At 33.5% G+C, this 288,358-nt stretch overlaps 2 protein-coding genes across 18 annotated transcripts in view; one reads left to right on the top strand and one right to left on the bottom strand.

Annotated features, from left to right (window-relative positions):
• The first annotated feature begins 84,322 nt into the window (after window positions 1–84,322).
• ZMYND11 (zinc finger MYND-type containing 11) lies at window positions 84,323–228,327 on the top strand. 10 transcript variants are annotated; one of them, XM_031939593.1, is made up of 15 exons: window positions 84,323–84,453; window positions 144,650–144,784; window positions 167,718–167,877; window positions 184,880–185,041; window positions 199,460–199,537; window positions 200,051–200,143; window positions 202,504–202,591; window positions 203,480–203,535; window positions 205,767–205,844; window positions 207,094–207,212; window positions 217,266–217,473; window positions 217,942–218,010; window positions 218,825–219,097; window positions 219,385–219,570; window positions 224,586–228,177. In XM_031939593.1, the coding sequence occupies exons 2-15, from the start codon at window positions 144,669–144,671 to the stop codon at window positions 224,952–224,954; spliced, it is 2,055 nt and encodes a 684-aa protein (XP_031795453.1). In that variant the 5' UTR covers window positions 84,323–84,453; window positions 144,650–144,668; the 3' UTR covers window positions 224,955–228,177. The 10 variants fall into 10 exon arrangements, 9 of the variants coding, with proteins under 9 accessions (XP_031795453.1, XP_031795452.1, XP_031795455.1 ...); XM_031939592.1 differs by lacking the exon at window positions 84,323–84,453 and adding an exon at window positions 101,705–103,695; XR_004229743.1 differs by lacking the exon at window positions 84,323–84,453 and having other exon boundaries at window positions 224,586–225,009; window positions 227,691–228,327.
• Window positions 228,328–255,433: 27,106 nt separating this feature from the next.
• DIP2C (disco interacting protein 2 homolog C) overlaps window positions 255,434–288,358 on the bottom strand; it is a 581,014-nt gene continuing 548,089 nt past the window's right edge. For all 8 annotated transcript variants that reach the window (XM_031939601.1, XM_012551185.3, XM_023505023.2 and 5 more), the window contains 5 exons: window positions 278,898–278,955; window positions 274,557–274,631; window positions 270,465–270,639; window positions 267,039–267,162; window positions 255,434–258,924 (listed from right to left, as the gene is read on the bottom strand). In XM_031939601.1, the coding sequence (XP_031795461.1) occupies window positions 258,672–258,924; window positions 267,039–267,162; window positions 270,465–270,639; window positions 274,557–274,631; window positions 278,898–278,955 (685 nt within the window). In that variant the 3' untranslated portion in view covers window positions 255,434–258,671. The remainder of the gene's footprint in view (window positions 258,925–267,038; window positions 267,163–270,464; window positions 270,640–274,556; window positions 274,632–278,897; window positions 278,956–288,358) is intronic.

Raw genomic sequence — 288,358 nt, forward strand, 5'->3', positions numbered from 1 at the left:
CTTGATTTCAACTTAGAATCTTAGGTAGTTGTCTGAGATACCAATGAATTAAATGATATATCCATGGTCACACAACTACTATATATCAGAGGCAAGACTTGAAGTCAGTATTCTTGATATCAAGAGTGGTCTTGCATAAACACCACTTTGTGTCATTCATATATTATGTCTAAATAGAATTTCTATTCTGCTTTCAAAGTCCATACCATTTGAGACTAAAAAATGTTAATATATAGAATGTACCATATAGATAAAAAGAAATTAATGCTAATTAAATATTTAAGCTAAATGTATAAAACTACTAAAACTATATTTTCTGGTTAATATCCTTGATACTTGTTTATTTTGCAAGGTAAATTATAGTTTACTTGTCACATTAGGTACTACACAGCATTGCTGAATTAATAATGCTATAGGGACCTGAATGTCTTTATTTTTATTTCCTAGAATTTCCATTTAGAATTCTTTATAAAAGGTCAAGTAATGAAATGGGGTCTTGACTAAATTTAGTCAAACCAAAGTTGCTTCTTTTTGGTGTTTGTGTTTCCATCAAAAGAGCAACTATAGAAAAAAAATCCACAAAGTTAGCATTTAAGTAATAAAAGAACTTGAAATTTAACAGTGGAGATTTGGTTTGTCATCCCAGATGATTTTTTCTCCTAACTTAGACCATCCTACCATTCTACATCATTGTTGAAAAGTACAAATGTTTGTGTATCCGTGCCTACATAGCCAAAACAAAGGCGTGGATAACTAGTTTTCTATTGGATTATTAAGAACATACCAACTTGGATTATTCTGGCAAAATGGGGGTAAAACCACTTTATTCTTCCCTAAGCTATCTGGATTGTTTATGAGTATAGGCAGTTCCAAAATCAGTGGTTAGATGCTCATTTTTTTCCATCTAGAGAGAACATGTCATTGGTAATTATATATTTTTTCCTCTTGAAATCAGAAGAGTTGTGTTTTATAACTTCTTATTACTTTTATTGTTTTTTAGGGGTTTGGTTTTGTAAGGTTTTTTTTTTCATATTTGTTTGTTTTACTCCTAAGATGGGGTAACAACAAAATAACAAAGGAGAGGGAAAATGGAATATTTTAACTAGGCTGATTTCTCCACTACAACCAGATGTCATCATCTCACAACTGTTAAATAAACACATTCATTAAAATAAATCTGGGACTTGAAGGAAGATAATGTTTATCCATCTATTTTCAATTTGCTTCTTCAAGGATACGAGCCAAGATTTCATTAGCTGTATCCAACAATGTTTTCCTTTATCAAAGCATAATGGTGTATCTGCTTATGCCCCAAATGTGGATATTTAATGGTCTGTTGCAGACATTCCAGAAGGCTTCACTGATACAACATCATTCTTTAGGTGTGTAATAAAGCAATCATGTTTATAAAACAAGCTAATCTGGCAGATCATCCTGAACTGGAATGGATTTGGACTAGACTTTCCCAATGATTCTGATTGCATCCATCTCTGAGAAATATGAAGATTCTAAATGGAAAAACTATATACCACCATTCCAACAGTTAAGAACAGCCAAAAGCCAACAGCATGGAAGTATAAAAGACCTATGACAGAATGGAAAGTGTCTTCTCAAAATCAGACTAACTACTTAGATCACAGCAGGCAATTTTTACAAAGTAATGGCAGGGAGTGGGGAGAGATCTGAAGGAGCAGTGTACAAAGTTACCTGATTTATCAGTTAAATTTGTATTTAAAAAAAAAACTTCTCCTTCCCCATAGTAAAGAGTGGTTATACTACCTTTGCTTGAAGACTTAAAGTGAGAAAGAACCCATCACCTACTAGTGATCCCTATTGTACTTTGGAATAGCTCCCATTGTTTAAAAAAAAATTAGCTTACATTGAGTCTAAATCTTTCTCTTTTCAGCATCCATCCATTTCTCCTACTTCTGCTCTCTAGGACCCAATATAGCCAGTCCAATCTCTCTTCTATATGGGATAATTTAAGCAACCTCCATCATGTCTACACACACATACAAACGCACACACACATATATGTATGTATATATACTTATGTACATAAACTTATACATAAATGCACATACAGGAAAAGATAAACCTGTCCACAAAATCTTCTCTGCTCTTGTCTAAATGTCCTCAATTCTTTAAACTGATTCTCATAAAGAATGATCTAGAGATCTCTATCCTAATTCTCCTTCTCAGAGCACTCTTCAGTTTTCAGTGCCATTCCTAAATATGATGATGACCAGACTGCAAATAATCCTCCAGAAATGGTGTGACAGGGACAGAATATAATGAGATTATCTCTTCACTAAGGCTGGATACAAGATCTTTCTTAATGAAGTTCAAGATCATATTGCCCTTTTTTGCCACCATCTCATAATGCCAAATTGAAATTGCAGTCCACTAAAATCCTGAATATTTTTCAGATGAATTTCTGTCCAGCTATGGACAGCCCCTATTTTAAACTTATGAAACTGTTTTAAAAATAAATATAAAACTTCATAATTATCCCTATTAAATTTTACCTAATTAGAGGTCCAGTATTCTAACCTAAACTCTTTTTTGAATCTTGATTCCATTATGCAGTGTGTTAATTATTCCTTTAAGTCTTATGTTATCTTCAGATTTGCTACCCAAACCAATTATGCCTTTACTTAAGTAATTAATGAACAATAATAAACAGTACAGGGACAAGCACACTTGTCTGGCTCTCCCCAGTGGAGATATCTAAGTTGACAATAAAACATTAATGATTATTTTTTGGGTTCTTTCATTCATTCACTTTTGATTAATTATACCATCATCTGGATAGAATCTCTTCATCTTTTCTACAATAAGAGCAAGAAAAAATGTGGCAAATACTATTGCTGTAACCTAGATCAACAATATTTACAGCATTTCCTTTATAAACCAGTTTTCTAATCTTGCCCAAAAAGGATGTGTTTTTAATTAAACTTTTTTATGATCACTGCTTCTTTTTGTAAATGATCGATAAATTACATTTCTTGCTTTCTCTGAATTTACAATAGATCAAGTGAGACAATATTTGCCAAATATGAGATAACATTGTTGAAAAGAGATTATGTTATATTGTATTTAACATATACTTTAACATATTTAACATGTATTGGTCTACCTGCCATCTAGGAGAGGGGGTGGGGGGAATGAGGGGAAAAATTGGAACAAAAGGTTTTGCAAGGGTCAATGCTGAAAAATTACCCATGCATATATCTTGTAAATAAAAAGCTATAAGAGAGAGAGAGAGAGAGAGAGAGAGAGAGAGAGAGAGAGAGAGAGAGAGAGAGAGAGAGAGAGAGAAAGATTATGTTGTGATACAGGAGCCACCTGCCAGTGGCTGCTGGAGGTCTAACTCAGACCTGTAAAATGGATCTCTTCATGTGAGAGGATGCTGATGACTCAAGGAGACTGAGAGGCAGTTTCTGTTCTCTGACCTCCTCTTCCCTCTTGCTTCCAATTTATTTCTCAATCCACAAGGAATATCTGCATTAGCAAAGGCTACCCCGCAAATCCCTCAAGTGTCACAATCCACAGCTGTGGGGGCTCTCTGTGGGGGAGCTGAAGGGAGCTTCTTTTTGGCCCCTTCACCCAGGCATAGTCCTTAAGATTATATTACAGAATAGATAATATTGAAGATAATAGTCAGCATTTAATTTTTTAAAATTGTGTATTTTCTTATAGAACTTATTAATTATATTGCTTATTTGGTAATTAACCATATCCTTCCTTTCAGCATATGATTTTAATGTGCTTATGCCTTGAGTTTTCTCTATCCCCATCCAACTAAATTATAAAGAATTTAAGGAAAAAAAAACATTTCTTTTTTGTATCTCTAATAGTACCTATCACAGTGCCTTGCACATAATAGATGATATTCAATAAAATGATGATATCATTTGGCACAACATCTACAAAAATGTGTCACTTCACAACTACTACGATGTGTTTGAGGAATACAATTGGTATCAATACATCCAAATGTAAATTTAAAAGTTTAATAATAAATTCATTTTACAAGTATATTTCTACAGCTAACATCTTTATCCCAATGAATATCATGTCTGCACTTATTTCTAAGACAAGTAATTAACTTCTCCAATAACCTAGAAAAATATATGTAAATAGCTACCCTAGAATATATTATGATATAAACACACACATATACATACATACATATATTTCACTTTACTATGTAATGGACTAATGAGACAGACTGAGATAGAACTGGTCTACATATCAGGACAATTATGTACAAGTCCCAACTCTGCCATATCCTAGATGATATGACCCTAAGGAACTCATGTAACATCTCTGAGTTCCAGGCAACATTTTAAAACTAGAAGTTGCAGAGAAGAAATCAGTCTACAATCATAGAAGAAACTCTTCATTGGGAACTCCTTATATCAATGAAATTCCAAGCCTTAATTCCACTGTCCCCATAGGATTATGTGTTACAGACAAGCTATGTTAAATTAATCCAAAGTAAACTTTCCTAATCCCCCCAGATCCCATGCTCCGATTACCTTGTATATATTTTGTATATACTTATACAAGAATGTAAACTTCTTGAAGTTTTTCTTCTTCTTTTTTTTTGCTAGTTCCTGGCACATAGTGACATTAAAATGTTTGTTGTTTGCCTAATTGATTGACCATCTTCTGGGATTATATTTGAACCAGCATGCGTATGTATGCTGATTTTTTACTTTTAATGAAAAAATCTGTGAAAGTAGTTGGAGATATATATGCTTATGTCTCCAGATTATTCCTTATGGGAATTTTTTTAGAATGGGAATCCAGCCAAGCTGAACCTGGATTTTTTGCCTCATCCCATTATTAGGAGAGAGTAAGCTCCATATTGGTATGCCCTCTCCCAGCTCTACTCCATTTTCTTATTAGCAGGATTTTTTGACTTCTCCCTTTCTCAACCTTCCATAGTCTTGGACAAATTCTCAATGGTATCTCTCCTTTTCCATATAAAGTTATGGAGAAGATATATTGTGAGACATATATTCTTTCTAAAGTAATAAACAGAGATAGTGTCATACATAATTTTTGGGTCTCCTTAATTCATACTGTTTCTAGGCTTTCAGTCTCTCTACTAGTCTGCAAGAAAAGTTCCAAATGCCTGCTGAATCATTTAACCTACAGTACCTAATAGCAAAGGATGACCAAAAGAGAAGTCAGCCACAATTGTTAAGAGTTAGCCAACTGGGAACAGTAGTCCTTGTGTTATGTCAGGAAGAAGAAAGGCAAAACTACTGTTTTAGGTTTAAAGGTGACTATTTCATTCGTGGTTTGAGGAAGAAAATTTAAAAAGGAATTTCAATAGTTTCTTACTACCAACAATGACTTTGTTCCAGTTCAATCACCCACCCTCCTCTAAGATTGTTTACCCAGCCTCTTAAATTTTTTTCAGTACTTTAAGGATCTATAATTTCATAATTTGGAAATCCCCTTCACTAATACAGATCACATGATTAGGAGAAAATGTGTGGGCTCTGACTGAAAAAAAAATCACCTAGTGGTAAGGTATCTAAACATCTGTCTCTCTTCATTTAACCTCAATTGACATATATATTTTCCATTAATCATTCTATATTTTGATCTTTCCAACTCAGTAGGGTCTTACAGAGTTTATACTTCAGGGACATGATTTTGAGAAGCAAGGGCTCCTTTCAGGCTAGTATGAGGTCTTAGCATAGGACTTATTTTGGCAGAAGGATTTTACCACATATAAGATAAGGACTAGGTCTACCTAAAAGTATTACTGGCACCTAATATTTTCTGTCAGATGAGGATGATTATAAAACTGAAATTGGTTACTATAATTGATCTTCCTGGGTCCTAATGCCAAGTCACTGGCACTATTTTACCTGTGGCTTATTTAGTTCTTTTTATATTGTCAAATAACTAGAGACCATCAAGGAATTGACCATCAAGCAGAAAAGGGTTGAACAAATGACAGTATATGAATATAGTAAAATATGAGTTTTGTAAAAAATTATGAGACTATGTCAGAGAAACCCAAGAAGAACTCTATTAACTAACACAGAGTAATGTGAGTAGAACCAGAACAATATAGCAACATTCTAAAAATGAATGATTTTGAAAAAAAGTAAGAATTGTGATCAACCAAGATTCTAGAAGACCAATGATGAAGAACTCCTGCCAAAACTGTGACAGACTAAATATGTGAATTAAGACATTTATTTTTAATGTGGACCACATAAATTACTTTTTCTTGATTATACTCATTTCTTATATAAGAGTTTTGTTTTTCTAATTTCAGTGACAGGGGAGAAGGAAGGGAAAAGTTTGATAATTCAAAAGATAAAATTTAATTGCAAAAAAATAAATGATCTATTCAGAGAAATGAAAAACAATTGTGGTAGATGATAAATTCTAAACCTCCAAATAAACATTTCAGAAATGACTCCCTTTGTGCTAGCTAATTGCAGCCTAATCATATTTTCAGGGAGAGAGCCCACCCTGAAATGAAGGTACTAAGTACCTTTGTTTGGAAGGTACTAAGAAGTAGCAACACATTTATTCAAGATTTCTTTGTTAAGTATATTTTTCTCCCTGTGCAAAAGGCCAAGATGACAGGAAGAAAGATATAAAAGAAAAGAAAGAAAGGAAGATAGAAAGAACCTTTATTTAAAGTCTTCTCTGCCATTTATTAATGTGTCGATTTGCGCAAGTAACTTTACCTCTCTTGGCCTCAGTTTTTCCATGTATAATATTAAGGGATTAAACTAAATGAACTTCATGGGGTCCTTTAGTTCTAAACTCTATAATCCTTTCTCCCAAATACCTAGGAAATAAATAAGATATATATATATATATATACATATATATATATATATATATACATACACACACATACAGACATAGTGTGGAGTTCTAAATCATAAAATTTTCCTTATGATCAGAAACAAAAACAAGCCGAATTCCAGATGACAAGAACCTATCTTTAAAAAAATATGACTCCAAATAAAATGTTTTTAATCACAAAGTGTGGTTTTATTGTTGTTATCATCATCATCATCATTATTATTAGCCTTCATTTTTCACATGGATGAATTATTAAAAATAGAAAGTTTTCTACCACCGCACCAAATAAACTACAGTTCATTTCACATACAGCACAGCTTGCTCTCAAATCTGTCATCTTAGGTTAATTAATTTCTACCACCTTGAAGGTTTTGTGGGACATTGTGGCAATACTCCAGTCATTTCAAGGAACAGAAAACTTCCTAAGGAGAAGCTAGGGCACTCCCCAAGGTACCTTTCAGGAGTGTCAGATCCCTAGTCGTCTCAACACCCCCTCAGTTGACAGGTAAAATACATGCATATTTGACTTCATCCCTCCTCCACATTGCACACAAACAGGCTCAGGCCTGATTTCCCAATTAGAAGCTGAAAATTCTGGAGTGGAATCCATTATGAGCTGGGAATGAACGGCATTTTGGCAACCTAATGATAACCAGATGAAAGAGGCTTTATTCTGAGCAGGAAATATATTCATGGACTTAACACAAAGCAGTCACTACAGGGAAGGAAATCTACTACAGCTCCATCGAAAGACAGAGGAGACTGAATTAGACAAGCTCTTCAGAAGATCTATCTATGGATAAACTACCTCCCCAAAAGGCCTGTCAGTCCTCATAGATTCATAAAATGTTCTAGTCAAAAAGGAACCGAAAGGTCTTAGAAACAATTCATTTTACAAATGAAGAAACTGGAACTTAGGAAGACTGTGATTTGCTTAAAGTTGTGACAGTAATAGTCACAGAGCCAAGACAAGAATTCACATCTCCCAGTCCACTTGTTTTTTCCACTACATCTTTCATCCCTTATTGTTTCTGGATCCTTCTCCTTCTGATTAAGGCAAAGTTACAATCCACTGAAAGAAAATTACCTTCTGGGATAATGGGCTGCATTGTTGTTTGCTTAACTGCCCCTCTTTTTATTTTAAGGAAAGAGTCTACTGGGGCAAGAAGCAGGGGGGCATGATGAGTGATCATTGGGAAGGGACAACAATGTTTTTTTTTTAAAGGATCAATTATGTATTCAATTATTTTTTAAAAGAAAGAAAATGTCTGGAACATATATTATTGTCTTGTTTTATTTGGTTTTGTTTTGTTTGTTTTATTTTGTTTAGGAAGGAATGGGAACCAGATCTGCAGTTTTATTGATATAAGCAAACATTGAACTGAAAACTTCCTCTGACAATGTAGATTATCACCTACCTATGTAACTTGAAGGATAAAGAGTTGCCTGGAAGGACTAAGAGACTGTAATTTTCTTAGAATCTACACACTCAAGATTGGGAAGAATTAGGACTTGAAGTCTTCTTTAATACAAGGTTGAAATTTTTACAAATATGTAAATATGTAATTATTATATTAACGTATAATATAATTTCATACTTTATATTATACATTGGAGTTATAAATCTTATAGTTACAGTCATTTCAACTCTCAATATTATCTTGAAAATGTTCTTTTTTAAATAAAAATTATTTTAAAGTGCAATAATAACCCCATAGCAGTGGAGAACCAGCACCCTAATGATGAAAATGACTATATAATTTTGGAAATTTGGTTCCTTGAAAGGGGGGAATACTATGTATTTTAGGGGCAAATATATGATCTGGCATAAATATTCATATATGCCTGTCTAAAACTTAAACAAATAACTACAAAATCTCTTATTTTATAATTGACAGGGTCAAGACCTACTAAAATATCTCATTTAGGTTTAAATGATTCCTTAAGAATAATTGGAATAAATCTCAACTCTAAAGCTATTATTTGTGAGTGAGAGTAGACCTTTTCCCATTTGACCAGAAAAATATTACAAGACTTGATTTATGTGAGAGCATAGAAAGAGATCTGACAAATGTTTCTGAAATTCAACCTTGTCTGGGTATGCTTCTTCTCATTTTTCCCCTTTGTTTCCTTGAATATGAATGTTTAATATGAATGAAAAGAAAATATTTTTGACAAGTTTTACTGAATGTTACATCTCAATAGGTATTTTTCAATAGTCTAGTGGGAAAAGCACTGAATTTGTATTTCAGAAAAGAAAAAACCCTCAGGTTCACATCCCACTTAAGACGCATTATTGTATTCAGTTTTCTGTTTTATAATAAGGATCAGTAATCTCATAGATAACCACATTGAGTTGTTATAAAGATGAGGTCATATATGTAAAGAACTTTAATAAACACTATATTTTTAATATTATAATGGATATTCTTACCAAAAGATCAGAATTGTTGGCAGGATATCATTCTGCAAAGACTCTAAAGTAGAAACATGCCTGAAATATAAACGAATAGTTGTTTAATTGTAAAATTCACAAAAGAATGAAGGAAAAAACTATTTAGTGATATGTACAAAAACCCAAGTATTCATGGACTTTGGAGACATCATGGTGATTGGGAAAATTAAAGAGAATAGAAAGGAAATACAGATTTTTTTTTAATTTGAGAGAATTGAATTTTGAAGAATAGGTTTCAAAGTATTATACAGTAGTAACTTACTTATCTACCAAACAATAACTTTTTGCAATGCAACTAAGAATCAGGAAGCAAGCAAATATCCAAAAAGTAATATCTGTCAGAAATATCATGTGTTAGAGCTTATATATATTTACTAATAGGAAATTCTTACACATAGCTAGTTTTTAGACACAGTTCTAATGGGCTGGGTAATTTGGTTTCTCACTGTCATGTCAGATTAAAAGCAGAAAATTAGAAAGGAGGAATGGGTTCCTATTAAGTAAGCACAACAAAAGTATCAAGAAATTGGCAATTGGCTGAAGAGACAGAAAATCTAAAACTAAAAAAAGCATAGTAATCTATAGCCATTTAGTAGAGGGACAACAAACTACATTTCGTAAAAGCCCCTAAAAGAATCATTTTTACTGCACAATTAATGTTTATAACCTTATTTAACAGAATGCATTTAAGTTCTCTTCATCATACTTTTTAAAGAAAATAAGAAGGTTTCTATTAATGCTGACTAAATCTTTTAAAAATTATAAACTAAAGACCTTGTTCATCTGGAAAATCCCCCTTTGTGAAACATCCCACACTACTATTACACTAAATAAATGAAAGAAATGTTATAAAATTTCCATATTCTTCTAACATACTTGAACATAGGTTAATTTAAAAGTAAATTTACAGCTAATTATCAGTACACTATTTATATTATAATTTTATATGTAGAATATTTCATTATGCATACATGGAAATGCTGTAAAAGTAGACCCATCATCACTTCTCTGTGTTAAATCTTTTCCCTCAAAATGTGCCATTAGGTTAATGGTGCAAATTCTCTAAACAAAGGCAGTATCAGAATTATAACTAAAAATGTCTGGGGGAGGCCATTTCATCACAGATTCAATTCTTAACAAAACAATGACCCCTTCCCACAAAGATTTAAAGTGCTGACATGAGACACCAGACGAGATACCTCTCTCCCAGCTGGTTTCTTTCTGTTTAGCACATGGTTGGGTAGGGAAGACAAGACATACTCATGACAGGGAAATTTCTGCTTTGAAAAGCAAGTCGATGCTGCCAGTATCTTTCTTAGTAGGTTCCCCTGAGTCTTATTTTCCCCTTGTCAACAATCCAAACTGCCTGCAGACACAGAAGCAAGCCTACTTTGTTAAGTCTATAGCATTTATACCTTCCTTAAAAATCCTTTGTAACATTACACTGCATGCTGTGTTAATGGTATTGCAATGCAATCCAACTGTGATAGCATTGGTGATTGTAGATTTGCTATCTCTAGCCATGGTGCTGATTGCTTCTATAACAATAATATTAAAGGTATCTTCTTTTATAAAAATTCTCTTCTCTCCTTCCCCTCCATGTATGAGAGCATAATATGGTCCTTTTTAGAATATGAGGAGAATTGGCTCATGTTGAAAGGGTCATGAACATCCTCCTTCAATTCATTAATGCAACATGTGGTTGCCAATGTCTTTGCATCTCTTATTGTTTGTACCTATTACAATAGCAATGCCAATGGTATTGGTCCTCAAACCTTTTTTGTTCACACACTGTTATCAACAACAAAAAATTAGCAGACCCACTTATTATATTTATGTGTTCTTATTTAATTTTTCTAAACTAATAATTACCTACATTGTGATAGTTGCACATTCAAAAAAATAGACATTTAAAAAGAATGACAAAAGGGGAGAAGACAGTGAATGCTAAAATGAATAGGGAATCATTATAACTTATAGAGCAGTGAAATGGCCTGGTCAAACATGAAAGGTCTGAAAGGGGACAAATTTGAAAAAGGGGGACTGTTGCAATGGAGAAGATAAAGAGGCTTTGAGTTAGGGTGGTAGATATTTGAATGGAGAAAAAGAAAATGAAAGGGAGAGAGAGAAACAATATTTGGCAAGTGATTAGCTAGGCACATAGGGTGAAGGAAAAGATAGACTTAAAGATGACATGAAGATGATTAGAAGAGATGTGCCCTCAAGAGGAATAGAAAAGTTTAAAGATAGGTATAAGATAATGAAAAGACCGTTACAATACAGATCACAATCCATCTGTAAACGATTTATTTAGTGCAATTCACTCTGTCCTATACAAACAAAAAAGAGGGAAGTAGGACTCTTACTTACCAACCATTTCCCTGGATGAAAACCCATACTCTGGGAGAAGCCTGTTGGAGCCACAAGATGATCCAGGGAATAGGAGATATCTAGTAAGAAAGCAGAGGTTCTCCCTTAACACCTCTGTATCTATTGCTCTGGATGTCCAAGTAGCAGTAATAGCTATTCTGAAAGACTAACACTTTACAAGGAGGAGAAGAAATTGGGAACTTGTGCTGAGGAGAAAGGGAATAGGATGAGAAAATGCTGAATATAAGCATACTTAGGATTGTATTAGAGACAAATCTCATGGCAGCCTATCAGAAGGAAAATAGATGTGACCCATCTTCTCAACCTCAAATTAGTTAGATACACACAGCTTAGAGCTAGGTCACAGCCCCACTTTAGAGACCCAAGTTACTCTTTGCCATTCAAGACAATTTCTCCTAAAATGGAAAGCAGAAAAAGCTCAGATGCCCCAAATTCAAATGAACAGAATCTTTCAAGATATCATTTTCCTCACTCACTCCATAGCTCACTCCTGCTCCTATACACTGTTTGAGGACAGGGAAGACCAAGCATTGAATCACAGCCCTGTCCCTCAACACATTCTTTCTCAAACCAAATGCTAATGTACAGCTGGGATTTCCAAGCTTTATGCTCTCACATGTACTATTGACAAATTCTCTCTCTACCACTGCACACACAGCCTGGAAACACTATTATTCCAAACAGTCTCAGAACAGTCTTTCGCTGTCTACTCTCATTCAAATGGAATACCACAGCATAGTATCCACATCTTCTAACTCTTCTTCCCTGGTATGGCACATACAACTCCCAGGCTAGTTTTTCAGTCACCAAAAGGTCAATACCAGTCCTGAGGCTACTTCCTGAAATTGTTACTAAACATCCTCTCAGAATTACTGCTACCTCCTGCCTCTTGCAGCCTCCAGGGAACACCTGTTTCCTTTTCCCCTATATCATCACAAGTTCCTGCTATTACCTTCCCCAGTTTCAGTTTTGTGTTACTAAAAATCCATACAAATATTTCTGTGTTCCCATATCCCCCATGTCCATTACTCCTTCCTGTGGCTCTTCCTTTTTGCCTTTCTCTTAAAGGACTGGTTAGTGAATAATAACAGATGCCAAACTAGTCTTATTTCCTGATAAGATTACTATCAAGAGAATAGATATAGCTATAGATATCATGTACTAAGATTTTATCAAGATAGTTAAGATTTCATTTCTAATTTAATATTCTGTGCAATCTTTGTACACAAGATATGGACTACATATATAGCTGCTGATAAGAGCAATTATAATATCTAGTATTTGTATAGTATTTTAAGACATCTAAGACACTGTACATATGTTCCTTTTTTTGTTTCTCACAAAAATCCAGTGAGATAGATTTTATTATTATCCCTGTTTTACAGATGAAGAAACTGAGGTTATAAGTGCTGAAATGAATTTCCCAGAGGTATACTTGGTAAGGGAAGTAGGAATCAAATTCAGGAAGTATAGTTAGATTGGATATGGGAACCTGTTAAATAAATGAAACCAAAGAAAGAGTTTGATGTCAGTTTGAAAGGAGGTCTCTAGTAGAATGCTTCCAGGTATCCATGTTTGTGTGTTTGGCATTTTTACTTGACTTGAATAAAAGGCACAGATGGTATACTTATCAAATTTGCAGACAATAAAAAGCTTGAAGGAATAACTAATGTGATTGATGTAAGCAAAGATATCTCAACAGTCTTAAACATTGGGCCAAATATAGCAAAATGAATAATGATGAGGGGGAAAATCAAATTTATAAGCAACACAAAGGGCAGTGGAGAGATGTATGATGCTTTTTCTGGGGCTCATATGTCTGGGAAAGTAATAGTTTCTGAGAGTATGAACCAAATCATATTTATAGCTGATGCACCCTATAATGTTGCTTTGTAGGCCTAACAAAACATTGTATTATCCAAAATTATTTTATTATGCATGATGTAACAGTACAATGCTTAGCACAAACCCTGTATACCATTGTTATTAGATACTGTTTAAAAAAAATGCTTCTGCAATTTGGAACTATCCCCAAAAGGCTATAAAACGATGCATACCCTTTGATCCAGCATTATTACTACTGGGTTATATTGCAAAGAGATCTTAAAGGAGGGAAAGGGATCCATGTAATGGGCTGAGGCTTGAGTTGATGCACTGAGGTCCCAAGCACGTGAGGCTAAATAGTAATTGGACTATACTCTATTAATATACATGATTGGATAAAGAATGGCCCCCACCCACTCTCTGTGCAAGTTCTGATGTATTGTATAGGAAATGACGATTTGGGTGGGTGGAGGCAGAGAGAGACAGGAAGAGAAGCTGGGAGAGATTGAGCCTGGCTTCCATACTCCTAGCTGCTGGTCGTGTGGCTGCTGGTCTAGCTAGCTTCTTGACTCAGCTGCACACATTGCTATCGCCGATTCCCTTCCACCTCCCATCTTTCTTCACTGAGAATAAAGACTGACAATTTTCCCCTAACCTGAATTCCTGACTCCGGCTGATTTTAAAATACCCGGATTCACAGATCCACATATGCAAAAATGTTTGTGGTGGTCCTTTTTGTAGTGGCAAGGAATTGGAAAATGAGCAGATGTCCATCAATTGGAGAATGGCTGGATAAGTTATGGCATATAAAAAGTAATGGAATATTTTTGTTCCATAAGAAATTATGAACAGACTGTTTTAGAAAACCTTGGAAATATTTACGTGAACTGATGCTCGAGTGAAGCAAACAGAACTAGGAAAACATTGTACAGAGGAACAGCAAGATTGTGTGTGATAGCAGTTTGGCTCTCTCTTCTCAGCGATTCAGTGATCCAAAGCAATTCCAACAAACTTTGGATGTAAAACTCCATCCACATCCAGAGAGAGAACTATGGAGACTGAATGTAGATCAAAGTATACTATTTTCACCTTTTTTCTTTCTGTTTTTTTTTCTCATGGTTTTTCACTTTTGTTCTGATTTTTCTCTCAACATGACTTGTGTTGGAAACATGTAAAAAAAAGTCCTTTTTTAACCTAAAAAATAAAATAAATAAATATTTAAATGATGCTTCTAATTATATACCAAATGATTTTAAAAAATCAGTTCAAAGTCATTGTTCTCACCCATTTCACATAAGTAGAAAATATGCTGAATTTGGAGTCAGACATCTTAGGATCAAATCCTGGTTCTTGTACCTGAATGACCCTGAAATGACTTGATTTTATGGGCCTCAGTTTGCTCATCTATTAAATGAAGGAATGGCTTAATTTCAGACATTCCTAATAGCTCTAAATCTAAGATGCTCATCACAGCATCAGATTATTTTGGCCTCTAATTTCTATCCTTAAAAATTATTTCCAAAACTGATCTTTATTTCTCAGTCTTCTGATCAACCTGGTTCTTTTATTTAAAGCAAAATGGCCTCTTCATCCCTAAGTCTTTTATGTCAGATCAATTTATCTGCTGCTGCTATGTCCAAGATACTTGTAACAAACAGGTTTTTAGAAGGAAAAACAGTACTGTCTCTAAGAAAATGCTTGAAGTTATGTTTCCAATATGAGACAGATGGCCATTCGGCTGGACTTAATTATATGAAGTATTTTAATATTTGCATGCTTCTGTGTTCAAAGATTATGTGGCTGGGCTGTTCATTTGAGTAACATTCTTCAGGAGCTGTGGAGAAGTAAAAGCATTGCATTGTGCATTGACAAAGGATGAATGATCCTTGAAATGTATGTTAGATTTCTTAAATCTGGTTATTCTTAAATGTGGTTATTATTATTATTAGCTAGACTATAGTTCTAGGAAAAAACATATTTTTAAGATTGTCATGAAAAACAACATATAATCAGGATTTTATGTACAAACATTTGGTTTACATTCAAGAGTTTCAGGAACAATTCTGTTATATAAAATAGTATACATGCATATCTTAGAGATCAAAAACACTAAGTCACAAATTGGTTTCCTTGTGATCCTGATCTCTCACTCTGGCAGGCAAGTAAGGCAAGATAGAAGAGAGTTGACAGATAGGATCAATGGTAAGAATCAACAGGGACACACAGAGACAGGATGAGTAATGAGTAAGCTGGTAATCAGTGTTCAAAGTGATAGAACACTAGATTTGGAGTCAGGAAATTCCAGGAAACTGGAATCAAATCAAGCCTCAGAAAATGATTAGATATGTAATCATAGGTGAATCATATCAGTTTCCTCAGCACATCAGTTTCCTAATTTGTAAAATGGGAATGATGATGATTGATGAAGTTGAAAATCACCACCATATCCCATTCATGGGCATATAAGTAAAACAATTTGCAAGCCTTAAAATGGCAGAAAGTTTAACATTTGATTTAGGATGACGCTTGTAGGTATTAGAAGCACTAAGCAAAATTTTGGGTAGCTTTCTGCTTCAAGATCTTTATAGAGAAGCCTGGTTATCTTATATACAAATCCCAAACACTATCTGAAAAGGACTGCAGATAGAGCTATGATAAATAATTCCAAACAGTATCTCCATCTAGTCCAGAAATTGGTAGTTTGGGTAAGGAGTCATTCCAGAGAAATGAGTATAAGCTCCTTGTGGTCAATGGTTCTGCTGAAGTCTCAGAAGGAAAGGGTCATGCAGGAGTAGTCAATGAAAGCCATAATAAACGACCCTGAAGCCTGTCAGCTTCATAAAAAGAGAGAAGAAAAAGGGGACTTTCCAGGGAAGCTGGCATGATCTCTGGTAAATGAACCCCAACCCAGCAGGTGCTTCAAACAGTGGTGCTTGGTTGGAAGTAGGAGTGGTGGTGTTTGAAATGTCCAATCATATCTATCTGGAGAATCCAGATCTAGAAGAAAAAGATAAGGGAAGCATGGGAAAACCAGAGGTCATTGTGTACAGAGAGTAGGAGACTGAAAAAACTCAGTAGTTCTACATTCATTATGGAGAGTCTTACAAACATCTCAGTCTCATGTACACAAAATACACAAAGACACAAGTATTTACTATAGAAATACATTAAAAGCAAGGATAGAGAGATTTCTCTTTGTTCTAGAGAGAGGTTCTAGAGGGGAGGAAGATAGGGAAATATATAAGAAATTGTGATGGAGAGATACACAATTAAAAATCATAACCATAAATATGAATTTATTCAATCTTAAAATAAAGAAGAGAAGCAGAATGGATTAGAAAGTAGAATGCAATACTAGATTGTTTACAAGAAACACTTAGAAGAATGGTTCACATAGTTCAAATAAGAAGCTAGAACTGGAGTTTTATTATGCTTCATATAAATTCAAAAAAGTTTTCATATCAATCACAGTCTTAAGTAAGGTAACACTAAAAATAGATATGGCTAACATAGATAAATGAGGAAATTACAGTGTGATTAAGGGTTCTCTGGGTGATGAAATGACATTAACATATAAGAAGTGCATTGAATGGCATAGACTCTAATTATTTAAAGAAAATACTAAAGTACATGGAGAAAAAGACAATAAAACTATATAAACTGGAAATTTCAACGTTCCTCTTTCAGAAGTGTACAAATATAACAAAAGGAAAAAAGAAAGAAAGAGAAAAAAGAGAGAGAAATAAAGAAAGGAAGGAAGGAAGATAAAGAAAGAAAGAGAGAGAGAGAAAGAAAGAACAAGAGAGGGGGAGGGAGGGAGGAAAGGAAGAAGGAGGGAGGGAGGGAGGGAGGGAGGGAGGAAGGAAGGAAGGAAGGAAGGAAGGAAGGAAGGAGGAGGGAGGGAGGAGGGAGGAAGGAGGGATGAAGGAGGAAGGAAGGAAGGAAGGAAGGAAGGAAGGAAGGAAGGAAGGAAGGGAACGAAGGGAGGAAGGAACGAAGGAACGAAGGAAGGAAGGAAGGAAGGAACGAAGGAAGGAAGGAAGGAAGGAAGGGAGGGAGGGAGGGAGGAAGGGAAGAAAGGAAGGAAGAAAGGTAGAAAGGAAGGAAGGAAGGAAGGGAGGAAGAAGGGAGGGAGGGAGGAAGGGAGAGAAAGAAGTTATATTTTAATTCAAATTGTGAATATTGTAGATTGTATGCAATTCACAGGCTGAATGTTCAACACTCTTTTAGGGAAAAACTTTAAGGAAAAATCAGAAATACAAAATATATCCTTTACCAAAACTGAAATATAATACAAATTTTAATTAAAGAGCATTTGAAGAAATAATTCATATTTTTAAATAGAAACTAAATTCTAAAGAATATGTGAATTAAATAATAAATCATAGAAATAATAGACATTTTATCAAAGAAAGTGACAATACAATGATGAGATACAATTAAAGCAACTTATAATTGAAAAATATCTGTAAATATTTTCATCAATAAAAGAAAAGAATAACTCTGGGCTACTATTTTAAAAGGAATTATAAAAGTAACAAAACAAAAACCTTTATAAAACATAAAAATAGAAAATTTCAATGCTTCTAGGACCTATGACTTTTTTGATCTGGTTGTGGTTTTATGAAAACTGCTCTGAAGAAATCACTAAGAACAGAATAGAAATATTCCAATTTAAAATATAATTCTCTTGGCAAAATTTTACATATTATAGATTCTCATAAATATAATGGGGAACATAATATCAGAAAAGACTCCTAATCACCAAGGGTAATGAGATTTAAAAGGAAATTAAAACAGATAAGCTCAAAAGCTCAATGTTAAAAGACCATTTTAACAAGATAAACAGAAAATAATTTTGAACAATTAACACATAAGCAATGAAAACAACAGCTACTGTCAAAAACAGGAGAGAGGATTCTTGGGAAATTTTAGCAAACAAAAATAAGTGCATTTGGATGACATGGATTTTAGGGAATTAAGGAAATTGCCTTATGTATTAAATGAGTATTTTTTTTAATTGTTGAGCTCTAGAGAACCATGAGTGATTGGAAAGGAAGGAAGGAAGGAAGGAAAGAAGAAAGAAAGAAGGAAGGAAGGGAAGGAGGAAGGGAGAAAAGAAAAAAGGAAAGAAAGAAAAGAAAAAAATATGGCAACAATTCAAAAGAAGTTATGATAGTGTCATAAAGATGTCACAAGAATTTCCCTATAAATATCTACTTTAAAAAGTAGGAGGAAAAAAAGAGTTGTAAACATGTAGAAGAAATGAAAATATAAACTATAGTGGAGTTTTCAAGATTGAATCATACCAATTAAATTTGATGGTCCTTTTCAATAGGGTTAAAACATACATGGTTAAAGAAAACTCAGGAAATATTATCTAACATTTTGTCTAAAGTAAAATATTGGATATACTGCTTCATAAAGTTTTGCTTAATGATTGAATCCACTATATTTGGCATATAAACATCATCTTATGGATTGAGATTTCACTAAAAAAAGTAACTGGAAAAGAAGGAACTATAATTGTGAAGGAAAAAGCAAGAGAATCTGGCATTAAAGAAAAATAGAATTAAAATGATAGACAGTGATTCTTATTTTCGGAACCTCACATGTAATGGAAAGGCTAACATAGACTCCTTGATGGGAGTCTATATTTGTATCCCCCGTGCTTAGGACAGTGCCTGGTACATATTGTTGTCATCGTTTAGTAATTTCAGACTCTCCATGACCCCATTTGGATTTTCTTGGCAAAGATACTGGACTGGTTTGCCATTTCCTTCTCCAGATCATTTTACAGATAAGGAAACTGAGTCAATAGGGTTAAGTGATTAAGTCAATCGGGTCACACAGCTAGTATCTGAAGTCACATTTAAACTTATGATGAGTCTTGCTTACTCCAAAGCTGGAACCCAATCCTTTATACCATCTAGCTACCTAGTGCATGGCAGTTACTAAGTTCTTGTTAATTAACAAATTAGTTTAGCATACTTGTTTCTTTGTTAAGACAAAAGGACAACTAAATTTGGAGTCAATTTTCTCTTCAGTAAAATGAATATAGATATTATGGTCCTTTCTTCCTTTAACCTTAGGATTTCTATTGATAAAGAAAAAAGGGTCAAAGAAATGTCAGCTTGGTCAAGATCATATTAAATGGCATCACAATGGTAGAATTCTTGAATACTGATTTCTCAACAATTCATACACCATCATAGCACAGTGGAAAGTCCACTGTGCTATGATGGTGTATGAATAGATGGGTCATGAGTTAAATTTGATTTAAATGTATCTGAAATTTCAAAAAATCTGTACTGTAATCTCATTGTTTTGGGTATGCACATTGAGGTGGCCATCCTTTCCCATTCTTATTCATAGTCTTTCATAAAATAATCATAGAAAAACTATCATTGATCTGATCATCCTAATTCAATGTGGTAATTATCCACTTATTTTTCCTTTTCATGACATATATTCTTATTAAAATCTTTTTCTACCAATTTCTAACTATAAGTCATTGTTGTAAAGTATAATATATATATTCATTCAGAAAGTATTTATTGAGTGCCTACTATGTGCAAAGAACTATCTTTATTCAGAGTCTTGTTTAAATGCTATTATAAACATTTTGTAAGAAGAAAAACGGGTCCTTTGAGAAAACAGTTTCTGGAAACAATTTGTATCGAAGGTAATTTGTAAAAATTTACAGAGAATGTAGCCCTAGGGAGGACTTACATTTAGATTTCAAGCAGCACCTAGCTAGCTAGAAAATCGTTGGGGATGAGGGAATAGGATTGGGGTGGAGGATGCAGTGTTTGTTGCCAAGAGTGGGACAGGTTATTTCCTTATTATTGGGGGATGCAAGGGATGATTGTATAAAGAAACTCAATGTAGTTTTTTTCTTATTTTTCCTTTGAAGCTCTTTGATATCTCTGAAACCTATAGGGGATTGTTTCAACAACAAGCTATGAATGACTGAGTGCCAGGAACTTATTCTTTCAGCTGAGAGATCCATAGTCAACAGCTGTGACAAAATAAGTAACCAGAAGGTTGGGGAAAAACTGCCAAGAAGAGCTGGTGATTCCAAATTCACCTGAATTCCTGAATCCACACACAGACCTATACATTAAACATAGGGCTCAAAGTGAGTTTAAAAAAAAAGAAGCAGTCTAATCAAAGTCTGGTATTAAGATTAGTAACATCTAAGAATTACTAAGAAAAACAATAAGGTAGACTTGCTTATTTCTTTTGATCTTAGATTTACAACTGGAAAGAACCTTAGAAAGCACATTCATTTTGAAGGTGAGAAAACTGAAATCTGGACTGTTAAAATGACTTGCCTAAGCTGATCAAGCAAGATTTCCAGGATACAAAACCAGGTCTTCTAACTCTAAATTTGAAATGCCTATTTTTGAATAATTATTTAACATTATTTTGGGTGCAACTGAGGTACTGAAGATGGAGCCTAGAGTCAGGAAGATCTGAATTCAAATCTGAATTTAGATACTTGCTAAAAGAGGACCTGGACAAGTGACCTAACTCCTATTTGAATCAGTTCCTCATTTGTAAAACTGGATATTCTAGAGAAGGAAATGGCAAACCACTCCAATATCTTTGCCAAGAAAATCCCAAAAACAAAAAGTCCACATGTCACTAGAGTCAGACACAATTCAACAACATTATTATTATTATTTTACTATTCCATTTTGACTGACTTTAAAAGAGAGGTTTTTTTTTTTTATGTTGGTAAAGGGGAAATGTGCTTCAGAACATATGGCCCTTACCTGCTGCTATCTGGTGACAGCCTATCTTTGTAGGAGAAAAAAAGTGATTAAGGTGTGTGTTGGGGGGGGGGTTGGAAATCAATCTTTTATGGTAATTATAGCATCTAGATATCTCAAATGAATCTTCACATAATTTCCGTATGTGTAAAAGCCTAGAAGATATTATGGTATACTCAAGTCAAGCTCTTTAAGTTCTAGCAGGAGTGGGGCTGAGTAAACTGGAGCCTTGAAAGAGCTAAAGGTAGTTGCCAAGTAGACTATGCAAGATACTGATCTTTTGGACTCTTTTGGAGGATTTTTCTGGCTTTATGACCTTCTATCTTCTTAACATTTTATTTTACAAGTTTCCAAGAGCAGTTTGAACTCAACCTAATGTCTGCCTCTTATCACATCTGTTAAGTCACCTACTGTAGAACTCAGATAAGATGTCTTGCCTACCATGAAGACCCTGTGTTCATGGCTCTCTGCTGCCCCAATCTGGTCCCTGACAGCTATGGCCTGCCCTTATCATATTCTCACTTCCCTCATCAACTCTCCCAGATTCCTTTGATATAAGCAATCTGCCATATAGGGTACACTACCCTTCCCTCATCTCAGTCCCCATCCCTCTACTGCATTAGACTCAGTTCAACATTCACGCAGTCGAAGATGCCTTTTTTGACCACTTCTTTACTTCATCTCCCTAGAAGGGAGATTACATATCTATACTACTCGTGCAGTTTGTGTAACTGATTTTAGTTAAGTTCCCAAACATCTAATCCCAAATAGGATTGCTGCTTTCTGTGGGCTGTGCCTGTTTCTTCCACTTTGTTTTCTCTTTTTCATTAGGCAGCTCTCGATATTCAGTCAACATTCGTTGAAAAAGTAAGAACCTGAAAAAGTAAAAAAGATGAAAAACTAGAACTTTGCTGAGTTAGAAGTTATAAACTACTTATCCATCATAATATCTATTAACAACAGTGACCAAAAAAAGTTGTTCCTTCTCACTATGGTTCACTTTCTTCGCCCTAAATACTATTTTACTGTTTTATTTCATTGGGTCATATTGTTAGAAAAATTCCCTCTGGAAATTAGCTAGTTCTTACTTTGCTTTCCAGTACAAAAGTGATCCTGACTTTGAAGACTTCCAGTCTTATCCAAGTAATAAATCAGATTTTATAGAGAATGAAGCTGTTCCCTATAATGACCTGGAGAATAAAGTTTACTTAGTATTAAGTAAATTGTTTTGAGTTCAGTTTGAAGTTTCATTTTTATAATAACATCAACATAAATTTGAGACATTTCAAAGTGAAATGATTAAAAAGGATCACCATTCAGGAAGATGTTGAGACAAGTCCAATTGTTATGGCCAAATTAACTGAATTTTAAAAACCATCTTGCCTTGCAGTGCTCCTAAGTGTAAGCAAACAGACCACCATGAAGTTAACTAGAACTTATGTGCCAAAATCTGTTCCAGAAATCTGTTGAAGAAACAGAAAAATTTCATGAAGAACTTGACAAGTTTGTCAGTATACACTCATGTGACTTCAACATAAGAGGAGTACAAGAGAAGACAGAGAAAAATTCATTGATAACTATGTTTGGAATAAAGGCACGGAGGATGACAAAGGCTTGCATATACACAGAAACTTCTTATCTATATACCATGAATATTTTCTTCAGGAAGAAAAGTTAAAGGACATTGAATCTGTTGAACAATAAATAATTCAAAAATTGAAGTGATTATTTCTTAATACATTAAGAATAAACTTCTATGTTCAATCACTTGGTTAATTGTGGAACAAAAGATTAAATAAGTACCAAGTTCAAAAAATTAGATGAAGTTAGAAAAAAAGGATGATGTGAAATTAAAAAAAAAAAATCCTCCATCCATGTAAAAACAGAACTTTTGGCAAAACACTCAGTATTATTTTCTGTCTTCTCTAGGGATATTTCTGCCCTCCCCCAGTCACTCCATCAGCAACTCAACATGATTTATTAAATACTTACTATATGCTAAGGCACTGAACTAAGCCCTGGAGGTACAAAGAAGGTAAAAAAAACAGTTCTTGCCCTCAATAACACATTCCAATGGTGGAACAATATATAAATAACTAGGCACATACAAGATGTGTGTGTGTGTGTGTGTGTGTGTGTGTGTGTGTGTGTTTATATATAATTGACATATTCTGAGAGGAAAAGACATTAGCAGATGGGGCACTTTTGAAAGTCATCTACAGAAGATGAGATTTGAGCTGAGATATGAAGAGAAAAATAAGAGTGGATTGAGGAGGAAAAGTATTCCAGGCATGCGGTACAATCAATGCAAGTGAGTGGAGATGGAAAATGAAATGTTATTTGCAAAGAAGATAAAAAAGTCAATGTAATCAAATGATAGAATATGTAGAGGGAGAATAAAGGGGAAGATTGGGAAAATGGGAAAGGATCATGTTGCTAAACATAGGGCTTTCTCTTTTATCCTGGAGGTAACAGGGAACCACTGGAGCATATTTAGTGGAGCCTTGAGTGGAGAAAAAGAGAGTTGGGCATGACATAATCTTATCGTTACTGTGTACAATGTTCTCCTGATTCTGCTCACTTCACTCAGCATCAATCAGTTCAAGTAAGTCTTTCCATGCTTTTCTGAAATCAGGCTGCTCATCATTTCTTATAGAATAATAATGTTCTATTACCTTTATGTGCCATAACAGTTATTCCCTGAATGATGGGCATCCATTCAATTTCTAGTTCATTTCCACTTCAAAAAAATCAGCCTCAGTTTCTCATCTGTAAAAATAGGAATAATAGCAACTACTTTACAGAGTTATTGTGAAGATCAATTAGCATAATCTGTATAAACCATTTTGCAAACACAAAAGCACTGTTATTTATATGTTTCTATGACTCAGAAAACGAAGGTTATCTTCATATCTCTGCCATTTACTAGGTAGTTGACCTTAAAAATCTTTTTATCTCTTGGAAACTCATATTCCTCACTTGGTAACAAAGAGTTTTGTTGATGATGAAATAAGACACATGAAAACAACTTGAAAATTTTTATTGTTATACAAATGTTATACAAATAAATGGTATTATTACAATATTTTCTCCCAAAGAGCTAAAAACATAGCTTCAAGGATAATAGAAGGATAATAATAAGCATAATAATTTTGTAAAGAAAATGTAAATGTTGAACAGATAATATTGTCAAAAAAGGAGAAATGCCTATTTTTTCTTGTTATTCTTTGACAAATACATTTATTAAAAACTTTATTTTAATTTTTAAAATTTGACATTCACTTATAAAACTTTGGAGAGTTTACACAAAGGTGAAAACTGAGAGAATATAATTATCCTCTGCAAGTGTCCAGACAGACTAGGGGATAGATATTTAAATCACCACTTTTCTCTTCCCACTGCTGTTTTCCAAATTTCAGCAGTTTCTATGACTACTTATCACTTGTTAATACCATGTGAAGAAGTTCAATTCAACCCCCTCCATAAGCCTTTCATGTAATTTCCTCAGGTTCTTTAACTTGGCAACCATGAAGCCTATTTATATGATTATTTTACAAGCACAGCAACAATTCAAAGTGTATCAAGGAGTTTTCTCTCCATCATCACCAGCCACTTGTAAAGATGAATAAGATAAAGATATGTGAAAACATTTTGTAAATGTTAAAACACCATATAAAAGCTATCCAGAATATTCTTCTTTCTTTCCCAAAATAGCCAAAAAAAACCTGGAACTGCTCAAAAAAAGCACTAAACTGTGCATACCCTTTGATCCACCAATATCATTACTAGGCCTATACCTCGAAGAGATCAAAGGAAAAGGAAAAGGAGCTCTATCTACATATTTATAGCAGTGCTTTTTTGTGGTGGCAGGGAACTGAACACTATGTGGGTACCCCTAAATTGGAGAGTTGCTGAATAAATTGTTGTAAGATCATAGTACAATACTGTTATGCCATAACAAATTACAAAAAAAAAAGGATGGTTTCAGCGATGTGTTGAGACCTGTGAAATGATTGAGGCAGAATGAAGAAAATCTGAGAACAATTTATACAAAACTATCCACGTGGTAAAAATGAACAGCTTTAAGACTTAAGAGCTCTGATCAATGCAGTGACCCATCCCATAATTCCAGAGCACCAATGAGGAAAAATCTTATCTACCTCCTGAAAATAAGATAATGGACTCTTATGGGACAAACTTGAAGTGAACATTTCTTTGATTGACTATCCATATTTGTTGCAAGGCTTTTGTTGCACTATCCTAAGTCTCTTGTGACCCACTGCTCACTATCTTCTCCAACAAATTGTCCCTTTATTCCTTCTTTCTCACAAAATATTCTCCTCTCTCTTATTGTTGTTCAGTTGTTCAGTCATATTTGATTTTTTGTGACCCTGGACCATAACATACCATTACTGTCAAGAGGGTTTTCTTGGCAAGGATCCTGGAGAAGATTACTATTTTCTTTCTCCAATGGATTAAGACAAACAAAGGTTGTGACTTGAACAGGGCCACATAACTAGTAAATAACCAAGGTCACATTAGAACTCAGGTCTTACTGACTCTAAGCCTAGTGCTGTTTCCAATGAGTCATCTAGTTAGTCATTTGTAGTTATATCTAACTCTTCATAACTCCATTTGGGGCTTTCTTGGCAAATATAATGGAACAGTTTGCCATTTCCTTCTCCAGCTCATTTTATAGATGAGGAAACTGAAGCAAACAGGGTTTTCCCTGTTACTTACCCAAATGGAGCCATATTGGAACTCAAGATCTTCTTAAATCCAGGTCCAGAACTCTATCCAATGTGCCACCTAGCTGCTGCCTGATTTAGGGGGTTCAGCCTTTAAATATACCCATCTCCCCCATCTCTTAAAAATCTATACCAGCCCTAGCAGCCTTTCAATCCCTATCTTCACCCTGTTCCTTTTTCTCAGTCAGATTAGAAAACAGTGTCTCAAGTTTGTTGCCTCTATTTCCTATCCTTTCACTCACTCCTCAAATCTTTGAAATTTGACTTCCAAACTCATCACTTAACTGAAATTGCTTTCTTCTAAGTAATCAATATTAGGACATCTCCACAGCTGATCATCGTAGAAGTCTTGACCTTGCCCTTATATGACCTGCATAGTTTTGTCTTTCTGTGGGCACCTGGTAGCCTCCCTTGCCCATTCACCATACTCATGCTAGACTTAAGGTGGATATTCTATCTTCTTTAATCCTACCGCAGCTCAGAATTGCAAAACTCAAATGAACAACGAACCTAAGTTTCTCCTAACAGCAAGAGCTACAGGTTCATGCCACCATACCTAACTCTGGCTTTTGATTCTCTTTATAACTCTACCCCACCCATTATTTCCAGTATCAAAATACTCCTTTGTATGCATTGTGATGCAGACAAACTAGCTTTCTGTCAATTCTTTCATAAGTGGAACTCCATCTCCTGTCTATGTATTTGCAGTAGCCATCCCTCATGCTGAAATACACTCTGTCTTCACTTCTGCCTCATAGAATCCCTCCCTTCCTTCAGCACTGCTCAGTCATAGCAATATGAATTAAGGCTTTCCTGATTCTAGTTTCTCTTCAGGATGCTCTTAAGACTTTCTCTATCAATCCCTAACCCTTTATCCTGAAGGTTCTAACTCCAATTCTAGAATTCACATACTTAAAATATCCTTGGTCTTGTGATCTTTCCCTTTGATTAGATAGCTTTTCCCAGAACTTGCATTTAAGGAGAGTACCCAGGTCAGCCATATTACATTCCTTTTTGGGCTGCATTTCTCCTCTGGAAATCTGCCTCTGTTCTTGGTATTTTTTGTCTCTCTGCTCCATTTCCTTTTTTAGCATCATTTTATGTATTATCTTCTCCCATTCATAATTAAGCTTCTTTGAATATAGACTGTCTTAACACTTGCATCCCCAACACTTAGCACAGTGGTTGGCAGAGAGTAAGAGCTTAATAAATACTAGTTGACTATTCTCATCTACCTATTTCATCTTTAATTACATTGCATTTATTTAGTATTAAAATAAGGGATACTACAGCCATAGGAGTCAGCCCTTGCCTCTACATACCACTGGAGTCCTATCTATGTATTGTGTATAATAAACTCTCCATTGGGGCTGGGAAGAGAAAGAGCCCACTAAAAAGAGGATATGTACTCTCTTGACACTTTATGGAATGACACACAACTTCTTTCTATGTTTTTGTGATGTGAAAATAAGATATTTTATGCTTGATGTCTTATATCTCAGTACTTTAAGGAGAACCCAAATTAGAGGAAATTGACCCTGGGTATCAATTTCACTCAAATCATTGATGTGGCTGATGTAGCACCAAATATTGTTATTTGGTGCCTTTGAAGCACCAAAAGTTGGGGTTCAATCATGTAAAGAATTCACGACCATTCTCTTTGACAAAAGGTAGATTTTTTTAAGAGAGGTTGCAGACAAAATGATGGAGAATAGACCCCAGAAATGGTAAATATGAAATAGAGTTGGGAAAGCAGAGAAAGGGGCTTTTAATAATTAAGGAGGGAAAAAGCAAGTTTCTTAGTGGGACTTCTATTCACCAGAAGAAAGGAAACACTCTAGTACCCCAAAAGAGTTAGTTAGCTATAAGGGAAATAAATGGGCTCTGGAGAGAGTGAGTATGGCATGGCCATAAGTAGATTTTATATGGAAAATTTAACCTCAGGGACATGAATGAGATTTCTCATAGGACATGCCCAAGACCTCTACATAACTTGGATTTCTGACAGGACAACATCCCTAGAAGGTGAAACTATGGAGCTAAATTGATCTCCATGAGTGTCTTTTTCCTGCCTGCTCCAAGGATCAATTCTTTAATTTCTCTCTGTTCTATACACCCACCATTCAGGACCTCATCATCAAGGTAGTAGAGTGAGAATTGTGATGAAGAATACCCAAAATATATTTAGGTCTTTCATGTCAAAAGGGGGGCTCTTACACAAAACCTTCCACATTAGCAATTTCTTTATTTCAGGAAGAGAGGATAATCAAATATAATGACATTAGATCCAAAAAGTTCCATTTCTTAAATATCTGTCCCTTGAAGTTTTCCACATTTTTAAAGAAACCAGAAAAATTTCTGCTGACCCAGTTACCAACAGTGAATCTCCTCAGAAATAAGAATGGTCAAAGTTAGGAAGCTCTTTCCACTTCCCAACCACCATCACCACCAAATCTTATTCCTTCTTTCTCCCAGATTTATGGAATTATAAGGGACTTCTGGGAAGACAATAAAGTGGAAGTTCACTTAGAAATCAGGATATCCACTGTCCACTCAAAGGTAGCAGCAGACACACCAAGCTGATTTCCCCAACAGAATTTTTAAAAATTTTATTTAAAAAGAATTTAAGGACACAGACAAAATAAAATAATAATGTGAATTTAAAAATTCATTAAATTCTTCCCAACACAATGTAGTATGTGCTAGAAATTGAGAGGAATAATGACAGTGATCTGTCCTCAAGGAGTTTACAGCCTAATATCAAGGATAAAGCAGACACTTAAAGAAGTCTGATCCTTCTTTGAAAGAATCTAATTAGGCAAGGTGATGAGAGTTATAGTATCATGTATGAGAAATACCAAGAAGGCCAATTTAACCATAACATAAAATGCAGAAAAGGGTGCAATCTATAATAGGACTAGAAAAATGTTTTGAAACAAAGTTGTAAAGGGATTTGAGTTTTTTTTTTTTAAAAAGAGTTTATATTTGATCTTTGATATAATAGGGAGTCACAGGAACTTATGCAATTGGTCAATGACATCATTGGACAGGAAGGCTGAATTGAAGTGTGAAGAGACTTGAGATAGGGAGACCATTTAGGAGACTATGAAAATAATTCAGATGAGGATGATGGAGACCTAAACTAGAGTAAGGACCAATTATTTGAGTTATCTTTCATACACAGTAATGGAATTATATTGCATTATGAAAAACATGAGGAATGCATAGCCACAAGGTAAGACTCACGTGTGATGATGTAGAGTAAAGAGAATGAGGCCAAAATAATAATAAAGAAAATAATGACAACAATGTAAATAAAGATGACATTAGTAGACAAAAAAAAACAATGGTCAAAGTTGCTGTTATACTATCAAAGGTAAAGGATGCATTCTTTTTTTCTGTTAGCAATTAAATCAACATGTAATCTTTATATATGATTACTATGTGAGAAGCAGAATGAATATAAAGTGAAAAGAAAGTTGGCAGCTAAGCCAGAAAGTCCCCCCCCCACTCTGATCTATACTTACTGTGTGATCTTGAATACATCATTTAACTTCACAGTGTTCTGGGAACTAAAACTATCACTTTCAGAAAACCTGCATTGATTTTTAAAAAAGAGGCTTTTTTTCAGGAAATTCCCAATATCAGTAAAATCACAATTCCAGTTTTTATTCTTATCCTTATCTTTATTAGGGCAAAAAATGGAACAATTCCTGCTCTCATTTAACTGCTTTGGGACTAGAGGAGGAAATATGTTCTAATAGGATATTACTGGCTGTTTATTGAGAAGTACCTATTATAAATAAAAATAAAAAGAAATTGATATTTTGGTAGGAGCAAAAGTCTTGAGAAAAAAGGATGAAATATGTTTTAGAAATGGTGATTATTTTAGGATATGGAATTATCTATAACCAGAAAACAACTGAAAAAATGGAAACAGAGCTCAGGGGAAAGATGAGGAGTTGGCAATATATACTAGTTTGTGATCTGTGAGTAATAATTGAAGTCTTGGGAGTCAATTAAGTCACCAAGGGAAAGTGTATAAAGACAGAAAAAGGAATGAAAATGGAGTCTTGAGGGAGATCTATTGTTAGAAAATAGAAGGGAGATCATTGGGCATAAGTAGTTTTGCTTAGGGAGAGCTTGCTTTGAAACTCAGGAAAATTGTGTTATAAATTGAGTTTTTTTCCTTAAATACCAAAAACATGTATCTACTTTTAAATATCTATTAATTGATCTTGGGAGATTTGCTTAAGAGGATCTCATTATGTGTCAAAGTAATGTTTACAAGATACTGTGTTTTTAGCTAAATTTTCTGCATTATTTCAGTGCAACCTAATGTCGCGGGGTAGGCTAATTGTTTTCTACATTGTGTTCTGATTAAGTATTATATTGTGCTAAGCTAAATTCATGCTCAGTGGGGAAGAATTATGAGAATATTTAGGTCAACAGAAAGCATCTGTTCTTATGAAAAAAATCCAGTATCAATAAAAAAAACAGAAATAAATGGGTAAATAATCAACAAGAGTCTCAGTGGGCAATGGGGTTCACAGACACAGTCTACGTATCTTGCAGGCAACTCTTTTCTATAGAAATTATGGGATAACCTGGAGAATTAAAGTTAAAAGTAACTATCATGGGCTAGAGGTTGTATGAGAGTAGAACAATAGAAGCAAGGAGATTACAGTATAGCAAAAAGGATAGAAGGATTATAAAAGATTTTAACAAATCTTTGTTTATGAAAATAATATGTGTAAATATATATCCAACTTTCAATCTAGATTTATTGGAAACTCTCTTTTATACATTATTCTTCTAGATAAATGGTATTATTATTCTCCCAAAGCAGCAATCCATTTATATGGATTTTTCCATGTAAAATCTTTGAATTTTACATATTTGAACAAGTTGATTCCCCATTCTTAGAGTTCTTCCTGACCTTCTTCTTAGACTTAGACATCCTTCAGACCTTTTCTTTGAAAACTAGGCTTCATTCAAGGCTCAGCTCAGGAGTCATTTCCTCTGTCAATTACTTCCATATTCTTCCAGCTTTTAGTTCTCTCTCCTTCCTCAACTTACCTTGCATTTATTTGAAAACCAGGGCACCATGGATATCTCTGGCACTTCTAACTTACCTTGGGCTCAGCAGTGGATATTTTGTGTAATGGAATTGGATAAATGTAGCTCAAGTCCTCATTCCAGTGGACATCAATCCATAGACTAATTAGTAACCAAAAATTAGCAAATGATTTAATTAAAATATCATGACAAAGTAACTGAAAGGAAAGGAAAGAGGCACCAGAGTCATTCTGTTTTCACCCCAACCCCATATCCAAGATAAGTATCCCAGATCATAGATACTGGTGGGGAAGTAAAACTTACAAAGTTTCAGGAGTAAGAAAACTATTGCCTACAGGAAAGAAGGTGGGAGCAGTATTCTAAAAAGATAAGGAACAACACTTGGTGTTTTGGATGCCTTTCACATTTGATACCAGGAATAACAGCAATCTACTGGAATTTATTGAACAAATGAATGGTCAACCCTATGATGTGTAAAAGACAGACTGGCAATCAGAGAGATTTGTGTGAGGGAGTATATGACAGTTTAGGAGAAGGAATAGAGAAAATAAATTGTAGAAGGGATTTGGAATAAAAGGATAGGAACAATGGGAGGAGAGATCCAAAGTTGCTGTAGTGACTGCCTATAAAGTCAAGAAAATGAAATCATTAGAGGAAAGATGGAGTAAAATTACAGGGAGGGACTGAGATTATGACAATAGTCAAGGACAGGTTCAGGAAATGAATCATGATAGAAGAAGTAGATAAACAAAATATTGCCACCACAGAAAATAATTTCAGAATATTGAATTTTGAAGGCAGAAAAGCACTGAAAGGATTCTGAGAAGATGGTGAAATAAGGCAGGACATTACCTAGCTCTCCCAAATTCCCCAAAAACATATAAAATATTGCATCAGAGCACACTGTCAGTGGCAAAAATAATTAAAAATCAGGATAAATAAGCTGTCCATCTAAAACAATTTGAGAATACCTTAGGAAAGATCCAATCTCCCAGCTGTGGGTTGACCTGATTGAAGTGCAAATACCTTCAGGCAGATAAACTGAATTAACCTGGGTGCCTCTGTGTAGGTGACAGTTTTGGCTTCAGGAAATTTTGTCTCACAGACCGTGGACAGGGTCAGACAGCTGCTAAAAGGGAGATTGTAGAGCCCTCTACTAATGCCAGCATATACAGGGCTCAAATGCACTGACCTGATGCCATTCCAGACTGGCTATGGGAAGGGAGGACATATTACATATTGGTGAGTGTGATCACATTGGGCAGGAAGCCAGCTGGTTGTGAATACTCACAGAGTCACTGGTTTTGGTTCCAAAACAGAGGAGTGAATTTAAATTGAAAACTGCAAAAGGGATTGTAGGAAGCAAGAACATTTGCAGTGACAGAATTGCAAAGCACCCTGGTCATGGCTCAGGGGTGGAGAGGAATACCTAAAATCAAGCTGCCAGATAGAGCTCAGAAAACAATAATACAAAAACAAACAAACAAACAAAAAATCTGAAACTTTATATATTATCTCTTACACCTCAGGACCAGAGCCTAACTGTAAAATAAAGTTAACAGATAAGTTGTAGTAGATAGATAAAGAAAACTATGAGTAAACATAAGAGAAAGAATCGAAGGATAGATAGTTATTATGGTAATTGATCTGAGTTCAAACTCAGAAGCAAATAATGGATTTAAAACAACTCCTTTTATCTCAAAAAATGATTACAGACTCAACAAGTTTAAAAAGGTTTTAAAGGGGATTTTAAAAATAAACTAAGAGATGTTGAGGAAAAAAATTTTTAAAAGAATAATGTGGTGGGGCAGCTAGGTGATGAAATAGATAGAGCATCAGCCCTGAAGTCAGAAGGACCCGAGTTCAAATCCGACTTCAGACACTTAACACTTGCTAGTTGTGTGACCCTTGGCAAGTCACTTAACCCCAATTGCCTCAGCAAAAAGGAAAAAAAAAAGAATAATGTGGAAAATCAAGAAAATTATTAAAAGAAAAACAACCAATCAGAAAAGGAAATCTAAAAATTTAGGGATGGAATGATTATTTAAAAATTAGAATTGGGCAAGGATCTACAAATGACTTCATAAGACAAAAAGAAATAATAAAAGAAAATCTAAAGAATGAAAAAGTAGAAGACAATGTGAAACATCTTATTAGAAAAACAATTGACCTGAAGAACAGATCTAGTAGAGATAAAATAAAAATCTTCAGAATAACTGAAAGTTATGATAAAAAAAAGTCTCGATCCTATACTTCAAGAGATTATTAATAAAAATTGCCTGAAGTTTTGGAATGAGAGGGTAAAATAAAAATAGAAAACAAAACAAACCAAAAAAAAAACCCACTGATCACCACCTGAAAGAGATCTCAAGATGAAAACTCAGAAGAACATCATAGCTAAGTTGTGAAGCTTCCAGGCAACTACAAAAGTTTTCTAGTTAGGAAAAAAAAACAATTTAAATATTGTAGAACTACAGTCAAGATAACACAAGATTTAGCCACTTCTATATTAAAACACTAAAGGGCATGGAATAATATATTCTAAAGAACAAACAAGCAGGACTTGCAATCAAGAATAACTTACCCAGCAAAATTGTATGTTATCCTGAATGGGGGAAAATGGGTATTTAATGAACTAAAACATTTTCGGATTTTTGAAGAAAAGACCAAAACTAAATGGAAATTTTGCCTATTAGATTCAGGAAAACATACGAAGGCAAAGATTAAAGACCAATTATGAAGGATTTAATAAGGTCAAAATCTTTACTTGTTAAATTAAAAAAAAAAAACATTTGTAACTCCTAAGACTCCTAAATTGTAGTTTTAAAGAGTGTATATAGGTAGAAAGCTTGGGGCTGAGTTAAGTATGATAGAATAATCCTAAAAAATAAAATTGGGTAAAGAGAGGAAAAAGGAGCAATTATTTCATACAGATAAAATGTGAATGGAAGAATAGCAGAAGTAGGAAGGTTTGGAGCTTGGTAGTTTTAGAACCCTATTCTCAACAGAACTGGATTAAAAAGGAAATGGCATATATGTCTAGAAAGGTATAAAAGTCTTCTTAATTTACAGAGAAATAAGAGGGAAAGGGGATAGAATAAGGGAAGGACTCTTTGAAGAGTGTGTAAATTAAGAAATAGAAAGGTAAAGGGAGAAGGAAAGGGAGAGATCCTTATATCAGGGGAGGGGATAAGGGAGTGTAAGTGAAGGAATAGGAAGATAAAAAGAGAGGATGAGAGAGAAATTCTTAGAAGGGGAGCAGATTAAAGAGGCACTGGTCAGTTCATTGTTTAAGGAGAGAGAGGGGTAAAAGGGAAAAAAGGAGCAACAGTGGGACCCCCCCAAAAAAATAGGATGGAGGAAAATGCACAACTAGTGATTAGTACTTTGAATGTGAATGGGATGAATGTATCCATAAAATGGAACTTGATAGCAGAGTGGACTAAAAACCAGAATCCAGCAATATGTTGTTTATAAGAAACACATTTCAAAATAAGAGATACACATAGAGAGAAAAAAAAGGGCTGGAGTAGAATTTATTATGCTTCAGCAAATGGAAAAAAATCAGAGGTAGCAATCATGCTACCCAAACTACCTAAAGTAGATTTAATTAAATCAGAAAAAACAGAAACAACATTGTGATAAAAAGCACTCTAGATAATGAAGTAATATCAATAGTAAGGCAAAATGCACCAAATGATATCGCATCCAAATTTTTGAAGGAAAAGCTAAATGAATTACAGATGGAAATAGGTAGCAAACTGTAAAGTGGGGACTTCAATTTCAGAACCAGATAAATCTAACAAAAAAAAAATAAGATTTTAAGGAGATGAACAGAATCTTGAGAGATTCTAGAATTTAAGTAAAATGAAGACTATTTACAAAAATATAAACTGCCTAGATTAACAGAAGAGGAAATAAAATAGTTAAATAAATCTATTTTGGAAAAAGAAATTGAACAGGCCATAAATGAGCTTCTGTAGAAAAAAGCAGCAGAACCAGATGAATTTATAAATGAATTCTACCAATCATTTAAAGATCAACTAATTCCAATTTTAAATAAACTGTTTGGAATAACAGACAAAGGAGTCTTACTAAACTCTTTTTATGAAACAAATATGACACTGATACCTAAATCAGGGACCCAAAAAACAGAGAAAGAAAAATTATAGACCAACTTCATTAATCAACATAGATGTAAAAATTCTAAATATAATACCATCCCAGAAATGACAATATATCACAAATTTATACTAGGAATAGTTTAATATAAGAAAAACTATTAATATAATTGATATCAATAACAAAAGTAACAATAATATGATTTTATCAACAGATTAAAAAAAGTTTTTGATGAAATACAGAAGTCATCCTGTTAAAAAAATTCAAAAGTATAGGTGTAAATGGATTTTTTCTTAAAACAGTATTATCTGTCTTAAACCATCAGCATGCATTTTTTGTAATAGAGATAAGTTAGAAGCCTTCCCAGTAAGATCTATAGATGAACAAGGATACTTCTTATTACCAGTTATTCAATTAACAATTACTACCAATTATTCAATATTGTATTTTTGATGTTAGCAATCACAATAAGAAAGAAAAAGCAAATTGAAGGAATTAGAATGAACAATGAAATAATAAAACTATCTTTTATTGCAGACAACATGATGATATATCTGGAAAATCCTAGAGATTCAGCTATAAGGTTAGATGAAACTAATAATTTTAGCAAAATAGCAGGATATAAAATCATTAGCATTTCTATATATCATCCAATAAAATCCTCCAAGAAGAGATAGTAAGAGTTGTCTCATTTTAAGGGCAGCTAGGTGGCACAGTGGATAAAGGACCAGCCTTGAAGTAAGGAGGACCTGAGTTCAAATCTTACCTCAGACACAATACTTCCTAGCTGTGTGACCCTGGGCAAGTCGCTAAACCCCAATTGTCTAAGCAAAAAAAAAAAAAAAATTGTCTCACTTAAAATAATTGTAGACTATATAAAGTACCTGCAAGTATATCTACCAAGACAAACCCAAGAAGTACAAGAACATAATTACAAAACACTTTTTATATACATAAAGTCAGATTTTAAATAATTGGAGAAATTTTAAGTATTCATGGATTAGCAAAGTCAATATAATGAAAATGACACTATCTAAGCTGATCTATTTATTCAATGTCATTCCAATTAAACTACAAAGTTATTTTACTAAGCCAGAAAAAAATAATAAAATTCATTTGAAAGAATAAATAGTCAAGAATATCAAAGGAATTAATGGGGGAGAGGGAAATGTAAAAGTAGAAGCGAGAGCAATAACAAACTGTAAACTATATTATAAAGCAGTAATTATCAAAACTATCTTTGGTATTGGATAAAAATAGAAAAGTAGAATGGAATAGACATATAACACATGGTTGTAAACTATTATAATAACTTTGGCAGAAGTGAAGATTTAAGCTTTGGGGAGAAGAATTCATTATTTAGTTTAAAAAATTTCTGGAACTAGGTATAAATGAATACTTCACAGCACATATCAAGATAAAGTCAAAATAGGGACATGATTTAGATATAAAGAGTGTATTATCATAAGCACTTTAGAGTAATGTAGAATAGTTCACCTATCAGATCTGTGAATTAGGTAATAATTTATTATCAAATGAGAGGAAAAGAGCATTACAAGACATAAAATGCATAATTTTGATTACAGGAAATTAAAAAGGTTTTGTACAAATAAAACTAACATAACCAAGATTAGAAAACAAGCAGAAAATTGAAAGGGGGAATTTTATAAAGTTTCTTAGATAAAGTTTTCATCAAATATATGGAGAACTTTGTCAAATTTATAAGAATGAGTCATTTTCCAACTGATAAATGATCAAAGGATATGAGCAGACAGTTATTGAAGAAATCAAAATTACATAGTTATATGGAAAAATGCTCTAAATTATTATTTGTTATGGGCCAGAACTTGAAACAAGGTGCTAAGTCACTGGAATTAATAGAGACAATGCTTATATACTTAGTTCATACCTTTAGAGTTCACACTTTTAAGAGAGTTCACACACTGGTTCACACATTAGAGTTCACACCTTTAAGAGAGGATATATAAGGAGGAGTTCCCACAAACCCTCTAGAGACTTTTGGGAGATTCACAAGTCAGGATTCAGTCCTGGAGATTCACAAGTCAGAAACCCACAAGCCCACTCTCTGGAAGGCAGAATCAAATTCATTCCATACTCAACATTTGTGCTGGCTGGAGACATTCTGAGGGGGCTCTCTGAACCAAGGAGAGAGATAGGCCTCTAAGAAAACTATCATTTTGAGGTGATTATTACACAGAACTGAAACTAAGGCTGCCTTCAGAAGTTCCCCAAGAAGTCTGCTCCCAGAGAACATTATAATTTAGAGAAGAGAACATTACAATTATTGATTAGAGAAATATAAATTAAAGCAACTCTGAGATATTATCTTCTACCTATGAGATTGTTTAAAATGATAGAAAAAATGAAAAATGTTGAAGGGATGTGAAAAAATTGGAATATTAATTCACTGAGGAATTGTGAACTGATTCAAACATTTTGAAAAGCAATCTGAAATTATGTTCAAAGAGTTATAAAACTTTGTATACCTTTGACCCAGAAATACCACTATTAGGTCTGTTTCTCAAGATGATTGGGGAAAGGGGGAAAGAATCTATGAGTACTAAAATATTAATCATAAAAATATCTCTCATTGTAATGACAAAAAGTTACAAGTTGAGGAGATGCCCATCAATTGGAGAATAACTAAACAAGATGTGGTATATGATTGCGATGGAATACCACTGCCTTGTAAGAAATGATGTGTTGGTTGATTTCAGGAAAACATGGAAAAGACTTGTATGAAATAATGAAAAGAGAAATGAGCGTAACCAAGAAAACATTATATACAAAAACAGCAATATTGTTTGAAGAATAGTTATAAATAACCAAGTTATTCTGACTACTAAAAGTACTCAAATCAGTATAAATACTCAAATAAGAAGAAAGATGCTATATACCTCCAGAGAAAGAACTAATAAATACAAATGTGCCTTGTATAGTTTTACATATATTTATAAATTTGCATCAAATTGTGGCCTTCTCTAATGCAGGGTTGGAAAGGAGGAAAGGGTACAGTTCAGAACTTAAAATGTAACAAAAAATGAAGGAAGGGAAGATTTTTTTTTAATTTAAAGGTTAAAAAAGAGGACAATGTGGCTACTTGAAAGCTGAAATAAAGCAAAGATGGAAATAACAAGGATTAAGAAGGTTTGTAAAGTGAGGAAAGTCTGGTGTAGTAGAAAGAGCTTTGGAACTAATTGTGGGAGGACATGGGTTAAAAATCTGTTTCAGATACTCATTAGTTCTGTTTTCTTCAATAAAGCAATCAACTTTTCTTAATCCATTTCTTCACCTCTAAAATGTAGTATGCTATCACCCAGCTTCATAAAGTTGTGGTTAAGACCAATAGTGATAATGCATGTATAAACTTTACAAAAATTAAGGCACAGCATAAATGTTAGCTTTTATTATTATTATTTAAAGAGTTATAAATACAAATATTGACATGATTAAAGATTTCAGAGGTTACAATGGATAGAAAAATTGTTAGCTAGCTATTGGACTCAAAGGAAAATGGGAGTGTATGCAAGATAGTAATGGATTGATAGAGTGTAATCAAATAATATGAATTCCAAAGGAGAAGAATTTGTTGAAGAGTGATGAATGTACAAATATTAAGAAATTACAGTGGACAGGAAGAGTAATGGCAACATCTTCTGAATTCAGTAAAGGAAATTAAGGTCTTAAGAAGAAAGCCAAATACCAATTCCTAACAGTGACAAAAGCTGAAGAGAGTTAGGGCTGAGCCAACAGTAGTAAGAGTAGAGGGAGAAATATAAAAGGACTCTTATTTTTTTTAATAGCTTTTTATTTACAAGTTATATGCATGGGTAATTTTACAGCATTGACAATTGCCAAACCTTTTGTTCCAATTTTTTCCCTCCTTCCCCCCACCCTCTCCCCTAGATGGCAGGATGATGAATACATGTTAAATATATTAGAGTATAAATTAAATACAAAATAAGTATACATGACCAAACCATTATTTGCTGTACAAAAAGAATCAGACTCCGAAATATTGTATAGTTAGCCTGTGAAGGAAATCCAAAATGCCGTCAGGCAAAAACAGAGGGATTGGGAATTCGATGTAATGGTTCTTAGTCATCTCCCAGAGTTCTTTTGCTGGGCGTAGCTGGTTCAGTTTATTACTGCTCCATTAGAACTGATTTGGTTCATTTTATTGCTGAAGATGGCCAGGTCCATAAGAATTGATCATACAGTATTATTGTTGAAGTATATAATGATCTCCTGGTCCTGCTCATTTCACTCATCATCAGTTCGTGTAAGTCTCTCCAGGCCTTTCTGAAATCATCCTGTTGGTCGTTTCTTACTGAACAATAATATTCCATATTATTCATATACCACAATTTTTTCAGCCATTCTTCAATTGATGGGCATCCACTCAGTTTCCAGTTTCTGGCCACTACAAAGAGGGCTGCCACAAACATTCTTGCACATACAGGTCCCTTTCCCTTCTTTATGATCTCTTTGGGATATAAGCCCAGTAGTAACACTGCTGGGTCAAAAGGGTATGCACAGTTTGATAACTTTTTGAACATAGTTACAAATTGCTCTCTAGAATGGCTGGATGTATTCACAATTCCACCAACAATGTATTAGTGTCCCTGTTTTCCCAATCCCCTCCAACATTCCACATTATTTTTCCCTGTCATTCTAGCCAGTCTGACAGGTGTGTAGTGGTATCTCAGAGTTGCCTTAATTTGCATTTCTCTCATTAATAATGACTTGGAACATCTTTTCATATGGCTAGAAATAGTTCAATTTCTTCATCTGAGAATTGTATGTTCGTATCCTTTGACCATTTATCAACTGGAGAATGGCTTGATTTTTTATAAATTAGAGTGAATTCTCTATATATTTTGGATATGAGGACTTTATCAGAACCTTTGACTGCAAAAATGTTTTCCCAGTTTATTGCTTCCCTTCTAATCTTGTCTGCATTAGTTTTGTTTGTACAAAAACTTTTCAATTTGATATAATCAAAATTTTCTATTTTGTGATCAGTAATGATCTCTAGTTCTTTTTTGGTCATAAATCCCTTCCTCTTCCACAGGTCTGAGAGGTAAACTATCCTATTTTCTTCTAATTTATTTGTAATCTCATTCTTATGCCTATGTCATGAACCCATTTTGACCTTATCTTGGTGTACGGTGTTAAGTGTGGGTCAATGCCTAGTAGGAATCTTGTTTTCACTTAGATAGGTTTGTCTTAATGTAGGCATATCTGAATGACATGCATTAAGGCAGGAGAAGATTGGGATTTGCAAGCCATAGAGAATGCTCAAAAAAGGTAGAGTTTTATTTGAACCCCTAAGGTTCAAATGAAAATATTGATATGATGGAGCTATCACAAATCCTGTCTCCCAAGTGCTTTTATTGGGCAACAGGTGATGGGTGTGGGAAAGAACTACAGGTAAAAGATTTTCTCAGTACTCATGGCAAAAAAGAAGGCCGGCGGGGGGGAGGAAATGTATACAACATAATATCAGAAGTTTAATCAGAAACAATACACACATACAAAAACATAAAAAAGGAAAGTAATCCTTAGCAATATACTCAAATGGATCATTGTCTCATTTAAAGCATTTAAAAGAACCACATTTACCAAGTTTAAGAAGTTGACTTCTGCCATTTATTTTTGAAGGGAAAGGGATACCCCTTCGGCAGTATTTTGACTATCAACTCTAAGAAAGATAACAATATCATTTTACTGTTGAGTTGCTTCATTCAAATATATTGTCCTTGTTTCTTGGGTATTTTGGTGTAACATTATGGTGAAAATATCAAGACATCAGTTCTCAGTGACCATACTTCTATGTTGAACTTACATGCAAAGTTAAATTATTTCTACATAGGAGTGAATACTAAAGATCAATGGTTCATTTAACACTTTCTAGGCAGTGTTTATGTCTTATTTATCAGAGGGGAAAAGAGCAAAGAAACAATCAAGGCACAAATTCTGCCAAATATTACTATTAAGTAATAGTCCTGTTTGAGCTTGTTCCATCAAACTGCTGAATCAGCAGCTTCTGTGAATTGTGTGTAATCCAAACAATAGAAGATTAGCAGATGGATTCCATTCTCTTTGCATGACGAATATTGGTAATATGAGAATACCATTTATTATTGCACCACAATGATGATGATTGAAGCACTTTTAAAAAGTATTTTCTTTCTGTTGGACATTTTTTATGACTGCTTAGACGAAAGATGATTTTTGTAAGTTCATAAAGGAATTTGGACTTAGCTATCTGTATAAAGAGTAAGCAGAATAATATTTTAATAATTTCTCAGAGATTTCTCAGAATTCGATAAAGTCATGGAAAGCCAAAACAAAACTTTATTTCTATTGTGTGGAGAAGACTGATATTTGAAAGGTATAGGAAGATACTCTTTATCTGAAGGCAGAACAAAGGCATGAAGGATCTCTCCTATTATCCCAACAGAAATTGTAATACCAGATTTTATCCCATCACATAAGAAAAGGATTATAGTCACAGAACATCAAGGCTGGAAGGAATCTTAGACATCACCTAGTCTGATTTGAGAGTCCTAAAGAGTGGAATGACTTATTAAAAGTGATATGAGTAAATAAGAAACTGGTTTACAGGAGTAGAATGTACATTTTCTGACTCTTAATCATTCATTTTTTTTCTATTTCACCTCACTTTCACCCATGCTTTGTTGAAAGAATTATTTTTTTTCCTCGCATCCATAAGATTTTGTAAATCATTTCCTTGGTGTGGGAAGAAGAGCAGAGCAAAGTATAAGTCATACAGCATGCTGAAAATAATAGTGTAATCAGAGTCCATGGGGTGGATTCAGGAACCCCCCTTCCTAAAATGCATCCAGTGTCTATTAGCATTCAAGAAATCCTCTGTTGTGCTAAAATGAAAAGAGCACTGAACTTGGAATCAAAGACTCAAAAGATCTGAGTTTGAATCCTTAATCTTATCATTTTTAGCTGTGTGCCATTGGACATTACTTCCCCTCTCTCAGTTAATTGGTGCTCTTCATGAAAAAATAAATAGATCAGAATAGATCATTTCCAAAGTCCCATGTGATGACATCATTCTGTCATCTAATTAAATTGATGGGTTCAAAATTCAGCTAAAGAATAAAAAGGGAAACATCAGTTGGCCATGAAGGACACAAGGCAAAAATTAGAACATGTCCTTGTTCTGGGAGAACTTGTACTTGACAAAGTTCAGAATCAGCAAGGAAATGGGTGAGTATCTAATACCAATCTAGAGCAGTAAGTGGATATAACATAACTATTACTATCTTTCTTTGAGTCACAACTAAGAACTACAATTGAACTAGAGAGGTTGTGCTTGCTGTACAATCATGACAAGGACTAGGAGGAGGAGAAAGCAGAGAGCAATATTCTAAGGTATATTGCTAGTGGAAATGAATGGTTTGTCTTCCTAGAATCTATGACGTACAAGACCCATAAGTTGAAGCCCTATCCTCAAATGCAGAACCCTGCTTTGGAATCAAGAGGAAATAGCACTTTCTAGCTTGGTTAGTTTTTATTTTCTAGAGCAATTTTGCTTCATAATCCTACCACAAAAGAAAACCAAGAAGAACCTGGATGAGCATTTTTTTTCTTTCTTGTATGCTTAAGAAAGAATATTCTTTGTGCCATTCTAAGCTCAAAGAGAAATTTTTATTTAATATTTATTAACAGCCTTCATTCATGCTTACTAGGAGCTCTCTTATGTGACTCAAGTAATTCAAAGTAATTATAAACTTCAAAGGCATCCTAAATCTGGTTCTCAGGATGAAATATATATATATATATATATATATATATATATATATATATATATATTTTTGACATGTTGGAAAAAAATTCATTTAACATTTTAGTAGTCTTTTGAACTTCTATAGACTCTTTAAAGAAAGATACCAATAAGCTTTATGAGTCTCAGAAGATCTCTACATAGTAGATGGAGACCCATTTCTATAATTACCACTGTGTAGCCTCTAACAGGACAGCAGTTTTGACCAGGAAATGAAAAATGATATTGTATCTACTTGAATAGAGACAGAGAGATGAAGCTGTGATTCCTTTAGTATAAAGAACTCTCAGGTGAGGAAGCTCCCTCTACAAATGTATACTTCTTCTAGTTCTAATCCTTTATGCTTTTAGAGAAAAGGGAAACAAGTGAAATAAGAATTACATTTTCCAGAAAGGGGAGAAAGGAAAAAGACTTTAACAGGTATAGGAAACAAAAGAAATAAATAGACTAAAATAGAAAAGGGCAATAAAGAGAATTTGAAAGTGGAAAAAAAAGAGGACAAAGAAATGGGAAGAGTTCAGCACCAATAATTTTAAAATCTTCTGCTTTTGGTAAAGAGTTTTATTGAATTGTATCTTTAGTGTGTAGTTCTCTATTATATTCCATTGTTTGTTCCTGGCAGATTTCCCATAACTTTAAGTTTGAAAAAAAAAGAGTATGACAGAATGATGTTCCTACAGGGAAATCAGTCTCATTGCTTTATATTGTTGGAGGAAAGGTGCTTATTTATTTTTAATTATGTTATATCACAAGTTCATTTCTTTTTCAATTTCAAAATTTATTTATTCTAAATTTCCTTTGGTATAAAGGGGTCATTTTCCTTTAAAACAGTTATCTTCCAAATCAAGCAGTCCATGTTCACAAAGACAACCAACAATTTTTACAAGCAAGAACAAAAGTAGAAAGAAATATCTGAGATTAAGAGCACACAATTGATTGTAACTGACCTACCTACCCCCTGGTAGCTCAGAAAAAAAATAGTTGCTCCTAAAATCACCCTGAAAATTCATGTCTGGCAGCCTTTTTCCCATTAAAGGTATTCAAATAGCAACAGGAAAAGTTTAAAGACTAATTCTTGACTAGAATAGGTGCTTTCAGAATGTGAACTATTACAGCTATTAATTATACTTTTTTGGCTAAACCCCTCTTCTTAATGTGCTTAAAGGGTATTGTCTAGATTATTAGTTGTGTTCCAAAATTCTTTTTTTTCCCCTAGGAAATTTTTACAACTCTTTAGAGAGAAGAGAACACAGCATGATGGGAAAACCCATCTTACAACTTCTGTATGGATCGTAAACCAAGCTGAGAGCCCATTAACTACTCTAGCATATCCAAACCCACAGCAAAAACAATGCTAACACTTCCCTATTTAATTCTCCCAGAAAAGTTCACAGCCTGATTTCCCACACTGCCATTTTGAAGGGAAAGACAACAATAACTGCCAGATTTTTTTGTCTTTAAAAGAGCCCCCATTTTTTTTGGACACATGACTAAAACCTTGAGTTTTAGTGAAGAGTGAATACACTATTCAATTTAATATCAGCTAGTTAGTTTAATTGAATGAGCGTTTATTGAACATCTACACTATGCCAAGCACTGCTAGGCGCTGGGATACAGAAAAAAAAAGAAAGAAAATATAACATGATAGTCCCTACTTTGAAGGAGTTTGCCTTCTGGAGAAACAAAAAATAAACATATATAAATTAATGTAAAATATATCCAAAGTAATTTTCTGGAGGAAGCGGACAAAGACTTTTGTAGAAGGTGATTCTTGAACTAAACTTTGAAGGAAGTTGGTGATGGATGGTTCCCAAGAACTGGAGATGAGACAAAATGTTCCAGGCCTAGGAGTAAGCAGGTGTCACTTTCAAATAATTTTCTCAATTTCTTCCTTAATAAAAAGGTAGAGTAGATAAGTAGCTAAAAGGAAGTCACAGAACAAAATGCACACCAATAACTTATTAGGCATAAATTTAGGGTGTGATATTTTCAAGGAATTCTTAACACTTAAGTGATAGTAGATAGAATGTGATGCTAGCTATATGATGCTAGACAAGTTACTTAATCTCTGTTTGCCTCAGTTTCCAATACAAAAAGTTGTTTTGAGGTTCAAAAAGGATAATATTTGCAAAGCACTTAGCACAGCACTAGGCACATAGTAGGTGCCATTAGCTATCATTATCATCATCTATCATATATCATCATCATTATATATAATATACATAATAAAGTTTTCTTTATGATGGAGTAGAATAACATCAAAAATAAAATAATGCAGGCTCATTGCATAAATGTTGCATTTCTTCCTCTCACCTCAGATTTAGTGACATTATAAAGTATTACTGCACTGTGCATTTCTAGCCTTTTGATCACAAAAAAAGAGCATAGTTCTTGGTACACTGGGTGCCAGCAAAAGTGGAGTCACCAGCACCAAAACCGCAATAGTTCTCCAATGTCAATGATGATGAGGCTGCACAGCTTGGCAGAGGGGGGGGGGGTTAGCCAAGCTCTCATTCAAAATCAAAATGGGCATAGCTAATCCACTCTCCCAGCAACTACACAGCAGGTTGCTGTGGCTACCAGTCTATTATTCCCTCCAGCCAGGCATAAGAATGCAAGCAGAGGATACAGGAAAGCTCTTCTGACTGCCACACCCAAGAGACAATCAATATAACCAATATCCTCCTGGACTCAAAAGAGAATTCAACCTAGTACTGCCTCATTAAGGAGCAGAGTCCTTAGTGTACCATGTGGTAAATGTGTGCACCATTCTTCATCGAATTTTAGTGCAAAATGTAATGGGATCTAATCTAATTTATTAAATGTAGTTTTCTAAGGCCAAATCTTCCAAGGTTCTCTTTAATAGTGATTTCTTTCAAAGAAGGACTTACTCCTTAAACCTCATAATCAGTAAAGCTATCATATTACATACTAAATATGATTTCTTCTAAATCCTTTTTAAGATGTACTTTTCTTCTTCAATATGTCCTGGGTTGGGGGTGGAGGGGAGTTTCTGGATTGTCTTTCGGGTTATATTGTTTCCTTGACCCCAGAAAAAGGGTGTCAATATTTGCATGTTGCTAAGGTACAGAAATCAGACATGATCATTTCATGTGGATTATAGAGAGAGAATGGCTACTTATTTCACAAATGATATATATTCTCTTCAAAACAATAGAAATATTGTATGCTATTGTATTTAGATTGTAAGCTTTCAATGGGTAATACAATATATGCACTTGATGAAGGCAATAAACAAAGTATGCAATTTAGAATATTTCTTAAAATGTTAGTAGCTGCTTCAATATTTTCCCCTCTCTATATGAATTTCAGCTTTTTCAGAATAAAACCACTTTCCAAAAAAAATTTAAAAAAAAGGATGATTCGGATGGGGGGGGGTGCTGTATAAATTTCTGCCTTAAAAAGCCATTCTTTAAAAATGTACATAATTAAAGATATATCTGTTTACATGAGGCTGGCTATGATATGCTGGAAAACACTGAATTTGATGTGTGAAGTGTTAGGCTCATAGTATAATTTTGCTACTTACTACCATGGGATCTTGAGTAAATCACTAAATAAGTACCAGTTTCCACATGTATCAAATGGTATTGATACTTATGTCACCTAACTCATAGGGCTATCATCAGGATCAAGTTATATTATTCATATAAAGCACTTTATAAATTGTACAACATTCTGTAAACATAAACTGTATTATTATTATTAGTAGTAGTAGTATATTTCATACTAATTAAGTTTAGTCCTGACTATCTTGGCCACCTAAAAAAAGGATTTTTTGGAATGAATAGGAATTGGAATGAAAGAGGGTATGGATAGAGTACTTACTTCTGTGGAATAAATTACCTAACCTTTCTGAACCCTGTAAAGTATACTGCAGCTGTCCCATTATATCAGGGTTTAAAATTCCATCTAGCATATTATTCCAATTCACTGCCTCTAAGGAATGGAAGTTGGTTTAGTAAATTTTTTATTCTATAAATTGCCTTAATTTTGTTTTTTAACAATAGTCTACACTAAACACCTCCAAAAAGTTGAGCTTTAATAATGTTCTCTGAAAATGATCTTTTATAAATATATCATTTCCCTCTTACCCTATAAAATGGCTGAAATCTCCTTGATGTCTGCCCTACGTTCTCCAGGGAGGGAAGTAAGTGGTATCAGATAACAGTGACTTCAGAATAAAGTGACAATTATGATTATATCTACTTTTAAAAAAGGTTTTTAGAAATTATTTCATAGAAAACTATTATTACAAGTTGTTAAATTTCCCTGAGAAGGATATTCCAAAAACTTTTTAAACCAAAACATTGTCATGATATAAATGAACAGAAATTAACATTATTTTCAAGATTGAATTATAGTCCATGAAATAGTTCAAAAAACCAGGATTCAGGCTTGGCTACCATGTCTGCTCATTCTCTAAAGAAAACTCTCTTTTGCCATACACTGGAAATGGAAACTTTGTTCCCGATACAATCCTTCTTTGTCCATGGTGATAAATCTTATTTATATTGGGAAACTAGGTCTAGAGGGAAATGACTGAAAACAAGGTAACTACTCTATAGATCCAGAAACTTAGGTGGGCAGAAACAAAGGAGACATTAATGACAGAAACCAGAAAATTATTTTCTTTTTCTTTATATTCTGTCTCACTTTAAAAAGAAAAGTACATATATGGGATAATCAGAGTGTCAGAGGAAAGGTTATGTGAGGAGTTTGGGAAGGGAAGAATTTGAGGAGGGGAAAGAGATATTAAGTCCTTCTGTGAAAAATAAATATCAGTCTGACAACTTAAAGAAAAACATGTTATTTAATTTCTTCTAAACGAGGGATACAACTTGAAGATCAACTATTCAGTGCAGGAGATTAATAAGATATTTATCTATGAAATCTCTTAATTTTTCATCAAAGCCAAAGAGGCTATGTTTCTAAAGGGTTGATTCTAGGGGTTGGGTGACCAGATGGGGAAAAAGGAACACTGCAAGAGAATGGACCTGTTTTATGATGAGCCAGTGACAGAATGGAACAAAGCCTATCATATCCCTCTTCCTCCAGTAGAAAAAAGGAAATAGAGTGAGCAGAGACTGGACCAACTAGGGCAATCTGGGAAAGAAATAAAAAACAGGATTTGGACTTATTGCCCATGACATTTTAGTTTTAAGATATATAAAATTATTATCATTAGGGAATTCAGAAGGGAGGGAGAAAAATGAAAGAAAGAGCAACAGAGAGATAGATTCAACTGGAGTTTGAGGGCAGGCAAAGTGATACCTTTAAGTCATCTAAAGTGCACCTACTTTACAATAAATAAAGAAAAGATAATTTTAGGCTTTTTCCAGTTTTGCAAATACCACAATATTCTTTGAAAACTAAAAGAGAACTGGAAAAAATAGTTGGCTGTAAAAAAAACCCCAGAAATTATATACATTTAAGTATAACTAAAAGACAATATTTTATATGAAACCTTTTTTTTTTTGGTCAGGTACTACACTGAGCATTTATATATATATATATAAAATGAGCCTGTTTAATATCAAATGACATTTACTGAAGTCCTATCTAATGTCAGCAAAAAATTATATTTTTCCAGTTTACAACTGTAATAAAAACCAATTATTTCAGGTTGTTCCCATGGTTTTTCTATTAGCTAAACCATCCTGAATTGTTACCATTGCTACCCTAACAGCCATGAATAAGAGACTCTTCATAAAAGCTCCAGCTGATAGAGGAAATAGAAATCCAATGGCTTTGCTAATTTAAGAATTTGTGTCAACCATTAGTAAAAAGCATAAACCAAAGTACAGAAATTATAGAAATGTACTGTTTTCTATTTACAGCAATGTCTGGAAACAAAGAAATGCCATGAAATATGATATTTTACTCAGCCTTTGAGAGACCATGAAGTTGAACCTTTGTAATGTCACTGCAGAGAGTAAGTGAATGAGCTAAATTTAATATAAAAATAAAATAAAATCCTTGAGAAAATCTCTTGGTAAGATTATTTTTTTGCTTGATATTTCAAAAACCATGCTAACAAATTAATTTTATATTTAAACAGAAATTCATCATAGCTAGCAATTTAGATAAAAATAATGTTTAAATATGGAAGCATATACATAATGGTTAAAAGATGACTAAGAAAATTAACATCTCCTCCCTCTTCAAAAAAAAAAAAGTCTCTACAAACCCATATCAGAGGTGTGAATGATTTGTGTGGTAGCATGTTTCTGGCATCTCTCACTTTGTCTATATGAAAATGGGGTAAATGATCTATATCCTGCCATTTCCCCATGACAAGTTTCTTTGAAACTCACTTAATACTGGGTTTAATAAAATTCTTATGAATTAGATCAACATAACTTAATACAACAAATCCCTAAAACTTGGTAGAGTATATCACATAATTCCTATTATGTGTCATGAACCTATTTTTAAGGCAATTGCATAAAAAGTCACACCTCTTAATGCACTAATCACTCATGTTCTTTTTTTAATTCATATTTTATTGTTTCATTAAGCTATATGAGGAATTCATTAAAAGTTCTAATCAGAAAACCAGGATGAAAAAAATACCAGGGTCATAGCAGCTGGGAAACTGTACCCCCAGGCATGTTTTTAATTTAGCAAAAATGTGGCCCCTGTGTCTTATAAAGCACTTTACTAGCTTTGTTACATGAGGGCAAAAGCACCTTGGGGATGCTGTTTCTTAAGGTAAGAAACATTGAATACTGAATACTCTTTCCTAGTGCTCTCTAATTTTCAATGAGCTGAACAACTGGTAATCCCTGCTGAGTGATCTTTTTGTACAGAATTGAAACCAGTATAGAAAAATTCACTTAGACTCTGTTTTAAATTAATTTAAACAATGCAGAAAATTGTATTTTGTGTTACAACATGTTGCTTTTTCTAGGAATCTGACATTTAAAACTGCAAGTGTCAAAGTAAGTTACTGTTAAATCTTTCCTTATCAAAAAAAATATCTCCATTTTAAGCTTTACCTGACTTAGTCACACAGTAGCTTAAAGTTAAATCAAAGGGCATTTTTTCCAACTCCTTTATTTTTTTGAAGGTACTGCCTCCATTCATTCACTAAAGGCTACTGTTAAAAGGCCTCAGATATTTCAGTAATAAATATTTCACAAACATACATTTGTGAATGCCTCATTTGTTTATATCCTTTTCAAATAAGTATTTATTAGATACCTAGTCAATGCTTAATCTTTTTTTTGTTTTGTTTTGCTTTTTATTTTCCATAAATGAATAGTTTAAACTCTTGAAAAACTTAAAATTTCTAAGAAAAATAAATCTTGACACCAATCTTAAGATTTTTTAAGATACACTGTTCTGTAACTGGTAGATTTAGATTACCTTAGCCTGTTGACATAGAGAAGTTAATTGACTTACTCAGAACATCAATCAATGTTTGTCAAAGGTGGAATGTAACCCCCAAATCTTCTTGATTTTCTATCTATAATGAGTCTCTAAAGCATGGACCCTGTCCCACCTCAAACTTCTCCCAGTCTATGTGTTTTTGTATAACCTGTAACTAATAAAAGATTTTTACTTTTGCCTAATTTGAGCCCAACACTATATGACTCCTGCATTATACTGTGCTGAGTAGACACAATAACTCTTTGCTCTTTTGAATTTAACAGTAAATTTGAGTGTACTTTATATATGCTCCACTCTAAGAAGCTGAGTTCCCAGAACAAGCCTACATCTTTCCCTATAGTGTTCCAGAGGTGTCCATGTAAATTTGGAATATCTTTCTGATACTATCAACTTGAGTTCCCCTCCTATGTTGTTTCCCCAATATCAAACATAAGTTATCTTTTTATTATCTTCTAACCAGTATCAGTTAATATAATAGATATATACAATATAATAAATATATTACATAATAGATAATATTAAATAGCACCTCTATATCCTTTCATCAATAAACATCACCTAGTCTTCACAAAAGGCTGTTCCCTGAGAAAATCTAGTAAGAACAGCACACACTTTCACCAAAATTGGGTCATATTCTTCCCATATATACCACCTTTGTCCTGGGAAGAGTAAGTTCAAATTTAAAGCAATTGCTACAGTCTATCCATCCCATCAACCTCACTTCTGAATATGGCATCGCAACCGGATCATCTTGCATGTCATTCATTGATTGTGGTAATTGTAGACCTTATATTGTTTGGTGTTGTAGTTATAATAAAAATTATATAAAAGACTTCAATATATAGTCACTCACACTAAATGGTCACATTATGCCCAGAAAAGTATTTAGTCAAAATCAGATAGTTTATAATTTTCCACTATTGACTCTGTGTCAGGCAGATAAGGCTCATAGCTTTTGGTTGGATGAAATTCTCACTGAACTAAAAGAATATGAATTAATTCTCTCTTCTGCTGTTTTAGATGGTTAACATTAGATCCTCTCCCCAGTTTATGGTTCCAATAAAAATTTCCCTATCTGAGTTTCACTCAACTCTGGTAGCAAAAGATAGCCTTGAGAACTTCTCCATCACACTTCAGTTTAATTAGGAATTATTCCCCATTAAAAATTATTTTACTGAATTAAAAAATAACAAAATTCAATTAGAAGAAGGTCAGGAACTTCAAAGAAACCGGGGCAGGGGGAGAGAGATTGGAGGTGGAGAGGAAGATGTAAAGGAAATAAATTCAGTAGTATCAGAACTTAAAACATATTATAAGAGCATTATTGGGTGCAAAGTAGATAATTTTGCTTATTTTAAATTAAAAATTTCCTGTATAAATAAAATGTATACAGCCAAGAATAGAAGGATACAAAAAAGATGGGGTGAGGGAATTTTTATAGACAATTCTTAGATAGAAGGTAATTGGATTAAAATATTGCTGTGGTCTAGGAAATGATAAGCTGGTTGGTTTAGAAAAACATGGAAAGATGGGCTTATGAAAGATGCTGTCCTCCAGAGAAATAGATGATAAGTAGAAACAAACATTGTACTGTCTTACATATATGTGTATGAGTGCATATGTGTATGTTTCTAGGTATCAGAGTATATATATATATATATATATATATATATATGCATATATGCATGTGTGTACATATAAATATATGTAGATATAGAAATATGCACCTAATTATTGCATCCTTTGGGGAAGTAGGGAAGGGACGGGAAAAAATTAAGTATAAAGGTGCACATGTAGTGCAGAGAACAAAAGAAAGCCTACAAGGAAACAAAGAAAAGCTAGACAGTTTTGAAAACAATGTGTAACATTTATTATATAGGTTTTCTTGAAATGGAAACTTATTGTTATATTAAATCTTCTCCTATTCTGCTGTGTACATGACAATATTTTTCCTTTTCTTAATTTGTATTTAAGTTTAAAATAATTTTTAAAAAAATGCCTCCTATCTCTAACCCCAATTACATGTTTTCAATGAAGCCTATTTTTAAGGTATTTATGAATTTGCCACTTGAGCCTAACTTTTAGCATGATACCTCTCTGATTTGTCTTCCTCACCCTCACAATAGGTAAGGTTCTTTGATCTGTGGGAATTTCTGTCTATCTGTATTGCTATACAGTGCATGCTTATGCTTTTGTTTGCCTTCTTACTACATTTCATAATAATAGAGCTCTTGATTGTATCTCCCCTAGTATCAATTTCCTGGAAACACTTGATCCTAGGTCTTTAACTGGAGCTGTGAGATCAAATAAAGCAATGAGCCTCACCTATTCTGGGTCATTCAGATTGATTCTCCTGTTGTTTAGATGCCAGAGATCTCTGGCATAGACTCCCATCCCTGGACCTTTGACAGGTGTCTCTAGACTTTTAACCTTTTGAAGATCACAAAACCAAGGACATTTCCAATATTCTTTCATCTTAAACTAGGAACGAATAAACAGAGATAGAAGTAAAATTAGGGTCGTGAATTAAATACCTGGTTGGAGAAATAAAGCCCTGCGGCTTCTTTCCTAACAGAAATTTACAGCATACCTATTTTTGATAGCCATCATAGTGGGGAAAAGATGGGATTGTGTATGCATAAAGAGTTTCCACTCAGCAGCTAAACCAAAGACTTTTTCTTTACCACCTGGCAAGTGGACAAAAAGCAGTTATATAATAATAGCTGAAAATACTCTATAGTAGAGATCTAGGATTACTGCTTTGAATTTTTATGTTCTTTCAGAAGTGGGCTCAACAAATCCCAATGTTTTCACTTGCTTCCAGGACAGGTTTTTCATTGGCCAATGCACTATTACATGAGAATACAATATTTGTTATTCAAAAGTAATTTTTAACATATCTTCTAATTTATACTCTAGTAGATAGGAGGTAAGTATCTAATTCTTGATTGTTGCCACTAGCAGAGAAGCACAAAATAATCCAAAAATTACATGTGATCCCTTTTTTGGCTTTAGATGCTATTTATTTACATAAAAAGGCAAAATTTATTCCCTCTCACTTTTTCCCTAGTTCAAAGGAAGTATCTGAGTTGGAACTAGGTATTTCTGCTTAGTCAAGGGTAAAAATCTTCATCCTTCCTCAAACCCCTTCATTTGAACTTAAAGAATTTTACCTTCTAGATGTTATTGTTCATCTGAATTTTTAAGCCTTAATCGTGAATACATAGGACATGACATATCACAAAAATGTATCTATAGTCTACAGAAAGTATAATTATCTGGCATCTAAAATGTTTGCTTTTAAAAAATATATATGTATATGTTTAAAAGGCTTCATAATTGTCCCCATAATTCCATAAATGTTGAGCTCTACCTTAGGTAACTATTTTGCTTCACTCTTGCCTTAGCTCTGGGAAGCAGTTATATTTGGTTTATAGACTTCTTTATGAGAATGGATAAAAAGTTAAAATATACACAAAACTATAATTAGGTGGAATGGGTGCTGGTAATAAACTTGAAAGCAAGATATTTCTCTAGGGAACTGAGACTTGACTATATAAGTAAGCCAATGAAGAGAACAAAAGCTGGATCTTTTCACTTTTCTCCTGTAACCATAATCTATCCATAAGAAATCATTGCAGCCCCACAGTCCCACATAGACAACTATCACCAAGAGTAGGAATTCTGAGCACGTTTTGTGGGGTGGCCCCATAGACCAACTTAGGTAATTCCCTAATGAAATATTTGCTATCTTCAGCAAGTGTCTCACTCCTTTGTCTCTGCCTTCAATCCAAGTTCTCTGGGAACCTTTCAATTATCTTCCTTCAAATATCAAGTATTGGCTCTGAACTAAAGAAAGTCAAAATAGATCCTTTGCAATCCCAAAGGTGTCTTTAGTGATGGCCCTGATATACCACAATTAATAGTTCTGAAGATCACAATCCCTCCATCCCACAATTAAAGTCATACAAATTCAACAATCCAGCAGAATTTTAATGTTAGAAAAGTTAATAACTACCTGCTTAATATTTGTAAAGGGCCTTCCCCAACTCAAGCAAATAGAGAAAAGGAAAAAATAAAAATTGGAATAAAACAAATAGCTAACAAAAATGAAAAATAAGGAAAAAGAAAAGTCCAATTTTCCTCGTACAAAGAAAGGAACTCTGATGTCAAATGAACTCATAGAACACATGCGGCTGCCTCATTAAGGATGAGGATCCTCAGGTTGACCTGACCTCACCTTAGGTGAGGAACCAAACTGTCCTAGATAAAAATTATTCTGATTCCTTTCTCTCAGCACGAACTAACTAGAAATCCAGACAGATTTTCTCCAGGTATCCTTTCATAAAAAAGGTCCACCAATATTTCTCTAAGAATTCCTTGAATATTTAGGACAATCTCACTGGAGATCAAGACAACAAATAATATGTGATAATAGGATGAGAGAGGCAACTAGGTGGCACAGTAAATAGAGCACCAGCCCTGAAGTCAGGAAGACCTGAGTTCAAATCTGGTCCCAGACATCTAACACTTCCTAGCTGTGTAACCATGGGCAAGTCACTTAACCCCAATTGCCTCAGGAAAATAAAAAAGAAGAGGGTGAGAGAAATTTCTTAGATATTTCACTGACAGTATATAGAGAAACCCAAATGAAATTTCTGATTCACCCAATAATAGGACAAGGAGGCAAAAAGAAAAAAAAATAAAGACAGATGATTCCTGAGCATGTTTGGGGCTCCCAAACAGGATTAAGTACTTAGGGTTGATTGGAATTCACCTCTCAAAAACTGGACAAGATCCCTATAACTAATTTTGTAAAATTACTGCTGGATACAGAAGGGCAGAAAACAGATTTCAAAGTTGCTAAATGGTCAAATATAACCAGGACTAGTTACTTTGATCATATTCTATAGGATGGCCACTTTAGACCAATTCAAACTCACTATAGTAAGCTGTATATATATGTACATATATATACATTATACATATGTATGTAATATAAATATATATACATGTGTGTATATGTCTTTAAATCTAATTGCCATAAAAAAAAGAATTAGGAAAAAAAACAGGGGAAATAAAGGGAAAATATGTGTACAAAAAAATCATAGAAGTTCTCTTCTCAGAGCAAAATAAAAATTAGAAATTGAGGGGATGCCCCTCAATTTGGGATTGGGTCAATAAACTGTGGTATGTGTTTGTGGTGAAATATTATTATTCTCTGGGAAATAATGAGCAGGTTGTTCTCAAGAAAAAAAAAATAAATGTGGAAAGTCCTCCATGAACAAAGTGAAATATACTGTATACAAAGTAAGAACAATGTTTTGGGTTGACCAGCTGTAAATGAATTTGTTGTTCTCAGTAGTACAATCATCCACAGCTACTCTGAAGGACTTATGATGGAAAATCCCATTCACATCCAGAGAAGGAACTGATTTGATCTAAATACAGATTGAAACATTCTCTATTTCTCTCTTTATCTCTCTCTTTCTCTTTAACTTAATTTTTTTCAGGGTTTTTATTTTCATTAAGCTGAGAGATCTATCTTTCACAACTTGATTTTTACGGAAATGTTCTGCATAACTTCACATGTGGCTTCTTAATTGTGGTGGGGATAAGAGAGAGAGAACCTAGAACTCAAAAATCTTAAAAATAAATGTTAAAAAAAATGCTTTGAATGTAACTGCAGAAAAGATATTAAATAAGTAAAATTAAAGGGAAAAAAGAGATTTAATTGGCAGAAGAAATTCCAAATGAAGAAACTTCTTTTATCAGTGCATATCTGGGGAACATACATGTAGTCATACATACATATATACATACACATATGTGTATATATTCACATGCTTGTTAAGCTGCGAGTGAAAAGTCAGGAAAAGTAGTCCAAAGGGTAAGTTAACATTTACATGTACTTATCTATACAAAAGTATGAATATAGATATACATATGTATGTATGTATTTTGCAGATATGAGTTTTAAAACTATATATTATATACATGTATACATATAAAATACACATATATCTATTGTGCATGTGTACATGTTATATATGTACATGTGTATTGTATGTACACACATATAATTGCAAAACTCTTAATGTAGTTTTAAGATCTAGTAGTTTACATTACACCCTATACATGTAAACATTCCTTATGGACTACTTCACCTGACTCTGTACTCACAGATTTTCAGATTGGGTTCCCTAGGGTTCTAGGATTAACTCTGTGGGTGGATAATACTATAATTTATAAGCCCCCATTAATTTGCTTCCCCTTAATAATCAGCCAATAGAAACAATTAGCTCTTATTAAAGATTTACCAAAATAGTAGCTACAAAACATTATCCCATAAACTTGGGATGCATTCTCCCACAAATAAGCAGCATCCATGGGAAAACGGAATTCAAAGTTAGAGTCCATCAATAATAAGGCACATATGGCAAAAATGGTACTACAGGGCCTGTATGTTTCCTTTCTTTTTATAAAGCCCTCACAAAGCTCTCTTCTGGTGTATTGAGTGGGTTTCTGAGTGCTCAGTTGAGTTCTCAAGGTTTACTCCTTTTTGCAGCATTATTCTCATTTGCTAGAGCATTCTCTCTTTTGAATCTGTAGAAGATTCTTTTCTCTGCTACCAGAAGTTTCCTTTCTTGAAACTGCTTCCTCCTTCAAGTGGCTATCTTTCTGTAACTGTTTTTTTGGAGTATGTTTATCTGTGACCCCAACTACACTTCAAACTCTCTCTTGAACTGATGAAGGAAGAAAGAAAACAAGCCTTTATCAGGCACTAACTATGAGCCAGGTCCTGTACTTCAAAGAATGTTTTTCCCTGAGAAAATTAATATAGATCTATGGCTAATGCATGAAGAGGAAACAGAAATCTTTCTTCCCTTCCAAAATATTTTTTACAAAACAAGCCCAAATTTTTATTTTTCAAATTTTTCAGGGCTTAGCACTTTAAAGTTTACAGAAACATGGATAATTTTTTTGTTCAGCCAACTAAGCTGTTACCTTCTGACTCAATCAGAGAAGTGTTCAAACCTTATAAAGGGATCTTCAAGTGCGGCTGAAATTTTGTTAGTTTAACACGTTGTTACCAATTTAAACTTCATCATCTGTGACTATATTAACTGAATTGAAATGAGTGATCATATCCTCTTTCCTCATATAAATATAGCACAGTATGTATATATTTATATATTGGGAGGAAATGAGAAAGGGGAGACAGAGACAGACAGACAGAAAGACAGAGTACTAAGTTCAAAGTATCCATCTTCACTTTCAAATATAAAGTTTATCTAATCCAATGTTATTAAATAATAATAATTACCATTTCAGAGGTTTGCAGCTTTGTTTTATAAATATTATCTCATTCCCCCCATAGTACTCAGATCTCTAAAAATTTTAAACATGTAGATATTTTCACACTGCCTTTCTCTTTATTTTAGAACATTTCATTTATTGCAAAATAACAACTTTTATTTCATAAAGTATGGCAATTTCCAACTTTAAAACATATCTTTATTTTATCTAGGACAAACTTTTTGGTTCAGGAATGGGAAAAGAGAAGGGAGTGTTCTAACCAAGTCTAACACCTGAATTAGTATTCAGGATATAATATCAACATAGGTTCTTTTAAATTGGAAAAGTTGTTTTGAACCTAAGGGTTCTTTGAAAAAATTTTTCTTGTTGCACAGTAGTATGCAATTTCCTTAGGAAATGTGTGCCATAGAAAAGGCAAGTTTTTAACTGAGGTTTAAAAAAAATTGAAGGTCATTTAGAGTAAATTATTAGAGTTATCCAAAATCAAAGGCCTTAGACTACAAATAAGCTAATCTATTATTTTTATTAGAAGATATAGAAAGAAACATAGATTTACTGTTAAAAGTATGTTTTCATAAGTCTAAGCAGTAACTCTAAGACTCACTTTTTAGAACACTGAACTTTTTATAGCTAATTATTAGATTTTAGAGATGTAAAAGTTTTCTTGCTACAATTGTTTTGATTTTATATTTAAAAACATGTAAAATATTTCCTTTGAAATGACCTCTTATCCATAAGAATTAGAGTACCTGCTCCCAAGTTCAATGTGATATTCTATTTTGTTTCTAATTTTAAACCATGGTTATAATTTAGGGATTGTTGCATTTGTTTTGCTGATATGGTATTGGCAGTAGTGATAGTCTGTGATCATAACTTGGCCTTGAATCAAAAGATTTTGTTTCTATATGTGGATAATGCAATTATATATTGTTCTACTTATTAATGAAAATTGAATACAATCTCATAAATCCTGATTATACTAAACATAACCTTTATATGAGAAAATTCTCATATTTTAGGGAAAAGGCCTATTCCTATGTATTTTTATGTTGTAAAATCTAATATTTTAGAATTCTCTGGATCTCTTCTCCCAAGTAAAAAGATATGGGATTCTAAATATGTATGTGTGTGTGTGTATGTATTTTTAACATTCAGTCCAAGTGCTACTTCATTCATGAAACCTTTCTTGATCCTCCCAATTGTTGACTGTTTTCCCCTCTCAGGCTATTTATTTATCTATTTATGTTGTATGTATCAATTTGCACATATGTTGTCCCCTCCATTAGAATTTAAGATCCTCAAGGGCAGAAATTGTTTATAATTTTTCCTTTGTATCCCCAATGCTAATAAATTCTTGTTCATTAACTTTTTAAAAACTATGTTACCCATAAGAACATTCTGAATGAAATGGAGAATTAAACAGAATTTGGAGAAAAAAGATTACACATCTTCCTCATTTGCTTTATAACAGTAGAAAGTTAATTTATATAATATTTTAAGATTTATAGAATGTTTTCCTCATGTCAACTTGTCACATTATTATTATTATTATTATTATCATTTTTTCTGATAAGGAATCTTAAGATGAGAGAGACTAAATGGATTGTTCAAAGTGATATTGCTAATATATTTCAGAGTCAAGATTCAAATTCATATCTCCTGAACTCAAGTCCAGCCTTATGTCATATTGCTATAGCATATTTCTATCTGCAAGGAAAAACAATAATATTTGTAGAGAGTTTTAAGTTTTGCAGAGTTTTTTACATATATTATGTCATTTGGTTCAAAAACATTTTTGAAAGTGTTTGCCAATTCCAAATGTTTTAATGTAATCAGATGAACTGATTTTTACATGATTTTACTGATTCACATGATTTTACAATATATTGTGCTCTCATATATGCTGCTCTCAAGTATTTCTCCCCCAGATAACCAATCCCATGTTAGTTCTTAATTAGTACCTCCCACAGTTTTTAATACAAAAAGTTCTTTCATCTATGAAGCTGAATTTTTTTTAATGTTCAGAACTTATCAGTTAATGTTTCTCTATAAAGCAGTGAAAAGAGAAATAGTTGTACAAAGGTTACTAATAGCTACCTCCCAAAAGTCCCACTCCAATGCCACTTTATGGTATGGAAATGAACCTCACAAAGTTATTATTAGGCTATGTCCACAAGTGCATCACTAGCAAATCCTTCCAAGTTGAAAAAGTTTCTAAGATAATCCAGCAACAGAATGTATATGCTTCCCAAGAATCAGTATATCTAAACAGAGATTTATGACTTGGCTGACCACTTCAGGTTGCATTCTTTACTCATGAAAACCAATGAAATAAACAAAAAATACAAGATAGCCTTCAGTATTCTTCCATTTCTGTCAAAATAGTCACATATTTATAATTTCTTACCATTCAAAAATACTTCATTACTTTCATGTACCATGGGTTTTTTAGTCTTCTTCAATCAATTAGCATTCACTTTGTTCTTTGCTACAGCAAAAAGTGCTATGAACATCTGGGTAGAAATTGTACTATTAACTGCCTTAGGGTTTGTGGCAAATAGGAGATTTGCAGTGTCAAAAAATGTGGATATTTTAGTCACTTTTCTTACATGATTTGTAGTTGGAGTCCAAAATGTTTCAAACACTTTACAGCTCCACTAACAATATATCATAAATTGATGCCACTTGCTGGGAGTTCTTGTTTCTCTCCTCCTCCTCATGTCATAGTACAACTTCAACCATCTCATATAAAGCAGCCCTTATTATTAAAACAAACCCTTCTACTTAACACTTGATCCCATTCTCTCCCATCTCTCATCTATCCAAGAGTGTTCCCACTCTCATTTCCACTCTCTCTGTTATCTTCAATCTCTTATCTATCTGTTCTTTCCCTGTGCCTACAAATGTAATGTATTGATCTACTTTTAATATAGATATATATATATATATATATATTCACTTGTTCTGATAAAAATAACTCCCATTTTGTGATATCATTTTTCACTATCTGTCTTTTTTGTTGTCATTCAAGTTATCTTGCACAAAATGACTAAAATGGTAATGTTTTACATAATTGCACATATATAATTTGTACTAGATTGCTTACAGACTTGGGGAGTAGAGAGGGAAAGCCCAAAAGGGCCTTGAAACTTTGAAAAATGTTTGAAAATTGTTTTTATAGGTAATTGGAAGGAAATAAATTTTAGAAAAGAGAATGTGGAGGGCTATGCTTAGTTAGATTAAAAACTACATAGTCAGTGAGTTCTCTGGTTCTAGCACTGTTCAATTTTTGGTCAAATAGATTTGAGTTAAGTGGATTTGAGTCTTGCCTATGACTTACACTAGCTATGTGACCTCAGACAATTTTCAAAACCCAAGGCAAATTTCTAAGCCTTGATTGAAGAGTTGTTAATTTGCAATGGTGAAAGGAGTTTCCAAACTGGGAGCTTCTTACACTGATAAAATCCTAGGTCTTGATGAAAAGCAAGAAAACATACAATTTCTTATATTGATGATTTTTTATTTAATATGTAATCTAAGGATTAAAATTGAGAGAGGAAGAAACAGATATGAATCTGAAGTTTATAACTTATCTGTATTTCTCTTCCTCTTAAACTCAGAAACCCATACTGAGAATAATTGTCTTATAGCAGTTCCCTCTCTTTTCTTACAAATATTTTAGAAAAACACCCTATAACTTGCGTTACCTGACACAGGTTGAATAGAAGATAAGATGAAAGGTAAAAATCCAATGGAAAAAAACTGCAAGTGCCTTCTAAAATCCAAGAAACTGAATAGGAAGCACTGAACCAAGGTACACTGCCTAGTCTATGGAAGAGGTTAAAGGTGAGCAGGCTGGCCTCAGGATAAGCTATTTTAGAAAACAAACCAGAATTTCGAGACTAGAATTTCCAGCACAGAATTTTTTTTTTCTTTTTTGAGGGGGAGTAGTATTTCATTTTTTCCCAATTATATGTAAAAGCAAATGTTATCTTTTTTTTCACTTTGAGTTCCAAATTTTGCCCTTCCCTCTCCTCTCCTCTCCTTGAGATGTAAGCAATTCGATATAGGATATATATGTGCAATCATGCAAAACATATTTCCTATTAGTCATGTTGTAAAAATAAAAACAGACCAAAACAAAAAAAAATCACTATTATCAACAATATCAACAACAACACACAGACAAATCTCAAAAAGTGGAAAAATATAATGCTTCAATCTACATTCAGACTCCATCACATTTCTCTTTGGAGATGGATAGCATTTTTTCATTTTAAAATTATCTTTGATCATTGTATTTCTGAGAATAGTTAAGTCATTCACAGTTGAACATCATACAGTTTTGCTATTGCTAGGTGCAGTGTGACTCACTTCACTTTTCATCAGTTCATTTAAGTCTCCAAGTTTTTCTGAAATCATACTGCTTATCATTTCTTATAGCATAATACTATTCCATTAAAATCATGCTCCATAATTTGTTCAACTATTCCTCAAATCATGGACATCCCCTCAATTTCCAATTCTTTCCCACCACAAAAAAAGAGATGCTGTAAATATTTTATTCAAATTTTCTCATTTGGATATAGATCTCATAGTGATATTAATAAATCAAAGGATATGCGCAGTTTGATAAACCTTTGAGCATAGTTTCTTTATTATTATTATTATTATAGGTTTTTATTTACAAGATATATGCATGGGTAATTTTTCAGCATTGACAACTGCAAAATCTTTTGTTCCAACTTTTCCCCTCCTTCCCCCCACCCCTTCCCCCAGGTGGCAGGTTGACCAATACATGTTAAATATGTTAAAGTATAAATTAAATACAATATATGTATACATGTCCAAACAGTTATTTTGCTGTACAAAAAGAATCAGACTTTGAAATATTGACAATTAGCCTGTTAAGGAAATCAAAAATGCAGGTGGATAAAAATAGAGGGATTGGGAATTCTATGTAGTGGTTCATAATCATCTCCCAGAGTTCTTTCGCTGGGTATAGCTGGTTCAGTTCATTACTGCTCCATTGGAACTGATTTGGTTCATCTCATTGATGAAGAGAGCCATGTCCATCAGAATTGATCATCATATAGTATTGTTGCTGAAGTATATAATGATCCTTGAGCATAGTTTCAAGTTGCTCTTCAGAATGGTTGGATCAGTTCACAACTCCACTAATGATGCTAACGTATCTCAGTTTTCCCACATCCCCTCCAACCTTTAGCATTTTCCTTTTTTGTCATATTAATCAATTTAAGAAATATGAAGTGGTACCTCAGAGTTATTTTAATTTGCATTTCTCTAATAAAGAGCAATTTAGAACATTTTTTCATGACTAGAGCTAGCTTTAATTTCTTCATCAGAAAACTGCCTGCTCAAATCCTTTGACAATTTAGCAATTAGGGCTATATTTCTTATAATTTTATATATTATATATAATTTATATATCTTAAATTCTTATAAATTTGAACCAGCACTCTATATTTGAAAAATGAGACCTTTATCAGACACTTGCTATAAAAATTTGTTTCCCAGATTTCTGCTTGCCTTCAAATCTTGGGTGCATTGGTTTCATTTGTGTAAAACCTTTTAAATATAATATAATAAAAATTATCCACTTTACATCTCATAATACTCTATCTCTGGTCATAAATCCTTCTCTATTTATAAATTTGACGTGGATCTAAACTATTCTATACTGCCTTAATTTGCTTCTGATATCACCTTTTATGTCTAAACTTGTACCCCTTTTGACCTTATCTTGGTATACAGTAAGATGTTGCTCCATACCTAGTTTCTCCCATACTGTTGTCCAGTTTTCCCAGCAGTTTCTGTCAAATAGTGAATTCTTATCCCAAAAACTTGGGTCTTTAGGTTTATCAAACACTAGATTACTATGATCATTTATTAGAGTGTATTATATACCTAATCTATTCCATCGAATAGTGGAATCTAAACTCTATTTAGATTAGATTCTCTATTTCTTAGCCAGTACTAGATTATATTGATGATAACTATTTTCTGATACAATTTGAGATCTGGTAAAGCTAAGCCACTTCCTTCACGTTTTTTCCATTAATTCCTTTGATATCCATGAGTTTTTGTTCTTTCAGATAAATTTTGGGTTTTTGTTTTGACTCCTATAAAATAATTTCTGAAAATTTGGCGTGGCACTGAATAAATAAATTAATGTAGATAGAATTGTCATTTTTATTATATTGATTTGGCCTACCCATAAGCAACTGATGTTTTTCAGTTGTTTACTTTTAATTTTATTTATGTGAAAAGTATTTTGTAATTATGCTTGCATAGCTCTTGAGTTTGTCTTGGCAGGTAGATTCCCAAGTATTTTTAATTATCTATTTATTTTAAATGGTATTTCTTTTTCTTATCTCTTATTGCTGAACTTTAATATTAACATATAGAAATGCCAATGGTTTATGTGGGTTTATTTATATCCTGAAATTTTGGTAAACTTGCTAATTATTTCAACTGAACTAGGATTCTCTATTTATACTATCATCTCATCTGCAAAAAGTGATCATTTTGTTTCTTCATTGTCTATTCTAATTCTTTCGATTTCTTTTTCTTCTCTTATTGTGATAGTTAACATTTTTACTAGAATTTTGAATAATAGAACTGACAATGGACATCCTAGCATCATATCTTGATCTTCTTGAGAAGAGTTCTTACTTCTCTCCATTATAGATAATGCTTACTGATAGTTTTAGATAGATACTACTTATCATTTTAAAGAAAACTCCATGTTACAATGTTATCATCTCATGATATATTGTCATAATCTCTTTACTAATTCTTTATTTTAAAATTTTTAATCAACATTAATTAGGGAAATTGTTATATCATTTCCCCCCATTTTCAGACTTTCTGGTTTAGGTATTAATACCACATTTATGTTATAAAATGAATTTGGCTGCACTCCTTCTTTGCCTACTTTCCAAATAATTTACATAGTATTGGAATTAATTGTTCTATAAAAATTTGGTAGAATTCACTTGTGAATACACCTGTCCTTAAGGATGTTTTTTTTTTGGGGGGGGGGATTCATTGATTGTCTTTTCAAGATAAGGTGATTTTAGTATGCTATTTCCTCTCCTGTTAATTGGGACAATTTATATTTTAGTTCATATTCATCTATTTTAGATTGTCAGATTTATTGATGTATAGTTAGGCAAAAAGCTCCTAATCATTGCTTTAATTTCCTTTTTGTTGGTGGTAAATTTACCCTTTTTATTTTTGAGACTGGTAATTTGTTTTTCTTCTTTCTTTTTTAAATTAACCAATAACTTTTTAATTAAAAAAACCTCATTCTTAGTTTTATTTATTAGTTCAAAATTTTTTCTGCTTTCAATTTTATCATCTTTTCATTTTCAGGATTTCCTAATTCATGTTTAATTAGGGATTTTTAATTTGTTATTTTTCTACTTTTTTGTACTTTTTCTAATATTTTTAGCTATGTGCCCAATTCATTGATTTGCTCTTTCTCTATTTTATTGATATGTGTTTAGAGATATGAATTTTCCTCTAAGTACTTCTTTGGCTTCATCCCACAAATTTTTGCATGTTGTTTCATTGTTGTCATTCACTTTAATGAAAGTATTGATTGTTTCTATGATTTGTTCTTTGACCAACTCATTCTTTATGATTAAGTTATTTAGTTTCCATTTCCATGACTCTTTATTGAATGCAATTTTTATTGCATTATGATGTGAAAAGAATTCACTTAACGTTTCTGCTTTTCTGCATTTGTTTGTGAGGTTTTTATAACCCAATACATGGTAAGTTTTTGTGTTGGCACCATATACTAATAAGAAAAATACATATTTTTTCTGTTCCCGTTCATTTATCTCCAGATATCTGTCATATCTAAATTCTAAAATTCCATTAATTTCTTTAACATCTTCCTTATTTATTTTTTAAATCAGATTTATCTAGTTTTGAGAAAGGAAAGTTAAGGGTCCCCATTGTATAGTTTTATTGTCTATTTCCTCCTGCAGTTCATTTAATTTCTTTAAAAATGTTGATGCTATGCCATTTGGTGCATATATATTTAGTACTGCTATTACTTTATTTTTTATGATGCCTTTTAGAAAGATGTTGTTTCCTTCCTTATCTCTTTTAATTAGATTTCTTTTTACTTTTGTTTTGTCTGAGATAATGATTGCTACCTCTCTAAAAAAAAAAAAAAAAAAAAAAAAAAAAAAAAAAAAAAAAAAAAAAACTTCAGCTGAAGTATAATAGGTTTTGCTCCAGTCCCTCAACTTTATTATCTGTGTGTTTCTCCTCTTCAGATGTATTTCCTTGTGACAACATATTGTATATGGTTTTTAATCAACTCTACTATTCTCTTTCTTTTTATGGGTGAATTCATCTCATCCCATTCACAATTATGATTACTATGTATTTCTTTTCACCCTATTTCCCCATTTATACTTCTCTCTCTCTCTCTCTCTCTCTCTCTCTCTCTTTCTCTCTATCTGTATCTCTCTCCCTCTCTCCCTTTTCTCTCTTTCTTTCTTTTCTTTCACTTTGTCCCTCTTCTGAACACCGCCTCTTTCAATCTCTGTTCCCTTCTATCACTCCTCCCATTCTCTTATCTTCCTCCCCTCCTACTTCCCTATAGAGTAAGCCAGATTTCTGTATCCAAGTGATCATGTATGTTATTCCTCTTTGAGATAATTGCAGTAAAATTAAGGTTTAAGCATTGCCTGATACCCCTTCCCATCTTTCCCATCTTTCTTTTCACTCTATTAGTTCTTTCTCTCCTATTCATGCAAAATAATGTATCCCATTCTATCCCTCCTTTCCCTCTTCTCCCAATGAAATCTTCTTTCTCACTTTTTAACTCTGGTTTGGCTTTTTTTTTAATCTCCCATCATAGTCAACTTATACTCATCTACCCATATACTTCTTTTAACTATCCTATTCTTCAGATAGCTAGATAGATAAATTTTCAGGTCATAAATGTACATTCATTTTTTACATATTCCCATATGAGTCATTTATGAAGAGAAAAATCAGAACAAAAGAGAAAAATTATGAGTTAGAAATTCAGAAGAAAAAAAAAAGGTGAAAATAGTGTGTTACAATCTGCATTCAGTCTCCACAGTTCTCCCTTTGGATATGGATGGCATTTTCTATCCAAAGTTTATTAGCATTGCTTTGGATCACTGAATTACTGAGAATAGTCAAGTCTATAATAGTTGAACATCACTATATTGCCGTGTAGAATGTTTTCCTGGTTATGCTTGTTTCACTCAATATCTAATTGTCTTAATAGTGATAACGTTCTTAAGAATTACAAGTATTATCTTCTTGTGTAGGAATTTAAACAGTTTAACCTTATTGAATTCCTTGTTTTGCCTTTCCTATTTACATTTTTATGCTTCTTTTGACTTTTGCTTTGAAAATCAAATTTTCTGTTCAGCTCTATTCTTTCCATCAGGTATATTTGAAAGTCCTCTGTTTCATTGAATATCCACTTTTTTCCCCTGAAGGATTATACTCAGTTCTGCTGGGTGGGTGATTCTTGGCTGTAATCCTAGATCCTTTACCTTCCAGAACATCATATTCCAAATTTTTTAATCCTTTAAGGTAGAAGCTGTTTTAATTCGGTGTAATCCATAATATTTAATTGTTTCTTTCTGGCTACTGGCAGTATTTTCTTCTTGACCTGGGAGCTTTAGAATTTGGCTACAATATTCCTAGGAGTTTTCATTTTAAGATCCTTCAGGAGGATTGGTTGATTCATTCAATTTCTATTTTACTCTCTGGTTCTAGGATATTGGGAGAGTTTTCTTTGATAATTTCTTGAAATATGGTGTCCAGTCTCTTTTTTATCATGGCTTTCAAGTACTACAGTAATTTGTAAATTATTTTTCCTGATTCTATTGTCCGGGCCAGATGTTTTTCCAGTATGTTATTTCACATTATCTTCTATTTTTCTTCATTCTTTTGGATTTGGAGGAGGTTTTGTTGTTGTTGCTGCTGCTATTGTTGTTTTGTTTCTTGATATCTCATGGAGCGATTAGCTCCCACTTGACCTATTCTAATTTTTAAGTAATTATTCTTCAATGAGCTTCTTATTATCTCCTTTCCATTTGGCCAATTCTACTTTTTTAAACAATATTTTTTTCTTCAGGGAATTTTCCATCCTTTTCTATTTTTTATGCTTCTTTTGCAAAGTTAACTCCTTTTTTCATGATCCTCTTGAATTTTCTTTTTCCAATTTTTCTTCTAACCTTTTTAAGTTTTCTCAGGAGTTCTTTTTGGGTCACATTTTGCTTTGAGATTTTGCATATAGCTATTTTAATATTGTTATCCTCTTCTAAGTTTGTTTTGGTTCCCAGTAAGCACAGTATCTTTCTATGGTCAAATTCTTTTTTTTGTTTTGTTTTGGTTTTTGCTAGCCTGTTTCATGATTTTTAACTTTAAGATGAAGTTGGGTTCTGTTCCTCCAATGGAAGAGGCATTGTCCCAAGTTTTTTGCATGGGGATGCAGGACCTCACTACTGAGTTGTATTGAGGGTCAAAGAACTGCTTGTCTTCATTGGGGACCAGGGGCTGGGGCCCACAGATTATAGAACATCATTGCTAAGTTGTATTGGAAGTCACAGAACTTTGCCACTAGGCCATGCCAGGAATGAGTAGGAGGGGAAGTCACTCATTGCTTTTCTGTGACCTTGTGGCCACATGACCTTGCCAGAACAAAATATCTAAAACAGAAAGAAAAAACCTACTTGTGTGATCTAAGAAACTAACTTCACCTGACAAGACCCTTTGCATGGCAGATAAGGTTATGAGGTTCAGGAGTAAATTAATGGATAATTTAGACAGATACAGATTCCCTGAAAATATGAAAGGATTGTAACACTGTTAACAGAAGTTTTTCTATAATCAAATCAGCTTCTACAGAGCTTATAGCTGGGGAGAAAGTAATTTGTATTATCTACTGGAAAAGGCCAAAAAATGAGAAACAGCAAAATGTGAGGATAGACAGAAAGAAGTACCCAGGTTGCCTGCTAATAGTCACAGGAATGTTACAGATCCTTAAGGAAGAGTGGTCTACTAGAGGTAAGTTGTGTCTTGAATTTCTAAGATATTCTTTACTTTGTCTAAGTCTTTTATTATATAAAGAAAACAATTCAAGGCCTTGTGATTCTAGGTGATTAAAAGGGGAACTGGTAGCTAACCTTGAGGAATGATATGGGCTTAAAGAATTGATTAATTACATCATGTTTACCAATCCTCAAATAACAATTTCTTATATTTGTATAGTACTTTGTCAATTTAGAGCCTTTTTATACATATGTCATTTGATTCTTTCAATGATGATAATGTAGTTGGGTCAGACATTATTCCTATTTTATAAATAAGAACACTAAGAAGCATAAGGATTAAAGGACAGCATAAGACTTTGGCTCTAATCCTGCCTTTCTCACTAACTACCTATAACCTTGAGCAAGTCACATAAACTCTTTGGCATAAAATGAGTATGTGACAGAAATAGGGCTATGACTTCTGACTTCTGAAGACTCTTTCCACTGCCTCCTACTATATGTTGTAGTGGGTGAAAGATGAAAGAACTGAAGAAACAAAGGTTAGAGCTTCCAAGCATGTCAATTTATTAAGCAATGCATGCCAAATGCCCAATAAATCTTTTTCCTTAGCTTTGGCATTGCTACCAAATAATAGTAATACTTCACCAGCTTTTCCAAATGTAAGCTTACCCTTTTGTTACATTAACATTCTTGATTGCTGAAAGGAGACAAAAAAAAATATATTCGTATAAAGATCACTAATAAAAATCAGTTTGAAAAGAAACATGGTCCCTCAAATTAAAATATTTGAGGAAAGACATCAACTATTTTAAGAACCTAAATGAAAACTGTTCTTCAGATAAATGTCCTTAGAAGACCTGTTTGAAAGGAGAGATGTTCTTTTGCCCAGCAGAAAAGTTTTGTGGATTAGAACAGGAACAGTTAAAAGTGACTCAGTGTTTCCCAGCAGGTGCCAAACATTACCTGAAGGAATAGGATCAAGATTATCAAGAGCTTTAATGCAGAATTGTAAATTGACCCAAGTATATGTGTTTTTCAAAACAAAGGACTCCCTGCTAGCTGTGTTTGCACTCACCCATATATAAACTAATATGCATTGGTGGTGGAAGAGTGTGGCTCCTAGTTGATTGTTATTTTTGGATTATTTCTTTTGCCTTCCAATGAAGACAAATTTGAGAACAGAAAGATACCATTCTTGCATTTGCATATTTCATATTAAAAATCAATGGCATAATTCTGGTTATTTCATGTAAAGAAAACTTGTTTTCTAGGTTCCAAAGCTAGAATAGTGACAAAATGATATCCCAACATATCAACTTAGAGTTTGGGTATTAACCAAGTGATTATGGTTATGACAGGCTCCTCACTGGGGAAAAAAAAATTCATTGGACTTTACTGGGTGAATTTGAGCTACACAGAGTTGGGCAAGAAATAAATTAAAAAAAAAAAACAAAACAAATTTTAATCCAGATAAATGAAAAAATAATTCGTTTCAATTAGCTTTTTCATTTTTATAACTGCTCTAGTGCAATACTTAAATTAGTACAGAAAAGAGTATATATGACATAAATGTAGTAGACTTCTTTTGGTCATTTCTTTTTAAATTAAATAATTGTTTTATTTTTACATATGATTTTAAAATGCCAAATACAAATTTATTAAAGAAAATTATTTGTGACATTCCAGGTTTAACCATTTCTGAACCAAATGCTTTAGTTTGAAAAGTTTCCTTTGTTAGTGCACAAACGTGCACACACAAATGTGTACACGTAAATATATCCTCCTAATATTAATAATATTCATTCATTTCAACTTTGAGCTTTAAAAAATTGAACCTTGTCCTCAGGATTAAGGTATTTTAATGTAATGTAATGATACATATAAGTGTTTATATATATACATGTATGTATAAATATGTATATAGTTTATATTTAAATATATGTCTACATATAAATATAAACTATATATGTATGTATACAGACATACACACATACACATACCTATAGGGATGTGGTATAATAACATTTTATTAGCCCTGTCCATAACCTTGAAGAGTCCTTCTCTTTTACCTGATAGCATCAATTCACTCTTAACAGAATTGAGTTTGAACAGACTGGATTTCTTCAAGGAAGTAATTACTGAAATAACCAAGGTGTACTCAGCTGAAAACATCCTGGGCCTACACAAAAGAAAATCAAAGGGAAAATAATGTTTTTCCTTTTGTTATCAGGAGTCAGGGTGGGAGGGAGTGCAGTGTATATTGGAACATGCCCAATTTACCAGGTATGCTATAGTGGGGATTCCTTTTATATATACTGTAATTTGGATTAAATGGCTCTCAAAGTGTCTTTTTGCTCTCAATTTCTATAATTTTCTATTTCTGAATGTAATAGGTTACATTTTATTTCACAGAATCTCAGAATTTTAGAACTGGAAGGAAGCTCAATGATTATTCAGTTCAACTCATACCAAAAAAGAAATCCCTATTACAACATACAAAGCAGTCATCCAGCCTTTGCTTGAAGACCTCTAATGATGGAGACTTCTAATAATGATATATCTTCCCAAGGTAGCATATTTCACCTTTGGATAACTCTACTTGTTAGGAGATTTTCCTGATTTTTGTTTCTTTATTTCTATCCATTGCTCTTCTTTTGTTCTCAGAAGCCAAAGAAAGTAATTCTAATCTCTTTCCTACAAGACAGACCTTCAAATACTTGAGTTCAGAGATCATGCTATTTTTTGATCCCCTCCCCCCCAAATATTTAATTGCCAAATAAAATATCTTTAGCAGTTTTAGGTGATCCTTTAAAAATCAGAGACATGGTTTCAAAGCCTTTCACCCTATCCCAAGTGCCCTCCATTGCATCTTCTCCAAATACAATACTCTAGATATTGCTTAACCAGAACAGAGAACAGTAGGACTTTTACCTCTATCGCCCTTCTCTTAAAATAGAGCAAAAGAACATTAGCTATTTTGCTTGCCATGAGGAAACAACCTGAATGGATTTATGGAGAATACCTGAATAGGTATTTCAGAGAATAGGTAGGTATAGATGGATTGCCACCTAAAGTAAACATCCAAACCCAAGAAACAGATCATTTTAAGTATTAGATTCTATTGACTCATAATCAGTTTATAAGCCACTAAAACTCTGCATCTTTTTCTGCCTTACTATGCCTCCCCTACCTTATGTTTGTGATGTTGATTTTTGTTCCCAAAAGAAAGACTTTACATTTATTCCTATTGACTTCTATATTATAGTATCAAATTCATCTTTAGCCTTATCAAAATCTTTTTATATATTAACTTTCACCCTTTATGTTACCTATCCTCCCAGTTTTGTATCATCTGCAAATTTGATGTGTGCCATCCATGCCTTTATTCAAGTTACTGGTGAAAATTTAAAAAACATAAGGTCAAGAACAGATCACTGGAGGATTCTCTTCTGGGCCTACTGCTATGTTGACCTTACATTAATAATTAGTCTTTGAGACAGCAATCTAATCACTTCTAAATTCATATCACTATATTGTATAATAATAACTTACATTTAGATATTGCTATAACGTTTACAAAGAAAATATTATTTTATTTCATCCTCACAACAACTGTAGGAGGTGGGCAAAATTATTATTCCCACCTTAGAGATGAGGGGAAAGTGTGTCAGATATTTGCCAAGAGACATACAGTTAAGTGAGGCAACTAGAAGGTCAGTGGATGGAGCTCTGGGCCTAGAGTCAGGAAGACTTGAGTTCAAATTTTATCTGACTCTTATTAGCTATATGACTTTGAACAAGTCACTTAATTTATGTTGGCCTTTGCCCACTGGAGAAGGAAATATAATTTTCTTCCAAACCACTCCAATATTTTTACCAAGAAAAATCCACAGGCCCACAGGATCACAAAGAACTGAATATGATTCAACAACAACAACAATACAATTAAGTGTCTGAATCTGAATTTGAACTCAATTCTTCCAGAGTGTGTCCACATTCTATCCACAGTGTCACTTGATTGTATTTTTTCCATATCTCTATATACTTTATCTAACACTTTGCTAAAATTTGTGTGGAATTTCATAATAAAAATCAAACATCAATCAAAATTTTAAGAAGATATGTACCTAAAAATTATAACCTAACTGGAATTTTTTGTGCCTCAGCTGAGTAACATAAATTTGAAAAACAAGTATTCATTCTCTAATAATCACCCTTCCTTAAGCATTGGAAGCAGGGTGATAGCAAGTTATACTTCTGATTTAAATAATTATTCTTGTTTACTGGGTTCTGAAATCTCATTTCAATGTTGTGGAATAATTGCCAAGAGTTGTCAATAAACCTCTAAATTTAGTTTCTCTTTAATTCATTATCTTGAGAAAAAGCTCTAAAGACCCACTTCTAGTAATTTCTCTATCTAAAAATTATTTATTTATCAGCCCTTGTCTTAATAGTTTCCTTTAATGGACAGAGATTAGAATTTTAAGTAGAATTGTATATAGCAACAATAAGATTATGTGATAATCAACTCTGATGGACTTGGCTCTTTTCAACAATGAAGTGATTCAGGCCAATTCCAATAGACTTGTGATAGAGCCATCTGCACGCAGAAAAAGGACTATGGGGACTGAATATGGATGACAACATAGTATTTTCACCTTTTTTATTGTTATTGTTTGCTTGCTTTTCTTTTCTTATTTTTTTTTCCTTTTTGATCTGATTTTTGTTCCTCAAAATAAGTATGGAAATATGTTTAGAATTGCATGTGTTTAACCTATATTTGATTATAGAGGAGAGGGAAGTAGGGAGGGAGGGAGAAAAATTTGGAATGAATAATTTTGGGAAAAAAATTTAATAAGGATGAATATTGAAAATCATCTTTACATGTATTTTTAAAAATAAAAAGCCATTATTAAAAATTTAGTAGAAAAATATATACACACATATGATGTATGTGTTTTTAATATTGTATGTGTATAAATCACTGTTATATAACATTTAATCCTTTTTAAAAAGTCATCTAATTGAGATTATTATCTGAAATGATGGATGAGATTATGAGATGGAGAGAGACAGAGAGACAGACAGAGAGAGAGAGAAAGTAACCATTTATTAAATATTTAGTATTTGCCAGGCAAGTACTTCAAAAGTCTCTAGCTTCAGAAAAGTTATTTATCACATTAAACATTATATTCTGTATTGAATAGCATGAAGTAACTTTCCCCTTCCATCTTTATAAGTATCCTGACTCTTAAAATACGATTTCAACAACAAATATAATTTGTAATATTTGTATTAAAATTTGAAAGATGATTTTCCTGGATAAGAGCTATGCCTTATACTCAACTTCTTTTATTGGACTGCTCTTAAGAGTTGAGAATCTAGTGTTATTTTATTTCATTTTATGTAATAGAGGTATTCCTGGAAAGTTGGCTACAAACTTTTTCCTAACTAAATTACATTTGTCCATTGAATTATTGTTCCCAAAGCTAAACAAATATTATTTTAAAGAATATGGAATTATTTGCTAAATGGCACAGTGGATAAAGCACTGACCTTGGAATCAGAAGGACCTGGGTTCCCCCAGCCTCAAACACTTAATATCTACTAGCTGGGTGATCCTGGGCAAGTCACTTAACCCCAAGTGCCTTAACCAACCAAACAAACAAACCAACAAAAAACAAAAAGAAAAACAAACCTACGAATATGAAAAAAATTAAGTCACATTAAAATACAAATATGACTTGACTTCAAGTACATTTTTAAAAGATTTGCTTACATCTGTCATCACACACATATGTATATATGTACACACAAACATACAAAACCTAGCTAATGCATGGGAATTATTATCTTCCTACACAAATGATGGTTTTGAGGGGTTTTTAATGTAATTTTTCTAGATATTACTGTCTCAGAGATAGTGCCAGGAAAATCATCATGTCCCTTATGAGCTATAACTGGAGTGTGGCTATGGTGGAGAAAGAAGAGCACCATTTCTTATCTTTCTGTTCTTATGCCTAGGATTTAAGCATAGTTGCTCCTGTGATATAAGAATGAAAGTGCTATCTGAGCTCTATGAATTTTGCTATCTTGGGGCAACATCCTACACAATCTGTCCCTGTTATAATTCTGCTTTTCAAAAAACAAAACAAAACAAAACACGAAAAAGCTAATTTTAATTTTGATTGTCTATCTTGCTTTGTTTACCTAGATGGTTAGGTGCCCTTACTAACAGTTTCATTATGATATTTCAAGATAGTAATAGAGGACAGGAATGGCAGCAATAAAAACCAACTATCTATAAATCTAAATATCCATGCACATAATGCCTACACTTCATTTTTGTCTTCCTCTTCTACCAAACCTTCTATCAGAACTAATGAGCATCAAAATAGACTAAGTGAATTCCATTACCTCTCCCTTAGTTGTCCATGGTCTGGTGATAGTGTCAAAATAAGGGCAGCAGGCAGGAGAATAGGAAGAAAAAGAATGGATAACAATTCCCTGTGTAGCCATGAATTTATTGTGTATAGTGAAAGAAATACATGGCTTAACTACTGGTTGAGAACAGGAGGGAAGCAAAAGAGAGAACATCAGAGAAGTAGCAATGTGAAAGAGGGAGGGAAAAGGAGTAATTTTTATTATATAGTGCTATGCAACAACATTTGTTATAGAGTGTCACATAGTGACAGGGAGAGCTCCCAGCAGGTGTATTTAAGGCCTGCAGTGCACTTTTTAAAACCACTAGGTTAAAAAAGGAAAGAGAGAGAGTATTTGCAGGCATCCATTTTTCAGTTGAGGTCAGAGCTAATGATGGAATAAATTGTGCAAATGTACCTGATGGTCTGATTTCATCTGAACATTGTATATACACAAAAGCAAATTTATCTAGGGAAAATGCACAGATAGTAAAGCCCCCCCCCCAAAAAAAAACCCCTGAGAAATGCATACCTGAACTTTATTGATTTATTAGAAGTATAATTTAATGCTGTGTTTTGTTGTATTTGAATTTTTAACTTTCATTTTTCCTCTTTGAATTTCACTTTAAATTTAATTTACTTCTTTCTTAAGACATCTGAATTTTTCCCCATTGTTCTTTGAAGTTGAATGGGCAATTTCACTGATTCTTTCAAGAGGGAGAAAAGGGAGAGGGAAAAAGAATAAGCATTTTTTAGTCTTTGACTAATTGTATATGATCTTGTAAAAAGTGACTTTACTTAGTATTGCAATATTTAAAATGTACTGGTTCCCTCCTATGGTTTTATAAATAATCTCACTGGTTTTATTTAAAATTGATTGATTGATATGGTTTAGCCAAAGTCAGGAGTGTGAGAGGCTGTGGACCTTTGGATCATGTTTATTTAGCAGTCCTATTCTACATCATATACAAACAAACATTCAAGAACTAAGAATATCAATAAGAATTGAATTCTTCTTCCATAGAAGAATTCCATTTCATTCTCTTTTCAACTCATCAAACTAAGTTTATTTTGCCATTTAAAAACACATAATCTCTTGTTTTAACATGTAATGGGAGGGGAAAATAAAATATAAAAATGAAGAAAACTACATAATCTCTCAAGGTGATTCACAGTGAGTGAGTGAGTGAAGAAAAGGCCCTGGGGAAAATCCAAGACCAAAGGTCAAATTCATTGTTTTAGTCTGTGTCTTACTCCACTTTCTTGTGTATATATATGTAAATGTATATGTAAATGTAGCTTCTCAAAGGTTTGACACCTGCATTAAGTGTACTGAGGGATCAACATTCCCATTCAGCAAATAATTGTGAGTTGGTTACAGAACGAGATAATGAAAATCCCAAATACACAATTGTGAGGATCTTGGTATGTTTCTTATTTGTTTTCATTTGTTATTACAAAATTCCTAGATGATAAATTCAAAAGCAAATTAATAATTTTTTTAAATTGAAGATTGAAAAAGAATGACACATTGCAACTGCTACTTAAGAACCAAAGAGAAACCATTGATTTAAGATCACTAAAATTGTGTTGTATTGAAATTGTTATGTAATTCACAGAGCTAGAACCAGTAGAAATTGTCCATCATTTTAAGTAATACTATTTTACTGAATTTCAGATTTGCAGAACTGATAAAATATTATGGGACAAAATACCTCTCTTTCTCCAAAAAAGTAATTGTGTATCAAGAGAATTGTGTATTAAGAGGAATAATAGCAGTTATTACAACTACTTTATGCCAAGCAATGTACTAAGCATTATATATATAGATAGATATAGATATATGTTTATATCTATATCTATCTATCTATCTATATATAATCTCATTTGACAGGCTACAACAAAGGGTAGAAGCTATGAATTGTGATCAAAGTATGGGGTCATGATTATTTTAAATGTTAGAGGAAGAAAAGGAAGTTGGGGAACTTTCCTAAGGCAACTGCCTGGTTAAATGAATACCTAAATGAAAATATAAATTAGAGCTTTGTGAGGGTTTACATTTCCATACCACTTTGTGGTTTATAAAGTCTTAACTCACAACTTTGTGAAGGTCTTAATCTTCTCAATTCTACAGATGAAGAAACTGAATCTCAGAGAGGTTAAGTGAATTGTTCACCATCCCACAACTAGTAAATATAAGAGCTGAGAATACAACTCACATCTTCTGAAAAGTTCATGTTCTTTCCACTGTACCATATAGTCTCTAGAGATTTATACAGCTGGACTACTGTGGGGTGGAGTGGGAGGTTCTGATAACTGTGAAGAGGTAAAGGAGTTTCAATTAAATTTAACAAACATTCATTGAGTGTTTCCAATTTGCAAAACCTCATGCTAGGTGCATGAAAACAAAACAAAAATGAAGCCATTCCTTCCCTGCACCCACCATGGGCATTAGTCTTTTTAATATAGGAACCTTCCAGAACAGAAGCTCCTTCCATCATTACAGATTCATAATTTAGTCTGAGAGTTGCCTATTGAGTGATAGAGAACATCTGCCCACATTCAAACAGTTAGTACATGTCCCAGACAGAATTTGAATTCAGATCTTCCTAATTTGAAGGTTGTTTGCTTATCTGCCATACAACACAGTATCTCTTATATACATAAATCAATGCAAGGTTATTTTGTAGAGCCTGACAATGCTGGCACGGGGCAGAACATCTGATGTGATCTCTGAAGGAAAATGATTCAGAGTTTTCCATGATAGCTAGACTTGAGGGAGTGTAAATCCAATTATTGTTGTATAGCTATTTGAGTCATCTCCAACTCTTTTTCACCCCATTTGGGGTTTTCTTGGTGAAGATAATGAAGTGGTTTGCCATTGCCTTCTTCAGCTCATTTTACTCTTGAGAAAATTGGGGCAAGTAGAGTTAAGTGACTTGCCTAGAGTCATATAGCTAGAAGTAACTGAGTTCAAATTTGAATTGAGCTCCTTCTGACTCCAGGGCAAGATCTCTATCTACTGTGACACCCAATTGCCCCTTAAGAATACTATTCTGAGAAGTGTTCCCCAAGCTTCACAAGCTTGCCAAAGGGATCCATAATACAAAGAGTTCTTAACTCTTTCTTTACAGAAATAATGGTATAATTAATTGGGATGAAACTATGTCATGGCTGACCTGTTATTAGGCAGTTTCTTATTTGATTGTTATTATACACTTCATGTTTTGAGGTGTTATTGATGAATGAAGTTCTAACTTTAGAATTATTGTTAACTGAAAGAACAAGCTCTATATATTGCTGGATCTATTTATCACTTATTGTGCATTGAAACTACAAGGACCCTCCTTAATTTTGGAGATTTGTCTCCTAAATAGAAGTGGTTGTATTAAAAATGTAGTTTACTGTAATCATTATTTGATTGTATGATACAAATTAATATTCTATGAAGTATAGCTGATTGGAATCTCATCTTTTGTATGCTTCAAGTACAAATGTTTTTCTTTTGTAATGAAATGTTTCATTGATACCTTTTGTCTTTACCACACAGCCATACTCCTCCTCTATGAAATGTCTTGTTACAAAGAAAAACAAATAAGCAAAAACATGTAATATAGACGGTCTGACATTATACATAGTATTCTAAGTAGCCTCCTACTTTTAACTCCTGATTATATTCCTTTTGTTACATTTTTGCAAGAAGTCCTTACTGGAATTTCACTGAAAATCTAAGAAAATATAGGATCTTTAAGGATACTTTCAGAGTAACTAGTAATATTCAAATTGGACACATCACTAATCCAATGATAAAAGTTACCTTTCATACTGAATCTAAGTTACATTTATGTTCATTGTGAGAAACTGCCCATTGTAGACTACAGTTCCACAGAGCAACTACCTATGTTTGAGTCTACTGAGGATGTTGAATGTATATCAAGGACGAATTAATTATCAATACATATTGAAAGAATTTCTACAGGCTCTAGCTCCATACACTGGGCAACTGGTGCTTCCAAACTGTCAAGAGTATGTTATGAAGTGAGATTCAGCTGATAATTTTGTTAAAGGAAGAGACTTTACTCTATTAAAGTAAGAACAATCTAACCTTAAATTGTGCTATTTCCGAAGAGTTTGGTACTTATATTAGCATTTGGACTATGTCCCTTGTTTTGGAAGGATCCAAAGATTCTATGAAAGCATTCTCATTCCATTTACTTATCCATTAAGAAACTCCACTGAAACAAATATACAACTAGTACATTGAGTTTAGCTTTCACTTTTTAGTGATAGGCAGAAACATTCATCAACTATCTTTCCAAAGAGTATTTGCTGCTTCAAGTTGAATGGGCAGAAGAGATTTGTCTCTGTTCTAATCTTTTGAATGAGCCCTGTAAACCTCAGACAGGCTACAGAGACACAACAATTTCCATCAGAAGCAAAAATAAAAAAGGAGATGGAGAATCTAGAACTCAAATAGAAAAAAAAAAAATTCTATTCCTTGAACCACTAAGAGTAGACCAAAAGATAACAGTTTAATCTAGGGCTAAAAGGAAGCAGTGTTAGATAGTGAGGACAGGATTCAAGACTAGAAGAGGAGAGTGTAAGAACACAAAATGCCTGGAAGGCCTCATTTTAAAATGAGGCTTAGTAATGGGAATCTGCACCTGTGCTTTAAGTCAACTATATTTGCAATCTACCCTCCAATTCTATCCCTTTATAATAAAAATTTAGTTAAGAACTTGAAACTGTCTATGTGTATTAGTCGTCATATACTGTGATATTAGAAAGAATACTGTATTTGAAATCAGGACAACTGGGCCAGATTTTGGACTTTTGCCTGTGTGACAATACACAAGACCTCACACTTCTATTCTTCAGTTTTCTCATCTATAAAGTGTAGATCATAACACACCATCTAGATAATAGTGGTATCATGAGAAAAGTGTTCTGAAAAGTCCTATAAAATTCTTTCAGTGTTGCTGTTAGAGAAGAAAAGGAGAGTCTAGAATTGGGAGTGTGGTGTTACTTCTTACAGCACTTTATGCTTCCCTTATCTAGTCTAGTTTGAATTATGGTTATTTGTGTGCATGTCATATCCTCTTCCAGCCTGCTTGAGAGCAGGGTACCCTCTCCTATCTTTTCAGTTCCATCAGGCCCTGTCACAGTGCTTTGTGAATTGAAGGTACTTATCTAAAATGTTTGTTGAATGAAGAAAGCTCCCCCCGCCACCGCCTTTTTTTTTTTTTTTTTTTTTTTTACTGTTGCCAGTGGTGTCATCCAAGAATTAACTCCAAATCTACTAGAGAAAGGACAGGGAGTTCATTCTCTGCCTTACTACACAGGGCCTCAATTTATTTGGAGATTTCTTGATGAAACTACATCATTTGTTGACTAGCAACATAGAATATTAAAGAATCAATCTATTCAGTACTGGAAATACTTCAGCATTAAAAAGATCCAGCAAGTATGTCTGGGTTGCTTATCTTACTTAACCCATTCCTCCCCCAAAGCTGTCAACCTAGTAGTCAATCTCTTAAGCCTCTTTCGTTAGTATGAATCACTTACATTATAATCAAATTGTATATGTGTCTTTATATTGCTTGGTAGTCTTAAAATGGATAGCTACTTGGAGCAGTGGATAGAATTCCAGGCTTGGAATCAGGATGACTCATCTTCCTGAGTTCAAATCCAGTCTCTGACACTTAGTTGTTGTATAACTCTGGGCAAATCATTTCACACCATTTGCCTCAGCTCCTTATCTGTAAAATGAACTGAAGAAGGAAAAGGCAACTCTAGTTTCTTGGCCAAGAAAACCCCAAATGGAGTCAGAAAGAATCAAACATAATTGAAATGGAGAAACAACAATCTTCAAACACAATATAAATGTCATTTATTATTATTCAAATTTGTAAAAGTGTGGTATTCATTAATTTATTGAACTTTATATTTCTTTCCTATAAACTAAGAAATATCATAATTTGTATATACACACATATATATTATAATTTTCATCCTAAAAAGGGAGCAGGTGTGTGGGCTAAAAATTCTTAAAGAGGGATTCTGGAAATCCTAAGGATAGACTTAGAATATATGGTAAATTGCTTATGCAACATAATAGAATTTGAGGTATATATATATATATATATATATACACATGTGAGATGGGCTCTTAGAGGGATTGGGATTAGTCATAACCTTCTCACCCAAAGCAGTTCAGCACCTTTTGTATAATTTGCAGCATCAAAATCTGCAGAGATTAGAGGACTGAGAGATTAAAGTGATTTGATTAGGTTCAATCATAATACCAGAGGCAGAATTTGAACCCAGGTCTTTGTAGTTTCAAAGCTATCTATCCATCCGTCTATCCATCCATCATCTATCTATCTATCTATCTATCTATCTATATCTATGTGTCTATGTATCTGTCTGTCTGTCAATCTATATATAGGTCTACCATTCCCTTCTGTCAGGAAGCAAACTTTTTTTTTTTTGGTGGGGGGAGGGGAGTGGAAGTGAGGAGAGGTAATTACCTAGTTCTTCAGATAGTTTTATTTTCTGTTAACTATTTTTGAATGTAAAAAATACAGACAATTAGGTGTAACGAGATTTGACTTCTAATTTCAGATTTGCTGTATTAAACTAACTGTGAAGTCATTTCACCCTTTGGGTGTTTTCCTCATGTGTAAAAAGAGGAGATTCAACTAGATGACATTTAAGGTCCCTTCCAGATTTAATATTCTCTGATTCATTGACTCCTTAGTGCCCTTTGTGCCTTTCAAACCTCATTTCTATTTTTTATACTTCAGTCCCTCACTCATCCTCTTTTCAAAGTGGATAGAAGTAGCCAGGGTTGAGTGCTTATTTCCTAGATTGTGGAAAGATTAGCATTTGATGAATGAAGTGGGTCAAAAAGACCATGGGAAGGGAAAATTGTCAGGTTAACTTCATAGGAAAAGTCAGAGAACAGTGATGTAAAGTGAAAACACAGAAGCATGAGTTGGTCTTTGATGAGAAAGGCAACAGAGATAAAAATAGAAGTGATTTGCAAAATATAATTGGATTAAAACTTGGATTTATATGGCAAGTTTTTCTTAAGAGGAAACCTTTTTCAATACATACAAAAATAACATAGCGTGTGTATGTGTGTGTATACACAAAAATGAAATAATGTGCTATTTCTGAAATACCCCAGGCCAACTATTTTCACCATTTCATTGACTGGGAATTTGAGTTGCATAGAAGTTGATTTATTTGTTTCAGTTAGACAGACAGTGGTGAAATTAATTCCTCCTTTTCCTTTAATATTGCCACATCTTTTCTTTATCTTAATTTTCCTGGTACTCCCCAACATCACTTCCAAAAGTGCTGTGTATTATGTTCTTCAAATTAATTTTGTTTTGAGAATTTTGTGATATCCCATGAGGTAACTAGAAATCTCCTGACATGTAAGTAAATCAAAGCTGGGAATTACTTAATGGGCCAGGTTACCATGATATTTGGTATATAAAGCTCTCCTTTAATAACTGAAGCAGACCAGCTAGTAAAAAAAGAGTAGACCTAGACAAGGATGTCTGGGAGTTCAATTGCTCAGAGTTCTAACCCAATCTTTAAGGCCTGGCAGAAGGCTGATGAGTTGTCCTAAAAGTGAATATTCCTAGGGCATTCCCTTAACCAACTGGTTTCCAGCTACAGCACAGTATCAGATTTAATAACCAGGTAAGAACCTGAGAAAAGACTTTTGGTCAGAAGACCGGCACTGGTTGTTTTTTGGCCCAAATGTCAGGTATTCAGTAAGGAATCTCAGACTTAGAAAGCCAAGCTCACCTCCTACCTTATCTTCCTAAACTGAACATCTGGATTTCTTGTGGTCTAATTTATAACTGGCAATTGTAAAGAATAATCTCTTTCTCTAATCCTTATTTGTACCGTCCTTGCTAAAATGAAATGCAATAATAGATATTTCTGTACTATGAGGCATGTGATTTAGTGTACCTTCCACTTTCTTTGACTACATTTCACTACATCAGGCACTGAAACTATCTCACAGATTTTGGTAATTTTAAAGATTAATGCTTGCAAGGGGCTTATTGAACCTTGGATAGAATTCCCAGGACCACATAAAACATGAATATAACCGACATAAATACAATAGTGTAATCCCATTTAAACACAAGCCTTGCCAGAATCACACACGCACTCGCACACCTTTTACAGTTGCCACTGACGAACAATGAAAAAGAAAGCTCCCGTTTAAATGTTTGCCTAGAGTAACTATTCATTATTACTCAAGTGTGCATGATATGTTTTTCACACGTGTCGACAGAATCCACATCCGTGAAGAGGGAGAAGTGTTAAGTTGCAACAAATCGCATCCAGAAGTGTGTATGTGTGTGGGGGGGGTAGGGTAGGGTGGGGTGGGGAGGGAGGCTCTGGGTGACTGAGTGTAAATGCAGATTTATTTTCATCATATAAATACACGGTATTTTTTTTTTTTTTTAATCCCGGCTTGGGGAGAGGAGCAAGTCCGAAGGCAACCGCTAGAGTTCTCCTTCTCCCCACGCGGCGGCTGCTCCTCCTCGTACCCTCGGAAACCAACCCTGTTTACCCCGAGAAACCTGACCTGTGGACACGGGGGGGAAGAGGGGGATCAGACACAATAAAACTCCAAGGGGGGAGAGAGAGGGAGAAAGAGAGAGCGAGGGAGAGAAGGAGCGGAGAGCAGGGAGGAGGGAGGGGAGGAAGGAGGGAGGGCGGAGGAGGGGAGGGAAGGAAAACACACACGCACACGCAGACACATATACACGCACGCACACAAAACCAACATGTGAAGGGGGAGGCAGCAGCGGCCTGGGGAAGGGATTGAAAAGTTTCCCCCGGCAGCCAAGCAGGCCGGCGGGCGCGCCTCCCAACTTCTCGCCCCCGCCGCTGCCGCCGCCGCCGCCGCCCCCCTTCTCCGGTCCCCCTCCCTCCCTCCCTCCTTGCTCCCCGCGCCCTCCTCGCTCCCTCCCTCCCTGGCTCGGGAGCCAGCCCGCCGCCCGCCGCCTGCCCGCCCGCGCGTCGCCGCCGCCGCCGCCGCCGCCGCCGCAGCACCAGGTGAGGAGCGGAGCGACGCTGTAAGTGGGGAAGAGGCGGGCGGGCGGGCTGAGGGGGAGGCTGAAGCTGGGGCGGCCGGGCGAAGGGGACCCCGCCGGGCGGACTCTACCCCCGCCGCCCTGAGGCGGCCCCCGCGCGCGCCCTCCCCGCTGCCCCTTCCTTCTCGTCCTCCATTGTCGCGGCTGCTTTCCCGCCCCCCCCCTCCCGCCTCGGGTCTCTCGCTTTCTCTCTCCCGGGGCGGGTTGTGTGATGGAGGATTATCAACATGGCGCCTTCCAAACTCCCGAGCCCCGAGCCCGCGGGCCCCGCCGCGGGGGAGGGAGGGCGGCGGCCACGGGGACCTGCCCCAAGGCAGGCTGTGCCCCCCCACCCCGCCCTCACCTCGGGACGCCTCCCGCTCCTTCCCGCCCTTCCCTGCCTTGGGAAAACCGAGCTAGGCGGAGAGGGGGGAGGAAGGAAGGAGGGCGATGGGCGGGAGAGTGTATGTGTTGTAGATGTGAGTGTGTGTGCGTGTACGCGCGGCGGGGGGGAGGCTGGGGGCGCCCGGAGGAGCCCGAGGCGGCGGCGGCGGCGGCGGCGAGGAGCCCAAGCATAATGGTGGGGAGAAGCAACCAACTCCCGGGGGGAGGAGGGCGGGGGTCCTCCGCGAGAATTCCTGGAGAAGGGGGACCCGGTATTGTCGTGCTCCCGACCCCAACTCCCATCCCGCAGCATGCCCTCTTTTTCGCTCGCTCCCTCGGGCCCCGGCCGAAGTTGGCCGCTGGAACCGCGTGGGGCATCGCTGGGGTGCTCCCCGACCTGGGGAGTGGAAGGTGGGGGGGGGCGTCCGTGGGCGGCGCATCCTCGCGTCGTGGCTTCTGCACGAATGTCGTGTCTTTTTTTGGAGGGGTTAGAGGAGTGACCCCCTCTGCATCCCCTCCCCTTGCCTCGCGGTGGCTTTCAAAGGACAGTGGGTAAAGCTTCCCTTGCAAGGACCGCGCCGAGGCCTGGTCGGCAGCGGGAAAGCCGGGGCGTCGCGTGGTGGCCGGGGACCGGCTGCACTCGACTCGGTAGCCCGGACCCTTCTTCCGGAGCACCTTCCACCTCCGGAACGTGGAGTGTGTATGTGTGGCTAGGGCCAGGAGGTGCGGAGTACCGGAGGGGAGAAGGGCGGCGGAGCGCGGTTGCCCAACCGGCCGGCCGGCGCGGTTCGTTGTTGGGCAAGCAATGGCAGCTGCCGCCGCTGGGCTATTGAAGGACGCGGGCGCGAGCCGGGCTTCCTGCCCCGGGGCCGCGGGCCTGGCGGCGCCTCCGTATCCCTCTTCCCTCAACAGGTCCAGACTCCGCTCCCCGCCCTGGAAATGCAAATAATAAAAAGTTCTCCTTTCATCTCTCGCCCCTTCTTGTGCCTTTTCTGTGCTGCCGGTACTCGGTTTTCGCCACCAGCAAGTATTTTTCTCCTCCTTTTGGGAGCATTTGGAGAAAAGCGATATTTATGGAAGGTTTTTTTTTGTTTTTTTTTTTTTTAAAGAAAGTAGCCTCTCATCCTTCATTAGACTGCCCAGTGAGTGTCCTAATGGCGTCTAAAGGGAGGGGAGGGGGTCTTCGGAAGGGAGAAATCAAATCGTGTGGTCAATTGGCTCTTGCCGACGCTGACCTCTTCGAAAAGCTCCTTCCTCATCCCGGGCTTCTGAAGCCTTTTAAATTGTGCGTACTGGAACTGTTTGCCCTGAAATGTATCCTTTGAACGGCGCCTCTGGCTGCCGAGGGTCTCCGTGAGATTGGAAGGAAAACCCAAAGACTTTGGGGTAGTCTGGTGAAAAGCAACCGAAAGCCCACCTTGAAAATATGGGATTGATCGTTTATAAAATACTATTGCGTTGCCGTGAAGGAAAATTATGAAGCAGGTGGTGGTTAGGTTCACTCTTGGACTATTAGTGTCTGGAGTTTTTTAGTCCTGGGAATTTAACTTGGGGGGAGCCGGCACTACATCACTTTTAACAAACGGTTTTTGCTATCGTCTTTTGTCTTAAAAATAAGTTTTAAAGGAAAAAATAAAACAACTTTTCATAGTTTTCCCCTTGTGTATAAAATCGGCTTTTGTGAGTGTTAATTCAGACTTTGTTAAAAGACAAGACTTTACCAGACTTATTTACCAGTTAAGATCTTGGAGTGGCAACCTTGAGGTATAATTACATTTATTTACAAGATATTGAGGAAATGGCTCTTGGGTGTTTTGAAAGTTATCTTTCCTACCTATCTTTTCTAGACAAGTACCTATTTGTATTTTTTTGGTTCCAGAATATCAGCTTTAGAGCTGAGTTACTAACTGTATCCCATACTCTGGCAGAAATATTCTTACCTGAGTGGTTCTATACAGTGCTCCGAGTTGCCTTACAATCATTACAATCGATGACAGTGTTAACTGTCATTCTTTTTTGACTAACTAAATTAGGAGTTCAAAGATCAGAAGATAATGTAGCTAAGTTCATAGTATTTTCCTGGGCAAATTTGCGATTTCATTAAAACTCTGATGAAGAACAGCTGTTGGTGATTTTTTATTTAATAAACACTTTAGCTATGCTTTTAACATAGTGTTTTAGTTAAAATTTGGTGGTAGATAATGTTTATATCCCTACTTGGCAAACAATTTAAGCATTCTTTAGTCCTCAAAGAGGTGACCACTAACAAGCAATTTCTTACATTTGTGGACCTCAATTTCCTCATCTGTAAAATGAAGGGATCGGTTTAGGTAGCCTTCGAGGACTTATCTAACTCTAGGACTATGATCCTTTTATTTGGGTCTTTTCCCAAGTGTAACAAAATATACCATGTATATTTCTATGAGTACTTTCACTTGGTTGCTTTGTCAATTTCTAGTTGGATACAGTGATATCTAATGATATTGTTAAACATAAGTATTCTAAGTACTTTGACTGTAGCCTTGACTATTTGGTATCTGGTTTGATTATCATTTCCCTCCCCACCCCCATCTTTACAATTCATATCTACATGGAAAACTTTGCAATTAAGAAGTTATATGAAAGAAACTAAGGGAGAACTGGAGTGAAAATTTGCCATAAGTTATTTTTTACATAATGTTTTAAAGTTTATCATACTCTGAAAACTCTTAATATTAAACATTGGGTTTAATAGTGATCTTTTTGCTATGTCAATGGTTCTATCTTGTGGATAGAACTTTTCATAATATTGGCATTTTATAAGGAAACGTATCTCATTCTAGATATTACTTTCAGAATAAGTTAATACATGATTTGTCTTTACTATATTTTCTTGGTGCTTTTGCAGCATAAATATCAGTTCACAGCCCTTTAAAAAGGGATTCTGCACTCTTCTCTTTTATTTGAACTTTTATTGTTGTTCAGTAAGACTTGGTTTATTGAATGATATTCTCCCATTTTTTTGTCTTGGAATTTTTTTTCCCAACCAAGTTGATATTATACGAGCATGAAAAAATAAGGTATTCATGAGCACAATATTCACCAGTAGCATTTTTTCCCCTAAATTACTTTGATAGATCTGTTATTTCCTCTATGTGGGTACTCCTTCCAATACAGTTTGCCCCCTGGCAATGGTGGCTCTGGCAGTAAAGCAAGATTATATCTTTCCCAGATAACAGTTGCAATGCCCATTCTCCTGAAAGAACAGAATGTCCTGAAGGAACAAATGGGAGTATACAGCTAAGGTTGTCTTTGTCAGTAGAAGGAGGTAGTGGGACAATAAAAGAATACCACAGTTTAATGTGAATCTTCTCTTTAGCCATCAATTAGATTATATTTGGGTTAAGATTTTCTTTCTTTCTTTTGTTTTTTTTAATTTGGTCCAAATTTCTGTTCTTTGATGAGATACTAAATAAAGAAATGGAAAGAGTAAAAGATAATGTGACTGTTGTATTACACACACCCCCCCACACACACACACACAGTCACTACTTGAATTGACTATCAGTTCTTGAATAAATACCTGATTGGTTTTTAAAAAATCTTTGAGAGCCAATAATATATTCTGTGGTTAATTAAATCAGTACTGGTCTTGGAATTCCTAGAATACTTGGATTCTGGTCTTGAATTTACTCTTTAATAGGTGGGGAGACCTTACACAAATTTTTAACCTGAGTCTCAATTTCCTCATTTGTAAAATTGGGTTATGAATATACTGCCTAGTACACAAGGCTATTTTTAGGATCAAGTAATAACTATGTAAAGTCTTAAGGTTTGCAATGAGCTGTGTGAATGATTTGGTTTTTAATTTTTTTTTTTTATTTTCACAAGAATCCTGAAAGATACTATTATCTTCATTTTACAGATAAGAAAGTGGAAGTTAAGTGACTACCTAGGGACATATAGTTAATAAGTATCTAGATTTGAATTCAGATCTTATTGACTTCAAATCCAGTATTTATCTACTGTATCATCTAAGATAAAGTATATAAAAACACTCAGCAAATATCTTAGAATACTGTGTATATGCAAGCTATAATTAATAGCCCTATAGCTATGTTCCATTGGAAAAAGAAAAGCTTTTATAAGGTAACTATATTACATTTCTTGATTATAGGCTACAAGTTACTTTTAACTATCAGTGAACAGATCAGAATGGATATAGGCAATTATTTGAGGGTGTAAATGAGCAAGGGTTTTTGTTTTTACTAATTTATTTTGTAATTTGCAAGGTTGATTTTCTTTGTAAATTATTTTAAAGGTCTTTTAATAACTAGCCCTCAGTACAGATCCTTTCTGAAGACTGTATAATACTTAAAAGTATTGGCTTTTTCTTAAAACACAAACTTTGTTCTTTATTCACTGAACAGTGTCGACTAATTTTTTTGCCACAAAACCTTTAGCTTACAGCTTTTAATAAACAAAATTGAACTGTCCTCCCCCACCCTCCTTTTTTCTTGGCAAGGCAAATTCCCAGAGTTAAGTGACTTGTCAAGGGTCACCCAGTTAGTAAGTGTCAAGTTTCTGAGGTCATATTTGAATTCGGGTCTTTTTAACTTCAGGGCCAACCACCTAGTTGCCCCTTATTCTGGCCATTCTTTATGGAAGTGTTCACCAGATTTTATTTTAGGAATCCCTGTTATTTTATGTTTTAGAAAGAGTGTTGTGAAATTCCAAAAAAGTAATATTTGGAATAAGGGGGATTACTTGATGAGTGTGAAAGGAAAAACCTGTCAAATTCATTCTTAAAATGTCTGGAGACTGGGTGATCCACCTGCTTTTTTCTAGAAGGTTAGTAGTTTTGTCTTTTAAATATTAATTTTTGGGGGGATGATATTGTCTCTGGTTTTGTTTTTGTTACAAATTAATCATTTTTCAATAACATAGTACATGTTATATTTTAAAGATTGCATCAAAATCAATTCCAATTCAGGAGACTTTTATTTTTCATTGGCAAAGAGAAATATGGTGTGGTTTAGGTATTTTTTCCCCCTGGGAATGGATATCATTGACCAAAAGATAGGCATATTGGTATCAAGAGAAATAGTAAAGTAGTCAAAGTGCAAGCACAACATGGGAAAAAAAGAAATAGCAAATTGTGCAAACAAGATAATCATAATGATTAAAACCCAACTGTACTGAATAGGGACTATGACTGGTCCTTTTATGAGAGATATTTTGCCTATGTACTATTGTTTTTTAATTAAATTCTATAAGTTTAAAGTACAAAACTATCTTATTAAATTTAAAAAATTGTTGGAACATATGGATAAACTATTGATTCTTGCAGAAGTTTTAGCATATTTTCCCTGTTCATTTGGACAGATAGCTAAATTTCAATATCATAAAAGATATTTTAAAGTGTTAACCTTGTGTTAAAGGTAAATTTCATATTCAGGAAAATATTTTTGTAAATTAAAGTGATTAAAAAAACAATGAAGATGAGTGGGAGAAACTCAAGCTTATTAATAAAGTAGATTTGGATTTTTGATAAATCAGTAATGAACAAAATATTTATATTTATGTTATTTTAAAAGTAGTTTACACCTTTTAAGGAATAATCAATAAATAGTTATACTTAATGTGTAAATGGCAAGAGTTTTTGTCTGAAGTTTGAGGCATAGAAATAATGGAGGCAATATCCAAATTTTTCATATGTAACTATAGTACTATAGTGTTTTTTTTCCCCATCCCAATGGCATATAACACTGGAGAAGTACTTTTTGAATGTGTCCTAATAAACTGGTGTGGAAAAAGTGCTCTGTATTGTAGTCAAGTATAAAGGTTTAACTCTGACCTTGGGTAAGTCACTTCATTTCTCTGGGCCTTAAAATTTCCATATGTGAAAAATGACAAACTTTTGATTGTACCACTTTCCATTGATGCTTCCAATTATTTTTCCCTAAGGAGTGAAGTTTCATAAGAAACTAAATCAGGGGCTCTATAACCTTGTTGGTGTCATGCTGTCTCCTTTGGCAGTCTGGTGACCCCTTGTGAGAAATAGGATTAAAAAGGAAATCATTTGCATGGAAAAATTATGTATCTACACACACACATACATACATACATATATATATATATATATATATATATATATATATATGTTTAATTTCAGACTTTAGATTAAGAACTACTGGAATTAAATATTTATGAGTACTTATATTATCAGCTCAAAGAATTTAGAATTGGAAGAGACCTTGGGATCATCTAGCACACTCCTCTCATTTTACAAATGAGGATACTGAGCCCCCAGAGAATTTGAGGGATTTGTCTGAATTCACATCGTATAGCAAAAAAAAGAAAAAGAAAAAAAAAACTATGGAATGGATTGGTTCCTAAGTTATATGTGGATCCCATTTAAAATGTTCTTGGAAAGCAAACCTAAGGCAAAGAAACTTTTTTTTTTGTGGGAGAAGGTTGATGGTGGATATTTTTATAATGCAAATCACTAAACTACACTAAATTATTTTATAAATTCATATTTATATAACATTGAAACTTTTTAAAGCAAAGCAAATCTTAGTTTGAATAAATGGAAAATGTTTATTGTAAGATAGGTTTTAATTGAGTCAATATTACTATGTAAACTTTATTTTTAAATGAGTTCTAATCTAACATTTGTGGATTAATTTTCTTGAAGCAAAGGTTATTTTTTTAAAGTCACACAGTAGAAAAATAATTGCTATTTAAGCCTTAACTTTGGTTATTCCAAATAACTAAAGGTTTTTTGTTTTTTTTTTTGGAGAGAGAAGAAATAGCACAAGCACCAAAAGTGTCTTCTCTTTAGTTCTTCCTAATTTCCCCAGTTTTATGTGCATTAAACTATAGCCATCCAAAAATTAAATAATACTTATATATCTACAGTTGTATATTAAAAACATTTTATATTTTTGGACATTTAATCCAGACATTTAAGTGAAAGATTCATTCAAAATTTTTTTTTCACTGGTTTTTAAGCAAGATTAAATCTTAAAGTTTATTTTAAAAATGTAGGTGTGTGTGTGTGTATGTTTTTTGCTTAGCTAAAAACATTTTATCACAATTACTTGGATTATTGATTAAATAATTAAGCTTAAACATTTTTAGCTAGAAATTTTTTAATGGAGTTACTGTGAAAACATTTGTCATAATCTTTAGCATTTTAAACTAGTCATTTTAATTTATTCATCATGAAAAAAATTGCTAATAATTAATTGCAGGATAATTGAACAGAATAATTTTGTACAATTTGCTCCTGGGTTTGTATAATTTTAAGCAAATATGAATGTACTTTAGTTAAAAAATCTACTTATTCCTCATAGCAGCTTTCAGGAGGCTGCTGTTTCATCATAAACTATCTTGCCTGTGCCAGCAGACATTTTGAAGATAACATGGCTCAGGGAAGTTTAAAAATATAAAAAACCTCTGTAATCTTTCTTTGAATACTTATGTTTAAGAAAAATTTTTTTATAAATCTTTTGAAGTTTACTACATTATAAATATTCTTGATATATTTGGGAGGGAGTAAGGAAATAAAGAGGAGTCATTCATTGTCTTGAGCAATATAGTCACTTCAGAAAGGTCTCTGTTGGATCATTGCAGTGTGCATTGAAATGGCTGCTGTAAGTGATGAACCTTCACAATTTTATGTTTATATTAATTTAAAACAAAATGAACTCTTACCTCTTCATAAAAATAGGAAGAAATAAATATATCAGGTGATGTGAATTCTAGCCATAATTCTATTGTGTTAAATAGACTCTTCAGTATCCATGTGCAAAGCATGTGTAAATTTAGTTTTAAAAAATTTTTACTTGAGGAAAAATAAGATGTTTTTCTTCAAACTGCCCTTAAATTATGATATTTAAAACATACAATGCTTTGTATGAACTTATTGGAAAGACTTTCTTTCACGTAGATTCTTGAATTTACTAGTGTTTGTTATTCACAAAATTATCATAGTACAGTTTATCCAAAAATGACATTTGGGTAATATATAGATCCTCTGTTTTTAGTAGAGATTTATTAGTCATCTACTCTGTGCCAGGCACTAAACTAGGGCCATTGGATACAAATTAACACGAAGAAGAAACAAAATCTACTCACAAAGAGCTTACAATTGAATGAAAAATTACTGCTAGTCTTTGGTAGTTTTGGACAGTATGCCTTCCTTCTTTTTATTAAATCCATGATTTTATAGATTTATAGATTGAAAGATAAACAAGTGACTCTAAGGGACTGGCTTTTTATACAACTAACCTTAGTTAAGTTTTCAAATGAATATACTTCTGATAAGTGCTGTACTCATAACATATGGCACAATGGGATAGAAAGCACAGATTTATAATTTGCTTTTAAAGCTTGTTAATTCATGTTCTTAAATATTTGTTATCCGATTTTCAGTTACCACATGTATTTGAACATGGGATGTCCTAATTGACCTGTTAATATAGAGGTATGCTTTTATCTTTTAGGAAGAAATGATCTCTTTGTTATTCTTTAAGAATTTGAACTTGGGAATATAGTTTGAAAATTAAATTTTGTTGAGTCAACAGAGTATAATTAGTTGTTCAGTTCCTGAAGTGGAAACAATGAGTTTAATTTAGCATAGAGATAATATTTCAGAGACTTCCCAAAGACTTTATATTGGACATAGCATGAAGAACACTGGGTATGAAATCTGACCTAGTAGGAGAAAATTGTTTTCTTTTTTAAACATCATTATAGAACCAGACTTTTTAATTGAAACTAATTTCAGTAATGGCAGTGTTGATCTTGAATTAATTATTTGCCACTACTTTTCTTATATATAATTATAGTCAGATCCATTTCCTACAATTTTTAGTGGTATCAGACAAATCTTTAGGAGGAGAAAACATATAAGAACAATAACAAATAAAAGAAATAAATAAGAAAGACCACTAAAAGGAAAGATCTGCCATAGAGAACACAGGTTTTATAACTACACTGATTATGTAGATTTAATTATGAAATTAAAGTATTACTAAATACTATGCCATATTGAGAAGATAATTGTTGTGTTTAACAACAACCTCTTCAAGAATAAAGTGCATTTCAAGTTCAGATTATTTTCTTTCCTTTCTTGTGTATTTCTGGCTCTATAATATGACATCCAGAACTCTTAGCAAGTTAGAAGTTTATAGTTTAAAATCACCAACCTGGATTATTATTATTAAATTATTATGCACTTTACTAGAAAATGTATAACAAAAAGTCTTAAAAGGAAAATCATGAATTAGTGAAAATGGAATTTAAATTGCTTAGGATGTGCTTGGACATTTTCTCTGAAATGTGTTGGAATTGTGTGATCTTTTTGACATTAGGAATAGTAATATCTGTTTCTACTTCTGAATAGCTTTGGATTACATTGTAACTTCATTGTGATTGTTTCACCTAGACAATTTCCAGTTTTAAGTGACATGCTGTGTAATCATTTATACCAAATACCAACATATTCAGATTAAGTTTCTCAAATAGGTAAACTGTTTATTTTTGAGAGTGACTGTCTTCTTTTGAACACTCCTTTATCATTTAATGGAAATTATTAAGATATTATAGTATGTGTTTCCTAAGTATTATCTGATAATTTTTAAGAGTCTTAAAGACATAACTAAATTATATGTGGTTCATTGGCTGGTGCTGCTAAAATCAAACTTCCTGTTTACTGTTATTTTAAAAATTATAAATCAGGTTAAAGATATTTCAGTAAATAAAATTTTTAAGATAAAAAATTCAATAACTGCCAATATCCAGTCAAGGTAGTAAAAGCCTTTTTTTTTTTCCTTTTAAAGGGATACAGTAGCATATTTCACAAAGTTGCAAGGGACTCTGAACTGAAAAAGAAACTTCTTTTCATATACCCTTAATTAAATGGCAGCCTGTACTTGAATACTTTCAGAGGGAGAAAGGGGAGGAGATTATCTTCTACCCTCTAAAGTAGCACATTACCGTTGTCACAGCCATAAATGTTAGAAAATTTTTGTTTACACGAATTTGCCTTGCATTTCTCAAAATATTGCCTTTGTTTCTGCTGTATGGGACTAAGTAGAACAAGTTGAACCCCACTTCCATATGACAGCATTATAAATTATTTAAAAACTGTTATCACATTCAAATCCTTTCAGTCTTTTCATTGATTCATTTCTTTGTTTTTAAAGAATTTATTAAGTAAATACTTTACTTTGTGCACTGTGCTAGGGATATTAAAGTAGAACCCAAAATATATATATATATTTTATAGGATTTTTGGGAAGAGCCATTCTCACATACCATGTATCCAATCCCCTTCTCTGTCCTGGTGATCTAGATGTTACTTAACTTAGCAATGTCCATCCTAAAATTTCCTTAGAGCTGAAAATTATTGTCTGCCTAGAGCAGAGTATGGCCTTCTGTTGCTTCTCATTTTTTTTCAATAATTTGCCTCTCTGAAAGCCTTCAACATGTCAAGAAAGGAGGCTAAAAGAAATGAATGGTAAATACTAATTTAACTGCTTTGTGAAGTGTTGAGAATTGATAAAAACTAATGAGGAAAAAAGTATTTTGAATTTATATTTATATGCCATCCTACTTGTTTTCTCCCTTCTCTTTTATCTTGCTTATCAAACAGCTGGTGTGGTTCCAGGCAATGACAGTTGCCATTCTTTAACCTGAATTCAAGATAACATAAATCCTGTTAACACATCTTTTTACACTAAACATAAAAATCAAAGATTCCAACATTTACACTTTAAAAATAATGATGATACTTTTACTATTTTCAAATATTTGTTTTCCCTCCTTTTTGGTTCATTTTATGACCTATCTTTGTATTTATGTACTCCTGACTTCATCTACATTCCTCTCTGTTTCTGACTTGATGAGTTTTTAGGTTATTTTGAGAAGTTAGAAACTCCTCATAACTTCAGATTTCTCAATTGTTAGAATTAAAGGAGTGAGCAATAACAGTTATTTCTCTAGGTGATGTGATCCCTCTTTGAAGTTGGTAGGGTGTTTTAAAATCATATTTTAAAGCATATATCCTTTTTGTTTTATTTTTTAAAATAAGTTTTTATTAATTGACTTGTTTTTTACATTGTAATTATCTCTACAACTAGTACATTGAAAAAGTCCAAAACCAGATACAATATATAACACCTGTGGACTTCCTACCTCCACAAATGAATGTAACTCTTATTCTTTTCCAGTAGTTAATATATGGTTCATACCATTAGTTTTGAACCTCTTCAGCTTGAGTTAATTACTTAAAATAATTAAATGATAGGACATTTTACATGTTAAAAGCTTTTAATCTTTCTATATTTAGACATTGAACCATATATTTCATAAGGGCTATGTGAAAGATTTGATATGTACTTGTATAAAAGTAAGAACTGAATCATTTTAATGTCAGATATTCCCTGTTCCTGTAACTGTACTTTATACCACTTGTTTATGCCAGTCCAAAATTGCTTTTTGGTTTATATTTTTTAAATAATTGACACTTTTAATTTTATATATTACAGACTATAAAATATCAAATGTAAATATGTATCTGTTGTATATATTAACGTATACCAAAGTAATAGCTTATTACTTTTTTTTTCTTTTCTTTCTCTCTCTCTCTCTTTTTTTTTTTTTTTTTTTTTTTGGAAAGGCAATGTTTCCTGAAAGGAAGCTTATATAGTGGATAGAGAACTGACCTCAGAATCTGGAAGATTTGGGTTTAAGTGTTGCCTCTGACTCATACTGATCTTGGGCAAGTTACTGAACCTCTCAGTGCCAAAGAAAACTTTTCCTAAACTCTGAGATGCAGTGTGTGCAAACCTGAACTCTGAGCTCCTATATCAATGAAATTATAATCTCTCACTGGTCTCTATTCTGGGTCTCATGTTTTCAGATGCTTAGAAATGGGGACCGTTTCGTTGTGCAGATCATGATTCATACATGAACCATATCATTTTTCTTTTTTTCTTATATTTGATACATAGAAAAGAAAGGGGAAAGAAAGAGCATTTATATAGCACATACTACATTGATATAGCACATACTACATAAAAACATCTTGTACTTTCATATGAATTTCAAGTATGCTGGAGAGCCTGTTCAAAGACATGAGAGGTAAGACATTGTTTTTAAATAAAGGAATATGGCTGGAAAGTGAACAAAGGTATAAGATTTAAATCCCTAAAAAAGGACTTTATATTTGATTCTATAGGTAATAGGGGATCTCTTAGAGTTTGAATGGTGTGGTGAAAATGTTCAGACCTGTGTTTTAGAAAAATCACATTGGCAGCTCAATGGAAGATGTAAGTGAATAAAGATTTGAGTAAAAGGATGAATTGGAACACTATTGGAATAGTCAAGAAGTGATGAGAGGTTGTGGCTGTGTGAATGTAGATAAAGGGACATCCAAGAGAAATGTAGAAAATGAAAATGTAAGGTATGGCAGGTAATATAGTATATGTGGGGTGTCTAAAGAAATGAGAAGTGATGTGTCTGAATCATAATGGTTACAATGAGAACAAGAAGGGGACAAATAGGAAAAAATTAAAGTATAAGATTTAGCAACTGATTGCCTATATAGAATAAGTAAAGAGGATGTCACAGAGGTTGCAAATTAGGGTGATTGGGAGAATAATGGTGCCCTCAACAATAACAGTGAAATTGTGAGAAAGTGAATTTTAAAAGAAAGCTAATCAATCCTTTTCTGCAAATGTTTAATTTGAAATGCTTATGGTATTTCCAATTAGAAATATCCATCCAGTGGTTGGTGATGAAGGACTCATGGTAAAGAGAGAGATTATATCTGAGAATTATAAATAGTAAGATGATTTACCAAAACCATAGCAACTGGTAAAATCATCAAATGAAGATTATATGGAGAAAAAAGGAGATCCAAGGACAGTCTTGGGTAGTACCCCAAGTTAATGGCCATAACATGGATGAAGAACCAGTGAAAGAGATTTAAGTAGTATGTGTCAAGATAGGAGAAGTATGAGAGCATTATAAAAAAAAAAATCTTAAGAAAGAAGAATTTCCTGGAGGAGGTGATCAGAGATGTAAAGAAGGATAAGGATTAGATATGCCGGCTCAAACAATTGGTAATTGGAGAAAGCAATTTCATTTGATAAGACCAAAAACCTGGTTACAGAGGATTTAGAAGAGAGAAGAGTAATAGTGGAAGCACCTAGTGAAGATGACTTTCTTCAGCCAAAAAAGAGGGGAAAATGTAAAACAGTTGCTATCCAGTATGGTTAAATCAAGTAAAGGATGAGACGTGGGTTTGTTGGCAGCAGGGAAGGAACCAGTAAAGAGGAAGAGATGGAAGATTAGAAATGTGGGAATGATCATGGTAATTTGTTGCAGAGGATAAGGGTGAAAAAGAGGAAAGAAGAAAGTTCTTTATTTATTTTTTTATTGTAATAACTTTTTATTGACAGAACCCATGCCAGGGTAATTTTTTACAACATTATCCCTTGCACTCACTTCTGTTCCAATTTTTCCCTCTCTCCCTCCACCCCCCCCCTAATTGGCAAGCAGTCCTATATATGTTAAATATGTTGCAGTATATCCTAGATACAATATCTGTGTGCAGAACCAAACAGGTCTCTTGTTGCACAGGAAGAATTGGATTCAGAAGGTAGAAATAACCCAGGAAGAAAAACAAAAATGCAAACAGTTTACATTCATTTCCCAGTGTTCTTTCTTTGGGTGTAGCTGCTTCTGTCCATCATTGATCAGTTGAAACTGAGTTAGGTCTCTTTGTCAAAGAAATCCACTTCCATCAAAATACATCTTCATACAGTATCGTTGTTGAAGTATATAATGATCTCCTGGTTCTGCTCATTTCACTTAGCATCAGTTCATGTAAGTCTCTCCAAGCCTCTCTGTATTCATCCTGCTGGTCATTTCTTACAGAACAATAATATTCCATAACATTCATGTACCACAGTTTACCCATGCATTCTCCAATTGATGGGCATCCATTCATTTTCCAGTTTCTAGCCACTACAAAAAGGGCTGCCACAAACATTTTGGCACATACAGGTCCCTTTCCCTTCTTTAGTTTCTCTTTGGGGTATAAGCCCAGTAGGAGCACTGCTGGATCAAAGGGTATGCACAGTTTGATAACTTTTTGGGCATAATTCCAGATTGCTCTCCAGAATGGTTGCATTCGTTCACAACTCCACCAACAATGGATCAGTGTCCCAGTTTTCCCGCATCTCCTCCAACATTCATCATTATTTTTTCCTGTCATCTTAGCCAATCTGACAGGTATGTATTGTTATCTCAGAGTTGTCTTAATTTGCATTTCTCTGATCAATAGTGATTTGGAACACTCATATGAGTGGCAATAGTTTCAATTTCATCATCTGAAAATTGTCTATTCATATCCTTTGATAAATAATTCATATCATTTATCAATTGGAGAATGGCTTGATTTCTTATAAATTAGAGTCAATTCTCTATATTTTGGAAATGAGGCCTTTAACTGTGAAGATGTTTTCCCAGTTTATTGCTTCCCTTCTAATCTTGTTTGCATTAGTTTTGTTTGTACAAAGGCCTTTTAATTTGATGTGATCAAAATTTTCTATTTTGTGATCAGTAATGGTCTCTAGTTCATCTTTGGTCACAGATTTCTTCCTCCTCCACAAGTCTGAGAGATAAACTATCCTTTGTTCCTCCAATTTGTTTATAATCTTGTTCTTTATGCCTAAATCATGGATACATTTTGATCTTATCTTGGTATAGGATGTTAAGTGTGGGTCCATGCCTAATTTCTGCCATACTAATTTCCAGTTATCCCAGCCATTTTTGTCAAATAATGAATTCTTATCCCAAAAGTTAGGATCTTTGGGTTTGTCAAACACTAGATTGCTATAGTTGACTATTCTGTCTTGTGAACCTAACCTATTCCACTGATCAACTAATCTATTTCTTAGCCAATACCAAATGGTTTTGGTGACTGCTGCTTTATAATATAGTTTTAGATCTGGTACAGCTAGACCACCTTCATTTGATTTTTTTTTTCATTTATTTCCTTGAGATTCTCGACCTTTTATTCTTCCATATAAATTTTGTTGTTATATTTTCTAGATCATTAAAATATTTTCTTGAAAGTCTGATTGGTATAGCCCTAAATAAATAGATTAGTTTAGGGAGTATTGTCATGTTTATTATATTCGCTCGGCCTATCCAAGAGCACTTAATATTTTTTCCAATTATTTAAGTCTGACTTTATTTGTGTGGAAAGTTTTTTGTAATTTTGCTCATATAATTCCTGACTTTCCTTTGGTAGATAGATTCTCAAATATTTTATGCTGTCAACAGTTATTTTGAATAGAATTTTTCTTTGTATCTCTTGCTGTTGGATTTTGTTGGTGATGTATAAAAATGCTGAGGATTCATGGGGATTTATTTTGTAGAGAAGAGAGTTCTTGATGAATGATTTAAACATTTTTGGTGAAGCATAGAGAAAGGTCCTCCTCACCAAGGAAGATTGAGGGAAAGGAGTGTTCTGTGTATCTTGAAAAAAGAAGAAAATTTTTTCAGGGCCTACTATGGTGAGTGGGGTAAGGAATCAGTTGTCAGGATTGAATTCTTGCACTAAGCCAATCTCAAATAGTGAGCATAAATCTGTAGTGGATGAAGTTAAGCACAATTTTGTGAATATAGAAATGGAAATGAAGGAGTTAGATGGTGGGAATCTGGGATTGAGGTATATCAAGGCATGATTGATATGTGCTACTGGACCAGGGAACAAAGGATTCAAGAGAACAGGTTCCTCAAATAGGACAAAATTGGGAAGGGAGAAGGCAGAGCAAGTGGGATTACTTGATATGCCCTTGTGGGATGGAGGGATTGAAAGTCATAGTTAAAATAAAGTTAGAAGGAATGAGGCACAGAACAAGATGAAAGATTATGATCAGCTTAAGGAAATTCAAATTTTTTGAACAAGAAAATAGAACACTTGCGGTGAATGTCAATATTAGGGGTCTATAAGATATTCTGCCTTTGCTTTTTAAAGCAAGGTATAATTTTCCCCACTCCTCTACATCTTTTTAAATCCTTTACACTAGCATCACCCATTACTCACAAATCAGTTTTATTTGTTCTCAATAGTAACTTCTTAGGCAAATATTTTTAATGTTTTTTACACTTCATCACCTTTACACTAGTATCACCCATTACTTTTTAAATCCTAATAAAACCTAATTTTTTCAAAATTTAGCTCACTTTTACACTTCATCTTTTGCTATGAGAAGCCTCTTATATTCAGTTGGCTGGCATTTATTTTTTTCTCCTTCTCACCCTTCTCTAATTAAAACAAGAAAAAAGAAAACCCTTTTGATTTGTAATCAAGTAAAACAAATTCTCATATACAAAAATATGTCTCACTCTAAATCTCAAGTCCATTATTCTGTCAGTATGTAGGCAGCATTCTCTGTCATTGGTACTCTGGAGTGGTGGTTAGTTATTGCATTGATTGGAATTACTAAGACTTTCAGACTTTATTTTGTCTTTATAGTATTATTGTATAATTTTTTTCTTACGGTTCTGCTGATTTCTTCAGGCTGTTCATAGAAGTCTTCCTAGATTTTTCTTGCACCATCTCTTTTATGATTTCTTATTGCCCAATGTTATTCTATTAGATCACATACTATAATTTGTTCATTTCTTCTCTAGTTTATGGTTACCCCCTTATTTTCCATTTTTTAACCACTATAAAAGGCACTGCTATAAATAGTTTTGTATATATAGATTCTTTTTGTTCTTTCTTTGATCTCTGAATTATACACTTAATAAATAGTATTGCTAGGTCAGGGTTTTTGTTTTGTTTTGTTTTGTTTTGTTTTTTTACCATTTTTGTTGTTTAACTTTTCATGTGCTTATAAATTCAGTTCCTCCAGATTGTAGCTTTTAAAGTAGGGATTACATGTGAAGGACCAAGTTTTGCTACTTTATTTCTACTATATTTAACATATTGCTATGCAAATAAAAACAGTATTTTGTTGAACAAATTAAAAGGTAAATCACAATAATGGAAAGGGCATGGATATTCCACAATAGACAATAATCAGCAGTCCTGAAAAACTGAGAACTGATGACAGATATTCAACTATAAAATGTCTTTCACTACCACATAGTTAAAAGTTATTAAAATCAGTTTTATTTGTTCTCAATAGTAACTTCTTAGGCAAATATTTTTAATGTTTTTGAATAAATCCATTGTTAATTTACACTTGTAGTACAAACATGAATTATGTGTCTTCTGTTTCAAAATAGATATCCTACTCTTTGGTAAATGTAGAGAAGTCAGCAGTAATGTAATTAAGTTTTCTAATGGTAATGTTTTATCATGTCCTTTGCCTCCAAGTGTATTAGTTTTACAAACTTCCAAATGTAGGTATAATATTGCATTTGACTAAGTTTTCTCCAATTTCTTCTTTCTTTTGCAGTTTTAATGATTTTCATAAAACCAGTAAAGCATTTGTTAAATGATTTATCTTCTCTGAAGCACAGTGATAACTTCAGTTCCTATTTAACATATATGCAAAATATGTCTTTGAAATAAATTGGTCTTTTAAGCAAAATATTGCTTTAGGCAAAATATCTAGAATCATACACAAAGTTTTCTTTCCTTGATAAAATTATTAGTAATACCAACCACTGGTTATAGTATTATTTCCAAATTATGCCATGCTTGTCCAGCTTTTATTTTTTAATCTAATAGGCTTTGAAGAATTGTAGTGTGCCCTATTTATTACCTGATGTTTATATAATGTTTTAAGGTTTGTAAAGCACTTTACATACTTTTCTTTATTTGAAAAACCACAGGTATTTTTATGGCAGTTTGTAAGCTTAGATAAGTTTAGTGATTTGAACATGGTCACACTGTTAGCAGTTGTCAGAAACAGAATTTGAATTCAGATTCTTTTTAACCTCAAGTCTAGCACTTTTCCTTCTATACTATGCTGCTTTTTTAGTGCTACTACTTCTACTGTTGCTCAAGGTCATCAATTCCCCATTTTATTATGTAATATTGATCTCATGTCTTCCTCCCCAGATTAACTCTTATTCTTTTGCAGTATTGAGTCTGTTTCTATTTGACCCAGCAACTATTCTCTAATCATTACTAAATCTAACTATTTCCTGGCTCAGGTCTTTGGTTGTTAGTGATAGAATGATTGCTTTAGATTTTGCTGACAAACATGTTCTAAGTCAAGAGGTTGGGATAGATAGGGAAAAGGGAGGAAAAAAAGAATGAATGTAGGGAGGGAGGAAGAGCGAAATGAGGAGGAGATATAGGAAGAGACAGGAGGGAGAGAGAAATTGAGTATAAAGGAAAGAGGAAGAAAAATGTGATGGGAGTATGACCATGTTAAATTCTAAGTATAAGAATGTTCAGGAATATAAGTGACAAGTGACTGGGATGGTGTAAGAAGGAGGAGAAATTATAAGAAAATATCACATAAATCAGCAAAGGAAAAGTGAAGATGACTAATATCAAGTGAAGTCAAAGTACATTATAATTTTGCCACATACTGTGATCACTGATCACAGCAGACAGAGCAAGAGGTGAAAGCTTCTGGTTCTTGGAATAATTAACCAAAATATGGGAATTAGGCTGCCAATATTATGCAAGTATAGTTTGTCAGGACTAAAAAGTTGGTCAGTGCTGATTGAAAAGAATATAAACATGTATTTGTAACTTCAGCATGTTAATAGATTTCTGCATTTTGCAGCCCAACTGTGATTTCTTATCCCGTGTCCTTTCTGGCTGATGTTCTTTCATAGATGTTTTACAAAGGATCTGCATTTCGATGGGTCTTTGTGCATTCTGTGAGTAACAGTGTAATACTTAATTTCTTTTCATCTATTACCCCTCACTTTTGCTAAATAGTTGCCTAAGTTTTTCACTCATGCATTTCTTCAAAACTGTCTCTTACTATTTCATGCATGCCTTTTGGGTTACCTGTGACTTTGATTCTTCAAAGAGTGTTTGATTCCTAGATTCATGACTATAAAGCATTTCTGGGAAAACATTTTTATTTAAAAGATAGATTTTGTGTTGGGAACCAATCTGTAATATTTTCCAAATGCAGTTTGACACCTCTTTCTTATGGGTATTTTAGTTATATTTTCAGTATAATTTGAAATTGTTTTTCAGAAAGCTTGGACCAATTCACAATTCCACCAGTGGTATAAGAGTGTGCTTTTTTCCCCACAGTCCTTTCACAATCAACTATTTTCACATTTGTTATATTTACAAATTTGCTGTGTATGAGGTGAAACTCAGGATTGTTTTGATGTTCATTTCTATTATTTTCTGCGAGGAATCTTTCATCTAATGGTTAGTAGTTTGCAATCTTTTTGAAAACTATTTGTTCATACACCTTGATTACCTGCCCATTGAGGGAGCAGCTCTTGGATTTAAACATTTATATTAATTTGTTTTTTATACACACACACACACACACACACACACATTGGATATGAGATCCATATCAGAAATAATTGATGCAAAGGTTTTTGGTTTTTTCCCACAATCAATATATTTTTTTCTTATTATATTGATTTTGTTCATATAGAAGTTTTTTTTTTTTTTAATTTCATGTAGTCAAAATGACCCATTTTATTTTCTCTGGTCTTCTCACTTTGTTAAGAATTATTTCCCTAGTCTTAGTATGAAAATTATCTAGCCTAATTTTCTTCTTTTTTTTTTTTAGGGTATAATCTTTTTCTTTTAAGACATGTTTCAATTTGAGCTTATTATGAAATGTCTATGGTGTAAAATGTTCATCCTGATTTCTGCCAAACTGCTTTCCAGTTTTCCAAGCAGTTCTTATCAAATAGAACATTATCTGGTTTATAGAGAGCACTAGGTTATTAAATTTAATTATTTCTGATGATTTCTTTTCTATTCTCTTTCACTTAATCCACTGTTGTGTATTTTAACAAGTTCCAAAGTGTTTTGATGTTCATTGCTTTTAATGTAATTTGAGATTTAAAGGTATTTTCTCTCTTTATTTAGATCTCCACCAACACCACTCCATTATTTCTTTTGATTTTAGGTAGTAATTTTTGTTTATTTGTTTTGAGTGCTACTTTAGGCTTGTTTTTTTTTTTCTTCCATTGTTTTTTACTCTAGGTTTTAAAATAATTTTTGAATTTAAAATTAAGTCTACCCTGGGCTGCCATTTATTTTTGCTCTAGGGAAATTGCTGGTTAAGGCAATTTCTGGGTTCTTTTGTCCTCTTAATGGGGACTGCCTTAATTTTGTTAAATTTTTTCAGGAAATGATGGTAAAGGAAATAATTTTCTCTCCATTTTCATTTTTGGATAATAACTCATTGGAATAGGTTATCTTGAAGTTGTTGCTACCATACACAGTGCCTTTTCCTCTTTCTCCTAATTTGTGTTGATTTTTACCTTTAACTAGTATGTTTTGGGTCTCGCTCATATAGCCGATTTCCTTTATGACTTTCTTGAGTAACATCACTGACTATTGAGAGGCATCTTCATTTCTTTTTATGTTGCTACTCAGTTGCTTATCATGTCTTGTGCCTACCAACTCTTATTGAATATCCTTCATGTATAATATACATTATTATAATATATGTAGTTGAAACCACAGACTATTAATCCCTTTAGTTTCTTAAACCTGAACTATATTTTCTTATATGTTTTGTATAGCAGGATTAACTACAAATCATTATACAGTTTATTCAGTTTTTTTGTGAATAAAAATCTAAAAGATAGTGTGGAAAAGATTCAGTGTTATAGTATACTTCTTTTAGACTTTACACCAGTGTCATTATTATCATAGAATTGCAGATATGAAAGAGACTTCAGAAGTCCTCTATTCTAACACTTATCTAAAGGAAAAATCCTGTCTACATCATTGTTGACAATTTATCATGAAATTTTTGCTTAAAAATAGGTATTTTAATCCCCTTAGATAATAATCTATCCTGGTTTTGAGATGTCTATTACAAAGTTTTCCCTTATAAAAACTGAAATGTGCTTTCCTAATACTTTTCACTAATATCCTCTGCATCAAGCAGAACCATTCTAATATCATTTTCACATGATGAATCTCAAAATCTATGAAGTTCTTAAGTTAATGAGATTGAAGGCTGGAAGGGACTTTAGAAACCACCTAGTTCAAAATATTCCTTTCCTCCCCACATTTTACAGATGCAAAAACTGATGCCCACAGAGGTTTAAGTCACGTTGCTCAAGTTGTAGAAACAGTATTTGAAGTGAGGTATTTGACTTTGAATCCAATGTTCTTTTCACTTCAACCTCTTACTTCATCACCAGCATAAATCTTTTGTGTCTCCAAGTTAAATAGTAACTCACAGTTATTAAGTGATATAAGTGTTACAAAGTGCTTTCCTTACAACTCTGCAATAGAGCATTAGTATAGCCACTATGCAGAGGAGAAAACAAACTTACAACAGACTTACAAAGTTTTATAGGTTGGTTGAATTTCTGATTATGAAGCTATTAAGTATCAGATTAGAATTTGACCTCAAATGTCCTGACTTTTGAACTCTTTGCTTTCCACCAATCCTTGAATTGCATGTTTGTTTAGTTTTTTTTTTAAGATTCATTCTAAATTTAGTAATTATCTACAAAAACAAATTTTCCCATGCACAGATAAAAATACATTGCATGAAACAAACTTCTGCTGTATGCTTGGTTTTTTTTTAAGTGTATATTGATCTTAACCAAATTGTGACAAATATTTTGTTTCTGTCCTCTTTTGAATTATTCTTTCTTTTTCTGGATTTTGTTAATTTGTTCTTATATATAAAGTCAGTTTATAAGTTCCGATTCTTTTTTTTTAACTTTGTATTATGTCAAGTCTGCCCATATTTATTTGAAATTTTGTCGTATAATATTATACATTAATATAGTAAATATTAATATGCTTTTATATGATAAATATTTTGATAAATAAATGATAAATATGGATTGTTTAACTCCATATCATTAAACATCTCAGTTGTTGGAAACATGTTTTTTCTTATTATGAATAAAGATACCATCAGTACTTTTGTACATATAGATTTTTTTCCTCTACAATGGTATTATAGGATCAAAGGGAATTAAGTTTTGTACTTGATGTAAAATGGCATATTGCTATAAAGGTTGCACTTTTATAACTTTATCAGCAATATAATGATAGCTTGCCTGTTTTTTTGTGCACATGTGAGTTGGGCCCAAACACATATACCCCATCACCACCACCACTTGATGTTAATATTTTAAACAACTATCTTTGATATTTACATGACCTTAAATCCCCTTAACAGGGGTATGCTGGTGAATGTTTAGCAATCAGCTCTTTGGGAGGGTGAGGGGGAGTGTACACAAGATAATACATTTTCATTATTTAAGTCTAGACAGTTAACAAACCAGCCTGATGTGTAGCTTTTGCCAATTCTGAAGGAGTAATCCTTCCTCTGAAAATTAAAATTTATCAACTGATTTTTTTTTTTACCCCAATTCAAACAAGCTCCGCCATATTTTTACTCCTCGTTCTGGTCATTTTTCTCTGGATGTCCTCTCCTAGCTTTTTAATGACCTTTTAAAAATGGTGCCCAGACCTGAAAATTCTGTGTGTGTGTGTGTAAGTGTAAAAACAGATGTGGTATGACCAGGGTGAATATATGGCAAGACTGTTGCCTTTTTTATTCTGGATACTATATTCACTTTTAATGCAGCCTGAAACTATGTGCCTTTTTTGGTCCGTGAAACAGGGCTGATTTATTGGATTGGCAGTTGGCAGTCTTTTCAAATGACCTGCTTTTTAATCGTGTCTTCATCAGTTGGTATATGGGCAAGATTTCTATAGTATATTAGAAGTATAATTCCTGGCATCATGGATTTTGCAATCTAATGGTTAGCCAATTTTGTTTTAAGTATGGAAGGAGAGAAATGGAACCTACCATTTTAGAAAAAAAAAGTGCTTTGAGAAAAGAATTTATTGTGGAGGCTTAAACTTATTCATTTTTGTACTAAAATTATTAAAGTTTAGAAATGTTAGTTGAATATGTAAAATAATATATTTTGATTAATTCATTCATATTTTTGTTGGTTGTTATTTCATTGACATAGTGACTTTGTCTATTCATGCAGATCACAATTTCTCCATTGCCCTTACATCCTGTCCTGTCCTTTGTATTTTCTCATAAATCATCTGTGGAGGCCTTTGGCTAGTAGACAATGCAAAATTGTACAGAATTTAAAATACAAGTATATTTGCTGAATTACTTTCTTGTACACTTATAATTTTGGCTGCATATTCCCATGGTAATAATTATTTAATCTTAATATGCACTCTGAGAAATATTTTGTATTTGTCAGTATGCAATTTACATGCATTAATTTACTTATGCATCCAGTAAAATCATATGTAGAATTGTACAAAAGTACAGTTAAACCATGATCTTTTTTCTTATCTTACACAAGTTTATTAAAATGATACCTAATTTTTAACATAGTACATTTCACTTATGCAACAGATAGTGATTAAGTACCTTACACAGCATTATGTTATGTACTTGGGATACATAGATGAAAGATGGCATCTTTACATTAAAGATTATCTCTTTACATTTGAAGAAACAGATTTAGAGAGGTTAGATAGATTATCCATTTATCCACAGTTGTTTGGTATTGGAGGTCAGCTTTGAGCCCAGGTCTTCTTAATGGCAACTCCATTGCATTATTGCAATATTGCAGTATTGATTTGAATTGAATTATGTATTCTGCTACAGCAATCTATAGGTGTCTTGCTTTCTAGCTTTACTTTTCTGTGTTAGTTTAAGTAAAAGTCCCTTCTAGAGCCTCTGGTTCTTCTATCTATTCAGTTCTCAAAATATTGACAATTATTATTCAGCTTAATTGCTTACTTACTCTTTAGCTTTAACCTGTTGTAAAACATTAGCAGGATTTCATCTGTTTGGAACTAACACACACAGTCTTTGAATTGGTGAACACTTTTTTTTAATGATTGAATTTTGAAAGACTGGTTGTACGAGCTTTCTTCTGCAGTCCATTCAAAGATAATCCAAGGTAGTGTTCCTTGAATCTTGGGCTCCTAGCAGCAGAGCAAACAGGTGGACTCATGGACAATAGCATAAGAGACCTTCCAGCTTCCAACTTATATTTTAGTTATATGACATTAAGAACCTTTTTTGTGCAGCATGCTGTACTAAGAACTAAAGAGGGCTATTGCTGGTCTCTGCTCTTGTGAAGCTTATATCTAGTAAGGAAGTATACCAGGCACAAAAGTGACTGTAAAGTAATACATGCTAAGTGTATATGAAAGCTATGTCCTGTGGAGTTCTATCATGAAAGATCATTATCATCTGGAGGAAATGAGGAAATATTTTGTGAAGATAATTAGTAATCAAACTGAAAGGAAAAGCAGGAATTCAGTAGACTGAGAGAGGGAAGAAATAGAGTGGGGAAGGAGAGAGATTCTAGGTATAAGAAACAGTATCATCATAATTGGGAAAGTACAAAGCATGTCCAGAGGGCATGCAGCATTGAATTATGTTTGGGAGGGATTTCCAAGCTCTGGTTTGAACTTTATAGGAAAGGCATTAGGGGAACACTGAAGATTTTTGAACTCAGAGATAACTATGAGTAGATCTTTTAATACGGAAGAGTATTAGTCTGGAAAAAGCATGCATTGTGAGTGGAAGATTTTAGGTTTGGGTATAATGGAAATGGCAGGAATAGGGATTAGGAGAGATACCAAGTTGCTATTGAGGAAGAATTCTCTCTAACCTGCCTTGGTGGCATGGAGTCCTCATCCTTCTCTTTTATTACATAGAAATTTAATCATAAATGCTTTAAACTGAAAGAGAGAGAAAACTGCCTGTTTATGTTCACCAAACTATATAACAAATTGCAGTCGACCTATATCAAAATTCACAAAAGACAAAAGTTTTTCTATGTTTTTTTTTTAATCCAATAAAGAAACCAAAGGCCTCAGGTATTTATAGGCAGATGTATAGTGAATTTGTAAATAAGATCAATTAGAAATTGCAATATAAGGGCATTTATAGATATCATTAATGCTGAATAGGATGATTATTAAGAATTAAATATGTCTCTGAGAGGAGGGCACATATCTCATTTAAAAGAAATATGAAGGGTAGAGGGAGGTGAGAGGCCTACAGTCACAGTAGCATTATGTACTAGTTAATGCTACAGCAGTCATCATCCTAGGAATACAGATTCAGAGCAATGAAAGAGCCTTTCCTTAGGGACCATGCACTCTACTGGATATAGTGGATGTAGATAAATGCAAAGTAATTTTAGTTGGGAGAGACTGTGGGCTGTGTCTCAGAATTAGTAGCTAAAGGCTTAGAGGCGGAATTTGAGCCAAGCTTTAAAATTGAAAGTCTGAATTCTGAGAGGCAAAGGTAGGAGGGGATATGAATAATATTCTAGGCATGAAGGAAAAGCATGAAATGGGAGATGGAGAGTTATATGTGAGAAGACTAATTTGACTGGAGCATATTTACATATATATATATATATCACAAGAAAGGGAATAATAGGTAACATATTCCCTACTCCCTTAGATAGAAAAAGAAGATAGCAAAATATAAGGGATCTGATCTGAATCCACTCACTTTCCTCTCTTCTCTTTCCCAGATTTGAGTTATTGGTTGTTATACTTTCTCTGATAATGGTAGTAGTTTTTATTTTGGAATTTTTTTTAGGAGGTGATTGGTTTTGCTATGTTTTGCTTTCCCTTTTTTGGAGGCAGTTGGGGTTAAGGGCAAGTTAAGTGACCTGTCCAGGGTCATACAGCTCCTCTTGACTCTAGGGTAGGTGCTCTATCTCTGTTCCACTTAGCTATCCCCTGAAATGATTGGCTTTTTTTTTTTTCATTTTCACTTTATCTGATTTTGGTAATTATAGATAGTTTTCGTTTATGATTTCTTTTTTTTGGGGGGGGAGAATATGGTTGTTAGCCTTTTTATTCCCTCATCCTCCCAGGAATTCTGATTTCTTCATTTTTTTTTAATATTTTGCATTTGTTCTTATATTTGTTTCATGAAATCACTCTGCTTAGCGAATTCTCATTTTCAAGGATCTGTTATTTTGATAAGAATTTTTATCTGCTGTTTTAACCTATTTATTTATTTGCTTCCAATTCTTTCCTTCAGAATGCTTATTTCATATGTAAATCTATTTTTAAAAAATCTTTCATTTCTTTCAGAAATGTATAGTCCTATACATTTATATATATAAAATGTTTATATACATTTTATATACATATACTAGGCCTTTTCTTTTTCTTTGGGCCTTTGCAAATAGTTGAAATAGTTGTTTTGGAATTACATTCTTCTGTATTTACCTTTTTGCCATCTCTTGACCCATATTTCTTCAAAGTATTCCTGTCATCTCTTGATTCAGACTTTGCCAAGGTCTCATCCACCCATTCTCACATTATTTTAGTTGGTCAGGCATCTTTTCACCCTTAACTCAATATCCTGTGTTCCTGACTGAATTTTACCTCCTTCATATGTTTGGAATGTGGGCCAAGCTTCCATGGCCTCAGTGAAAGGTCTGCAGTTGGCTGTCTCTAGTTAGAATGCCACCACTCTAGTGCATGAAATAAATGCCAGAGTGGCAACATTCCATCCACCAGGAGAGGCTCTATGTAGTCTTCTGGTCTGTTCACCTGAGCTTATTGCAATATTTTTTTTCAGCTTTGAGGCTTCTGGCTGTTTTGGGGGGAGTTATAGACTAAATTGAATTTTTTTCAATCATTTTTGGTTTTGATGCTCTTTTTAGAACATTGTGGGAGAGCTAGATTCTTCTGTGCTCTTCTTTCATGTCTCATATTACCTTGAACCCTATAGATGTTTCCTAATCCAAATACTTTTACATTGTATTAAAAAAAAATTCTTTGCAATTATACACCTATCTTCTGTGAATCATTTTATCTCTTTTCATAAGATACTAGAATACCTTTATCTGTTGTATTAGATAATAATTTTTATAATTGAAAGTATGATTGGATAATTTCCCATACTCAATTTTATGTTTTAATTGCCAATAACTTTTTTGTTTTTTGAAATGGTTTATTATAAATTTAATATTACTTAGGAACAAAAATAAGTATTTTTTAAAACTTCATTAAAAAATTAAATCAACATTACTTGCTACTATGTAACCTTGAACAAATCACTCAACTTCTCTGTGCCTTAGTTTCCCATCTATTAAAAACAAACTTTGAAATTTTTTTCTGTGCTGAATTTATGATCTTATGGCCTATTATTTGCTTCTTTATTGCTTTAAGATTTGTATGTCCATTTCTTGTGTTTGTATTCTAAAGTAGCTGTATTTTAAAGTAATCACTCTCTTTTGCTTTTAGCACATATTATTATTTGCAGTGAGCCAAAATATTTATATTTCTTTATCAATTTAAAATGGATGCTGTAATAGTTATTTTCCTGGGAATTTCTGGGATTCTGACATTGAGTTTTGTGTCTTTTGATTTTTATTAGAACATAAATTATTATGTAGTAGGATGTCCATAAACAAATATTAGATTGGATTTTAGCACACCTCTTAATGAAAAATGAGCACATAAAGCATAAGTAAAGTACTGAGTTGGATTAGATGCCCTAATATTGAATTTATGTAGCTGAAACTTCAGTTTTGTTTAACAAGTTTTTGTTATGGATCCTAATACATCATTTCATTCTAAATCATTTTTACAATAAAGTTTTCATATATTTGTTGTTTCTGTAGGAAATAATGTCCACATGTTAGTATTTTTATGTGGATATATTTCTGACATCTTGAAAATGTAAAAACATTACCATTTCACACTACAAATTGCTGATTGTTAGTTATAATAACAATAGCTTTTTGCTTTTGCAGTCGATTAGCATTTAATTTTAAAACACATTTCCCCCTAAATACTTGGAAACTTATAAGTAAAGTTTTCTTATGTTTACAGAAAAGAAGCACAAATAAAAACTTTATATTTTGTTATTTCAGTGGTTACTCTTCACACAGATAGAACTGAAAGTGCATTTAATATCTCAGGATAGGGAAAAGATATATTGTCTTTCTATTTTCCTTTGGGGTTTTTTAACCAAGATTCCATATGCTTAAAAATATTAATATATCATTGTCTATCTTCTTAAGAAATGCCTGGCGTTTTGGTTAACAACTGACATACAGACTTTGCTTAATCAATGTCAACAGGTTGCTAGTAATTATAATGATAGTAATAAGGGCTAGCATTTTTATAGTGCTTTCAGGTTTGCAAAGTGCTTTATAAATATTGTTTCATTTAAGTCTCATGACAACCCTGGATGGTTACTGCTATTATTATCCACATTTTACAGATGAGAATACTGATGTAGAGGTTGTGACTCAACCAGAGTTACAAAGATAAGTATCTGGGGCAAGATTTGAACTTGGGTCTATTTGACTTTCATTGTAGTACTTTACCCATTACATTGTTTACTTCCTTCCTGATTACTAGTTTATATTTTCTGGCTAAAGTTTAGAAGCACTTTTTTTCCTTAATAAATACAGAAAGGATTAAACTGTTTTCAGGGCTAAATATAAGAAAGTATATGGCAAAAAATGCCCCCCAAAAATGTGTGAAATAGTTACAATTAAACTCATTTTTGAAAATGTGTTTACATATGTATGTATATACATATATATTTATGAAGTGGTATAAATGCATAACAAAATTATACTTTTATTTAGAGGAATAGATTTTTAGAATGATATGATCAGATCTTTAGTAAAATCACTTTGGCAGTTCTAGAAGGATGGATTGGAGTGAAGAAAGATTTGAAGTCTGGAGACTAATTAGAAGATTCTTGCAGTAACCTAGGCTAGAGGTAAAAAGTGCCTGAACTAGGATGTAAATGTGTTTGAAGAACAAAGGACAAATCTGAGACATTTTGTGAAGTTTGAAATGGCTAGATTTGACAAATAATTATGTGTGTGGAATAAAGAAGAAAGAAGAATTGAGAATGGGTAATATCTCTGTTTTATAACTCTTTTTCTAAAATAATGTTGATGACCTTGACAACATTAGGGAAGTTTGAAAGAAGTGTAGGTGGAGTTATAGGGAGAGATAATGAATTTGTCTTTAGAGATATTGATTTTAGTATACCTTTGAATGAATTAATGAAGCATTGATAAGTGTTTAGTATATGCAAATCACTGGGGATACAAATAAGATAATAAGAAAGTGCCTTGATTAATCTCAAGAATTTGACATTTTCATGGGGAAGATAGGAAATATATAAGATTTCAGTTGCAAGTCAAATTTAAAAGATCTCATAGTTCTTAAGGAGCAGCAGCAAAACAAATCGCTAACATCTATTCTTTAATGTCACGTCACTGATAAAACCATATCAGTTACTGATGTTGAACCACTTGACCATTATTGATAAGATTTTTTTTTTTTTTTTGCTGGGTCTTAGATACGGCTGTAGTGTCATGCAAGAGCAATTGCCATGCTGAATCTCCACTGGGACTGCTTTCCTGGATGCTGCTTAGGGACATTGGGCTATTCTCAAGCTTCTTGAATTCAGGGTCCTTGGCTATCTCTGTCAGGGTGTGAAGGTAATAATGGTGATTTGATTGGGTGGTTTATATACTAATTCCTTTCTCCCTTGGAATTATGTTTGTTTGCTTTGTGAGAGGAACTTGGTTGGCAATTAATTGGCAAGGTTTCCCTATTCCATAGTAGTTGCTTCCACAAATTATACCTCTGAGAGCTGAACTAGAAGCAAGACTAGTCATTAGAAGTCCTCCTTCTGAGGCTTCTGTTCTCATTTTTCACCTGTACAGGTTGAGATGTCCAGCAGTTGGATATGTGAGAATAGTGTCAAAGGAAAGAGAAGATTCCTGGATTTGTAGATTTGGGGGTTCTCTCCTTAAAAATGATTTTTGAATCATGGGAGCTGCTAAGATCACTAGCAGAGGAGATATAGGCTAGAGAAAGAAAGAAAGAAAAAAAAGGCCCAGGACTGAATTCTGAGATATATCCATATTTAGTAGGCAGAACATAAATGATGACTGTGAAGTAAAAGGATTTTTGCAATAAACATAGATGTTATCCTTATCTCCTCATTTATTTCTAACCTTCCATGGCCATTCTGTTGCTGTCTTGTCAAGTCCAGCTTTGTAGCATGTCTCACCAGCATCCCTTTACCTTTTCTAATACTACCTATACTCTAGTGCAGCTCTTTATCACCTCATGCTTGGACTTATATTTTGATTGATTTTATTTTCTCAAGTCTCTCCCTAGTCTTGTCATCTTCCACAGAGCTGTCAAATTGATTATCTTAAACTGATTTTGGAGAGCAATTTGGAAATATGCCCAAAGAATTATTAAACTGCCTTTGACATTTATACCTTTTGACCTAGCTATCTCGCAATTTTTTCTATTTCTAAAGAAAAGCAGTGGAAAAGAAGAACTTATATGTTCTAAATATAATACCTATAGCTGCTCTATTTTTGTTGGTAAAGAATTGGAAATCTCCAACAATTGGGACACGGCCAAACAATTTGTGGTATGTGATTGTAATGGAATATTGCAGTGGAATAAGAAATGATTAGCCCAGTGAAAAACATGGAACAACATGGAAAGACTTGGATGAAACAATGAAGAATGAAATGGGCAGGACCTAGAGAGTAATGTATACAGTACAAAAATGTTGTTTTAAGAATGACTTTGAATGAATAACTTATTTTGTCTATCATAAATATCTAAATTAACTATAAAGAACATATGAAGAAGGTACTGTTAGCATATAGAGAAATAAGTGTTAAATAGAATATATATAGGTATATATATACCTATATATATATGTAATAATTTTATGGGTGTGTGTATGTGTACTTATTTCTGTCTAATGGTAGCCATTCTAGGGACAAAGAGAAGGAAAAGAAAAAAAATTTGAATGACAATTTTGCTGTAGTTGTGAAAGCAATAACAAGTTTTACATAGATTTGCAGTTTCATGTGCTCAATAAGTGCTGTCACAGAAATTCTTGTTTTATTTAAATTAAATTTTTCCAAATAATTGATCTTCCTAAATATATTTTTTAATGAAAGTACATATATAATTTTAAAAAATGTTTTTCTAGTAAGCTGGGGGAAATAATTTTTTAAATTGGTCTTCTTAAAAATGGGTCTGATCTTTTCATCCTTTATTAAATAAACTATAGTGGCTCCTTATAATTTTCAAGATCAAACATAAAGGTCTCTTTTTATCATTCAAAACTTTTTATAACCTGGCCCCCTTCTACCTTTCCAGTCTTCTTATTCATTATTCCCAAGTACTCCTTAGTCTTTTTAGTCCTTTTTCTATGCATTTCTCTGGGCTTTTGTCTACTCCTGGGATTTTCTCCCTCTGGTTTCTCCACATTTCTTCTAAATCCCAGCTAAATGCTCATTTTCTTTGTACAAGAAGCTTTTTCCCAGTCCCACTTAATGCTATTGTCTTCTTTCAGTTGAACACTTCAAGGGAATTCTATAATAAATTATTTATACATTAGATTGGGAACTCTTTTGAGATTAGGAATTGGGTTTTTGTTTATTTTTTATTTTGTGTCCCTACTATCTACTACAGTGTCTAGCTCATAGTATGTACATAATACTTTTGGATTTGATTTGACCACGAAAAGGGCTAGAAAAGCCAAATTATGAGAAGGAGTTGTGGAGGTTAAGATAAAAAATAGAGATAGTATTATATAGTCAGGTTTTTAAGTTTAGCTGTGACAGGAAAAAAGAATTAATTGAAATATCTCATAGGTGGGGAGAGGTTAAAAGAAAGTCAGTTAACCATTTAGTAAGTTCCTATTGTGTGTCAAAGGCAAAAACATGATAGTGCTCTCAAGGAGATAGATGCTTTTCTAATGAGACAATATTCATTGTATACATGGCATAAAAAGAAGTTAGTTGGGTGACACTCAGATCATAGGAGTCAGAAAGCCCTGACTTCAACTCCAGCCTTAGATATTTAGATACTTGGGCACATCAAAACCCCATTTTCTTTAATTTCTCATCTATAAAATGAACTGGAAAATGAAATTGCGAATCAGCATTTTTATCAAAACCCCAAATTGGGTCATAAAATACTGAACATGACTGAAACAATTGAACAATGGCAAATAGTAGGTAATTTTTGAAGAAAGTAACTGGGAACTCTGATGAGGAAAACTTCATTCAGAAATAAGAACTTGAGCTGACTCTTGAAGGAGGCCAAGGGAAATAGCGGGGTAAAAAAGAAGAGGAGGACATTGTGAAGTAATAACAATGAAAGTGCATGGGGTTGGGAAATGGAATATTATGTGTAAGAAACAGTTCATAGGTTCATGTAGCTGTATTGTGGAGGACTAGGAAGAGAGTGAAATGTAAGAATGTTGAGAGTATAGGAAGGGACCAAGTTGTAAAGGACTTAAAAAGCTAGAGGGTTTTTTATTTGCTTTTGGAGGGAATAGGGGACTGTTGAGTTTATTGAGTGAGAAGGTAACATAGTTATAGTTTAAAAATGTACTTTAGGAAGAGATCATTTTGCTGTGTTGAAGATGAATCTGAGTGGGGAGTTATTTATTCTCACTCTAGATCTTCTCCATAAGTTTTTCAAGTTTGAGTTTGACTGAGTGTTTTTCTTGGGACAAGTAGATAATAACTCAGACTGTGACTTGGCCATGGTATGTTTAATTTTGGGAAGGCATGAGTCTTGCAGAATTGAGAGTAGTAGCAGAGAGGGAGAAAAGAAGCCCGTTGAACATCTTTTTGTTTTGTTTGTTTTGTTTTGTTTTTCTGCATCAGACATGACTTGATCATTGGTGAGGATCTAGTAGTGATGTGGTTAGGGAATCAAATGATGTGTTTAGTGGTGGTACAGAGAGTTGAGGTATGAGAATCCCCTTCTAGTTGGTGCAGATTCAACATGAAAGAATTCATGAACCCAAAAAGTTTGATTGGCAAAAGGAAAGTTTGATTGGCACTGAGAAGTCAATCCTAGCAGAGAGAGAAAGGTCCTGGCAGAGAAATCCTGGCAGAGAGATAAACAGAGGTGTTAACACTGAGACAAAAAAGTCTTCACAGTGGGCAGAGGTCCTGACAGGCAGCTATTCCAAGGATAGAGAAAGGTTCCTTGACAAGGCTTTGGGCCTCTGCAAAGAAATTAACACAAAATTGCCCTTTAATAGGAAATCTGAGATTGAAGTTTCAATTGAATGAAATTACTTCAATGTTGTCACTGCCTAGATCTCTGGTTGAATAAGATCACCTAAGTTTCAGCTAAGGAGGAGTGGTTCTGGACTAATTTTCAGCTCAATAAAGGGTACAGCTACTCAATAGAAATATCAGGTCCAGATCTCCAGGTAAATGAGACCACTTAAGTTAAAATTAAGTAGGGAGTGGTCCTAAGCCAATCTTAATGAAACCACTTAATCGCCCCAAAGGGTAGGTCCCTGTCAGGAGAGTTCCAGGGCTGACCCCAAAAGTCAAGGAGAATTTCAGGGTTCTACCCCTTCAGTAGCAAACTTAGACTTGTATGGATAAATTGAAAGAGTAGGATCAGATAATCTTTAAGTTCTTTTTAGCCTTAAAATAAGGTAAATTTGATCATAATACATTAATTTTAAAGTTTCAAATTTTTCCCTATATAAGGAGAAATAGAATACTTTATATATGAATATGTAGAATAGTAGAATAGAATAAGTACTGGAATAATAATAAGAATGACTATAATATGCAGGTAAAATCCATTTATAAAAACTGGTATAAAAAATTTCCAGGTTTCAGCTAATAGCTCACTTCAGATAATGTTCAATATAACAAAATTATATTATGAATGGTTTAAAGTTCATCATAATTGAATTTTATCTTCCTGAGTAATGTTTGTGTAAAACTATATTCACAGTTAAGAATTATGCTAATTGAATTTGTATAAAAGCAGTATGTAGTTCTTTAGATATCAAACTATGATAAAACCTCCTCCCAAAAATAGAACATATTATAAAGTAGATACATGACTGTATATCAGTATATGGAAAACTCAGAGTTACTTATTCATCTCTTCAGCTATATATATATATATATCTATATATATATATATAGATATAGATATATAGATAGTACCTTCTTTCTTTTTTTCTTTTGTTATTATTATTTAAAATTATAGCTTTTTATTTACAAGATATATGCATGGGTAATTTTTCAGCATTGACCCTTGCAAAACCTTCTGTTCCAACTTTTCCCTTTCTTCTCCCCCACCCTGTCCCCTAAATGGCAGGTAGATCAATACGTGTTAAATATGTTAAAGTATATGTTAAATACAATATATACATATCCATAGTTATTTTGCTGCACAAGAAAAATCAAACTTAGAAATGAGTACCTTCTTTTAAAATTAAAACATAAAGTCTTACAAAAATCAATATTGAAAATTATCTTTACATATATTTGGAAAGATAAAATATTATTGGAGGGAAAAATGAAAATTTGTGACCATTTTTCTTCTGGGGAATAGCTATTATTTAATATTTGAATCTGCTCTTCATATCTCTTGGATATGAAAACTTTATCAGAGAGACTTGTTAGAAAGATTTTTTTCCCTTGGTCACCTGCCTCCTTATAATTTTAACTGCATTGATTTTGTTAATGCAATAATTGTTTAATTTTAACTAATTAAAATTGTCCATTTTGCCTTCTCTACTGTTTGTTTGGTCATGAGCTCTTTCCCAGTCTTTAGATTGGAAAGTTACTTGCTTCCTTACTCCTAATTTGTTCAAGACATCATCTCTTTTTGTCTACTTGTTATGGGATGTGAATATTGTTCTATATCTTAATTTCTCCCAGATTACTTTTCAGTTTTCTCAGCACATTTTGTGTAATAATGAATCATTATACATGTGTATCTGGCATATTTAGATTTATTGAAACTGTCTAATGTGTTCAATTATTTCTATATATTGTGAACTCTTTACTGTTTCACTGATTAATCTGTTTTTTAAACCAGAATCCATTTTGATTACTGCTCTGTAGTAGAGTTTGAGATCTGGTACTGGGAAGTTTCTTCTCCATACCCCTTGATTTTTTCATTACTTCTTTTGAAATTTTTGACCTTTTTCTTCTCCAGATATATTTAATTTTATTTTGTCTAACTTTATAAAGTAATATTTTGATAATTTGGTCAGACACTGAATGTGCAAATTAATTTAGATAATATTGTTACCTTTATTATATTGGCTTGACATTCAAGAGCAAATATTTCTCCAGGTATTTAAATCTGTCTTTATTTCTATAATGTGTTTTGTAGTTGTAATGATATAGTTTCTGTGTGTCTTGCTTATGTAGTCTCATATTGTACACTTTCTGTAGTTATTTTGAACATAATTTATCTTGCAACTAAGTTTTATTGGTAATATACAAGAATGCTAATGATTTATGTGGATTTATTTGAATCCTACTCCTTCAATTAAATTTTAGTTGAGTCTTTAGTGTTTAGCACTAATAAATTTTTATCATCTCCAAAAACAATATTTTTTTTCCCATGCATGGTCTAGATTTTACTTTTTTTTTGTCTTCTTTCTATAACTAGCATTTTCTAGCACTGTCTCTTATAGTATTGGTGATATTAGGATCATTCTAAAAAGGCCATTAACTTTTCTCCATTACATATAATAACTGCTTTTGGCTTTAGGTGGATATTAACAAAAATCAGTGTTGGATTTTGTCAAAAGACTTTTCAATGAAATAGTCAATAAATAGTAAGTACTTACTATGTGCTAAGAACAATGCTAAGTGCTAGGAATATAAATATAAAAAAGATAGTCTCTTCCCTCAAATAATATGCAATCAAAAGGAGGGAAATAATATAGAAAGGGAAAAGAGGCTAAATGGTTTGATGAATAATCTAACAGAGTATATGCAGATAGAAAATGAAGAGTTGAGTGACCTGGGTGCCCCTTCTTAAATGAAGGTTTTGAGAGGATCTTTTCATTTCATCTTCTATTTTCAGAAGGAACTCCCAAGAGCAGAGGGTACTGATGGGGTTATATTCTTGCACCATGTAAAGATTCTTGGGGTCATGAAAGGAATTAAATGGTTAGGAAATGAAGCATATGTTGAAATAATTACATATTCTTTAGAATTTTCTATTAATGTTAACTCCACTTTTAGATAATCTTGTAATTGGTATCTGTATGATTATAGGACCATATCTCTTTTTTTAAAATAATGTTATGGACTTTTTCCCCAATTACATTTAAAAACAATTTTTTAAAAAATTTTTAATTTTCTTTTTTTGCTGCTCTTTTCCTGACAGTTTGATATAGGCTATATGTGTGTAATCAGACTACATCCTTTTTTCATGATTATGCTATTAGTAAAGGCAGTATGACTTAATAGATGGAGAGCCAGTATCTCAGCCAGTAAGATTTTGGTTATAATTCTACCACTAACATACTGGCTTTGCATTCCTAGGGAAGTCGCCTAACTTTTCAGTGCTCTAAGCAACTCTAAGATTTTAAATTGCAAAGAAGGTACTAAACTACATGGGCAAAAGGATTTTTCTTCACCTGGGAGATTTCACCAATGAAATCACAGGTTTAATCATTATCCACACATCCCTTTGCTCCTGATATTCCCTTCAATAAGGAAATATGATTTGAGTTTCCTTTTCTGCAATCGTGATGTATTTGCACTGGCTCTTCAGTCCTCAAAGCTTGTCTACTTAGTGACCAGTGGCTTGTGTTTTTAAGATAATTAGCAATGTTTATGGGCAAAATTATCTAAGAACAAAGCAAAGTAAATTAATCCATATGGAATTCAATCATTGATTCATCGAAGCTAACCAAACACAGATGATTTAATGTGCACAACAGTGCACTGCTATAATTTCTATAGGATTATGTTCTTACTTTCTTTTGAGCAGTGAATTCTAGAGCAGTGCCCATAAACACACCATTATTCTATCTATTTAATTTTAAACAGTTAAAAAAAATAAAGTATCTTTTGGAGGGAGAAATGTGTAAGCCATGTTGCATATATATGTATTTTTTTACTTTTCTTTCTTACATGGTTTCCAAGTTATGTTTATATAAACTGAAATAATCTAAACAAAAATGACAATATCCTCAAAATCACTTTCTTTACATCTAAAGTCATTAATGTAAAGATTTCTATGACCTCCTGGGCAAGTCACTTAACCCCAATTGCCTAAGCAAAAAAAAAGATTTCTATTTGCTTTGATTATTGTTTTTTCACTGATTTAGAGATAATCTACCAGGATGCTTTATATAATCTGAGATCATTGTCAAAAAAAGGTTTAAAAGACTTCTGAGAAAATCAGAAAAGTGAGATGACAGTTACACAAATGACCCAAGAGAATCATGTCAAAGCATAAAAAGAGCCCATGTTTATAGCTTTAAAATTATATTTTTATTACTAATGTGAACATGATTTCCCAATCTGTTGTTTAAAGTCGTTTTCTTTTTTGTTGTTTTTTGTTTTCTGAATGCATCCTAGCATATAATTTTTTTCTAAGTTTTCATCATTCACTTTTTTCTTTTTTTTATAATTCACTTTTATAAGTTTTTGAGTTTCAGAGTTCTTTTTCTCTTTCTTTCATAAGACAGCAAGAAATCTGTACAATCATTTTAAACATATTTCTATATTAGTTATGTTGTAGAAGAAAAAGGGAAAGGCTGTGAGAAAGAAAAAGCAAAACAATAAAGGTGAAAATAGTATGTTTCAAGCCACCTTCAGTTTCTATAGTTTTTTTGTCTGGATAGGGATGGCATTTTCCGTCCCATAGCTATTGGAATTATCTTGGATCTCTGTACTGTTGGAATAGCTAAGTCTGTCATAGTTGATCATCACGCAAGTCTTGTTGTTATCGTGTAACAATATTCTCCTGATTCTATTCACCTCATTTAGAGTCATTTTGTGTCTTTCCAGGCTTTTCTAAAATGAGGCTGTTGATCTTTTCTTATTGAACAATAGTCTTACATTACATTTAAATACTACAGCTTATTCAGCCATTCCCTAATTGATGGACATCCACTCAGTTTCCAATTCCTTGCCACCATAAAAAGAGTTGTTGTAAACATTTTTGCACATGTGGGTCCTTTTCCTTCTTTAATGATCTCTTTGGGGTACAGACCCTGTAATGACATTGCTGGATTGAAGTTCTTCAAAAGTTCTTTGGGTATACTTCCAAAGTATGGTTGGATTAACTCACAAAATACCCAACACTGCATTAGTGTCCCAGTTTGCCTCATTCCCTCCAACATTTATCATTATTTTTTCCTGTTATCTTAGCCAATCTGAGAGGTTAAAATGATAGCTTTCTAAGTTAAAAGGCTAGTCATTAAAATGATACATAAATAAAATGGAGATGTTCCTTGTTACTCCTGGACATTTTACTGTGGTCCTTGAGGTCTAAACACCTATCCTTCCTTCTTCCTTTTAGAAAAATTTTGAAAGAGTAAGTTATACATGTAAGACAATAAAATAATCTTTGTGTGGCTTTGACTCTAGCTTAAAGTATATTATTAAAAAAAAGTGTTTATATAATGTTTCTTCTCTTTACTGAATTCTGAGGTATCTGCTATGTATTACCCAATACACAATAGATACCTTATCTTCTGGCAGTCTTTTCCCCTTTTAAATTATTGCTATCTAGGCATTCCTGTGTTTCCATATGCTCTATCATCCACTTGCCTTTCTTATTTTACTTCTTTTGTGTGGTTGAACAATTAGGATTGTTTATCTTACTTACATCTTGCATAGTTTACTTAAGCATATTTTGTGCTTAAGTAAACTAATTTTTAAAAATGTAGTCCATACATGTATAGTATTTTAATGAAAGGTTTTCTGCTAGGGAAAAATATGTAGATTAAATTAGTCATTAATGATTCAGTGTCAACACAGGATATAATAGTATAAAAAAATGGAAGAGAACTTTGAGGTGATTCGAGTTTTACAGCTGAGGAAACTCAAAACATCAAGGGACAATTGGTATAGAGTCTAAAGGTAATTTTAAAACCCAAGTGATAAAAGAAAATGATTTAAAAAGAATTACCAAGAAAAAATTAAATACAGTCCCCCCAGTAGATTTAAATGTAAGCTTAAAATAAGTATTTGGTTTTGAAAAAGATAGTATAGTAGAAAGTACACCAGACTAGCAATTAGGGGGCCTGAGTTAAAAGTCCTGATACTATGACCAACACCAGTCCTGGCTGATCAACTTTGCTTTGGTTGGAATAGTGATAATTAATTATTATTATTATTATTTGTTTTGATTTTTGCACTGAATACATTAATTTTATTGATATTTGATATTGTCATTGTATACATTATAGAACTTTATGCTTCTTCCTACTGAGAGCTTCAGAGCAATGATTTTGTATGGTGCATGAGGTCTTCCTTAGTCTATGCTAGGGATATGGGCTTCTTAGTGGCAGAACTCTTTTGGCTGGGGATTGGAGATCATGAAGTCTTCTACTGGGTTGCTATAAATACTCATTGTCCTGCCAATTACTGAACTTATCCAAATGGAACAGTACCACTTTTATCACTTCAAGTAGAAAGTGACAAGGCACAACTAGACTACTACCAGGTCCTTTTTGTAGACTAATTTGCCCTTCAGAAATCCCTCTGCTGTTTATGTCCCACTTTCTTTATAATCAAAAGTTTATCTAGGTGTTGAGTCAGATGCATAATAAATACTTTGGGGATAAGAACACGAAAGATCCTCCTTGTGAATTTACTATTCAACTCAGGGATGACTTTTCCCATTGTTTTAGCAGTACCAGTAAACCATGCCTATTACTCTTCAGCTTGTCAGAGGGTTAATGTTGTTTGTACATATTTGTTTACTTATTGTCTTCCCCCTATTTGTGAGCTCCTTGATGGCAGGGACCTTTTTTTTTTAAACCTCTTTTTATACCTCAACATTTAATACCATGCCTAGTATAGTGTAGATACCTAATAAATGCTTATTGATTGACTGAAAAGTAATTTTTATATAACTAGTTATTTTTTACTGATTGATTAGGTGACCCAAATCCATCTCTCATCAAAAGAGTTTGTAAAATTATTCTGCCACATATTTGTATGAGCAAACAATTTTTATTTTTTAAATCAAAATGCAGAAATAAACAGTGCAGAACTAGATTTAAGGTTATGTCTAGTACTGAGCATAAGATTGCAACTTTTCTTCAAATAAAAATGTCCCAAACTGACATTTATTTATCATTGCTGTATTCCTAATTGTATCTTTTAATTACATCTTATTTAAACATTACTTATATTCAACAAATTTTTAAAATAAAGAAATTTGATATTGTATTAAAGATAATAGTAAGCATATGAAGGCTTATGGGGCTTCTTTAAATTATTACAGAATATCCCACATAAAATATTTATAGTCATTTTATAATTAGTTTCATAATTTCATGTTTGCAGTTTTAATAGTTGTGGATAGAATAATATTTTGTATTCAATGATTATATAATGTAAAGTTTAATTTTTAAGTTGAAGCAAATTTACCATTGTAATTATTGTGAACAATGAATAAACCCAAAAGAATAATATGAACAGTATTTTACATTACCTTGGATGTTCTCAACTTTTCTTTGTTGATATCCAAAGGGATGATTGGAACAAAAAACATTGGGAACCACAGGAGTAGAGTCAAGTATCTCATGTAGTCTTCTATTTAGGGGATTTAGGCATTCTCTGGTAAGAAGGTTATATTCCTATTGCTACTGGGTTAAAATTCAAATTCAAAGGGAACCACTGAGTATTATCAAGTTGGAGAATGATCTGCTTAGACCTGTACTAAAGCTACCGGGCATTTAAAAAAAAATTGTATTGGAGGATAATTCAGAAGAGAAAAGAACCTAGAATTAGAAGGGTGTTAGACTAATCTAGACAAAAGCTAATGTGAATCTAAATAGGAGTATTGAAACTGTGCCAGTGTCTTCAACAGAAAGTTTGGATTAAAGGGGAAAAATTATATGAGTTTTGTTTTCAACATGTTGAATAATACATGAAGTATTGTTATAAATTAATTTTAGAATTTTTATGGATTTCTCTATGGCCAGTTATTTCCAGTAGCTCCTGCATTTGAATTGTAGTAATGATATGAAATGTCTTTGAAGAGTAAAGAAAATGTTGCCATTTTCCAAGACAAAGAATAAAAATAGAATCTACAAATTTATAAGCCAATGGACTTAATTTTTAAAGAGCTAAGTGGTGAATGTCTAGAAAGGAGAGCCATGATTGCAAAAATTCAAAATGGCTTTATCAAGATTAATGCCAGACTATCTTGTTTTCTTTTTTGACCCTTGTAAATTGGTAGATGAAAGGAATGCTTTAAATATTATTTAACTAGATTTTACTAAAGGTTTGATGATTGATTGTTGATCTATTAGTTGATATCAGATTTAGAAAAAATTAAGTATGGTGGCATTAAATGACATGCAGCTAGTGTATAATATTGAAAGATAATTTAGCAAATAAGAATCTCCTTATTTGTGAGGTACTAAAATGCTTTATATTTTGTTCAGTCAAGTTGTACTAGAAGCTTCCAAGTAATCATTGTATATAAAATACATTATATTTCTGACTTTATATTTCTTTTAGGCTTTTTTTTTTCATTTATTCTTAAAACTGTTCTCCATAATATTGTTCATTTGTGACCAAAACTAAGGTCCATATAAGTCCTTACCATCTACCCTTTCATATTCCTCTCATCTCTGATATATATTTAACTTATAGTTACCAATAGTTTATGAATGACAAGTAGTATGATAGAGAAAAAAACAAACAATGACTTTTTAAGGATGACTGTTAATGTTTTAATTTGGATATTACCTGATAAAAGACTTTTCGATTTAAAGGCTTATACAATATATTCAAAAACATGTAAATCACATGCAAATTGTTTTCTTTCCCTACTGTTTCATAGTTGCCCTCAGAAATCTCAGTGGATTTCCACTAGGCTAGTTACACTCATTGGTCTTTGCTGTGCATTTGGGCAGGTTTTTATTTGAATGTGTTCCACAGATGGCTCCCTATCCTATTTTTAAAGATCTCCTGGGATGTAGATTTAAGATCCAGCCTACTCTTACTTGGCTTTAAAAGGCAGGTAAAAAAGATTACTTTATACTTTCTCTTTTCCTTATCTCTGATATGTATCATTTTAGAGTTTTTGTTACTTTTTTATCCCTTTTAATGCAACAGTTTAAAATAGATGCTTGGAAGTTTTGGTAGCTTACTTAGCAAAATGGTTCTGAAGGCAATGTACTAATATTGTAGATGTTGTCTAGAAGTAGTTGTCGCTCCCAAGATTACAGTGCCTAAAATTCATTCAGATTCCTCTCTTATGGTATCATATGAAGAAATATCCATTTATAAAGGGATCTATTTTTAAAATTACATTGCTTTAAATAGGAAATATTTTATAATAGATAATATATATATAATAGATAATATATATATATATATATATATATATATATATATATATATATATATATTCAGCTTTAGCTGAAGCAATTGGGGTTAAGTGACTTGCCCAGGGCTACACAGCTAAGAAGTGTTTATTTAGAATTGAAGAATTCAAAGCCTTTTATAATTAAAATATTTCCTCTGAAAAATTTTGAATGATTATGTAATGAAATACGATCTTAAGCAAGTAAATCTAATAAAGCTATTATCATTGTGAATTTCACACTTTTTAATTTTTGAAATAGCAAGTTTATAAGAATAGTTTACAAACTTTAAGCAGTGATGGTTTACTACTTTGTATTCCTACTGCACAGTGGATTAAAATATGTCTTTAATTAATATTAAAAGACCACAATGTGAGCTTCTTAACAGAAATTTTGACCAATGAATAATTAAAGGTTATTTCCTATTTCAAATTAATTTGCTTAGGGAAGGAAAAAAAAAGCTACTTGGAAATATATGTTAAATGCATTATGAAGTGTTTTGTTTTTAAATGTTAGTTAGCTTTTATTTTAAAGATAAGCAGAATAACAACATTAAGACCAAACCAAATTGTGGAATTCAGTTACAGCAACCTGAAGGGAAATTTTATATAATTAAACACACTAATAAAGGAGAGAAGGAATATAACTCCAGAAAATCAAAATTATTAACCTTTAAGCAAATGGCGAAGTAGAATTCTTTTAAAAATAGAAAAACAAATACTATTGCGTTGATAAATAAAACTAAAGTCAGACATTTAACAATTGAATTTTTAAAAAATGAACAATGATTTTTAAAAACTAGGAATAACAAACCTAGTAAATAGGAAACAGGAAAATACGAGTAAAACATAAAACAGACAACTCTAAATAATCCTTGAGTCTAAGGAAATTCAGCAACACAAAAGAACTATATAAAATGTGCCAAATTAATAATAAAAGAGAAATTCAAATTAAAACAAAGTATTGTATTATATCTATAACACTAATAAAGATGGTAAAAGATATGTTGGATGGGGTGCATGTAGTCAAACATATTATAAAGGACAATTTTTAATTGTGAATGAAAAGTTACTAATTACTGAAATTCTTTTCTCCAGTAATCCTGTGATTGGACATCAGTGGACATTAATAAGGGATATTAATGACAGGCCCATATATACCAAAATATTTGTAGTGATATTCTACCTGTAGCGCTCCAAAATGAAAGCAAAGTGATTGGGGACTAACTAGACAAACTGGTATATGAATGTGATTTAGTTACTAGTGTATTGAAATGAGAGATACTGGGAATTCAGAGAAATATGGGAATACTTTGTCTTGAAAGTAGTACCTCCCTCTATATGTCTTTTCCTTTTCTATGAATCCCACTTTCTTTAGGAAACCTTGCCCAGCCCTTTTTAACTACAATGCTTTCTCTCTTATTTCTTATTTATCTTATTTATGTGTATAACTTGCTTTAAATCTAGTATTTGTTTGCATCTTGTTCCTCCCCTTTCCCCCTTAGATTGTAATCTCTGTAAGGTCAGGAACTATCTTTTTGCCTCTTATATCCTTATGGCACAGCAAACAATAGCCTAGCATACAATAGACATTAATAAATTGATTGATACCTAGTACTTATTGACTTAGAAAGAAAGACTGTTAAGTGGGCCTTAAGAAGCATTTCTAATAATAAGAGAAGTGGAGGTAATAGAATTTCAGCTGAACTATTTAAAATACAAAAAGATAGTACTGAAGTGTTGCTTTCAATCAGTCAGCAAATTTTGAAAACTCGACAGTGGCCACTGGATTGGAAAAGATTCATTTCCATACTAGTTCTAAAGAAGGACAATGACAGGAATGTTCAGATTACCAAATAATTGTATTTATCTCACATGCCAATAATACTAAAGAGTCTATGAACTATCCTTTAGCAATATGTGAACCAAGAATTATCAGAAAAGCAGGTAGTTGTACAAGAGACAGAAGAACTAAAGACCAAATTGCCACCATTCACTGGATTATGGAGGAAAAAGGAGAGTTTAGAAAAACATCTTTGTCCTGCTTCATTAATTACACTAAAAGTCTTTGACTCATGTGGATCACAATAAAATATGGCAAATCCTCAGAGATGAGAGTACCAGATCATCTTACTTGTATCTTGAGGAATCTATATGCAGGTGAGGAAACAACAATTAGAACCAAACATGGAACAACTGGTTGGTTTAAAATTGGAAAAGGAAGATAAGGTTATATTTATTCAACTTATTTATTTATTTAAATTTTATGCAGAGTGTATTATGTGAAATGAAAGCCAGAATTAAAGTTGCCTAGAGAAATATCGACAATCTTAATTTAGAGATGCAGAAAATACAACTGTGGTAGTTGAAAGTAAAGAAGAATTAAGAAACCTCATAATGAGAGTGAAAGAGAAAAGAGTAAAAGCTGACTTGAAGCTTAATGTCAAAAAACAAACAAACAAACCCCAAACCTTCCAAGATTTTATCAATTGATTCTTTCACTTTCTGGCATATGGAGGGAGAAGAAATGGAAACTGTTAGATTTTATATTGTTGGGGCCAAAGATCACTGAAGATAACAATTGAAGCCATGAAGTTAAAAGATGCTCACTCCTTGGAAAGAAAGTCATGGTAAATCTGGACAGCTTATTTAAAAGCAGAAACATCACTTTGCTGACAGAGGTGTGCATAACAAAACTCTGAGTTTTTCATAACAATGTATGACTGTGAGACTTGAACTATAAGAAAAGCTGAGCACCACAGAATCAACGCTGTCAAATTGTGATTCTGGAGAAGAATTTTGCCTTAGAGAAAGCCATCAAATTGGTTACTACTTCAGAAATTTAGTGCAATTCCAGAAGCTTCTTCTGCTGACATCTCTTTTTAAGCTTTTTCCCCCTTAAGGTTGTCTACCATTCTATGTTACCATGTCCAGATGGCTAATACTATTAATAACTCAGCTGGTTCCCATTCCTTTCTTGTGAAGTCCAATAAATGGATTACAACTTCTTCCCTTTCCCCCTTAATCCCTGCTCTCATATTTGGAGAACATTATATGTGTTAACAATCCACTATATTAATCTCTTTAATAAATATGACTTGAACCTTCACTCTGTTGTAGCAGTTTATTTCACCATTACTCAAAACTGTCATCCTCATATTTTTAAACTCCAAGACTTCCTTATCTAATCATTTCTTCTTTTATAACCCATTTTTATTTTTCCTAAATTCATCAATCTTTTTTCTGCTCCATCACGCCTTCGTTGCCTCCATTCACTTATATTGTCAAATTTATAGTTTATCAGTTTAATTCTTCACTGTCCTTCACAATTGTATCCCTTGTCCTACTGCTATTCATATGCAAGTTTTTAAGGCCCGGTAAGTATTCACCTCTACAGTCTACCTTCCTATTCAGCTTTTAACTTTCATATACTGGTACAAGTCATACAGCTGCTAAATTATCTGGTTCCATGACAGATTAATGTTAACTAATGTCATTTGGACCCTCACTTTTGTACAAAGTATCCTTTTGTTTTTCTCATATTGGCTGTCTTTCACATCACTACCTTCAAAACCCTCCCCATCTCTAAATTCAGTTCAGTTGATTAAATATTTATGAAGCATCAACAATACAGAAAGCAAATTAAGAATGTGTGATAAGACATCACTTTCAATAGGACATTTCTCTTTGCTTTTTACTATGTACTGGAACTCCTCCAGTGAATAATTTTGGCAAACATACATCTCCCTGTTTTATATTTTATATGATATGTTAGTGGATCAGGGAGTTGTCAGGAAAGGTTTTTGTATAATTTTGATATATTAATGTAAAGTAACCTGTTTGGGGGAAAAAAAACTTTCAAGATAAAGTTTTGCCTTTTCTGATGATTTTTTTTATTAGTCAGCAAGTATAATCTCAGTAGTATATTATAAACTTTGGTCATTTATGTAAGGGTAAAGAAGTGATGATAGGACTATTGTGGATGGAGTGCAGGGCTTGAAGTCAAGAAGACTCCTTCTGAGTTCACCATTTAATAGCAGTATGAACTCTGTTTGCCTCAGTTCCTCATCCGTAAAATGAGAAGGAAATGGCAAAACACTCTAGTATTTTGCCGGGAAAATTCCAAATGGAGTCACAAAGACTTGCACACAACTAAAATGACTAACAATAAAGAAGTGGTATATTTGATGTTGAATTTTTTTCCCAAAAATTTTTTGCCTATTTATATTCTTGTGAAAAATGCCCCAAAAATGTGTATATTTTATTTTCATAAAACATTTCATATCCTTTAACCTCTTTTGTTATACTAGTCTCTTCCTACCTGGTCTCTTTCCCTCTCTAATCCATCCTCCATTAAAACAACCAAGAAATTTCAGTGTTTCCCAGTTGTCTGTTAGTAACAAATACAATTTTCTTTTTTAGCATATAAAATGTTTCTAGCTTTGAGCTTATTTTTCTAGGTTGAACATGTCACTTTTCCTTATTTAATCTGTTTTCCAGTCAAATTGCCTACTTGTTATTTCCTGTAAATTATATTCTCTCTCCTCCTTTGGGTCTTTGCAAAGTCTATTCCCTCATGACTAGAATGTTCTCCCTTCTTATCTTCCTCCCTTAGCATCTTTAAACTTCCTACAAAATTCTTCTCAAGTATTAATTTTTTCAAGAAATCTTCTCTGGGTTGTCCTAGCTGATAGTGCCCTGTACTCCAAACTCAAATACTTAAAATTGAAACAGCAAAAAAGAGAGCGAGAGAGAGAAAGCTCTTGGAGGGCTTCAAAAAGGAATCTCAGAAGAAAAATGAGGTAAAAGATTACTTACTGTAGTGGGGATGGATGGAGGACGTTTGAATTCCTGACTTTGCAGGAATCTGCTTTCCAGCCTTATACAGTTTATCCAAACCATCCCTCTTCAACCTCTTGCAAGGCTTGGGTACCAAAATAATTCTCTGGAGCCTAGTTAAAATATAATTTGGAAATATTTAAATAAAATTACAATAAAACACAGATAGTATTAATATATAGTTTTTCTGAGTCTAACTAACTGTTGGTTAAGGTATCCTTTTGATCTGTTAAATGGCCCTTATTTTATTTGTTTGGTCCTCCTGCTCTGTTTGTCTTGTTAGAAACTGGGTTCTTTATCTAGTCAGATTTTGGCTAAGACTGACTTGTAAAGGTCACCTGGAGAAACTTGTTCTCTAATTCACTCAGGTGATCTTTGAGATTAGTTTAACTCTTTCTTACCAGCCCTTTTTTTTTTTTAAATATGACTAGGTCCTGAGCTTGAGTCACTAAGATTTTAATAGATTAATCCAGTGTTATTAATCAGAATACATCATAGATGAGACATAAATCCTCAATCTAAGGCCAGCTTCTCCCCTCCCCCCCAAAAAATAAAAGGGCAAAGATTTTATTACACTGCTAAGAGCATGCTAAATTCCAAGAGAAGTTAGCAAGAGAAAAGAGATTTAGCAGTTAACAAGGGGAAAGGCAAGTTCTCTAATGGAACTTAAAATAAGTTAGGAGGAAGATGTAAGGCCATTTAAAAAAATTTTATACTGCTTCTCAGTGTAATATTTTTGATAGATTTGAAAAAAGCAAACTCTAATTGGAAAACATAGGCAATTGACAAATATTTACTAAACTACAGTGTGATAAGCATTGTATAGAAACCTGAGGATACAAAGGAAACATACTCTTAAGGAGCTTATATTTTATTTTTGAAGACAACTTGTACAATATATAGAAAATATAGATACAAAATAATTGGGGCCAGGGGAAGGAGGATCAGAAAAGACTTAATGCTGAAGGTAGTGCTTGAATTGAGTTTTGAAGAGTTAAATATTTTCAGTGGGGTTGGAGGGGGTGGTATGAGAAGTGAGTGTCCAGTCATCATAGGGAACAGCCTTTGCAAAAGCACAGTGAAAGCAGAAGGGACATCCTTTGTGAGGAAAAGTATGTGCTTAGTTTGGCTGAACTAGATTGTGTGTATGTGAAGGGAAATAATATATATTAACTCTGGAAATATAGGTTGGGGAAGGTTGTGAAGGGCTTTAAGTGCCCCAAAAGTTTATATTTGATTCTACAGTTACAAGGGAGGTTTTGGACCTTACTAAACCAAATGACATAGATTCTTTCCTCTATTCCTTTTTCTAATAAGGATTTCAGTTTGTTAGCTGTGTGAAGGGGTGCGGGATTAAAGAGAGGGGACACTAGAGGCAAGAAAACATTCTGTAATACTTGCAAGTGCTAGGCACTGTGTTGTAGTTAGTTATTAGGATACAAATTTAAAAGATGAAGCAATCACTATTTGCAAGGATCTTACATTCTAGAGGGGGAAACAACAGAATAAATATAAAGAAAACAAACACTAAGTAGTTTTTAAAAATAGCTTGAGAGGGAGATTAGGCAATGGTTCAGTTAAGTGGTCTTGAACTAAAGATTTAAAGGAATAAAAAGAATTTAGTCAGTCAAGTAAAAGTGAATGTGCTTTTTATACCTATGGAAAACAGGTGGGCCAAAGAGAGACAGGTTCTAGGAGGGTCTTCTGTGAGTAAGAGGTCAGTTTGGCTAAACTGCAGAGTTGGACAGGAGGTAAAGGCAAGGTTGTAAAGGACTTCAAAAGTTAAATAGTTTACATTTTAGCCTAGAGCTCATATAAATCCTCTAGAGTTATTGAGTGAGGGAATAAGACATTTTAAAGGTACTATACAAGGTACTAAGTTACAATTTTGAGAATTTAACATTACTTGAGTAGAACATGATCAGTACATGAGTAGAATGATCATTTTAAGTTTAACATTATCTTTTACACTTTTCAAATTAAAGCTTTTTCAGTGATTATGTTACTATCTACATGTGATGTTGAAAATCATTTTGAATATACTTGTGAAATTTTTTTTCTAGAGCTGTGGCTCAGGATTGGGGTGCTTACTTTTTATTTTTTTATTTTTTTTATTTTATTTTATTTTATTTTTTTTTTATTTAATAGCCTTTTATTTACAGGATATATACATGGGTAACTTTACAGCATTAACAATTGCCAAACCTCTTGTTCCAATTTTTCACCTCTTACCCCCCCCCACCCCCTCCCCTAAATGGCAGGATGACCAGTAGATGTTAAATATATTAAAATATAACTTAGATACACAATAAGTATACATGACCAAAACAATATTTTGCTGTACAAAAAGAATCAGACTCTGAATTATTGTACAATTAGCTTGTGAAGGAAATCAAAAATGCAGGTGTGCATAAATATAGGGATTGGGAATTCAATGTAATGGTTTTTAGTCATCTCCCAGAGTTCTTTTTCTGGGTGCTTACTTTTTAAAACTAATATAAGATTAAAGAGGAAATACAGATAACCCAATGTTATTTTTAGACCCCATTTTGGTATGAAAGGTAATGGAGTACCTTGCTTTATGTATATTTAGATTATTTAAAAGTTTCCTTTAAAGTTTTAAAAATAAAATATCATTTCTTACAGTTCATAGTACAATGTCATTATATATGTTCCCAGGAGAAAAAAAAAGTTTTAATAAAAATCTTTAATAAATAATCACAAGGGAAATGGTCCTTTTTAATGTCCATATGCAAAGAAAAACATAATTTTATGATATAGTTATAAAATTTTAACTTTGTCTTGCTTTTGACTGTTTCTAGTTTTAAAGCAATAGGAAAAAAATTTTTTGAAAAAATATGAGGAAACCTGCATTTGGGATTATATTGAGTATTTTTTCGGGGCTGCCTAACTTTCCCAAGGGGGGAAAAGACAAAATTATATCATCGTAGAAATTCTTCCACCAATGTTGCATGTTGGAACTTTTGTTGTCGTTCAGTCATATTTGACTCTTCATGACCCCACTTGGGGTTTCTTTGGCATTGTTATTGGAATAGTTTGTCATTTTGCTTCTCTGGGTCATTTTACAAATGAGGAAACTGAGACAAATAGGGTTAAGTGATTTGTTCAGGTCATACAGCTAGTATCTGAGGCCAGATTTCAACTCAAAAAGATGTTTTCCTAAATCTGTTTTATCCATTCTATACTTTGTGCTTTAGTAGATAATTGTTGGAACACAGAGTCATAGAATCTCAATTTGAAAGGAATTTCAGAGGCTATTTGCCTCAATTTATTCCTAAAAAGTAATCAGTTTATTCCTAAAGAATAATTATTTTAACCATATACTACCATATTGTTGAAATTGGAAAGAGGAACCCAAAAGTTTGGGGTCACAAACTAATGTCATAGGTGTCTCAAAAGAATTTGCAGGCTTTTTAACCCATTTCCTGGTCAAGGAGCAAAGTTTATTGTAATTGTAATGCCAATTGAAGCAGGTTAAGTTCCAAAAGAATTTATCAAACTGCTAAGAAAGAGGGAACACCTTTATCCAGCTTTCTATTATTGACATACTAATTCTATGACCCAGAGGTAGGATTGAGGAGTAGTTGTCTTCAGAATTTCGTTTTCACTGACCAACAGATTATTACTGTTTCAGGAGTTTGGTCCCTGGGACTCTCCTGAGGCCAGAAACTATCTGACAGTCAGCAATGAATTGAGGAGTGGTCTATATTTAGGATTACTGATTTATTGTTATAACAGAAGGCCCCCCCACCCTAGATCAGGGGACCTCAAAATCATTTTGTCTCCCTTAGAAGGTATATTACATCAATATTGTTGTTCATACTTTCCTAGATTTCCAAACTAAAAGAAATCCTATTAATCCTCCTAAGTATCCTTTCATCTTTTGCATAATTACCATTGTTAAATTTTTTTCTTTGCCATTTCCACCCATTACTTCTCATTCTGTTTTCTGGTATAAGAGACATTAGAAGTCTAATTCCTTTTCCTTACAGCAGATCTTCAAATATTTGCAAATTTCTTGTTCCCTCTACTCTCCTCTTCTCCAAGTTAAACATTCTCTGTACCTGTAATCTCATTCTTACCATCTTCTAGGTTTTGAACTTCCTAAAATGTGAACTAAGAACCTAACAAAAATACTCAAGATATAGTATGATAAGTTACATCATTGTTAATGCTTTCTGGTAATCATGGTAAGTGTGCTTCTCTTAATGCAACCCAGAATCATATTAGCATTCTTGGCTGTCAAATCACACTCTTGAATCTAGAATAAACATTTTTTTTTATGAAATAAAATTAAAATTTTGATATGTTCATGTAGCAAGAAATAAATTAATCTACAAATATTTTATACATAACTGTATACTCTATTAATGATTGAATGAGGAAAAAAGTAAGTCCTTACTATGTGTTAAGCACTATACTAAAAGCTCAGGGATATAGATAACAAAAACAAAGGTAGTCCCTGCCTCTTAAGGAACATATATTTTTAATGGGAAGGGAGAGAGATATTTTGGTTTGGAAAGTTTCTTGGTTGGCATGTGGCACCAGAGAATATGTGAATTCACACACCTCTTCAGTGATTTGGTGTGATTATGGTTCCCGATGTGGAAAGAGTGGGTGCGAGAGAGATCACATAGGGGATGGCACAGCAGCTGATATAGAGATGGCTATGAGTTAGGGTGAAGGGTAGCTGAAACACAACCTTAATGTTGTGGGTGACTGGAGCATCCACCAAACTTGGAACATTGAGGCTCTACTACAAAAGGTAAAGGTATAAAAGAGATAAATCCTTAAGGGAATGGTTTCTCTGTTGCATTGGTGAGATGGCTGGTCCAGAAATTGAAATGCAAAATAGTTGGAGCAAGTTTTAAGAGTTGTGGTCAACTGAAAAAACACAATCAGAATTTTAATTAATATATGAGTTCACATAAAGAAAAGAGATATGAGTATTCTTTGTATCATAAAAGTATTATTTACTTTATAAATGGGCACCAACAGAATGCATCATTATACTCTTTTGTTACTCATCTAAACTTAGGCTGCGTCTCACTTGGTCATTGTTTGGGCCTGATTAGTTCAGAGAAACTAATTGTTTCTATTTGTCTAGAAATCTTGAAGATCTTCCCTCTCAGGCTGACTCTGTGTGTGTGTGTGTGTGTGTGTGTGTGTGTGTGTGTGTGTGTTTTGTTGTGTGTGTGACATTTCTTACCTATCCTTAAGGACTGATTTGCTGATTGGGAGTCAAACTGAGACCTATTAAAGACCTTAGCTTAAAAAAGTCAAAGTCTCCTACTGTATCCATGGCCATCTCCAAGTGACCTGATCTGTATCTTGCCACTAGACCCAAATGGTTCTGAAGGAGAAAGTGAGGCAAGTGACCTTGCACAGCCTTCCCTCAATTAAATCTAATTCACTTGAATGTTATGGCCTTACCTCTCTGATGTCAGAGTCATCTTTGAGAATGAAGAACAATCAGAATCTAATGCTATCCAAATTGTGCCTATTCTTCAGGAATCAGCTTGTCTCACTTTTTTTCTTGAAAAAAAGTATCTATTCTGCCCCCCTCCCATTACATAATTTAAAAAAGTGAACATTTGATTAATTTTGAATTCCAAATTCTCTATTACTTCCTCCCCTCATCCTATGCCTTTGATGAGGTTTGGCATAGGGCAGAGTTGTTGGAACCCCTTCAATTCCCTTTGATTCCCAGTCAGGGAACCAAATGATGAGGTTTGACTTCCTCAGTGGCTCACTTCCTCAGTGGCAAGGCCTGACAGAAGTAAAAGTCTAGCAAAGAAATCCTGGCAGAGAGAGATAAAGAAGAGTGTTAACACTGAGAAGAGGGTGTCTTCTCAGCGGGCAAGGGCCTGGCAGGCAGCTGTGCCAAGGAGAAAAGGAGAGAGAGAGGTTCCTTGACAAGGCATGGTCTTGCTTTTTGGGCCTCTGCAAAGAAATAAAACCCAAGTTGTCCTTTTTTATAAGGAATCTGAAACTGAGGTTTCAAATGAATGAGATTCTTTCAATGTTGTCATTGCCCCCAGGCCTAGATGAGACCACTAACTGGGAATGGTCTTGAGCCAATTTTCAGTTCAATAGGGGTCCATAGAAATCTAGATCTCCAGCTATAAGTGAGACTACTTAAGTTTGAGCTCAGTAGAGAGTGGTCCTGGGCCATTCTTAATGAAATCACTTAACTGCCCAGAAGGGTGGTTTCCCTGTCAGGAGAGTTCCAGGGCCAACCCCAAAGTTTAAGGAGGACAGTTTGAGGGTCCCCCCATCAACTTGACCAATTTTCCCCCTTGATTTCAAAAAGTTGCCACTATATTTAGTTTATAATATGTTATATGTTTTAAATTGTTGAGTTGCTATTATTATTAATCATATGCTTTTGGAACATGATGGAGTGTTAGATGGACTCAAAAGGAAAAGCTGGCATAAAGATAGGGTTATACTGTGTTCAGAAAGAAGAAAGGCAAGTAGCCTGTGTAGGCTTGCAAGATAACAGGAAAGTGGAAAAAGAAAAAACAAACAAATTCAAAGACAAATTTCTTACATGGAATCTTTGTTTTTGAAACTTATATATATATATATATATATACATATATATATATGTATATATATATATATAAATTAAAACAAATAAAAGCCATGGATGGAGTAAATTGGAATTATGTAGTATTGCGAAGACCTTGTCCCATCTTTTGTTTTGTTGTAATTTCTTGCTAGAATGCAAGTTATGCTGGATTCCAATATTCCTTATATTTTCATATTTTTTAAATTTTATTTTCTAAAAAATCAACAGGTTTATCAACAGCATCTATTTCTTTTCAAAAAAATTTATCCATTTTCCCAAGTAAAGAAATGAAATATGTGATAAAGTAAAATTTTAAAATATATTGTTGAACTTTTCTTCCTAGACTTTTAAAGCTATAATCTTTTAAAATCATACATTTCATACTACATTCTAATATACCATGGTTTCTAATATGCAGATTTTAATTTTAAATTTGTCCCTTTTTCTGTTAATGACATCTGAAATGGTATAAAATGAGCATTTCTAGAAGAAAAAGTGATGTGGCAATGGGGGGATCACTTGTTAAAACTAATCATACTCATGATGGGACATAGGGGTACAGAGGTACTGAACTCTAAAAATATATTGAGATTTTAGCACTCTCTCTTACAAATGTTGGAGAGAAGGGGTTTGACTCCAAAAATATAGTGGGGATTGAGGCAGGTGTCTCAAAAGAATTTATAGACTTAGATTATCTACAAATCAAAAGGTAAAGATTTTTGCTCTGATCTTTTGGGTGTGAAACAAAGGTCTCATCTTCTGAAACTGCTTTCTGCTGAAATTGGGTAGAGTTGTCCCTGTCTTAGGGGTTCCACTGGGAGAGATGATGAGCTAGCTGACATAGTATCCAATGGATACTGTCCCAGGATCAGAAATAGTATAGTACCTGCTGTTGATCAACATTTGAAGGTCAATTGGCTATAGCATAGAGGAAACAAATCTTAATGAGAAAGAGGAGGGTTCAGGATGGTAGCATTATGAACAGTAAATGCTTAGATGGCCAAGGGAACATGTACTAAAGTGTTTAAAGGGGATTAAGACATTGGATGGAGAGGGTGACAGCTGAGGAGAGTGTTCAGTTGGCATGGGAACATGAGGAAAATGTTGACTTTACTCCAGTTATACTTAAAATTCCCCAAGCCATGCTGATATATCTAGTAAGAAGCAGATGAGGAAGTCAAATACTCATTTGCCTAATTGTTGAGGATATGATGACTATACATTTTCAAATTGTAAACAGTAAGATATACTTTCATTGTGCTCATGTCTTCTACTGATCACTTTAATAATAGAAATCTGTTTTAAAAGAAAATAGCAGGACCATGAATATTGCAGAATAAAGCATCCTTATCTTTAGCTCTGTTTGACTTCAGATAAGAGTCACAGTTGACACCCAATCATGCAGTAACAAATTACCTCATAGCCAGACTTAGGAACAAATAGGTGGGAATCCCAGGAAATAGAGCCAGAAGGATCCTACCTTAAACCTCTGCCAAAGTTTATCCTCCCAGCTTTTGCCCAGATACAATTCTTCACTTGTAAAAGTTCAGGATCATATCCTTTTGAAGGGGGTGTGAAACTGTGTTTCCTTTAAAGTTATCACTCTGAAACTCTGTTCCCTTGATTCCTCACCCCCAGATTTCAGAGAATCTATGACAGCATATTCTCCTGGCTGGCCCTTTCTAAGGCAAATCACCCCCATTGTTAGCCCCATAGCCAGATCCCCATTCAAATTCTTTTGGGAGACCTGGGCCAGATATTGATAAGCATCTAGGACTGGGGACTTTGGCTTTCTTTTCAACCTGAAACCTGAGCCTCATTCTTTGCAGAAGGTCCAAAGCAGCTTACTCTGCCTCTTTGACATAGTAGCCAGGACCCGCTGAAAAGACATTCTCTTCTCAGTGCCAGCCTCCATTTCCCTAATAGGGCTTTGCCACTAAAGAAGTCAGTCTCTTAGCAAAACTGGTTTCCTATCCAACAATAAAGTTCCATTTTTGCTATTTAATATTTTGGGTTTGTGAATTCTTTCACAAAGAACCTGCACCTCTGACCAAAAGGGGATTTCCATAATTTTCTGCCCTGCCACTAACCTCATCACATCTAAGTAGCTTGTGGCATTTTTCTCAAATGGTGTGCTACTGATTCTACAGAAAATCATACCTGAATTCAAAATTCTGAACAATATCAATTATACTTCCAAGAGATTTTATGTGGAGTTTTTGCTTCTAGTTCTTTTCAATATTGTAGGTTTAAAATGTATTATTGTTCTTTAAATGTTCAATTCAATAGAATCAGCTTGTAAATCCATCTGGTCCTGGGTTTGTTTGATTTTTGTGCTTTGGGAATTCATGGTTTTTTCATTTCTTTGAGACTGAGTTGCTTAAACCTATTTGTTATTGTTAATTTGAATATTTTACATTTTTAAAATAATTTACCAAATAACTTCACAAATTAAAAGAGACTGAAGAATGACTAGTGTCCTGAGCAAGAATCTCCCATTAATACACAAAGCAAAAGATTGTCCAATCATTGCTTAAAGACCCCTGCTGACCTATTAATTCCCAAAACAGTTTGTTATACTTTTGGAAACTTTTAATTATAATAAATATTTTCCCTTAAAGAACCTTAGATTTTCTCCCTTTTGCCTTCCATGAAATGTTACAAGTTCTGCCTTCAGCAACAAATTTAATTTTCATTCTAGGATGACCCTTTGAATACCTAATGACAATTGCCATTCCCTCTAAATGTTTTTCTCCTTCAAATATAAACATAGTTTCTTCTCCAATTTAAACAATTTTAAATTTGATATAAATTCAAGTTCCCTTCATATCTGTGGTTATCCTTCTTTGGACAAACTTATCAGTGACTTTACTAAAATGTGCTGAGAATTGAGCATAGTACTCTAAGTGTAGTTAAGTGATGGTAGAGTATAGCAGGACTGTTACCACCCTAGTCCAGGAAACCATATATTCATCTGATTATGTTATTCTCTGGCTCATCTGTTTCCATTTCCTCCCAATAATTACAAATTGCTTTTATTAATAATTGCTTTTATAATTTACAATTATAATTGCTTTTATTAAACTTTGAGAAGGAAATTCTTTGCCTCTGAATGAACTCTTAGTCATCTGTGGCTCATTGTTATTTTTTTTTTACCTAAAACTTTTAGGAAATTTTAAAAGTCAGTTGCTCTTTGTTCTTACATTTGATTGGTTATTTCATATCTTCCTTAGTATTTCTACTTAGGACATACTCAAAGTCATTATCATTCTACCAGTACTGATTGTTTTTTGGGTAGGTTTTAATTGTTTTCTTGTTATTTCTGAAGATCCTATTTATTTTGACATATAACAGCAGATTGCCTTTTATAATATTTTGCAGTAAATATGTTTCAAATTATTTCAGTTTTCCCATTGATATCTCATAAAAAACAGTTCCACTGGAAACACCATTATCAATTAAATCAATAATGAATCAAATAAATTAAATAAAAAAATATCAATTAAATTATCAATTTAAAACTATGGGGTAAGGAAAGGGTTAATGTTCGACATCATGCCAAGTTAACATAGTATACACACAAACCCAGACTGAAATAAAAAATGTTTTCTTGCCTCCAATGATGCTGCTTCTCTTAGTTTCCCATTTCTGTACAGTCACTGTTACCATGCTTAAAGCTTTAGTATCATCTTTGGCTTCTCCTATTCCTTCACCCCCTACATTCAATCAGTTTCTTTTTTCTGCTATAATTATAATACATTTATTCTTTTGTCAGTCATGATGCATTTTGAAAAGATCATTAGACTGTGGGTTCACATTTCTAGACTTTTCTATCCTTCCAACAATGCACAAGTGGGTTACTTTGTTTTAAGAATTATCTTTAGTAACCTGATTTCCATCCTCTAGAATCTCTACTATTTAATCCATCTTTCATTCTTGCTCCTGCATTAATCATCCTAATGCTCATATCAGATTATGTTATGTTCTTGTTCCAAAATCACTTTTAGATATCATTGGGACAAAGAGAATAAACAGTTTAGAAACTTTTCTTGCATAATTCCAAATTACTTTTTTAGGTTAGACTTTTCTGATCGACTAGGCTTGTAATCAGGAAGACTATCTTCTTGAACTCAAATTTAGCTCCAGATACTTAGTAGTCATGTGACCCTGGCCAAGTCACTTAACCCTATTTATCTCAGCTTTCTTATCTAAAGGAAACAGTAAACCTCTCCAGCATCTTTGCCAAATGGGGTCAAGAAGAATTGGACATGATTAAAAACAATTATATAAAATAACATCTTCTGTAAATTTTCTTGATTCACTGGGTATGAGTTAAAACCTCGGATTGTTTTATTTTGCATTTCTCTTGTGATTAGTCACTTGGGGCGTTTTTTTCCCATATTATTTTTTCTTTTAAACATGATTCATAGCTATTAACAACTTATGTATTAAATAGCGGCCCGTATTTTGTTATTTAGTCATTTTTCAATAATCATATATCATTATGTTAATTTTTCTGTTTTGGTTGTAAAAATTTAATTAGACACTCTTTGTTACAGTTGTGTTGTTTTTGTACAAAACTTTTGTCATTTGCTATAATAAAAATTGTGGCTTTTAATCTAATTTTTTAGATATTGAATTCTGCCACTATGGTTCTAAAAGATGCATCCTTCCATATATGACATAGCCTTTATTTTTGAGTTGCTTATTTCATTTGGAGCTGGCATATAAATATGTATACACACACACACACACACACACATATATGTTGTTTTCAGCCAAAATATTGGATTAACATTTCAGTTTATGTAAAACAAAATATTTTCAAGATTTATACATTTGAAAATAGGAAAATTTATTTAGATAAAGTCCCTATGTATTTTAAGTGCTTAAAATTTTGGTTCCTTTCAAAAATAGTGGAAACCTATTTTTAAAAAAACAGTTATTATAATTATTTTGTGGTTATATGTACAGGCTCCCATTAAAATAAATAACATTCTTTGTTTTTTTTTTAAACTTTTAAACACAGTCTATATTGTGGCACTTGTTAATCCTGAAACAGAATTTAGAGTAAAAGGAAGTAACAATGGAAAAGAAAGTGACTATTGTTTTCATATTATAGAATATATGGTTTAAAGTGTTTTAGCTTTTGTTTGTTTGTTTGCCAAGGCAATTGGGGTTAAATGACTTGCCCAGAGTTGCACGCTAAGAAGTGTTAAGTGTCTGAGGTCACATTTGAACTCAGGTCTTTCTCACTTCAGGACTGGTTCTCTATCCACTGTGCCACCTAGCTGCCCCAAGTATCTTTCTTTTTAGTAGCCTAAAAGCTTCATATTTAGACAAGAAACACACTTATCTGTATTCACTTCTATAAACAATCATTGCTTCTCCTAAAGGTCTTTCTATGACATATACTAATTTTACATAATAAAAGAGGGTTTATGGAGGGTAGGCATATTTAGGAATAAAAGTGCTAAATTGGTTTTAGAGAATAAAAGGAATGTGACAATAATTATATGTGGGTCTCATGGTTCCACTGGAAGTAGTATAGAAATAAAGTATAAAGCAAAGAAAATTCAGCTATCCCGGGGCTACCTGCTGTGGTATTTTTTTTTAAATAATATATTTGTAAAATAAATAAATAAAATATTTGTTTGGTGGCCAAAGTTTAACTTAGAATCATTGTCTAAATGTTTTAGAAATTGTATTGATTTTTCTCTAAGTCAAAAATTGCCAATAGTTCCATTTATTACAAGACATATTGGATACTCAACTCCATAACTCAATATATGTATGTTCTTTGTGTTTTACTACAGCAAAAAAGGTGAATAGGTCATGGCACGCTTAACAAAGAGACGACAAGCGGATACAAAAGCTATCCAGCATCTTTGGGCAGCTATTGAGATCATTCGAAACCAGAAGCAAATTGCTAACATTGACCGCATTACAAAGTAAGTAGCATTTATAGTAAACATTTTAAATGGGTTCTAAAAATATAACAATCTTTGTGAACTCTATTAAAAAAGATTTATAAAATAAGTCAGTATTTACATACTTCATTTTTATAATGTAGGGTTGTTACGGAGAAAATAATTATGATGGATCCAAAATAAAAGCTTTTTCCCAGGTCACTCTTAAGCAATGAGGGTACTTCTCAATTTACACTGAACTGTTTTATACTTTTTACATCCATTTCTGTTTATACAGAAGACTATCACCAATAGCTAGATTTACTTTTTTTTTTGTTTTTAGGGAAAATAGCAAACAGAAATTGGAGAAGTTCTACACATTAGAAAATATCAGAAAATGTCAGAGTTTGATGAAAGAGCTCTTTGCTGGGAACAAGATGAGGGAGGTCTCAGCTGAATTTAAAAGAAGTCCCAAACTCACTCAAGGGGAAAATCTTAAGTCTTTAGTCTACAAGCAATTATTAAACACAAATTATGTTTCAGACATAGCGCTAAGTTCTTGGGATTCCAAGAAGGGAAAAATCATTCTTCCTCTCACGGAGCTTACAATCTAGTGAGAAGAAATATTGAACAGTGTGGATCTATGTATCTCTCCAAGCTTTGTATGTTCTTCCAAAAAGGTCTTCCATCAACTTTACCTGTCATGATAGCATATTGTGTCCCCCTCAGCGATCTCTTCCACCATATATCTCCTGAATGTACACCAGCAGGCATAATGTACAAGGAGTAGAATCTCAGTTTATACTTTAGTATCATAAAACTGTAGAATTTAGGGATGAGAAAGAAACTAGCGAAAAGCATCTGAAATAAAGTTCACTTTGAAATAAATGTTGTTTTGTAGCTCAGTTTCTAAAAGTAATATATAGGTAGGTAATATGACACTAACAACTATATAGCTTTTTAATATGAAGTAGCTCAAAATAGTGAAAGCAAATATCAACATCCTATAAACACACTGAAGCATAAAACCAAAAAATGAGGCATATCTGTGTTCTGGCTGGAGATCAGTTAGATAATTAATTAGCTAATTAATCTATGTTAGATTACCAAATTAATATACCACACTTGGTTGTGTATTTTTTTTCCAGAAATAGAATGGATAGTAAAGGCATTGGACAGTAAAGTGAATAAATAATAATAAAAATACCAATAGGTCTGTAAGCAGTAGAAAAACCAAGGAATAGTCTTCAAATCGATCAACCCAACTAACACTAAGAACCTGCTGTGATCAGAGAGCATATGCTAGGCTCTGGATGAATTACTAAGATAGATAAGACATAGTCCCTGCCTTCATAGAGTTCTTTGTCTAGCAGAAAGATATCATAACATGTAAAAATGATCACAATACAAAAATATAAATGAAGTGCTCCATAAGATCTAAGAGGGGAAAATCATTATTGAATGACAGTATTTAGCAAGTTTTCCTAATGGATGTCATCTGAGATATGCATAAAAAATTTTGCTAATAACCTTAAAGTGTTATATAAATCTTAATTTAACATTGAGTTGGACTCTAAAGGAATTCAAAGGAGATTGTGGGTAGATGAATGGGGATTATTTCAGGTTTAAAGATCTATGAACAACAATATAAGTAAGAATGTGTGGGACATATATAGGGAATCAGTAGATATTGCCTAAAACAGGGCTTCTTAAGCTTTTTCCATTCACAACCTCTTTTTCACCCAGAAAATTTTTATGCAGCCCTATCTCGAATCTGAGCCAAGTTTTTCTGGCAGCATTTGTATATGCACAGTGCAAAGTGTGCATGTTGTGGTTCAGAACCAAGGCTGCAGTGAAGTAATGTGATGCAACATAGGCAAGCACTGCCAGAAACATCTCGGATTCATTATACGTTTGATTTTTAATTAATTTTTGATCATTGTTTTCAGAAACCTTTTATTGTTGCCAGATTTTTTGTGATCCCCACATTGAGTTACATAACTCCATATGGGGTTGAGACCAACAGATTAAGAAACTTTGGACAAAGTAGAAAACATATAGAATTAGATTGAAACAGAGTAGTGCTAGTTTGCAGAATACCTTGAATGTTTTATTATCTTTAAAGTGACAGGATGGACCAAGTGACTGAGATTATTAGGTTTATGATTTTTACAAGCCTAGGATCAATGATTTACAAATTTATTGCCAGACTTCACGGAAACAGACTTCCAAATTGTTCTATTTAGATTTCTCAAGAAAAAAAAAGTTATTTCTAAATTCTTTAATTATCCTCATTTAAAAAAAAAATAGGTTTTGTATCAAAACTGTGAAAGAATATGAATTGTTATATTACACAATGTTAATTAAAATCTGTTTCCTATATTTATTGAAACTAAGTATGTCTTGGATAATATGGAAATGTATTTTGAATGACTTCACATATATAATCAATATCATTACGTGCTTTCACAATGGGGGAGGTTGGGAAAGACTTTAGAACTCAAAATCTTTTTAAATGAATGCTAAAAAATTGTTAAATATAATTGGGAAATGTTTCATGAAATAAAATTATATTTTAAAAAAGAAATTAAATGTCTTTACAATGTTTCATCCTTTTTGTACCATTGAAGATAATTTTCACTGGATTATAATATGTAATAAACATTTATCTTGATAAAGCAAAATTATCATATAATTATCTCTGACTTGTCAATTGAAAACTTCCATATTTTTAAGTCTGAGACATAGAAACAATTTCTGTTCACTGTCTTCTTTCTGTCTACATGTAAACAAATTATTATTATAACCAAAAAAGACCTATAAATTATCTAGTTTTGAAGGTTGGGACAGTCCAGCTTTAATAATTATTAATAATAATTATAAGAGGGTTCCAAATTCCATATTTTTGAAATTAAAATGATGTTTTTATTAAATGTGGAGTGACTTGGGTTTTCTTTTTTTATATGGAAAAATTGGTAGCAAAATTAGAATAACATTTGTGAATAACAACATTGAAAATAACTCACCAAATATGGACAGTTAAAATTGGATTGAAAAGAGTTGTTTGATTCAAGTTATAAGTAACAGGTTAGGACAAAGATTAATTGCATTTAATCATTATAATTATTATTATAATTTATTACACCATATTGAGCAATGAAAATTAAATTTCTGAGTTCTAGAGTTCTTATTAATGTTCCAGATATGCCTAAAATAAAATAGAAAGTAAGAAAATTCTTTTCAACATGTGCGATAAAACAGATTGCTTTTGATTTTATTGCTAGGCAATTCTTATTAATCATGCCATGTAGCTTTTGCTTGAATAAATGGAAACTTTTTTCTTATTTTTTTTCACTGTGACTCTAACAAAATCCATCCAGACAAAACCTTAAACCCATTTCCAAAAATAAAAGCTTGTTCAATTAGTGCTACATTGATATTTTCCTTAAGAGTAGAAATGAATGTAGTATAATTTTTATGTAATTGTATCTCATTATTTTTAAAATCAACTCTTTTTTCCCTTATTGTGAATGGTACTGTTCTGATTGAAAATTAAAAAAAAACTCTAAATATGTAAAATACTAAGCTTAAGTAATCATCAGGTTGAATTATTCAATATGTAAACCAAATATAAGTTAAAGCTAAAAAGCTCTTATTATTGAATTAAAAGATATATTCTGTTATTCAGGGCCCTGTTTACAATTTAACATAAGCTTTCCTTTCCAACTTTTTCTTCTGCTACTTCCATATTCTGCCCTATTTAAAAAAAATAGCAAGGTTTTCTTTTTTCTTTTTCATTTAGTCAATGGAGAAATGCCCCCCAAAAGACCTTTTAAAAAATATCTCTCCCTTCTACTTTAACAAAACTGGTCTACTCATTGTTTTATGAATATCGCAGGTATATTTGTACTTTATCTTTAATGGGTTTTTTCTCATACCTAAAATAAGGCCCTATACCTTTCTTTTCTCACATCTTCATTTTCAACTGTCCAGATTCTACACATCATTAAAAGTTCAATTCAGATCTTACCTTCTTCATAAAAACTTTCTTATAAGTTTTACAATCTAAAGTGAGTTTCCCTCCTCTGAACTTCTAGAGTATTTTTTGTTTTCTTTCTTTAGATAGTTCATCCTATGCCATCTTTTGACAGCTATTATGTTACTGTTTTGTATCATGAGTTTTTTATATAAATGTGTCCATCTCCTCACCTGGTTAGTAGGTAAAACAAACTTGAATGATTGCATGTAAAATTGTGAATGCATATATTTAATTTAACACAATGGCAACACAATTGCTCTACTTACCTATACATCCCTTAACTGCTTTTTTAAAAAAAATTATTTAAAATTTATTTTAAAATTAAAAATGTATTTTAATGTTTCATTGTTATTCTTTTCTTCTCTTTTTATATCACTTCACTACTAGAGGTAGTCTACCAACTCTCTCTTATTATTATTAGCCCTTCTTTGTAAACGATAAGTACTGTCATACAAAAAGAAATACTACACTGTATCTATAAATATCTGCCTCACTTTGTACTTCTTGTCCATTACTGCTTTTCCAAGGGAGGAGGAAAGCATGTTTCATCATAGTCTTCCGAAGTCTTTCCACACTATTTTAAATTACATTTTAATGTAAATTTTTTTTGGTTGTTCTTTCTTTGTGTTCAGAATCAATTTGTACAAATTATCCCAGATTTCTTTTATTTCATCATTCATCATTGCTTACTGAACAATAATTTTCTATTATTTTTATAAACTACAGTTTATTCATCCATTCCCCAGTTTGTGGAATATACTTTGATTTCAGTTCTGTGCTACTACGTATGGTGCTAGTATGTATATTTTTAAGTATATGGAGTCATTTACTTGTATCATTGGCTACTTTGGAATATCTACGTTGAAGTAGTGTTTCATAACTTTTATCACTTCTCCCTATTTAGTACTAACTATTTCACTAATGCAGCTTATTATTTCCCATAACTTTTCATGAGTATGAATCATACTTTATAGATAGAATGCATTCCTTTATTTCTTCCTTTTAGATTTCTTATTTTCCTTCACCATGTCTGGAAATGCCCATGCTCCAACAGCATGGAGATGACCCAGTGGACTCTCAAAGTCTATGCCTCTGAAAAAAGTTTCAATATGTTGGAAAGATTTTAAGCACATTCTTGGCACATAACTTGTGGCCACTTTGCAAGAGCTATCCTAGCTAGATGTGTAAGTAAATTGGACACTTGGTGACAAAACAAAGAATAATACTCATAGTCCATTCCTGCATTGACAGTTGTAATATGTGTAAGAATGCAGGGAATGTTTAAAATCACAGTTTTTAGACTGTCTATGTATATTAATTGGTACTCTAAATATGATTCTCTTGTCAAAAAATGATTAACTAATTACATATTAATTAATATGTAATTACAATATGCTACTAGAGGAAATAAACTACTTCTGTCTTGACATTGTCCATGTGACTAGAGTTTGAAAGACAGGATTGTCATAGCAACAGGGAAGAGTGGCTCATACATTTTCTCCTCTCAGGTCAATAAAGAACTTGGTGCAATTGCTTTTATTATGTGTCTAAAGGCAACAAGGAAAATATTTCTTGGGATATTTATAATAAATATTAGCAAAAAAATCATAAAAATAAAAGCTTATGTTCCAGCTATTGTAAAGAATGAATAAGCAGAGAGGAGTTCTATAAAGAACTTAAAAATCCTGAAACTAAGTCATCTTATATTTTGATAAGTGGTAACTTCATTGTGATGGTATAGGAATAGACAAAGATTTCCACTTTATACTGGAAAACATTTCCCCAATAAGGTATGAGAAATATGGAAAATTTAAAGACTACATGAAAGTTGTGTTGCTTAAACATGACATAGACTTCTTTGATAAAATTAGAAACTGTGAGACATAACACAGTGAATAAAATCAGGGGGGAAAATTATTTTTATTTTAACATAGGGGAAAAATTCTTTTGTGGGAGTCATTCCTAGATCAACCATCTATGTAACGTGAGACACTGACTTTTCAGAGTAAGGGTCAAACTAAATGTAAAGCTAGGACAGAGAATAAATAAATGTGAGAAAAAGTTAGTGTGTAAACTACAAACTACAACCTGACTAAAAAGTAAGAAAAGTATGGAAGAAAGGCCATTGCTACTTATAATAATTTCATTCAGAACTTTAACTGATAATTATTATTATTTCCCTTTACACGAGAACAAAATAATATTCCTCCTTTTCTTACCCCCTCCCCTAAAAAAAGACTATAAACAAACCCAAAATCTAGTGTGCAAACCTTTGGCTTATTTGCTAAGCAGAGACCTAGCAGTCAAAGAAACCATCTTTTGGAATAAAATTTGTTTGTGTTGTCAAAGATATCTAAAGGTAAAAATAATAAGTCTTTCAGGACCATGTGAAAAGGTAAGACTTTAAAGCATAGTTTACAGATCTTTCAATTATCCTAACCATTAGAAAAGAATTGGGAATTTTAACTTATTAGCTAAGACAAAACTTAGTAATACTTACAAAGATACACAGAGAAAGGTTATATGTGTGTGTACATTTGGGTATATATGTATGTAGAGAGAACACATAATTGCTTTTTTTTTAAATGGTAGCAGAGAATTGGAGTGAAAGCCCATCAACTGGGTAATCCTTGACAAAATTATGGCATCTGAGTGTGGTGGAATATTAATTGTACTATGAGGAATGATAATTACGAAGAATTCATAGAAATTAGGAAAGACTTCTATCAGCTGATACAGAGAGAAGTGCACAGAATGAGGTAAACAGTTTACCCGATGACCAAAATAATGTACAGAGAAATGCCATTCCAAGACTTTATGACTCAAATATGGTAACCAGCTGTGACTTCAGAAGAGTAGAAGGCAATTTATAAAAACTTTCTGATTAATTTGCCAACTTTTTATAATAAAATCTTTTCACTATCATTAATAATTGTCTCTGACATCATGATGGCAGTGTTTGCTTATAGAAAAAAAGAAACAACCCTAAGAAAACAAAATTTTGGAAATGTTAGAATTAGACCAAGCATTATACATAGGAGGTTCATTCTGGAGCTTAGATAATTTTGAGGGTATTGAGTAATGGAGTCTTCAAGATCCCTGAAGGAAGTGGTAGATACCAAAGGTGTAGACAAAATTAAGTTTTTGCAAGTGACATTTCACAAGTTCCTGCTGTGCTTATTGTCTGTGTTCTGTTTTGAAAATGCAAATAAAAAAAGTTTTTGATTCAGTAAATACAAAAAGAATTGCCTTCCCTCTCCTTCAAAAATGTTAGAATTATGTCTGATTCTTTGAAAGAAAGAAAAAATAACCTTGGGTGATGACAGTGATTATTAATATCAAGTGAGGCATAAAAATTTATAAACCAAAAGACAAGAGAACATCAGTAATCATTAACCCATACACATACTTTCCTATTTACATAAAATTTGTATGAGGCTAACATTTGTATGCATTGTAGGCATTTATGATGAAGGCATTAGTAAGAAATAAATCGGTTTTTGTAGGCAATATTCCACGGTATACTTCATCTTTAATCTTGCATAATTGATTGAAAGGTATAAAGATGCAAGATCGCACTGTATTTATTTTTTATGTTTTAAACCTACATAGTTATGAAATAGACTTCTAATACTAAAGTAACTGTATTTTTGGATGTATTATTTTTAAAATTAGGGCATATTTTTTGTAGGAAATAAAGCAACTGGATAGATATGCAAACATAAGTACTCTTGAATACAATATAATAAACATATCTTTAAAATTATCAAACATTTTTGGTAAGAAATAAAAGTACTAAATTGCTCATGAATCCAGAATTTTCTATCCATATTGCAATCCTGATTTATGACATTAAAACTAGCTTTTTCCTATCTTTCTAGTCTTTTTTCATATTATTCCTTTTTAGGCATTCTTTCTAATCCACAAAATCATAGTATCATAATTGGAAGGCACTTTAGAGACCATCCAATCCAATCTATACCCGAATAAGAATTCCTCTACAATATTTTCATTGTCTTTATCTAGCCAATAATTTCTCCCAAAGCAACCCATTCCACTTTGGTGATAACTCTAATTGTTGGGAAAAGGGGAGCTATTTTTTTATTTTTACATCAAATCCAAGTCAGTCTCCTTGAAATGTTTGTCTTCTGTGAAGAAACAGAACAAACTCATCTTTCTTGCATATAGCAACCTTTTTCATTTTTGTATATAACTGTTACTATGCCTGGTGTAGGTCTTCTTTCTGCCAGACTTGACATCTTCGATCTCTTCTACAAATTGTCATATGCCATGATCCCAAGTGCTTTCATTATCTAGTGGTTTTCTTTTCCAGATATTTTCTAGCACATTAATTTCCTTATTAAAATGTACCTAGACATAAAGTTACTAATACTGTTGTATGTAGTTTGACCAAGGCAGAGGATAGCTCTTTGGATAATTCTCAAAACTTTATTTTTCTTGTTTCATTACTATTTTTATTTTCTAGGAAGAAATGCTACAAAAGACAAGGAACTTAAAACACTTTAAGCATGGCCATAAGATCACAAATTGTAAATTTTATGTATTTGCAGGAAACTTATATGTACTTGTTAGATTGCAGTTAAAAGTTCCATAGACTTTGTGGTATTTGAGGTACCTTTTGAAAACTAGTTTTTAAGACACGGCCTTCTTAAGTGTAGCTTAAGATAATGTTAAGCTTTTTCACTGCCATTATCACAGTTGATTCATGTTGAGTTTATAATTCATTAAAAACACTAAATTTTCTTAAAATGAACTGACATGTAACTATGCCTAAAAATAATTTTGAAAGCTCAATGATAAGACTTTACATTTATCTATTAAATTTTATCAAATTCGATTTGGCCTAGTATCAAGAGTTTTTCAATCTTCATTCTCATCTAGTATGTTAGCAAGTCTTTTGTGTTATGTATAGAATTTATAAGCATGTCATGGAAGAAAGATGAGTTTTGTTCTGTTTCTTCACAGAAGACAGAAGGTTTAAGGAGACTGACTTGGATTTGATGTAAAAACAAAAAAAAACATGTTTCCCTAGTATTCCATTAAAGAACTCATTGCAAATTGAAATTAATCATTAATAATTGTTCTTTTGGATCTTAGATTCAAGATTTAGCTCTTGAATTTAACTAAACATCTAACTAAACTAAATCAACAGATTTTCTCTTGTACCAGACTAGTAATATTGTTTTGGGCTGCCTGACTTGGCTGGTCCCATGGTCATTGATGTTCCATATTTGGAGTGAAATGTGACATTCATAAGTCATCAATAGCTAACAAGTGGACATTTACTTAGCCATGGCTGGAGAAGGGTATTTCACAAGGACAGACATAGAGGACATCAAGTTGACTTTCATGAGTTTTCCATCATTTTTCACCAACCAAGCAGCACAGCACACCTGGAGTTCTTCATGCTTTCTTTGTACTTAGGTGGCCAGGAAGTAATATCTACAACCAGAAGCATGAGTCCTCTAAGCCAATCACATCTCTAGGATGATCTTCATACCTTTTAAGAAAAAATTAACCTAATGTTCATGGGAGCAAGAGTTAGGATATTGTAACTACCATACATCATGAAAAAAAATTAGACTGGCATGACTGTGCTGTTTCTTTCTGATTAAAGGACTTGAACTGAGTCTTCAATGAAGCTAGATATGTTCTGAAGTGGTAAGGAAGGAATGTATTCCAGGCAAGAGGGACAACCTATAAATTGATGCACAGACTTAAAATGGAATGTCAACTATGAAAGGCTTGATTTTCAGTGGTTCAGTGATCCAAAGCAATCCCACTAGATGTTGGACAGAAAATGCTATCTGTATCCAGAAAAAGATCTTAGGAGATTGAATGTAAATCAACGCATGCTATGTTCACTTCTTTTTTCTGTTTTTTTTCTCTCCCCCATGGTTTTTCCTTTTGCTCTGATAAGGCAATGTGTATTAAAAGTAAATGAACTTATTGCAATAAAAAAATAAAATGAAATGTCATATTCATGAAATAGAAAGTTGACTAGTTTCTATTGGTACATGGGCCATGAAGGAGCATAATGTACAATAATAATTTTTTAAAAGTAGGTTGCGGACATATAAAGGGATCTAAATGCGATGAATCCTTGGAACTGGAGAGTAATGTGATTAGAAACATGTTTAAGGAATGTCAATTTATCACCTGCATAGAAGGTGAATTGGAGAGGGGAAAGGCTAGAATCAGGGAGACCAAGAAGGAGGTTATTTTAGTAGCCCAGATCTAAGTGTTAAGAATTCTGAAATAGGAGAAATGAAGAGAAAGAAAAGAAGTTGAGTTATGCAGAAAAGATTTATGGAGAGGCATTATCTGAAAAAGATATTTATTTATTTATTGTAATTTTTTTTTAAAATTAAATAACTTTTTATTGACAGAACCCACGCCAGGGTAATTTTTTACAACATTATCCCTTGCACTCACTTCTGTTCCGATGAAAAAGATATTTAAATATCAACATTTTACAGATATAGGCCATTGTGTTGAAAAGTATACTTTTTAGCTCTAAAATTCTGTTTTATAACATGCTTGAGGTGAAATAGCCTCCCATATGTTTAAGGCAAAGAGTTCTGATCCATCAGTTTTAACTCAAGAACACCATGGAATCCTCACATACTTAATCATCTGCTATAATAAAAAATGACAAACAGATGCTGGGCCTTATTGGAGGTAAGAAAAACAATAAGATATATCATTATTTTTGTGCAAAACAATTATATATTTAAATTTTGACTACTGTATGTAGTTCTGGTCATTACCTTTAGTGAGAGGCACAGAAAAGATTTAGAGGGAGATGGCTAAGATAATTAAGTGAAGAAACATGAGAGTATTGGAGGTATAAAGCTGATTTAAAAATTCTTTGCTTTGATAATGTGAAAATTATCAAGGGAGAATGAGCGATGTTTAAAATCATATGTAAAGATTATTTAATTTCAGTTTATCAGATGTAGGGGAATATCCTTTAACTGCTCTGTGTTTTGCATGACATCAGCCAATTTCCTAGTTGTTTAGGTTCAATATTATAAAAAATGAGACATTTGTAGGTCATTCAGCAGTCCAAAAAAGGGATTTACTTGGTTAAGATAGAAGGATACTGAAAAAGAATAGATGGGGATTGAGGTCACCTTGAATTAATTTAATGGAGTGAATTTACCTACCGTCCAGACAAGCTTCAGAGCACTCCTAGTACTCATGGCTGCTTTGTACATAGGTGATAAGGAAGTGATTTCAACAGTCTTTTTCTCCTCTGAGCTCAAGGGATGTTTCAATAACATTTTTAGGAAAAACTAGCCTAACTTAGATGGCTTAGAATATTGCTTCAGTCACAGAGTTTGTGAAGTAAAATCCAAGAAAGTATAGATAGAATAAACTTAGAAAAGTTAGTACTACCAACAATAAAATTGAAATTGAATTGGAAATGTAAATTTGCTTAGATATTATTCATTATATAAAATCATTGTTGATAGAACTATAATGGGATTCTTAGGAAATTAGGTAATTTGGGGATTTCATCCCCAATCTTTCTTGGCAAATGTCAGAAATATACTTTAATGAATAATTTTTGGATCTGATTTAATAAGGTATTCTTCCAATAGGTTAGAAATATTTTTACATGATTTACTATATTCCTATCTATCCTGTCTATTGTTTACCTGCTACCCTTTAAAGAGATATTTAACAGTAACAACAACCAAAAAAATATTTTGTGTGTAATATGTATAAAGCATGGGATTAGATTAAAATGAGGATGCAAAGATGTATAACAAAAGGAACTTGTTTTGCACAACTACTCTCAAGGCGGTTTGGAGGAGATAAAATATAAACATTTTAAAAGACTCTTCTCTCTCAACTATTGCATAATAGGTACTAAATGAATAAATCCACTTGTGGCTTAAATACTTAAAAGTTGCTATGTAAAAATTGTCACCTAATATACCTTATTTTTTTGTTGTTTTAATGCAAAATTTTTTCCCCAAAGACAGAACTAGCTTATTCATGGTTCTTTCAGTTTTAATCAATAACTTCAGAATCAAAAAATTTTTAAATATATATTCAATGACATAGTAAAGTGTAATGCTATTTACAATTTTAAAAGTGTTTTTTTCTGCTTATCTCAGATTATTAAGTTTTTGAGAACCAGTTGTTTTAACTTCTATTTCTTGTAGGCTCATCTAAATTAGGAGGTTGGGAATTTCAGATATTGTTTTTGAATATTCCTTAAATCTAAGGAACACTGAGAGTAAAAATATTAAATTTTAGAAAAATGCTTTGTTGTTTTCTAGTTTGCCTTATTCTTAAAATAAAAAAAATACTGAGTTCCTATAGTTTTTCTTTATTATAATAAATGTTAGTTATTGTTTTTCAATTATTTTAGAAATAATTTAAAGAACATCATAAATATATAATATGATTTCTAAACCTAAAAGCCAAAGTTTTTGCTTTTTAATAGCTTTCAACTTTCACTTTTACAGCAGTTGTCAATATTTCTGCAATAGGTTTTGGGTGACATAGCTTCTGCTAGAATAGACCTAACTTAGTACTTCATCCAACTAAGTCATCTGACTCCAAAATCCAATATTCTTTCCCAGTGTACTATATTGAATGCAAAATTATAAAATTCACTAAAGCAAAATAGACAGAATATAGATTTTTCACCAAATCCATTATTATGTTTTATTATTTTGGTTTCTATTAGGAAGGTCTTTGTGTCATTTATTTTAATCCAAATATTTGAGTATTATATCTCTGGTAGGTCCAAAAACATGTCATATGTTAGAGATAAAAACCATATCAGAAGAGATAAAAAAAACATTCTTGCCATCAAAGTGATGATGATATTGATGATGATACTTTATATTTATTTAATACTTTACAATCTTCAAACTATTTTCAAATTCATTATCTTGTTTGAACTCTGAAAGTCCATGAGGCTAATGGGACAGTGTCCTTCCTTAAACCCTCCCCATCCCTACTCCCAACTTTTTTTTTTAAAGTAGTAAAATGCAGGTCAAAGAGATTAAATTATTTAGCCAAGATGGCTATAGTTAAGTCAAGTACATGAACCTTGGTCCAGTATTCTTATATGTCATATAGTAAGTTTATTTTGTTTTGTTTTGGGGTTTTTTTTGGTGCTTACATAAATTGTGGTTTATAATGGAAAAGATATTTTTAGTTCTATTTCTCTGATACTGTTCTGTTGTTTATTTTCAGTATTTCCTGTATAGAACTTATTTGTTCATTCTTGTTTTCATGTTGTCTTCTTTGTTAAACTGCACTCCAATAGAACAGAGATTATCTTCCAACTTCTTTATATTCTCTGTGTTTTAACTCAGAGTGCTGGCACATAGTTGTTCAGTTGTGTCTAACTTTTTGTGACCTTGTAGACATTTCCGTGGGATTTTTTGGTTTTTGCCAAACATATCAGAGTCATTAGTCCAATGACAAAGAGAGGTTAATTGACCTCATGAAGTTGATCTTTGCTGACTCAAGGCTGGGTGTCCCTCCCCGTGTAACAGGCACGTATACAGGGTATTTGTATCCATACAGTGTGGAGAAGTAGGGGCAAGAAGGAGGGTGTATTTGCCTTATTTAGATGCATGATTTCTGGTTTTCATGATAAAGACAGACTACATTCAGTTGAACTAGCTTTCTTTTCTTCTCTTTTTTTCTTCCTGCAGCACATCCCATTATAGTTTCTCCAGCCTAGCTCTAAGTTTAATGTTGCCATCTTATGGGTGAAAGGGAAATGAACAAAGAAGAAGCTCAGTTGTTGATACTGTAAAATAATTGATTGCCTTTTCCTTATGTGGCTCCAAGGGCCGAGAACTGGGAAAGGTGAATCCATCAATTCCCTTTCAATGTTTTGACCATCATGCCTCATGGAAGATGTGTTATGGTGTTATTCAGTAACCAGAAAGGAGAAAACTGTACAACATATACAAAGAGTTATAAATAATTTTTTGACTTGCTTACAAGAAACCTAAATGTTTAATTTAAATGTGATATTTAGCTGATACAGTTGGCTAATGCCAAAAACTCCTAAGTCCCAGTGATTTCCTTTTGGAGTTCAGGAAATAATCACAACAAGGTTTAGATGGTAAAATACATCTTTTATCTTATGAAAATAGCCCTACTTCTGACATTAGTTTCAAATGGTGGTATTTTTCTAGGTTCATGGAATATGAGTATTATCCATATAAATTGCTATATATGATGACAAATACATGTCCAAATAGTAATTCTGTACCAAATTAGCATCCACAATAGAAGGTAGAATTAATGTACATCACTTATGTGCCCAAATGAGATCACTCTCTCAGTCGGTGAGTTTTTATTAGGTGTTTACATTACTGTGCTAGGTGCTTGGGGATATATATTTTAAAAGTAAATAATTCCTGTCTCAAAGATCTTAGTTATGTTGAACTGCATCTGACTTAAGGATATCTTCTGAGGGCTTGAAGAGGGCTGATGATGAACAGTGCTATGCATATTTAAGTCTCACCAAGATGGTTTCCTAACTCTTTTGTACAGAAAAGTTCTTATTTCTGCTATACACTGGTTACTTTCTCTTATTTTCTTGAGAGGCTAGGACACTTATGGGCAAGTAAGTAGCACAATGAATAGAACACTGGGATTAATCTTTCTGAGTTCAAATCCTTCCTCAGATGCTTACTAACTCTATGATCCTATGCAAGTCACTTAATCCTGTTTGCTTTATTTTCCTCATCTGTAAAACGACCTGGAGAAGGAAATGGCAAACCACTCTAGTATCTTTGCCAAAAACAAAACAAAAACTAGCAAATGGTGTCATGGAGAGTCAGATACAATTGAACAACAAAAATGTTTTCCAGTGTTGGTCCTTTCAAACAGGATTATGTAATGGACCGCTGTTAAATCTGAACTTATAAATTTAGAGCTAGATAGGAATCCACCCTCATTTCACACATGAGGAAAATAAAACTGAGAGAATTTTAGTGATTTTTGCCTACAGTCACATAGCTTACCTTTGATGAGGTTCAAAAGCAAATCTTCTTAACTCCAGTTTAATTTTCTATGTCCTATACTAGTAGTATAGTAATACAGACCAGATCTCTGGTCTATGAAAGACCAAAGATCATTAGGAATTCACTAACTAGGATTCTTGTAATAAAAAAAAGACTATCTCAGCCATGAAGTCAGGAGGGCCTGACTTTAAATTTGGCCTCAGATACTTAACACTTTCTAGCTGTGTGACCCTGGGCAAGTCACTTAACCCCAATTGCCCCAGCAACAAATTAAATAAATAAATAAAAAGACTATTATTATCACTATATGTTGTTGGATCATTTTTAAGTGATCTGATCATAATGTAATAGGGATTAATTCTTTCCCACACATAACATCTTAGCTGAAGTGTTCAAATTGGTTTAAGTGCACCAGAAGCAAGAGAGATTAGAAAATTGTTAACCTCTAGCATTTTGTATATTTGGGAATCAATGGGGCATTTTTCTTATAATATGTTTCTTAAAAACTGGATAATTGTCAAAAGACAGTTTTTCAAATAGATTTATTTGTAAGTACTAATTTGCCTTTTTTGAATTCAAGGTTTTCAGAATTCAAAGCTGTTTAGCACATTATTGTTTTGCAAACATTTAGAATTTATCTCAAGAGAGCTGGAATGACATGGGGATTCTCACTGTGTTGCTATACAACACTGTTCAGAAGTTTAGGGAAATAATCATCCAGTGGGGATTAACAGATATTCAAGAGTTAGGGAAATTAGACTAGAAAGAAGAGGGGAAGGGATAGAAAATAAATTGTTTTGAATTCTAAATTGAAAAACTGTTTATATCATTTGACCATTTATGAATTGGGGAATGACTCATCCTTATAGGTTTGACAAAGTTATTTATATATTTGAAACATGAAACCTTTATCTAAATAACTCTCTATAAATTTTTCCCCCTACTTTTCTGCTTTCTTTCTGATCTTTGGCTACATTTATTTGTACAAAATCTTTTTAATTTAATATAATAAAAATTATCCATTTTATATCTCACACTATGTCTGCTGTTTGTTCATAAATTGTTCACCTATCCATAAATCTTGATAGATAATATGTTCCATATTCTTCACATTTCCTTGTAATAACTTCATTTATAACTAGGTCATGTATCCATATGACCTTATTTTATTAAATGGTGTAAGATATTGGTATATGCATAAGTTCTGCCAGATTTTGTTCTAGTTTTCCCAACAGTTTTCGCCACATAATGAAATCTTATCCCAAGAACTTAAGTTTTCATTTGTCATACCCTAGGAAACTGTATTTGTTTGCTGCTTTAGATTGTAGGTATACTCTGTTCTACTGATTTACCTTTTTAGTTCTTAGCCAGTACCAGATAGAGAGTTTGGATAATTACTACTTTGTAATCTAGTTTAAGTTCTGGTACTGCTAAATCTCTTCCCTTTACATTTTTTTCTATTAGTTCTTTAGATATCCTTGATCTTTTGTTCTTCTAAATGAATTTTATTTTTTTTTCTAATTCTATAAAATATTTTTTGGTAATTCAGTTGAGATGGCATTAAATATTTAGATTATTTTATGTTAAATTTTCATTTTTATTATATCTATCCTACCTGCCCATGAACAATTAGTATTTCTCCATTTATTTAAATTTAATTTTATTTGTGTAGAAATGTCTTTTTTATGTTTTTGTTCATATAGATCCTGGGTTTGTTTTGAGGGGTGTATTCCGAGGTATTTTGTACTGGCTAGAGTTATTTTAGATGGGGTATCTCCAGCTATCTCTTTCTGCAGGATCCTGTTGGTAATATGTAGAGATGCTGAGGATTTGTGTGAGTTTACTTTATATCCTGCTACTTTGCTGAAATTATTATTTCACTTAACTTTTTAGATGAGTCTTTAGAATTTTCTAAGTATATCATCATTTTATCATATCTGCAAAAGAGATGGTTTTATCACCTTATTCCCTATTTTAGTTCCTTCTATTTCTTTTTCTTCTTTTATTGTTATTGCTAGTATTGTATTATTGTACAATTTTGTACAATATTGTATTTCAGTACAATATTGAGTAATATTGATAACAGTGGGCATCCTTGTTTCAAATCTGATGTTCCTGGAAAGACTTCTAGCTGATCCCCCTTACAAATAATACTTGTTTATGGTTTTGGGTAAATGCTTCTTACCAGTTTAAAGAAAAGTCCACTTTTACCTACATTTTAAAGTGTTTTTTAATAGAAATGAGTGTTGTACTTCATCAAATGCTACAAGCTGAAGTTGAGTTGACTAAAGTATTCCAAATGTTCAGGGTACTCAATGCAAAGATACAAAGTTTAGAAAGAAAGAGGTTTGTTTTTGGTTTTTTTTTTTTTTTAAATTAGGAACAGCAGAAAAGACTAATTTCACTAGGTTATGAGTACAAAAAGGAGAATATTTGTAAGAAGAATGAAAAAATCAGAAAGTGCCAGGCTGTCAAGGGCTTTACATGCCAATTAGAGCATTTTATATTTGATTCTAAATGTAATAATAAAGAGTCATTGTAGCAAATGTGTTATGGGCCAGAACTCTGAACTTGAAACAAAGGATTCTTACAAGGTACTAAGTGGAATTGATGAGACAATGGTTATCTAGTTCAGTATGATTGATTTAATCTTACAACAAACAACGATTTCCTAGTGATATAATTATTGGTTTATACTCAGTGTAGACACAGGGGTCCTCAAACTTTTTAAATAAGGAGCCAGTTCACTGTCCCTCAGACTGTTGGAGGGCTGGACTATAGTAAAAACAAAAACTTTGTTTTGTGGGCCTTTAAATAAAGAAACTTCATAGCTCTGGGTGAGGGGGATAATCATTCTCAGCTGCCGCATCTGGCCCACGGTAGAGCATATAAGCTAGGAGCCTCAGCTAGATTAATTCAGAGACAGAGAAGACAAGAGAACTGGAGGTAGGAGCTTAACCTCTCAGAGGCTCAGAGAGAGAGCTAGAGAGGACAAGCTCACTAGAAGCTCTCGGAGCCAAGGAGACAGAAATTCATTTCACCTTCAGTCAGGCTCCTAGTGGCTGACCTGGCCTCCTGCACTTCTCCCACTTAACACCAAGGCCAGACTGAAAGGCTCTCCAGAAAGCTGCCCAGCATCAGGCAAGGAGACAATAAAGACTTTTGGACTTTAACACCTGGCTGTCCTTGTGGTGATTACTGAACTGAAACAAAGACTGCCTTAAGATTCCCAAAGACCCCAAGAAAACTGAACAAGAGAACATTACATAGATGGATTTGGAAAGTACAACATCACATCTGTCTTATAGGGAATTCATTGTGGCAGATGAATAGAGAATAAATTGGATTGGGTAGAGACTTGAGATCTAAAACCACTTAGAAGTATTTTGCCATATTTTTGGTGAGAAATGATGAGTCTGTATCAGAATAGTGGCTGTGTGAACGTGGAAAGAAAGAAGGATGATATTGAGGTTGCAGTTCTGGGATTCTATGAGGTTAGGGTGGTGATACTTCAACAGTAATAAAGTTCGGAGAGGAGGAGGATTGGGATGGGATGGAGGGAGATAATGGATTCTGTTTGGCACATGTTGAATTGGAGATCTCTCTGGAATATCCAGTTCAAGCTGTCTAAAAGACTGTTGGGGTTGTAAGCCTGGAGCTCAGAATAGAATTAGATGTAGGAATCATCTTCATAGAATGATAACTTGAACCCACAGATGTTGATAAGACCACAAAATGAGATAGGATAGAGGAAGAACTAAAGAGGGCCTAACACGGAGTCTTGAGGAGTTACCTATAATTATTGGCCATGACATGTGTAAAGATCCTAAAAAAGACACCAAGAAGGAATTATCAGACAAGTACCCCAACTATCACCAACACACACACACACACACACACAGACACACACAAATAGAAGATTATGTATTTAGGAGCAAATGCTAAAGGCTATATAGCAAGATCAATAGCAAGTTGGAGATTGAAAATAAGTCATAAAATTTAACAATTGAAAAAACATTGGTGATTTTGGATAAGGCAGTAGAATGATGAGGTTAGAAGGCAGATTGCAGAGGATTTAAGAGTGAAATCAGAAGAAATGATTTAGACATCCAATAATAATAATAATAATAATAGTAACATTGTTAATATTGTTATTATTTATTTTTATTATTTTATTTCTTTTACCATAAAGAAATATCTGACAGTAAATAGAGGCCGGATGAAGTGAAAGAGGGAGAGAGAGTGAGAAAGTGATATTAAGTGTATTTCAGGAAAGGAGCCAATAGGGAAAAAAAAAACTGAAGAAAAGGAAATGAGATTGATAGTTGAGGAATATGTTGAAGAAAATGAGAGGACATGGAATCAAAGGTACATTACAGGGGTTTACCTTGACAAGGATGACCATCACTTCAACAGACAGAGATGAAGGAGGAGAAAATGGCAGAAAATATCTAAGTAATCTGAGATGAGGGTAAAGTGTAAAGCTGGAGCTGTCGGAATAATCATAGGTTTTTTTTTTTTTTTTTTTTTTTTTTTTCTGTGAAAGTGAAGTCCTTAGCAGAAAGAGTATGGAGAGGTACTACAGTGAGCAATTTGAGGACTAAGGAATAAGTTTGGAATAGCTACCAGGAAAATAGCATGTACTCGGTAGGTATGTGTGTGCACCACATACAAACATATAAAGGTATATGCAAAACACCTTAAAAGTAATTAAATCATCTTTAAGAGGATGGCAGCAATAGACTTGGAATGGGAAATAGGACCAACAAAGGTTTAATGAAGAAGGGAGAAATTGAGCTAAGTCTTGAAAAACATCAGGGACTTCCAAGAGTTAGAGATAAAAAGGGAGGTCATTCCAGGCATGAGGGACAATCTCCCACCACCATCCATTCCAGAAAAACACAAAATTAATGAGTAATAGTATATTAAACAAGATAGTATCATATGGGAGTAGGCCAATATTTTCTGGATCATAGACTGTAAAGAGGAATCATTGATGATAAGATTAGAAAACAAGATGAGACTAGGTTATAAAGAAGTTTATCTAATGACAGACTGAAGTTTTATTTTTCATCCTCTGGAATAGGGGACCACAGGATTTGGGGGGATAAGAGGATGTTACAGACTTATGCTTTAAGAAAATTACTTTGCCAGTTGTGTGGAAGGTGTACTGAAGAAAAACATTTTGGATTTGGGGTGAAACTAATTAATTTTAGTAATCTAGATGAGAGGTGATGAAGGCCCAAATTAGCATGGTGACTTTGCAAGTAGAGAGAAAGGGGGTATATATAAAAGATTTTGTTAAGGTAAAAACAAGATTTAGTATCTGTTGAAATATATTAGGTGAGTGAGAGCCAAAAAGTCAAATATTAGACTTAAGTTGCAAAGTTGGATGACTGAGTTATATCTTCAAAAGTAATAGAGAATTTAGAAGGTCTCTCTTTTGGATAAGAAAGATAATGAATTTTGTTTTAGACAAGTTGAGTTTGCAATGTCTGCAGAATATCCAGTTTCACCTGTTCATTAGGTAGTTGGTGATGTGGGACAGGAAGTAAGGAGAAAGACCAGGACTGGATATATAACTCAAGAAAAGCTTCTGTAGAAACTGATACATAAACTTCCTTGAAGGAAACTAAAAATACAAAGAAGCTGATAGGAGCAAGAAGTTCATTCCAGGCATAGGAACAACATGAGTGCTTCAAACATGTGAACTCATCAAATTGAGATCAAACTATGTTAGAAATCCATCGTGAGAATTATTTTCTTTGCCATTATATTCTCTTCTAGCCCCATACTGGGCTGGTGGAAGTAAAGGGGAGCAGACATTTTTCCCAGTGGAACTATGTGTCCCCCAGGCATATTGACTAAGAGAATGGTGAGCACAACAGGAAGTATGTTCCTTTCTTGCTGTGATCATGAGGACAGAATGGCTAGACTTTGAGTCCTGGTTTAGACAGTGACAGGGTAACCACAAAACCTGAAGACATGAATTCTGACACCTGGGAAACAAGGCTTTTCTTGATTCCCATGCCCAGTATCTATTCTTTTATTTATTCTATCTGTCACTTTCCCATTCAATTTCCTCATCTTTTCTCCATCTTGTCATCTTCTACTTAAACTTTTAATCCATGTTAAGTGGGTAATGTGGGGTGTGAGAATATTTACTTATCACTTTTTATCACTAGGAAATAAATTTGTCCAATATTGAAAAAAACATATGTTCCGCCTGATGATTAAGTATTTTACAAATCTGGAAAGTATCCAGAGGTTCCAAAAGGTTATTAATTGACCTGCTAAATATCATAGCATCAGAACTAACTTGAGCCTGACCTTGGGATGCTCAGCCTGCTACTCTGCTCCTGTATTATACAATCCCCTCTTTCTACTATAGTGAGAGATGGATTTATTTCTTATTTCTATTTTCAATGGCTTTGAACAGATATATTCTTCTCTTTTCTAACTTGCTTACTAAAATTTCTTCTTTGGCTAAATGGAGATGTTCAGATAATCTGGGTCTTTAGATGGAGAACATTGTGAGGCTTGTGTCTTAGTCTTACTGAATCTTTTGCTTTTTCTGAAATGCAAATCCTTGGGGTAGAAGAGGGAAAGTATTTTTTCTCACTTTTTTTTTTATTTTTCCAATTACATGTAAAGATAGTTGGGAAGGCAAAATTTATTAAGTTTTTACTATGTACCAGACATAGTGCTAAAGCACCTGAGATACAAATACAGTTCAAATAGAAAGTGACAATACACATATAGATGCAGTCAGGGATTTATAGGAATATCCTTTCTGGGGTGGAGGGGAGGAGGAATGGGCGAGGAGGAGGGTAGTATTAATTTGATTGCTAAACCTAGAATAAGAAGGACTTTCATGGGTAGGATGTAATATGAGGATAAGAGGCCAAGTTGTGGGAGGGAAGGTATAAACCACCAGATTTGGTCTGGTGATCTGAGCTTCCTAGATATTATGGACTGGATTTGTGTTTATTTATCCACCAATCAAGACAGTTTGACTCAGAATCTGAATTCCAGAGGTCAGTGGATTAATTCTCATAAGAACTACGATATTTTTCTGACTTTCTAGTCTGGAGATGATGTTTCATGTAGAAAAAGGAAGGTAACAGCAAGGGCACCAAGAAGATGATGGAGATAGATAATTATATGGAATATAAAGTTACAATGTCATATCTGTAACAATGTATTTCCTACTTTTTAAAAAAGGATTATTTTTCATTCACATTTTGTTTAATTTATTCTTCTGTGACTAACCTGAGAACCAAAATTTATATTACTATTTTTTTTAGGAAAACATGTTCAGAGTTTCCTATAAATTTCATAATTACTTGCTTATAAATTTATGACTTCCTATCATTTTCAAAATATTTCAGGCATCCAAAGACCAGCTTTAATTGAAAATGAATTTTTACTAATGATACTTTTTCTCTTGTCTAAACTTCTTATAATTTCTACATTTCTTTGGCTCTCTTCATTTTAAGTTTTGAGAAATGGGTTTTGATGTTCTGTATCCTGCTTTAGGAAAGCAAAAAAACATAATCTTCAAGTATTAAAGCAATGAATGGTTATTGCTGTAAACCTAAGACTAAAAGGAATTTTTAGCTAGATCGATTATGTAACTTGTTTTGCTACTTAAAGGTTATTTAAAAATCTATAATCCCTCCAAACACACAAAAGAGCATTTTGTGAGGCAGAAATACTTATGTGGGAATTATCAAAGTAAAGAATCAAAATTACTCATTTTACTTTTCTTGAACTCTAATTGAAGGTATCATAACAGGTCTAGAGAAATAATGGCTCATAGATTATTATATGTTATTTTTATTCATTATTGTTACCAAGAAATGCTTAAAGTATTTATATATTTTTTTCCTATGTTCAGGTATATGTCTCGAGTCCATGGTATGCATCCAAAAGAGACAACACGTCAGCTAAGCTTAGCAGTGAAAGATGGGCTTATTGTTGAGACCCTAACTGTAGGCTGCAAGGGTTCGAAAGCTGGTATTGAACAAGAAGGCTATTGGTTACCCGGAGATGAGATTGTGAGTATAATTTGATAAATTTCACTTTTCTGTGTGTGTATATGTGTATACATGTGTATGTATGTGTATATATGTGTGTATGTATGTGTATATATGTGTGTGTATACATATACTTAAAATATTTTAAAATTTTGTTTAATCATTTTTAAGTTAAATGCAAACTATGGAAATAAAGCTTTTTCAGAAGTTTACTGTTATCTAAATGTTTAAAAAAATGTAAGTAAGAACTTACATTAGTACCATTGATATGTTCCTTGAATATCTTTCAAGAATGATTGCTTTTGTAAGGGAAAAAAAAACTGTTTATTGATTCTATATTTACTTAAATCTACAGAAGGAAAAAGATCTCTTTTTTAAAAGCACATTTTTTTTTTTTTTAAGATCTCTCTGAATTAAAGGTATTCATATGAGGCCATCTGCAATTAGTAGCCTTTGAAAATTGTTTTCTTTTTGGGAATTGTGTTTGAATTAAAGACTCAGGTTGACAGTTTGACAGTTGAAAAGAATGGACCTCAGGAGAGAGATGTTAGGGCCTAATTAAGGGCTGCAAGTTGAATTTTGGTACTAAGTAGAGAGGATCCATATGTTAATTTTTTCCGGGCTAATACCTTAGTGAACTAGTGATTCTGTCTTTTTGTGGCACATGTACAAAAATCAAAATAGACTAGTAGGTTGTTCTGTCCTATTTTTATCTTATTCTTATTTTTAAACCTTCATTTGCTTGGATTATATTATAAACATTAATTTTTTATCTGTTTATTTTGCTTCAATGATTATTCCTAGGAGTTAATTTTTCTTTTCCTTATTTGATGTTAAATTACTTTAGTATATAGCATTTAAAAGTCCTTGCTTTGTGTTTCTAATGTTTCAAATTCTGGTTTGGAAATGACTTTGTTTTTAAAGATATTCTTTTAAAATGATAGGTTCAGAATATGCCAGATTTTAAAATTGATTGAATAGAGCTTAACTATTTGGGTTATTACATGTGTTTTTAAATTAGTTCATGAAAGCCTTGAATTAAAAGCCTAAAAGATAGTCTTTGCTGCTCCTATTTTAAGGTGTTCAAAAGGAAAAAAAAAATGTTGTATTTCCTTTTCTTGCTTTATTACAACAGTGAACTAGCAAACACAGGCTTATAATTGTGTCCTTTCCTAGTTCCTCAGCAGGAGTTAACTAACAAATATTGTTCCAGAGACATGCTGGTTCATAAAAATAGCTATTTTGGTCTGACAACTGTATAACTTTGTTTATGTTAGTTGAGTTGAAAACAAAAAATTTCATATCCAATGAGTAGAAAAATTATAAAATAAAAAAATGTTTAATTATTTGTCTTGTGATATAGGCATTAGTTATACTGAAAAAGTGTCATAATTACTTCCTTATTTTTGTACCATATAAAAATAAAAAATGTTTCCAGTGAAATTATTTTTCTTAAGATAACGAACTCACTGTCAGACTATTTAAAAGAAAAGATTGCTTTTTATGATTTTATGGTAAAAATATATTACAAAATTATTAGTTTAGATAATAATGGCTTTTAACTACTCTGAAATACATAATATATCATGCTGTTTTACTCAATGATTATTTTTGTAATAACTGCATTGGAAGTTGTCATCAAATACTGTGTTCCACAGACTTTATCCATAGGATATAAGTTTGTGGGTCATCTGGAGATTCCTTCGTAAAAACTATTTCTCTATTTGACTGGCTGTATGACTTACAGTTATAGCTTTTTCATCTTTAATTGCTTCATCTTTAATTGTTCTGCCTCTCTAAGTTCTTGTTCTGTGTTTTCTTTTCCTAAATGCTTTTATTATTCCCAGGTTATTAGAGTATTTTTTTTCTTGTTAATCAGTTCACTTCCACAAATACTTTTAGAATCTACTATATGGTAGATGGTTTGTCTTAATCATTTTACATTTTTATTTGTTTCTGAGTCATATTTTACAGTAGCAGACTTTTTTTTAACCATTAATTATGGGTTTTGTTCCCAGAGTTTTTATGAATTCCTATAAATCAGAACTTTAAAAAAAAATATAATAAGCATTTAATCTTCCCACTCTTTTGTTCATCTACCTATGCTTTCACATTTAATGAGTTATCTCAAAGCATGGTCATGTTATATTTGTATCAGATTTGTTATCTAGTATAGAAAATGAATATTTATGAAAATAATTTTGTGGGATAAAAAGAACTAAGTTTAATAGGATAAAAAGAAAAGCTAAGTCTAAAATGCAAAGACCTCACAAATGTTTCCCTATAGACATAAACATTAGAAAGAGTCCTTTTAATATTTTTCAATTCTTAAGTTATAACATTTATAAATTTTATAGTAATTAATCTTTAAAATGCATATGTAGAAGTATACATAATAAAAAGTAGTGAAAATTTTTGTGTTACTTAATAGAATACCTTTTTAATAGTCATATAATGCATTATAGTCACATTTCATGTATGGTATTGATATATAACAACTACCTTAGATAGCTCTGTAAGTGGAATATTTAAATGTAAGAGATTAATATGATAGTCCATTGATGGTTTACATTCAAATCCTATTAGAAGTAGAGGGTGAACTCAGGTGGATATGATATGACATTGGGAGGGTAAGCCAAGATTTTATCTATTTATTGTTTGTAAACTTTTTTACAAGTGATAATACCATGCAGTCTAAGAGAAAACACTTTTTTACCTCCCAAAATACTAGCAGCTATAAGTGAGAAAGGGAGAGATTATCTTCTTTCTTCAGTCCCTATCAACTGTATTTAGGATATTTTGGGTGGAAAAAAAGATAGTTTATTTTATAAAAGGGAATTATTTTTTTTATTTATCCCAAGAGGCTTTTATTGGCAAAGAGAACATCTATTCTATGGGCCAAATGATCCAACTAACATTCCCCCTTTAACAATCTATTTATTAAATGCTTTTGTGCATATGTCATTTGAACATATGTTCCCTGCCTTATTTTCCTGTGGGCAAATGTTTAATATATATGTGTACACACACATACACACACATTAATTTAAGGATGGTATTATTATCTTTAAATATCAGTGTTTTAAACTATGCCAGTGTTATATTAATCTTCCCAAGAACATTTTAAGTTATTAATAATGAAAAAAATTAAGCATCTTCTGATTATACATTTTTAAATAGTGGCTTTAGTTGTCAGCTTTATTACATTTTAGGAGGTTTTTGAAGGTTGTAGGATGTAACCTGCTGATGGATTTCATCTATTGAAAAAGAATTTAATTTTTAAAAAAGAATATAATCTGTTATTACATGTTTTAAATAATTTTTTATTTATCTTTTGTTTTTACATTGCCTAACTTTCTTCTAGCACATCTCCCTATTTTCCTCCCTGCAAAAAGAAATATATAGTAAGGAAAGAAAAAAATATGAAAAAGGAAAATAAAAATTAAACAAAATTGATTAAAACATCAACAAAGCCTGAAAATATATACAATGTTCCATATCTATGGACCTCAGTTCTGCAAAGGAATGAGAGGAGATGTTTTATATTTATTCTTTGTGACTGCTTATTCTTTGTAATCCTGAAGCATTCTTGTTTTTCTTAATTTTCCTGATCTTTCTGTTTACATTTTTGTAATCATTGTTTTCTTATAGTATATTGCTTTCTTATCTCTACTAACTTCACTTTGTGTCTGTTCATTTGATTTTTCCATACAATTCCATAATCATAATTTCTTAGAACACAGTAATATCATTATTTTTATGAACCATGATTTGTGTAGCCATTCTCTAGTTTATGGACATCTACTTTCTATAGCTTTTTTTTAGGGTTCACCTTCAACATACTAGTTTTTTATTGTTTTGTTTGTTTATTTTTCCCAACTGTATGGCATAATAGATAAGAGTGGAGAATCTAGGAGATATCAGAGATAAGATAAGATCAGATAGATAAGATAAGAGAATCTCTGATACTTATGAATTGTGTAACTATAAGCAAGTTACTTAATTTCTTTTAGCCTCAGTTTCCCCTCCATAAAATAAGGATTGTTATGCCTATACTATCTTATAAAATGGTTGTGAGAACCAAATGAGATCATTTATATAACACTTTGAAGCCTTAAGATTTTTTTGTAAATACCTATTTTTTTTTTAATACTTATCCTTTGTGTACCAACTCTTTCTTATAGGGACAGATTTTCTATGATGAATAATTTCTAGTCTGGTATATTATTGATATTATTGTAGATAAGAGAAAATTTGAGGAAAAACTGAAATTCAAATGGTACTTTTTAAATCATTTTATTGGTAAAGAGTTAGGAATTTAGAATTATCATTTTTCTTCATCTAATGTTTAGTAGGAAAAGAGCTACAGAGTTGAGGTCTGTAGGAAATGAATAGTCTCTCTTCCATGCTGGAGTTACTCATAGCCAGTACATAAAAGTAGGGATAATCGGGGTTCTCCCTTGAAACTTGCCTTAACAATGCTACTTACATAGGAATCTACAGATGAAAAGGAGCAAATATAGATTGGACTTGGTTGCAACAGAGAACACAACCACAGAGTTGAATTTTTCCTGGGTGTTTCTCCTTTTGTGTCTTGCTATACTTTCTATTCTGTGCTCTATTGTGTTCCCAGGAGTATTATGTGCCACCTATATTACCCCATTACTTAAGATACACACAAGGGACTTGGCAGTTATATATTTTTGTCACCTCATCAGCAATACTCATCTCCTTGATAGCATCTTTTGAGTTCTTACCTCTTTCTATGGTGTATCAGTGTTAAGAGTTTGAAGGATGCTAACAGTGTGGAGAGTTCTCGATACACTTTCACTTACTGCAACAGCCTGCTTTTTAATTTCTTTTTTAGAAAAAAAAAAAAACTAAGACAATAGTGCTACAATTTATCTCATAGATTTTGCAAAGTAGCAACATTCTGTTGATATATAATAACAACAGAGAGAAGTTTTTCATTCTAACAGAAATAGTGGATTGAGTAGTGGACTGGAGGCAGGGAAATGAGTTCAAATGTGACCTCAGATTCTTACTAGCTTTGTGACCCCTGGACAAGTCATTTGATCTCTGCCTGTTTTCCTTCTCTATAAAAATGCAGATAATAACACGCACATCTCAGGATTGTTAATGAAGATAAAATGAGATATCTGTGAGGTACTTTGCAAATCTTAAGATACTACTTTATAAATACTACCTAGTATTACTATTTTTTTCCTAAAACCTGTTGCCTCCCATCTCATGAAATGTCACTACATTAGGTATTCAGTAAATGAGATTATTCTTTGAGCAGAATTTTCCATCATCAGCAGGATTTAAAATAAGGATTTTCTTTTGATTACCTATTTCTGTTGAGCTTCATTTCTTTGAGTTCAAAATGAAAATATTAGATGTTTGCAGTCCTTGGACAGTGAGATTTCCTTATACTATTGTATGAAGTAATATATAAGATAAGCTAGTTTTGAATTTGACCAGTCACTATTTTAATATGTTTTAACTGACTTAATCTGGGAGTCAGTATAATTAATGTCATCTGTATGATGACCACTGCAGATAGAGCCTGCAATTTTGTAGTAGTTTTGTTCATATGTCATTAAGCAAAGTAAAAATCAGAAAATTCATTTTCAGTATTAATTTTAAAATTGATCAGAATGTAAATTCACCATTGCTATAAATTATTTCCCCATTTACTTACCTGCCAAACCTGAACTCAGGGTCTCTTGTTTCTTCTTCCATAGTTGATGTCACTACAAAAATAATACAGTACAGGGAATGTAGCTTACATTTTCTGTTGGAATGCTTCTACCAGTTTGTTTTGCTGCTAATGATTCAAGAGAAACTGGAAACTTGAACTCAGGTCTTGGCTGTTAAGTTCTTCTACTTCAATTTGAATACTTTCTTTCCACTCAATCCTGTTTGTATTGCCTGGTAAGCAGAATTTCATACTATTATAACACCCAAACATATATAGCTACTTATGGAATGGTGAAATCAATTTTTATTCTTTTGTCTAAGTTAGAATTTCACTATCTTAGTTTTCTTTTCAATTGTAATTAGCAACAATTGGATCACTTTTTTGTGTGTATTTTTTGATATAGTTTTAAAAAAGTCATGTTTAGAGATAAGTGGGATAAATCAGAATTCATAGTGAATCATTTGTGAAAATTCATTTTGCATTTTCACTCACAGATTTATTATAGAAACAGGATTCAATTTATATATACTTTGGGACTTTCAGGTATGTCAGAAATTATCATTTGAATTTGTTGTTGGATTGGTGCTAAGAACCTTATTCTGCAAAATAAACATAAGACCATGGCAAGAAGTAGTCTCCTTAGCTTCCTTTTACAGAACATTGCTACAGGGGAAGAACTAATTTCAGATTTTTTTCTTCCCTGCCCATCTTTATCCCTGTAGTTTTATAATTAAAGTTTGATATGATTACAATTTTAAGAAAATGTCTTTTTTTTTAATTAATTTACTTTACATGTTTTACCTGAAATTTATACTAGATATGGTATATATTTTAAGTATCTTGGAAGTTAGAACTGTATTCTCTGAGACAATTTTTTCCTTCAAGTATTTCAGATTGTTCGTGTTATATAAAATCACATGTTCCATCCATTACCTTTCTCGGTTACAAAGAAATTCATCATAATTTATTAACGATTAAGTATTTCCTTTATACATTATAATCAAGTGAGCTAGTATTTGTAAAGTACTTAGCACAGCACTTGACACATAGTTAGATAAATGCTAGCTGTTATTATAATTTTAATTATTATAAGATTAATCTTTCTTTAATAAGAAATTCGATTATATTTGTAAAATAGTTTAAGATTTTAATACCCTGCCTCCTTTTCAGAACATATCTAGATTATCAGGACATGTCTCTTTCTAAATTCTATTATTCAGATAGTATAGTTAGAAATTTTTTTTATCACATTTTTATCTTTGTTCATGAGAAATCGAATGCATTACTACAAAAGTAAAAACCAACAATAAATTATAAAGATCGAATTTTATTTTGTAGCTATGAATGAAAACTATTGAGGAGTAGTATGACAGTAGATAGAAAAACTGGTTTGGAAATAGGAAGACCTGTATTTATGTCCTGCTTCTCACATTATTACCATGACTCTGGATTAGACACTTAACCCCTCTATTCTTTAGGTAACTCTTAACTTTAGGCAAGTTAGATACGAGTTGTATATCTGCATAGTTTGCACCCTAAGAGTTTCACCCACTGATATAATCACAAAGCCCTACCTCACCCTGCCAAAGCAAAGACAAATAATGTATCATTACATGCATTTAATAATATCATCTATATATTTTATACATACATGTATTTATATCTTTACATATATTTATTAAGGAAAGCTGAATAAAATTGAAGCCTCCTTTTTACCCTAATATAATTGGCTATAAAGAAAGAGATGCTAGGCTTAGGAGACTTGGAATTCTAGTCTTAGCTTTCCCACTAGTTTGCTTTGTCTATTCTGGGCAAGTTTTAATTTCATTATTTTTCAGTTTTCTTATCTGTAAAATGGAGCGAACAGTGCTTGACCTTAAACATGTTAGTGAAATATAAAGGATTACTATTACTAGGATAGATATTTTTACAAATTGTTAAATCAGTTCTTTGGGCAATGTGGTCAAGTAGTGGATTTATATATATTGAGGTATCAAGGCAATTGCTGAATTATGAAGATTTTAAATCCTTATAAATTACAAACTTGTTGAAATTCTGAGTACATTTTCTCACTACATCAGCCCCATATTTTTTATTTAGACCTGCTAGAGCAAATTTTAGATTTTTATGATCTTAATGATGAACAGTTAGATCTTTAAATGATTTTTCTTTTCATTGAGTTTTCTTTTTTTTTTAATACATCGACTTTACAATGAAAATAAATGTATTGGTTGTAGTGTTCTTTGTTCAGTTTTCTTGGGTCTCTGGGAGCAGTCTTCTTTAGTCCAAATCCTTTATTATCTCTTTCAAAGTCTTGTCTCTTTTTCCTGGGGCCAGGTTAACTTTCTTGTAGTTCAGATTCTTTCTTATCTCCTTCCTGGGGCTGGGCAGCTTTCTGCAGAGCCTTTCAGACAGACCAGCCTTAGTCTCAGTGGAGAAATGTAGGAGGAGAGCCTGCCACCAGTGGCCTGCCTGAAGATCGAATGAATGTCTGTCCGTCCTTGATTCCAAGAGCTTGAGCTCCCACCTGTCTTCTCTGCCCTCTGAAAGCTTCTCCTCTGTGGCTCTCAGTCCCTGCTTATATGCTCCACACTGAGTATAAACCAATCATTATATCACTAGGAAACCATTATTTGTTGTAAGATTAAATCAGTCATACTGATCCATGCTAAACTAGATAACCATTGTCTCCTTAATTTCACTTAGTACCTTGTTTCAAGTTCTGGTCCATAGCAATTGGTCAACATGATATTTTTCTGACATCTCTAAAGAATTCACTGAGTTAAGAAAAAGATCTTAATCTTTGTGTTTATAAGAATAGCTTAATACCTTTTAAGCCACTACAAATATTTGTTTGCCTACTGTTTTCTTTTCATGAATAGCAATTTAAAATATGGGAAAACATAAAAATAGAAAGTAATCTGTAGTAATTTGTAGTAGAAATTGTATATCAATGGTGTATATCACTACATTCTCCATGTATGAATTCCTCTGTAATCCTGTGCATATTATAATACCAAGCAAAATTGTGAAATGTAGATAAGATTTTTTTTTTTGGTTCATGTCTTAAAAGTGCTATATTAGGAAATCTTTCTTTAGAACAACAGACCAAAACAAGTGAACTCTTTTGACACTCTGGAGTATATCCTGAATTTTTTTATTTTTCCTATACATTTCTGTCTTTTAATAGGATAGTTGAAATCATTAAATATAGAGTAATTTCTTAAAATTCTATTATTACCATCTCCAGTTTTGAAGGATAATATTTTTATCTATTCTTTTACAAATGGAAGCATTACTCAATGCTTTGCTTTTCTGAATTCCATTTAACTATGTTATGGAGTAGCTGATGACATCTGGTGGACCACACTGAAAGTACACCCTGAATGTGTTTAAATGTGTTGAATTTTAGGCCTGACCATTAATATGCAGATTTTGTTACTTTAAATAACTCTTCTGTAAGATATAAGCATCTCTATTTATTACACATAATTATTTCTTTTGCCATTTAATATAATTTAGTAGAATTTATTTTTGGAGAAAGCTAGAATGTATTTTCAATTGCTGTGTTGAGATTGAAGATTAGGCCGTACCAGTTTTGCCAGGGAGCAATTAGACCTTTACATGAAATATCTCTATTCATCAACCATTCCTATAGTACCTGCTATTTGCCAGATATTGTCCTAGGTGCAAGGTGTATAAAGGCAAAATGTGAAACAGTCCTTCCTCTAAAGGAGCTTCCAGATTGTCTGAGAGAACAACATATAAAACAGAAGTAGATACAGAATTTACACAAAATAAATCAGAGTGATTCTAGGAGGCAAAGTTGAGAAGATAATGGCTGCCAGATAGATGATGTCACTACAAAGACCAGAGACAGCAGTTGAACTGCCATGTTTGAAGAATAGCAAGCTAGTTTTAACCATAAATGTGAATGGGGTAAACTTACCAATAAAGAGGAAGCGATTAGCAGAATGGATTAAAAGCCAGAATCCTATAATATGTTGTTTACAAGAAACATACCTGAAGCAGGGAGATACATGCAGAATAAAGGTAAAAGACTGGAGCAAAATCTACTATGCTTTAGGTGAAGTCAAAAAAGCAGGGGTAGCCATCCTGATCTCAGATCAAGCAAAAACAAAAATTGATCTAATTAAAAGAGATAAGGAAGGGCACTATATCTTGCTAAAGGGTAGCATAAATAATGAAGCAATATCAATATTAAACATATATGCACCAAGTGGTGTAGCATCTAAATTCTTAAAAGAGAAATTAAGAAAGCTGCAGGAGGAAATAGACAGCAAAACTATAATAGTGGAAGATCTCAACCTTGCACTCTCAGAATTAGATAAATCAAACCACAAAATAAATAAGAAAGAAGTCAAAGAGGTAAATAGAATACTAGAAAAGTTAGATATGATAGATCTCTGGAGAAAACGAAATGGAGACAGAAAGGAGTACACTTTCTTTTCAGCAGTACATGGAACCTATACAAAAATAGACCATATATTAGGACATAAAAACCTCAAACTCAAATGCAGTAAGGCAGAAATAGTAAATGCATCCTTTTCAGACCACGATGCAATAAAAATTACACTCAACAAAAAGCCAGGGGAAAGTAGGCCAAAAAATAATTGGAAACTAAATAATCTCATAGTAAAGAATGATTGGGTGAAACAGCAAATCGTAGACATAATTAATAACTTCACCCAAGAAAATGACAATAATGAGACATCATACCAAAATGTGTGGGATGCAGCCAAAGCGGTAATAAGGGGAAATTTCATATCTTTAGAGGCCTACTTGCATAAAATAGAGAAAGAGAAGGTCAATGAATTGGGCTTGCAACTAAAAATGCTAGAAAAGGAACAAATTAAAAACCCCTAGTCAAACACTAAACTTGAAATTCTAAAAATAAAAGGAGAGATCAATAAAATTGAAAGTAAAAAGACTATTGAATTAATTAATAAAACTAAGAGTTGGTTCTATGAAAAAACCAACAAAATAGACAAACCCTTAGTAAATCTGATTAAAAAAAGGAAAGAGGAAAATCAAATTGTTAGTCTTAAAAATGAAAAGGGAGAACTCACCACTAATGAAGAGGAAATTAGAGCAATAATTAGGAATTACTTTGCCCAACTTTATGGCAATAAATTCGACAATTTAAATGAAATGGAAAAATAACTTCAAAAATATAGCTTGCCCAGATTAACAGAGGAAGAAGTAAATATCCTAAACAGTCCCATCTTAGAAAAATAAATAGAATAAGCTATTAACCAATTCCCTAAGAAAAAATCCCCAGGACCAGATGGATTTACATGTGAATTCTACCAAACATTTAAAGAACAATTAACTCCAATGCTATATAAACTATTTGAAAAAATAGGGATTGAAGGAGTCCTACCAAACTCCTTTTACAACACAGATATGGTACTGATACCTAAACCAGTTAGGCTGAAAACAGAAAATTATAGACCAATCTCCCTAATGAATATCAATGCTAAAATCTTAAATAAAATATTAGCAAAATCATTCCCAGGATAATACACTATGACCAAGTAGGATTTATACCAGGAATGCAGGGCTGGTTCAATATTAGGAAAACTATTAGCATAATTGACTATATCAATAAGCAAACTAACAAAAACCATATGATCATCTCAATAGATGCAGAAAAAGCATTTGATAAAATCCAACATCCATTCCTAATAAAAACACTTGAGAGTATAGGGATAAATGGACTTTTTCTTAAAATAGTCAGGAGCATATATTTAAAACCATCAGTGAGCATCATATGCAATGGGGAAAAACTGGAACCTTTCCCAGTAAGATCTGGAGTGAAGCAATGTTGCCCACTGTCACCATTACTATTTAATATTGTATTAGAAATGCTAGTTTTGGCAATAAGAGTTGAGAAAGAGATTAAAGAAATTAGAGTAGGCAATGAGGAAACCAAACTATCACTCTTTGCAGATGATATGATGGTATACTTAGAGAGAACCCCAGAGATTCTACTAAAAAGCTATTAGAAATAATTTGTAACTTTAGCAAAGTTTCAGGTTATAAAATAAATCCCCATAAATCCTCAGCATTTTTATACATCACCAACAAAATCCAACAGCAAGAGATACAAAGAGAAATTCCATTCAGAATAACTGTCGACAGCATAAAATATTTGGGAATCTATCTACCAAAGGAAAGTCAGGAATTATATGAGCAAAATTACAAAAGAACTCTCCACACAAATAAAGTCTGACTTAAATAATTGGAAAAATATTAAGTGCTCCTGGATAGGCCAAGCGAATATAATAAAGATGACAATACTCCCTAAACTAATCTATTTATTTAGTGCTATACCATTCAGACTTCCAAGAAAATATTTTAATGATCTAGAAAAAATAACAACAAAATTCATATGGAATAATAAAAGGTTGAGAATCTCAAAAGAATTAATGAAAAAAAAAAATCAAATGAAGGTGGCCTAGCTGTACTTGATCTAAAACATATTATAAAGCAGCAGTCACCAAAACCATTTGGTATTGGCTAAGAAATAGATTAGTTGATCAGTGGAACAGGTTAGGTTCACAAGACAGGTTAGTCAACTATAGCAATCTAGTGTTTAACAAACCCAAACATCCTAACTTTTGGGATAAGAATTCATTATTTGACAAAAACTACTGGGATAACTGGAAATTAGTGTGGCAGAAATTAGGCATGGACCCACACTTAACACCGTATACCAAGATAAGATCAAAATGTGTCCATGATTTAGGCATAAAGAACAAGATTATAAACAAATTGGAGGAACATAGGATAGTTTATCTCTCAGACTTGTGGAGGAGGAAGAAATTTGTAACCAAAGATGAACTAGAGACCATTATTGATCACAAAATAGAAAATTTTGATTACATCAAATTAAAAAGCTTCTGTACAAACAAAACTAATTCAAACAAGATTAGAAGGGAAGCAACAAACTGGGAAAACATCTTCACAGTTAAAGGTTCTGATAAAGGCCTCATTTCCAAAATATATAGAGAACTGACTCTAATTTATAAGAAACCAAGCCATTCTCCAATTGACAAATGGTCAAAGGATATGAACAGACAATATTCAGATGATGAATTATTACCACTCATATGAAAGAGTGTTACAAATCATTATTAATCAAAGAAATGCAAATTAAAACAACTCTGAGATACCACTACACACCTGTCAGATTGGCTCAGATGACAGGAAAAAATAATGATGATTGTTGGAGGGGATGCGGGAAAACTGGGACACTGATACATTATTGGTGGAGTTGTGAATGAATCCAACCATTCTGAAGAGCAATCTGGAATTATGCCCCAAAAGTTATCAAACTGTACATACCCTTTGACCCAGCAGTGCTACTACTGGGCTTATACCCCAAGAAGATACTAAAGAAGGGAAAGGGACCTGTATGTGCCAAAATGTTTGTGGCAGCCCTGTTTGTAGTGGCTAGAAACTATGGATGCCCATCAATTGGAGAATGGTTGGGTAAATTGTGGTATATGAATATTATGGAATATTATTGTTCTGTAAGAAATGACCAGCAGGATGAATACAGAGAGTCTTGGAGAGACTTACATGAACTGATGCTAAGTGAAATGAGCAGAACCAAGAGATCGTTATATACATCAACAATGATACTGTATGAAAATATAATCTGATGGAAGTGGATCTCTTTGACAAAGAGACCTAATTCAATTTCAATTGCTCAATGATGAACAGAAGCAGCTACGCCCAAAGAAAAAAACACTGGGAAATGAATGTAATCTGTTTGCATTTTTGTTTTTCTTCCCAGGTTATTTTTACCTTCTGAATCCAATTCTCCCTGTGCAACAAGAAAACTGTTTGGTTCTGCACACATATATTGTATCTAGGATATACTACGACATATTCAACATATATAGGACTGCTTGCCATCTAGGGGAGGGGGTGGAGGGTGGGAGGGAAAAATCGGAACAGAAGTGAGTGCAAGGGATAATATTGTAAAAAAAATTACCCTGGCATGGGTTCTGTCAATAAAAAGTTATTATTTAAAAAAAAAATAAAGAATAGCAAGCTAGATCAGAGAAGAAAATAGTAGAGAATGAGGCAGGACATGCAGGATCAATATGCCCAGAAGTTTAAATTTGATCATAGAGGTAATAAAAAATTCTTGAATTTTGTTGAGAAGCAACCTGATCAGACCTGTGCTTGAAGCAAATCACTTTGGCAACAAAGTGGAGGAGACATGAAATAGACAAATTTCTAAATATTTAACCCAATTTGAATTATCCTACTTTAGTATATATTTATGATCACACTTTAATTTTATATTATCATGAAAAATTTGATCTAAAACTATTATATGATAGAAACAACATCTATTATTTCTTTTGGAGAAGATTTTTTTTCTCTTTCTTTTTTTATTTATTTATTTTTTTAATAGCTTTTTATTTACAAGTTATATGCATGGGTAATTTTACAGCATTGACAATTGCCAAACCTTTTGTTCCAATTTTTCCCTTCCTTCCCCCGACCCCCTCCCCTAGATGGCAGGATGGCCAGTAGATGTTAAATATATTAAAGTATAAATTAAATACAAAATAAATATACATGACCAAACTGTTATTTTGCTGTACAAAAAGAATCAGACTCTGAAATATTGTACAATTAGCCTGTGTAGTAAATCCAAAATGCCAGCAGGCAAAAATATAGGGATTGGTAATTCAGTGTAATGGTTCTTAGTCATCTCCCAGAGTTCTTTCACTGGGCTGTAGCTGGTTCAGTTCATTACTGCTCCATTGGAACTGATTTGGTTCATCTCATTGCTGAAGATAGCCAGGTCCATCAGAATTGGTCATCATATACTATTGTTGTTGAAGTATATAATGATCTCGTTTCACTTAGCATCAATTCATGTAAGTCTCTCCAGGACTTTCTGAAATCATCCTGCTGGTCATTTCTTACTGAACAATAATATTCATATACCACAATTTATGCAGCCATTCTCCAATTGATGGGCATCTACTCAGTTTCCAGTTTCTGGCCACTACAAAGAGGGCTGCCACAAACATTCATGCACATACAGGTCCCTTTCCCTTCTTTATGATCTCTTTGGGATCTAAGCCCAGAAGTAACACTGCTGGATCAAAGGGTATCTTGCTTTCTTCTATTAAGTAGCCTGAATTCTATTGATTGCTATTTTGGCTATTTTGTGAAAATCACTTCTTGATTTTAAAAAATTGAAAAATGTACAAATGATGTGAGATAGCAATGTTCTCTTATTATATTTAACCAGATATGTGATGACAAAATCATATAAGATATCTCCATAACTTAAAATTCAGCAAAACATCTACACAAAAACACAAATTGTTAGCAATTGTTTGTGAAATTGAAACCAACCAAAGAATTTACTTTAAAAAAAAAGCTTTCTTTATATATATGAAGAAGTTATATACCATTTCTTTAGTTTCAAGGAAAATGAGATAGACTGTCTATACATTATCATTAGAGCAACTCAAGGGATAATATTAGTTTGTGCCAACTATCTTTTCAAGTTATAATTACAAAGCCAAATTATTTTTTGATTAATTTTATGTATTGATAGATATAAATACCTTTGCCAGCTAAGTGAATAATAATATTCATGCTACCTTGATAATTATGCCCCTAATTTAAGTAAATTTAAGTAAAGTCATAATATTAGTAGCCCAGAAATGTTTACGAGGATGTTAAGCTTTTGAATTACATTCTTCAGTTTAGATGCTGATAGTCTTGACTGGACTTGGTTTGTGGAAAATTTATCCAATCTTGTTGTTCAAGAAGAGCTAGTGCTAATCATGGTAAAGCACTTAAAGGAATTGAGGGAAGGGAGTTCAGTTCCATAAAACAAGATTGCAAATTAACTTCATCACCTTTTTTATACATAGGTCATTTTTATGAAGAACTTGAAACAATAACTGTGAGAAGGCTTAGTTGGGAAAAAATGCAGAGATCATTTGTGTACTAGCAATTAGATTTTTTTTACATCCAATAATATCCATAGTCAGAGTCAGCCCTAAAAATGGCTACATTTTAACATGTATTTTGGTAAACTTTTAGTTTTTACTTTTTAAACTGTATTCCTTCAAATTCAGATTCTGAATTTGATAACATAACCAAACGCTTATATGCTAGTTAGTGGTAGTTTGGGAGTTATTTAAATGAAATAATTCTAACATTGTGAAAAAAATACTAATTATAATTTATCAATGAGTATGATCTCTCATGGGACTCCACAGTATTCTAGATTCTTAACAATTTTAATAGTTTCTTTATTAAAACAAAATCTCTGATGACTTAGTAAAAAAGCATTTATTCAGCACCTGCTCTGCGCCAGAAATTCTGCTAAATTCTGGGGGTACAAATTAAGGCAAAAGACAGCTCCTGTCTTCAAGGATCTCATACTATAATGGGGGGGGCAGGAACAACCAGCAAATAAATACAAACAAGCTATATATAGGATAAATAGGATTATTTTTAGGCACTAAAATTAAGAATAGTTGAGGAAAGCTTCTTGTAGAAGAATTTTAGCTCATAATTCAAGGAAGTCAGAGAATACAAGAAATAGGATAAAAAAAGGAAAGCATTCTAGGCATGAGGGACAACTAAAAAAAATGTCCCGAGCCCAACAGATGGGAGTGCTTTATTCTAATTGCAGCTCAGGAGGCCAGTGTTATTAGAGTAAAGACTATATGGTTTAGCATAAGATGTAAGACTGAAAAGGTTGTGGGGAGAGAATGAAGGGCTTGGAATGCCAGAGTATTTTATATTTGATGTTGGAGGTGATAGGGAGCCATTTGAAGTTTATTGAGTAGGCAAGATGACATAATTATACTGGTCCACTGTACCGTAGAAATACCACTTTGGTGATTGAATGGAAGATTGTTTAGGACATTTATTATTTATTCAAATTCATTCATTAAATTGTTGAAAAATTAATTTATAAGTTAATAAACAATTATTAACAAATTGATCATTGGTTATATAAAAGATTAGTAGACAATTTTATACATTTGAATATTAATATATTTGGATTGGTTTACAAATTTTATCTTTTTTGATAATGTTAAAGACAGCATTTTTAAGAATTATTGAAGTCCTTCAAGATTCTAGATTTAAAAATAAATTTACTACAAATCAAATGTAGTAAATATCCAAATACTTATATTATTTTCTAAAGGGCTTCAAAATTTTTATTTTATTCTGTATTGTTTCAGATGTCAACAAAATATTACAAGTTTTGTTTTTGTTTTTTGTTTTGTATAGGACTGGGAAACAGAAAATCATGACTGGTATTGTTTTGAATGCCATTTGCCTGGAGAGGTATTGATATGTGACCTGTGTTTTCGTGTTTATCATTCCAAGTGTTTATCTGATGAATTCAGGCTTAGAGACAGCAGTAGCCATTGGCAATGTCCAGTTTGTAGAGTAAGTATCCCTGAGCTTTAATGTGCTATTTAAAAGGTTGACTTTATTGATAACTACATTAAAGTGTCTCAGATGGTCTGGCTAACAAAGAATAAGATAGTGATATTTTGCCTATTAAAATGCTGATCAATGTAAAAAGTATAAATATGGATATTTTTGAATATTGAAATTATTTTAGGGTTTTGCCCATGAGAACTTTGAGTCATATTAAAAACTGTATGCTGCCTTCTTTTACTCTAAATTGACTTGCTATTTATTGCAGCCCAAGAACATATGGCCTTTGACGCCCATATAATATTGTGCCATTCCAGATTTTCTTCTACAAGTATTTGATTCAGTACTTCAAAATCTGCGCCATCCACAGAAACATACTACCAAAACATGTTCTCAAAAGTAGAATCCTTTATCTTTTTAAAAAAAAAATTCCCCTTTTTTATCTACATCCACTTATTCTTGTTAGATCTTGAATTAGCTTATTGTCTATTTTTTTATCTTGAGGAGGGATAGTAGGGTGGGAATAATTGAGATTAAGAATTTTTTTAAACATATAGGTAAAAGTTGTGTTCACAATTAATTTTATTTCTCTTAACCCTACCAAAATATGTTTATTATAATGATAGGTAGGCATAAGGGTACTATATATTTGCTATATATTAATTGTTAGATATTAAAATTTAATATTTAAAGAATGTTTTTGACTGATGCCTAAACTGTTCATGGTTACCTAGTATACAATTACACTTAGCAGTTTGTAGGTTACCCAAAATACTTGTGTTATATTTCCATATATTTTTATTGATTCTGTCAGATTATTCTATATGTTTGTTTAGTCTTTTAATATTTCTTACCTTTGAAGTTACAAAGACTTTCTGAAAGAAGTATAGGTCAAATCTAGAATATATGCTCTACTCTTTTTTGCCATTTTTGAATCCCTGTTTATTTATTATCTTAGTGTCATTGTATTATTTTATTGATATTGGTTTGCAGTTTAAACAAAGTATAACAAAAATATAACAAAGTCATGTGGAAAATAAATATTAACAAGGATTAATTGCTTCCATGAGTGTTCAAATGCTATGGTTTTAAGTAGCCTAAATCTGTACATGTGCTCAAGTTATTTAACTTCCCTGAGCCTGAGTTTTTTTAAAGAGGGAAACAGATTAGATGAACTTTGAAGACCCTTCTAGCTCTAGCTCTATTATTGTAAATATGTCTTCCAACAAAGTGGCTGCTTCAACCAATGGTATATGTGTGTGTATATATGTATATACATATATTCATATTAATTAAACAGAGTACCAGCATTAAAACATGTTTACTGTCATAGATTACATTTCATTCTCTTCAGGCAATTATCCTGTTAGAAAGTAGGAAGTTCCTAAGACCCAAATTAAAGGAAGACAAACAAAGGAATCAATAATCAAAGTTGTATTTCAATTCAAAGTATTTTGTGTTAATAATACCTCAGAGTTTTAGCAAAGAAAACTGAAAATCCAAAAGAAGTCATTAATGCCAAAAGCTCTTAAGCTTAGAATCAAAAGGACCTGGGTTTTAGCCCTGGTTCTAATTCAAACAAGTCACTTAACTTAATTTCCTTATCTTTACTTTATAGATAATCTTTCACTTCCTATCTCTTAGGACTGTGTGTTAGGACAAAGATGTTTTTGCATAAACCAAAAAGCCCTATATAAATGAGTTAATGTTATTAATGTGTAACATTATTTTTGACTAATTTTTAGTGGTAAAATAATTTTAAAAGCTTTTAATTCCGAGTTGTTTTTAAAATTCCATTCAAAATGCTTTATATGCCATCACAATTTTTTAGAACTGAAAGAGACCCTTGGAAGTCATCTAATTCAACATTTTGAATTAACATATGAGAAAACTGAGACCCTGAGAAATCAAGCAGTTGCATAGGATTATAGCTTTAGAGCTGGAAAGGGACCTTCCAGGCCCTGTCTCTTTATTTTATGGAAGAGGAAATGAAATTCTAATAAATTAGAGACAAGGTTACACAACCAATAAATATTATAGCCAAGGATTGAAGCCAAGTCCTTTAACTACTTTTTTTCTCTACCATGCTACTGTGTTTATCTGCCCATATCCCCTTCACCTCTCCATATATTCAGTTATGTCTGAAGATATTTGTTAATGACTTCCATCAAAATTAGTTATTAAATGTTTTTATTCAGTTCCCTGTAAATGCTAACTGGTTTTTTTGTAAATTGAATAATTGTTTTTACTTCATTGTTTATCTACTGCTTCACATAAATCTTAAGATAGCTTAGATAATGTATTAGGATTGTATTTAGAGAGAATTCCTGTTCAGATTCAGATTTGGCTAAATTGTTATCAGAGGTCTCTTCCAAACCTGAGATTTGTGAAAGTTCTCAGAACTTTCTCCTATTTTTTCTCCTATCTTTTCTTGTCTCTTTTTACAGCCTAGAAACTTTTCAAAATCTTATATACTGCAATTCTGTAATTGGCAACAAAAACTGAGCTAAATGTTTCTTTTGTAATTCACGGGTTATATTTTTTGAGAAGAAATACTTTTTGCAGAATGAGAGGATTGTGCTATATTGATATTATAAAACGGAAACATTTTTATTTTTCTATGAAGAATTATTTTATACATACTTATTTGTCTATAAAAATTTAAACTTCTAGAATGAAGATTGCATCTTAAAAAATTAAATATATAAATTTCAGAATAAAGCTTTTTAACACATATACGTAAATATCTAGGTATATGAAATTTTAAAATAGAAAATTATTTTAATATGTTTTAGTATGTCTGTCATTTCACAACCCCTGCAGCATTGACTTTTGCTATTTTTTGTCATCTCTGCCAATTTTCAGGGTGTGAAGTGAAACCTTGGAGTTCTTTCAATGAAGATGAATTAACTTTTGTAGTGAGCAACTTTGGAAGAAAAGGTGCTAAATGTTTAATGCAAAAAAAATTCTACTTTAGGAAAATAATAATTCATAATGAAATAGTATATTCTTGATAAATAAATATTTTGAAAAATATGTAAACAAAAGAGATAATGTAAAAACAGTTCATTTGCATATAAAATTGTCCTTATAATGATATAAAGATCACTCAGTCACTCAACAAGCATTTATTGAATTTATTGAACTATATGCTACATAACATATTAAGTTATAGAGATAAAGAGAAAAATAATAACCATTTGTCACTCTCAACAAATTCACAGTCTAATGGAGGAGGACTGCATGTGAAACCTATATATAAACAAGCTAATTCTAGGACAATTTGAAGAGACCATAGAGGAAAGCTAGCAGCTCTTTTCTCCCTTTTAAAAGAGAAGGGCAAAGAAAGCCTTCAAGTAAATCTTTTAATGAAGGATTCTTGTAGAAGGTGATATTTTAGCTAGGATTTGAAGCAAACCAGGAATTAAAGGCAAGAGAGACAATAAAATACAAGTAGGAGATTTTATATATGCCTAGGATATGGTAGAGAGTAACTGTAATCTACTGTGAAAGCTAGGGCAGATCAGGAAAGGATTAGGATTTTTTTTAACCAGGGTGGTTGCAGAATCAGAGGAGAAATGGTTGTATATACAAAAGGTGCTATAAAATAGAAGGGGAGTTGGGATAGCTCATTGGCAAGAGTAGGAAGACTCATCTTCCTGGGTTCAAATCTGACCTCAGACACTCATTATGTGGCCCTGAGCAAATGACAACTCCATTTGCCTCAGTTTCCTTATTTGTAAGAAGAACTGGAGAAGGAAATGGCAAACCAATCTAGTATCTCTGCCAAGAAAACCCCATTTGGAGTTACAGAGAGTTGGCCATGACTGAACAGCAACTAAAAAAGGAAAAAGGAAAACATTTAGCAAGAAGGACACCCAAGTTGTGAGCCTGAATTACTTACTATGGTGACACCCTCCATGGAAAATTAAGAAGAGGGACAAACCTGGGAAAAGATAATAAATTCAATTTTAGATATTTTGGTCACAGGTTCAAGATATGTAAGAGACAGTTGGAGACTTGAAACATGTTTCAAGTAGATTAGAAAAGAAATTAAAATTGGATTAAATAAATCTGAGAATCCTTTACATAAAAATAATAGTTGAATCTATGGCAGCTGATGAGATTACCACTTATAAAAGGAGAAGATAAGGAGACCCCAAGCGGTCTTGGGGAGCAAATGCCTGTGATTACTGGGAATGACCTGAATAACAATCCAACAAAGACTTAAGAGAGTTGGAGAACTTGAAAGGAGCAATCACAAAAACCGAAAGAGAGGAAACTAGGAGATGAACAATAGTATTGAAGGTTTCAGAGAGATGTGAAGGAAAAGGATGGAGAAAAGGCCATTAAATTTGGCAATTAAGAAATTGTTGGTGATTTTTGAAGAGAGCAGTTGAATGATGATGAAGCCTAGCTTAAGAGAGTTAAAGAAGTGGGAGAAAAGGGAAGTAGAGGGTTTTTAATCATCAATTTGTCAATTGTGTGAATTTAACTTTACCTTGGATTCTCATCTCCCTCGGGTGTTTTAAAATATAATGCTATATAACAAATATCAAATTGTTTGCTCTCTTACGGAGGGAAGGAGGGAAAAAATTTGGAATTTGTAACTTTGTAAAAGATGAATATTAGAAAAGAGTGTACAAATATTTTAAATGTACATTCTAGGATGATCTTACAAGTCATATGTATAATATATATAGCCAATAATTGTTTTAAAGAATAATTTAAGTCAGTTTTTGTAGTAATTCATTATTTTACAACTCTATAAAATATCTTTTTGAGAAATATTTTTCTACTTTGAAATATCTACTGTTTTGGATATTTTTTTGGGGGGGACTTCATTTTATAAACTCACTGGATTTTTATTCTAATATAGATTTTGAATGTTGAATTTTGAAAAAGGGGATTGTTTATATCATTTAACATCTTAATAAGCACAGAAACAAAAAAGATACCTTCACTTTTTAAATTACATGTTATAGTATGTGTGTATATATATATGCATATATGTATATACACATGACAGTATGAAAACACATGGAGTTTTTATAGCCATTTTCTTTTGTATTCCATGAATGAGCAAACAGGATTCCCCCCTCCCCCTTCCACACTGCTCCTTTCTTACTCTGCCCCTTCCTTGTAGGTGGAGTTTCTTGATCTCTGTTCAAAGGAAGCTAGGAGATTCTCAGAGGCAGAGTAAAGAAGGTGTACATCAATCCCATAGGGACAGCTTTTGCAAAAGTGTGGAGATGAGAAATAGAATGACAAAATTGTGAAATACAAAGAGACTAGTTTAGCTTCAGTCCCACTCTGTAAATAATGCCTCCAAAAAGGAAATTGATGCTATGGTATTCTGTTCCATACAATTTCAGGCTTTATGTGTCCTTAAGCATATTCTTCTGCGTCTCTATACTTCTGACTAGAAAGAGAATTATAAAAAATGAGAAGGTGCACTTCTTTTGTACTGGGTAAAATATATAACTAGGCTAAGTTCTCTTTAGGACTAAGCCCACTATGAGATACTCTTTTTATCTTACAGTGCCTTCCTTCTAATGGTGCCATTCTTACTCTAGCTTACTCTGGTCAGTCTAACCTGCCAGACAATAGCTTTCTCCCACCTTGTGGGGTATTTCTTTTCTCCTGGTTAATTGTGAGTTCCCCTGGGGACTTGTCTTTTTCCTTCTTCTAACTATATCCTTTCCCAACTGTATTTCAATCTTAACCTTTCCTGGTATCTATTGTATCCCTTTATTTTGTCTGAAACCTCTTCCCTTAAATAAATCCGCCTTTGTCAAGGAGGGATGGATGTGTATGTGTGTGTGTGTGTGGTGTGTGGGTGGGTGTGGGTGTGGGTATAGGTATGCGTGCACTCCCATATGTGTGTATAGCTAGCACCTCTTGCAAATAAAAGTCAGTTTAGTATTTGCCTTGTAAAGCTCTCAAGCAACAAGTTTCTTTAAAAGTACATAAAGCTCATATAAAATCTTATATAACTCTAAGAAAATTTCAACTAATTTCTTAACAATTTTCCCATTTAAATGCAGATTCAATTGTGGATTTCTTTTTTGGCCTTCATTTTATAAACTGTGTAACCTTATATGAGCCAGTGACCTCATTAGGCATTTAAGGTTCTTTTAAAATAACTTTATTTTTTGTAGGAGAGGGGAGGCAATTGGGGTTAAATGACTTGCCCAGCGTCATATAGCTAGTAAATGTTAAGTGCCTGAGGTCAAATTTGAACTCAGGTTCTCCTGACTCCAGGGCCAATGTTTTACCCACTGTCTAGCTGTCCCCTAAAAAAAAAAAAAAAAAAAAAAAAAAAAAAAAAAAAAAAAAAAAAAAAAAAAAAATTCAAGGACTCTCTTATGAACTTTAGAATTGATTGTATGACATGGGAGACTGCCCAGCATAGCATTCCCTCATCAGAGAAGGTGCTGTGCTCTATGAGCAAAGAATTGAATTTGTTCAGAAGCAATGTGCTGTGTACAAAGTTAGAGAAGCCACTCCAAATGTTCTAGGGACTATTTGTGCCCGATCTGTAGCAGAACATTCTGAGCTTGTATTGGTCTGATCAGCCACAATCAGATACACTGTAACTCAACTCTAACATAGTGATGTTATTTTGTCCTTTGAAAACAAAGGATAATAACCAATTAACCAACCAAAATAATTTTACCTAAATCATTTTGGAAAATTTGGGCGTATGGATTGGATGACTGACCCACAGTGATTTGTAAGTCTCTGCCCAAATTAGGCCCCGGAGGTAGAATGTAGCCCAAGTGAAATCCATGTAAGTAATCTCACTTGGTTTTTGTGACTATTTATTAATACTATAACATTGTAATGCTATACTTTTCACTGTAATATAAGAATTTTAGATCACTATATAAACTTGATATTACCTTAATATCAGACCAATGATAAATACTTTCTAAATGTAAAGGTTAACTTGAGCTATGATAAATAATAATTTAAGAAATTGGACACACAAGTGTCACTATTTCCAGTGTATTTTTAACAACTAAAACACTCCATCCAAATGTAGTATTTTTTCATTATTGAGAAATAATGTAGTCCAGAAATAAACTACAGTAGAACAACAACAGATCATAGGATAGGGAGTGATGGAAAATTTTGTAGAAATTGAAAGTAAAGGAAAATTTTTAATAATTAAAAATCTGAATTCCATTCTAACTTTAAAAATTTTGATTGTATACCTAATCCAAATATCCTAACTTCATATAGCATATTGATTTCTTTGACTATTATACTAGTTATAGTTATTGGGATCCAACTGCAGATACATCTTTCTTTAAAAGTCTCTCATAAAAAACTACTGAAGCTTTTTTTTTAATGGCCACTCCAACAGTTTGTGTTCTTTTCTGTGAAATCCAATTCACCAAAAGATTGAAATGTTTATAGGAAACTTGGTTCTTAGGAACATAAACAAAAACAGCAAGAATATAGATGGCATAATTATGAAATTAAAATATTTTGTCATAAAATTGGTTTCTACTCCCGAGTTTGTTCCATACTTTATCATTGTATTATAATCATTTTTCAGATAAGTAACTGAAAATCTTAAGTGATTTATAGGTTATATACAGTGGTAGCAACAGACCCCAGATTAAGCCTGTTTTAGTTCTCTGCCTAATGTTTAATCTAGTGAGGCCATAATGTAAGGAACTTAAGGACAGTATCTACTTCAGAGGCCATTGGTACCACTTGCTTTTAAAAATGAGAAAACATGCTCAGCAGCAGCATAGCTTCTCTCACACCAGAGTTAATGCTGTTTCTAGGTAAGCTTAAGTGAATTATCTGCCTTATTTTTTTTCCCAAACATCATTTTCATCATTCTTAAAATTCTTTTAATTTTCATACTTCTTTTACGTTGGAACTAAACATAGAAAAAGTATGACACTTAAATATTCTCATCTTTTTACTCCTTTACGAATATCATCTTTTGTCTCTAACCTGTTTCAGTTCAAAAGGGTTGTATCCAAGATTACAAGAATAGGGCCAAATATTAAATTTTAAAATAAGTCTTAAGAAAAAATCATTTACTAAATCTTAAGAAGCATCACTAATGTAGGAATGAAAGAGAAAACTGCATTTTAGAGTCTTTATTGACCATTGTGCACCATAAGATTTTCATAGTAATTAAAATTGCACATTTGTCAACAGTTATTTTTCTGAAATTTGTAATAATCACATGAGTTTAATTACCACTTAATTATCATAATAGCATGAGTTGGCGGCAGAGAGATGGAAAGTACTTCTGATGCCAGTCTTATTTTTATTAATTCTGAGATATGATGCTCAAAAATCACATTTTTGTCTTCATAAAACTGCTTAATCACTAAAGTGAATGATTTTTTAAAATTTTCATCAGATAATGGCAAGGAAGAAAATAATTTAATATGAACATGATTTTAGTATATACTTATGTATTTTTTATTGCATCTGTATCATAGATCTATTTTTCTATTTTTGTTATAATTTTATTAATATTTTTAAGTAGAAGAAACTAAGGGAAAAATAATTATAAATAGACTCAGCTGTCAGAATAGGTGAAATTAAACTTAGGAAGTAAAGGTTACTCTTGTTCAGTGAAGTAATTTATGAAATTTAAGAGTAATGTACTTTGGTTGTTCAATTGTTTCAATTCTGTTTCTATCTCTTCCAGACCCCATTTGGGTTTTTTTTTGGGGGGGGGCAAAGATACTGGAATGATTTGCTGTTTTCTTCTCCAGCTCAATTTGCAGATGAGCAACCAAGGCAAACAGGGTTAAGTGACTTGACTAGGTTCATATAGCTAGTCAGTATCAGGCTAGGTTTGAACTTAGGAAGGTGAGTCTTTCTGACTTCAGGCCTACCACTCTGTGCAATAACCACTCATAAGTCTATACATTTAACCTTAGTTGTCTACATAGTACAAATTATGTAAATGTATCAAGTCATAGAAAGGAGACTATTAAGTATACTTATGGCTTTATTGGAAAATGTCAGGTCTACTGAGACCTGAAAAAAAAAAGTCTATTAATATCATTTCAGAACCAAAAAACCCTATCTATGAATTTTGCTTTTGTAAATTTTTATCTGTTAAAGATGAATTCTTTATTGTGGGGAAATAAAGTTTTAAGAATACTTGTCAACTGAATTAACTTCAAGAATAATTTTTAGGTTAATCACAGAAGGGAATTGACTTTTATCATAGCTTCTCAACTAGAGTGTAAGTAAGCTTTATATTTAGTTTTTCCTGAAAGAAATTTAAGTTGGACTTTTGTAGAATGAACTATAAAATTCTTCTTGAAGTGTTACATGAAGATGATGTTCTAATAGATTGGGGGCAGGATGAGGGAAGGTAGCAGTTAAAGCAGTTTGTTTAGAAACCGAAGCCAGTTTAATTCTAGTATTTATTCCTTTGTACGTCCCTAAGGCTACAGATTCCTTTTTTACTCAAATCTTCTTATTTCTATCTTGCATAGTTTACAGATCTAAGTAGTCCACTTGAATTGTATTTGGATGAAAATATCTTTCTAAAAGCCTTTTAAAACATAATTGCCAACTCATTCAAAATCAGGTTTTTATTGGATATTATTTAGTTTTTTGAAAATCATGTCCCTAGTTTGCATGATATCAATATTACTGTTATTTTATGGGTTTTCTAAAGAGGTAAATCTCAGAATTTCATATTTAAAATATCTCAGTAATGCTGAATTTGTAAGACATTTAAATTGTTTTTAAAGGAATACAAATTAGAATTAAAATATTGTGGTAATATATAACAGGACTTCATTACTTCTAGATTTTGTTTTCATTGTAAATGAAAGTAAAGATTGAAAAGACCTTTATTTAAGTTATATAATTACATGAAGAAATTTTTACATGGCACATAATATTAAAGTATAAAATAGAGGTTTTCTGTACGGCTTCAAAGATGTTTTAAAAGTATGGTTTCTTTGGTTTCAAACAAAATACAGTTTAAATATGTTTCAACAATTGAATCTATTATGTGGATTACATATTGTATATACCTTAGGTATTAGGTATAGTATTTACCTTAGGTAAATGTCAGGTTGCACCATTTTCTAGGTATCTGACTTTGAAACAAAAAGAAAGGATATTTATCACAGTCTCACAAAGAAAAACAGTCTGCGTGTTATGTTTGGAAGTTGGAAGAGAAAAATGATCCTATCTTCCCCTGAATTATTGTTTGAGAGATAGGATATGTAAAGCACCATAGTGGCCTAGGCCTTCCCCAAGTTGCAGTGATAGTGCCCTCATTCTCGCAAAACTCAGTATAGTTCCCTTAAACTTAAGTTGTTCAAATTAAATACAAGAATCTAGGGTAGAAGTTTGTTCCCAAAGAGGGAAATAATTGTGTTCTTGTGATGGGAATTGTTGAATAGAATATGTAGTGAGCATTCTTGAGTAAGTTCCTTTGTGCTATTTTATTTCTCAGAACTTTAAAAAGCAAAATGCATTTTTACCTTGACTGATATGTGACCTTCTTTAAAAAGGATCATATTCTCAGGGTTGGAGGCCACACAGATCGTTATATTATATGTGTTTTAAATTTGTCTTGCATGAGATTGCCACAATATTTGGATCATTGTAGTAAGTTAAAGAGATTGATTCGGAATTTTCAGGAATTGAAGTAATAGTGAGTTCATGAAGACTTTAATTCAAATGTGGTTTCAAACACTTCCATCTTTGTGTACCTCATTTCCTCATCTATAAAAGTGGAGATGATAATAATAGCATCTACTTCCCAAAATTGTAGTGAGCTTCAAATGAGATAATTATGCTAAGAACATTAAAAAGTTTGTAGGAAAGGGACAGGCTTTGAACACCAGAGAAAGAATTTTTTATTTGATCCTGAAGATTAAAGGGAGGCATTGAAGTTTATTGAGTAGGCAGTTAAGCAGGTACTCTTATTTATGTTGGAGACAAATCATTTTGGTAACTGAGTAGATTTGAATTGAAATGGGGAGAGACATGTGGCAGGGAGACCCATCAACAGGTTGTTGTAATAATCCAGAATTAAATGGTGAGAACTTGCACGAGGCAGGGAAGGGGGGGGGGAGAGGATGTCAGAGAAAAGAAGGGGGCAAAGTAGAATCCACAGGATTTGTCAGCAGATTCTAGGAAGTTTGGACAAGTGAGATAATGAATAACTTTGGAGAGAGTTGTTTTGGTTGAATGATGAAGGGGATCAGAAGTCAGACTCTAGAAAAGAAAAAAGAAAATGGGTGGAAAGAAAGTGAGTGGATATCTTTCAACTACAAAAGGATGGAGAGATATGGGATTCAAGTGTTCATAAGAGAATTCTGTGCATGTTTGTGGGCTGTAAAGAAGCAGCCAAAAGATAAAAGAGATTGGGGATTATAGAAGAGTTCATCTGCTGGGGCAAATAGGATGGAATAGGATCCCATGTACATGGGGAGTGGCTCACACCATTATGTGAGATGGGTGAATGAGGAGATGAGGACAAGAGAATGTTGGAGAGCTCTTAGCAAAAGGCCTTCATTTAGAGAGATATGAAGTAAGTTTTTCAGCTGAGACCATGGGAGGAAGAAGAGCTACGGAAGGGTTGAGGAGCGATAAAAAAATTTGGAAGAACTACTGTGACAAGTAAGATAATAAGTTAATTAAGAAACCATGTAAGGATTCCTTTGCCCAGTAATGATCCTATTAAGGTTACATAGCATACATACATTTATATTGGAATTAGTTGACCCTATTGCATGATTTCTCAGCTACTTTCAGCAAGATGCATTTGTAAGCAAAAGCAATAGATGGGGTAGTCATCCAAGGCTGAGGCTCAGTGGGGAGGATGGGTGTTTGAGTTTAGTGGCGAAGGACTTGAAAAAAGGATGATGTAGACTTGAACTGGTTCATCAGCAGTTTAAGATGAAAAGGAAGAAGAGTATAGTTAATACAGGGTGATGGCTTGGGAAAGAATTTTGAGGATTGAGATATTGGAGGTAATACTCTAGACAACAGAGTTGCAGTGATTGACTAAATATGTACTTATTAAGTGCCTATCTTGTGCCAGACAGTATACTAATCAGTGGAGTAATGATATCTTTTAGATTTCACTGAAGTGAAGGATGGAAATTTGGGCTTTTTTTTTTTTATTAAGAAATACAATTATGTTGAGAACTAAAGAATAGAATTCTGAATTCTCTAAAGGGAGACATTTGTCTTTTTTTCCCTTTTTAGTAAGAGGGAATTCTGTAACAAAATAAAAACAAATGGTATTTAAGGCTACAATAACAAAAATCAAAATTTATAATGAATAAAGCAAATAACATCTGGTGAATTTATATATGGACTCTTGCTTTTTGCATATATCATGAATGAAAAAGATTTACATTTAATAATAAAAATAAAAGATATTAATAAACAGTACCAACGAAATAACTTACAGATTTAGTATTAATCTAAACAGATTACTAAAAAATCATATAAAATTGGGCAAAATATTGACATAATTCACTTTGAAGTTCAAAAGGTCTACAATCTGTAAGAAAATTATGAAAAAAATAGAAATGAACAGGACTTGTTATTACGGATTCTCAAACATTATAAACCAGTAGTCATTAAAACTATTTGCTGATTTTTAAGTAGAAAAATTGATCTGTGAGACATATTAGGTAAGTGGAGGGGAGGAGAGAACAAGAATACAAACACTGAAAGATTCTCCATATTCAACAACAACAAATTCTAGGAAAATTAGAAGAATATATGGCAGAAAATAAGATTTGAAAATCATATGTGCCACAATAAATGCCTACGAGAATAATAAACCCACCTTAAAGAATATTCATTTTAAAAAGAATAAAGAAGAATGTATCTTTCAGAACTATGTGACAAGTAAGAGCAGTGAATGTAAGTAGCTATGGGGATATAGACTTTATAGACAAAAATAGATGTTTTTATTTCTATTCTATAAAAAAAATGGTCATAAAATGTAGTCATAATAAGAAAAGAAACAAATTAATGTGGGGAAAAAATCTGCCTCATGAAATATAAGACTATGAGCCATTCCCCAATCAATAAATATTCAAAAGAGGTAAACATTTTACTGAAAAAACAATTAATTCAAACTATCAACATGTGAAGAAAATGCCCAATATCACTAATAAGAGAAATATTAATTAAAATAAGAAGGCATTGTTTATTACATATCAAAGTGCCAAAGGTGATAAAAGAATCACAACATATTAAATGGACTATGGGAAAATAAGAAACTTTTCCCTGTTAGTGGAATCATAAAATGATCCAATTGTTATAGATAGTAATTTGGAATCCTGGAAGAAAAGTCATTAAATTGGCCTTTTTGTTTTTTTCTTTACTTTTTTTTTTTTTTTACAGAAGTCATTGCTTCTTATACTCAGCCACTCCCCCTTAAATCCTTTTTAAACAAAACACAGTGACCACATTTGACACTATAAGCATAAGTGACTATAGGAGATCAAAGTCAAAAGTTCAGTGTATACTAAAATATTTATAATAGAACTTTGTGTAATAACAAAAAGCTGAAAACAAAGTAGGTGCTTATTAATTAGGGAATAGACAAATTGTATATGAATATAATTAAAAACCATAAAGGAAGAAGTGACAGAAATAAGAAATTCAGAGAAATATGTATGAATTTGAATGAATTAATAAAGAATAACAAAAAAGCAAAGTCTAAAGAACAGTTTGCAATTTATTACAATAATATAAACTAAAACAACACTTTAAAGTATTTTTATTGAATAGTGGTTTTTTCTTTGATAGTCTCCTGATTTTATAAAGAGGAAAGTATTTCACTTTAAAATTACTAAAGAATTAGCATTTATAAAATAATAAATTTTCATATACATATTTAAATTTGCTATTTCAGCTGCTATAGCCAATAGTTTTTGTTAGCTCTTTTTCTTGATTATAAGGGAAGTCTCTATCTTCGAGTGACATGCAAAATGAGTAGTAAAAAACCAAAAAATACCCAATAAAATTTTTATGTACCTTAAACTATTTTCTAAAAGACTTTTATATATCACATTTTTAATTAGTTGAACATTTCTACCTTTGTGGTTCTATTATTTTTATGTAAAACCTTGCAAATACATACTCTTTTAAGAATATTATAAATTTGTAATTTTTTTGTAATGAATAAAATAGAAATTTCTTTAGAGTTCTTAGTAAAAGGCCATATACATTTTACTTTTAGCTTATGCATTGCCTTTTGAGTTAGATTTTTTTTAATTATATAAGAATATTGCATTTTTAATGAGTATTGCAATTATTTTTTATATGTAAACATGTGTTTTTATATATGTGAATATATTATATATGTGTGTGTGTATATATATATATATATATATATATGCAGATTTTTAATTAAATACTTTTGGTTTTGTTAAACAGAGTATTAAGAAAAAAAATACAAGCAAGCAGGAGATGAGTACATACCTGAGATTCATTGTCTCCCGCATGAAAGAACGGGTGAGTCCTACTAAAGAATTTCTCATTTCTTCCTTCCCCTTAATCTCCCTTCCCCCCCAATTTATTTTTTCTTAACTTCACTTTGAAGAAATTTACTGAGTGGCAACTAGTACTGTGCAAAGCACTATAAAATGTGAAAATCAATCCTTTATTTTATTGATTTTTGCATTAAATCATTGTTCTTAAGCTTTTAGCTGTTCTCTATAGTTATTTTCATTTTTGAGTCTGTCATTTGTTGTCAGGTACTTTGGATTTGAAACATGACTTGCTTTAAGTTCTATTAATAGGTAATGTTCTTTTAATAAGTAATTAGTAATTAAAACATGAAATTTTTTAGAATCATTAAACAGCTAATTTTACTATTCAAATCAAGAATTCCACTTGCAAAATTCATATACATATTCTTTGATAATATTTTAAAGACTTTTTTTAAGTTTATGAGTTTAATATATATTGATGATTGCATCTTTTATTTTAGCTCCCATTTTGAAGTTTCTCTAACCATTTTTATAGGCTATAGATCTAAACAAAAAGGGGAAGGACAATAAGCACCCAATGTACAGAAGATTGGTTCATTCAGCTGTAGATGTTCCTACAATACAAGAGGTAACGTTACATTCCAACTCCTTTCCCACCCAATACATCTGTTCACAATGCTTTTCAAATTGAAGAGTTACTCAGCCAGTAAGAGTTGTGGGTTTGGTGTTCTTTTTATTTTTAATTGCATGCTTATCTGACACAAAACCATAAGAAGCAATTAGCACACTGTTATGAAAGAATCAGATTCTTAAAAAAAGAACATGATGAGCTAGAACATTGAGCCAAATCTAATAAAATGAAATTTAATAGGGACAAAATTTTATGTACTTAGTTGGGTTTTAAAAAAATCTACTTCACAAAAACAAGATGGAAGAATTGTGATAAAATAGCAAGAAAGACAATGCAGTCTTAGCTGCATCAAGAGAAATATGTGTCCAGGATGAAAGAAGCAATATCTTAGTATACTCTGACCTTATTAGACCATATCTGTTATACTGTGGTCAACTATGGGTACCATATTTTGGGAAAATATTGATAGGGAAAAAAAATCTAGGGGGAAAAAAGCAGCAAAAATAAGTAACTACTATGAAAGTATATCATCTAAGAATGGGTTTAAGACCTGGGAAAGGGAACTTGATAGCTGCACTTAAGTACTCAAAGGGTTTGTTAGGAGAAAGAGGATTTTATTTGTTTTGCCTGGCTGGAGAGGGTAGAATTGGGAGTAGTGTAAGCAGTGGAAGTTACTGAGAGGGAGATTTAGAAACTTTCTAACAGACCTACTCAAGTCATGGAAAAAAGGGTATCTCAAAAAGCAATTGGTTTCCCCTTCATTAGAGATCTTCAAGCACAGGATGGATAAATCCTTGTTGGGGGTGTTGTCAGAGATAATCCTATTCATGGACTGTAGGGATTAGAGGGGGGAGACTGGAATTAAGGGACCATACTCTTAACACCTGATTGTGTCATGCATTCTGTTTGGTTAGGCTGGCAAAGTGCCAGATAGGGAAGCTACTATCTCTTTAGAAAGGCTTCAACTCTTGTGTTTATGTCATTCAAGAAAATGCCTAAATAAGTTTGAAGAACATCATCATCAGAGAGTTACCCACTAAGGGATGCTTTTGCTGGCCACAGTCTGTTCATGAAGGTGGAAAGTGAAAAAGAGAAAAGAGAAAAAGAAAGAAAAAATTTTAACAGATAAGGGAAGTATTGTAATTTGATTCATTAGAGGCTGAAAAAAAATATAAATAAAAGAAACTTGAAATATTAAAGAAAATTTTAAAATAATGATCAAAAGTTAGTTATTTTCACAATTCTTCAGGTGTGAAGATATATTTCATAATTTGTTCTAGTAAGTTTTTAGTGGTTTTAGATCTTTGTATAGAACTGCCTGTATCCCTCTGTCACCTCCTCAGGAAGTTAGAAAATGATGGTAGATGAAATAAAATATTTTTACCAGAAGATAGACTCCTTTGTAGTTTGCACATAATTGACATCTAATTGATGTGCTAAATTGAATTTCTCTTTTGGCCTGAGATAGAATTCACTTTTGTGGCCCCAGAATGTTAATGATTAATGATGTAGTTTTCCACCATGACAACCCAAAGAAGATTAACCATATGTTTTTAGTTAAAATCAATATGATTACAAAACCTGTTCTTCATGTATCATTTTGAAATTTTAAGCTATAACTATTAGCTATGAAAACTTGTAAATATAGTAGGAAGCAATGCTAAAACTGCCATCTCTTCTGAATCTGAGAAATGGCTCGGAGAGATTAATAATTTGCAATTCAAAGAAAAATTGCTTCAGGAAAAGAAACTAAAGTTAATTATGAATTTCCTTGACTTGATTTCCCCAAGCTGGGCCATATCAGAGAACTGGGCCTTTTACATCAACACTAATTTTCTCACAGCCTCAGCCCCTAAGAAGCAGACGTGATAACTCACCAGATTTTCATTCAGAAGATCTAAATTCTTGTTTTCCATCAGCCAGTATTAATCTACATGACCACTTTGAGCAATTCACGTTACCTTTTTAGGCTTTAGTTTTTATCTCTCTAAGAGTTTTGTAATAAAACGTCCTTAACTTTTTATAATTCTATAACTTGTAATTAAATATTTTTTGAACTTTAAGGGTAGTCTAGCCAGGCAGGCACAAAGTGACTTGGTAGAATATATCATTAGCCTATAAAATGGAATTTGATTTTCTTAAATATTCATCCTCATTATATAGACGACTTTCAAATTCTGACTAGGAAATTAAGTGGTCTGTCAGCAAGTACTTTGTGAAATTATCAAAAAGACAATTCCTCTGCCTTCATTGTGATCTGTTCTGTCCTTTTCCCAATAGGGGGTCTCATACTATAAACTCATAATAAAGAGATCTTTTCTTACACTTTTTTGGTATTTTGTTTTTGTATTCTGCAGAAAGTAAATGAAGGAAAATACAGAAGTTATGAAGAATTCAAAGCTGATGCTCAACTTCTTCTCCACAACACAGTGATTTTCTATGGAGGTTGAGTCGTTTTGTTTTTTCTTTTAAATCACTTGACTTCCAATAGAGGGAAGTATTTAACTTTAAAACTACTGTAAAAAATAAGCAGCAATTATTTATTTACAACCTTAAATATATTGCTTTAAGTAAGTGCATGAGACTACCAAAGTGAGGGTATATATTGGTGAACTATTTGACTATACATATATAATAAAATTAAAGGCAAAAGAAGAAATAGCTTATGAATTGACTATAATCACATAATGTGATAGAAAGATCAGTAGAATTATAGTCGAAAAGCACAAATTAAAATGTCATCTTTGCTATATCTAACAGTATTTATAACCTTGAGCATCTCTGAACCTCAGTTTCTGCATCTCTGAAATGAGGATAGAAATGCTTTTATTTTTACTACCTAGGGTTATTGCAAAGAACAAATAAGATGGAATGTAATAAAAGATGTAAATGGAGAGAGAGAACGCTGAGCATATGAACTTTTAAAATTATAAAATGGTATTTACAAATATGTGTATTTTAATTCTTCCTATCCAAAATATATGCTATAATACTACAGATTATAATTGCTTCTATAGTTGATTTGTTTGTATTTTTTAAAATACAAATGTCTCAAGTTAATTAGGAGTTTGGAAAAAAAATCCCCAAACTACATATGAATAGGCAAAAAAATACTCTGTACCTAGACCATTAACATATCTTGCTGTGTAAAGTCTCTTTTTTGTTCATTTTGATCTTTTAGTAGAATTTGGCTTAAAGAATGCATTTGGTTGCATATGTTTGCTTAAGTTTTGAAAAGTATAATGTGAATACCCTAAGTTAAAATGTTTTAATATCACTTAAGCTCATGTTATTAGATTGTTGGTAATGGGTAATGTCTGTCTTTAATTACAGCGGACAGTGAACAAGCTGACATTGCCAGAATGCTCTACAAAGATACATGTCATGAGGTAATTTTAAAGCCCAATAACTAAACAGTTAAGGATTATATCATAATAGTTAATGAGAAAAACAGATTGTGTTTTCTTTTTTCACTTATAAGCTACAAATAATATAATATAGCTATTATGACATTTCTGTATCAAAATTTACCATAGTGTTACAATATAATATTACATGTATGATATTAACAATGTGATTATTGATATATAATTATACCATAGTTAATATTTTATATTGATATTCCTAAATATTATGATGTAATTAATAATAATATAACTTAATAATACAGTAGTATTATTATGTAATATAAATAAAGTAGTATGCCTAATAAGTAGTATGTTTTTGCTATACAGGATTAGCTTTATCAGAGTGGTTTGCGGTATCTCATTCTTTTTACTATGATAATTTTGATTATTTTTATAAAGAACAACACTAATTAGCTCTAGGAAATGAAAAATCAGAAACAGGGTTTGTCATTTCCATATCTTTATAGAAATACAACAGAAGTGGTCATAATTATTTAATTTATTAAATCTTGAAGCTCATTTCTATCTTTGTGAAAATAACAAATGTCACAAACATAAAATTGACATCATTTTGTTACTAATAGCATCTGTAACATCAATTCTATAATCAAATTATTAATTTTTAATGCTTTTTAATTATATCATTTCCTTTCTATGTTTATCCCTTTGTTAAATCATAAGAATATATGCAAAAAGCGAGTGTTCTTCAGTTCTATTGTTATTTTACCAAAAGTATTTTCATTTCCATGCCCAACCACACATTTTTATTAAGAAATAAATAAAGAAAAATTAAGAGTTGGATGCTGGACAGGAAGTAATTCATATTATGCCTAGAATCAGGACCAAGCTTCTCCTGATTTCTTTATGTCTTATGACAGTCCTGCAACATAAGGAAGTCCCTTCTGGGAGAACAGAGGTTCCCTTTTTGATCCTTGCTTTCAGGGACTGTGCTCAGAGTTCCCAGTACTGTACAAGATATGTGACTGTTACAAGGGAAAGTCCTTACTAGTTTTATATCTAAAAAAAGGCCCATGAAACAGCCAGAGCCATCAGAAAAAACAGATCCTTTAATGAGTCCAGATGCTGTGAATAAAATGTCTTAACAGTGGGGGTTAATCCCATATTTAAGTTTTATTTTTAATAAATAGGTAAGATAAGAAGAGAGGGGGAAAGGTAAAAAGAAACCCCTGTATATGTCAGACATATACATAACACAGAATAAAACTCATGTCAAAATGGCACTGCATGGGGGAGCACAGAAGAGCACAGTTCATTCAAATGATCATTGAGATGGAAAGACTTGGTCCCACAGGAGCAGCAAACTCCTGGAGAAGAAAGATATGCTCCCAAGGAGGAGACATCTACTCCTATGTACTTGGAGATGTACTCCAAACTACTTTTCTGACAGTGGTAATACTTCCCACTGTTATATCTTATTACTCATGGAATCTGAACTCACTAAGGAATTTGTTTTCCCTTGATTTCTCTGACTGGTCCACAAGCTTTTCCTTAGACATAAACCAAGTCCTGGGACAGGGACTTCCCCTTTTGACAGTCATAGCTCTGGTGGGGCTAAGGGCAGAGAGCCTAGTCCTGGAAAGCAAGAGACAAAAAAGGGGAACTCCTCTCCTCCCAGAAGAGACTTATGCTAGAGGGCTGTCACAGGACACTTTATTAATGTTAAGTGACCTTGCTTATCTGCTTGAGAAAGGAAGTTACCAAAAATCCTTTGGGTCAGTTACACAAAGGCAAAAAGTAAAAGCAAGAAAACCTGCATATTTTATCTGGAGACAACTTTCAAATAAATTATTAATAAAGCAGGTATTTAAATGACATTTTTTGTAGTTCATATTGATTTTTTTTTATTTTATCACTCATTACCACATGATTTTTCTCTGGCAAGTAGCATTTTTTTTTGGGGGGGGGATGCTTTTTTCTCATTTCATAAATGACTTAAAAGAAGCATTTTTTCTTTTATTTAAATATGGAATTTTAAAATTTTTAGTCAAAAATTTAACTTTGCAACTTCTGTTATTACAATTATTTTTCCCCCAATAATGAACTTAGGCAACTTTGTAGAAGGCTAAACCTTGTAAATATTACACTTTTTACAGAAATTTTAATCCTCTTTGAGGCCTTATTGATGTGCATGCATGTTTAGACACAAGACAACTAAATATTCTTTATTTGAATTTTTTGTTTTTATTTTTTAGCTGGATGAACTGCAGCTTTGCAAGAATTGCTTCTATTTGTCAAATGCGCGTCCGGACAACTGGTTCTGCTATCCTTGTGTATGTTTCTGAAATCCTGAAATTTGCATATTTTCCTTTTTTTGTGTGTGACTAACAAAGTTTTGCCTCTTAAATAATAAACAAACTGTTTTAAATGCATTTCCAATGTATTTGATTTTTACTATTGCAAAGATATCTTTATAATAAATATATTTAATGTGCATATATTTTTATATTAGGCACTAACTTCTCCTGATGTTGAATCTTTATTAATTTTTTTTCTAAATACACAATGTCAAAGCTATGGTTTTATGTGTTAAATGTCTTCAAGTAGGCAACTATCAGCAATATAATTTTTATCATAATTACTCAAATCAGAATGAGAGTTAAGGTGTTATTTAGTGTTGGAAACTCAGAGACTTTCTCTATTTCTAGTCTTGAAATATTTTAAGTTTGATTTTTTTCCCTCTCTTTAGTTTTATTTGAGTTTTATGAATTTTCACTTGTCTGAAGCATTTTGAGTGTTCTAAATGAGTGATTACCACATTGAATCTAGGGAGGATTGAGTAAAAGGAATTTAAGCACATTTATTTAATCCCAGACACACCAATCCACAAATTTCTGACCCAACAATCCATGAGTGTATCTGTCTGATAGTCCATTAGATCGATCCATTACATAGCTTCCTTGAACCAATTGGAAGTCTTTATCCATCAACAAGAATAAAAGTACCTATCTCACAAAACTGTTGAGAAGATCACATGAGATAATCTAGTAGAGTTTTTTGCAAACCTAAAAATACTATATAAATGCTAGCTACAATTAATGGGATTAAAGTAACCAAATGAGCAAAAAGTCATAACTTAAAAAATTTCTTATATCTCTGGAAATCAGTTATGTATCCCTTAAGATAAAAAAATCTTAAGAGCTGGGCATTCTTTTATTTTCAGTACATTCATGACTTTAAATAGTACTGACTGACTTGTTTAATAATATAATCGGTTATCCAGGGAGGTTTGTTTTCATGAATAAGGAAAATGAAGGAGAGGCTATATTAGCTTTTTCTCAAAAATGATTATTTATATATATTTGTTTCTCTTGAAAAATTATCACATTTTCTTAGAGGAGGGAATATTACCTATTAAGTGAAAAAATTCTATATTACCATATAAGGGCAAAATTTAAGTTAAAAAAAAACAACTCTGATTTCAAATGACTAACATAATAGTTTACCTTATAGTATAATGCAAATAGTGTATTTACTGTAACATTTTAAAAATTATGATGTGAAATGTGTTTTATTTTTTAGATACCTAATCACGAGCTGGTTTGGGCCAAAATGAAGGGTTTCGGGTTTTGGCCAGCCAAGGTCATGCAGAAAGAGGACAATCAAGTTGATGTTCGCTTCTTTGGTCACCATCACCAAAGGTAATTTATGAATCTCATGCAAATTTCATAACCTTTCTTTCTTTTAAGGAGGTTTTAAGGATATTATTACTTTTATTAGTCTCAAATTTTCTAATGCATATGTGTTTTCAAAAATGTTTCAAAACAGCTAAACGTTATTTAGTCATAGGAGGTTTCAGATAAGGGTTTCATTATCTCTCTAATGTAATTACAAAGTTGGATTTATATTGTATAAAGAGAAATGGAGCATATGGCCCATCCTTAAATTTTAAATGATTACCAACAGGTTTTAGAAAAAAATTTGTCATAGCTTACATAATCATCTGATGAACATATTTAGTTTTTCTGAATTAGTCATAAAGCCTAGACCAAATACTTACTGAAGAAATAAAATAATGTATTATTTCCTTGTGCATTAAATTCAGGACATTTGTGGTAACTAATAGTGTTTAATAATATAACAGTAGTGTATTATTCCTGAATATTGGTTAAACCAAGACAGTACGATAGAAAGTTTCAGAGTACATGTGGATTTAATAGTATTGTAACTTAATTTCAATAGTTTCAACTTTTCTAACAAAGCCCTACTAAAAACCAGGAATTGTAACATTCTAACTAGGTGTACAAAAATGTGTAACTCTCTTTAATGTGCATGGAATTGTATGCCTATAACAATAATAGGGCAGATTTTTTAGTTTAGAAAACCTTTTCTTTGTTTGCTGGAGGGGCTCACCTTCTAAATTACATTTTTTTAGAGTATGAATTTAGATTTTTATCAATGGCAGAAATAGTTTTTTTGTTTTTATTGCCATAAAATTATTTTCAATAATATTACTTCCACAAAATGGGTAGAATAGATTATGACATACATCTGTAGCCTATCTGCCAACCATATTGACACTCAAATTTTACTCAACACTTACATTTTTAAGTTTCTTAGTAATAATGTCATTAATAATTTTTTTTAGATAATGAGCATTCATAAAACAAATACTGTGTATTTGTGGGAAATATATCAGCATTTGTTAAATGTCTACTATGTGTTCATCACTATATTAGGGATACAAAAGAAAAAATGAAAAAATCCCTGACCGCAAGGAGCTTATATTCTATCAAATGGCACAAGTAAGGCTCTCATGGGTTTTTAACTATTATCTCCATACAGATGACTTGAAAATAAACATATCTAGCCCTGGTTTCTCCCTAGAGCTTCAGTCCGATATAACCTGTTGAATATTGAATATTTACATTAAGTTAAAAATAATCTAGAGAGCTTTCCAATACAGAAAGACATAAGCAAAGATACTCATTATCACCTCTTATTTAATATGGTACTAGAAATGTTAGTTTTAGTAATAAGAAAAAAGCAATTAAAGGAATTAGAATAAGCAGTAAAGAAACAAAACTATCACTCTTTGCAGATGATATGATGGTATGCTTAGAAAATCCCAGAGAATCAATTAAAAAACTAGTTGAAATTATTAACTTTAAGAAAGTTGTTAAATAAAAAATGAATCCATATAAATTATCAACATTTCTACATATTACAAAGTCCAGCAACAAGATAGAAAAAAATTATAATATTGTACTAGAAATGTTAGTTTTAGCAATAAGAGAAAAGCAATTAAAGGAATTAGAATAAGCAATAAAGAAACAAAACTATCACTTTTTGCAGATGATATGATGGTATGCTTAGAAAATCCCAGAGAATCAATTAAAAAACTAGTTGAAATTATTAACTTTAAGAAAGTTGCTAAATAAAAAATGAATCCATATAAATTATCAACATTTCTACATATTACAAAATCTAGCAACAAGATAGAAAAAAAATTATATTACATTTACATGTAATATATTATACTTAATGTAATATATTACATTTAATGTAATAAATTACATATATTAAAAAGCTTGGGAGTCTGTCTGCCAAGAAAAACCCAAGAATTATCAGCAAAAGACTGATGCCAACAGTAGAGTTGAAAAGAGTCAAGTTCATCAGAGTTGATCATTAATGTAATTTTGTTGTCCCTGTGTACAATGTTCTCCTGGCTCTACTCACTTTTTATACAAATAAAGTCACATCTAAACAATTGAAAGAATATTAATTGCTCATGAGTAGGCCAGTCAACATAATAAAAATGACAATTCTGTCTAAATGAATCTATTTATTTGGTACCATACCAATCAAAAAAAATTTTAATTGTTTTACAGAGCTAGAAAAAAATAACAAAATTCATCTGGAAGAACAAAAGCTCAAAGTTATCAAGGGAATAAATGGGGGAAAAATGCAAAAGAACGTTGTCTAGGCCTTCCAGATGTCAAACTGGATTATAAAATGATAATTATCAAAACTATCTGGTACTGGCTAAGCAATGAAGTGGTGGGTTAGTGGATTAAGTGCAAATTAACATTATAATAAATAGTCCTAGTAGTCTAGTATGTGATAAACCCAAAGATCCAAAATTTTGGAAAGAAAACTCATTATTTGACAAAAACTGCCAGAAAACAGTATGGCAGAAACGAGTTATAGACCATCTCACATCATATGTCAAGGTCAAAATGAGTACATTTACACTTAAAAGTGATGCCACAAGCAAATTTAGAGTATAGAATAGTTTATCTATGGATCAGAGAAGAGTTTAGGCAAAAAAATAAGCTATAAAAAGCATTATAAAATATAAACTGGGTAATTTTAATTATATAAAATTAAAGATTTTGCACAAACAAAACCAATATAACCAAATTGCAAAACAGTAAACTGGGGGAACAAATTTTTCAACAACTATCTCTGATAAAGGCCTCCTTTCTCAAATATTTAGAGAACTGAGTCAGATTTATAAGGATACAAGACATTTGATAAATGGTCAAGAGATATGAAGAGACATCTTTTTACATAAAGAAATCAAAGCTATCTGTATTCATATGGAAAAATCCTCTAAATTGATCAAAGAAGTGCAAATTAAAACAGTTCTGAGGTACCATCTTATTAGATGTGACAGATATGACCAAAGAAAGAAAGAAAGAAATGTTGGATGTTGGAAGTGATGTGAGGAAACTGGGACATTAATGTGCTGCTGGTAGAGTTTTTAACTGATCTAACCATTCTGAAAAACAATTTGGAACTTGATCCAAAGAGCTATAAAACTGTGCAAATCCTTTGATCCAGCAATATCACTACTAGATCTCTATCCCATAGATATCCATTAAAGGGGGAATAGACTATTTGTACAAAGATATTTATAGCATCTTTTTTTTTTTTGTGATGGCTAAGAATTGAACATTGAAGGGATGCCCCTCAATTGGTGATTGCCTAAACAAGCTGTGATACATGATTATAAAGGAATATTATTGTACTATAAACAATGATAAGCAGGATGATTTCAGAAGAACTTGGAAATTCTTACATGAACTAATGCATAGTGAAGTAAACAGAACCAGGAGAACATTGTATATAATAAAAGCAATATTGTTCAATAAAGCACTGTGAATGACAGCTATTTTCCAGCAATGCAATGATCTAAGATAATCTCGAAGAACTAATGGTGAAGCATACTATCCACCTTCAGAAAAAGAATTAATATTGACTAAATACAGACTGAAGTATACTATTTTTCACTTTCTTTTTTGTCTTTTATTCAAATCTTTTTGTCCAAAATAACTAATATGGAATGTTTTACATAATTGCATATATATAACCTATATGTGATTATTTACCATCTCAGGAAAAGAATATGGAACTCAAAATTTTAAATAAAAATACTTAAAAATTGAGGAAGAAAAACATATCATAGAGGGCTTAACAAATCAAAGAGAATGTGTATTTGATCCTAGAGAATAATACTGAGCTTAGGATGGATATATTTGAATATGTACTTTAGGAATATCACTCTGAGTGTTCTGTGAAGGATTGATTGGAATGAGGAGAAACTTGAGCTTGGAAGACTAATTAGGAAGTCATTGTAGTATTCCAAAAGAGGTGATGGCTAGCTAGGCTGGGGTAATGATGATGATATGAGGTAAGGAAGAGGAAGAAAACAGATGCAAAAATGTGGGAATCGAAATGAAAATTTTCAGGCAGCTGATTGGATATATAGGATGAGGGGAAGTGAAGATTCAGGCATGACTCTGAAGTTGTAAACCTGAAATACTGGAAGGATAGTAAATACTCTTACCAGAAATAGGGACCTAATAAACTCGCCCAAAGAGTGAATGTAGAGAGAAAGAAAATGGCCTAGGATAAACTTAAGAGTATACTTAGAGCAGATTTTTGATGATGATCCAGCAAAGGAGTGGTCAAATGGACTGGAAAAATCAGGAGAGAAAAGTGTCGTGAAAGCCTTGAAAGGAGAGATTATTCAGGAGAAAAGAGTAGTCAGCCCTCATAATTTCCTAAATTATAGAAAAGGCAGATAGATTTGTCATTTGAGCCTAGGAGGAATAGTTTCATTTGAACAGAGATTGGAATGCAGGCAGCAAGATTTTAAGAAATAAGTTTGAGGAATGGAAGTAGAGGTATAGCTTTCTAAAGAGTTTTTCTGTTTGTAAGTAGAAAGATATAAGATATTGACTTGAAAAGATAAAGCCGAGTGTGGGTTTTGTAAGGATGATGGAGAATTAGATATGTTTGTAGATAACCAGCAATGAACCAGTAAATAAGGAGAAATTAAAGAGTAACAAAAGAGGATGAATATGGGGAATGATATTCTAGAGAATATGGAAAGGATGAGATTAATGGTAAAGGGGCAGAACAAAGAAGTAGTTACTGTTTTAGAGGTTTGCATGTTTTCACAGCATTCCTAACACTCCAGATCTGTAACATCCAAAGGGTTTGATCCATATATTCTGGGGAAGGTTGGTATATAAGGTGTACTCAGATAAATAACTATATTACAAAGTTGAATGAGGTAAGTGTTGTAGGAGAAGTAAAAATCCTATAGGAGTTCATGTGAAAGAGAGTTTGCTTCCAACTGACTTAAGAATGGCTTCAGAGTAGAGTTTCTGTTTGAACTAAGCCTTAAAGAACAGGTAAATAGCGGTTAGCTGGCATTATCATTCACAGAGTCATGAGTAATACTAACCTTTTAAAGAAAAAAGAAAGGATTTACATGAGATTATTCCGTTCACTTAACAGAAATCATTTTATCCACTTAAATGTCAATAATTTTTTAAATTATAAAATGAAATAAAAATAAATGTTAGCATTTATTTAGCACTTTAATATTTTCAAAGTGCTGTACATATTATTTTATCTTCTTAACAGCCACAAAAGGTAGGTACTATTATTATCTCATTTTGCAGATGAAAATACTGTGGCTGAGAAGAAAGGAAATGACCTGCCTAGGATCACATAGCTAGGAGGAATGTGAGGCAGAATGCAAACTCTGATCTCCTTGACTCATGTCCAGTACTCTTACCCACTGCATCATCTAAAGTTTTTAAAAGTCACAACTTAGTTTTTTAAATCTTCAAAAATCAGTCCTAAAACCCTTTAAGATCATAATGGTAGCAAACTAAAACTCCATAAATTCTTGTTACTAATGTTGAACAAAAGAATGAAGAACATAGCAGATCTTTTAAATGTCATGCTATCACAAGTGACTATTTCATTAAAATGTTCTACTTAATATGAATAGTATACATATTTTAATATCACAGTTGTTAACACCTATTGAAACTACAATTTTATGTTTTTAGAATTTCATATAAAAGTGATAGACTTTATTAAAACAATTCAGTCCAATAAGGACCTTTGTTATTTTTTTAAAGAAGAGTCTATAATTTGATATAGTAGTTTATTTTTTTCTGTTTTCCACTTGGATCTATTAGATTATTAAATAATCTGACTTGAAAGAATGAGTAAAAAATATTTTAAGTTCAAAAATCTCTCAGATATTGTCATTTTCAGTCCATCTAAACTTTAGACATAACTGTCCAGTGTCTTGCACATAGTAGGTATTTAAGAAAACAATATCCTAATTAATACAATTAATGGTGTGGGCTCATCTATTTAAATTTGCATGATTAACCTAATGAAAATATGCAGTGCAAATTTTTATGATTCAACTACTTCATATTAGCAGTAAACATTTGCTGAATGGAAACTAAGAATTTAAGAGAATAAGAGTAGTCTGAAAAAATCTTTAGTTGCAAAAAAAAATTCAAATTTATTCAGTCTTTTAAGGCTTACAAGTTCTTTTCTTCATAAAAATCTTGAGGTATTATACAGTTATTTTGCAGATCAGGAAACTCAAGTATCACTTAAGTGACTTTTCCAGATAAAATATTAAGTAGTAAAGCTGGGTTTCAAATGCAGATTTTTTTACTTTAAGACTCTTGCTCAAAAACTAAAGGGAGCAGCAGGTAGGACATGTATCCTTCCTTGAAGGCTTGATGTATGAGGAACCTGAATAGGCAGATATTGGGGGGGTAGGTGGGAGATACCCTAGAGACAAAACATGAGTAAAATCTTAGAAGGATGAATTAGCATGGCTTACATGAGAGGCAGTGTAGTATTAAATACAGAAATATCAAATATGCAATTCCTAAATGTGGCTCAAACTAAATTAGAATGTAATTGGGACTTGTTTAATAAAATAAATAAAAGTATAATAAAATATGGATGATATTTTTTAAAAAGACTTTTGCTCTTGGAGTACCATACTGTCTTCAAGTCAGCATGGGAACAGATCTTTTTAAAGTTGTTTTCATTTTTAAGGGGGAAAGGGAGTTATTAAGAGTCAGTATGTATGTAGAAATCTCTTAATATTAAGGCAAAAGTTGGGGAGGAGAGAAAAATTGTAAGTCCATCAATAGAAGAAATGCTGCATATTTGACCCACCTCCCTATTTGTGGAAATGTTAAATGAGATGAGATGAGTAAACCTAGAATAAATGTGATTCTAAATGCCCTTGGAACTCATGAATACCAGGCAAAGATATTACAAATTGTGAAAAATTACAATTATTTTTAATTGTTTTTAATCCCAATCTCTACTGGGTTATGGCTGTAGGGCTGGACACCAAAGGATCAAAGTTTGAAATTTTACTCCCAGAAGAAGTGCTGACTCTGTTGAAGAATAGCTGATGATGAGCAACATTCAGATCACCCTGGTTTAGGTCCTTATAGGGAAATGTGTTCACAATATTCGGTGGGTAGACTACACAAGTATTTGAAGAAGGATAGAAATTGACAATAAGATCTTTTTGGATGATGAATTCATTTCTCTGTGAAGGAAGAAAATAATGATGTCCTTGTGACAGAGGTGGAGGATGGAGATACTTTAGGCAACAAGTGACAAGAGTCACTATAGACTCTCCTGCTATGTCTGAAAAGAGTATTAAAGATCTCCAGTTTTTAATAGAACAAGATATAGACATGTGGATATTTTCCTCTTTTATAAAAAAGGTAGTTGATGTCTATGAAGCCAGAAAGGGATATCAAGTTCATCTGCAGGACTGAGGATTATGAAGGTGCCTGAAGATCTGATGAGCTCCTAGAAACTATTGATGGCTTTATAGTAGCTTCAGAGATGGAGAGATGGGAAAGGGACCAGGAAGTGGGGAATAATAGGTAGCGACATCCCTGCAGAAAAGTTCTTGAAAATGAAGGATGAAACAATAATCAAATCCAGTTACCTGCTTGTAAAGAGCTGAAACTCTGAATAGGTGCACTTGAATCAAACAACCGAGCACTGAAGGCTAATTACTTATTTGAAATAAGACAATGACTCTATTACCATATGTTTGGAATTGCCTTTTTCACTGTTACTGATGGCTCAATGTTTGGGATTAAGAGAATTGTAGGGAAGGAGTAAGGGGTGGGGTGAGAGAGGAGAGAGAACTTCACTTTGTGGCAGAATGAGAAGAAGGAAGATTGGTGGCAAACTCATGGCAGTTTGTCTGTCTCCTTCACTTCTCCCCCTAAAGAACAAGGACTTTTACTTATCCTGACTCCAGCTGTTCCTGAGGTCTCCAGGGAGCTAGCCCAGACTTCACACCTGCTATTTGTGTTCATCAGATGCTAAAGGGCATGGATTAAGAAGCTAGACCCCACACAAGTCAAGTGTAGTGGTATAACCAATGTGTTTCTAGGTGGAGCTAATTGAATTTTGCTGTCTGAGGACACTGCTGAAGGAGGATACCCAACATAAACTGTGCAAATGCTACACTTGATTGCCTGAGAGGCAGAAGTCTCTGTCTTTCACTGGCAGATTTTTAAGAGGCTTCTTCACTCTTACAACCAAGGATCCCACTCACGGTGCAGCTGTGGGTTCCTTAAAGCCTTTCTTCAAGTATTACAATTGAGCTGTTATTAACCTTACCAAGTCTGGAAGTTCTGTTCACCAGGGAGATAGATGCCATTCCTGGACACCCCCCCCCCATTAATATTATGTATAGTGACTAAGGTGTATGCCAGGCTCATCTGTGTGGCATCTTTCCTGTGGTGTGTAGGGAGTCTAACCATAATTCAATCTACAGATGTGAACTTCAGGGTTAACTTTGACATGGAAGTTAGCAAAGTTCTTGGCTTCTTCAAAAAAAATCATATGGTCAGTTTACTGATGGGTTGGCATCCAGGTGTGCTTCCAGTTCCATAAGGGCACTTGGAGACTTTCCTGTAACTCTAGCATTTTCCCTTCTCTACCCCTACCTGCATCCATTACACCAGCAAATAATTATGATAATGTTCATTTATGGCTATTGGTGACTTTAGACTGTTAGGACCAGAAAAGAAAGATTAAAGATTTTTAGTTAAAATGGAGAAAATTGATATTAAAAAAAACTTTCTATACTCTTCTCATGGAAATTATGTCAATACTTCATTCAATGAATCTTATTGATACGGGAACTTCTTCTAATAGTGTTTTGCTCACATCTCTTGTGAATACCTATGCCAAGATTCCCATTGAACATGTTGAGAATTTCTCTTAAATTTCATGGATATTGTTAGAGGACATAGGTTCCCTGTCTCACTTTCTGACTGTTCCACCAAATATCACTGATAAATATATTTGTGTATGTGTGTGTATACCCTTTTGCATGCCTCAATTAATAATAATCAAAAGTTTATAAAACCGAAGTTATTTCTATTACAATATCTTTCAAGGAATATTGTTTGATTTTGATTTTACAGAAGAAATTCCTTGTTGGGGGAAATCTGTTTTGCTGCAAATTAATGATATAATGGTATATGTGATGGAATACTATTATGCTATAAGAAATGATAACCTTGGTGATCTTAGAAAAATATGGATAGACTTGCATGAAATATGAAGAGCAAAATGAGTAGAACCAAGAAAACTAATTAATGAATCAAGACATTTTAAAATTGTATACGATAATAGTAATAATGTTTTAAGAGCAACTTTGAATGAATAAGATATTTTGACTGTTATAAATATCCAAATTAAATACAAAGGATATATAAAGTTGATATCTAAATCAGAAAAAAAAGGATAAATAGAATTGTGTATAGAATGATTTTGTATATACATATATATATATAATCTATATTATCATATATTCTGTATTTAAAAGAAATAGCAACCTGTACATAATAGATTTGCAGTTTTGTGTACAATTATCTTTTCATTATACTATGTTATAGGAATGTTTGTTTTATTCCATAAATCAAAACTAAAATAATTTGTTTAAAAATGAATGAGTCAAGACATTTCAAAAACTAATTAAGATAAGTGAATGTGTTAGATCACTTCTAGATTTAAATTGTCCATATTCAATAGAATATTAAAAACATTAGAAGTGAATTGTACAAACAAATTTTAGGCTTTGAGAACTTTGAAAAGTAGAATCCTTTTTTTCCCCCTCCTTGGACCAGTTGATTATATTTAGCTGAGATTATAATAGAATGGTCCCATTAATTTTGAACTTCCCCTACTAGTTTTCCAAATTTGGGTAAGACTTATCAAGTTTTCACAGATATGGAGGATTATGTCCAAATGGGCAATGCAAACTTTTTTTAATCTCTCAAAATCTTCTATCCTTGCCCTCACCCCCCATACACATATGCTTACCTGTTGGGGATTTCTAATTGTACCTTCAAATTATTTTATAGGGCCTGGATTCCTTCTGAAAATATACAAGATATTACCGTTAACATCCATCGATTGCATGTGAAACGCAGTATGGGCTGGAAAAAAGCATGTGATGAGCTGGAACTACATCAACGCTTCCTGCGTGAAGGAAGATTTTGGAAGTCTAAGAATGAGGACCGAGGTGAAGAAGAAGCAGAATCCAGCATCTCCTCTACCAGTAATGAACAGGTAAGTTCTATTCTCATCATAAACTACAAGTCATTGTTAAATGTGAAAATATTTGAGTGTAATATTTTCTGCCTCATCAGAAACAAAACCTGGATTATATTTTTCCATTTCTTAACCAATTTCTTAGCAAATTGTTTTGTAAAAACAAACAGTAGCACACATTGTCCACCTCTCTGCTTTCTCCTCACTCCCTTTCCCCTAAACCAAAAGGCTTAAAGTGTGATCCTTCCAGGGAGGAGGAAATAGATTACTCCCTTTAGGGATATGTGTTATTTTTTTTCTGATCTTTCAGATGTAAACACATACTGTTCCAAGACAGGTAATTTACTCAGCTGTGTCAAGTGCCCTAAGAGTACTAAGGCAAAAGCAAGCAGTTTAACTTCTTTCATCTCTAAGTCAGTATTTACAGCCAAGATGAAGTACTTCACAATGGTGAAATAATGGGCTATTACTTTTATATGTTCACAGCTGAAGATCACTCAGGAACCAAGAGCAAAGAAAGGACGACGTAATCAAAGTGTGGAACCCAAAAAAGAAGTAAGTTACCCTGACCTCCTAAAGTCCAAATGGCAGTTGATCCAGAAAATCTTTTTTAAAAGCATGTACAAGATGGTTCATCCTGTGACTATTTGTGTAATGCAGTTGTTATTATTGAATTAGTTACATCAATCAAGTGTGAATGTTGTCTCATCCCTTTTTACATTTTGTAACTTTGCTAGAAACAAAGAAAAAGTTGTATCACAAGTGAAGATTTCCACTTGAGTCTTTAATCACTAACTCCTGTAAAAGAAAGTCTTTTACCATTCCATTTGGCTCAGAAACTCTGTTTTACTATTCTGAAACAAATAATGAAAGTAATATTAATCAAACTGACATTTTAAAAGCCATTACTTCTTCAGAATGATAATCTTTTCATCGTGAAATTCATGTATTATTTAATTCAAGTTCTAGAGTTGAGCATATAGTCCAGATATATATTCAGTGAGAAGTGTTTAGGAATTTTTGCAAATTAACTAATAGATTTGATTAAAACAAGTGATTTTTAAAAATAGAAGTCAGTTATTGCTATGCAGAATAGTTTTATATTTAAATATTTAACTTTACTAGTATTTAGCTTAAAAACATATAACCTATAAAGTTAATTTCTACGTTTATCTCTGAGAAACCCAGCAATCAAATTCCGCTTTAGATAACTAGTTCTTTCATTGTATTAATTATAACAGATTTTTGTTAAATGGCTATATTTATCTATTACTAAACTTACAAGTTAACATGGTTCATTCTTTGTTCTTGAGTCTGTGTTGCCTTATTGTGGCTGGAGATAATGTCTAGTAATTTTTTTGCCCTCCAGGAACCAGAACCTGAAACTGAAGCTGTAAGTTCAAGCCAGGAAATTCCCACAATGCCTCAGCCAATAGAAAAGGTTTCAGTTTCAACTCAGACCAAGAAGTTAAGTGCCTCTTCTCCAAGAATGCTGCATCGGAGCACACAGACCACTAATGATGGAGTGTGTCAAAACATGTGCCATGACAAATACACCAAAATCTTTAATGATTTCAAAGATCGAATGAAATCTGACCACAAACGAGAAACTGAAAGGGTTGTACGAGAAGCACTGGAGAAGGTAATCCTGTCTTTGATGTCTAATTGGGGAAGTTTGCTTTCAGAAAATGTTGCTTAGTAGATGAATACCATTTCCTGTGGTGGTTGAACTACTTATATATATCCACCATTTGGGCCACAGATTTATACCTATGCATATCACTTACTTAGGACTTAACTAATATCTTTATACTCCTAATTTCTTCTTACATATTTATGAAATAAAGAAGATGACATTATTTAGATAACAAACAGGAATCTGTTTGCCAAGTTGTGTTGATATGTTTGGGATTTGATTTTTCTAATTAGCTGCGTACTGAAATGGAGGAAGAAAAAAGACAAGCTGTAAATAAAGCTGTGGCCAATATGCAGAGTGAGATGGACAGGAAATGTAAACAGGTAAAGGAAAAATGTAAAGAAGAATTTGTAGAAGAGATTAAGAAGCTAGCAACACAGCACAAGCAACTGATTTCCCAGACCAAGAAGAAGCAATGGGTAAATGTTAATTATAATATTTTTCATCTTTTTATCTCATCTTTCATATTTAATATTGGTTCATGTGTTGGCTAACAATGATTTTGCCACAGTGCATTTGGGAATTGCAGTGCTGATTTTTTCCATAAACTTCCTTTGTCAATCATTTGTTTAAAAATAAGTTTCATTCTTTTAAAATTGTACTTCTTACAGCCTCTCACTCCACCACTTAGTATCTGTGTTTGTTAGTGTCTCCTTGTTTTATGTTGATTAGTTTTGTCTCCTTAGCTAAATGCTAAATTCTTTGATGACAATAATGATATTATATGCTTCTTCTGTATCCCTTATTGTGTTGGATATACAGTAGACTCTCATTAATTTTTTATTGTGTAAGAAAACACAGTTTGCTTGCAACTTCCAAATTTTTATTGCCTTGTTTGTTTACTTCATTTCATGAAGTTTTGTTGCCACTTTCTTTAATTCATCTTACTCACTTTCAGCTTCTATAATCTAAGGGAAATCTTTTAAAACATTTCATAAAATCTTTATGAAAAGTGAATATTGAAAATTAGTTTAAAGGAAAGATTTGACAAGCAGATAAAGGAAGCCTCCCAAGACACAGCTGTGAAGACAGGTTAGTGAAAAAACTGAGGGGGTGGGGGCTCAGCAAAGAGAGCAAGCTGGGGACTAGGAGGCAGGCAGGATGCTTGGAAGCTGTGCTGTCATAACAGTTCTGACTTCTTGCAGGGATTGGGGGTAAGAGAGAATGGACCCAGTAATCTTAAATGCTGATGACATTCAACAGGCTAATCAGAAGAAGGAGATCCCCTACAGTAACTGAAGAATCAGGGAAAAGGAAGGCTTGAAAAGAAAGAAAGAAGACTGGTGTTCTTCACTGTCTGGTAGTAAGATATCCAGGAAAGATGCTAGACAAATATTAAAGGAGAGAACTTGAGTAGATGTATGTCAGATACTTGGACAAAATTGTTGAAATAAGATAAATACTCCAAATGAAGTCCAGTGAGACACTTTTTAAGATGAAAGATAAAATAGGTGAGACATTTTCTGAAGGATTCTCTCTGAGATACAGCAGGATATTTGGGAGAAAAGAGCCCAAAAAACTCCAACAGTACTTACTATAAGAGAGTGTTGGAACTGGGACAGCAGAGTATGATCATTTAGATTTTATAAGTGAAAGATTAATGGAAAAATTCAAAAGAAAATTTTATTGAAAGAGAAAACTAACCAAAATCAAGATAAAAAGCAAAATATTGGGCTTATAAATAGCCAAATATAATCAGCAGGTCCAGTAATTTAAGAAGTATACTGAAACCCACTCTAATGATATGGTTGGAGTCTATGCTATGTGACTGGCTTCTTTATAGATGTTTTAATATTTAAAAGTTCAATTCTCTTGGGAGAATTAAGTTGACCTGCCTTCTGTGCTATAACATGTCACACTATAGTGAGATTCTGGTGTATATGGAAAGATAAGATTTGGATGGATTCACATTATTTAATCTATATAAATGATACATGTGGTTACTAAGTACTATTGTTATAATAAACACTCAAATGGAGGATGTACTTTTCATCAAACTTTTGACTTGGACAAAAGTATATAAACAGGTCCATAATAAATTAGAGGAGTATAAATTGCTTCATTAAAACAGTATATACTCAGTGTTTATGTTATGGCTTGTACTAGTCAATTTTCTACTGGGCCAGGCAACTTAGCAATAGGCAAATAGAAACTGGTCCCCATGGAGTAAAAAAAATCTAACCTTTTCAGATTTAAAAAATTAGTTCAAAAGTTATTAAGTTATTTAGTATGATACTTTTAAAGTCAATAATAAAATAATAAAATCAATAAGTCAATAATAAAAATAATAATTTTTAATTGAATGGATTTATTGTCATTTAGAAACACTTAGTTTACATTAGGATGTTGTTTTTACCTCAGTGAAAGTATTTGTTTTTTAAATAAACCTCACTTTTCAAAGCCTTTACTTAATTAAACTTTTTTCTATGCTTGGGCAGCTATCATTCACTACTGGGTTTATTTCTACATGTATGGCTTAGCATTTCTTACTACTGTTCTTCTTTTCTCTTTCATATAAAAAAAAGCAAAGAAATACACCAGTTAGGTGTATCACACAATTTAAAGCTATATGAAGAGATTATAACCAAAGCTTGAAGGAAATACTTAATGAAGAAAAACAACAGGAATTCTCCAAGTATCTATCTTACCCTCTTAAGTAATATGCTTCCTTCCCATCTAATTCAACCTCAGTTCCCTGAATTGGACCTGTTTTGAAATCTAACATACCATATGTAATCAACCTAAAAACTTCTTATGTTGCTTTTCAGTTAGTGTTTCTAATGACTTCCAAAAGTTTATGAAATCCAGGAATATGGATCTCCAGAAAATATTTGTTTAGAAACTGTTACAAATTACTTCCTTGTAGATGAGTTTGAGGGAAAACAAAAGAGATTACTAACATTTAATTTTTGTAGCTTCTTTATATGAACAGTTATCTTTCTTTATTCTTATAATTGGGGGAAATACTGCATTTTAGATTTTGAGTACCCAATAAGTGTAATCAATATTGTCTTACAAGGTCCTGTTTTACTAAGTAAATAAAATGTAAAAGGACCTTGTCTTCCAAAAAATAAAAAGTTAATTCCTGAAATTTAAATACCATTTGAACTTTCACTTATTATCCTATCATCATCACAAGAGGTGTTATCTGATCATGATCTTGAAAACTTTCTTTTGGAAGTTTTGCCATATGCCCCTTTGTTCTTCATTTTCTTTTTATGAGTGTATTTTTGTATTACATTCATCTTATTATTCAAGTTGTTTTTTTTTAATGAATTAAAAATTTGAAAACTATTTTTCAGTCCTGTGTGGGTAGATATACAAGTTCTCCAAGATAAAGTTGGACACCAGAAAAATGATATTTCCCAAAAAAATCCCTTGATCAAACCTCTAGTTTTACAGAAGAGAAAACCCTTGATCAAACCTCTAGTTTTATAGAAGAGAAAACCAAGATTTAAAGATAAACACTGGCTAGCTGAAATTTCACATGGATTAGAGAAAGTAACAAAGCTGGAATTTTGACCTAAATCCCACTACACAAGCACATCTTTTCAGTAGAATGACCTTTCCTTTGCCAGGATATTATCAAAAATATGCAGAAGATGGTACTCAGTACTCTAAATTTAGAACTAGAGGTAGTTTTCTCTTATTTGCATTTTGGGTAAAAATTATCATTATCTAATAAACCATGTCCAGTCATGTAAATAAACTGCTGCTTTACATAAAGTGATGACAAATTGGATAGTTTGGGAGACATGAAGTTTTATCAAGTCCATCACTTTATAGGTGTTGACTTGAAGGTACTAATGGATTCAGTTCTTTGATGGAGTTCCATTTTAAAAATTATAAAATATAAACAGCAGTTATAAAGCTAGCATTTTTATTAGCATCTATTTTGTGCCTAATAAAGTATTTTGGAAAAGGAGAAATATACAAGATCTGGTCCTTGTCTTTTGGTGGAGATGGATAAAGAGTTAAGCAAAATATGTTCTATCTGCATCTTATCAGAAAAGGATTGTTTAGAGAGAACTTGAGTTCATGAGGGAAAACTCCTTGACAGGGTAATTTTTTAAATTAAATTTTACTTTTTCCATTTATGAGCCACATTTGAAATGATGTAAGAGATGTGGTTTGGTAGGAAAAAAGAGGATAGTTTCAACTAAACAAAAAACAAAAAAGAGGCTAATGAAAGAGCTGTTAATACATATGAGATGAGGTCACCTCAGGCTTTTATATTGATGGTATATCTTAAATACTAGACAAAAGAAGGTTAACATGGCAAATGTGCTCTACAATAAGGAAATAAAAGAATTGAAGTGATGTTAAAGAAAAATTATGCTGGTATTTGGGAAAATAAGAGTAACCAGAAATAAGACCAGAGTGTAACTGTTCACATGTTAGCATAAGAATTAGAGGTCATATAATTATTCCTATTAGAAATATAGAGCACAAAATAATTAATTATGGTTTTCCTGAGGATCCTTTTTTTTTTCTTTTTTAACATTGTTCATGCAAAAAAGAAAATTAACATTTTTTGCTCTGTCATTATCGGTTGTTGGCCTTTGGTATTCAGGAAAATGCAAAGATGTAATAGGGGATGGATAAGCAAAATTATCAGCTTACTACAAGGATAAATGGCGATCATTGACAAAAAGATCTTTATTTCAAAATTTTGCAGGTAAGTCCATGAAGTAGTGCTCAGATTTGAATTAGTAAAACAGGGTTTGACTTAGAATAACAAGGAACTTCCTAATCATTAGAGTTGTCCCTGGAAGGAAATGGGCTGCTTCTTAAAATATGAATTCCCTATCACTAATGATTCAAGTGGAAATAGGGTATTGTGGAAAGAATTCATGTTTCAGAAGCAAATTGGACAAGGTGATTTCTTAAGACCCTTCCAACTTTCAGATTCTGTGAAATTGGTTCAGACACAGCAAGTGTTCAAGTATTAGTGATGGTACTAGTTTAACTTGTAAGGGTTTTTAAAAGTTTCAAAATGTTTAGTGATCTGTTATTTTCATCACTAGTGTTACTTTTGTTTTATAGCCTAAAGAAAGGAAGAATGAGATTTAAGTTTGTCAATCTCTTCCTTGAGTAGATAATTTTGGAAGCATTGATCATAGGATCGTTGGCTCATGACTCAGAAGCTAAAAAACATCTTGGGAATGTCATTTCCATTGCCTTCATTTTATAGATAAGGAAACCAAGGTCATGAGAAGGAAGTGATTTGCCTAATACTAAGTACTAAGAGGAAGAGTAGAAACCAAATTCAGGTTCAGTGTCTATTAGGTCAGTTCTTTCTACTGCCCCATATAGCAGCTGCCTTTGCCTGAAGCTCAAACTGATTTGTTAATTTGACTATACTTTGTCTCTAAATGCAGAAAATGGGCATATTCAACGTAAAAATTAGTAAGGAAGAAATTTCGTTTCTCAGGCTCCATGTCCCAGCTGCAATAATCATGCATCCCGGCTTGTTCTCCCTAGTGCTACAACTGTGAAGAGGAAGCCATGTACCATTGCTGTTGGAATACGTCCTATTGCTCGATCAAGTGTCAGCAGGAACACTGGCATGCTGAACATAAACGCACCTGTCGCCGAAAAAGATGAAAGCTGTATTCCTTCTCCTCTAGAGAGAGAGAGAGAGAGAGAGAGAGAGACAGACAGACAGAAAGAGAGAGAGAAAGAGAGAGAGAATCACCCCGATGATTGCTATTCTCAGACAAAGCGGTTTTTGTTTCCAAGAAGCCAAAATTGTTTAGAATTTGCTTCCCATTTTGCACCAGCCTTTAAACACTTTTCGTGAAGAAATTTTGCACAGTAGTTTAAATCTTCTGTTCATGCTCCTCCAGATTTTGTCAGTAAGTAAGATTAACATCAGTGGAGGGTATTTTAAGGGTTATTTTAAATGAATTTTAATTGAGGATTTGTTGCATTTTCAGCAAATTTTAAAACATTTTTAGGTTTTACAGAGATTTTAACCTTTAAACAACAGATCTTAAAAAAAAAACAGGTGAATACAAGTGAGTTTAACAAAGAAACATTTAAAATAGATCTGAATGTAAGAAATATAGAACTGTTTCAGAAATAAAACATACTACCTTGATGTAACATTTATTTCTTAACCTTGTTGAGCTGGTTTTGTTCAGCTTAATTTACTGTTTAAAGGCATTATCTATTGGTTATGCCAGTGGGTATATGATTGAATTTAGGGAACAGGGTTGACACAGCAGGTGCTAGTCCTGCATATTTTTTCTTAAATATTTCCCAATTGTGTTTTTCATTATTTCTTTTCAATATATAACTTTTATAACAAATTATTAGCTTTGATCTTGTAGTTTAAAATTGCAGGGAACTGGGGTAATCTTTTACTGAGCTGGATCTTAGAGAAAAATGAATATTTAAATTTTAAAGTTTGCACATTTCATTCTTGTCCTAACACGAGTGCTTGTAACAAAACAAGGAAAAGCCAAAAACTACCTTTATTCATACGTGAAATTTTAGATGAGGCATACAAATTTCTTTAATGCTTCCCTTCCCTCCCCAAATATCATCTGACTGCCTATTATCTGGTGTTACCTAGTCCACTGTAAGTTAATACTCAAAGGAAAGAAAGCACTTAAGTGTCACAGAAGCCGTTATGTTTGTAGTAATGGGTCATTGCCTGTTAATGAGCTCCATCACTGTACACAGAATGAAGAATAATGCATGTTAATTTTCTTGTATTAAAGATGCCGTGATTTGTAAAAAGTCTGTATTTTGAGGAATGTCTGGATTAAGAAGCATTATCAATAGGAATGGATCGATAGTTGAATAATGTTTTTTTTATACATAGATATATAAATCACATCCAGTAAAACTTACTTAAATTTTTTTTCTTTCAAAATGTCTCAGAATTTGTTTTTTCAAAGGCTGATTGATCTTAGACCAAGTCAAATTCCCTTTATCATCTAGCTATTTTTTGAGAAGTTAGAGGAATAATTTGTAAATATTTATTTAGATCTTTGATATTTATTAAAAGCAATTACACACAATGGAAGTGAAAGAATAAGGAGAAAAGCCTTTTTAAAAGTTTTCTCTGGGTTTTGTCAGGGTCACTCTAAATATAAAAATCTAACTGAATCTTCTGTGAAAAAAAAAAACAAACATCCAAGCCTAATGTTGTTGCAGATGGTGGTGACACAAGTTAATTGACCAGCAACTGCCAAATAATGCACAATATTTTGCAGAAACTACGTAGCAGCCCCATTCAAAACAACATACTAAATTACACAGTGACTTGCATTATTTCTAGTGTCTGTGTAATTAATCCATGTTGCCATTTTGCTGTGGCACTGGTGAGGTCCAACATAGCTGAAGAAAATTAATCTTGTTCAGTTATTTTAAAAATACCCAAACTTCGATCCACCCCTATGAAAGCAAGTTATTGTGGAAATATTTTTGGTGTAAAATCATTCCAGAGTATGTACTATTTAACTGATAGCTGCATGAAAGTAAGATTCGTGTTACTTTGGCTTTTTTGTCTCTGTTGACACGGTTGCACATTTCCAAGTTACTACAGCGTGAAAACTGTGTGTTTAAAAAAAACAAAAAACAAAAAACAAAAAAAGACATTGTGGCCTGGTTTTGTATAAGTTTTAGGTAAAATTACAATTGATTGTTTTAGGAATCATTATTAAAATTAATTTTCTGCAAATCATAAAGCTATATTACGGTGTTGAGCTTAGCCACTATGCACATTGTAATTATTCATTGTGGCTGTCCAGTTCTATGATGCATTCTGGCATTTTGTAAGCTGCTCTGACTAGCAATATATAGAGTCATTTAATGTGTTAACATTGGTTAATAAATGTATTTAAAATAATCACTGGCTTAATAAAGTGTCAATCTAGTCCAGTCCCCTGCATCTAAATACAACTGCAGCTGAATGTTGATTCTGTATTATGGGTCATTCATTGGCAACCATTTTCCTTATAAAAGAATAATTTTATTAAAGTCATTCTCCTACAAACCACATTTATTTAAATTGAAATTTCATTCATGATTTTTTTAAAGTTGTGTTTTGTACCATGGTTAACAAGAGATGTTATATCCATTTGAGAAATCTGATAAATTTAATGCATTGCCACATTTGGATTTTTCCAGCTTTTTCCGGAAAACTAACTGTATTTGGTCAATAAAACTGTCTATAATCTAAGAAAGTTGGTCTGGTTTCTGCAACATGCAAAACTGGGCAAACGGTTAGCAAGAAATTCAGCTTAATACTTTTTTTTTTTCTCAGTGTTTCTTTAATTTACCACTTAATGTTCTATTGAGTAAGGCACAACAGATTTGAATCACCTGCCAGGTGACCTTACTTTAAATCACTGGAATAGAACATTGTTATTTCAGCTAGAAAACATAAATGCTTATTGTTCTAGGAATTGTACTGTCAATGAAATTTGCTAACAAGTATATATGGGATATATTCACATGTATGTATTTGCGTCATTTCTTGGGTCATACCCTTTCCTCTTCTTCACCCTGCTACTCTCATCCACAGGTGGAGGAGATCCCATTGACCCCAAAGGGAACTCCAGCTGCAGGACATGTCCAGAGAGGAAGGAAAATCCTCATTGTAATCACTTCCAACATTCAATGTTTGACCATTTCTGTGTATTATCTTTGGATCTCTATATAGTGTGTGTCACAAAAAAAAAAAAAAAAAAGAAAGAAAGAAAGAAAGAAAAAGAAAGAAAACATCAAAAAGCAAGAATTCATTTCTTTGTAAATTGAATATAAAACAAGACTATCTTGGATTTTTACTGTATTAAGCATTTGTTATTCCATTTTAAGAAATAATGTTCTGATAGTATCTTTATTTGCTTTTATGCTGTACTTATGCTCCACTGGAACATGTCAGACATGATGACTAGTGGATTCCATCTTTTTTCTTAATCTAGTGGTGTTCCTACTTTCAGTTTACCAATTCCAAATGTTGGTAGTTTCAGTGTCAGATTTCCCAGCATTAAAAAGTAGTTTACCTGGTCCTTATCTGCTGCTCTGTGCATGTTTCTTGTCCTGTAAGCATACATCTCTGAAAGAGAAAAATAGTTTGAGTTCTGAATACTGGTTTCTCAGATTATCAGAGGAAATGAGGTTGCAACATTGTTAATAAAATCATTTAAATTACCCTCTTACAACTTTGTCAGTCAAGTAGCATTTATTAAGTTGATACTATATACCAGGCACTATGTTAAGCACTGGGGAGACAAAGAATGACAAAAATAGTCATTAAACTAAGCACATTTTTCTTAGTGATAATTACTAACCACAAACACATATTTTGAGTCCTGAGCTTATGCAGGAGCCTGGTGCTCTTAAAATAGCCGTTTTATCAAATTAAGGAATTTTCTTAAACTTTGGTAAGTTCACCTTATTTGATCAAGTGTGGCTGAAATGTGAACTCTTTCATTTCCATGCTACAAAAGCAGTAAAAGGTAATAGAAATGAGACAAAAATTTTTGTAAAGGATTTTTTTTTGAACCTGAAATTTTACTTAACTAAAACCAAGCTAATACTATGCCTTCAATGGATGTCCTGCTTGATAATGTTTTTTTATCAGTATAGAAAATCTCAATTTATGGAAGGCTAGTGGCAGTAGAGTTATTTTTCCATAAAAACAGGTGCTTATGAAAGTTCTTACATAGGCAAACAGTCTAATTGTGATGTGGTCCACATTACTAACTAGTTTAGTTGTTGCATTTTTTAAAGAGACAGTACAAATTCAATTCAAAATGACCATTTTTTCCAGGGAGTTTATATTCTATAAAGACAAAGTAATCTTGAGAGTAATAATGATAACATTTTGCTAATAACATAAAAACAAATAGGGGAGACTGGAATAGAAATACCCCAAGAGTTAGCCAAAAGGAAAAGGAAGTGGTGCTTAGAAATAGGGAGTTTTGCTTGGGCAGCTTATAACTGAATCACAAGAATGCTAATTGGAGCTGTCAGTAGAATGCTATATCCTTTGTAATATCAAAGATCATCTTGATTTAAATCTCAATCCTTGAGAGGAATGTAGAACACTGGAGGAGAGGACCAGTGTAGAATGTTCAATGGGCGAGTAAATGTCTAGATCAGTCTTCTCTGGTGATCAGGGTAGGGGTCACTGAGGTCCTGGCAAAGGACAGAGACACGTTCAATTTATTCATCCTCATTAGTATTATCCAGGATTGCCATGTAAAACAGCTCTTATTCAAACGATCGACAATTCCTTCCTAATGAATGTTTTCACATATTCCATGACCTTAAGGTATGTGGGTTGAGGCAACATGACATCATGTTGCTAAATGGAAAGTACTTTATTTAGGGCTCAGTAGCTCATTTATTCAACTGTAATAAACTGCAAAGCATCATGTTTGGTTTTGAGGGATGTACAATGATGGGAATCCTTGCTATGAAGAAACTTTAGAGTCTAATAGGGGAAACAAGACAAGTGTACAAATCTAGGTCCTGTGGATATTCAGAGGAGGGAGGGGAGAAAGAGGATGTTTCATGAAAGAGGTGGTTTTGAAATGTCCTCTTTATTAGATTCAATTTTTTTAATGGAAAAGAATGGAAATATATGTAATTTGGGGAAGTAGGAAGGGAGGAGATACACAGGCACAGCTAGAAGTATCTAGTAAGAACTATCTTATGTCCCATGGTATGTGTTTAGGTTGTTAAGAGAGAAACCTGGAAAAGCAAAAATTGGTCCTTGATGAAGGACCTTAAATGTTAGACTGAGGTATGAATTTGATTTACTAGGTACTTAGGACCTTGAACAAAGTGATATTACCAAAACTATTTTGAGATTAATTTGTAGGAGTTACTAAACAAGAGACTAGACTTCTATTCTATTTATCTGTGACATAATGACAGTTGCAATAGAAAGGGAAAGGATGGGATGGAAATGAGAAATATTTCTAAAATAGGATTCATTGGAATTGGTGAAAATTGGGAGAAAGGAGTCACAGGAAAAGGACGATCTAGAATTAAAGGTAAGTTAATTGAAGTTTTCATTCACACAGAAAGAATAAAGGAGAAAATTGGAAACAGCATGGTTTACTGGAATGACTAAAAGTCAGGGAACCTCCTAGTTCTGGCATTAAATACACATATGATATTCAACAAATCATTTAATATCTTTGAGTACTGATTTCCTCTTTAGTAAAATGAGTTTGAGCCAGATGATCTTTAGAGGCCCCTTCAAGTCTGATTTTCACTCAGTGAGTTTGAGATGCTAAGAGGACTTCCAGTTGGTAATATCCAACAGAATTAGAAATTAGTAACTTGAGCTCAGGGGTTAAGTTTGGATATAAAGATTCAGAAATCATTTGAATAGTGGTGATAATTGTAGCTGTGAGGACAAAGATCACAAAATGTATTGGTATAGTGAGAATTTCAAGCAATCTTTCCTTTTTTCAAAACCATTTAATCTTTCTCTAGCCATTAGTTTCTTTGTGCCTCAGTCTTTAAAAAAAGTCCTGTCCATATTCTCCTTAGTTTTATGACCTAATTTGAAAAAAGTTATCTAATGCTTTTAGTTGATTAGCACCTTGATTCCCCTCTTACCATTTTAATGAAAATGAGCTTTTCATTACCAAACCTAATTCCTTTTTTCTCAATCCACAATCTTCTTGTATTTATTTTTTGAGTAACATTTGACTCTGCATCCTGCATCCTTTTTGAAAAAGAAACAAAGAAGAACTGCAGCATCTTAGAGAATATTTAACCTAACCCTAAGCAAACATCCCTTCTGCAATAAAGCCCAGTGATGATTTCATCTAGCCTTAGATTGTACACCTTTGAAGGGAGATAATCTTTCACAACAGCTACCTACTCTTTTAGACAGCTTGACTCATTTGAAAGTTTGCTTCAGTACTGCATTCTGTTCCTTTTCCTGGCCTCTCGGACCAAGCAAAATAAATCCTTCAAATATTAAAGAATTATCACATGCACACACACACACACACACACACACCCCTAAGTCTTCTCCAAGCTAAGCATTCCTAGTACTTTTTAATTTGTCATGCCCTAGAGACTTCTCATGATGCTACTTAACCTCCTCTGAATGTTCTCCAGTTTATTAGTGTCTCCCAAAAAATGTGCCCAGCATTGGAATTAATAAATTAGAAATTGACTTTTTTGGAAAAAAAAAGCTTCATGTTATTACATAATTTTCATAGTTTAGCATGCAATCCCCTTTTTCTTCTTTGTGTGGGGAAATGTCTGTGTTCTTGGTGTGTTGTCAAGTTCTTACTAATAAAAAGTAAAGATGCTTTAAAGCAACATTCAGAACTGAACTTGGGACTCCAGATGTGGGCTCATCAAGGTAGGGAGCAACAGTGCTATTATCTTCCTGATCCTGGACACTTTTTGTTCAATCATTTCAGACATGTCTGATTCTTCTCCTGACTCCATTTAGGATTTTCTAGGCAAAAATACTGGAGTGGTTTGCCATTTCCTTCTCTAGCTCATTTTACAGATGAGGAAATTGAGGCAAATAGAGTGAAGTGACTTGCCCAGCATCACACAGCTGGTAAGTGTCGGAGGCCAAATTTGAACTCAGGAAGATGAATCTTCCTTACTTTATCCATTTCATTGCCTAAGTCCTAGATGCTTGACCCCTTTAAAAAAAGCAATTGATTTAGCTTTCTAGGTTCTCATACTCCACTGTTGACTCATCTGAAGTCATAGTTCACTAAAATCTTCAACTTTTCTTCAGATAAAGTGCCAGATGCCCTTGCCTTATACATTTTTTATTTGCAAAGTTAATTTTTTTAAGTATTGACTTCATATATAATTCTATAAAAATTTAAGCCATTTTACCCTATTGAAATAAGGACTTTTTTTGAATCTTGACTATCATATATTTTATCTATTTCTCCTACCTTTGTGCACTCTCTAAATCTGATGTGTCATCTATGCCTTTATCTAAATATTTATTTTACAATTTTTTAAATTGTTGACCAAGCAGAGATCCTTGGAGCACTTCATTAAGGTCTTTCAAAAATTACACTGTGTCATTAATGACTGTATTTTGGGGCTATCCACTCAGTCAGCTGTAAATCTACTTAGCTGTAATAGTCTCTAGTCCATATCTCTCCATTTTGGCCAAAAGAATAATATGAAAGAATTAATCGAATATATTAAGCTCTACATGAAATATCTGTACCATTCTTTTGCTCTACCAGTCTAGTGACCTTGTAGAAATAGGAAATAAGGTTATTCTGGCATTACCTAAGATATATAGCAATGTGAATCTTTGGGGATATCTAGTCCAACTCCCTTATTTTACCAAAGATAAGGGAACAGGGAGCTATGGGACGAGGTCACATACCTTGTTCCAGGCCACAAACAGCACATGGTAGAGATGAGTTTTGAACCCAGGTCCTCTCTCATTAGAGATGATAATAATGCTACTACAGCATACTGCCTGTTTTTAATGAAACCAAATGGGTCTTTGTGATCACTAAAGCATGTTGAAGATATTCACTAATTTTCTCTTTCATTCATTGACAACAGCTCATCAATTACACCCATCCATTCCATCTAGAATGTAATTCTATATAGACTCAGGTGAAGTTCTTCTGAGTGGGCTTTTGACTTGAATTTCTCAAGAGTAGCAAGATATTTTCATGATCTTAATATTTATATTAGCTACCAGTTCTCTATTATCTATTTTTGTTTTGCCTTTTTAATCCAAAGACCATTTTCCTTTGCAGAATAAACAGAAGCGAGTAGGTGTGCTTGATTTTTCTCCATCCTTAGTTATTATCATGCCCTTCACTCTAAACAATAGTCCTTTTTATTCTATTTCTCCTTTAATGCAGTTTTATAAAGACAAAACAAACTTTCCTGACCAACCTCAACTCATTCTGAGTTTTAGTGTTTCTGATATTTTTCTCACAAGATTATTTTATTGCTGAGAAAAACAATTCACAGCTGATCATCTTATATTTTTACTATTACTTTGTACACAGTACATTTCACTTTGCATGAGTTCATGGAAGTCATAGTTTTTTCTGAAAGTATCCTGCTCATCATTTCTTATAGTGTTCTATCAGAATCACTTTTTATTTGGCCATTCCCCAGTTAATGGATATCCCCCCATTTTCAGTTCTTTGCCCTGAGAAAAGATCTATAAATATTTTTGTATACATAGATCATTTTTCTTTCCTTTTTAAAAAAAGATATCTTTTCAAATACAAGCCTTGTAGTGCTATTGTTAGGTCAAAGGGTTATGTATGGTCTTATAGTCCTTTGGGCATAGTGAATCAGTTCACAATTCTACCAACAATGCATTAATGTCTCATTTTCCCCATATTTCCTCCAACATTTGTCATTTTCCTTTTAGATCCTATTAGCCAATAGAACCTCAGAATTGTTTTAATTTGCATTTCTCCAATCAATAGTGAGGTTTTTTTCTTTAATATGGCTATAAATAGCTTGATTACTTGATCTGAAAACTGTTCATATCTCTTGATCATTTATCAATTGGGAAATAGCTGTTTTTTTAAAAACTTGACACAGTTCCCTATATACTTGAGAAATAAGACCCTTATTGGAAAAATTGCCTCAAAATTCTTTTCTCAATGACTATTGCTAATTATATTTTGCCTCATTTATTCTATTCTCTTTCACCCTGTCCCTCAAAAGCATTTTGCTTCTGACTACCCAGTCCCCTAATATGCCTCCCTTCTGTCACCCTTCCCCTTTCTCATATTCCCTTATCCTCCTATTTTCCTGCAGGGTAAAATAGATTTCTATGTTACTCCCTTTTTGAGCCAATTGTGATGAGAGTAAGGTTCACTCACTTCCCCCCTTCCTTTCTTCCCTTTGACTGTAAAAGTTTTTTCTTACTTTCTTTATGGCAGATAATTTACACAATTCCAACTCTCCCTTTCCCTTCAGAAAATTCCTTTCTTATCCCTTAATTTTACTTTTTTAGATAATATCCTTTCATATCCAACTCACACCTCTGTCCTCTATCTATAGATAATTGTCCTGACTACCATAATAATTAGAAAGTGCCTATGAATTATAAGTATAATCCTCCCATGTAGGAATGTAAATGAATTAACTTGATTTCCCTTTCCATATTTCTCCCTTATGCTTCTCCTAAATCCTGTATTTGAAAGTCAAAATTTCTATTTAGCTCTGATCTTTTTGTCATGAATGTTTGAAAGTTCTCACTATTATTGAATTTCCATCTTTTCCCCTGAAGGATTATTCTCAGTTTTTCTGGGTAGATGATTCTTAGTTGTAACCCCAGTTCCTTTGCTCTATGGAATATCATTTAAAACCTCTTGTTTTTTCTTGACCTGGCTGTTCCAGAATTTGGCTCTAATATTCTTGGGAGTTTTCATCATGGGATTTCTTTCAGAAGATCCATGGATTCTTTCAGTTTCTCTTTTATCCTTTGAGGGCAGTTTTCCTTAACAACTTCTTGAAAATGATGTTTAGGCTTTTTAAAAAAATAAACAAACAAAAATATCATGGTTTTCAGGTAGTCCAATGATTTTTAAATTATCTCTTCTGGCTCAATTTTCCAAGTTAGTTGCTTTTCCAGTAAGATATTTCACATTGTTTTCTATTTTTTTTTTGCATTCTTTTGATTTTGTTTAACAATTACACTTAATTTCTCGAGTCATTAGCTTTCATTTGCTCAATTCTAATTTTTAAGAAAGTATTTTCCTTAGCGAGTTTTTGTACTTCCTTTCCCATTTGGCCAATTTTGCTTTTTAAGGCATTTTCCCCATTGACTTTTTGCACTTCCTTTTGCATCACTCTTATTTCTCTTCCTCATTTTTCCTCTCCCTATTTTATTTCATTTTCAAAATTCCTTTTTGAGTTCCTCCAAGAGCTGAAACCAATTTTTATTTTTCTTGGAGACTATGGATATAGGAGATTTGAATTTGTTATCTTCTGAACTTATGTTTTGATCTTCCTTGTCACCAAAATAATTTTCTATGGTCACTCCTTTTTCTTTGTTTGCTTATTTTCCCAGTTTATTATCTAACTTTTAAATCTTTGTTAAAGTAGGGTTCTCTTCCTAAGGTGGAAGGTGCAATGTCCCAGGCTTTAGGGATTTTGTACAGCTATCTTCAGAGGTCTTTCTAGGGACCTGTAAGTTTTCAGTTCTTCCAAGGTGCTATGATTCAAGAAGAAGTATACTTTTACTTCCCTAGCCTGTGTTCTAGTCTGAACAACCACAAGCACTTTTTTTTTTGCCCTAGAACTGAGGAGGGTCCCTGCTCTACTGTGCATATAAGTTCTAATATACTAGTGCTTTTCCTCATACTTGAACTATAAACGAGGATTGAATCCCATATCTGAGTGTTGGCAAAGCAACAGAGTCCTGTCCCAGTATTCTTAAAGAGACCTCTTTTGACCAGCTGTTAGATCCCCTTGCAGTCTCAGCCCAGGGACACTGCCACTGCTGCTTTTGCTGCTGCCAGTACTGCTTCAGATTCAGTGGCTCCCAAAGCCTTCTCATTCTGGTGTGACAAATCTTTCCTGACAACCTTTGCATCCATGGGCTGAGAGGTCCAGAAACCAGTGATTCAGAGGCTCCCAAGGACTTCTGATTTGGTGGAGCTGTCCCATGTACAACATCAGAAGTGTATAAAAAATAGACTTTTCCTGCTGACCTGAAAATTCTTTCCCTCTATCTTTTTGTGATTTTTGACTCTCTAGAATGTGTTTAGAGTCATTATTTAAAGGTATTTGGAGGGAGTTAAGGAAAAGCTCAGGCGCGTCCCTGCCTTTACTCCTCCATTTTGGCTCTGCCCCTCCACCACTGACTATTGCTTTCTATCTTTCAAAATCTAAATTGGTCAGTGAATTCCCTACATATCCACAGCATTCTCTTTAATCAATTTCTTCCTTATCAAAATTTTTCTTTGATGTCTTTGTACACATTTGGCTACATTTGCCATTTATTATTTAGGGCATCCCATCTCTTGTGGGCCAATTTCCTTTATACAAACTTAGTCCACTGGATCCTACCTATCTTTTCTCTGTACCTTTTGAATTTTTTTCCTCCCTAAAGACAGACAGACAGACACACACACACACACACCATGAAAGAACATATTTCTTACTATATTTCACATCATTTCCACCCTCAGCATTGTTTTCCACTTGTTAAGAATCATATCCAGCATAGAATTTACCTTTTTTGGTTCCTCTAATATTAAAATAATTCATGAAGTTCTTAGTTGCTCTATTTTTTGGCAAAAAAGGAGTTTTAGAAAGTGTCTAGAAAATTGAAGTCTTCCATCACTTCTCTGATCTCTTTATAAAGTTTACGAGCTGCTTTGTGGGCTGAGAGGTCCAGAAACCAGTGGTTCTCAGGCTCTCAATTTTCTATTGTCTATTTCATCTTTCTGTACAGGTGATCTGTAGAATACTTTAGTTGGCAGAATCACTCATTTCTTTTCCCAAATGCCAACCATGTTATTCCCCTATTCTGGTTCTTAGATTTTTTTTTCTAACCTCTTTCATTTGAATGCCTTTTGTTGTTGTTGCTGCTGCTGCTGCTAAGGCAGTTGGGGTTAAATGACTTGGCCAGGGTTACTCAGCTAAGGAAGTGTTATGTGTCTGAGGGCGGATTTGAACTCAGGTCCTCCTGACTTCAGGGCTAGTGCTCTATCCACTGCGCCACCTAGCTGCCCACAATATTATAGCCTTTTAAGTCTATATTCTAAGCAAAGATTTCATCCCACTAAGTCTCAGTGAAATCTCTATAGGTCAAATTTGCTTTCATGCAGTAGAAGTCATAGTTGATCTTGTTATCCATATTTGTATGTATGTCTGAGGTTACAAATTTACAAACTGTCTTCTTTGTTGTCCCTTCTGAACTTTTGAGTGTGTCACAGTTATAATTTCTACTTTGTGGAAATTTACACAGGTTTTTCTTTTTTCTTTTCAGATTAGAGCTTTTATTTACTTTTTAAAAGATGTACTCTCTCCCTGACCAGGAGTCTATCATTCTTCTATTTTAAAACTTGGTTCATTTTATTAGGCAGCCTCCTCTTATTCATTTCCAAAAAGTCTTTCTCTTCTAAATACTTTTCCTTTGATGGAATTCAATCAAAATATCACTAATACTTTTAAAGTCTTTAGTTTCATTCCCAAGAAAGCAATATTTAACAATGCTTTCTTGATTTCTTGTAGTAATATTATTTGTACCCAAATGAATATCCAGAGTTAGATAGTTGTCATCTGGATTGACAAGTTTTAGAAAATTTTCTCTACATCCCTGAAACATACCCTAGGAAGACAGAATATTAATATTATTACTGTGTTAACAAATAATTTTATTAGTATTCCCATTCAATAAAGAGTTCCCAGCCATTGTCCTTGGACTCTTTCTCTGATCCTTATTAAATGAGCTCATCTGATAACATCTTTAGATCTACATTATCATTTCATTCCTTATCAGCAATTACTTTCTCTTTTCATTATTCAGCTCATTTCTCTTTTAGAAGAACTTCAATTTTTTCCCCCTTTACATCCAAATTTTCAGTGATCCTTTTCTCTTTTGTTGGAGAATGTTGGCAAAAATCCAACTTCTTTACACAGGTCAGGAGTATCCTCTACCTCTTCAGATAATTTTGCTTTAGTTTTCTCACTGAATTTTTTATTTGGACTCTGTGTGTTACACTTTCTTGTACTCTGATGACTAGAAAGTAGAAGACATTCCTTAAGCTAAGGTGAAATGATTAGTCAACTTTAGGAGACTAAGATCCCCAAATTTATTCTCACGGCACTGAAGATAAAAAGGAATTCCTACTGCTACTCCTCTAAATACTAACTTACCTTTACATAACACTTAAAATTGATGAAAAAAATTCTTAGAATGTACTCATGAGTTCAGTGACACAAATATTATTGTCTCCATTTTACAGATAAAAAAGTTGAAATTCAGAAAGGTGTCACTTACCTTTTCCTTGGTAAATTAAAGCCTATTAAGTAGCCAGGCATCAAAGTGGTTAGAGGACCAAATCTGGAGTCAAAAAAATCCTGAACTCAAATGTGACCTGAGATAATTATTAGTGGCATCACTCTGTGTAAGTCACTTAATTCCTGCCTGACCAGTTTCCTCAGGTGTAAAATGGGGATACTAGCAGCTACCTCCTAAGATTGTTGTGAAGATCAAATGAGATAATTGTAAAGAACTTAGCACTCTGTGTGGCACATAGTAAGCCCTTTATAAATATTAGCTATTATCATTATCAACCCAAAGTTCCTGATTCCAAGTCCAGTATATGCTTCCCATTACACTATATCATATCTCTGAAAGTATCATAGGATCATAGTTCTAGAACTTGAAAAAACCTCAGAGATCAACTAGTTCAACTCCTTAATTTTATTGATGAGAAGATTGAGGCCAGAAAACTTGCCCGAGATCACACAAGGAATATCAGAGGTGGGATGTAAGCCCCACTCCGCTAGCTCCAGATTTAATACTTGTCCTGAACCACACTAAGCATTATCCTGAGTTATTGAGCAGTCAGGATGTACCAAGCCAAGCAGCATTATGGAAAGAAGGCACAATAGAAAGAAAAGATAATGGCTTCCATCCTCAATTAACTTTAGTTAAACTGGAAATCGAAGGGCAAGGATTTAAAATACTGACAGCATCACTTTTAGGTAAAGTTACCTAAGGTACACTTAGGTACAGAGGGAACTTATACCAAAGGAGTACACAGGATGAAGTTGATTAATCAAGGGAGGAGAATTAAGTATGTAGAAGAGTAATTACCATTCTTTTTTTTTTTTTTTTGGTAGATTAGAAATTCTTTTTTTTTTAATTTAATTTTTTTTAATTTAATAGCCTTTTATTTACAGGCTATATGCATGGGTAGTAATTACCATTCTTAAAACATAACATTTTCAAGGACCTTTTACTTATATGTAAAGCAATCTAAAGCCTGGGATGTTTGATTCTAGCCACACAAAGAAAATCAAGGCAAGTATTTGGTGAGGAAGAGGAAAGGACAGAGGTAGAAAGCTACAATCCACAAAGTTTCCAGTTTCATTTTTAATGCAATGTAAGACTGACAACTCTGCACAGCACTGCCTCACGAATCCAATTCACATGCATGTTAAGACATCGCCCTTATGATGTCATTGATTCCTTGGAGAACAAATATACTTTACAGCTCTTGTGAAGTTTCTATTACAGATTCTTCCTTGTATGTCTTATAACAAGATATAATGGCACAGGATTTTCATGAGAGATTGAATGAGAATTGTTAGGAATGTGTAATCCTAAATCATATAGTGATCTGGGATAATGGAACACCATTCACTACCACCCAGGCTCCAATTAAATGGGCTACTTAGCTGGTTGGTTGATCTATGTGCCAAATGAGCTTGGTCTCTGGAGGGGTCTTCTGAAGATAAAAGTTTTCAACAACTAAGACTTTGGAATTGCCAGATCAACCTTCTCCTTAGGGAGGAAAGGGCAGCTGAGGGTTTTCCCTAGTGAGATAGTGAATGTAAGAAAACCTGCCTCCCTCAATAAAAAGAAAAAGTAAAAACTTCTGAGACTATAAGCTAAAGGTTGTCCTCCTTTTATGGAGAAGTATCACTTCTCATACTGAGGTTGAGGTTGAGTTATGGAGCAAAGCTCCATAACTGTGTGCCCCCCAATTGAGTAATGACTAGCAAGGACTTCAAGAACAGCAGAACCCAACCGTGTAGACTCCATTCCATGAGAGACCAGAAGGAAACAGTTCCAGGAAGAACAGAATGATGGCAACAAGAGAATACAATGAAGGCCATGGAGTACTGGAGACATGAGTTGTTTATTCTAGCCATGTCTCCACCATGTGAGTGCCCCTCCACACCTATTCCCTGAGCAGGATTATTATTCCTAGTTATGATGCATGTGTTTGTAGGACAGTGTGGCCCAGGCATGTGAGAGAACACTGTACAGCTCTTATTAATATACTATTCCATTGAGTATACACAAGTCTAATTTTATTTTTGGGTAGCAAAAACAAACAAACAGAGGCAGAGGTTTGGGAGCTATGGCATGTGAATGGGTGCAGATACACTAAATATCTGAAACTTTTCTGAGGGCCACATGTAAGAACAGGAGGACCTCGGATGATAGATATATTTGATTTGATCCTCAAAAACAATCCTATAAAGCAGGGCTTCTTAAACTTTTTTCCGTGTTTGGCCCCTTTTTTGCCTGAGAAATTTTTATATAGCTTGTGTATTTAAATATATGAAATAATTTTACAAATCAAACATTTACTGACAATAAGTGATAATTTGGGGACTCCCACATTCAGTTACATGATCCCATATGGGGTCAAAATCCATAGTTTAGGAAGCTTTGCTGTGGGGCAGTTAGGTGGTAAAATAAATAGAGGACTAGCCCTAAAATCAGGAGGACCTGAATTCAAATCCAACCTCAAAACAAAATAAAGCAACAACAGAACTAAGCCTCTCCAGTCTGAAACATCAAGAAAAAATAAAAGATGGACAGGAGCCATTAGTGCCTGGGAGAGTGATTGTGCCATAGAAGCTAATAAATAAAGCTAAAGCATATGACTTTAAGAAAGCCTGCACCAAGTAAAACATACAAACAACATGTATGTGTATATTGTAATATATGCACATATAGATATGCATATTTACACAAATATATAATTTTTATGTGTATGTGGTATGACAGATTTATAGTTTAATATATTTTATTTTGCTACAGATATGAAAATTATTTTTGTTGTATTAGTTTGGAATAAAATTTTTAAAATAAAACAGACACATAATTTATCTATTTAACACAATTGTAAAACTTCTGAGAATAATAAAGAAGTTTTACAACTAATAGGAATAGAAAATAGAATCCAACAATAAGTTATTTAAAGGAAACACATGCTAAATAAATAAATAATGAAATAAAAACCAAAAAAATGCAAATAAAAACAAAAAATCAGGTAGCATTTATGATTTCAGACAAGTTAATAAAGATGAGTAGGAAAATTAAAATATGCTTTAAGAACACATAAATAATGAAATAATATTAATGCTAAACATACATATATATGTATATACCAAATATCCTTTTATCTAAATACTTAGCAGAAAAGCTAATTGAATTATAGAAAGAAATGGATAGCAAATCTCTAACGGGTGAGGATCTCAATATGACCCTTTCTTGACTAGGCAACTTTAACAAAAGCATAAACAAGAACAATATTAAGGACCCAAGTTCTTAGTAGAAGCCAAGTCCCCCATATACTTTCTATATCAATCAATAGACACTGTTGTACAAACAAGAAATCTTAGTGATATAAATATTACTTAACAGGTGAAGTGTAGTAGGATAGAAATGATATTTTACTTCGGCTTTGAAGCATGGATAACATTTGACTAGGTGAGGGTGAGCATCACTAAGTTGAGTAAAGACACAGACTGGTCCAAGACGAGTCCAGAGGATGCTAATTAAGAGAGTTTGACTTGAGTGTAGGGATCACATAGAAAGTGATTTTATATTAATGGGATCACAGAAATTGTTTTGAGACCAAAATGCAAATAGAGAAGTTGATGCTTTTAGCCAAGGTCCAAACATTCTCAAATGGAGCAGTAACCCAGTGCTGTTATAGATTGTTACAAAGGAATTATGGGAAATAAGGGTAGAGAGGTTGGAGATTAAAGCCAGTTTATAAAAGTTCTCAAATACCAAGCTAAGAATCTGGGGGATAAAGGTGGTAGAATCTTATTCTTTAGCTTGTTAGGAGGAACAAGGGTAGTAGAGCTTTGTGTTTTAGTTTGTTGAGAGTCATTGAAGCCAGTGTTTTAGCTAAAATTTATAATGTCCCCATTTTAACAGTGGTAGTTAGGAAAGGAAGCACACTTAAAAATGAAGGAAGATTAACTGATGAAGCAGGCAACTGGGAACCTGCTGTTGGCACTCAGAAGGAGGACATCTGTGCTGTTGCCTTTACCAGCCGAGTTTCTGCCAAATCTGACACAGAGGCAGGATTTCTTTGTAAATAAACACATCTAAGCCTTTGGGTACCTTTAGTTGGGGTTTTCCTCACTTTCATTTTACAAATAAAAAGTTTATTTTTGCTCTGGGCTCAACTTCAGCTCAGTTCTGAGATTATTTTGAGAGAGATGGCATGCAAAGGTCAACGTGTTGAGTCAAAAGACTTGTTCAAATCTCTATTCTGCTTACTTAGTTCTGATCCTGAGCAAGCGACTTTATTTCTCTCAGCCTGTTTCCTCCTCTGTAAAACTAGGATCTTAATGCTGGAATACCAACTTTGCAGGAGCAGCAGGATGATTTAACCACATTATATATATATAGGTTACTTTGTGTTTTAGAAATTACTGTAATAATCTAGGTATACCATGATATAGTAGGAGGAGTGGGGAAAACACAGAATTGAGTAACCATCCTTTCTTCCCAAACCACCTTCTCTCATCTCCAAACCGTCAAAGTCATTGATGTTAATTGATTTTTTGGTTGGATTATTAATTTAAGGTTTTTCAAGGGATTGCCTCTTTAGGGCATGAGATATTTTGAAAATATTTTTCCAATACTTTTTAAAAACCTAAAGTTTCAGAAAGTGAATAATTATTACAAGTTCTCTGTATCTTGTCTAATCTTTATATATTTCGTATGTGTGTGTGTGTGTGTGTGTGTGTGTGTGTGGTGGGTGTGTTTCAAATTCTTTAACTAGAAACTGACTCTCTCACTCAACATCTTGGATATTGGTGTTTCATATTCATTCAGATGTCTGACTTTAGAATAACTGCTTTCCTGTACTGAGCACTTTGCTCCTGGTGAGGTTTTCCATTTTTCCTCCCCCAGGGATTTCTCTAATTACTGGTATATGCCAGCTGTGTTTCATACCATGTGGAGAGTGAGGTCTTTGCTTCCTACAACTCCTGGATGGCAGTTTAAGAGACTTGTGAGAGATTAGTCATTTGAGTTGAATGATACTAGTAGGATTACAATTCCCACAAGATTTCAGATCCTTCCTTGGGTTATAACATATGTTTCTGTACAATTTAACAAACAAGGTTAGAAACTCTGCTCTTCTTCCATGTTTCATCATTGTCCTTTTAAAGCTATGTTTAATGTTTTAAGGGAAATTAGACTCAATACAGTAATCTTCTACTATAAACAGGCTCAATTAAATTTCAAAGAATTTGTTGGATCAGATACCCAAAGTTGGGCTATTTTGAGAAGTATTAACATTCAGTCAATAAGCATTTTTAAAAAACATTTTTATTCAATATTATTAATTTATTTATATATTATATATTATTTTATTTATTTCATTCGATCTTTTCCAATTACATTTCTTAAAAAAATGTAATATTCAATTTTTTTTTACAATTTTGAGTTCCAAATTCTCTCCCACACAGCTCTCCTCCCCCACCCCTTATAAAGATAAAATATGATATTGTTTACACATGTGAAGTCATGCAAAACTTTTTTATGGTTTTCTTTTTTCTGGTTATACACGTACATTAATTTTTAAAAATATACATTTCTTTATGAATCATGTTGGGAGAAAAAATTCAGGACAAAAAGGAAAAACTATGAGAGAGGGAAAAAAAAAACAGAAGAAAAAGAGAAAAAAAGGGTCAACATAGCATCTGTTGGATTTACATCCAATCTCCATAGTTCTCTCTCTGCATGCAGATGATGTTTTCTATTAAAAGTTTATTGGTATTGCCTTGGATCATTGAACTGCTAAGAACAACAAGTCTTTCACAGTTGATCATCACACAATCTTGCTGTTATTGTGTGCTTATTTTGCTCGGCATCAGATCATGTAAATCTTTCCAGGCCTTTCTAAAATCCGCTTTTTGAGTGTGAGTATGTGTTTTTTTTTTAATAAAACAATAATATTCAGTTATTTTCATATTATTCAGCCATTCCCCAATTGATGGCTATCTACTCATTTTCCAATTGGCAAAACATATTTCTATATTAACTATGGCCAATCAGCATGGCCAATCTGTGCTAAGGCACTATGTTAATCCCTAGGTACACAAAAAAAGATTAAAAACATTCCCTTCTCTCAAGGATTGTATATTATAACAGGGAAGAAAACATGAAAATAACTAAACACACAAAAGATATATAGAGAATAGATGGAAAGTAATTTCAGAGAAAAAGCAGGAGTAGCTGGAAGTAAGGACAAGATAGGATGAGTGGGTGAAAGGAAAAGAAAAGGCTTCTTATACCAGTCAGGATTTGAATTTAGTCTTAAAGGTAGCCAAGACTAGAGGGGAGGTATAAAGGATGATTATCCCAGGTGGGGGACAGCCAGTTGTTCTTTGTGGGGGATCAACCTATAGAGATGGAGTGGGAAATGGAACATATTGTGGAAGGAATAGAAAATAAGCCTGTGTAATTGCACTGTGTAGTCAGGGGATTAGAAAGATAGGAAGGGATCAGTTTGTGGACATTAATTTTGCTCCTGGAGCTAATAAGGAGATTAGAGTGGGGGTGGTTGGAAAGGAATGATATTATTAAAACTATGCTTTACAAAAATTTCTTTGGCAGCCATGTGATAAATGGATTGATGCAAGGAGAAACATGAGACAGAAAGACCAATTAAAAGGTTATTCCAACAGTCTAGGTTCCAAGTAAGAGGGCCTGAACTAAGGAAGTAGCAGTTAATCAAAGAAGAAACATTTATTATTAAACATTTATTATGTAGGTTTATAAATAATACCATTGATCAGTTTGCTACTCCTTGGTAGCATTATGAATGGAGAGAATCAACCATATTCAGGTGATATTGTGAAGATTGAAATGATAAGATTTGACAAAAGCTTGGATCTGTGGAGTCAATACGAGTAGGGAATTAAGGATGGCACCAAGTTTGCAAACTAAGATGACTACAAAGATGATATCCTTCAAAATAATAGGAAAGTTAGGAAGAAGGGAGCTTTTGACATAATGAGTTTGGAATGAGTATAGGATCTTAAATTTAAGATAATCAAAAGATGTTGGTGATATAAGATGAGCTCAGGAAAGAGACATGACAGTCACAATATGTAGCTATAGGAATCATCTGTACAGAGATGATACTCAAACGCATGGTTTCATAAGCTCACCAAATAAAAAAAATAATAGAAGGAGAAGATAAGCCTCTCAATGTTCTTGGACCATGGTCCAATGTTCTTGGACCCATGAATGGTTACAACTATTCTGGATAGGAATTAGGAATTATACACAGAAAGTTACTAAACAGTCCATGTTCTTTGGCCCAACTGTATTATTACTACACCTCCCCTCCAAAAATCAAAGAAATAGGAAAAGGTCCTAAAAAACATTTATAATATCTCTTTTTAAGGTAGCAAAAGAATGGATAATGGCTTAGTAAATTGTGCTATGTTAATATGATGAAATATTATTGTGCTATAAGAAAAGTGGGAAATGGAGAAAAAAAGAGAAAGTATAAGAGGAAGAAAGCACAAGAGGAAAAAAAAAATCAACATTTCAGAACTCTGAATTTGTTCTCAAAGAGCATTATATAACATAAGCAGTTCTGCAGCTGAAAGTTTGGTCTTTTGAATATCACATAGCTATAGTTATCCCTGCAGGTGAAATATGAATTCTGAATGAAAGATTTGTCTAATAATTGCCACTATTATTTTATCATAAACATTACAGAGAAACTACAAGACAAAATAATTTTAGTTTACATTTTATAGAAGGAGCTTCAGAATAATAAGTTGGTAACTTGCTTATAGTCACTTGGTAAAAAAGGGACACAACTAGAAGGCAAAGAATCCCTCTCCCTTTAAAAACAGCTAAAGCTCCCCAGATGATCAAAAAAGTGGAAGGAAATGAAGGTTACTTTTTCATTCTGCCCTACTGGGCTCTAGTGAATTAGGGCTTGAAGAAGTTTGTGGAACACCCAGGGACTGGTGGAATACATTTTGAGAATTGCTGTCTTAGGGAACTTCTGGAGACGAATTTTCTCTACCCATATCAAATCAACCTATCACGGGAGTTGGGACTTAAACAGGAGCCACTCAGGAAGGGTGTGTTCTGGGTAGGTTTTAAATCCAGGCTTTTTTGTTTTTTTGTTTTTGTTTTTCCTCCTAGACCAGTTCCCAAAGCACTCTAACATCCTGCCTCTGGGCATGAATGTACTTCTTAAAGCAATAGATCTTCCCCTTAGATGATATACAAGGTTCCTTCTAGCTTATGCTCCTAGGATTTTGCTCCCCAGAACAGTTAAAGTGACTTGGAGGAATAATACAAATAGTTAGCATTTATATAATGTTTTAAGGTTTGCAAAGCTATCTCATTTGATCCTTCATCAAAAAGGTAGCAATTGCTATTTTAAGAGAAAACTTTGAGACAGCTTAAGTGATTTGTGCAGAGTCAAAGAACTTGGAAGTAGCCAATGCTATATTTGAACTCATATCAATCCTGATTCACCAAAAGGCACTGAGCTGCCAGGAAAGGTAAAAGGGAGTAATTGAGAAAGTCTTTATGCTTGTTTTACTCCATAAATTAAAAATAAAATATATGTATTTTTAAAAGCCCAATTGTTCTTCAGATTAATTTATAAATCCTCCAATTATATTAAATCTGATAAGAATATCCAAAGACAAAGACCAGAATTTTAAAGTCAAGTCATAGGGGTTAGGAAACTGACACAACATATCTAGGAAAAGACAAGATTGGAGAGCAAGATAGTTATCTTCTAGTACATAATGCTTCCTTGTCTCCATAATTTTTATTATCAAGTTCTTTTTTGTTGTTTTCTTATTTTTCTAATCTATTTTTTGACTTGTGACTTTTTGTTAGAATTAATCTACCTTCATCTCTGAGACTGTGGAAGATGTCTGGCCTGAGATTCAGTCTTTTATGTCCGCGTCTGTTGTTTTCATAGTTCAGTTCAGCTAAACCATATTGAGAGCTTCCAAAATGGCTTGATTGGGAGAAGTCTAGCTACTGCTCTCCTGATCTGAGAACTGGTCCTTAGATAGGTGTTCCCTCGGGACCATTCCACTCTACCCTGGAACTGGGTAATGAGTGACAGAGATGCAAAGTGACTAGGACAAAGGTCCCTTGAGATCACTTTCTGACCAGATGTTCAGTAACCTCTGGGCACTGGACTATTTTTTTTTCCATTGTTGTGCCTGTGCAACTTCTTTTAGCCCAAGCCCCCAGCTAGCCCTGACTTCAATGTCTGCAAACATCTCTGTCTTTCTAAGCTGCCCTGAGCTAAAAAAAAAAAAAAAATGACTCACTGTGACTTTTTGTTATCATTCCTTCTCAGAATTTGATTTGTCAAGTTTTTTCATGTTATTATAAAGTATGTTGAGAGAGTTCAGCAAAAATGCTGGCTTTACTCAACATCTTGGGTCTACTCCCTTTATTCTGTGATCTTAAGCAAGAGTTAGACAATAGTTGGGAAGTTCATAGGACAATTAGAAAACTGTAAATATGTTACTACATACCCGAATGAGTGCTCAGTGGAGGACTAACTTATGTGATGAGAGGACTTATTGAGCCCTTTTTAGGGCTGCTAAACCACTTCTGCTGTGCACTTGCCACCCAATTCTCACCTGTGCCTCCAAAAAATTGTAGCATGTATGGTGACCATACCACTGTAAACCATCCCAGCAGATGGGCTAAACCATATTGAGGGTTTTAACCCATTGGTGAGTTAAGGGATGTCTAAATTCTCTAAACAGAATGGGAGCTTGATGACAGTTTATTCCAACAACCATGAAGGTGGCAGGTACTGTGGAGTGCTCACATCTTGGTAAGACACTGAAGATACCAAGATCATCCCCTGCATCTTGGAACTTTACCAGTTGTCTTGACTTTTGTCTTTCCAGTGGACTTCTATGACTCTGCAAGAGATAGTGATGTCACAACTTTGCCTCAATGAAATGCCATTCACATATAACTCAAGACATCACTCATTCTTGTTGTCATCGGTCTTCAAACATGAAGGATGAACAAGAACAACAACATATCTGAAACTTTCATTTAATATTAGCTGACAGATGATCCCTTAAGGATAGCAAAGCATTTTATGTAGATTGCTGCATTTAATCTTTACCCATTTTGCAAAAGTGTGAACAGTGAATTAAAGAGACTTGTCTAGGAATACACAGTTTTTTGAAGCAAGATTTGAACTTGTGTCTTTCTTATTCTAGGTCTATGACTCTATTTTGACAAGCTATTCAACTCTCTCCATCCATCCCCTCCCAAAAAAGACAAAAACAATAGCAAAAAGAAACCTAGAACAGTATTAATGTCTAAGGACCACAAGAAATCAAAGAAACAGCTGAAACAAATGGCTTATAACATCTAAATACATGTTCTGATCAGCAGAAACAAAAAATACATAATATATTTTACTATCAAGAAGTTATCTAACTATCAACTATGAAGGACTTGGCTTCTCAACAATGCAGTGGTTCGAGGCCATTCCAATAGACTTGGGATGGAAAATGTCACTCACATCCAGAGAAAGAACTATGGGGGCTGAATGTGGATCAAATCATGGAATTTTCATCTTTTTGTTTGTTTATTTATTTTTTCTTATGTTCCCTCCCGCTTTGATTTAATTTTTTCTTGCACAAAAATGGCAAATATGGAAATATATTTAAAAGGATAACACATATTTGATCTATATCAGATTGCTTGCTCTTTTAACAAGAGAATAGAGAGAGAGGGAAAGAGAAAAAATTTGGAACATGAAATTTTACAAAAATGAATATTGAAAACTATCTTTATGTGTATCTGGAAAAATAAAATACTATTAAAAAAAAGTTATGTACATCTACTGGTCATCCTGCCATCTAGGGGAGGGGGTGGGGGGGTAAGAGGTGAAAAATTGGAACAAGAGGTTTGGCAATTGTTAATGCTGTAAAGTTACCCATGCATATATCCTGTAAATAAAAGGCTATTAAATAAAAAAAAAAAAGTTATGTAAGTCATAGTTTGAGAAATTGAAGGTTGTCCCATGTGGGGTCATGTAACAACGTGGGTGTCATGATAAATTTAGCAAAGAGTAAAGTACTAAATATTCTGCTAAGATTTAATTCTTTATGTAAAAATAAACAAGCACATCCATCTCAGAATATAAATTTGTTTTTGTCTTTAATAAAATGCTAAAATTACATGTATAGCAAAGAATTATCTTAAATAAATTTCTTTATGATTTATTATCAGTGAATGTTTGATTTGTGTTTATATGTATTTCTATACCCCTATACTTCAGGTTTGCACACAAAAAAATTTTGGGCGACAAGGATTTTTTGAGTAAGAAAAGTTTAAGAATCCCTGCTCAGAAAAGTCTGGAAAAAGTTACAATTTTTAACTTGTAGAGAACCTGAACTCTGGAGCAGTATACTTGAAACAAGGATGTTTACAGCAGAGTATTTACTCAGTGTGATTGATGAGATAATGGTTCTTTAGTTCACATATACTTAGTACTTAGTATGGTGATATAATGGTTCTACAATTGGCACATGCTCAGTGTGCTGTAGTGATGTAATTGTACTAGGGTATTTAAGGGCTGAGAGAACTGAAGAGAGGGAGGAATGAAGGAAAGTGTGAGAAGTGAGTGTGTGTGAGCTTGAACTCAGACTCCAGACTCCAGGCTCTATCCTTGACCATTCTTGTGGTGAGTCTTCTGCTAAGACCAAGGCCCATCCAGAGATCCTCCAGAAAGCTAGTCTGGACATTACATGAACTGATACTCAGCGAAACAAGCAGAACAATAATACATTGTACACAATAACAGCAGGATTGTATGATGATCAACTTTGAAAGATTCGGTTCTTCTCAGTGATTCAGTGATTCAATACAGTCCCAATAAACCTTGAATAGAAAATGCCGTCTGCATTCAGAAAGAGAATTATGGAGAATAAATGTAAATCAACACATGTTATGTTCACTTCTTTTTTCTGGGTTTTTTATCTCTCCCATGGTTTTTCCCTTTTGTTCTGATTTTTCTCTCCCAACATGATTCATAAAGATATGTATATTTAAAAAGCTAATACAAATGTATAACCAGAAAAATAAAACAATATTTTTTTAAAAAAGAAGCCCTGCTCTAAGTAGCCATTACAACTAATGGGTGAGAACTATGCCTTTGATGTAATACTTAGCATTGCTTATGACTAAGATTAACTGATTGAATTATATATACTGTATATATATATATATATATATATATATATATATATATATACTGATTATACTGTATTATATATACCGATTGGCCACCTTGAAGAAATAAATTTTTTCTTAAGCCTAGGCATCAAGTTATGAGCAAGTTTTTCTAAGCCTTAGGCACATCACTGAGGTATTTTCTCTCTCTATGATGGGTTATTATACTATATCTGGCCAATAGGTTCTAGATGTTTACATAATATTTTGACTGTTAATTCATTTAAAAGTTAAAAATAAAAACCAATATTTGGCCCTTATTAACCACTACCATTTAACTTTTCCAACAATTTCCTCATCTATTATTTCACAGTATTCTTCTGCCAGGAGTATTCCAGGTTCCTGCATATGATAGCCCCTCTTTCAGACAGAAAGCCTATTAGAGAGTGAAAAACTTTTTCATCAAATGTTTCATGTGTATCTAAGACAATCAAGGCAAAGGCATAAGTGCTGTAAGGAATATAAAGGTGAATTAAACATGGTATTGGGGAAGGATCTTTCTTGTCCAAAAAGGGAAATAATGTGAATAACATAAAAAGAAATTTCCATAACTTTTTGCTTTACAGAGTACTTTTATTTTTTCTTAACAACCCTATGATATGTCATACCAGATTTTAAGTGACTTGTTCACAGTGGTACAGCCTGTGTTTAAGCCTTGTGCCCAGGTCTTCTAATTAATGAAATCTTTTTATCATTATATGAGATCATACAAGGTCCAGCCTAAGAGAACCAACCTACTGAGCAGTTTTCATGGATTGAGCTAATTTTAGGAAGTCTGTCTTCTATTGTATGTCTTCAGAATTAAACTATATCTGTTAGAATAATTCACCATCAAAAAGAGGAACCATCTGGGATCCCAGCCCAATTCTCTGAAACATGATTGGGCATACTTGGGCAGTACAAAGGGACAGTGAGTCAGGAATAGAGGTCAGAAATAAATTAAGAGGGCTCTTTCTTTTGTCATTCCTCTACCCCATTAATGCTTCTGGACCACAAGCTACTTCATCTCTATCTACTTCTTTTACAATTCCAAAAGAAATCCAGCATTCCTATTTAAAATGTTGTCTCTGCTTGCCTTTCCTCTCACATAGAGAGAAGTGGAAGAGGAAACTGGTTTACTAACAAGTCCTAACAAGTAATGTGTAGCAAACATTTGTTTTAACCCTTCACTCACAAAAACTTTCTGACATCAGTCACAGATTGTGTAGGAATCAGCCAATGTTACTAGTCTGAGATGCTGTTAGGATGATGATATTGGCAGATAGAAATAGGGTAATTAGGAAGGAAAGCTTATTTAGGGGTCAGTGACAGAACAGATTCTTTTTGATGTAATATGTACAAAATCCAAGATATGATTTCTGGGTAATCATTTTATTAATTATGGCTGGTGCATAACTAATAAAAGAATGGTCATTTGACTATCTCTTATAACTCAAAGATGGATTGTGGTGGTTTCTTGGCAGCTTATATGCTCTTGGAAGAGTAGATGTTCCCAACAGGTGGCAATCAACTCTGGCTAACAATTACTGAGAGAGAGAGAGAGAAGGGGGGGGGGGAAGGAAGGAAGAAAAGAAGGCAGAGGGGGAGAGGAACAAAGAAAGAAAAAGAACAAACAAAAGAAAAAGAGAAGGAAATAATGAAGGAAGAAAGAAATAAAGTACAGAAGAAAAAAGAAAAGAAGGAAAGAAAATAAAGAAGAGAGGGAGAAAAGAAAGAAAGAAGGAAAGAATGGAAGATAAAAAAGAAAAAAGAAAGAGAAAGAAGGAAAGAATGGAAGAAAAAAGAAGGAAAAAAGAAAGAGAAAGAAAGAGAGAAAGAAAATAGGAAGGAAGGAAGAAAAAAGAGAGAGGGAGGGAGGAAGAAGAGAGAGAGAAAGGGAGGAAGGAAGGAAGAAAGAAGAGGAGGGGAAAGAAAGAAGGAAGGAAAGAATGGAAGATAAAAAAGAAAGAAAGAAGAGAGGGAGGAAAGAAAGAAGGAAAAAATGGAAGATAAGATAGAAGGAAGATGGGAAGGAAGGAAGAAAGGAAAGAAAATAGAAGAAAAAAAAAGAAACTAAGAGTCACATTTTATAGATGAGGAAATTTGGAGGGACAGAGTAGTAGAGTCACTTACCCAAATTCAAGCAAGTAAATCTCAGAATCAGAACTTAGGACCTTTAACTGAAATCAGGGTAGTTCCCAGTTCCCACAAGACTGCATACACCAAGAGGCAAAAGTAAGCTCTCAGCCATGATGGCTTCTGATGATTTCATCTTTATGGTCAGTGCCTTCAAGACTAAAAAATATAAACAGGTTTTTCTAGTCTAAGAGAACCTACTTGAGCCAGTTTCCCTCAGTTTGAACCTCGTTTTACTAAGTCAGTGTCCTGTTGCACTTCTCCAGAATTGTTATATTCTCCAGACTAGCTCAGCACCAAAAGAGGCAACTATCTGGGACCCGAGTCTCACTCTCCGAGACATGAATGTGTAGCACACCTGTGGGAGACAAAAGGTAGCTGTGGGAAACAAATGTTATGGAAAACAGGGGACAAGCCTATGGTATGTGGGAGTAATACATCAAGTATAAGTTTCTACTTTTATAATTTCTTGATGCCGGGTAAGACGACAAGCCTTGGGTTTTCTCTTGATAGGGAAAAGGCAACTATTATACCCACAAATGAAACAAATGACTCTTCATGCATTCACAAAGATTTCCATACACTGGAGCTTAGTAGGGATTCATGAACTTTGAAGAACTATGACTTTTTATGATCACTCTCTTTTCTGATCTAAATTAGCATGAATAAAAAAAATCACATTTTACACTTCTAGAATGCTTTATTCCAGTAGTGTCAAACGCAAATAGAAATAGAAGCTACTTATCTATGTCAGTGTCCTTATGGGCCACATGTTGACTTAGTTTTAAATTTTAATGTTATGTTTTATTGCATTTACATTTATTTCTTTGATAATTCCCAATTATATTTTAATCTTGTTCTGGTCACACTGGAGAGTTGCCAAATATTTGATACCTTTGCTTTATACTATTTTAAGATAATTCCAGAAATTTTCCATAATTCTTCCTTAGAAGTATGTTGGATGGTTATTAAATTGGAGACATGACAAGACAAGGGGAATGTGCACCCATTCACGGTATTTGTCTTAGGGAAGGACTACTTCCGTTGCCTGATACAGCTTTTCCTTCCTATATAATTCCTTGATACCCAGATTGCCTAGCACTTAGAAGAGTTCCTGACACACCGGAGGCGCTTTAAAATTGCTTGTTGACTTGATTTGACCAGCAGGGATGGGAACCTCTTATCAGGTCAGAAATTCCAAGCATGGAGTATATGAAGAATTGCACCTTTCTGCCTCTACACTTGTATAGAGCTTCAGACTAGTCTGCTTTATTAATGTACCCTGGTCTGCTGGTCTGCATTGAGTCAGGCATTTGCTTATTGGAGCTAGGATCCTCCTAGGCCATGAATGACCAACCCCTGGATTTATTCCAGGACTGAATAAAGTCAATTTAGATTTGGCTGAGGGTGGGGAGAGGAGAACCAAGGTAGGAAGGGAAGTTGGGGGGGGGTGCTTTTAGATCAGCTCTTGTGGTTTCCGGGCTGCCAGTGTTGAATTCTGTTGACTTTCATACATGATCCAACAAGCCTGAGCACTTTTCATATCAGGGGCCCGATGGGTGATGAACACTCTACTATTTTGCTCCAAAAAACCATAATGAGGCCCACAGATCTTGAGTAAAGGATGTGGCTTTTAGCAGTTTTGGTTGCAGCAGCTAGCAGACTATTTCCTGAGGTGTCACAGGTCACCTGCAACAACAGGACAGATGAAATCGCCAAACACTGAGTAGGTGCTTCAGTTGGTTGGTATTTCGTTCACTTGTTTCTCAGTTGTGTCTGGCTCTTCATGACCCCATTTGGGGTTTCCTTGGCAGAGACACTGGAGAGATTTGCCATTTCCTTCTCCAGCTCATTTTCTAGGTGAGGAAACTGAGGAAAACTGGGTAAAGTGTCTTGCCCAGTCACACAGCTAGGAAGTATCTGAGGTCATATTTGGATTCAGGAACAGGTGTCTTCCTGACTCCAGGCCAGGTGTTCTTCTGCTATACTATACCTTTTACTATACTATACTTGTTAACTGCTGCTCACAAGAGGAGAGTAAGATCCAGTGCTTTGTATATTTTCAGAGAAAAATCCATAAGATTAATAGGTATGTTCAACTTTATTTAAAAGGATGGGAGGGAGAAAACAAAAACATTTGTTGCCAGGCTAAGCTAAGCTGTTCAAAGCAACAAGTGTCTACTGTAGGATGTAGAATTTGTTTAAAGTGTGAGAAGCAGCCTGCCATGGGAGGTGGTGTGCTGGATTTGGGAGTGGAGAAAATTTAGTTTCAAATTACAACTCTGACACTCAACAATTGTGTGATACCTGTTATAGAGTAGGTGCTTAATAAATGCTTATTGACTGAGTCTTCATTTCTTCATTTGTAAAACGGAAGTAACAATAGTACCTGATTTATAGGGTTGTTGAGTATCTCAAGTGAGATACTTCATGTACATCAAAGTGCTATTATAATTATTATGGTCTTCTCTAAGTCAGTTAATGAACATTTGTTAAGACACCTATTATGTGCTAGGTATCGTGCTGAAGGGACATAGAAAGGCAAAAGCATTTCTGCACCGACAGAAATCAAAGTCTAATGGGGAAGACAAGATGCAAACAATTATGTAGAAGCAAACTATTTACAGGACACATTTGAGGCAATAAATAGAGGGGAGACATTACAAAGAAGGGAGAATGCGAAAGATGGCGTTTTAGCTGGGATTTGCTTGGAGGAAATCAGGGGAGCCAGGAGGTAAAAAAAAATGGAGAGGGGGAGCATTTCATGCATTGGGGGGGACAGACAATGAAAATGTACTATCACTTAGGCAGTTAGTTGGATAAATGACACAAGATAGAATCCAGTAAGGAGATGAAGTCCTTGTGCTTTAAAGAGAGCTCAACTGCTTCATAGCATATTTATTTGTCCCCCAGGGGAACCCATTAAGAAACTATTTTCAGAGCAACAAAAATAAAAGCTTTTATTTGTTCATTTGAATATAAAACAGGCGTTATCACAGATGTACAAAGCGTACTGGTGGTTTAACATACAAGAAGGTTTGCTGTCCTTTGCACATAAAAACTTTGTTTGAAACTGTGATTGGCTGAGTATATGAACTGCTCTAACCAGTCACCACACTCTATGAAATAACGCTGCTAACATTCAACTGATAAAAGGGACAGTCTCCCCTTGGGTAAAGTGTCAAGCAGGATTAAATATCTATATATATATATACTTATTTATATATATAGATATATATATAAAATAAACAAGCACCATGAGGAATCTGCTCCTGTTTGATTAGGTGTGTGTGTGTGTGTTTGTGTGTGTGTGTGTGTGTGTGTGTGTGAATGTTCATTGTGTACCCTCTTTTTGTGCAAATTGATTACATGGTTTTGTCTGACTTCAAAAGCACAAGGTCACAAGACAAACATTTTATACATTCTCATGAATGGTTTATCTACAATACAGTTCCTAATACAGAACAATCCTTCTTTATTGCTGAATCTGGTGGTACCAAAGGGTTGCCTTCCAGTTTGCTTTGCACTATGTTGCTCCAAATTCAGTCCTTTATCCCTTTTGAGAAGAAAACTCAACACACCACAGATGGACAGGTTGCAGAAGAGATCCATTATTAACTCCTTTCCCGATTGCATTGCAACACATGTCTCTCCCCTCTCCCTCCTCCATGAATGTAGAGTTGATTTGGTGAAGGCTAAAGTGACCTTGGAAGTGATGGCTAAATTTGGCCAAAGGGACTGAGGTTGGAATGACACAAGTTGCCTCCCCACTCCCCACTGGACAGTTATAGTTTGCAATTGATCAAAATCATATTTGAAACTTAGAGCCAACTTTCCCTTAGGACAAGGAGATTGTGTGTATACAATTTTTTTCTTATTTCATTTTTCTTGATATGATTTTTTTTTGCCCTTTAGGAAATACAGGACCTCATGTTACATAATTCTCAGATTCTATGTTTGGAGCATATGTTTAGAAATATTAACACAGCAATGAAGTCCAAAGTAGTGATCTAAAAAGCAAATGTCTTGTGGACCTGGGAGGATACACTGTACATGCAGACAAAAATGTGCCTTTAAAAAATACTCAGAACAAGCTGCCTTGGATTTTGGAAGTCAAACAAAACTTTCTTTTAGCAAAGGGCCCACTATTGAATGTATACTGCAAAGTCAGACATAGACATTGCCTAAAAGTATCATTAAAAAAAAAAGGACCTAAATTTTTCCCAGCAACAATCTCAGTCATGCATATCCAGTAACAAGAGAGCTATCACAGGAGCCTATTTGGGACAATTATAAAATAAATCAGTCTTGGGTGGCTGCTGATAGACTCACTTGGTCAGACACAGACAGGCCGTCTTGATTTAGAAATGTACTAATGAGCTCTGAAAATTAAAAAAAAAAAAAAGGGGAGGGGACTGGGAGGGATGGAGGGAAGAGAGGAGAGACGAGAATGGAAGTAGGACCTGAAGATCTATTTATCTATGGGTAGTTAAATGAAGGCAGCTGTGAAGCATGCTTTTGTACTCTTCCCTATCACTGGCCTCTGATACGGGCTACCAGGGTAGCTCAGCTCCATGAAGAACTCCGGGGTCTTAGAGACCCCGGAGAAGAGAAACTCACTAGCTCGGTTACAGGCAGGAGGAGAGAAGACCATTTATCTAATTCCATTCCCTAGAATTGTCTTGGAGAATGTGCCTACCCACTACAATGGCCATTGGAGGGAGAAATGAGACCAACTTGGTGCAAGTGACCATGTAAAACCATTCCTTATCATATCACAACGATAACAGCAATGAAAAAAAAATAAACACACCAACAAAAATGATGGGGAAAACTTGTGCAACAAATTCTTGCAGCTAGGAAACAGTGCTATTTGCCAACCTGCCTTCCTAAAGTCTAACAAGTGTAAGCACATGCCAGCACAAATATAGTTACTGTTACCTCTGTGGCAAAGAAAAAAATATTTTAGTGCATGTTTAGCCTTAAATTCATTCACCATCTTCGAGATGGCAATAATTTCACTTGCTGGTATCTGGTATCTAGAAGAAACTTTTGAGACAGGGTTACTTGGCAATCCAGGATTGCTTTCATCAGAGAAAGTTTGTGTGAGTTAACACTCAATTATCTACATTAGAGTGGGGGGAGAGGGACAGGGACACCATGCAAGTGACAAGTTCTGCATTTTAAACTTTAAAATCTTTTTTGTCCTTAGTGAATTTATATTTCATATATATATATTTGATGTGATACTATCCACGCAAGATAATACAACACTTTTTTTATATTAGCAAACATTACAAGACTTTAATATTCTTGAATGTTTTTTCTTTTATACTTCTAAAGAGATCAAAATAAATTAAACGTTTTGTACATAATTACATATGAAGAAGTTAACTTATTTTATCTTTTTAGTTTAGTACAAAGATATCTGCAAGATAATTGCCGAAATACACCTTATTTATAATTTCTTCTTTCTATGCTAACATCAAAGGCCATTTGTTAGCCTTTGTCCTTCGGTACATTTCTGACAAAGAAAGCTGCTAAATTCTAATTGGAAGGTGCTATTTGGAAAGTTTTCGTACCTCAACACGTTTTCCTCAAACAATGGGATCTAAAGATGGCTTCAATTAGTAACAGATCCACGTTGGTAAGATTGATGACACATTAAAACAGTGAAAACAATTCTTTGTCACACTATGTAAAATTGTTTAAAAGAACCCATTCAGAGGGCAGATTTTTTTAAAATTGCTACTTCAGCTCAACATAAAGTACAAAGCCACATTTACGCAGAAAGCACTTATCCAGTAAGCCAAAAAAAAAAAAAAAAAAAAAAAGAAAGAAAGAAAGAAAGAAAAATAGAAAAGAAAAAAAGTTTTAAAATGGACTTTTCCAACAAACCAAAGGCAGTAATCCCAAAGTCCTTCTGAGCTAAAAATTTAGTGGTAAAGGAAACACATTTCACATTTTATTCCCTGGCCAATTGTGACTGCTTTGAAAAGTCATCATCATTATCATCATCATTATCATCATCATCAATCATCATCATCATCACCATAACAGAAACAGTTCCAATCTGATGAGCATCACCCTCGCTTCTCTGCACATTTTTAGTGGACACTGAGAAAAATGTATACATCTCTAGTAAAGTCCATGGAAGCCAAAGGGAGAAGACTACATGTTGTAGGCCACGTAAATTGGGTCTAGCTGGTCTGCCAAAAATCCATCTCGTAGGTGCATACGCTGCTTCTCTCCACGGGAGTTGATAGGAATTACACCAATGTCCACCACTACCACCACGCCTACAATCAAGTAATGTTCCTCTAGAACCACATTCGTGACTAAGGGAACAAGGTCCAAGGCTTCTTGTTCTGATCCATCCAGCTCAACCACGACGACCAATAAGTTTGTCCAAGTAAACACGGCACTAGGAGGGGAGAAGACAAATCGTTAGCATGGTAGACAGGGTAGAGTTTTAAAAAATCTCTAATAATAAATATATGTCTAAATATAATTAGATATGTATATATAAATAGATAATAAATAAAATAACTTGTTTTTTGATCACTTCCTGTTATACCACCCCCACCTTTCCCCATTGAACCGTCCCTAATAACAAAATAAAGTTAAATACAACCCACAAAGAGACCACATCCGATAGCATTTATGACATTTCTCGCCCCCCACTCTACACTTCTAAAAGGAAGAAAATATGCTTCATCATCTGTTCTCCTAGACTAAGATTAGGTACTGTAATTAATCCAAGTTCAGCTGTTTTTTAGTGTTCTTTTAAATTATAGGATGGTAGTAACATTTTTCTTTTCTCTCTGTCCTCTTTACTTGCCAATTCATGTCTTCTCATGTTTCTAAAAATTCCTCATATTTTAAAATGTTCTTATCATAGAATTAACATTTCATTTACATTCATGTACCATAGTTTGTTCAGTCATTCATTTCTCCAATCCAGGGACACCCACTTTTCTTGTTGTTTTTGCTACAAGAAGAAAGGCTGTTTTGACTTCCTTCTGTCTTTGACTTCCTTGGTGATTATAGTTGCCAATATACAGGTAATTGGGTCAAAGAGTAAGAAGTGTTTAGCAAATTTATTTTATTTTTTGGCATAAATCAAAGGTAATTTACACTAGCAACAGGGAAGATCAAGAAAGATATTACATGGTACTCAAGGTAACTTTTAAAGGAAATAAGACTTGCCAAAATGAGCCAAACTGGTTATATAACAAAAACCATAAAATTCATTATTCAGGTTGGTGGCTTTCTGTAGCCATAAGTTTGTGAGCCTCCTTGCCACAATGAGGCATTAGAACAGGTTTTTTTTTTTTTTAAATAGGCAATATTAATAATAAGGCACTGGATTTAAGTAGCATTTACATAACAGTTTAGTGTGACACTAGCTGCAGGCAGCTAATTTTCTGGGATCAAGTTAAAAGCATTTTGTTCTGTTTTGAAATGAATTCTCAAATTAAATCTATCTCTATAAGACTTCTTAGCCTATTGTCCATGGCTCCAATGGGTCTAAATAGATTTCTAAGCACCTATCAATTTAAATGCAAATATATATATATATATATATATATATATATATATATCTTTATTTTATTGTTTGTGTATGTGTGTGTATATATAGTTAATATTTATGTAGTAATTGTTTTTCATTTTTATTTTTTTCTTTATTAAAACTTTTTATTTTTCAAAACATATGCATGGACAGTTCTTCCACATTAGCCCTTGAAAAACCTTGTGTTCCATTTCCCCCCTTTCCCCACTCCTTCCTCTAGATGGCAAGTAGTCCAATATATGTTAAACATGGTAGAAATATATGTTAAATCCAATATATGCATATTTATATTTATATAATTATCATGCCACACAAAAAAAAATCAAGTCAAACCAGTAAAAAAAAGAGAAGCAAAATAAAATGCAAGCAAACAACATGTAGTGATTTTATGTTAGAAATTGTTCAGTAATGTCTGACTCTTCATGATCTCACTGAGATTTTCTTGGCCAAGATACTGGAGTGGCTTGCCATTGCCTTTTCCATCTTATTTTACATTGGAGGAAACTGAGGCAAACAGGATTAAGTGACTTGCCTGGGATCACCCTACTAGTAATTTTCTGAGGCAGGATTTGAACTCAGGTTTTTTCAACTCCAGGTCTACTATTCTATTCACTGTACCGCCTAGTTGTCTGTGTTCCTTTATAATTCTAGGTATTTTATGAATTTCAAAATATTATTATTATGAGAAGAGACCCATGGACTTCAATGGACTGCTAAAGGGGACCTTGACCTGCACAAAGCTTAAAAACCTCTGCTACAGAGCAATTTTACAAAGCATTTTCATAATGATATCTCACTTCAGTGTCATAGAAACATGGTGAAATAAATATCATGAGCACTGTAATTACCACTTTGTAGAAAAAGGGATTTGAGAGAGATCACTGGCTTGTGCAAGGATCCATAAATTTTAAGGGTCAGAACCAAGTCTCTTGTGATTATGTGTTCAGCATATCACCCCTCACTGGAGGTCTTCAATGGCTGGATAACAACTTATCAGGGAGACTCTATAGGGGATTCCTGCTCAGACAAAAATGACAACTGAGAGGCCTTCCAACAGCCATGACAACAATAACGGTCCAAAATGGAGGAGGAGTTCAGAGGAATCCCATAAAACCTGAATTCACTTGGATCTTGGCCATCTGAGTCGGAGAAAAAAAGCTGACTAGGTCTATGTTTCCTTCCCAAATGAGATCATTCTGCTAAGTGCAGCTTGAAAAAAATCAAATTACCAAACCCTGAAATGTACAAATTTATAATGTGCAGTATTAATTATCTCCTAAACTTAGTCATAAAAATCTGCTCCAGGTTAGCACTTTGCTGATTTAGTTTTAAGGAAGATGGAAATTATTCTGCATTTTAATGTGGGAAAAATCTCTGGTTAAGCAACATTCTCTAAAGTATGACTCCAAAAGGAGGGTCACCGGATGAAAGGGTCTTCTAATTCTTTATCATTACAACTGAAAAGTTAGCCAACTGCACAAAATTTGCCAGAAAATGAGTACACAAAGGGTACTAATTAACTTTAGGAATAAAAGAATCACAAATATCCATGCGATAGAAGTGTAGTGTAGTGTAATGGGATGGATAACTGGCTCATGAACCAAGATAAAATGAGTTCAAGAAAACCGGCTTCTCACTCATATTGGCTGTGTGATCCTGGACTCATTGCTTATATTCTCTGTGCTCTGGAAAATCCCAAGACTCTTAACTGGTAGAGAGGATGTTGAATAATATAAATTGAGGGATTTTCTTTTCTTAGGAAGTTCTGTTGACCAAGGAAACATCACCCAGGCTCTACTAACTTAAAAAGAAACTATTCCTTAAGATCAGAAAACACCAGCAAAATAATTGTATGGATATGTATACATATATTGTATTTAACATATACCTTTAACATATTTAACATGTATGGGTCTGCCTGTCATCTAGGGAAGGGGGTGGGGGGAAGGAAGGGAAAAGATGAAAAAGAGGGTTTTGCAAGGGTCAATGCTGAAAAATTACCCATGCATCTATCTTGTAAATAAAAAGCTATTTAAAAAAGGTCAGAAAGCACCTTTAAAACATTCCTCATCTCCCAAGATTGTTAGCTGATGTGAGAGTCAAGTGAGATACCACGTAAAATATACTGCAAACCTTCAATCTCTACATAAAACCTAACTCTCCTCCTTAGCTATCATTATTAGGTTGAATCAGTAATGTGAGCATGGCTGCTGGGGTGAAGCTACTAGGATTTTTTTCAGAGTTAATGTGTTCCTCATAGAATTACTGTATCTTAGCAGAAATAAGAGGGCTGAACATAGTTTTATCCAAAGTCCACATAGGTAGGAGATGAATGAGAAATATGGACAGAGTTTTCTCAGTGGTAGATGATGGCCCTAACTCAACGGTCAGCTATTTGATATGCAAGTGTGCAACTAATCAACAAGCATTTATTTAGTACCTACTATGTGGCAGGCACTGGGGGAAGTTCCAAGAATACAAAGAAAAAAGCCAACAGTTCTTCTCTCAATGAACTATATTCTAAGTAAGTGACAATACTCCTGTGTATGGGGGGGAAATAACAGCAGCTGAGGGGTAGAGTGAGGATGCTGTGTGGATCTTAAAGGCCTCACTTCTAAAAGAGAGAAGGAACACACATTCTATTAATCTGTTTATTAACTGTTTGACAGTCTTAAAGAAGACCAGGTATTCATTTATAACTGTGCTTTTCACAAAGCATACTTTTGTTTCTTGGCCACATCTTCACAGGCAAAGAAAAAAGGGAAACTGAAAAAATACAAATTAAAAAAAAATTTGGCTGTTGATGAAAAAAGGGATTTGATTGCTTGGATTCGTTCCCTGGTTTATTTTACAAAACCCTGAGGCCTTCTCTTTCTTCCCCACTCAGTATAAAAACCTTCCATTTACACGATATATATGCTGTATGGACATAGATTTTTTTTAATGTTGTCTCCCCACCTCCCCCGGTAGCTTAAACTCTTTGATGATGGGGACCAAGGTATATCCCCAACACTTTGCATTAAAAGCAACTCCTAGTAAGTGTTTTTAATATTCATTAATATTAATACATAATATTGTTGACTAATTGATAATACATTGAAGTTGCCTGCTCAGAGGTGAGCTGGGTATGTCTGGGTTGCTCTAGATTTCTCAACTCAGTCATTAATTGAAAAGGCTGTTGTTGCTCATCCTTTGTTTTTGAAGAGGATCAAAGATATCAATCACAAGGGTGATGTCCTGACATGTCTATACTTTTTGACCTCAGAGACAAAGGCAAGAAGAGGTTAGGGTTCAGTTTTCTGGGTTTTCCTAATTATTGAAATGGGGGCGGGGAATGAGCTTTTTCTCTTTTTCTATTCTCTAAGGGCCTCAGATTTATTCTGAAAAGAGATTAGGATAAATCTTGAATTTCTGTCATTCTGGAACCTTAAGTTCTGAAGTAGATACTCTTCCAAAGATGAAGCCCTGTAGGTCAGTAGACACTCTGCAATAACAATCAGTTTTTTCTAGAACTAACATTAAAAATCATGGGATAGAATTTCATAACATGGCTGTAGGGACACCATATCCCAGACAAGCAGAACCTCATGGAGAAACCTGGGTGCTGTTTTAAAAACTAGGCAGAAACCCATGAAACAAGATAGGAAATTCAAGTTGAAAATGTGTTCTTAGATACAGGAAAAAGAAAAAAGTGACTCGACTGACCCTCAATTTTTTTTTTAAACTAGAAAACCTGAATGTGGGAAGGAAGAAAAGGAGAAAGAAGAGGAGGAAAGAAAAGAAAAAAGAGAGGGAAGGAGAAAAAAAGGGGAGGGGAAGGGAAGGAAGTGGAGGGGAGGAGAGGAGAGAGGAGGAACATTTTGATTATTAAAGGGATTTTAATTCAGGGTTTTCATTTTTAGTTGAGTGGGCTTACACAGTTTACTCTGAAAACACCAGCTACTGTGCTCTGCCAAGCATGTACTCAATGACTGAACTGTGAGGAACACAAGCCCACCCACCGCAAATCTATGAGGCTCAAAAGAAGCAGTTAGTTCTCCTTGATGTCAATCTCCTCAAGAGTAAAAAAATGACTTTGGGAAAGATGTCAAAGTCTTCCCATTAGGTTTTTCCCCTTACGCTCATGCTGGCTACAAGGAGGTACCTGTGCTGTAGGGGCCTAGCTTATTAAATTCCTCCCCCAGGTGACAGGCTTGGTGTCCCTGAGCAAGCATTCCTGCTCCTGCTAATCACTCAACAAGCATTTAGTAAGAGTTTGCTCCATGGCAGACATGGTATTAAGCACTAAGGATATAAAAAAAGGCAAAAAACATGGTCCTTGATCTTAAGGGACTCATATTCTAAGGGGGGATTACAACAAGCAACATCTGGGCCCGTACAAGAAATCTCCAGAGGAGGTGGAAAGCACCTTCAGAAGTACAGCAATGCTAGTTTTTTGTGCTCTCACAGAAGTGGGATTTTTAACTGAAACCTGAAGGAATCCAGGGACGTAGGAGACAAAAGAAGGAGGGAGAGTCTTTCAGACAAGAAGGACAACCATTGGAAATATGTCTAGAGTCCTTTTGTGGGGAAGAGCAAAGAAGTCATTTGTCACTGGATTGCACCATACATGATGGAGTGTACTGGAACAGGAGAACAAGGCAAGGTTAGGAAAGACTTTAAAAAACAAACAGAGGATTTTATATTTGATCCTGGAGCTAATGCCAAAAAATCTAGAGGAGGAGGGAGGGGGAGAGAGAAGGAGGAAGTCCCTAATTAAATTGAATCCCTGTTCAATCATCAGATTCTAATATTATGTCCCTGGGCTGGAAAAGTTAGCTGCAGGGGGAAATCCACCAAACTTGGCTGACTTCACTCCTAACCCCCTATATACTACTTAATCACATGGGTGAGAATGTAGAACAGATGCAAATATCTGAAAAGCAGTTGCTCAGTCATCTAATATGTCGCTTATTATTTATGAAGTGCCACTAGCATACAAGGTACTTTACAACAACTAGAGATAGACCAAAGCTCCAAACCTTTAGGGAGGGAAAAATATTGAAAGTATTTAACTGGGCCAAGGCTCCATCATGAACTTGTAACTTGTTAAGCTGCTTTACTGCACAGGGAATAATAGGGAACTTCTGAAATAGGTATTTGGTTTTTGAGGGGCATAAGAGGATCTTGGTCAAATTCATGTAAGCCTTCCTCCAGCAAAACTTTGACATTATGTTCTCCCCCATTTAACATTTTCCCACATAGCTCATACATTTATTTTAAAAGACCCCAGGGGACAGCTCATATTTTTTTTTTAATTCCCTGTATATCATGTTTTCCTAAAGCCAAAAACTTCCCTCCAAAACCTAACAAGACTTGGCCTCCTGGAAAACATTACCAAGAAGTTTTCACTGCAATAAAAGTAAAATTAGTTCCAGGTAAAGCATGATATATTAACTTTGAGCTGGGAATGCTTTTTTATTGCTAAGTATTAACCCCAAGAAAAATGAAGCTTTACACTTGAAGGCCCAGCAATACTTCCTCAGCCTTTCTATCAAGGTTCATTTCCACCAATGTTTTACAATGGCAGAGTACTTTTGATGCAGCCATCTAGAAAACTATTCATAATCACTAATGATTAGAGAAAAGGCAATGAAAACAACTCTGAGGGATCACCTTGTATTCAAATTGATAGAGATGGTAAAGGGTAAAAAATTCAACATCTGTGGGATATTCAGATAACAAACATGCTAAATCATGGTGAGGAGAAACTGTGCAACAATTATGGAAAACAATTGGAAATCATTAAAGGGATGTTACTAAATTGTTAATGCCCTTTGATCCAAAGGTCCCACTATTGCACCAATGCTCCAATTTACCAATGCAAGAGAATCCTGATGTATCAAAATATTAATAATGGTTATATTTGTAATAGCAAAGGGTTGAAAACAAACTAGAAGTCTTATATAAATCGTAGAATGTCATGAAATTCAAGGTGTCTCAAAAGTTTGTAATAACTTAAAACTGCTTTAAGTCTTTTGAGACCCTGTGCTGATTACTGAATAAAGAAACTAAAACCAAAAAACTATATCTACCATGATGAAAATGAAGAGAACTTAAAAAAAAGAACAGATTTAGTTTAATAAAATGGATAGGGTCGGCTCCAAATGATTAAAAGAAAATTGCCCAAAGTAAATAATAAAAATGAAAAATGGCATACACTGTTAGTTGAATAATTCACCGTTGGGTGGTTTTCCTTAACTTTTGTTTCTTTAATAGATCTGTGCTTTCTTTGGTACAGGAAAACTAAAGAAATTTGGTGAAGAAATGCTAACCATTTGGTAAGAACTCTCCATCCATCAAGGCAGATCACCTGCTTCTGCAATAATTTATAAGAGCTGCCTGGGGGAAACAGAGGGATTAGATGATTATCTAGGATTATACAGCTTGTAGGAGTCAGAAACTGGACAGGAATCCAGGCCTTCCTGATTCCTGAGCTCTACACTACACTGTCCCTCTAGAACTTGTGCCACAGTGCTGACTTCTGATGGATCCAAACTGAAATCCCTGCTCTGTCCCTACCCAACCCCAATCTAATATTTTTTTTTCCCCTGAGAAGATAAATAGAAGGCTTGTTTCTTGGGAATAATACCAGCTGGCATTTCTATAGTGGCTTGAGGTTTGTAATTTCTCATCTGCTCATCCTAACAATCCTATGAAGTTGGTACTGTCCATTTAGTGGTGGTGATCCTCATTTTACATTTGAGAATACTGAGATGCAAGAGTTTCAATTGCCCAAGATTACACCCTGCTTGTGAGTTCCTGTGGCAGGACTGGAATCTGGTGCTCTCCCCTCTCTCCAAGTAGCGACGAATGGTCTATCATGCAGCAGCATTCTGCCATGTTGTGGGTGAGAGTGGGGAGAGAAATGTTTTCACTGTCATTCATAAGAATGAAAGCTTCAGGCTCCCTGGTTTGTAACTTACCATTCTGTGACACTTTTATGGGCTCTGATCACTGATGTCTCAATATCGATTGGATGATACCTCATTCCTCTTAACTCCATAGCTTCATCTAGGGCACCCACAACATAGAGGGCATCATGGCGCTCTGTTTTATGAACCAGAAGAAGAAAGAAAATAGATATGTAAGCCATCAGGATTACACAATTCAATTTGCTTCTTTTTTGTTTATTTTTTCACTTTATTTTGAACTTGTAGAATAAAACAAACATTTCTATAACATAGTATAATGTTTATTATATAGTAATAATAATATAATACTGCTAAGCATATAGAATAATATAGTAATATAATATGTAGTATATAGTACCTATATATTTAATAAAATAGTAATAGTAATATAACAGTCTAATATAATAATAACAAAAAAGAATGAAACTGCAAATCTACTATGCAAAACTTGCTCTTCCTTTTAAATAGACAATACAATTATCATGTAAATTTTCCTCTCATGGTCATCATTAGACCAAATATGTGTACACATAGATACAAATATGTAAAATTATTCTATACTATACTACTTATCAGTTCCTTCTCTAGATGCAGATAGCATCTTTTTTCATATGAACTTTATAATTAATTTAGGTAAAATGTTTAAAAGTCAAATCTTAGTTGATTCTATACCTGATTGGAAGTGTTATTTTATTTTAATAAAAAGAAAACAGCCTCCAGTTGGGATTCCTAATAGGAGAGGTCTTTGCTAGAGCACAGAAAACCAACAAGAATGATAAAAGCAGTAGCAGATTTGAAAGGATCATAGATTCAGAACAGAAAGGACCCTTTGGGGTCAAGGCAGCTATACATTTCATTTTATGTGAGGAATAGGAGGACCAGAGAGATGTAACCTGCTCAAGGTCACCCAGCTAATCAATGGCAGAATGAGGATTTGAAAGCCGGTCCCCTGATTCCAAATTTATCACTCTCTGCTGTAAAGTCTTTTCACTGAAGATGCTTAGAATTTGTCAGACTTTATAGTAACTCTACTATTTCCTTCATAATTCTCCACTCCTAATAAAGCTTTAGAAGAATAACAAAACTTTGTTTTAATTTTTTAATTAAAATTTAATTTGAAGGGGCAGCTAGGTGGTGCAGTAGATAGAGCATCAGCTCTGAAGTCAGAAGGACCTCAGTTCAAATCTGGTCTCAAACACTTAACATTTCCTAATTGTGTGACCCTGGGCAAGTCACGTAACCCAAATTGCCTCAGACAAAAAAATTTAAGTTTAATTTAAGATATTCATTATTTATTTATTTGTTATCTCTAAATTGGCTGAGAATAAATCCTTAAGTATCTCCTAAGTTGAATGGAATCTAGCCACAATATGATATCAATATAGTAGATTGCCAGAATAGAAGTCAGGAGCCAGGAGACTTGGCTCTTTGTCTTAAGCCTGTCAATAACCACATTTGTGACTTTAAGTGAGCAAATATGTCTTTGATCTTTTAAGTGGTAAATGAAGACCTCCATTTGAAAAATGACCAACCTTCTTGGATTATTTCTACCTTCTGAATCCAATTCTCCCTGTGCAACAAGAGAACTGTTCGGTTCTGCACACATATATTGTATCTAGGACATACTGCGACATATTTAACATATATAGGACTGCTTGCCATCTAGAGGAGGGGGTGGAGGGAGAGAGGGGAAAAATCAGAATAGAAATGAGTGCAAGGGATAATGTTGTAAAAAAAAATTACCCTGGCATGGGTTCTGTCAATAAAAAGTTATTATAAAAAAAGAAAAATTACCAACTTAAGTAAAGTGGAAGAGATAAAAATATGGTGTCTACTATGTGCCAGCTACTGGGCTAGGCTTTTAAAAATATTATCTCATTTGATCCTTACAACAACCCTGGGAAGGAGATGCTTTTATGATCCTTTTTTTATAGTTGAAGCAACTGAGGCAAACAGAAATTAAGTGATTTGTAAGGGGTCCCACAGCTAGTATCTGAGGCTGAATTTAAACTGGGGTATTTCTGACTTCAGACCCAGGACTCTATCCACTGTACCATCAGCATCCGCTAGGAAAAGAATTTCCCTGGGTTCACATATGATTATAAGAATAGAAGACATCGGACATATATGGCTATTAATATCTCTCTGTATTCCCTTGGAGGTATTATGGAGCCCGGGCATTCTTTGGATCTCATGGTAAAGAAGTCTAAAACATAAGACTTAGTGACTCAGTATTGGGGAACTGTTGGAAAGGTCATCCAAGGCCGAGTAAATATGCAGTTTCTCTTCTCTGTTTATATTTGTAAATTTGATTTTCTGCAGGACTCCCAAATAACTTGTTGAAACCTAAACAGTTTATATATCTCCGGGACGCCAAATGTAATCTGTTGCTTGAATCACTAAGTGGGTTCATTCGGCTCCCGTTAAATTTTTAATAACATTAATGTCTGACTGTCAGGAAAGGAAACTAATCACTTTCTCCTAAAAGAGATAAAAAAGAAAATCCAGGTATTGCAACTGTCTCAACAGGTTGAGTGATCTGAGTATTAAGGAGACATGTGGATAGTTCTATGCTTCAGCTCATTTACAAGGCAGAATGGCTCTCTATCTGGTGATTTGTCTTGCAAAGTGGTCCCTTCCTCTCTCAAAATCACATTTCCCATCTTTCCTGGAAAAAAAAAAACGAAACTGGGCAAATAGCTCTAGTAGGTCTAATTCCACCCACGAGAGGGCAGTAGGACACCCTCCCTTAAGCCATGGCTGGAGAGCAGTATCCTATATCCAGGAGCATCAGCTTGGAGGAAGATGGTCAGGTTAAGGCCGGGCTGGGGGACATTTTCCCCAGGCGAAGATGATGATCTGAATTACCCCGAGGAAGGAGCAGGGCCAAACAGGACCTTAGCTGTTGTCCTGTGGGAACTTCAGGGCCAGTTTCTATTTTGAGCCCACATCTTGGGGGAGCTTGGGAAATGGATCCAAAGTTAGCAGGAGGAACACATCCAATAGGAGCCTTTTTAATACTGCATTCTGAAAACATTCAAGTCCTTAAACAGACATGAACCCTCATTAGTTTTAAATGGAATCTGCCTTCTTACAAATGAGCCTGAGGTTTACCCCAAGAGTTGTACTGAATAACATTGGGGAGCTCCTAAGTGGTCACAGAATTCTCGACTACAGGAATCTTCATGTTTTGCAGATTTGGACACTTTCTGGTGATTTCTCAAAGGTCTTTTGTATTTTATTCATCAAAGGGGAAAATGGGTATTTAGTCCTTGATGTGTTCTTCTTTTGTGGGGAATTGGGTGGGAGTCCAAAGGAAGGTGGGAAAAGTAAGAATCTGACATACCTGGGAACTCATTAAAGGGACAGCCGTTAGGGAATCTGTCTGTTTTGTTCTGAGGAACCTGACTGAACTCGACTCGGAATGAAAATGCTCACCTCCATTGGCATCTGTAAGCTCAGTTCTCCTCAGGAATCCCAAATAGCCTGTTCGAGCCCAAATAGTCTGTGTGTCTCCAAAGCTTAATCTTGAATTAAAGTGATCTGACTGAAGGGATTCATCTCCATAAATAGTAAAGTAGCCACTGGCATTGTGAGCGCTGTGAACCCAGATCTGTTTAAGCAAAACACAACAAAACAAATTGACCAGAGCTTTATTCAACTGACCTAGACAAGTTACTTTGGAAAATTGTAAATCAATGTTTATTTGGACTGAGAAAGCCTGATTCATTCATCTCATTCTAGGTTTTGGAGGATATTCTAATACCTAAAACTTTCTGCATTAATGGTATTGCTCATCTTATTGGCCAAACTCTTCCCAAAGGTTTCTCCCTACAAGAGTTTAAGAAAATACAATCGGACCAAAGTAATTCAGAGATACTTTAGTGTGATTGCTAAGTTTGTTTTTTCAAAATGGGATTTTTCACTCCATTTAGATCCCTTACATAATGAACTTTTGTAGTACTCATAGTTGACAGAATCATTTTCCAAGTAGAAACTGTTTTTTTTTATGTAGAATTCTGAGTTATGGGTAATCTCAAGGAGTATAAATACTCTGGATATACTTAATAGACCATTCTACTCCTATCACTCTAACATTTTGTACCCAGATTTCTCAGTACAATGATATCTGAAAGAGATTGACTCAGGACTAGGGAAGCATTCCCAATCTTCCCAAAACACTTGAGAAATCAGACATAGGGTCAGGAGGAATCCTGAGCCATTGCTTCCAAAGGGTCTCTTGGGATACTGGAAGGAAGGGTGACTAGGGACTTCTTGTTCATCCCATTGCCACTTTTAAGGGAAACTTATTATCCTTTTTGGGGAGGGGGCACATGCAAGTGTATTAACTCTCCCTTTACAATAATATTACCTCCTTAAGACAAGGGATATCTTTTCAACATGTAGTTAGCTTGATGCCTGACATACAGAGGGTACTTAATACATGCTGGTTGATTGATATCAGGTTATTCCCAAGGTGGGCTCCAGGAACCCCAGAATCAAGTCCAGCTACAATAAAGTGGACATACTAATTTGCCTCTTTAATACAGAATCTGTGTCTACTCTGTAAGTTGGGAAGGAGATCAGAGCTGGAATGGACTTGAGAGGTCATCTTTTTTAACACCCTCATTTTACAGAGGAGGAAATGAGACTTAGGATGAAGTAATTTGTCCCCAGGATCATAGTCAGCAAGTTTCCAAGACAGGATTGAAATCCATCTTTTCCAAATTCCAAGCTGGGTGCTGCTTTCTATTTCATCATTCTGCTTCTCAAAATAGAAACTATGCCAAAATTTTCTGGCTCCTGGCACTGCACACTTATACCTCCAAATTCCAAGCAGTGGTCAGGTATAATACTGTGGTAGCTCAGGGAAGGCACTGAAATTTAACAAGCATTTTAAAGACTTTCTCATCACTTGTAGTCAAATACATTTGCAGTTCAATAAATCCTATAGGGATCTTCATGTGTGAATAAGGGATAGAGACAATGGAAGCCTCGTCAGGAAAAGGAGTTTAGGAAATCATATCTGATCATGAACTAAAGGGTTATTACAAGGAAAAAACAGGAAAAGTAAGATGTTCAGGATTTACCTTTTCCTAATGCAGAATGTTGGAGGGGATGTGGGAAAACTGGGACACTGATACATTGTTGGTGGAATTGTGAATACATCCAGCCATTCTGGAGAGCGATTTGGAACTGTGCTCACAAAGTTATCAAACTGTGTATACCCTTTGATCCAGCAGTGTTACTACTGGGCTTATATCCCAAAGAGATCATAAAGAAGGGAAAGGGATCTGTATGTGCATTAATGTTTGTGGCAACCCTCTTTGTAGTGGCCATAAACTGGAAACTGAATAGATGCCCATCAATTGGAGAATGGCTGAATAAATTGTGGTACATGAATATTATGGAATATTATTGTTTGGTAAGAAACGACCAACAGGATGATTTCAGAGAGGCTTGGAGAGACTTACACAAACTGATGCTGAGTGAAATGAGCAGAGCCAGGAGATCCTTACATACTTCAACAACAATACTATATGATGATCAATTCTGATGGACGTGGCCATCTTCAGCAATGAGATGAACCAATTCAGTTTCAATAGAACAGTAATGAATTGAACCAGCTACACCCAGGGAAAGAACTCTGAGAGATAACTATGAACCATTACATAGAATTCCCAATCCCTCTATTTTTGTCTCCCTGCATTTTTCATTTCCTTCACAGGCCAATTGTACACTATTTCAAAGTCCAGTTCTTTTGTACAGCAAAATAACTGTATGGACATGTATACATATATTGTATTTAACTTATACTCTAACATATTTAACATGTATTGATTAACCTGCCATCTAGGGGAGGGGGTGGGGGGAAGGAGGGGAAAAACTGGAACAAAAGGTTTTGCAACTGTCAATGATAAAAAATTACCCATGCATATATCTTGTAAGTAAAAAGCTATAAAAAAAGATTTACCTTTTCCATGGCTACTTTCCCCAAATAAATTATAAATAGCAGATATAATCCCCCAGTATAAACTGCAAATATTTTTTTCTTTCTTTTTTTTTTTATTTAATAGCCTTTTATTTACAGGATATATGCATGGGTAACTTTACAGCATTAACAATTGCCAAACCTCTTGTTCCAATTTTTCACCTTACCCCCCCCACCCCCTCCCCTAAATGGCAGGATGACCAGTAGATGTTAAATATATTAAAATATAACTTAGATACACAATAAGTATACATGACCAAAACATTATTTTGCTGTACAAAAAGAATCAGACTCTGAAATATTGTACAATTAGCTTGTGAAGGAAATCAAAAATGCAGGTGTGCATAAATATAGGAATTGGGAATTCAATGTAATGGTTTTTAGTCATCTCCCAGAGTTCTTTTTCTGGGTATAGCTAGTTCAGTTCATTACTGCTCCATTAGAAATGATTTGGTTGATCTCGTTGCTGAGGATGGCCTGGTCCATCAGAACTGGTCATCATATAGTATTATTGTTGAAGTATATAATGATCTCCTGGTCCTGCTCATTTCACTCAACATCAGTTCATGTAAGTCTCTCCAGGCCTTTCTGAAATTATCCTGTTGGTCATTTCTTACAGAACAGTAATATTCCATAATATTCATATACCACAATTTATTCAGCCATGCTCCAACTGATGGACATCCATTCAGTTTCCAGTTTTTAGCCACTACAAAAAGGGCTGCCACAAACATTCGTGCACATACAGGTCCCTTTCCCTTCTTTATAATCTCTTTGGGATATAATCCCAGTAGTAACACTGCTGGATCAAAGGGTATGCACAGTTTGATAACTTTTTGAGCATAGTTCCAAACTACTCTCCAAAATGGTTGGATTCAATAAACTGCAAATATTAAAGGACATTTATTTTATGACCCAAAATAAAAACTGTGCCATTCACATCCTAGTTAATATGCCAGCCATCATTTCCTAAGTAATAAATGGTGTCTCAATTCTAAATTGCAGAATCCTTATTTTTCAGTTATCTTTCTATAGCTCTTTTGCATATGAGGAATTCCCAGCAAGGGCAGCAGATATATGGCAATCAAGAGAGAGAACAACATGTCCAGGGAGATGAGGAATAAAGAGATTCTCACACACACACATACATACACCTAGTTCCTCTCCAATATTATAGCCAAGTGTATGTTTAAATCATTACTGAATCCCATAAAGAATCTCACGCACTTCCTTAAGGAATTGACGTTTTGTTATTCTGAGGAAGAGATGTAACTGTGTTTCAGACTTCTATGTAGCTTAACAGATCCTTCTGATCAGATTCTGATCAAATCAGACTTTATAGTTCATTTTCCAAACTCCATTTCCTTTGGGGGCTATTTGTTGGTTCAGTCACTTATTCATTCATGAGGTTCCAATTAGAGATCAAATGCCTGTGTGAAAAGGTACTCCCTGGTTTCAAGGAGAATAGAATATGTGTGTCTGAAGAGGAAAATTGATCTGAGAGGGACAGCCTTCCAAAACCAACTTCTATTACTTACCTCCCCAAGATGAGAGTCTCCCAAGGGTCCTTTTGTTTCTGGATTTGCAATTATGATACGGACTCCAGGAAGAATCTATTGAGAGAGAAGAAAAATCCAATTGATGGGAAGGAAGAAAAGAAGGAGAGAAAGAGGGAGGGAGAGGAGAGAAAGGCAGGCGGGGAAACAAGCAAATAGGTAAAGGATACAAACAGACATCATATCAGGAAAACATATTTATTCTTATACTGATGCTAGATGTTCTTAGAACTATTTTTTTTGTGTGTGTGAGGCAATTGGGGTTAAGTGATTTGCCCAGGGTCACACAGTGAGGAAGTGTTAAGTGTCTTAGGCCAAATTTGAACTCAGGTCCTCCTGACTCCAGGGCTGGTGCTCTATCCACTGAGCCACCTAGCTGCCCCTAGAACTATCCTTTTAAAGGATCATTTCCTTTCTTTTTGGAAGTCAATAAGCCTGAGTGCAGAACTATGCAATACATTTCTCTGAATATATAAGAAATGCATTATCTTTAAGATATGCTCTTAAATATTCCAACTGCAGTAAATGAATAAATAGGCAACCCTCATCTTACATGATCTCGGTACACAAAATTCCAAACTGATAATCAAGAAATCAGTAATGATAATAATTGCGCATCTTTCTGTATAGTTTATAGTTTGCAAATCATTTTCATCAACTCTGAGAAGTCAGCAGGATAAACATCATTATTCCCATTTAACAGATGAGAAAACAGATTCAAGGGGTGGAAATGACTTCTTTATAGTTATGAAAGAATAATTATTAGTTCCAGGACTGTAAGCTTTCAGACTTCCCATTTTGTGTTCTTTTCATAATGCCATGCTGCTCATTCATTTTATGTAACTGCAGGTCTTAAAAGATCATTTTCAGACTAAAACCCATTATGCCAGGTCCTCTGCTCAATTCTTGAGTGTATTTGGACAAGCAGACGTATACACTTAACCTGTGTGGACCTCAGCTGCCTCATCTGTAAAATAACTGAGCTGCATTAAGTGATCACAAAGATTTCCTTAGCTATCTATATACACTATAATCCTTTGCTCAGGTGATGAGATTTGCAGGTGAAAGCTGCTTCTACAATATGTGTTAAAGAAATGGCAGTGGCCAAAGTCTGAAAGCTAAGATATCCCAGATACGTGCTCAGGAGATAATTTTTTTTTTTAATTACTGAAGAAGAAACCAAACTCAGCTTTACACTATAAGTCTTCCCTCCAAGGTGAGCACTGATTTCTTATTAGTCAAATCCAATGGCTTCCTCTCAGTCCTCATTCTTGTCCTTTCTGCAGCCTGTGTTACTATCGATCACTCTCTTTTCCTTGATTCTCTGTTCTCTAAAGCTTTAGGGATACCATGAACAGGATTCTGTGCTGGGCCCTCTTCTCTTCTTCCTCTATATGACTTCTCTTGGTGATCTCATCAGCTTTATACTCTCTTAATGGATTTATAATTACTATTTCTATGCTGATGATTCTCAAATCCATCTATCCTGCCCCAGTCTTTCTGCTGATCTACAACATTGCATCTCCACCCAACTGGTTGTTTAGTACCATCTTAAACTTAACATGTCTGAAATAGAACTCGTTCTATTTCCCCCTAAATATTCTCCTCCTTCCCTCTTACTGGCAACACTATCCTCCAACCTAGAACCCAGAAGTCATTTCCCCAACTCTTCACTTACTTTCACCTCTTATAATCAATTTGCTGTCAAGGTCTTTCAATTTCACCTTTGTCACACCTGGATTATTCCACTAGGCTACTGCTGGGTCTGTCTGCCTCCAATCCATCCTCCATTTAGCAACTAAATTGATTTTCCTAAAGTGCATGTGACCCCATACCCCCAACTCAATAAATTCCCAAGGTCTCCTGTTGCCTCTAGGATCAAATACAAAATGCTTTGTTTGACAATCAGAGTCCTTTATAAACTACCCCCCTCTTAAGTTTCCAGTTTCTTATACTTCATTTCCTGAAATGTATTCTTGGATATAGTGACATTGGCCTCCTGGCTATTCTAAAAACAACTTACTCCCTCTCTTAGCAATGGGCTGTCCTCCGTATATGAAATTTTCTTTCCTCTACTCTGACTACTGACCTCCTTGCTTCCTTTAAGTCCTAACAAAAGTCCTGTCTTTACTGGATGCTTTTCCCAATCTCTCTTAATTCTACTGCCTTCTTTCAATCAGTTATTTCTTATTTATCCTATATAGAGAGTGTTTACTTATTTGCATGTTGTTTTTCTCCTTAGATTGTGGACTCCTTTTTTTTTTTTTTTTTTTTTTTTTGTCTTTTGCCTCTTTTGTATTCTTAAAACTTAACACAGTGCCTGGCAAATAATAGGTGCTTAATGAATATTGATTGATTGATTGATTGGCAGAAGTATTTATGAAGTAGGGACAATATTCCTATTAGAGTTAGCACTTGTATTTACTAGACCCTAACATATTCTAAAGCTGATCACCTCCAACCAGAAGTATTCTTTAAATCATTCATTTGATACTATATGACCTTTTCTATACATTTCTCATGCTTCAACTGATGTCATAATTATTTGTGTACCTATCCCAGAACAAAGGGTCTATGGATTTGTTTTTATTAAAAAATTCATAATTATTTCAATATATTTTTGTAATTACTATATAATTTATTTTATGCATTTAAAAACACTATTTGGAGAAGAAATTCATAGGCTTCCCAGACTGACAAAGAATACATGATACCAAAAAAAAAAGGTTAAGAACCTCCACCTTTGAAGAAGTAGGTTGAACTTGGAGTCAGGAAAATCTGAGTTCAAGAGTAGCCTCAGGCATTTCTTAGCTGTATGATTCTGGGCAACTCACTTAACCTCTTTTTGCTTCAGACACCTTAATTATAAAATGATAATCATGATAATGTCTATCTCACAGGGTTATTATGAAGATTAAATGAGAGAAGATATGTAAAACATCTCACATATCTAATGTAATGTTAGTTATTATTTCTCCTCCTAGAAAATTCCTTGAAGACACTATTATTTTTCTTCCTTTTATGCTTCTTCAACATATACCCCAGTGTCATGCACATAATATTAATAGTAATAGTAGTAATATCATTAAACCATCAAATATTTTATCTATACATACATATGTAAATATATATATATATATATATATATTTGTATATATATAAAGAGAGAAACACACACACACTCATATATATACACATACATATGTATATGAAATCTCTTTTAGAACAGGTAACAACCCTATAGATAAAGGTATATTATTCCCATTTTACAGATGAGAAATATATCAGAGGTTAAATGGCTTGCCAATTGTCATGAATGGGATTTTACAATATCAATATCATAAATTTAAAGTGAGAGAGTTTAGAGATTATTTGATTCAACTCCATTTTGCAGATGACAAAATGGAATATCAGAGAAATTAACTGACTCATTCAAGGTCACACAAAGAATAAGTGGCCCCACCAAGTCCTTTTACTCTAAGTCTGGCACTCTCTCTGCCACCTCCAGGACTTAATCTTTATTGAATACTCAGTGCAAGAATGGCTAGCTGTTGGCCTTCACATGTGTTACTTCATTGGATCTTTACAAACACATTTTGAGGTAGACCTATTATTATCCCCATTTTTTCAGATGAGGAAACAGACTTGGGCAAGTCAAAGGATTTGCCTAAAGCTACATAGCAGAGAAGTAAGATTTAAAGGCAGCTCTTCTCAAACCTAGGTCTGCTGTTCTATCCATCAACTAGCTGCAATCTAGCTTTCCCTTTGCCTTTTCATCAAGTGGTCTACTTGGTTGATCAGGGAATTTTTTTGTAATACAGAGCTACTTCCTAACCAACTTTGTAGGAAAGCATACTTAAAGCAAGAGATGCTGGTGAATAACACTGTTGATTAGAAAACCAAATGATGTGATATTTGAGAGAAAGAAAGCAATGGTTCAATATGCAATATGCCATGGTTCTGATAATTCAAAGTGAAAGAACAGAGACAGGGGAGAAGATCTTTTGGTACAGAACGCAGAACTTTCTGGAATAGTTCTCATTGATAGAAGTCTGAGATGAGGGCGCCAGAACAAATCACTCTGCCCTTAATTAGATGTTCGGGGTTCAGTCTCCAGTGGATAAGTAGTATTTTGCACTGTTGCAGTCAGTATGGCGAGAGGAACGAACCTCAAAGGGCTGCAATAATGGTAATTCTCCTAATCATCAATTATCATTGTTATTAAAATAATTTCATTGTCATAATTTCAACCTATAAAGTTAATCAGTTTTCAGTGCTACACCCCCTAACTTGCTAGGTACTATGTCGTCTTTTAATACTTACTTTTCCTGATTCCATGAGTGGCAAACTGTGGGGAGATCCTCTTTCTACTAGACGAACTCTGTAAACACAGAAACAACAGATATATATTAATATTTTCCCCTTTACTTTTACAAAATCGCCATCCTACTTATACCCAGGTTATGTTCCCAGTAGGTTTTCTCAGAGCAAACAAACAACAAATGAGATTAAGAAGAAAAAGAACGTGTTCTCTTTTGTACTTTGGCTACGTGTAGGCAGAGAAAAAATAGAGTTTTACTGTAACTGAAAGAAGCAAAATAATAATGATATGATATTATATGATATATAACAATAACATGATAGCAAATTAATAATAATAATAAATTAGGAAATGCCAAATCGACTGTAGGATTTCTGGGTCCTGTTTCTGTGGTATGGAGTTCAGGTACATCTTTTTAATCTGCATGTGCATAATACAATTAGTAAGAAAGTATTCACAGTAAGAAAGATTCAGTTCATTAACATCATAGATCTTAACTTCACAACAATGTGAAGAAAGAAAGGAAGGAAGGAAGGAAAGAAGGAAGAAAGAAAGGAAGGAAGGGAAAGAGAAAGAAAGAGAGAAAGAGAAAAAGAAAGAAAGAAAAAAAGAGAGAAAAAGAGAAGGAAAGAAAGGGAGGGAGAAAAGGAGGGAAGGAGGGAGGGAGGAAGGAAAGAAAAAGAGGGAGGAAGGAAAGAAAGGGAGGGAGAGAGGAAAGAGAAAGAAAAGAAGGAGGAGGACCCATAATTATCATCATGAAGAAGATAATTGATCATTATGGCTAATATTTATGTAACAAGTCTTTGTTGTTCTGGGCAGTGGGGTGCTGGTAAATATTTAACATCTATCTCTCTAAAAAGAAAAATTATACAAAAGACAAACCAAGCATTATTGACTTTTTCTCCTTGCTTTTCTTACAAACAAAACAATAAATCAAGTTCTAATATGTAGCACTCGCAGATTTTCTAAGTATGAAAAGGATAACATGTACAAGCTGGTTCTAGCTGATTCCAGCCCACCCCTGGCTACAGATAAAACAAATGTTGCCTAAGGTACTGAAGTAGCAAGAGGTCAGCTACTTCATAAGGTTGAAAATTTCCTTAAAATAAAATCCTCCAATTCAGACAGTGAGTGGATACTCCAGGCATCAAAGAGTCAACCATCATTATCATTGTTAACACTGTAATCACTGTCAACTTTGTTAATTTTTCTCTCTCATAATTGTTGCTGCTGGCAACACTATAATGTTGTTCATTTGGGGAGTATCAAAATAAAAGAAGAGAAAAGTAGTTTAATAAACAGGGAACCAGGAAGTTATGGGTTTGAATGTTGTTCAGGTTTAGTAGTTTAATAGCTGTGTCACTCTGGCAAATAATTTAACACTTCTGTGCATTAGTTTTTTCATCTATAAAATACAATGATAAAAATAGTACTGACTTCACTGTTATAAGGATCAAATGAATAAAATATCAGTCAATTAACAAATATTTATTAATTACTCTTTATGTGTCAGGTATAATGCTAAATACTGGGGATACAAAAAAGAGGCAAAAGACAATCTCAGTCATTGAGGAAATCACAGTCTAATGGGAGAAGAATCCATGCAAAGAATCATGTACAGAAAGGTTGTGTAGAAAGATAAAGAGGAATTAATCAAAAAAAGGGAAGTATGAGAATTAAGAAGAATTGGGAAAGGCTTCCTATAGAAGATGGGATTTCAGTTGGGACTTGAAGAAAGACAGGGAAACAAGTGGCAGAGATAAGGAGGGAGCGCATTTCAGGGATGGGAGACAGCCAGTGAAAATGCCTGGAATAGAGCGATGGAGTCTTATTTAAACAAGAACAAAGAGGTCAATGGCATTGGATCAAGGAGAAAGCATTTTGCAAACCTTAAAATGCCATGTAAATACTAGTTTATTGTTAAAAAGTAAAGAGGGGAAATCTCTAGTGGTTCAGAATTTTTAAAAGGGGGAATGGAGGAATGCATTCTCCTTCTTGCCAACGTGATGAAGTGATGTACTTCATAATATAGGGCTTGCCTTCATATCTTCTTCTGCTGCCCCATCAGAGGTCTTTTTACCACAGGCAAAGTACTTAATCTAAGTCTCAGTTTCCTCACTTGTAAAATGAACGGTTGCATGGGTTGAAATCCAACATCCCTTTTTGCTCTTAGCCTGAAATTTCCCTGGGATTGTTATCTTTATCTGCAAAATGAATAGATTGTGCTAAATGATTTCTTAAATCTTCCCATATCTGAAGTTAAGAAGCTGAGACTCTTCAATATAGGTGAAATAGACAATTGTCTTAAGTATAATAATAGTTAATATTTATTTTTCTAATAATCATGTGATTTATAAAATGTTCTTTTTACAAACAACTTAGTGAAATACATAATGGTATGTGTAGTATTATCTCTATTTTACAGATGAGGAAACAGACAAATAAAAATAACTTGTATATTGCCATGTAGCCAATAAGCGCTAGATTCTTTTATTTTTATTTGATTTATTTTTATTAAAAATAAAATGTTAATTCAATTTAAAATAAAAATTAATTTAAAAGAAAAATATTTTTGTTAAAAGTAAAAAAAAAAAAAGAAATTGTTCTTTTAATTAAACTCAAGTCTCTGATTCTTTTAACTCCTCAAATCAAGCTCAATGAGTCAACCGATTTTCCCTCAAAAGAATTCCAGAACTCCTTCCTCTGAGAGTCTTCACAATTTGGCTCCAGGATGGTTACACATAATGTCCCTTTCCATATTCTACAGTCCAAGTCAACTAACATACTTAACTACTTTTCCCATTCCATCTGCCTCCTCCACTTCTTTGAACAGGCCATCTGACCCTAGCCTGGGCTTCTCACTTTTATCATTTCTGTTTTTTGGAATTTTGAGTTACTTACGACACTTAGCCCACATGTTTCCTCCTTTGGGAAGTCTTTCCTGATTGCTCTAATCCTAAGTATCCCTTTCCAAACACTCTATTTTGTACATTTTCTGCATTTACTTACATGTGAACATTTTGTATTCTCCCAGTTGAATGTAAGTTTTATGAGGACAGAGACTATCTCACTTCTTTTTATTACTAGATCTGTATTCTTATTTGTATTACATTGTAGGTACTTAACGAATGCTTGAACATGATAAATTAACTTCCATTTATGCTTTTTTAAAAATGAAAATGCTCTGAGAAATATCATTATTACATATTTGAATTTTATAAGATTTATGTCTCCCAATTACAGAAATATGTAAGGGAACCAAAGCCCTAGTTCTTGGATATAAGCGTGAAGAAAATAAAACAGAGCTCACTGGTCTCTTTCAAACTTTTTAATTACAGTTCCTTTGATAATTTATTTGCATTGACTATCATGGACATCATGAGAGGAAGAAGGCATCAAAAAGAATTTTCTTACTCTAAGTCAAATTGAATTTATGGAATGGCAGCTCAGGAAGAACCAAAGAACTATTTAACCTAAACCAGATCACATACACACATGACTGCAGAAAGCGGAAGAATGAGTGAAAATTCATGGAGAATATACTTCTTTCTTTGATTTTGGGGGAATTTCCCTTGTCCAACCTCAGAGCATTAGCAAATGGTAGGAATGAGCAGTTTGGGTGTAAATATTCAGGGCAGTGGAGAGGAGGCAATACAACCTATTGAAATAGTCCACCAGCGTCTCTCAGTGTTTCTTAATTTAGTAATAGATTTCAGGGGGTCTGTGAACTCGTATGGAAAAAAAAATTACATCTTTATTTCAATTTTGTAATCCATTTTATTTTATGCTTTTAAAAATATTACTGTAACACAGGGGCCATTAGCTTCGCCAGGAGTGAAGCTTATCAAAGGAGTTCGTGACTCAAAAAATGTGAAGACCCCCAATTTAATGCACCCCTCAATCAGCTGGATAACATGAGTTTATCTGTAGAGAAAGCAGAAGTTGTAATGATGGAGACAAGTTCCAGTTGACACACAGCCATTTTAATTTTTTTTTTTTTTACTTTTAACAAAAATATTTTTCTTTTAAATTAATTTTTATTTTAAATTGAATTAACATTTTATTTTTAATAAAATGTGTGCTGCCTTAGTGTTACTTCTCTTTCCTTTGCAATGAGTGGGAATCCAGGGAGAATGTACTTCTTTCTCTGTGTATGGGGGAATTTCCTTTGAAATTTATTTTGGTATGTGTTTTCATTAATATCTTTTGGTTGAAACTAATGGCTCTATGAGGTGGTTTGGCAAAAGAATTATTTTAGGAGCTCATGAGTTGCTGTTTTGAGTATTTGATAAATCAAAACATATCTTTGACCCACAGTGATTATTGGGAATGTGGCACATGTGAAAGTGTGACCTTGAAGTTAAACTTTTATACCTCTACCTATCTTTTAGGGCTAAAGAGGTCATAAGCAATCACCTAGTACAAGTTCTTTATTATATATTTGAGGAAACTGAGACCCAGAGGATTTGCCCATCATCTCAGAGACGGTAAATGGTAGTCTTAAGATATGAACCCAGATTTGCTGCCTCCAAATCTGAGGATCACTATACCATATTGTACTTCTAGCTGCTTCTCAGAATTATTTTGGGGAAGGCACTTTGTAAATCTTAATGTACATATACATAAGTTATTATTGATCCTTTTGGGTCTTGTGTCCCTTGGACTAGATATACATCTAATGTTAATTGGGAAATACTAAACTCTAACTGGGGATGGGGAGTGCTATAAGTCACTTACTATAATAATGTCAATATATTTATCTTCTCCCCTATAAAAATAACTATAGCTGGCTACTAGTAATATAGTGAATATAGTGCTTAAGATTTGGAAAACATTGTGCATATATTATCTCATTTTGAGTCTAACAGATGTTACCAATGATATGGGATTGATGGAGGAAGAATTGGAAGTCTGGTTTTTATATTAAATTAATCTCAGAGATATTGCTTAACCCAGGCCCACTGTAACAGGGACTATAATTCTACTTCATGTTTGTGATCAGAAGCTCAAGATTTGAGTTGGAAAGTATCTGGGAAGTTATCTAGTCCCCAGCTTCTTACACTATGGTTTGTGTCTCCCTATGGGATCTCATAACGGAATGTGGGGGTTATGAAATTATGATTCATTATCAGTAAACATTTTTATATTTTATTTTACATACCAATATATCTGGGGCCATGCAAAAATTTCTCAGGTAAAAAGGGGTTGCAAGTGGAAAAAGAAGCCCCTGAATTAGTCCAATCCCTAAGGCAGACAAGGTGAGGGATTTTTCCATTTCCTTTAAGTAACATATAACAGAACTAGATCTGAACGAGGTCCTTTCAGCCCCAATTCAGTGCCCTTCCTGCTTTAGCCATGACTTTTCTTGGGCTCCCAGTGTCTGTGCTGATTCTGCATTGCTGCAGAGGGTTGTAAAAGCCTAATGCTATTTGGGTGGTGGGCTGCCTTCCAACAACTGGATTGTGAGTTATGCCCCAGACAGCCAGGCTGTAGGGTGAACTCTGAGGACAAAAATTAGAGCCCAGTAGACCCAAAGGGATGAGAGGGTCAGTTAAGTTTCTATTCCTGCTCACCCTCTGGTCTATCATTTACTCAGTGTTCACTATTATTTTGGAAAGTGAAAGATCCCTGCCAAGCATGTCATCAGATATGTCAGGCAGCTCAGGGTGCTTTATCAGGATGATTGGTTATGGGGCAAACTCATGCCAGCTCACAGAATGAAAATAGCTGTGAGAATAAAAGAAGGAGCTCCCCAAATCCTGCTCACACAGCTTCCTAATACAATGTTTGACACATCCTCCTGAGTTTCCTCACATGCTTACTGCTGGCATTCATTACATCTTGTATTATGCCAAGTTATGAAAGGTGAAAAACTGTGGCAAAAGCAGGAACATGTCTATTCACATTAGATCTCAAAATGCCAGATTAAACCCTTAGGAAAATGACACACTGGGGCTGGGTATATAGTACAAAACTCATTTGGTACTTTCTTTACGTCGGTTTTTTGTAGTAATGACTTCTATTCTGATCTCAGATTCAAACTGCAGGATTGTTTAATGGGCACTAATCTATTTGTACAACTGCTATCTGAATTTTTGAATCTAACTACAAAGACATGGTATAATTTCATATTCATAAGATCACAAAATTTATACATGAAAGAGATGTTAGACATCAAATTCTCGTACTTGAAAGATAAGAAATAAAGAAGGGCCAGGTGCCCATCAAGTAGGGAATGGCATATGAATGTGGTAGAATATCATTGTGCTAAAAGAAATAATGAAAGGGATGATTTCAATGAAACTTGGAAAGACATTCATGAACTCATGCAAAGTAAAGTGTGCAGGACCAGGAAAACAACTTATACAATAACAACAACCCTGAAAAAAAAAATCGAAAGCTCTTAAGAACTCTGATTTTACTTAAGTCAGTGGACCCATCATGATTTCAGAGGATAGGTAGTGAAATATGTTATGCAAGTCCTGAAAAAAAGGTGACAAAGTTGCTGAATGAGACAGTTTCTCAACAGAACTAAAGAAGAAATGTGTTTTCCTTGACTATGAATATTTGTTCCTAGAGATTTTTTCTTTTTCTTTTTAATAAGGGTGGGAAGTAGGAAAAAAAAATCTGATTTTGTTAATTAAAAAACAAAACCCAAAATTTAAAGAAAGAATGGAGGGTTCCAAAGAATACCAGAGGGAGAAAACAGAGGAAGGAAAAAACTAGGAAGAGCTGGGAATAAGTATATAAGGAAGAAGTATCAGGGAGAAAGTCAGGGAGGCTAGGAAAAGATAGTCCACGCTGGGGTACAATCATGAAAAAAGAGGAAGCAATTATCGCTCCCTAATGGAAGCGAAGGAGGAAGATAAAAAGCCAAGTCTCTGCGGAAGACGGGAAGAGGAGGAGGGAAGGAAAGAAGATTTCAAAGGATTTTAAGAATGGGAGGAGAAGAGGGAGCTTAAATGGAATGCAACTATCTTTATCAAGTAATATATATTATCTTTCGCTGAAAGACAGGATTTGTAAAGAAAGTTGTGAAAACCTTGAGAAGAAAAGAAAAGGTTGGGAATAGCTTGTGTGGGAAGTTAGGGAAAAATAAAAAAAAAAAACTGTGTCTTGATGCAGAGAAAGAAAGTACAGTTGAGGTTAACATGAACTTGTGTATTGACTGAAGATATTTTCTATGCTTGGTGATTTCCCCCTATTTATTTTACCTTTTCACTACTTAACATAAAAAACCCAACTCAAATGCTACTTTTTCCAAGTTAAGTCTTCCTTGATTTCTGTAAGCAGCAATGATCTTTTCCTTTCAAGAATACACATTATACTTTTCTTGAAGATTTTTTTTTTCTCTTGATACTCCAGTTACTTTTGAATGCTGTATATCTGTCTTCTAGTCATAAACTTGAAAATCACAAGTTTGGAGTCTTCCCCAAATTTAGTATTCTGTAAACCATAGGTGCTTACTAAATGTATACTGAACTGAATTCAATCACATGACCTGGATTCCAGTCCTGGCTTTGTTTTTAATCAGCTTTGTAGCAGAAGTCAAGTAACTTCATCCCTCCATTTCATCATTTATAAGATGAAGGGAATGAATGAGATTTCCTCCTCCCTTCCACTAACCCCTCTCCCCAAAGTCCCTTTCAGCCCAAACATTCTGTGACTTTATAATGCTTTACAGTTTTGCCACAGCCTGTCTAGGCTAGAAACATATTACTCTGAACCTGCAGAAGGGCTGGGGTGAGGATAAAAGACAGCTTGTCTTTAAAGAATAATTACCCCAAAGCCAAATTTATAAAACAGAATAAGAGATCAAAGGATCAAATATCTTAAGTTGGTTGAAAGAGACCTTAGAAAGCATGTAAATCAAATCCCCTCATTTTATCATGGAGAAAACTGAGGACTTGAGAAATTAAATGACTTTTCCAAGATCACATAATTTAAAATGCAGGGCGAAGATGTCAACCCATGATTTCTAACTACATCCAAGGCTCTTGTCACTGCGATTTTAAAAATCTATCTCTTAAGGCAAAAAGTAGGGGGGGGGGAGTGGGAAAGAGGGGTCAAGCCCTCAGGGTCTGTCTTGACTTTGTGTGTGTGTTTGGGGGGTGGAGTTCATATGCTATAATTACCTATCTGGAAGTTTTGGAAATGGGAATTTCATTCCATTGCTCTGAATGTCCACAACTTCTGGCTGTGCTGAATCTGTAAATTAAGTATTCAAAGGAACTTTTCTACATCTAAGAAAGATTTCAAATACACTGTATATGACTGCAAATCTGTTCACTTTACTTTTCATTATTTTTCTACATTGGGACTATTGCTCCACCCAGTGGGGGCCTAAACCAAAGTTTTTAATCCTGATCCCGGCCTCATTTCTTCTTTTTGGCAAATGATGTGACCTTAGAGGCAGACAGGCCTTTTCATTCTAGTTTCTGATATTTCCCTGAAAGTCAGGATTTCACCAGAAGGAAGGAAGAATGAATAGCAAGTCTAGTAGCAGGAAAGGTATTGAAAAAACTTTGGGAGTCAGGTGGCAGGGAAGGATTATTTTAAAAAAATAATCCCCAGTCACAGATGTGTTTTTTGCCTCCAAGCCTCTCACATATTCACTTATTCATTTACTTTTTTGTTTTATGGACCTGTGATTTCATCATTGTGAGTACTCCCTACACCAATGCAGACTGCCATCCCTCTCTAACCTAGTAATTGGTTTTAAGAGCATCCCAAGCTGAAAATTTTATCTCTCTGGGGCCAACTTTGGCTCAGCAGAGGATCTTTACTCAAGCTCTGTGGCATCCCTGTTTCCTTTGAGAGCCCTAGGTCATTTCCATATGACAATGAGGCCTTGAATATTTAGTGACTTACTCATATATCAGTATAATTTAGTAGAAACTGCCTTGCCCAGTGGATAAAGACATGGCGTCATAGAGAGGGTTTGTTTCTGACTTACACAAGTAACCTTAGAAAAATTACTCAATCTCTCTGTCCTAGACAACCATCTGAAACTACAAGTTGTACAACCAATGCTGAACTGCATTAATAAAGGGAATTTCCTCCTTATTGGGAGTTCCCTATATTAATGAAAGTTCCCTTGATTAATGAATCAAGACCATTTCCTTCTCCCCCTACCCCAATCTCCCATAGGACCCATACAACTTTTTCCCCCTCCTTTCCTTTTTTTTTTTTTTTTTAAATCAAGGTTAAGGGACTTGCCCAGGATCACACAGCTAGTGCCTAAGGTCAGATATGAAATCAGATCCTCCTGACTCCAGGGTCAGTATTCTGTCCACCTCACCACCTAACTGTCCCATGTATAACTTTTAAAATTGCTTTGTCCAATTTCTTTAAAGGGAATTTGGAACTATTTATATGGGTAATAAATTCATAAGCACTTATCAAGAACCTACATACATTGTAAAAATTGTGCAAAGTGAAAACAATCCCTGACCTCAAGAAG

This window comes from Sarcophilus harrisii, chromosome 5, assembly GCF_902635505.1.
Source record: "Sarcophilus harrisii chromosome 5, mSarHar1.11, whole genome shotgun sequence".
NCBI classification, from domain to species: Eukaryota; Metazoa; Chordata; class Mammalia; order Dasyuromorphia; family Dasyuridae; genus Sarcophilus; species Sarcophilus harrisii.

Coding starts and splice junctions, on each gene's coding strand:
- ZMYND11 (XM_031939593.1), top strand. CDS start 144,669: ATGGCACGCTTAACAAAGAGACGACAAGCGGATACAAAAGCTATCCAG. Junction 144,785..167,717: donor AACATTGACCGCATTACAAA/GTAAGTAGCATT, acceptor TCCTATGTTCAG/GTATATGTCTCGAGTCCATG. Junction 200,144..202,503: donor ATGTTCCTACAATACAAGAG/GTAACGTTACAT, acceptor TGTATTCTGCAG/AAAGTAAATGAAGGAAAATA.